General features: G+C 39.5%; 1 protein-coding gene and 1 long non-coding RNA gene across 3 annotated transcripts; one reads left to right on the top strand and one right to left on the bottom strand.

The window, feature by feature from the left end:
* The first annotated feature begins 49,097 nt into the window (after positions 1-49,097).
* ofcc1 (orofacial cleft 1 candidate 1) lies at positions 49,098-216,495 on the top strand. 2 transcript variants are annotated; one of them, XM_057824675.1, is made up of 21 exons: positions 49,098-49,117; positions 63,569-63,725; positions 65,274-65,340; positions 74,378-74,473; positions 75,055-75,141; positions 83,708-83,926; positions 84,194-84,291; positions 101,269-101,511; positions 109,492-109,640; positions 111,215-111,329; positions 113,613-113,874; positions 131,984-132,075; positions 139,514-139,638; positions 162,423-162,683; positions 166,108-166,360; positions 169,190-169,353; positions 175,886-176,045; positions 202,055-202,255; positions 213,532-213,670; positions 213,853-213,945; positions 216,231-216,495. In XM_057824675.1, exons 2-20 carry the CDS (start codon positions 63,720-63,722, stop codon positions 213,900-213,902), a joined length of 2,787 nt encoding a protein of 928 aa, XP_057680658.1. In that variant the 5' UTR covers positions 49,098-49,117; positions 63,569-63,719; the 3' UTR covers positions 213,903-213,945; positions 216,231-216,495. The 2 variants fall into 2 exon arrangements, with proteins under 2 accessions (XP_057680658.1, XP_057680660.1); XM_057824677.1 differs by lacking the exons at positions 49,098-49,117; positions 63,569-63,725; positions 65,274-65,340; ... (5 more) ...; positions 213,853-213,945; positions 216,231-216,495 and adding an exon at positions 91,402-91,776 and having other exon boundaries at positions 202,055-202,527.
* On the bottom strand, positions 101,133-109,910 carry LOC130908824 (uncharacterized). The gene is made up of 3 exons (XR_009061655.1): positions 109,796-109,910; positions 109,499-109,707; positions 101,133-101,402 (listed from the first exon to the last, which is right to left on the bottom strand). It is a non-coding gene; the product is annotated as an uncharacterized LOC130908824 (long non-coding RNA).
* Positions 216,496-288,358: the final 71,863 nt, after the last annotated feature.

The raw sequence follows: 288,358 nt of genomic DNA, 5'->3' as shown, positions 1-288,358 counted from the left end.
AGTGTGTGTGTGTTTGAGTGTAGTTAGGGATGTACACTAGTTAATTTGAACACAAATCTGCTTATACAAACCCTAGCAAAAAGTATGGAATCACCAGTCTCAGACGAGCACTCACTCAGACATTTTATCATGTAGAACTCAGATAAAAAAGCTCGAAAAAATAATGAATTAGTTCAAAAGTGCAACTCTTTAGCATTCAGAAACACTAAAAGAAATTAATGAAAACATTGGTAACACTTTATAATAACTATCCGTTTTACTAGTTAATAGATCATTAGTAAACTGTTGATAAATGATTTATTGTTGATTTGTGAAGTATTTGTTAACAGTTTGTTAAGCATTTACAGGGTGTTCCAATATAGTTGACCCCATAAATGCCCATGCTAGTTGATGGATCTTAATAAAACTACATACACTTCACGTTGAAGTTAATAAGTTGTACTGGTTAAATATACAAAGAAAAGTACAAATATTTGTTGGTTGTATGGCAGATTTTTCTGGAGATAGAATAGTGCCTTATAAACAAGTGAGGTTGTAAAATGCCTTATCAATATGCCTTTTCTTTTGACGTGAACGGCATTTCTTAACCTGAAAAGATAGAAATGCCAAACGTTACACCCCAAAACTTGAAACTTTTCTACACAAACTGTGTTTCGGGTTAAGAACACCCTGTAAATGCTTAACAAACTGTTAACAAATACTTCACAAATCAACAATAAATCATTTATTAACAGTTTACTAATGCTCTATTAACTAGTAAAACGGATAGTTATTATAAAGTGTTACCAAAACATTGTGGTGGTCAGTAAATGTTACTTTTATAGAGCAAGTGCAGGGTAATATATATGGAATCACTCCATTCTGAGGAAAGAAATATGGAATCATGAGAAACAAACAAAGAAATAACAATCAAAACACATCTTTAGTATTGACTAGCACCACCTCTGGCTTTTATGACAGCTTGCAGTCTCTGAGGCATGGACTTGATGAGTAATCTTCATCAATTTGGTTCCAACTCTGTTTGATTTGCCATTGCCAGATCATCCTTGCAGGTCAAAGCCTTGCTGTGGACCTTTTTTTTCAAATTCCACCACAGGTTATCAATAGGATTGATATTTGGGCAATTTGCAGGGCATGATATTGACTGGATGAGTCTTTCTCCATGGAATACAGTTTTAGCTCTGTGGCATGATGCATTGTCATCTTGGAAAATGACAAACATTTTCATTTGAAGCAGTCTAAAATTTCAATGTGATTAATTTTGATCACAGTTATATATGAAATATGGCATCACAACGACAAAGCAAGGGTATATGAAGGTGTGGAACCATAGACTTCATAATTGTATTGATGGATCATTTCCATCAGCCACTACGCAACGCCTTTAAGTAGGGGGCTGTCCTAAAGTCGCCGGATTTAGGTTGAAAAAGTACAAAAGCTGTACCGCATTCAAAAAGGAAATAAAATTTCTATGTAAACTTGTGCATTTATTGATGATTTAACCACAGCCATCTCCCCAGTGCCGTTGCCTGACATGCTGCCCCATATCATCAAGAACTGAGGGAATTTTGATGTCTTCTTCATCTTTGTAAATCTCACTGGAACAGCACCAAACAAAAGTTCCAGCATCATCACCTTGTCAAGAGTCAAGAATCTGCATCGGAAGCTTATAGTCATTAATTGATGTCTAATATTTAGTTTAAAAAAAAGACTTTAAAAAATAATTCACTCGCATATTTTTAACTTTTAAACAAATTACGTCACAATTAAAAAAATTGTGTCCGTAGATAGGTCATGGATATCTACCTCATAACTATCGCTTAATTGTAGTTTTTTTTTTGTTTTTTTTTGTTACTGTCGCATTTTCCCCGATATTTAAAATAATAATAATAATTTTTAAAAAAATTAAAAAGGGTAAATATTTGAAAAGGAAATCTCGACCACTCCTTAATGTCTGCAATTTCTGCATTGCGACCCTTGTTATATTACTGTGTTTCACCCATAAAATCCCCAAAAAGTCTGGCTGTAGCCATTCACAGCTGTGTCTTGACACTTGATGAGACATGCTACACGGAGATTTTGAAGCGAAACAAAATAAGTATGCAATAATATCCTGGTAAAATCATGGTGTCTTTAATTATGCTCTCTCATGTTGAGTTGTCATCTTGAGTTAGGGCTAAGGGGTTTAAACTTTTTTTTTTTTTTTTAAATGCCTATCCATTCAAAATTTTTCTTCCCCCAGAAAATTGAGATTTTAAGTTTTCCGAAGATTTATCACAAATGCTTATAGGACAATTTTGAAATTTGGCCAAATTGGGGGTCTCAGAGTGGAACTCAAGTCACCTGAGTGGAGTGGGGAGAACAAGTATTTGATACACTGCCAATGGGAAAACCCATTGGCATATATATATATATATATATATGTATACATATATATATATATTAGGGCTGTCAAACGATTAAAATTTTTAATCGAGTTAATTACAGCTTAAAAATGAATTCATCCTAATTAATCACAATTAATCGCAATTCAAACCATCTATAAAATATGCCATATTTTTCTGTAAATTATTGTTGGAATGGAAAGATAAGACACAAGACGGATATATACATTCAACATACGGTACATAAGGACTGTATTTGTTTATTATAACAATAAATCAACAAGATGGCATTAACATTATTAACATTCTGTTAAAGCGATCCATGGATAGAGGGACTTGTAGTCCTTAAAAGAAAAATGTTAGTACAAGTTATAGAAATTTTATATCAAAACCCCTCTTAATGTTTTTGTTTTAATAAAATTTGTAAAATTTTCAATCAAAAAAATAAACTAGTAGCCCGCCATTGTTGATACTTACACAATGCTCATAGGTGCTGAAGCCTATAAAATCAGTCGCACCCAAGCGCCAGCAGAGGGCGGCAAAACTCCATAAAACACGACAAGTGAGCGTTTCACTGTACTGTTATTTAAATCTGTCTGAGCGGGGCATCTGCGTTAATTGCATCAAATATTTTAACGTGATTAATTTAAAAATGAATTAACGCCCGTTAACGCGATAATTTTGACAGCCATAATATATATATACACACACACACACACACACACCATACGCTGAGATTAAAGGGGTGCCGGGGGCCCCCATGGTGGCCCAAAATGTCATTGCATATAATTGACTTTCCAATATATGAGGTTAAAAGTTGTAAAGCAATAAAACACACAACAAAAATGAATGAAATGGACAAAAAAAAAAAAAAAAAATTACAATGGGTCAAAATTATTTTTCAAACAGGTCATGTGACTAGCACCTTAGAGACGGTCATTTTCTTTGAGGACAGAAGAGGCAAAATGGATCTACGTAATTTTTTCAAACCTAAGATTTCAAGAGCGACAACAACTACTGAGCCAAAACCAAATATTGAAGATGTGGACCATGAAACGCCAGAGAACACAAGTTTCAGTTTGCTCCACTAAGTACGTTAACCCCCAAAAATGTTGGGAAACAAAACAAAAATGCTCATTTTCAACGTATTATTATTAATGTTCAAGCTGGAATATTCAGTCAAAACAGATGCGGCGTCTATTTCTCCACTAGGTAAGACAGAAAAATGCGAGCGCTCACACACGCAGGCACACACACAGCTGGGATACCTGTATGCACGGGCATGGGCTAAGCTACTATCTGCGCATATATCTGGTAAATTAATTTTATTGCTGACACTGCGTTTTGTGGCCATCAACATTTTTACGCCCCGCCACTAAAGTCAAACTCCACCTATGACACACACATGGTGGGCCGCCAATGACAGAAATGCCAGGGCCATTTTTTGGTTCCAGTCCACCCCTGCTGACTGACAGGCCTTTTTGTTATCTACCCCTCAACAGCATTTTATAAAGAACAATACAGCATTTTGTCCACTTTCATTAACATTGCAAGTTTTTTTCACCCCGCCCACGTCCCTAATTTGAATTATACATGAAGCCTAATGACAAAATTCAGTTAAATGCAGGAAGTGACGACGGAGTGAGGTGTTTGTATGTGTCAGGAGACATTTGAAGGTGATAACCAGGAATGAAGCAGAGATTGTCAGGCAGGAGGAAGAGATTGGAGCAATTTAATGCAGCAGCCACTGCACTAATTTGGAGAACTCCAGCTGGTGCAAGCCAGAGGGCTTGAGCTTCTATAACACCTTATTGCTGCTCATGAACACACACAGCACTAGGTGGGATTTTTATAATAGTTATTTTGTGGGGGGTTGATTCTCACTGGTAATGTGTGTTTGCAAGCTGTATGTATATACCTATGAATTTATCAACACCTAGCACAAGCTCTACTCGCAAGGAATCTTTTGAGTACACGAAGTACAGTAGTAATATTACTGAATGAGAATTGCGCACTTGTGTGTCAGTGAAGAAAACATCTTGAGTGATTGCAGGTGAATTGACCTTTCGCAAACTTCTTATATAAACTTCCCATTTGATTGTTTTTTGTTTTGGTTTACACAGTCAATACAGATGTCATATTGTTGTTACAGGAATAAGTGCTCTAATGAACAGAACTGCCAGATGCCAATGTTTTCCTTTAACATATTGTCGGATATCATGGCGCCACGGCTGAAAGGTTGGGGTAAAATTCTTATTCTTCCAGGCTATATTCAAGTCATACAGTAGCATGAAAAAAATATGTATAAATACTTTTGGAATTTCTCACATTTCTGCAGAAAAACACCATCAAATGTGAACTGATCTTTGTCAAAATCACACAGATGAAAATCCAGCGTCTGCTTTAACTAAAACTACTCAAAGATTTATAGGTTTTCATATTTTAATGAGGATAGCATGCAAATAATGACAGAAGGGGAGAAAATAATTAAATGAACCCTCTGCCTAAAGAGACTTAAAGAGCAATTGATACCAATTTTTACCAAACAATTTAAGTCAGGTTTGTGCCCAATCACTGATGAGTGGTTTAAAGCTGCCCTGCCCACTATAAAACACACACCTGGTAAGAAATGTCTCGATGAGAAGCAAGTCAAAGTCCAGACTTGAACCCCATTGAGTTACTGTGGCATGACCTAAAGACAGCAATTCATGCCAAACGTCCCAGGAATCTGACTGAATTACAGTAGTTTTGTAGAGATTAATGGGCCAAGGTTAGTCCTGATCGATGTGCCAAACTGAGCTGCAGCTACAGGAAGTGTCTGGTTGAAGTTATTGCTGCCAAATGGGGGGCCACAAAATATTAAATGTGACGGTTCACTTACTTATTTTCCCCACCTTCTGTCATTGTTTGCATACTATCCCCATTAAAATATGAAAACCTATAAATGTTTGGGTGGTTTTAGTTAAAGCAGTTTTTTCATCTGTGTGATTTTGACAAAGATCAAAAGATTTGATTTTATGCAGAAAATGAGACAAATTCCAAAAGGTTCAGATTCTTTTTCATACCACTGTAGCTTTAAATTCAGCTTTGTTAGTATTCCTGATTTGCATCTAATAAGAAATACCAACTACAAACAACACCCAAGCATATTTGCTTGCCCTCTTCCATTTTGGGTAACCTCAAATCTTTATGGTTACTGCGGGGTTTCTCAAGGGGTGGTGGCATTTGACTCAAGACTACAACCAAAAGCAAAATGCTGACTAATCTGGAACATCTGGCAAATTTTATGAGGGAAAGAATAGAGGGAGAAAATCATGCCCGTTTGGCAGGTGGTTGAGTTACAAGCAGTCAACATAGCATGTATAACACACATATACAAGCTTCTACCGCCGGGTGAGGTGGATACTGATTTAGGCAGTTTGTACTTCTGTGCCATTTTATGAGCCACAAAGTTAACCAACTCTCATTTAAAGCTTCTCTCCCCAGCCACATATAAATATACTAAGGCTTTGCCACCAACTTACACAAATACACATGTTGAGAGAGAACGGCCTCAAATGTATTCCTCAGGGGCACCAGACCTTGGAGCTGTCAGCAACTCAAACACTTTGGGAAACTAGAAATATATGGCTGTAGCTGACCATAGATTATCCCGTGGGATATTCTCTAATTGTATGGAAAGAGAACCTTGTACAATAGGTTTCAACTAAGGAGGATAGCAATCAAATCGGCTTTTGCTGATTACGAAAAAAGCAACAGGCCCGCTCATTCAACTGATTTGTTTACTTTACATTTACAGAACATTTATATTGTCAGTAATATTGCTCATCTAATGAAATCCAATACAAAAACTGTATCAAAAAATATGCAGTTACAAAGTATATTCACTCGAGATACTTAGAATAATAAGGATGAAGCGACATTCATGTAAGGTGTTGATACAGATTTCGTTCATACTCAGGCAGGGGCGTCACTAGACCTAATACAATACTGGGGCACTAGTGAGCAAGCGAAAAAGAAATTTTTAGCACTTATCTATCATAAAAACTCAGAAATAGCGCTTTAAACTATATCATAGACTTCATTATAATTGACGGGACCCTTCCCCCAGACATTGCGCCACGCCTTCTCGAAAGAGGCCGGCCCACACCCAGCAGGGAGAGAGTTATCCTCAAACACACGCAGCGTTCTAACGTCGGATTTAGGTTGAAACGGGAGGTTTACTGCCTACAAGCAGGTACGGGTGTCTCAAGAGTGATTTGGTATAGAATTCAAGGTAGTTATTATATTTTTCGCACCATGCAAGCATTTTCAAACGTAATTAAAATGGGAAAAATTTGCCGCTACGGCCGCCATTTTGGGTTATCACTAGGCAAGGCAAGGCAAGACAAGGCAAATTTATTTATGTAGCACAATTCAACACAAGGCAATTCAAAGTGCTTTACATCACATGAAGATCATAAAAAAAATCACATTAAAATCAATAGGACCAAGACAATCGAAATAGGAAATAAAATTACACATAAACATCGTATTTAATCACGAATAAACAAATAAAATAAAACAAATAATAAGTAAATAAGTAAAATAACAATAAGTATAGCGCTATACTTCGAAATATTTATATAAAATGAATGATAACTGCCCACTTTTTTTTTTTTTTTGTTGCTTTTAACCAAGAATCTAGACTATTCTACGTTCCTATCTATAAAAAAAATTCAGGTATTCAGGCATTCATTCAGGCATTTTTTCACAAGAATTTTCAACTTTAAAAACTCTTTTGTACGGCCACGACGTTGGATTACGGACTAGCGTCATACTTCGAAATATTTACAGAAAATGAATGATAACTGCCTTGTTTTTCGCTTTTAACCAAGAATCTAGACTGTTTTATGTTCTTATCTTTAAAAAATTCAGGGATTCACACTTTTATTCCCAACAATTTTCAACTTAAAAAGCTCTGTTTCGCAGCAGGGCCAAGAAGCAAAAATTGTATTTGCCACATTGCATTTTTTTTGGCATGTGGCAAAAAAAATTTGCATGCGGCAAAATGGATTTGCGGCATTTTTCTTTTTTGCCTTGTGGCATTTTTTTTGCCATGTGGCATATGGATTTTGCCATGTGGCATTTTTTTGCCATGTGGAAAAATGGAATTTTCCATATGGCATTTTTTTTTTTTTTTTTTTTGGTGCCAAGCGGGAAAATGGATTCCGCCATGTGGCATTTTTGCCATGTGGCAAAATGGATTTTGACATGTGCCATTTTTTGCCATGTGGCAAAATGGATTTTGACATGTGGCATTTTTTGCCATGTGGCAAAATGGATTTTGCCATATGGCATTTTTTTGGCCATGTGGCAAAAAGGATTTTGCCATGTGACTTTTTTTGCCATGCGGCAAATGGAATTTTCCATGTGGCATTTTTTTTGCCATGTGGCAAAATGGAATTTTCCATGTGGCATTTTTTTTTGCCAAGTGGCAAAATGGATTTTGACATGTGGCATTTTTTGTGCCATGTGGCAAATGGAATTTTGTCATGTGGCATTTTTTGCTATGTGGCAAAATGGATTTTGATATGTAGCAATTTTTGCCACGAGGCAAAATGGATTCTGCCATGTGGCTTTTTTTTTTTTTTTTTTTTTTTTGCCAATTGGCAAAATGGGCTGAGCTGGTGGACAGGGGAGAGCTGGAGACGGGCCGGGCTGTCCTCAAGCGGCCCTCTCTCCCCAGGACCCATAGTGACATCGCAACTCAATAAATAATAAGTTAAGGATAAAGCTACATCCATGTGAGGTGTTGATACCGATCACTCACATACTTAGGTATATTTTTTCCTTTCGCCACACCCATGTTTAACTCAGTATCCTGGCTCTTTCCCAATACACTCAATTACTCTGATAATTGGGAGAAAATGAAACCGCGATTGCACACAACAGAACATTATGAGTATAACCAAAGCTCTTACCCAAACACGCACAAGCACACACACTCCTGTACCGTGTAGCAATTCACATACATGCTGAAAGGAGAAGCAATAAATTGGATTTCCCAAGGATGACGGTGTGATGAAAGATTGTGTTTTTTTTTTTCTACTCGCCTACCACGAGTGCTGTTAGAGCACGGTGTGATTAAATAAAAACCTTGCCCAAGTTTCAATAAATGCATTATAACAATTGCATTTCCTTGACAAAGATTTAGCGACTGGTGTGATGTGATTGGATTACAGTGGCACGTTGAACTTTTTCTCTTATGAATGCTGTTTTTATCTTTATGTGAACATACACAGCAGCTTGAGCAAGTTTAACAGATTTATTTTATCAACAAGCCGCGTAAAGTAATTAAGATGACATGGGTGCAGAGTAGCCCAAAAAGTAAGTGTAGCGTTACTTGAAAATAGTATTACTCAAAAGTAAAAGTTATCATCCAAAATATGTACTTAAGTACAGTATATGTAAAAAAGTTTGAGGTGGAAAGAATACTCAAGTAATGAGTAACTGCTTACAATGTCTTTGAAACGATGGTACAGTGGTACCTCTACTTACAGAAGTTTCAGGTTAAGACACGCCTCAACGGGAAAATATTGCCTCTTGGTATGAAAGAAATTTCAGAATACGAAATGCAAAAACAATTGAATTTTAGAAAATTTTGCTTTTGTTGGAAAGGAAAAATCCCTCATTAGTTTTTGCGCCATGTAAACGCCTCCTCTGTCAATAGTTAACTTTTCCATTAGCACCTTATTCAACGTGACCCATTCTGTTAAAGCGATCCATGGATAGAAAGACTTGTAGTTCTTAAAAGATAAATGTTTGTACAAGTTATAGAAATTTTATATTAAAACCCCTCTTAATGTTTTCGTTTTAATAAAATTTGTAAAATTTTCAAACAAAAAATAAACTCGTAGCTCGCCTTTGTTGATGTCAATAATTACACAATGCTCATGGTGCTGAAACCCATAAAATCAGTCGCACCCAAGTGCCAGCAGAGGGCGACAAATCACCAAAAAACACAAGTAACAAATGGACATGACACTGCGCTGTCATTTTAATCTGTTTGAGCAGGGCATGTGCGTTAAATGCGTCAAATATTTTAACGTGATTAATTAGAAAAATAAATTACCGCCTGTTAACGTGATAATTTTGACAGCCCCATATATTATATTATTAGGGCTGTCAAAATTAACGCGTTAACGCGCGGTAATTAATTTTTTTAATTAATCACGTTAAAATATTTGACACAATTAACGCTCATGTCCCGCTCAGACAGTATTCTGCCTTTTGGTAAGTTTTACAGCAAGGCTTTTTGTGCTGTCTAACAGCGAACTCTTGTGGTCGCTTTGCGACATGGTTTATTGTTTTCTTGCCAGTTCAATATGGCCGCGCGACGTCTCTGTTGTGCTTATATGATCCTTGGACAAGATTTGTAAGTATGGTTGTTGTAAAGAATGTACATATTATGTTAATAAGCGAAATGTTATATTTTTTGTATGAGACGCTTTTTGTTTATGTTTAGTGAACCTGTATAGCGTGCTAAGCTAACGTTGTTGCTAATGCAATGCTTGTGTACTTTTTTTTTGTAGTTTTACGACGGTCTAAAGAGGACAATGGTTTGAGGCCATTTTATTAATAAATCAGATGAAAAAGGAAGAAGTCTGATTATTAAGGTGTCGTTCACGAGCTGTCTAGCTTTGGAAAAAGTAGACGCTTCGGAGTGAGGACAGCATAGGCAGATTTAAATGACAGTAGAGTGAAATGCCCATGATAATTATCTTATCTTTCCATTCCAACAATTTATTTTACAGAATATATATATAATTCACAGAAAAATATGGCATATTTTATAGATGGTTTGAATTGCGATTAATTGCGATTAATTACGATTAATCAATTTTTAAGCTGTAATTAACTCGATTAAAAATTTTAATCGTTTGACAGCCCTATATATTAGTAATTTTTAAAATTTTATTTACTTTTGCTCTGTGAAGAATTCAGAAAGGGTTATTTGATTATGGCTTTCTGAAAAACAATAAATTTTTACATTTAGGCACTCCTGCAATCGTCACACTTTTTCTGTTTCAAACTGACCTGGCCCCTCATCAGAGAAGGAAAAAGTTATGTGGCCCTCACAGGAAAAAGTTTGTTGACCCTGTTTTAGACAGTTCTTTGGTCTACTTTTTTTTTTTTTTAATCCACGAGAGCTCAATGTGGTAAACACAAGGACACAGGACAGAGGTTGAGTCAACATTAATCCATTTTAACTGAATGCAAGTGTGATTTAGCTATTGCCACCACCTAGTATGTGGCACAGGTAAGTAACAGGTGCTGTTAATTACACAAATTAGAGAAGAATCACATGATTTTTTTCAAAGGGTGCCAATGCTTTTGTCTGGCCCTTTTTTTGAGTTTTGTGTAAAATAATTTTTTTTTGGAGCATGATCTGCCAGAATTGCAGGGGTGCCAATACTTTTGGTTAGCAGTGTATACTAAAAAGTATAGTGTTGTAAAACTACTCTTAGATGTATATTTTTCTCAAAAAGTTACACAAGTAAATGTGACAGAGTAAATGTAACTGCCCACCTCTGCATTGTTGGTATCATTAGCTAAATCTTTATTTGCTGTTCGCTGGAATATTGTATGTGTTCAAGCCTGTCTTTTGTAGAACACTTGGAACCTGCTCAAGTGTTTTGAGATTCCTCCAATTTAGAATGCTGTGCAGCAGTAAGCATAAGAAGGTGTCGCCAAAATAGTAAAGATGAAAACACTGTTAAATTCATGCACAACTATGGCAGGGTTGTGCAAAAATACAATATGCAGTGGCAAGAAAAAGTATCTGAGCCTTTTGGAATTTCTCAAATTTCTGCGTAAAATCACCATCAAATGTGATCTGATCTTTGTCAAAATCACACAGATGAAAATACAGTGTCTGCTTTAACTAAAACCACCCAAACATTTATAGGTTTTCATATTTTAATGAGGATAGCATGCAAACAATGAAAGAAGGGGGAAAAATAAGTAAGTGAACCCTCTGCCTAAGGAGACCTAAAGAGCAATTGAAAACAATTTTTACCAAACATTTTAAGCCAGGTGTGTGCCCAATCACTGCTGAGTGGTTTAAAGCTGCCTTGCCCACTATAAAACACCCACCTGGTATGAAATGTCTTGATGAGAAGCATTGTCCGATGTGACTCATGGCTCGGTCAAAAGAGTTGTCTGAAGACCTGCGATCAAGGATTGTTGATTTGTATAAAGCTGGGAAAGGATACAAAACCATCTTAAAGTCTGGATGTTGATCAATCGAGAGTCAGAGAAGGTGTCTACAAATGGAGAGAGTTTGGCACTGTTGTTTCTCTCCCAAATAGTGGCCGTCCACCAAAGATGATGCCCAGAGTTCAGCGCTGAATACTCAGAGAAGTAAAAAAAGAACACTAAAGTGTTTGCTAAAGACTTACAGAAATCACTGACACAGTCCAATATCTCTGTGCACACATCCACTATATGTACAACTATGGCAAAGAATGGTGTTCATGGGAGGACTCCATGGAGGAAGCCACCGCTGTCTAAAAAAAAACAAAAAAAAAACATTGTTGCTCGTTTATTGTTCGCAAAAAGGCACCTGAACACTCAACAGAAGTTTTGGCTAAATATTTTGTGGACTGATGAAACCAACGTTGAATTGTTTGGGAGTAACACACAAGAAATGTGTGGAGGAGAAATGGAACAGCTCACCAACATCAACACCTCATCCCCACTGTGGAGCATGTTGGAGGGAGCATCATGATTTGGGGCTGTTTTGCTGCCTCGGGGCCTGGACAACTTGCAAACATGAATGGAAGAACGAATTCAAAGGTTTATCAGGCTGTTTTGCAGGAAAACTCAAGGCCGTCTGTCAGACAGTTGAAGCTAAAAAGAGGATGGATGCTGCAACAAGACAATAATCCAAAACGCAGACGTAAATCAACTTCAGAATGGTTTCAGAAGAAAAAAATACACGTTCTGGAGTGGCCAAGTCAAAGTCCAGACTTGAACCCCTTTCAGATGCTGTGGCATGACCTAAAGACAGCGATTCATGCTAGACATTCCAGGAATCTGGCTTAACTACAGCAGTTTTGTAAACAAGAATGGGCCAAGATTTGTCCGGATCGATGTGCCAGGCTGATCTCCAGCTACCGGAAGCGTCTGGTTGAAGTTATTGCCGCCGAAGGTGGGGCCACAAAATATTAAATGTGATAGTTCACATACTTATTTTCCCCCCACTTTCATTGTTTGCATACTATCCTCATTAAAATATGAAAACCTATAAATGCTTGGGTGGTTTTCATTAAAGCAGACACTGTTTTTTCATCTGTGTGATTTTGACAAAGCTCAGATCACATTTAATGGTGATTCTATGCAGAAATGTGAGAAATTCCAAAAGGTTCAGATACTTTTTCATACCACTGTAAGGGAAAACAAGTGTTGAGATGAGTTCACACGTTTAGGTGAATGTGTGCGTTCAAGGGAGTGTCCTGTATTTTCGAGTTTAGATCTTGAGGTAAATCTGTGCATCTTATAATTGATTTAAACTTCCACTGTCAGCAGATGCTCATAACAACAAACAGGTATTGCCCAATGCTATCCATGTACGGTATAATTGTGGCAGGTGGTGACAGGCTTAATAACGCCGCACTGTCATATTTTCCCTCTTTTGATCTGCACGCGTATGCACCCGTCCTTGTTTGAGATTCATACAAGATAATTCTCTGCTAGTGTCAATCGGTGCACTAGGTTTCTGTTAAAAAAAGTCCTGCAGATTTAAATCATCCATATATGATGGCTTGATTAATAGGTTTATTAGTGGTTTGCATTCCTCTCTACGCCTCTCATTTTTCTGAGGGAGTTTGAGGCATCCCTAAATATCTCACCATTTTTTTTGCACCTTACACTCTTCTTCTCGGAGGGGGGAGTCAAAAGGTTTTTCATTTATCCCCGACTGTAGACGAAGCACAAACACGAATCCCCTGAGAGACCCACGAGGAAACGTGCAATACCATGCCCTAAATATCTGATCTTAGAGGTGCAGGAAATAGCATACATTCATGTGTTTGACGGGTTGCGGGCGAACATTGTTCCCCTGACACGGCATTGTCATTGAACATTTTGCTGTCATGTGTACAGCATTGAAAAATACTTTTTTTTTATTGAGGGAAGGAGAAAACAAACCTTAACAAAGGATAATGATATTGATTTGTTGAGCAAATGGTGTAACGTTTTGAACTGGGAGGATGTATACATACTTCAATGTGTGTGTGGTTTGACTGTTTATTTCTTTTTATTTACTTCAGATATGGCGGAAAACATAGAAAAGAGTGAAAAAGCCATTTTTTATGAGGGGCCGTACAAGACATTTTTCATTCTGGCCCTCTCACACACATACATTTTCCTTTCACATACATATATATTCACTCTCACACACATACATTCTCCTCTCACATGCATACATTCTCCTTTCACATCCATACATTTTTACTTTCACATTCATACATTTTTACTTTCACATTCATACATTTTCACTCACACATTCATACATTTTCACTCTCACATCCATACATTTTTACTTTCACATTCATACATTTTTACTTTCACATTCATATTTTCACTCTCACATTCATACATTTTTACTTTCACATTCATACATTTTTACTTTCACATTTATACATTTTTACTTTCACATTTATACATTTTCACTCTCACATTCATACATTTTTACTTTTACATTTATACATTTTCACTCTCACATTCATACATTTTTACTTTCACATTCATACATTTTTACTTTCACATTTATACATTTTTACTTTAACGTTTATTTTTCAAAGTACTTTTATTTTGAAATAATGCATCAGAATTTTATCAGAGTACTTTAATTCAATACTTGGGGTAGTCTAGTATACCCCAGAAGTGGAACCGTCCCAGGATATCAGCCAGATTTTTTTTAATCAATTTTTGAAATCAGGCGAAATGACAGCTAAAATCGGCAATTTTCAAAGTACTTTTATTTTGAAATGATACATCAGAATTTTATCAGAGTACTTTAGTTCGAGTCTTGGGGTCGTCTAGTATACCTCAGAAGTGGAACCGTCCCAGGATATCAACCACATTTTTTTAAAATCAGTTTTTGAAATCGGGCGAAATGACAGCAAAAATGGGCAATTTTCAAAGTACTTTTATTTTGAAATGATACATCCGAATTTTATCAGAGTACTTTAGTTCGAGTCTTAGGGTCGTCTAGTATACCTCAGAAGTGGACCCGTCCCGGGATATCAGCCAGATATTTTTAAATTAAATTTTGAAATAAGGGTAAATGACAGAAATAACTAGCAATTTTCTAAGTAGTATTACTCGGAATTCCTAAAAAAAAAAATTTATATCATAATACTTTAGTTTGGGTCTCGGGGTGCTCGAGTGCCTCTCTCAAGTGGACCCGTTCTTGGATGGCTTCTCGTTTTTTATTTATTCATATTTATTTTTTTCAATAAAGGGACTAGCGCTGTGAAGCCACCGCGTTCCATTATGAAGCCAGCGCGTTGCAGTACCATAATGCACACAATGCAAACAATGATCCAAATGAGGGGCGGGTAGCTTGACTTCGTTTTTACGAGTGGAGGGTGGCTTGACCGCAGTAGTCTGGGAGCGGGACATATTAGCTCCCGCTTGGACAGTTGAAGAGGTTCGAGAGTTGCTCGGTCTAAAAATGTCTCTCGTTTCACTTTCAACTGCGTCATAATTAGCACTGTTGGGTGCAGTTGATTGTGTCCTTTGCCGCCGCTTGAGACAGGAAGCCAAAGAAGTTAGTTTCTGGGGTCGACAAAATGTTTTGCAAAAGTCCAACTGCTTGCCGAAGTGATTGTGCGTCCTCTTCCTTGTTATTTTATGAACAGTAACCCGCGTCAGGTTCTCAGCCAATCAGAGCTTACCAGTCAGAGCTAGCCAATCAGAGCTGGCTTCCGTTTCAACTAGACTCCTTCCGTTTTCACTATACTTTCACTCATACATACATACATTCTCCTCTCACGTTCATACATACTTTCCTCACATACATATATATTCACTCTTATACACATATATTTTATTTATACAAACATACATTTCACAGACTAAAAATGTGTGAATGTGAGAGTAAACATGTATGAATATAAGAGTGAAAATGTATAAACGTGAGAGAGAAAATGTATAAACGTGAAAGTAAAAATGTATAAATGTGAAAGTAAAAATGTATGAATGTGAGAGTGAAAATGTATAAATGTGAAAGTAAAAATGTATGAATGTGAGAGTGAAAATGTATAAATGTAAAAGTAAAAATGTATGAATGTGAGAGTGAAAATGTATAAATGTAAAAGTAAAAATGTATGAATGTGAGAGTGAAAATGTATAAATGTGAAAGTAAAAATGTATAAATGTGAAAGTAAAAATGTATGAATGTGAGAGTGAAAATGTATGCATGTGAGAGTGAAAATGTATGAATGTGAGAGTGAAAATGTATAAATGTGAAAGTAAAAATGTATGAATGTGAGAGTGAAAATGTATGAATGTGAAAGTAAAAATGTATGAATGTGAAAGTAAAAATGTATGGATGTGAAAGGAGAATGTATGCATGTGAGAGGAGAATGTATGTGTGTGAGAGTAAATATATATGTATGTGAAAGGAGAATGTATGTGTGTGAGAGGGCCAGAATGAAAAATGTCTTGTACGGCCCCTCATAATTTTTGCTGTTGCGCCCCTCTCTGAAATAAACTGCTGTATTTTAAGCCATGAGAACTGTTGTGTTTGATAGAACAATATGTTTGTATTAAGCCCACAAACTATTTTTAATTTGTCTGTTTTACCCTGGAGACCCCCGTTTACAGACACCGTGCAACCGGTTTTGTTTTAACCTACCCATAAAAAAAAAAAGGTAAGTAATTATACCGTAAAAGTCTATCCTTTTTAGCTTTGAATCATTACGTCACAATGAAAAAAAAAGTGTCTGTATATAGTAGGGTTGGGAATCTCTGGCATGAAGCCGATTCGATATGTATCTAGATACACAGGTTACGATTCGATTAAAAAAAACGATACATTTTTGTGGCCGAGCGATTCGATACGATTCGATACAGTTTAAGAATGAGACAGTTCGATACAGAGTGAAAACGATACGATAGTAAACATTTGTTGTGCGTGTTCCTACAGTATTTTAAACATATAAAAAAGACCACATTTCTAATAGCAAAATTAAACAACAAAATTTCATACCAATGTTATGTTGTTGTACATTCAACATACGGTACATAAGTACTGTATTTGTTTACTATAACAATAAATCAACAAGATGGCATTAACATTACTAACATTGTCTTAAAGAGATCCATGGATAGAAAGACTTTTAGTTCTTAAAAGATAAATGTTAGTACAAGTTATAGAAATTTTATATTAAAACCCCTCTTAATGTTTTCGTTTTAATAAAATTTGTAAAATTTTCAATCAAAAAAATAAACTACTAGCCGGCCATTGTTGATGCCAATAATTACTTACACAATGCTCATGGGTGCTGAAGCCTATAAAATCAGTCGCACCCAAGCGCCGGAGAGGGCGACAAAACTCCGAAAAACACAACAAGTACAAATTTCACTGTGCTGTCATTTTAATCTGGGCGGGGCATGTGCGTTAATTGCGTCAAATATTTTAACGTGATTAAATCTAAAAATGAATTACCGCCCGTTAACGCGATAATTTTGACAGCCCTAATTTTAACGTGATTTTTTTTTTTTTTAAATCATTACTGCCCGTTAACGCAATAATTTTGACAGCCCTAATCTATTTATATACTGTATATTCCGTATTGGTTTAATACGGAGCGCAACTTTTAATTTCCAATTCGGAATGATTCCTTACTTCAAAGGATGGGTGGCAAGCCTAACCCGGGGACTACCTGTATCTCAAAACAATAGCACAAACAAAAATTGTTATGGCACAAACCAGCACCAATGATTGACACCATTTTTAGCCATTTTTAATCAAAATGGGGGGGCTAGTTGACCTCAAATTGACCTGTAAAAGAATTGTTAGCATCTCAAAAACGGCAGCACAAACCTAACTCAAATGAATGACATCATTTTTCTATAAATTTGCTTCTGACTTCATGGAGGTAACATACTGCTCTTATACCTACTGACAAATGAAACATATTAACAGGCAGATTGGTTAAAAAAAAAAAAAAAAAAGCGGTATTCAAAAATACCCCACAGGTATTTTTGGGAGATGCTCCCACACATGAAAACTTAAAGTGACCCGACACTGTATTTCTTCCTTGATCATAGACAATGTAAAAAAACATACAAGCAGTGGCTACGATAATGTTAAGGTCCTGATGATCAACAATACCTGCACGCCTACACACGCAAGGATTTATAAAAGATCCAGACTCTAAACACAGCATTGAAAAATATGTATTTTTTTCCCTTGCTTTCACCCACTGACAGAAAGTTTCAATCCAGTTATCTGCCTTGGTCTCTTGGCTACAGGGCTTGTGGGATACCCCAGCATCTTGGCAGCCTTTTCTACTTTGAGCAGGAAAAACAATCTTTGTGTGTGTGAGTGCGTTCACGTCTGGGCTTCTGACTCATTCTGCATGCGAGCGTGCCGTTTTGGGAGTGTTGTTTCTAAACCTACATTGAATGTGCATTTTCACATTTTATGTGGGCTTCCGTTTGTTATATAGCATGCTTGTGCATGCCTATGCCTGAATGCATATTTGGTTTTACGACTTGTGTAAGCAGGGGGAAAAAAACAAATTAATAAAGTGTAAGCCTTGGCACACATGATGGGAAAGTCAGATAAGAAAATGAAAAGTTTGCATCCCATTATTTTGGGCTGGGGGTGTGAACTCATCCTCTTTTCACTTTTTGTGTAACAAAAGGATTTATGCAGGAGTTTCTCGTTCTGCTATTCCATTTTTAATCAAAGTTTAACAAAAAAAAGGATTGTATATGAATGTATAAATGACAGAATGGCAGAATAATAATAATATAAAAATGTTCCTTTCATTATATTTGGGCTAAACTGCCTAAAGCGGGTAAGAGAAAGCTTTAACATTTCATAACATGTCACACTCACATTCTCCTCAGATTGCACAGAGACATCTCATATATGAATTATTCAAATACAGTCTTTTAAAATATTGGTTGCTTTGAGAACCAACTAACCCTAACCCATAAGAAAGGGAGTACTTTGTACCTAAAAATAGAAAATCCAAACTAGCATGCTGCGGTACATTTGAATAATCAGTATGTTTTCTCTTCAGTACATTTTTTTTATTTTAAACATGATTACATTTTCTATCGAACCCTATCAGGATATTTTAGTATTTTTTTTAAATAAGTCATATTTTAATTTACAGAGTCACACGTTTACATTATCAGTGTAAATTAATAGAATCGAATCGAAGCTAATCGAATAGCCCTTTATTCTGATTTTACGGTTGTACAATGAAATTGTGGAGCATCTCCCTTTACAGTGCGGGACAAGTAAAACATCTCGAAAGTGGCTTTCAAGATATAAAGTATAAAATGTAAATAAATATAAAATATGTATGAGGTAGTCCTATGTTCAGGCAGTGCAAATAATTGAAGTAGCAGCACTTGACAGTGAAGGCATTGAATATTGCAGATTAATTAATTGCACAAAGAATATGATTTCGAGACGGGCACAGGTCCTGGAACATACGCAGAAAATGGTGCTTAAAAAAAACACGCAAGTACCCACTTGCCAGTCTATGGGACTTACAAGCGTCCGGATAAAAAGATGTTAATTTGGACAAGCAATTCCACATTAAAGATGACCCATTTTTAGACTGTAAACAACATATTTCTTTTTCTTTTTAAGGTTCTGGGGTAACGAGACCCATGCACAGAGACGGGAGGCAAGCTAGCAGTGGTAACAAGAGTTTGTTGACTGTTAGAAGCAGTGCTTAATTTTAAAATCATAAGGTGCCGGAACGCAAAGAACTTATGACAGTGCAGGGATGACGAGACGGGCACAGGTCCCGGAACATACGCAGAAAATGGTGCTAAAAAAACACGCAACTGCCCACTTGCCATGCTGTGGGACTTACAAGTGTCAATTTCAGATAATATCCATGGTATAAATATTATGACACCAATTTACATTTATTTAGGCTATACTCTGCACAGCACGGGCAATTGCCCACATAACCACAGGTGGGACTTACAGTACACAATGAGCAATTAGTTTCTCAAATGGTCTAACTTGTAAAACCTTAAAAAAATTAAAAAAATAAAAAAAATCAGTGATTAAAATAAATAACACAAACCCATTCTTTTGAGAGTTTCATCCCCTCCGTGTTCTGTGGCCCCAAAGTTCCGACCGCCTTACAAATTGTGCAGCCCAAACCCGAATTTCCCAAAGGGGTACTGGCCTGTTGCTCTGGCTGTTGGTGGTCCACCTGGCTGACTGCTGGCGCTGTAGCTGGCCCCCACTCCAGGTGGCGCTGAACCTTACAAGCAGCTGCCACGGTAGCAGCCTCCTGCCCCGGCTTTTATAATCGAGACTGTTTTACGTTCAAATCTATAAACAATCTTGGGATTTAAGCATTTATTCACAAGAATTTTCAACGTAAAAAGCTCTAAGACTGCTGCCACATTGTCTAACAGACTAGCATCATTCTTCAACATGTTTATGTAGAATAAATGCTAACTGCCCAGTTTTTTGCTCTTTTAAACAAAGAATCGAGACTGTTTTAAGTTCATATCTATAAAGAATTTGGGGATTTAAGCATTTATTCTCAAGAATTTTCACCAGAAAAGCTGTTTACATAAGGCGGCCGCCAAACTGACTAGCAGACTAGCATTGTACTTTGACATATTTACGTAAAATAAATGCTAACTGCACGTTTTTTTTTTTTTTTTTTTTTTGTGTGCTTTTAACCAAGAATCGAGACTGTTTTACTTCCATACCTATAAAGAATTCAGGCATTTAAGCATTTATTCACAATAATTTTCAACGTAAAAAGCTCTTTGTTGTAAGACTGCTGCCACATTGTCTAACAGACTAGCATCATTCTTCCACATGTTTATGTAAAATAAATGCTAACTGCCCAGTTTTTTGCTCTTTTAAACAAAGAATCGAGACAGTTTTAAGTTCATATCTATAAAGAATTTGGGGATTTAAGCATTTATTCACAAGAATTTTCACCAAAAAAGCTCTGTTTACATAACGTGGCCGCCACACTGACTAGCAGACTAGCATCGTACTTTGACATATTATCGTAAAATAAATGCTAACTGCCCAGTTTTTTGCTCTTTTAAACAAAGAATCGAGACTGTTTTAAGTTCATATCTATAAAGAATTTGGGGATTTAAGCATTTATTCACAAGAATTTTCACCAGAAAAGCTCTGTTTACATAAGGTGGCCGCCACACTGACTAGCAGACTAGCATCGTACTTTGACATATTTACGTAAAATAAATGCTAACTGCACGTTTTTTTTTTGTGCTTCTAACCAAGAATCGAGACTGTTTTACTTCCATACCTATAAACAATTCAGGGATTTAAGCATTTATTCACAATAATTTTCACGTAAAAAGCTCTTTGTTGTAAGACTGCTGCCACATTGTCTAACAGACTAGCATCATTCTTCAACATGTTTATGTAGAATAAATGCTAACTGCCCAGTTTTTGCTCTTTTAAACAAAGAATCGAGTTCATATCTATAAAGAGTTTGGGGATTTAAGCATTTATTCACATGAATTTTCACCAGAAAAGCTCTGTTTACATCGTACTTTGACATATTTATGTAAAATAAATGCTAACTGCACGTTTTTTTTTTTCCATGTGTGCTTCTAACCAAGAATCGAGACTGTTTTTCGTCCATATCTATAAAGAATTCAGGGATTTGAGCATTTATTCACAATAATTCTCACTGGGAAAGCTCTGTTTACATATGGCGGCCGCATATTGACCGACAGACTAGCATTGTACTTCGACATATTTACGTAAAATTAATGCTAACTGCACTTTTTTTTTTTGCTTTTAACCAAGAGTCAGTTTTACGTCCATATCTGTAAAGAATTCAGGGATTCAAGCAGTTATTCACAAGAATTTTCAACGAAAAAAGCTCTTGGTGATTCCACTCGGTCAACTTTGACGGCCGCGCCAACAATTCAGCCCCCCATTAATTTGAGAACCCTGCTTATCACAACTACGTGATGCAGTTGTCAAATGCAAAAAGAACACACGACGGAAATAATAACTACTAATACGTTGTCGTACTTTACAAAGCAGGTTGGTCGGCAAATAACGTGGACTCAAGTTGTTTAACGGTCATTGCTAATGTTCCTGTGCTCTCCTCTCTCTTTGTCTTGTCTGCAGAGTCGACCTAATCGCTGGTGACAGTCAGCTTTGCTCTTTTCTTAGCGCCGCGTCGCTTGCAATCAGTGACAGCGAAGTCAGGGAGCAGGAAGGGCTTGTGTGAAGTCAACACCCACACAGGCCCGCCGCTCGCACACAAAAACACGCGAGCGTACACAGAAAGTCACACCCGTGAGCTAATACAAAACCTCTCGCGTGTGCGCACAAATGTACAGTATATTAAATTCTCAAATGCGCACGACAATAAGCACATGCACACATTTACCGAGGCGCATTCTCGCTTTCAAAATAATGAAACCGGAGAGCCACTGGCCTTCTTGTATGTGGGTCAGGCCCATGCAAAGCTGTATTGATTTTTTTGGCTGCATGTCTGACCGCGTGCAACGCATTGAAAAAGTTTGACAGCAGCGAACGTGGCAGCGAGCAGCGATGTTTAACGCGAGCTCATTCGCAGATGAGAGGTTCCACGGTTCGCTCGCCTCTCCTTGTCAGCGCCCCGCCAATTGGCAGACAATGGACTTGTTTGAGTAAGAGGAGGACTGACATCCGAACGGGCAATTTGTGAGTGACAGGCCGAGAGAAAAGGATGAAGAGAAGGGGGGAGGCCGCGGAAACTGAGGGGTCAGGAATTCGCCTCTTTAAAGAATGTAGCGTCACCCATATGTCCGTCTGCCCTGGTGCATGCTCAATGGACTGGAAGGATGGGGATGCGAGAGTGCTCTCTTCTTCTACGCTCTTTCCATTTCCAGTCTAGTTTTTTCCGATTCTTGTTGCACTGCAAGTGCATGTTGCTCTTTTGCTAATTGCAATGCGATGGACATTCATGAAAAAAGCAGGGAAAAGAAGTCAAACAGTCGGGTGAGCAAACATCCTATTTTGCCCGGACATGTTCACTTTTTACATCTTGTCCGGGGTGTCCGGTGGGGTTTTATAAATTCATTGAAATGTTTTCATTAATTTTCATGGGACCAATTAGCGCAGGGGTGTCAAACCCGGTGTCCCGTTGGTCTGAACAGTTTTAATGTTTCACATTGGAGTATTACATACTGCCATTGTTATCATTCAACATACCTCGTTTATTAAGACAAAGCAGCGAACAGGAAGGGGTTATGGGGGAACGGAAGAAAAGAAAAGAAATACACTGAACGCCCGCACCAACTATGAATATGTTGGTGCTATCATCAGCTAGATGTATTTCTGGTTGAAACCATGTAGGGTGCCTGTTGACCAGGGAAGGGGGGGGGGTTATAAGATAAGTGTTTGGGAGTGGTGGAAAGTACACAAATTAGCTCTGTGATCTAGAAACCAGTATTCGTGTGAATCCCTTGTAAGTGTAAGGATGTTGGCAACCGACCCTACACTGCTCCATCGCCAATAACAGCACTGAGGCCCCACACCCGAGCACACCCAATCACATCCAGCTATGCGCAAGCCCAATTAAACATGCAACAGCCACGGAGACGAGCAGAGATGCCGCGCGGATGCCACCCCAGGGCCATGGCCCCCACCTAGCAGTCAGGGGAGGTAGGGCAGGAGGGGGGGCGCCAGCGCAGCCCATCCCTCCTCTTGCAGCCCAGCAAAGGGGCCATTGTCACCCCCCAGGGATCCAAGGTGGTCCCCCGCACCTCCATCGACCGGCCTTCAGGGATGGGAAGAGGGAACGCACCACCAAGCCCACGACCACCCACACCCCCGTCCGCCCACGAGCCACAGTCGTAGCCCCCCAACCCGCACGGCACAGCACGCAACCCCCAACAGCCCACTAAGCCCAGGGCAGAGCAGGGTCCCCCGCCGGAGCATGCAACACCCAGTCGACACACCGGCGTCCAGCTAGCGACCCGTGTAAGGCTGCCGCCACATCGACTAACAAACTAGCATCATACTTCGACATATGAAAAATAAATGCTAACCACCCGTTTTTTTGCTCTTTTAACAAATAATTGAGACTGTTTTACGTCCATATCTTTAAAGAATTCAGGGATTTAAGCATTTATTCACAAGAATTTTCACTGGAAAAGGTCTGTTTACATAAGGCGCCCGCTACATTGACTAAGCGCTTTGAGCTCCTTGAAAGGTGGAAAAGCGCTATATAAGTATAACACCATTTACCATTTACCATAACAGACTAGCATCGTACTTCGACATATTTATACAAAATAAATGCTAACTGCACTTTTTATTATTATTTTTATTTTTTTGCATTTAACCACCAAAAGGCGGCTGCTACATTTATTTAATCACTAGCATCATAGTTATAATATAGCAATATTTACGTAATATAAATGCTGACCACCCGTTTTTTTGCACTTTTAACAAAGAATCGAGACTGTTTTACGTCCATATCTTTAAAGAATTCAAGGATTTAAGCATTTATTCACAAGAATTTCACCGGAAAAGCTCTGTTTACATAAGGCGCCCGCTACATTGACTAACAGACTAGCATCGTACTTCGACATATTTATACAAAATAAATGCTAACTGCACTTTTTATTATTTTTTTTATTTTTTTGCATTTAACCACCAAAAGGTGGCTGCTACATTTATTTAATCACTAGCATCATAGTTATAATATAGCAATATTTACGTAATATAAATGCTGACCACCCGTTTTTTTGCACTTTTAACAAAGAATCGAGACTGTTTTACGTCCATATCTTTAAAGAATTTAGGGATTTAAGCATTTATTCACAAGAATTTTCACTGGAAAAGGTCTGTTGACATAAGGCGGCCACTAGCTACATTTACTAACAGACTAGCATTGTACTTCGACATTTTTACGTAAAATAAATGCTAACTATACATTTCTTTTTTGCTTTAACCAAGAATTTAGACAGTTTTACGTCCATATCTATAAAGAATTTGGGGATTCAAGCATTAATTCACAAGAATTTCCACCGGAAAAGCTCTGTTTACACATACGCGCCCGCTACATTTGCTTACTGACTACTACCATCATTGTTCGCAATTTTTACATAAAACAAATGCTGACCACCCATTTTTTTTGCTCCTTTAACATAGAATCAAGACTGTTTTACATCCATATCTGTAAAGAATTTTGGGATTCAAGCATTAATTCACAAGAATTTTCACTGGAAAAGGTCTGTTGACATAGGGTGGCCACTAGCTACATATACTAACAAACTAGCGTTGCACTTTGACATTTTTACGTAAAATAAATGCTAACTGCACTTTTTTTTTGCTTTAACCAAGAATTGAGACTGTTTTACGTCCATATCTATAAAGAATTTGGGGATTCAAGCATTAATTCACAAGAATTTCCACCGGAAAAGCTCTGTTTACACATACGCGCCCGCTACATTTGCTTACTGACTACTAGCATCATAGTTCGCAATTTTTACATAAAACAAATGCTGACCACCCATTTTTTTTGCTCCTTTAACATAGAATCAAGACTGTTTTACATCCATATCTGTAAAGAATTTTGGGATTCAAGCATTAATTCACAAGAATTTTCACTGGAAAAGGTCTGTTGACATAGGGTGGCCACTAGCTACATATACTAACAAACTAGCGTTGCACTTTGACATTTTTACGTAAAATAAATGCTAACTGCACTTTTTTTTTTGCTTTAACCAAGAATTGAGACTGTTTTACGTCCATATCTAGAAAGAATTTGGGGATTCAAGCATTAATTCACAAGAATTTCACCGGAAAAGCTCTGTTTACACATAGACACTCGCTACATTTGCTTACTGACTACTAGCATCATAGTTCGCAATATTTACGTAAAACAAAAATGCTGACCAACCATTTTTTTGCTCCTTTAACAAAGAATCGAGACTGTTTTACATTCATATCTATAAAGAATTCAGGGATTTAAGCATTTATTCACAAGAATTTTCCCCGGAAATGCTCCGTTTATATGAGGCGGCCGTTACATTTGCTTACTGACTAGCATCATAGTTTGCAATATTTACGTAAAATAAATGCTAACTGCATGTTTCTTTTTTGCTATTAACCAAGAATCGAGACTGTTTTACGTCCATATCTAGAGAGAATTAGGGAATTTAAGCATTTATTCACAAGAATTTTCAACGACATAAGCCCTTTGTCTGTGATTCCACTCGGTCAGCTTTGACGGCTAAGCCAACAATGCAGGCCCTCTATTAATTGGCCCGTGCCCCGTCAATATATTAAGAAGTCTATGAATCATGTTAATAAAGTTAAAGTAAAAAAATAACGTTGTGAAGTACAATTAGGTACTGTGTGTGACAAAAAAAAAAAAAAAAAAACATTGGAGACAACCTATGAGGCAGTGATCCCCAACCCTAAGGGGCCGTTTACATGGTGATTCTCCGAGAATACGAAAAATTTCAAATTTGCATTTGCATTTGCGTCTCCATTTGAACAATGTCGCAATTCCGCATGAAAACGATGTAGTATTCATGCCAGGCCCTAGGGGGCAGTGCAGATTTACTGGGCGACAGAAAATGATGCACTTTGACCCCACCAATCTCCCTAAGCCCGGAAAAAATATGCCCGCCCACCTGAAGCAATGTCATTTTTCTTTTGTTCAAAAAGGCACAAAAATTGAAACATTCAACATATTTAATTTAAAAATATTATTAAAACAGTAAATTAAAGCTGACATTCTGCTATATTTGCTGTTTTTAATGTTTAGTAGCACCGCTGCGCACGCCAAATGTGACGTGTACGAGTGCTGACGTTAACGGCGCGGTCTCGCGCCGCAGGAGCCTTTGATATGCATGCCGAGTAAGCCCCCCCTCAACCCCCCGCAATCGGATTCTTCCACTTTGGAGGTAGGATTAAGATTTTTTGTCTTCACCGACACCATATGCACGCGACGCGAGTCCGCTACTCAGTCATTGCGTCTTTGTGTCGCGGAGTCGCCATGTAAACTGCCCCTAAGTCGAGTACATCGTAATCCGGGGACTACCTGTACTTTTGGACTTTTTGGGTAGTTATTTTGAAATTTTAAAGGGTTTTTTCAGGTTACGTTGCCAGCGTAGGAAACGAACTCGTTCATTACCCGGCAGGTGTCGCGTTAACTGAATATTTTCCGTCCTTGACCGGTTTTTTACAACGGTGACGGAAAAAACTGAAGTCCATCTGTCATTTTGACAGGTTGCAATTAACACCCCAGAGCACAGGGTGGCGAGTGAGCATATTAATTAGCTAGTGTCTCTCTTGATGCATGACGTCGTTGGCCTTACTCGGAAAAATGTCAGGGCAACTGAGTGTCCGAAGTTTCTTCAAAAAGCCCCAAAACGACGATGGTGTTGATAAAAGAGGTGAAAAAAGAGGGACTGATGCAGTGAAGGATGACAACGAATCAAGTGAATCGCCGGTTCACTCCTCACTGCGGCGAGCAGTTGAAAACGCCGCCAATTACCAAGAAGGGCAGAATTGGTAACACGGTGAAAGCGGCATAAAGCCAAAAAAGCGGACCAGACTAGCCAGAGCCTGAAATTATTTCAAGGAAAATATGGAGGGTGCCACCACTGTGTGTACTCTTTTTGCTAAGCTGAGCTCGCATACCACGGTAGCACGTCGGCTATGAACGAACACTTGATGCGCCGTCACCCAGGTGTATTTCGGAAAACAACAGGAAACAACAAGCTAGCGGATTGTAAGTCCATACAACTTTCTAACGGTTTTTTAAAAAATTGGAAGTTGCCTTGATGTGCGTCGTATCAACGTGCATTTTTATTTAATAATAATAATAATAAATAAATAAATAAAAATAATATATATATATATATATATATATATTAGGGCTGTCAAACGATTAAAATTTTTAATCGAGTTAATTACAGCTTAAAAATTAATTAATCGTAATTAATCGCAATTAATCGCAATTCAAACCATCTATAAAATATGCCATATTTTTCTGTAAATTATTGTTGGAATGGAAAGATAAGACAAGATGGATATATACATTCAACGTAAGGTACATAAGCACTATTTGTTTATTATAACAATAAATCAACAAGATGGCATTAACATTATTAGCATTCTGTTAAAGCGATCCATGGATAGAAAGACTTGTAGTTCTAAATAGAAAAATGTTAGTACAAGTTAGAGAATTTTTATATTAAAACCCCTCTTAATGTTTTCGTTTTAATAAAATTTGTAAAATTTTCAATCAAAAAATAAACTAGTAGCCCACCATTGTTGATGTCAATAATTACTTACTCAATGCTCATGGATGCCTATAAAATAAGTGGCACCCAAGCGCCAGCAGAGGGCGGCAAAACTCCATAAAACACAACAAGTGACCGTTTCAATGTGTACTGTCATTTAAAACTCCCTGAGCGGGGCATCTGCGTTAATTGCGTCAAATATTTTAACGTGATTTATTTTAAAAAGTAATTAATGCCCGTTAACGCGATAATTTTGACAGCCCTAATATATATATATATATATATATATATATATTTATATATATATATATATATATATATATATATATATATATATATATAATGGAACTATATAATATTTTATTATTATCAAATGTATTAGGATCATGGAAGGTCCCACTTGGGGGAAAAAAAATATATATATATATATATATATCCTGTATATACATAATATAATAAAATATATATGGAAACAGTACTGGCCTGCTTACTGTAATCCATGACTGCACTAATGTTAGTTACTTTATATTATAAAGTATTATTGTATTATTGTGTATATACATATAGTGACTGCATAAAGATAGTCATTTTAAAAATTTAAGTGACGGGTAAAAATAGATTATGACCGGATTTTTATGACCCTGTCAGTCAAAATGACAGCCAACGAAAAAGTCTAGCGCAACCTCTGTTACCCGGGGACTACCTGTATCTTAAACGATTGAAGCACCAACAAAACTTCTTACAGCACAAACGTAGCACAAAATATTGACATAATTTTAACATAAATTTGCGTCTGATAGAGGGGCCAACTTCACGGAGGTCCTCTGCTCGGGTGCAAAATAATGTGGGATGTAATTTAAACAAATAAGCTGAAAGGAGCATCATCACCCCTTGGCTTTTGAGAACAAGTTCACTCAGCACAACTGTCTGTCACACTGAGAAATTCACGCCAGTAATTGAATGCCCTCTCTCCTCGGAGAAGAAAAACGTGCTTGACGTCTCCATTCAAGTACTTTCAAATGACCTCTTATTAATCCTGTTAACAGCAAATGTGCTTCTCATATTTACTGCAGTGTTACTTTTTGACCCTCGCCACTGGCTAACATCTTGTGTTGAAAATTGGCTAATTTGCGAATATGGCTGAATTTGGGGGTGGTAAAGACCACTTACAGCTAATGGCTGGCTCATTTGAATAAGTGCACCGTGCTCGGGGGAGGGCAAGCACAGGGCAGCCCGTCTAGGTGGGGTGGAACTGGCCCTCCCGCTCCAATCAGTGTGAATAGTTTCTTCTTATTGCACCCCCGGTGACATGATTGCACTATTCGTTATCCTTGTATACTGTAGGCATTTTCTCCATTTTCTTCTCCAGTCACTTACCTGTAAGGTGCGTTGTACTGTCAATTAATTTGGAACTTTCTGTCTTAGTTCCTTTTCATTAGTGTAGTAATGGGCACCTCTTGTTCTCTCGAAAGACAACCAGAGGGCTAAATGGAAGCAGGAAAGTAATCCCATAAATAAGAGAGACAGAATCGCAATAGTTCACAGTCATTTCCATTAAAGCTGGGGGAGAGAGAGAAAACATGATATGTGACAAACGATACCAGACCAACATATTGCGTCAGGCTGAAATGTGTAGACTTGATTGCCCCTCGGTCATGTCTGCTGCGTATCATATTTAATGAGGTAAATTTCTGATTTTATAACATTGTGATGAAATTACACGCGTTATATTAATTGTGAGAATGAATTAAAAGGCATTAGAGATGTTGTTTTATGCAATTGGCAGAAAATTAATCGTGCGGTATTTAATAGAACTGTACAATCGGATGAAGCTGCATTAAAACAAACTGCTTTCATGAATTTGATCATTTTTAGCTGTCATTGGCAAAGATGGGGATGAGAGGAGGCGCTTTTGAGAGAAAAATGATATTTGTTCTAAGTAGGGTTGTTCCGATCATGTGTTTTTTGCTCCCGATCCGATCCCAATCGTTTTAGTTTGAGTATCTGCCGATCCCGATATTTCCTGATCCGATTGCTTTTTTTTTTTTGCTCCCGACTCAATTCCAATCATTCCCGATAATTTTTCCCGATCATATACATTTTGGCAATGCATTAAGAAAAAAATGAATAAAACTCGGACGAATATATACATTCAACATACAGTACATAAGTACAGTATTTGTTTGTTATGACAAATCCTCAAGATGGCATTTACATTATTAACATTCTTTCTGTGAAAGGGATCCACGGATAGAAAGACTTGTAATTCTTAAAGGATAAATATGACTTTGTATATTGTGACTAAATATTGTCATCTAGTGTATTTGTTGAGCTTTCAGTCAATGATACTGTAACCATTTAACTGTTTTGCCCAAATGCATGATGGGAAGTGCAACCATGACTGTGCGTAGTGGTACCAATTGATGTATCTTCTCTGCGTTGGGAAATAACATACGGTGTTAAAAAAAAAAAAAAAAAAAATTACTACCTTTCTTCCCCACATTGCTTCCCATGATATTTCTAACCGTAGGGAGAGGGATTGTAAGGCTTTAGCCAATAAAAAAAAAAAGACTCCAAAGGCTGCCAAAATTCACTCTACTCATTTTACGCTGCCTTTTAGCTCTATATATAGGTAAAACGGCGCCATTACAGATTGAACGCGACAATGCGTGAGTGGGTCGTGCAGCGCATGCGTCAATTGCGTTAAATATTTTAACGTGATAAATTAAAAAAAAAATTTAATTACCGCCGTTAACGGGATAAATTTGATAACCCTACCTTAAGCCTAAACTAAAGACTCTGGATGAGTGTAACATATGTCTGTAATGTTAAATACAATTAGAAAACGATTTAATTAACATATATATATATATATTAAAAAAAGGCATGTCCGATATTTTTTTGCTGATTCCGATACTTTGAAAATGACGTGATCGGACCCGATCGATCCGGACATCTCAAGTTCTAAGTGATGGAATTCCGTACATAGACTTCATAATGTATTGTATCTAATGCCAGATTTCTGTTGAAAAAGTACAAAAGCTGTACCGCATACAAACAGGAAGGATTGTCTTGGGAGTAATTTGTTCGAGGATTCAAGGTAATTATTATACCCTATTGGCCCGAATGTAACACAGTGTTTTTTGCATTGAAATAAGACTGAAAAAGTGGGGGTAGTCTTATATTCGCGGTTTAGACGTTATAACCATTCACAACGCTAGATGGCGCCAGATATCATTGAAGCGATAGTCTGTCATGACAGATCTCAGCTACTCTCAAGTTTAACCAGTTGGCATTATTTTATTGCAATCCTTTTCCTTATTCAGATTTGTTTAATGCAGCTATTACAATTTTGTTGTATGAATGAGGCAAAATAACATGCTTCTTCTCTCAAATATATTCTTATAATCATTTGTTTCAGATGTACTGTAATTATTTTCCGTATAAAAATTAATTTGGTGTTCAAAAAGTATTTTTTCAAAATTGAGTCTTGAAAAAGAGGGGGTCGTGTTATAATCAGGCCCATCTTATATTCGGGCCAATACTGTATTTTTCGTACCTTGCATGCATTTTGAAATGTGAAAAATCAATGGGAAAAATTAGCCGCTACAGCATTGGCGTCAGTCGCAATATTTACGTAAAATAAATGCTAACTGCACTTTTTTTTTCTGCTTTTAACCAAGAATTGAGACTGTTTTACGTCCATATCTGTAAAGAATTTGGGGATTTAGGCATTTATTCACAAGAATTTTCTCCGGAAAAGCTCTGTTTACTAAGACGGCCGCTAGTAACATTCACTAACAAATTAGCATTGTACTTTGACATTTTTATGAAAATAAATGCTAACTGCACATCTATTTTTGCTTTTACTCAATATCAAGACTGTTTTACGTCCATATCTATAAAGAACTCAGGGATTTAAGCATTTATTCACAAGAATTTTCAACAAGAAAAGCTCTTTTTCTGTGATTCCACTCGGTAAGCTTTGACTGCCTCGCCAACAATGCAGGCCCCCTATTTATTCGCCCCGCGCCCATGCCCCGTCAATACATTATGAAGTCTATGGCATTAGCAGCATTAGCATTTAGTGTAGGGTGACCATAGTTTGATTAAAAAAAAAAAACAACAACTAATAATATACATATACAATAATAAAGAATTTCTAATAACAATAATAATAATAATATTTTTTTAAACAAGAAAAAAAGGAGACGCCCAATCCATTATAAAAAAGTAAAAAAAAAAAAAAAAAAAAAAAAAAAAATGCTTGTCTTTAAAAAATGCTTCATTGAGTGTCCACTCAAATCTGCTCCAGCTGCTCACTTACTCACAATGAGTTGGCACAGCAACTGTTTAACAAGTTAAACGATGATTGACGCAAGAGGCACTTTGAAGGTTGAGTCTCTGGCAAGATCAAAGCTTAACTGTCTGTCAATCATCATTTACTTTGATAAACATCTCCAGTTCACTCTCTGACGAACAAAGAGCAGGGAGAGAGAGGGTGGAAGCAAGCGTGAGAGCGCGATCGGCTCGAGAAAAATTAATAATTACAGATGACTTTTTTTTTTTTTTTGGGAAAAAAAAGTCTGAAGTGCTAAGTAGTGAGGGATCACTGTAGATGAAGTTGTGCACAGAAAAAAATAGAACCATTATATTAAAAAATATATATATACATACCATACATCGTAAGCAGTGACTCACAATGTTACTCATAACTTGAGTATTCTTATCAACGAATACTTTTTTCTTTTTTTTACCTGTACTTGACTAAATTTTTGGACGACTACATTTACTTTTACTTGAGTAATATTATTTAGAAGTAACTCTACTCTTACTTGAGTAAAATTTGTGGCTACTCGACCAGCCTCTGACAAACACATTTCGAAATGACTAAAATATGACTAAGAGTAATCAGTATTTTCGTCCTAAAAGACGAAGACGAAAATGAAAAGGGCCGCCAAAAACAACACTGCTTGTAATTCAGGCTAACGTCTTATTCAGCCTGTTTGCGGACCGCCCCTTTGAGATCTATTGATAGAAGAGGCTTTTGGGAAGAGCAAAGTCATGAACAAGACTACAATCTTCATTTGCAAGTACATAGGATAATTACCCATTTACAACTCTCCAATCTTGTTTCATAATACACGTTCATGACTCAACGTCTTTTGTTTTTTTCCATGCCTGCGAGGGATGTGTGACTTTGATACAACAGAGGATATGTTGCTTCTGTCTTCAGTACAACTTCATATTGGGTTCTTAGACTTTCCCAACGTGGGCCCAGACATGAAAATAGTGCTGAGATTGCCTTCAGCTCCAACGGTGTTCTCTCTTTGGTGAGTTAAAAGTCGCAGCCAAAACGAAGAGATGACAAAACACAGCCCAGGGAAAGTGTCGAGTTAGATGTCGCTTTAACTCACTCTATAATGAAATACATAACATGCCTTTCCAGGAAGAGAAATAATAAAATATATACATTGATGACAATATGATATGTGGTATTTGAACTGTATCAAAACTGATGCTAATTATGGCTATTTGTTTCTATGACCAATATGAATAGAATCAATCTGTGTGAATCTTTGGAATATACAGTGGTATGAAAAAGTATCTGAAGCTTTTGGAATTTCTCACATTTCTACATAAAATCACCATCAAATGTGATATGATCTTTGTTAAAATCAAACAGATGAAAATACAGTGTCTGCTTTCACTAAAACCACCCAAACATTTATAGGTTTTCGTATTTTAATGAGGATAGCATGCAAACAATGACAGAAGGGTATTATGTGCTGAACTCTTGGCGTCATCTTTGGTGGGCGGTCACTCCTTGGGAGAGAAGCAACAGTGCCAAACTCTCTCCATTTGTAGACAAATTCTCTGTCGATTGGGTGATAAATAATAATACAAATAAATAAACCCTCTGCCTAAGGAGACTTAAAGAGCAATTGAAACCAATTTTTACCAAATATTTTAAGTCAGGCGTGTGCCCAATCACTGATGAGTAGTTTAAAGCTGCCCTGCCCACTATAAAACACACACCTGGTAAGACATGTCTTAATGGGAAGCATTGTTTGATGTGCATCATGGCTCGGTCAAAAGAGCTGTCTGAAGACCTGTGATCAAGGATTGTTGATTTGTATAAAGCTAGGAAAGGATACAAAACCATCTCTAGAAGGCTGGATGTTCATCAATCGGCAGTCCGAGTTGTCTACAAATGGAGAGAGTTTAGCACTGTTGCGTCTCTCCCAAGGCGTGGCCGTCCACAAAAGATGACGCTAAGAGTTCAGTGCAGAATATGCAGAGAGAGACTTACAGAAATCACTGGCACAGTCCAATACCTCTTTGCACACATAAACTACATGTAAAACTATGACCAAGAATAGTGTTCATGGGAGGACTCCACGGAGGAAGCCACTGCTGTCTAAAAAAAAATGGTTGCTCGCTCAATGTTCGTAAAAAGGCACTTGGACACTCAACAGAATTTTTGGCAAAATATTTTATGGACTGATGAAACCAAAGCTGAATTGTTTGTGAGTAAAACACAAACGTCATGTGTGGAGGAAAAATGGAACAGCTCACCAACATCAAAACCTCATCCCCCACCATGAAACATGATGGAGGGAGCATCATGATTTGGGGCTGTTTTGCTGCTTTAGGGCCTGGACAACTTGGACAATTTGACGAATGGATTCAAAAGTTTATCAGGATGTTTTGCAGGAAAACCTGAGGCCGTCTGTCAGACAGTTGAAGCTCAAAATAGGATGGATGCTGCAACACAAGACAATGATCCAAAAGACAGAAGTAAATCAACTTCAGAATGGTTTCAAAAGAACAAAATACACATTCTTGAGTGGCTAAGTCAAAGTCCAGACTTGAACCCCATTGAGATGCTGTGGCATGACCTAAAAACAGCGATTCATGCCAAACATCCCAGGAATCTGACTGAATTACATCAGTTATGTAGAGACGAATGAGCCAAGATTAGTCTTGATCGATGTGCAAGACTGATCTGAAGCAACAGGAAACGCCTGTTTGAAGTTATTGCTGCCAAAGGGGCGGGGTGGGGGTGGGGGGGACAAAATATTAAATGCGATGGTTTACTTATTTTTCCCCCCCTTCCGTCATTGTTTGCATACAATCCTCATAAAAATATGAAAACCTCTAAATGTCTGGGTGGTTTTAATTAAAGCAGATGCTTTTTTTTTCCATCTGTGTGATTTTGACAAAGGTCAGATCACATTTGATGGTGATTCTATGCAGAAATGTGAGAAATTCCAAAAGCTTCAGATGCTTTTTCATACCTTTGTAAGTAGAAGGGAATGGCGGTGAGGACAGTGAAAACCAACCAATGACTTGCTAACATTGCATAACCTGTCAATGCTTAACCCCTTAATGCCTGGAACATGAAGCAATTGTCAGTGAATCCCAAAACTTGAAAAATAATAGGGGTGCACGATATCCATTTTTTTGAAACTGATACCAATAACCTCCTGCTCCTCAAAGCAGATACCGATATCAATAACCAATAATAAATATATATATTTTTTTTAATGTATAACCTGAGTTTTTTAACACCTGGAGGTTTAAAAAAAAAAAAAAAAACTAGCAGTGGATTCAACATAGATTTGCCTTTGATCTCACCAGATTTTTCATAATTGCATGAACAAAACAGTGCGTTTCACTTCTGCACTGCCCGACAGCCAGCTAAAAATGAATGCACTTCCATAAACCACAAGGCTTGGTCTTTTCTTGCTTTTATGGGAAGACACATGTCTTAATCATGTGAAAGTACACATAATACACATATTCAATACTCAATATACAACAAACTGCACAGTACACTTATACACACAACTATTATATGTATGGCATAGCACACTAGCTTAAGCTACTAAAGCATTGGCTGGCTTCTATAACACAACAACTTATTAAGTTCTGTACATTTGACCCTTCACCTCAGAAGTAAACATATGGTGCACATCCATATGTTCTCGTAAACATAAAATACTTACAGACATATTTCCGAGGCGGAAACGTAACAGAAAGCACTCACGATTGTCAATGCGCCCGCTAGACACCGCAATGTGTATGTGAATGAGCTTGTAATGTGAACAAAACTACTGTGACAAGAAAATAGATGCAACAAATTATTCTGACCAGCAGGTGGGACTAATGCCCCGCAAATCGTCAACTGCTTTCCTATACTAGTGTGGAAAGTCACTGTAAACTGTAAAGCCAGCACAATACATATTATCGGTCCTATTAATAATGTTATTGGATTTATTGGGATGACGTCATAATTCCTATTATCGGACCGATAATTATTGGAACAATAATTATCGTGCACCAATAAAAAATAAGGTCCTAATAGTACTTCTTTCAAATTTGATTTCAAAAATCAAAATGAATATGTGTAATAAGCGCTCTAATATCTATAACCCTAGCTAAATCCAGATTTTTTTTTCTCATGGAACCGGCAGATGCATGCCTTGACTTGCATCCATCATTTTTTTAATTTTTTTTTTTTTTTTCAAAATTCTAAATTAGTCTCAAAATAATGAAATTCTGAGCGTATCAAATATGATACTCTAGGCTAGAAGGTGTTAACGTTAACTTAATGTGGCTAATGTGAGTAAACTATTGATATCATGATGCTAATGTTAATAGCTAAACACAATTACTGTATGTACCTGCTGACTAAATTTCCCAGATGGTTTTATTGAAACATTTCTCTCACTACTAGCTTTTTATCGAGTCATGGCTCAACCGTACTGATAATGGTGAGTGTTATTATTTTAAACCCTTTTCCACCTTTATTTAATAGTTTTTGATTAATATACATCTTTTATTATTGTTGTTTAGAACGTTTTGCAAACTGAATGGAATGAAATTAGTGTAAAAACTGAAGGAAATGTTTTAAAACCTCAGTCCAAGAATGAGGCAGAAACCTTTCGCATCATTGCTCGTGTTTTAATATGTCAGTGCACACACAGTAGTAAACTCTGCGTTGAATCATTAACTGTAGGAAATAGATCATTAAAAGTTCAAAAGAGATTTAGGTTAAACTCACAGAGTGAACACTATACCCTTTAAAAGACTTAAAAGGCAAAAAAAGGCCGCCGACGCAGTCTATGAATAGTCCAATGAGCTCACCAGTACCCTAAGGGTCAGCGTTGCATGTCGTCCGCAGACAAGCAGAGTGGAGTTTGTCATTGAGTACATTTGCGTTTCAAACAGATGTTTAAGCTACCGCTATTGATGATTGATACAGGGTATTTTAATCTAACATTGTAGCTGGGTTTAGGAGCACAAATTCCCCATTTAAGAGCAGTGTAATGAATGTTTGTTTTTGTTTTGTTTAATTCTTTAAAATTAGAAGCCAATAAAATTGCTCTATAACAGAACTAAAAGAATCCAAAAAAATTAGTGTTGTCAAATTTATCGCATCAACGGGCGGTAATTAATTTTCTTAATTAATCACGTTAAAATATTTGACACATTTAACGCATGCGCGGAATGACCAGCTCATGCATTGCCTCAAACAGATTAAAATGACGCCATTTTTTGCTAATTGAGAGCTATGACGCAGAGAAAGGCAGTGGACACAGGCGTTCATTGGACTGCGCCGTTTATTGGCATAAGCTTCGGCAACTTCTTCACAACAAACATAATGGAGTTAATTACGGCTTAAAAATTAATTAATCGCAATTCGAACCATCTATAAAATATGCCATATTTTTCTGTAAATTATTGTTGGTATGGAAAGATAAGACACAAGACGGATAGATACACTCAACATACTGTATATAAGTACTGTATTTGTTTATCATAACAACAAATCAACAAGATGGCATTAACATTAACATTCTGTTAAAGCGATCCATGGATGGAAAAATGTGTAGTTCTTAAAAGATAAATGTTAGTACAAGTTATAGAAATTTTATATTAAAACCCCTCTTAATGTTTTTGTTCTCGTTTTAATAAAATTTGTGAAATTTTCAATCAAAAACTAAACTAGTAACTCGCCATTGTTAATGTCAATAATTACACAATGCTCATGGTGCTGAAACCCATAAAATCAGTCGCACCCAAGCGCCAGCAGAGGGCAGCAAAACACCAAAAAACACAAGTAACAAGTGGACATGACACTGTGCTGTAATTTTAATCTGTTTGAGCGGGGCATGTGCGTTAAAAGCGTCAAATATTTTAACGGGATTAATTTAAAAAATTAATTACCGCCCGTTAACGCGATAAGTTTGACAGCCCTTCAAAATACACATAAAACTTAGTCAGACTTTGATCAAACTATTCAAACATTTCGTTTAGCTCAACAAATACACTGGATGGCAATATTTAGTCACAATATACAAACTATCAGGGGTCTCGTACGTTCTGAAGCCAGCATTCAAATGAATCATAATAGACCCAGTCTAAAAAAAACAACAACAAAAAACGAGCTACGGCGTCAGTTGAGGGACAAAACACACTGATTGGCTTGATTTCTAAGTAATTTAAAACTCGCCATTGATGCTGTGATGTCACCTCGGCGACGTCAACAATGGCGAGCTGCTAGTTTATTTCTTGATTGAAAATTTTACAAATTTTATTAAAACGAAAACAGTACGAGGGGTTTTAATATAAAATTACTATAACATGTACTAACATTTATCATTTAAGAACTACAAGTCTTTCTATCCGTGGATCCCTTTATCAGAAAGAATGTTAATAATGTTAATGCTATCTTGTGGATTTATTGTTATAATAAACAAATACAGTACTTATGTACAGTATGTTGAATGAATATATCTGTCTTGTGTCTTATCTTTCCATTCCAACAATAATTTATAGAAAAATATGGCATATTTTAGAGATGGTTTGAATTGCAATTAATTACGATTAATTAATTTTTAAGCTGTGATTAACTCGATTAAAAAATTGGAATCGTTTGACAGCCCTAAAAAAAATATATTTGCAGCATTTCAATGTTTTCAATACTGATAATATTTTAAAATGTTGCTTTTTTCCCAGGGAGATGACAAAACTATTTCAGTACATTGACACTGTGCCACTATCATTTCCACATCACTGCTTTTAACTTGCGTTTGACAATATAATAAGTCTGTGACAAGTGAAAGGCTTCTTGACGGTCACAAGAATTTTCTCAGACCTCCCAACTTCTCTGAGATCATGCCCTAATGATGACCCCGGGCCCGCTTTTAATCACCATTTGCCTCGCCCCTTCAACATATCATTCCAGTCGCCTGCACAGGTTCATTCCAGAAGAGATGGATTCATGACTTCTATCTGCCCTTTAGAAACAATTTTTTAAGACTTCATCATCCCCTTCCCCCTCCTAAAGAACATTTTTATTCTAATTTGTATTTGCTTTAATGGCTTCACCTTGCAATAATTCCCTCATGCCCGGCAACCTTAATACTCACTTTTAACTATGAAGAACAAGGATGCTAGGAGAGTCACTAATGGTCTAGTGGTGCATTTACCTGAAGTTGGCACAGACATATAAATAATTATTATTATTTTTTAAATACTTTAAATTTCTTAATAATAAAATTGATGCCTTCGGTTATTATTTAGGAGTCATGAGGAGTGTTGTATGCATGAACTTGAATTCATTATTTCTTATGGAGAAAATACACTCATCTTATGAGCACATTGGTCTTGGACTAGATTGTGCTCGTTTTATGAGGGTCCACTGTAGATCATTTTGGTTTTCTCTATTGCAAAGAATTTAATTGCAATAAATGATTTACATTAAGAAGTTGGTAGTAATGCATTATAAGGTTGTAACTAGAGATGCCGATTGATCGGGTCCGATCACGTCATTTTCGAAGTATCGGAATCGGCAAAAAAAATATCGGCCATGCCTTTTTTTAATATATTTATATATTTTTTATTAAATCGTTTTTTAATTGTATTTAACGTTACAGACATAAGTCTTTAGGTTAGGCTTACGGTAGGATTATCAAATTTATCCTAATAACGGCAGTAATTAATTTTTTAAAAAATGTATCACGTTAAAATATTTAACGCAATTAATGCATGCGCTGCACGGCCCACTCACACATTGTCGCGCTCAATCTGTAATGGCGCCGTTTTACCTATATAGAGAGATAAAAGGCAGTGTAAAATGAGTAGAGTGAATTTTGGCAGCCTTTGGAGCCTTTTTTTAATTGGCTAAAACCTTACAATCCCTCTCCCTACGATTAGAAATATCATGGGAAGCAAGGTAGCAATTGATCTTTATCTTAACACCTTATATCCTCTCTGTGTTGGCAAATAACATATCAAATGGTAGCACTACGCACAGTCATGGTTCCACTTCCCATGATGCATTTGGGCATGATTACAGTATCATTTACTGGAAGCTCAACAAATACACTAGATGCCAATATTTAGTCACAACATACAAAGTCACATCTCTTTCTATCCGTGGATCCCTCTCACAGAAAGAATCTTGATAATGTAAATGCCATCTTGAGGATTTATTGTCATAATAAACAAATACAGTACTTATGTACAGTATGTTGAATGTATATATTCGTCCGAGTTTTATTCATTTTTTTCTTAGTGCATTGCCAAAATGTATATGATCGGGAAACATTTTCGGGAATGATTGGAATTGAATCGGGAGCAAAAAAAAGCAATCGGATCGGGAAATATCGGGATCGGCAGATACTCAAACTCAAACGATCGGGATCGGATCGGGAGCAAAAAAAACATGATCGGAACAACCCTAGTTGTAACAGTACATGTATTTGTATTGAACCGTTTCGGTACGTGGTGCTCGGTTCGGAACGGAGGCGTAGCGAACGAGTTTCTGACATAATGTAACCCTAACTTTTCGAGGCTGTGAGTCGATCGGGTCACAGTTTCTTTGTGTAGATTATATTTACCGTAATTTCCCGAATATAAGGCGCACCCATGTATAATGCGCACCCCATATTTACTTGTAAAATCTAGGGAAAATTATTGTACCCGTTTGTAATGCGCAACCTAATTCTAGCACCAATAAATAGAAGAATACAAGAAAACAGAGCTCGTGTACAGATACAGAAATGTCATTTTACTGACTGGTGAAACACAGCACAAGCATAGCACATTGGTAGTTCAAAACATTACCATAAACTGACAATATTTACGGTAATGATATGATTTGACAACTTCTCCAACCTACCAGAATCTAGGAGAAAACCAAACAGATGTGACTTTTCTTTTAAAGGCTGCTGTATAACTTGCTCGTTTCATCATGATGAATAAATGTTTCTTCCACGGATTGTTACGGTAAAATGAAAGCGAGAACGTAAGTCGGAATTCCGTGAGAGCTCATTGCTGTCGACACGACAGTAACAGTAGCAACTATTGTTATTTGGGTTTGAGTTTCCCGATGGACCGATATAGTTGACGGACACAGGAAGTCCGTGTTGTTACGTTTGTTACGGTCCGAGTTGCGGAGCTGCAATAAACGTTGACTCAAATGAGTTCAAGAAACTAAATTCTGTGCTTTATGAGAGTGAAAAAAAGCACAATTTAACACAGACGAAATCATTCGGCCGATTAGAGTGAAGTATTACCGAAACAAAATGGTGACTTCACGTACCGTAATCGTCGGCAACGGGTCGCCGCATACGTTTCTTCAACACAACGTAGCCGTGTCAATAAAAAAAAAAAATCGGTTTATATATATAATTTCTTTCTCCATCCATGTACCCGTTTATAATGCGCACCATGATTTTACAAGTTGATTTTGGGGATAAAAAGTGCGCGTTATATTCGGGAAATTACGGTACTCTCCTATAATGAGGACCAACACGTTAGGACAGTATAACCCAGAAACGTCAGCGGCGTGACAACGTGGGCGCAGGCGTTAAAGTCCATCAGCCAATGCACACCAGTCGCAGTGCGGCCGCGTGTTTTAGACGCGTCAGTAAGAGTGTTTGTGTGTGTGTGTTCAGTGAACAAACACAGAAAACAGTGAGCCTGACTACCAACTAAAGGGAAAACAATACCATCAAATATATATTCATTTATTTAATATAAAACTGAGCTGCATCAGAGGGTTCAAAAAGCCGCATGTGGCTCCAGGTTGCTGACCCGTTATATAGATGAAGCTGTGCTGAGAATTTTTTTTTTTTTTAATCAAACATTGCAAGCTGTTCGTCACAATGTTACTCAAAACTTGAGTATTTTCCATGAATATTTTTTTCACTGTTACTCAAGTAAAATTTTGGATGCCCACTTTTACAATTTACTTAACCCTTTAACACCGAACGTGTCGGCAGCGACGCTTTTGCGCATATCGTCTTTGAAGCTTCGTCACGCTGTAATTACATCACCTACGTGCCGCTGGTTGGGCTCATTTGAAAGTGCAGAAGTTGATGTCCACAACAGTTTTTATTTGAAGTCAATCGACCAAGAAAAACGGGAGATACTGTCATTTGAGTTTTATAGTTTTATTGCACTCATAAATATGCATTCAAACGCTGCATGGACCATCTATCTATCGCCATATTTCCATCATTTCTTGTCCTTTTTCAAAACTAAAAGCAGCACAAAAGACTACATATCCCAAGATCTGTTCTGATGTCAAGAAGGACGAACCGAATGTAATCATTTTTAATAAATTTCCGAACGAGGAGCCAACTAATGAATGGGAGGCATGCAACGCAAGCCGGCGTTTGGTTTGAGCGAGCGACTTTGAAACGTGCAGAATGAATATAAAACTACATTTAGCGCAAGCTAATGCATTATTTCATTAACTCAAGGAGGAAGATGAGCCGTATTTGTCGTCTTTTTCTTTGCATGAGTCGGCTTCTCGGCGAATAGAAGTGACAGCAGCGCGCAAACGGCGAAAGAGTAGGTTGTGTGACGTTGTGTGTGACGTGGTATGTGACGCAGCTCCGTGACCTGTTCAAGCTTTATTGAGTGCGCAAAAAAAAAAAAAAAAAAAAAAAAAAAAAAAAAAATCTTTATTAGGTCCCAGCCTGCAAATTTTGAATTGGAACTGAACTACTTGTCAATATTTTTTAAAATACTTTTTTTTCAATGTTATATATATTTTTTCTTTACTATAATCTTTTCAATTTTTATGTAGATGTGTGTTCGAGAAGCTTGATTGCATGTAGGTATTGTTAGGTACAACACCTAACTTCACAAAGAGATATCCTCCAAACCCTTTTTGTGTTAGATGATATATATAATTTTTTTTCTCAATATTTTGCACTGTATATAACCTGTTTTGACCATAGTATGTGTAAAGGCCAAAAACGCCTATGAACATACCTGCTGTTTGTGTTGAATTGTCAAACATAAAACTATTCAATCTTATTTTTTTCTATTGAATGTTTATCCTAACAAGTTGAATAAATATGATCAAGCTTCAAAACGGTTGGTCGAGCATGTTTGGTTGTCAGTGGGACGTCAACATTACAAATTTTGAAAAAAGATTTGGGGATTTTTTTTGTCTTTTTGGGTCCAAAATGTGGATTAAAATTGGTCAGTGAAGAAAACAACAGTTTGGACATGAAGTTCAAGGTGTCCTGAAAAAAGGGACCCAACTTGGCCATTGTTAACAATTTTTTCTTCATCAAATGCATGCAAATTGGGCCAAAATAGGCTTAGGTGTTAAAGGGTTAAGTAATATTATTTAGAAGTAACGCTATTTTTACTTGAGTAAAATTTTTGGCTACTCTACCCACCTCTGTTTACAACCCCCTCGAAACAGCCCACCTTTCTGGTTAGGTGGTTTAAATGAATAAGAATAGTGCTGGATTAAAAATAAATAGAACAACACATTGAATTCACATTGAAGGGTAAATCTCCTGTGTTTCTTTGGCCTTGTGAGTAAACACATACCCTCATTTTCGCACTATAACGCGCACCTGACTATAAGCCGCAGCCCACCAAATTTGGCACGAAAACGGCATTTGTTCATAGATAAGCCGCACTGGGCTATAAGCCGCAGCTGTCCTCACTGTATCATGGGATATTTACACCAAAAGATATTAACCGGTAAAACTATTTGACAGCGGCATCATACGATTGACTGTCATAAGACCAAAAGAACCATCATTAAACTTTGAACCAATTACTGCAAAGCTTTATTGCTTCAAGAAGCTTCATTTGGCCATCACTGCTCCCTTGGGAGAGACAGTCAACCTCTGCTGCCACCTGCTGTTGACTGTTTTAATCCAACATGCCTCTTAGCATGCATTGCAGCGCTACAGATGTAATTAACAATCAAAAATCATGTTCTGTGCTAAATATTTCTTCAGTTACTGTTCCAGTTGTTTCATCAATTGCTAGTTAGTGTATTTGCTAACACTTTATTTGACAGTGGTGCCATAAGACTGTCATTACACAATCATAATTATGACATGTCTCTGTCCTGAGCATTCATGAATGCTTATAACAGATGTCATTAAGTGGCAAATGATCTCACTTTTGAATGGATGCAAAAGATCCAAGATGGACAAAAATTGAGTTAGTGACATAATTTGCCAAATGACACTTAATGACATAAGCATTCAGTAATGTCCATAATAGTGTCATGTCATAATTTTGATTATCTTATGACAGTCTTATGACACCGCTGTCAAATGTTACCTAAAAAAAAAAAAATCAACAAATAAGCCGCACTGGACTATAAGCCACTGGTATCAAAATGAAGGAAAAAAGTAGAGGCTTATAGTCCGAAAATTACGAAAATTAAATGAAAAATAGACGAATCGATGTCAAGGTTCTGAAGAGACCGCAGTATTTATATTCACATTTAGGAAAAATGCAGCCATATTGAGGCAGAGTATCACCCCCATATGCTAAGGGAAAAACAATCTTCACATTACAGAGTATGAAGATGGGGAAAAAATACTTAATCAACTAACATTGATATTACTTCTGCCAATTAGGAGCATGCTGGTAATGATATGAGTTTTCAGCTGTAAATAATTATGCTGCCTGCAGGCCATACTTTAATTCTCGGCTGTATCTATAAACAATAATCAAACCAACAGCGCCGGGCTAAAAGTTGGAGATTTGCACTAGCAGAGGAGCGCTTTAAGAGGTGCTTATTGTAGGCCTGTGGTGATGCCGGCAGTCAGGGTCACCTTCAGGTGCTCTTGCATGCTATTGATCAGCAAAGTGTGGAGTTACTTCAATAGAGGGCTTGCCGAATCTTAGTTAAGAAACAGCATCATTCCATTTATATCCTATACAAAACAATATAATATTCATTTGCTGTCAAACGGCAAACGACTATTTGCTGATGTGTGGAGATACAGATGAAGAGCATAATTAAGAAACATATGAAAGACAGCATTAATTAGCAGCATGTCAATACCTCTTCAATAGCCGATTAACTAATGACACATGGGCCAATAAGGGCTATTGATCCGCTCCTCGTTTGCTGTGTTAATAGGTTGTAGCTGACGTTGAAGAGGCCAGCGTGCAGCGGGCTAAAATGCAAAATCACAACTGTAGTCATTTATGTAACGTGCTCTCATGGGATGCCTGTGACCACAACTGATCTTATTTGAATGTGCCAGAATTCCCATCCTTTCTGTGATAATTAAAAATGACCCCAAAGGACCCTCCCCTCCATGGAAATGCAAGAAAAGACTCAATCTAGATTAATGGCATTGAAATGGCCAACATCAAGTTGGCCACTTTATGATAATGATTGTAAAGATAATAATGAACACGTGGATGAGGGATGAACAACGTCTTGTCCTGCAGTAGAATCCTTATACAGGTTAATTAGGTAAGATAACATAATTAGACACTCTCATGCCCGCACTGAGAATAAATTGGACGAAATGGCGATTCAGGCCTATATTAATTGTATAAACGATCAATGACAGCTTGGCGCTCGGAATTAGAGCATATATTTTTCATGCGGGTTAACGAATAGTGAAAAAAAATCAAGTGTTTTGAGGAAGTCATTAAGCAAAACGGTTATTTTCAAAAAATAAATAGTTTCCCCGACTTTTACAATTTAATCCCAAATTTACAATGGCAGTTGAACATGAATGTCACCATCTTAAAGGGGAAGTTCAGAATTTTTGACTTCAGGGCTTAATCTTGGCGGGTGTTTAATCAGTCGGTGCTCGGTGGAGTTGATTTCAACAAATTTCAGGGCTACGGAGTGGCTAAACTAGCAAGAGTCAATAGTCCCCGTCTTAGCATGCCAATCAAAAACAGCATATGTACAGTGGTATGAAAAAGTATCTGAACCTTTCGGAATTTGTCACATTTCTGCATTAAATCACCATCAAATGTGATCTGATCTTTGTCAAAATCACACAGATGTAAAAACAGTGTCTGCTCTAACTAAAACCACCCAAACATTTATAGGTTTTCATATTTTAATGAGGATAGCATGCAAACAATGACAGAAAGGGGGAAAATAAGCAAGTAAACCCTCTGCCTAAGCAGACTTAAAGAGCAATTGAAACCAATCTTACCAAACAATTTAAGTCAGGTGTGTGCCCAATCACAGATGAGTGGTTTAAAGCTGCCCTGCCCACTATAAAACACACACCTGGTAAGAATTGTCTTGATGAGAAGCACTGACTGATGTGCATCATAGTTCGATCAAAAGAGCTGTTGTTGATTTGTATAAAGCCAGGAAAGGATACAGAACCATATTATGCTTCATTTGTCAGTAGGTATAAGAGCAGTGAATGTTACCTCCGTGAAGTCAGAAGCAATTTTATAGAAAAATCATGTCATTCGTTTGTGTTAGGTTGTGCTTTTTGGATATTAGCAATTCTTTTACAGGTCAGTTTGAGGTCAACCAGCCCCTCCTCCATTTTGATTAAAAATGGCTAAAAATGGTTTCCATCGTTTGTGCTAGTGCTAGAAAAATTTTCATTTGTGCTATTGTTTTTGAGACACGGGTAGTCCCCGGGTTACGATGTACTCGACGCAATTTCCACTTACGACGCTTGTAAGTTGTTTCAGCTAATACTGTGAAGAAAATAAGTAAGTGTTTTTTCCAATCACTGATGAGTGGTTTAAAGCTGCCCAGCACACTATAAAACACACACCTGGTAAGAAATGTCTTGATGAGAAGCATTGTCTGATGTGCATCATGGCTCAGTCAAAAGAGCTGTCTGAAGAACTGCGATCAAGGATTGTTGATTTGTATAAAGCTAGGAAAGGATACAAAACCATCTCTAAAAATCTGGATGTTCATTAATTGACAGTCAGGGAAGTTGTCTACAAATGGAGAGAGTTTGGCAGTGTTGCTTCTCTCCCAAGGAGTGGCCGTCCACCAAAGATGACACCAAGAGTTCAGCGCAGAATACTCAGAGAGGTCAAAAAGAACCATAGGGTGTCTGCTAAAGACTTACAGAAATCACTGACACAGTCCAATATCTCTGTGCACACATCAACTATATCTAAAACTAACATAAAAAAAACATTGTTGCTCATTTCATGTTCGCAAAAAGGCACTTGGACACTCCACAGAAGTTTTGGCAAAATATTTTGTGGACTGATGAAACCAAAGTTTAATTGTTTGGGAGCAACACACAACGTCACGTGTGGAGGAAAATCAACAAAACATCAACACCTCATCCTTACTGTGAAGTATGGTGGAGGGAGCATCATGATTTGGGGCTGTTTGCTTCCTCAGGGCCTGGACAACTTGCAATCATAAATGGAAGAATGAATTCAAAATTTTATCAGGATGTTTTGCAGGAAAACCTGAGGTTGTCCGTCAGAACAGTTGAAGCTAAAAAGAGGATGGATGCAGCAACAAGACAATGATTCAAAACAAAGAAGTAAACCAACTTCAGAATGGTTTCAGAAGAACAAAATACACGTTCTGGAGTGGCCACATCAAAGTCTAGACTTGATCCCCATTGAGATGCTGTGGCATGACCTAAAGACAGCGATTCATGCCAGACATCCCAGGAATCCGACTTAACTTCAGCAGTTTTATAGAGAAGTATGGGCCAAGATTAATCCTGATTGATGTGCCAGACTGATCTGCAGCTTCAGGAAACGTCTGGTTGAAGTTATTGCTGCCAAAAGGGGTGGTGACACAAAATATTATATGTGGTGGTTCACTATTTTTCCTCCTTCTGTCATTGTTTGCATGCTATCTTCATTCAAATATGAAAACCTATAAATGTTTGGGTGGTTTTAGTTGAAGCAGACACTGTTTTTTTCATCTGTGTGATTTTAACAAAGATCAGTTCACTTTTGATAGTGATTTTATGCAGAAATGTGAGAAATTCCAAAAGGTTCAGATACTTTTTCATACCACTGTAAACCCCTGCTAACTCAAAGATTAAGCAAGCCTAATATAAAAAAATTTCAATTTTGCAGTTCATAAGAAGTATATTAAAACAAATAATAACACTGTAGTACTGTACACAATACCAAATGGAGCGGCTGAATATGAGTGCCAGCTACTAGTTTTGCTGCAATTTTTTAAATTGAATGTTAGCAATGTTATCACATAACTCCTCCCTCTCCACTAATTACCTTCCACTAAAACTACTGAGTTAATTTGTTACACAATGCCAATCAATCTGTTTTTACACAACTTTTGCTTCAAGCAGCTGTTCAGCCTGCTGGGTTTCCCTCTTAAGAAATGCATTTTCTGCTGCTGACTCTCAATAATGTATAACGCAATTGTCATATGCTACATAATGCATGTTTACAAAGCAGTGTGAGTACTTTACCTTCAGTTTGGGGGAGTTCATTGTCATGACTAAAAGGTGATAAAGTGGCTGTCTTGACTGTAATGTTTCCCTCTGTGTCCCAGTGTGACAATAAGGAGACATGGAATTTTGAGTGGAGCGGCATTTCACTCTTATTAATAATGAAAAGACAACAACCATTGTTGCCGTATACTAGTAAAGACAGTCATAAAGATGCATTTTTATCTTAGCAGGTGACCGTTTTAAAAAGTCGATGCCAAATACTTTCTAGAATAAAACATGAAAACTGTTTTCGAGATCATTTTCCTTCTTGTTGGTGTTGCTCTTTCATCAAAAGAGTCAGCTATATGCCTGTATGCAGTGCGCATTTGCACTGGGTATCTCGCTTTCACTTGTGATACCTATTGCAGTAAGTGAAAGATAACACGTGAAGGTAACATGAGACCCACACGTGTGTTTTGACCACAATGCCATGACAACTACTTAGGAGCCGAGTATGACAGACAATTCGAGTCTCTGAAGGTAATGTCACCTTTTATCCGTTTTTAAAAATGCATTAAATGTTCTTTCTTCTTAATTACCAAGCAATGTTTACCTATGTTGTTTCAAATAAAAATTGCAATAAATGTTATGCCGTTTTAAATGCCCTCAGAGATGTGTTACATTTGTCGCTCGCCAGTTTTTTCCTAATCGGAAACTGGCAAATGTGGCATGACTAAAAGATCATATTACTAAGTAAACTGTAGTTTGTCATCATAATGTTTCCATCCAAAAATTAGTTCTGTAAAGTCTCATTTTGGGTTGAGACAATGAGAACGAAAAGTGGTATTTGGTATATGGCAAAATGGCTTTTGGTATATTGCATTGTTTTTTTTTTTTGTTTTTTGTTTGGTAAATGGCATTTTTTGCAAGCCATGCATGTTCATGCCATTGACTGCTTTACACATCCAAATTTTCCGTTCATTATGAATGGCAGAAAAACGTGTGGTTGTGATTTTTGACCATACGCTTACCATTACAGCACACTGACATTCAACTGACACCCAGGTAAAAAATACCACATACCAAAATTCATTTTGCCACATATTAATAAATGCCACATACCAAATAAAAATGCCATATATCAAAATCCATTTTCCCCACATACCCCCCAAAAAATGCCACAAACCAAAATCCATTTTGCCACATACAAAAAACCATTTTGCCAAATACCAAAAGAAATGCCTAATACCAAATAAAATGCCATATACCAAAATCCATTTTGCCACATACAAAAAAATGCCACATACCAAATAAAAATGCCATATACCAAAATCTATTTTCCAACATACCCCCCAAAAATGTCACATACCAAAATCCATTTTGCGACATACCCCCCACAAAAAAAAAAAAAAAAATTAAAAAAAGCCACATACCAAAATCCATTTTCCGACATACCCCCATAAAAGGCAACATACCAAAATTCATTTTGTCACTTATTAAAAAATGCCACATACCAAATGAAAATGTCATATGCTACAATCCATTTTGCCAAACCCCCCCCCCAAAAAAATGCCACATACCAAGTAAAAATACCATATACCAAAATCAATTTTTCCACATACCCCCCAAAAATGCCACATACCAAAATCCATTTTGCCACATACCAAAATCCATTTTGCCACGTACAAAAAAAAAGCCACATACCAAAATCCATTTTGCTACATACAAAAAAAATGCCACATACCATATAAAAATGCCGTATACCAAAATCCATTTTCCCCACATACCACCAAAAAATGCCACATACCAAAATCATTTTTGCCACATTTTAGAAAAATGCCACATACCAAATAAAAATGTCATACACCAAAATCCATGTTGCCACATCCCCAAAAAATGCCACATACCAAAATCCATTTTCCCACATCCCAAAAAATTTCACATACCAACATTTATTTGGCCACATACCAAAAGCCATTTTGCCACATACCAAAAAAAAATGCCATACACCAAAATTCATTTAGCCACATACCAAAAAAACACAATGCCACATACCTCAATCCATTTTGTCCCATTCCAAAAAAATGCCACATACCAAATAAAAAACCAAATGTCAAAATCCATTTTGCCACATACCAAAAAATGCCAAATACCAAAAACCTTCTGGCCATATTCAAAATACCACTTTTTGTTCTCGGCCCTGCTGAATTTTGAAATGCTTGTTGCCATTTTCCTAATTTAAATATCCAGTTTTATGTTAAACGGATGGTATGCTCACTTAACCTGTATTTCAGGGTTTTATTTCTCATTTGTTGAAATGTTTTTTAATGTTATTTTATTAATGGGCCCTGATAAGGTGCACGGATATCCTCTGGTCTTTCCTCGTTAACGTAGACCGCACACCGGCTCTGCTTTCGCAGAGTTATTACGGCACGTGTAATTTGAAACAATTACAAAAACACTAGCCCACTTGTTACAACACTCATTTGGCCTCACATATACAAACCACAGCTTCAGTAGTGTTACATGTTTTTCAATCACGCCCCAGTGGAGCAACAGTGCTCGGTGAAAAGAAAAGAAAAAGAAAAAAAAAAAGGCTTGCGTTTCATACTAGCCTGCATGGTATGGGATAATCTTTCACAGTTTGCCTGGGGTTTGTTTTGCTATTTCAGCAGAAACTTGTGCAGGCTATGTGAATTACCATAGGAAAAATGTCAAAATACCAATCGATGTCCTGTCAGTTTAAGTGAATAATCTAGTAAGTGAATAATCTAGCTGAACGATCATCCCAAAAAATTATTATCTCTAACAATAAATTGTGTCCTCTCTCCTTTTTACCACAGAAGCAGAATATTTGAATTAATTCACTTTGTCACGAAAAATTGAGTTATTATAACTGGGAGTCCTCGAGTTGCGAATGTGTTCTGTTCCTACCCAAATTTCCGCCTAAATTGGATTTCGCCGTTGAAGTTGAAATTTACGTAAAAATTGTTGTGTGCTACTTCGCCCAAGTTCAGCTGGTCTGCAGCACCTGCTCACTGTGTGTTCCAGGTATGCGGAGTTACACGATATAAAATATAACTATCCTAAGAGTGTCATTACAACCATGAATAAGGACAAACGGTTGGTTTTCCCTGACTTTAAGTGTTCAGGTCAAGTTTTAAAGTCCTGACTAAAATATCTCGGTCATATGATCACAGACACAGGGTTTTGGTTAGGGCTTTTTTTTTCATTTTGTTTTGGTGCCAGCGCTGTTAAAGGATTTAAGGATGGATTAGTTTTCCTTGAGACCCACGTGACGCTAATTTGACGCTTTTGAATTGTAGCCGTAAACTTGAATTCGTCAACAGAAATTATTCGTAGTCGTCAAAAAGAGTTGTATTAATACACCCCCCCAAAAAAATCCGACGTCAGAATTTTGTGGTTACAGAAATAAATGCCTAAATATGAACACAAATACGTAGATATGAGTACGAAACTTTTATGTACAATCGCGAATGTGTAAATATGAAGATGACTATTTTTTTACCGCTATCTTACTCGATAATAGAGGTCGACATATACTGTGTATATATACAGGACTGTCTCAGGAAATTAGAATATTGTGTATTCTAATTTCCTGAGACAGTCCTGTATATATACACAGGACTGTCTCAGGAAATTAGAATATTGTGTATTCTAATTTCCTGAGACAGTCCTGTATATATACACAGGACTGTCTCAGGAAATTAGAATATTGTGTATTCTAATTTCCTGAGACAGTCCTGTATATATACACAGGACTGTCTCAAAAAATTAGAATATTGTGTATTCTAATTTTCTGAGACAGTCCAGTATATATCGGCCGGACGATATATCGGGCCGCTATGTGGACTTTTTTTGAGTGCGTCTTTTATTTTACGTAAATATTGTGAACTGTGAGGCTAGCCTAAGGAAATTTGCAGCCGCCATATGTAAACAAAGAGCTTTTTCCGTTAAATTTTTGTGAATAAATGCTTAAATCCCTGAATTCTTTATAGATATGGATGTAAAAGAGTCTCAATTCTTGGTTAAAAGCAAAAAAAAAAAAAAAAACTGGCAGTTTGCATTTACTTTACGTAAATATGTTGAAGAATGATGCTAGTCCATGGCGGTTAATTTCTCCCATTGATTTTTTTTCCACACCATTTCAAAATGCATGCATGGTGCAAAAAAATATAATAATTACCTTGAATCCTTGAACAAATCACTCCTGAGAAAATCCTTCCTGTTTCTATGTGATGATTTTTTTTTTTTTTTTTGCAAAATAAAGGCCCAGCATTAGAGAATATGTAATGTTGCTTTAGCCTTTTAAGGTGTTTACTGAGTGATCCTTTCACTCTAAACATAACTTAGCATTAGCATAGCATTTGCGCTTGCATTAGCTTTAGCTAATGGTCATCAGCATGTTGTTGCTGCCCCAAAAGTCTAACTCCACCTTTGATCGCTAGCTTCTTCTGCTGCTATCTGTCTTCATTTTTCGGCATATAAATTGCTTCCTTTATAGCGAACGTGTGAGGAAAAGGTAATTTGTAACCAACTTTCTCCCCCATTTCTTTGCTAAATGTGATTGTTGTCAAAAGGAATTGAGCACAACAACGGCTTGTTCAGTTCTTGTTGCATTCAAAGGCATAGCTAGAAGGGTTTGGGGAAGACCGCTCGCTGCTGGGGGCTGGTGGGCGCAGACCAGCTAGAAAGTGAATTTTGCATACTGTACGGATCATCGCCCAGTTCAGCCCAGTCACATTGAATCTGCCGTCAAGCAATTGTGCTTCATGAAACCGTCAAACCTCATTTGTGTCTGCCTGTTTTCTTCCCCACGCAGCTGTAAACAAGGCCCCGGCTCGGAGCTGTCTCCGTCGATCCCAGTGTGCGCTAGCGCCAGGAGAGCGTAGACGACAAAAAATTATCTTTACGGAGCTAAAGCTACCATTTGCAGACAGGCAAAGGAGTCGTGGACATGGGTGCTTTTGAAAATCACATGGCTTACATACACGTGTTATGTCTTTGGGGATCTGCAGTTCTCTTAAAAATGCAACACTACAATATTGTCACGCTTGTGTTTGTCGCCTGGTGTGATGCAATGTTTTTCTGGAGACATAAGAAATGACTATCTTATTATAACAAGACTGCAAATCGAGGGCACGTTGTTTTTACGCAGATATAAATCTCTTTAATAATAAATAAATGCATCTCACATATACTGTAGCCAATTTTACCCTCAAAGTGTGCTCTTTTTTTGATGTTGTGCACAGTAATTGTGACCCACCCAACAGTTTCTTATTAACACAACAACCGCGTCAGTTGGTGTAGACAGAAAACATAATTAGTATTCAGGCTTAATTAATCTACACTGGCCCCCTTAAAGTGAATTGGGCAATTATTTATGCATGTGTGCTCCTCTGATGCTAACAGATTATGTATGTTGCTGAAAGAGAGGGGAAGGAAAACCTTGAAAAATGACTTTGAAAACTTTCCACTGTAAAAATGTCACAACAAGCCTGACTCGGGAATGATGATGAATTAATAATGCTGGAATATAATCACCGGCAACTTGTTCAAATTCTTATTGCAGTCATATCTCCATGTATATATGGCATTAGCATTATATAGCATTTAAGATTGCAGACTTTTGCTATGCAAGTTAGCCAATTGTTGTAAACATTAGCATTATTTAGCGTTTAAGATAGCAGATTTTGCTATGTAAGCCAATTGCAACAATGCAACAATAGTAACAATGAGCATTAGCGACAATTAACGTTATATAGCATTTAAGCTTGCAGACCTTTGCTATGCAAGTTAGCCAATTGTTGTAAACAGTAGCATTATATAGCGTTTAAGGTAGCATACGTTTGCTATGCAAGCTAGCCAATTGCAACAATTGTTGCATTTAGCATTAGCAACATTTAGCATTATATAGCATTTAAGCAAGCAGATTTTTATATGCAAGTTAGTTAATTGCAACAATGCAACAAATGTTGCAGTTAGCATTGGCAACAATTAGCGTTATATAGCATTTAAGCTAGCGGACTTTGCTAAGCAAGTTAGCCAATAGTTGTAAACATGAGCATTGAAGGTAGTATACTTTTGTAATGCAAGCTAGCCAATTGCAACAATTGTTGCATTTAGCATTAGCAACAATTAGCATTATATAGCATTTAAGCAAGCGGATTTTTATATGCAAGTTAGTTAATTGCAACAATGCAACAAATGTTGCAGTTAGCATTGGCAACAATTAGAGTTATATAGCATTTAAGCTAGCGGACTTTGCTAAGCAAGTTAGCCAATAGTTGTAAACATGAGCATTTAAGGTAGCATACTTTTGTAATGCAAGCTAGTCACTTGCAATAATTGTTGCAATTAGCATTAGCTGCAATTAGGATTACATAACATTTAAGCTAGCGAATTTTTCTATGCAAGTTAGTCAATTGCAACAATGCAACAATTGTTGCAATTAGCATTGGCAACAATTAGCGTTATATAGCATTTAAGCTAGCTGACTTTTGTTATGCACGTTAGCCAATTGTTGTAAATATTAGCATTATATAGCATTTAAGCTAGCATACTTTTGCTTTGCAAGCTAGCCAATAGTGTATCGCAAGCAACACATCACTTTTGCTCATTAATATTTATGACGTTAGCAGTTGACATTGTTGTTGTAGTTCCCCAATAAAATTCCGATAAATACAAGTATAACAAAACTTTAAGTGGCTATAAATTTCTCAAATTTCACGCTAGAGGCACAAAAATCCCAAATGCAGAGATAATCACCTATATTTTCAGGATCAATAGCAACATACGTGTGTAAGGTTTTGCCCAAAATAGCAAACTTAAATTTTAATTTAGTGCAAGTTTTCAACAGCTAATAAAATCACCCAATTTTCACATCAGCAACTTAATAGTTGAGGAAAGCATGCACAATCATCTTAATTTTACTCGACAAAAGCAAAATTTGCATTTTTCTACAATCGGAACTTATTTAGGTTGAATTCCGCTATTGTGTAGACATACAAAATACAACATGGCGGCCGTCACAAAACAAAGAGCTTTTAAAGTTGAAAATGCTTTTAAATAAATGCTTAAAATTTCTATAGATATGAAACATAACACAGTTTAGATTCTTGGTTAAAAGCAAAAAAAGGGCAGTTATCATTCATTTTACGTAAATATTTCAAGCTAAAGTTACTGTACTGTGTAATCCAACATGGCGGCCGTCACGAAACAAAGACAACAGCGCTAGGAAACATCTTTTACGAATGAATGGACGAAAGAGCACAATTTCCTCGCCGTCTGTGCTGAGTGATCATCACACACTAAATGTAACTTGGAGCGTTAGTGCGTCAGTACTGTACGGTTTTCCTGCTGAGTGTATGTTATCAGAAGATAGTTTTGTAGATGCTACAATCTGTGCTCGTCCGTCAATGTCCATTCGAAACAGTTGGAAACTTTATTTTTGGAATGAAACTTTCAAACTTTACAGACCAAAAAATTGAATGCGCCTCCACTGAAAAAATACGTAGTCGTCGAAAAGAGTTGTATTCACACTAGACGTGCCGATTTACAAGGTATACCGTGGTATGAAAATGTCACGGTTTTAAAACTGCAAAAATTTTCTGTCACACCGTCCCTAAGGTATTAGCTATTTTTACGTCCTAAAAAATGCAGAGAAATCCCTCGCTTGCAACTGCAAGGCTGAACTCTCCCCCACTGGTTGTTGCTCAGTGTCAGTGTGTCAGCTGTGCTACACGATGACTGGAGGAGGTTAAAGTCCTGAACTCCCCCCCCCCATCAAAGAAAACGAAAACGCTGGTATGGGAATACTTCAGCTAAGTATCTCAAAGTAGCACATTTTAGAGCTGTAATTGCAAAACTGTGAAATTTTGGCGTAAGGTTATCATACAGTCAGAATCTCATACCCCCCCCGCACCCCCAATAAAATCCGACATTAGAATTTTGTGGTCACAGATACAAACGCCTAAATACGAACACGAATGTGTAAATACGTGTACGAATCTATTTGACAGCTATCTTACTCCATAAATATGCATGTTGCAATCGACCCAAATGTCTTGGCACAGGGTTCTGGTGCAGCACCACACATTTTACATATTTATGCTTTTAATATAGCAGGGAAGCGACGACATAACTAAACATGCGCACTTCATTGTTGACGCTGCAGTTATCAGTCTATTCTTTTTTTGTGTGTGTGTCCCTAAGGATTAAATTGTTGTTTATCGTTTTGGAAATGCAACATCTGCATGTTCCATCCGGTTATGGAACATTAAACATCAGGCCTTGTACTGTAAGGAGCATGCTGTCAATGTCAGTGGGATAAAGGAAGCGAGATGAGAAGCAGGCATTTTGCTTAGCTCTCTAGACGCGGAGGCTCACGTGGTGTCGCGTGGATTAAATTTTTACTGACAATGACCTGAAGCAATCTGCCCTGGGGTACACTGTACAGTATGTACTGTACTTCTGATGTGTATTTTCCTGTTTGTGGCTGGAGGGCTTGTTTTTCTTTGAACTGAACTTATGTCAAAAATACAAGATCTGTTATCAGATGACTTGCAGGACAGAGAGTGCATTTATTGTGAGAAACAGTGGAGTTGTTAGAAAGGCAGGTCCAGAGAACAGGGGCGGATCTAGAAAATTATTTATGAGGTGGCGAGAGCGGGGAAAGAACTTTTTGAAGGTAGGAAATGTTTTATGATTTTTGATCGATTCTTTGGATAATGATCCGATGAAGAGATTTAACAATCAGGCAAGGACAGGCAAATGTATTTGTATAGGACAATTCGAAACAAGGTAATTCAAAGTGCTTTACATTACATGAAGATCCACAGGGATCATTTGTTTGTAAAAATCACAAGTTAAAAACAAAGACAATCGAAACAGGAAATAAAATTATACATAAAAATCACATTAAATCATCATGAGAATTAAAAAAAAACAAACAAAAAAAACGTATTTTTGGGACTATAAGTCGCACCGGAGTTTTATTTACTTGATAAAATCCAACAAATAGAACAGATATGTCATCTTCAAAGGCAATTTAAAATAAAAATACAATAGAGAACAACATGCTGAATAAGTGTATGATAATGTTACATGCATAAGCGGATTTTAATGGGAGGCAAGGGGGGACGGAAAGTGTCAATGCATGTAATTGACTTTCCCATGTACATATATATATATACACACAGTGGGGAGAACAAGTATTTGATACACTGTCAATGGGAAAACCCATTTGATACACTGCCAATGGGTTTTCCCATTGACAGTGTATCAAATACTTGTTCTCCCCACTGTGTGTATGTTTATATATACGTATATACATATACATATACATATAGTATACATACATACAGTATATGTACCGTATGTGAAAAAGTTGTAAAAGCAATTAAAAAAAGCAACAAAACTGCAACAAAAATGAATGAAATGAACAAAAAAAACATTTTTATAATGGGTTGAAATTTGTTCTTTTACAAAATGGGATATAAAAATTGTAATCATTTTGCATTTTGACCAGATTGTATTCAATTGTGCTTAGCAAATCGATATACTGATTCACGATTAAGGCATTTAACACAACGGGTCCCATGACAATGACAATTTTGTTAATGTTTTTTTAATGACAAATTTTTTTTAAAAAGATTTTTACAAAATCGCATCGTGAAATTATATAATTGATCGAATTACATTCAGTCATGTTGAACAAATATTGATCCACAATGATAAATCGTTACACTCCTAGTATTATCACAATCATCAACTGTAATTTGCTGATCCAGTTATTTTGGTATTGGCAATATGAGGGTTCCATAATCTATTTTAAAACAACATAGTTTGGCTTACATTAAACTTTATATTGTTATGACGAATTACAAGCAAAAATGTAATTTGATATTCTGCAGTATACTTGTCCTATTTAAGACAACTAAAGATAGTTGCATGGAGGCGCCTCCTACAAATTCTGCGTTGATTTTCTGATAACATTTGCAATTTTAAAGGCCGTTTCAAACTAGCGGCAGCCTAGTGTGAAGGGTTCAGCGGCAACCCATTCATTGTGTGTGTGGGAGCAGCCTTCTCGGCATAAGTGAGCGGTAGATGGCAGCCCTTGATTTTCTTCCCAAGGCGGGTCCCTTATTTTGTCTACAGACATGTAAAATTACTGATACATTTGTGCATACACACACTCACACACAACCCCCCTCCCCTTCCGCTTTTCTTACTATCACGGACCCCCCCCCCCCCCCAGCCATGACTGGAAGTTTTCTTTTTTCGTACAAAAAATTCCTGCACGTGACCTGTGCGTCGTGTCATATCCTTGCTATGTTGTATGATAAGTGTGTACTGTAACTGCTCTGTAATTCCCGAAGAAGCGAGAGAAGGTGGCGGCGCGGAACGTCTGCAGCGGCCCGATGCTCACTCATCGAACGCAATTTCGTTGTCATCTGTGAAAGCTGGTGTCAATGACTAATAAAAATCCTATCCTAATAAAGGTCCTATCCTATCCTATCCTATCCTATCCTATCCAGTTTTGGTCGGGACAAGTTTGAACGAATTTGCGCCGAGAGGCGGGGCCCAAAATAGAGCCTTGCTCTATTTTCAAAGCGCTGCTGCGCAGACATTAACAATGCATCCAATAGCAGAGGGCAGAAGTACTGTACCTGCTGTATATCTGTGCTATCCAACTGTTTGGGTGGAAGGATACACGTAAATCACGGCTGATGAAACCTTGATAAATGCTCTTTTTTTAAGTTTGGTGAGCTCTGGGACAATCGAAGTTGGCGGCGCGGAACGTCTGCGGCGGCCCGATGCTCACTCATTGAACGTAATTTCGTTGTCATCTGTGAAAGCTGGTGTCAATGACTAATAAAGATCCTATCCTATCCAGTTTTGGGCGGGACAAGTTTGAATGAATTTGCGCTGAGAGACGGGGCTCAAAATAGAGCCTTGCTCTATTTTTAAAGCGCTGCTGCGCTGCCATCAACCATGCATCCAATAGCAGAGGGGCAAGCGTACCACCTACTTTATATCTGTGCTATCAGACTGTTTGGACGGAAGGATACACGCAAATCACGGCCGACGAAACCTTGATAGATGCTCTTTTTTGTGTTTCGTGAGCTCTGGGCAATCAAAAAAATGACTGTCATACCCCTCCGTGCTAAGCTAAATGGTAACTCGATGTGCGCTTGTGTGGAAATTTTCTTTTAAAGTTTGGTGAGTTCTGGGACAATCGAAGTTGGCGGAGCGGAACATCTGCGGCGGCCCGATGCTATCCTATCCAGTTTTAGGCGGGACAAGTTTGAATGAATTTGCGCCGAGAGACGGGGCTCAAAATAGAGCCTTGCTCTATTTTCAAAGCGCTACTGCGCTGCCATCAACAATGCATCCAATAGCAGAGGGGCAGGCGTACCTACTTTATATCTGTGCTACCAGGCTGTTTGGACGGAAGGATACATGCAAATCACGGCCGACGAAACCTTGATAGATGCTCTTTTTCGTGTTTCGTGAGCTCTGGGCAATAAAAAAAAAATGACTGTCATACCTTTCCTTGCTAAGCTAAATGGTAACTTGATATGCATTTGTGTGGAAATTAAGTTCAGGAACAAAAAAAAATATATATATATATATATTTATATTTATATTATACAACTCATATAATTCTACACAGTGAATATAATGCCCCCGACTCCTGTTACCTTATGCAACAATGAAAAACGCATTGATGCTTGGGACTGTAGTAAATATGCTTGCTGCTTTTCACTTCCTGACAGCGTCTACGTGGCTCCTCCCAGTTTGCGCTTGCCGTGGACCGCTCTTCAAACTGAACAGACGCTAGTGGGCCTTAATTTAATACTCTGCAACAAATCCTTTAACACTTTTTAAATGACCACTTTAACTTACACTCTAATATTGTTTAACAGGCTTTGCATAAGCACTTGATGATACGTCGCAATTTTCCGTTTAAACAAAAAACAAAAAAACCTGATTAATTTTCTCATAATAGTCGCTTCCTACTTCGAACGTTCTCCCAAACATCATTAGTCCTAGCGGTACGGATGCATATGTGTAATGAAATCAGAACGGTAATAGAAAACACATGAACCGCCGATGCCCCATTTGCCCGTCTCTGTAATTCAGAAAAGTGATTGGTGCCGAGTCAAAAAGAAAATGGTTTTTAAATAAGTTACAATTAGATAAGCATTAATCTCAATGGTATGAATGAGTGTCTCGCTGTAGGGAATGTAAAAACAGATTTGCAAAAACTCCTCATACCAGATTGGTCTAGCGGTAGTCTCCTCTCTATTTTAATTACTCCGTCATTTAGAGTTTAAATACCACCCCCCCTTCATCCCCCAACCACTTAACCCCTTGATTTTCTTCTTTGAAATGAAATATTGTATACAAATACATGCCCTTCATGGCAAATCATCAAGGAAATCTGCATAAAATGATGCTTAAAAAGCCTGAAAGGCTTTGAGCGAACCGGCCCTTTTTCTATATGGGGCATCCTTGTGTAAACATATCCATAACCAAAACAACAACTTACGAGATTTACCTCAGCGCTTGTATTGTTCTGGGCGCCGGAGAAATGAGAGAAATGTGGGACTGCCGAGTTTGTTCCACATACTGCTGATTTCAAAGGGAACTCGCTCGCTTTCCATATCGTACAAGCGTACTGTAGACCACCTACATTTCTGGTACGGCATGAATGCAGGGTTGTTGGATTATACTGTAAAAGAATTATGTAGGTTTAACGTCTCAATTGGCCAGTCTTATACCTTATGTAAATGTTTTTGTACCTTGACAAAATAGACAGATCCAGGCTGTGTAATTTGGTAATTTGGCCCATTTGTAATGCCCAGTGATAACAAAAAGTATTGTTATATTTTTTAGATTCAAAAGAATCAAAAGATTTCACCAATTTAATTGCCAGGGAAAAAAACATCAAATGAATGTTTAGGTCCAGGATTAATTCTATCCCACAGTAGAACAAACTTTCCCCATATTTCTTATTTTTTTCGTTACCGACGAGACGTCAACTGTCCAGTCCATCAAAGAACAGGAAGAAACATTAAGCATGTGCCGGTATGAGATTTTGACGGTACGATAACCTTAAGCAAAAATATCGCGGTCTCATGGTATTGCAATTATAGCTCTAAAATGTGTTATTTTGAGATGTATGGGTTAAAAAAAAATTACAACGGCGGAAGACTTTACAAAGGTAGGCTAATGATAGAGCGGAAACTACCGTAATTTTCCGACTGTAAGGCGCACCCACCAAATTTGACACGAAAACGACATTTGTGCATCGATAAGCCACATTGGACTATAAGCAGCAGCTGTCCTCACTGTATAATGGGATATTTAAACCAAAATATATTAGCCAGTAAAACTTTGACAGCGGCATCATAAGACTGTCTAAGACCAAATGAACCACCATGAAGCTTTGAACCAATTGGCTGCAAACCTTCATTGCTTTAAGAAGCTTCATTTGTCCATCACTGCTCCCTTGGGGGAGACAGTCAACCTCTGATGTCCTCCAACATGCCTCCAAGCATGCATTGCAGGGCTACAGATGTAAATAACAATCAAAATTAATGATCTGTGCTAATTATTTCTTCAGTTACTGTTCTAGTTGGTTCATTGATTGCTAGCTATGGTAATTGGTAACACTTTATTTGACAGTGGCACCAAAAAACTGTCATAAGACCGTCTAAGACCAAATGAAACACCTTGAAGCTTTGAACCAATTGGCTGCAAAGCTTCATTGAGTCAAGAAGCTTCATTTGGCAATCCCTGCTCCTTTGGGGGAGACTGTAAACCACCTGCTGTCAACACTGTTGTCATCCAACATGCCTCCTAGCATTCACTGCAGTGCTACAGATGTAAATAACAATCAAAATTAATGTTCTGTGCTACTTAATTCTTCAGTTCCAGATGTTTCATTGAATGCTAGCTATGGTATTTGGTAACACTTTATTTGACAGTGGCACCATCATGTTTATGACATGACACTGCCATGAGCACTAATGAATGCTTATGACAAATGTAATTTTGTGTCATGCGGCAAATTGTCTCACTTTTGAATGGATGTAAAGAATCACAAATGGAGTTTGTGATATAATTTACCAGATGATACTTAATGACATCTGTCATAAGCATTCATTAATGCTCATGATAGTGTCATGTCATAATTATGACAGTCTTATGGCAGTCTTATGATGCCACAGTCGAATAAGGTGTTACCTATTAACCCAAATAAATCAACAAATAAGCCGCACTGGTTTATAAGATGCAGGATTGAAAATGAGGGGAAAAAAGTAGCGGCTCATAGTCCGAAAATTACGGTTGTTAGCCGTCATGGCATGCTAATTACCCACGTTGTCTGCATTGTTAATAAGCTTTCATTATAGTATGTTTTACAGTGGTATGAAAAAGTATCTGAACCTTTTGGAATTACTCACATCACCATCGAATGTGAGCTGATCTTTGTCAAAATCATACAGATGAAAAAACAGTCTGCTTTAACTTAAACCACCCAAACATTTATAGGTGTTCATATTTTAATGAGGATAGTATGCAAACAATGACAGAAGGGGGGAAATAAGTAAGTGAACCATCACATTTAATATTTTGTGGCATCCTCTTTAGCAGGAATAACTTCAACCAGACACTTCATGTAACTGCAGATCAGTCTGGCATATCAATCAGGATTAATCTTGGCCCATTGTTCACAACAAAACGGCTGTAGTTCAGTCAGTTACCTGGGTTGTTTGGCATGAATCGCTGTCTTTAGGTCATGTCACAGCATCTCAATGGGGTTCAAGTCTGGACTTTGACTTGGCCACTCCAGAAAGTGTATTTTGTTCATTCACCATTCTGAAGTTGATTTACTTCCGTGTTTGGGATAATTGTCTTGTTGATGCATCCATCCTCTTTTTAGCTTCAACTGTCTGACAGATGGCCTCCGGTTTTCCTGCAAAACATCCTGATAAAGTTTTGAATGCATTCTTCCATTAATGATCGGAAGTTGTCCAGGCACTGAGGCAGTAAAACAGCCCCAAATCATGATGCTCCCTCCACCAAGCTTCACGGTGGGGATGAGGTGTTGATGTTGGTGAGCTGTTCCATTTTTCCTCCACACATGACGTTGTGTGTTACTCCCAAACGATTCAACTTTGCTTTCATCAGTCCACAAAATATTTTGCCAAAACGTCTGTGGAGTGTCCAATTGCCTTTTTGTGAACATTAAACGAGCAACAATGTTTTTTTTTTTTTTTTTTTTTTTTTAAGACAGTAGTGGCTTCCTCCGTGAAGTCCTCCCATGGACACCATTCTTGGCCATAGTCTTACATAAAGTTGATGTGTGCACAGAGATATTGGACTGTGCCAGTGATTTCTGTGAGTCTTTAGCAGACACTTTGGGGTTCTTTTTAACTCTGAGTATTCTGCGCTGAACTCTTGGCATCATCATTAATGGACGGCCACTCCTTGGGAGGGAAGTAACAGTGCCAAACTCTCTCCATTTGTAAACAACTTCTGAAGTTGATGCCATTGACGCCCATGGACGTCCAAATTTGCTTATTCATTTCCAATGGAATTAACATTAACCTGAGGCTAATTTAGTCAGATGCCATTGATGGCCAATTGGTCATATACATCAATTCTATTGATGCCAATGTACTTGGATTCAATTGACGCATATGGATGTCAATGCCATTGACGGCCATGGAGGTCCAAATTTCCCATTCATTTTCAATGGCAAAAAAACAAAAACAAATGTCCCCAAATCAACAGGAAAGGACCAAATATCAATCAGACGTGTCCCCCAAGTGTTCCCAAATGACCTGATATGACTAGGACACGCCCCCCTAAATGTCCCCAAATTACCTGATATGACCAGGACATGCCCCCAAATGTCCTCAAATAACCTGATATGACCTGGACATGCCCCTAAACGACCAGATATGACCTGGACATGTCCCCATAATGTCCCTAAATCAACAGGAAGTGCCATGATATTGTCCCCGAAATGTCCCCAAACCAACCCGGGCGAGGCTAAGATCTGTATCTCCACACAGCAAAGACCCAGAGTAATTTCTCCAGAAATTGCAGTTTCTAGTTACAAATGTTATTTATTTAGAAAATTACAATTTTTATCACTTTTAATACGCAAATGACTCACTAGTTTGGTGGTTTATTAATTACTTATGTGCTCAATTTTTAATGGAATTTAATGTAATCATTAAACTGAGGTTACATTATGGCTAGTGAGTGGATTTTCTCCAATGGAAAGGCATTTTAGTTTTCAAACCAACATGATCACTACATACATATGGACTACATCCATCACTATGCACATAATTTTCCACGAGAACGTTGTTGCATGTTCATTATAAAAAAAAAATAAAAAAAAAAACAGGGAGCAAACAGGACGTATTTTAATGTGACCTTCATTACAAATTCATGTCAACTTTTCTTATCTATTTATGATGGAAAATTTTTCCACTCCTGTTGTTCAATTAGCGCTTGACCCCTTTAGCGGCGATGTAAATTAAATGACATTTCAGTGTCGTCCCATATTTAAAATACTGCGTTAGTTGCGGATCATAAATGATGATCTTCATTCTGCAGCTAATTTATTCATTTAACAATTTCCCTCCAGAAGTTACAGCAGAAGGCTCCGCAGCAACCTAAGCAGAAGAAATCCAAGCCGGCTGAATTTCTGATGGGTGAGTCCTGCTTGATGAGTTATTGCTCATAATTTGTGTAAGGATTAATTAACTAATTACAGACAAATGGCTTTGGGCTAAATTTTGCTCTTGCTTGTCAGGGCGCAATTTGTAATTATTTTAATCATTTCTTCTTCTCTATCCTCCCCCCCTCTCGTTTTCTGCAAGATTCTGATTTAATTTTAACCTAATTGTGTTTTAGTGTCATACGAGGAGGATGCGTGAGAACCAGATATTTCGCCTCCAAATCATAGGCGGAGTTTGACTTTTGGGGCAGGGGGGGCACAACATGATGACCCCAAAACGCAGTGTCAGCTATAAAATTATTTTTACGAGAATATTTACAATAATAAGTTGACAATGAGCATTTTTTCTTTCCCATCATTTTTGGGGGAATTCTAAATCATGCTGCTTAGGCAATACTTTTCCCCTAGATCGTCATCCATTGAATATGGTATGCCCGCCGGTGTCGTGCCAATGTAGTTACCCCAGATAAAAATTGTATCCCCTGGGCGGAGCCATATAGAGGTAGATATGAGTCTTTATAATTCAATCAAAAAACAGTTGTATTTTCAACCCCCAAAAAATGTGGCTTCAATCAAAAAAAAAAATTTGAATGCAAAAATAAATTTGAAACTCAAAAAAATGCACGTGACAGCTATTTTTCTTTGATTGATTGATATATTTATTTTTTGATTAAAGTCAAGTTTTTTTGTTTGTTTGTGTGTTGGTTTTTTATTGAAGCAACTTTTTTGATTGAAGTAATGTTGATTTGTGTTTGGCCCACATTTTGGTTGGGACATTTTTGTCAGTATTATTCAATCAAAAAATAATTTCCTTAAAAAAAATATTTTTCAAAAAGAAAAATCACTTCAATCAAAAAAAAAAAAAAAATCAATCATGGAAAAAAGTTTTTGAATGCGAAAAAATATTTGAGATTGAAAATTTTGCATTTGAACACTTAATTTTTCATCGAAAAAGTTTTCTTTGATTGAAGCTATCCTTTTTGTGTTTGAGCCATATTATGGGTAGGACATTTGTGTCTAAATCATTCAATTCCCAAAAAAGTTGCTCCAATCAAAAAAAGTATTTTCAATCAACGAAAAAAATCATTTAAAAAATAAAACTGCCCTCCCCTAATTTTTTTTTTTTGAGTGAAAATTATATGCAAAGCAAATGACCGTCTAAGGTGCTTGTCACATGATCTGTTCGAAAAATAATTTTGACCCGTTATAAAAAAATTTTTTTTGTTCATTTCATTCATTTTTGTTGCAGTTTTATTGCTTTACATTTTTATATATATATACTAGTCCTTCTAAAAAAATTAGCATATTGTGATGAAGTTCATTATTTTCTGTAATGTACTGATAAACATTAGACTTTCCTGTATTTTAGATTCATTACACACAACTGAAGTAGTTCAAGCCTTTTATTGTTTTAATATTGATGATTTTGGCAAAAAAGTCAAGAAAAAACAAAAATCCCTATCTAAAAAAAATTAGCATATTTCACCCGACCAATACAAAAAAAGGTTTTTTAATACAAAAAGTCAACCTTCAATTAATTATATCAGCTATGCACTCAATACTTGGTCGGGAATCCTTTAGCAAAAAATGACTGCTTCAATGCGGCGAAGCATGGAGGCTATCAGCCCGTGACACTGCTGAGGTGCTATGGAGGCCCAGGAGGCTTCGATAGCGGCCTCAAGCTCATCCACAGTGTTGGGTCTGGTGTCTCTCAACTTCCTCTTCACAATATCCCACATATTCTCTATGGGGTTCAGGTCAGGAGAGTTGGCAGGCCAATTGAGCACAGTAATGCCATGGTCAGTAAACCATTTACCAGTGGTTTTGGCACTGTGAGCAGGTGCCAGGTCGTGCTGAAAAATGAAATCTTCATCTCCATAAAGCTTTTCGGCAGATGGAAGCATGAAGTGCTCCAAAATCATTGACCCTGCCCTTGATAAAACACAGTAGACTAACACCAGCAGCTGACATGGCACCCCAGACCATCACTGACTGTGGGTACTTGACACTGGACTTCAGGCATTCCCTTCTCCCCAGTCTTCCTCCAAACTCTGGGACCTCCATTTCCAAATGACATGCAAAATTCGCTTTCATCTGAAAAAAGTACTTTGAACCACTGAGCAACAGTCCAGTGCTGCTTCTCTGTAGCCCAGGTCAGGCGCTTCTGCCGCTGTTTCAGGTTCAAAAGTGGCTTGACCTGGGGAATGCGGCACCTGTAGCCCATTTCCAGGTTTCTGCAGGTCCCCCAAGGTCTGGAATCGGCCCTTCTCCACAATCTTTCTGAGGGTGCGGTCACCTCTTCTGGTTCTTTTTTTCTACGTCTTAGCCTCTTTGCTTGAGGGTGTCAATGATGGCCTTCTGGACAGCAGTCAGGTCGGCAGTCTTGCCCATGATTGTGGTTTTGAGTAATGAACCAGGCTAGGAATTTTTTAAAGCCTCAGGAATCTTTTACAGGGCTTTTGAGTTAATTCGTTGATTCAGATGATTAGGTTAGTAGCTTCTTTAGAGTACCTTTTTCGTGATATGCTAATTTTTTGAGAAAGGGATTTTTGGTTTTTGCCAAAATCATCAATATTTAAAGAATAAAAGGCTTGAACTACTTCAGTTGTGTGTAATGAATCTAAAATATATGAAATTCTAATGTTTATCAGTACATTACAGAAAATAATGATATCAGGTCATTTGGGAACATTTGGGAGGCGTGGCCTATTCATATCAGGTCATTTGGGAGCATTTAGGGGCGTGGCCTAGTCATATCACCATTACAGATAATAATGAACTTTATCAAAATATGCTAATTTTTTTAAGAAGGACTAGTATATATATAAAAAATGTAAAGCAATAAAACTGCAACAAAAATGAATGAAATTAACAAAAAATATATTTTTATAACAGGTCGAAATTATTTTTCGAACAGATCATGTGACTAGCACCTGAGACGGTCATTTGCTTTGCATATAATTTTCACTCAAAAAAAAAAAAAAATTAGGGGAGGGCAATTTTATTTTTCAAATGATTTTTTTTTTGTTGATTGAAAATACTTTTTTTGATTGAAGCAACTTTTTTGGGAATCAAATGATTTAGACACAAATGTCCTACACCTAATATGGCCCAAACACAAAAAGGATTCAATCAAAGAAAACTTTTTTAATGAATAATTAAGTGTTCAAATGCTAATTTTCAATCTCAAATATTTATACGCATTCAAAAACTTTTTTCCATGATTGAAATTTTTCGTTTTTTGATTGAAGTGACAAACAAAAATCAACATCAATGAAAAAAGTTGTTCAAAATCAGTCAATCAATCAATAAATAATGCATTCATTCATTCAATAAAATCACAATATGTTATTTTTTTTAGAAGGACTAGTATATATAGGAAAATCAATTACATGCAATGACAGTTTTTGGCCACCAAGGGGGTGCTGCCCCCCCTGGCCCCTCTTAAAATCCGCTTTTGCGCCAAATGTGCTTTATTTCATAACGGGCTCGTCTGACCTCACGCTTACGTCTATTCGTCAAGTCTTTTTTTATTGATATTCCCGTTTATTTTGTCAGCAAAGGAGATGCGGTAGGCATAGAAAACCCAAGCCTTTGACAGAGGAGGAAGCATTGAGCTTTCCCTTCTTCCTGTTTAGCTGCCGAGAGATATTCGAGGTGACAGGCCAGATAGCGCCCTTGCAGCTCACCAAAAAAAAAAAAAAAAAAAAAACGAAGCTGCAAGCCCCAGCCAAAGAAAGAGGTGAAGCTTCATTTTTCATTAGCCTCAAATTTGTTGGCAGTAGATGTGTTCCTGATCTAACCTTTACTCATGCTTTCTTTCTAACTCTCTCTCCCTCCTTTCAGGGGCCCCTTGGTCCCTGCATTCCAAAGCGAGCGTGTCCTAACAAGTAAAAAAAAAAGCCCCTCCTATAACTTCATCCTCCATTGGAGAACGCTACACTAGTGGGTGTTCTATCTCTATCTAGAAGCACCCTCGACACAATCAGCCTTGACTCCCACTCTCAGCTCCATGCCTTGTGGTGGGCTGGAGTCATAGGAGAGTGCATTTACATACACTGCTATGATACTGAGCCCATGCGTTGTCTGCGGCGCCGCACTCGCAACGCCCCCGAAACGCGGCTTGAGGCCAATCAGGCATACAAATGTGCCCCTTTATAATTCAGTATGTCAGGGAGAACTCTTGAGGAATGGGATGGTAAATTAGGATGCGTCTAAGGTTGCCACTGTGCCAGTTTTAACAGGGATGAGTCACATGTCAGTTTCTTGATTTGTGCCGTTTCTTTTTCTTTTTCCGGTGCATAGAATGCGATTATCATCATTCTGTTGCTGTAATAGTATAATGCAATAATGTCAGGATAGCATTTTTATGTATTTAGTTCTTAAATATTGTAGCAAAAGGTCAAGAATATAAGCAATATTTGGTATCTTTCCGATGAAAAGTCAAAAGCCAAACTCAGATAATACACGTAATAGGAATAAACTTAGTGCATTAAAATATAAATACAGGAAATAGAGGAATTCATAAAAAGATTTTGTTGGATATATTATCGTTGAATAATGAAGAGGAGAAAAATTGAGGCAACGATAGCCCAACATGTAGATCGCAACACTAGTGTGGGTAGCTCGTAGCAAAAATAAAAAATAAAAAAAATTATATATGTATATATATATATATATATATATATATATATATATATATATATATATATATATTAGGGCTGTCAAAATTATCGCGTTAACGAGCGGTAATTATTTTTTTTATTTAATCCGTTAAAATATTTGACGCAATTAACGCACAAATGCCCCGCTCAAACACATTAAAATGAGAGCACAGTGAAAGGTGTACTTGTTGTGTTTTCGGAGTTTTGCCGCCCTCTGCTGGCGCTTGGGTGCGACTGATTTTATAGGCTTCAGCACCCATGAGCATCTTGTAAGTAATTGACATCAACAATGGCGGGCTACTAGTTTATTTTTTGATTGAAAATTTTACAAATTTTATTAAAATGAAAACATGAAGAGGGGTTTTGATATAAAATTTCTATAATTTGTCTTTTAAGAACTGCAAGTCTTTCTATCCATGGATCGCTTTAACAGAATGTTAATAATGGTAACGCCATCTTGTTGATTTATTGTTATAATAAAGAAATAGTACTTTTATACCGTATGTTGAATGTATATATCCATCTTGTGTCTTATTTTTCCATTCTAACAATAATTTACTGAAAAATATGGCATATTTTATAGATGGTTTGAATTGCGATTAATTATGATTAATTAATTTTTAAGCTGTAATTAACTCGACTAAAAATTTTAAACGTTTGACACCCCTAATATATATACATATATATATATATATATATATATATATATATTAATGGTGGAAAACACTCAGGTGACTTCAAGTTACGCTTTGAGACCACAAATTTGGCCAAGTTTCAAAATTGTCCGATATGCATGTGGGATATATCATTGGAAAGCTTAAAATCTCAATTTTTGGGGGAGAAGAAAAATTTTGAAAGGCATTTAAAAAAAAAAAAAAAAAAATTCAAACAGCAAAACCCTATCTGGAGCACGCGAGAGCAGAATTACAGATGCCATGACTTTAATGAGATATTATCGCGTAATTACCTTGTTTCGATCCAAAAACTCCATGTAGCATATATCACTGAGTGTCAAGACACAGCTGTGAATGGCCACAGCTGGATTTTTGGGGGATTTTATGGGTGAAACATGATAAAATAACAAGGGTCGCGATGCAGAAATCGCAGACATCAAGGAATGGTCGAAATTTTTTTCAGAAATTTACCCATCTAAACTTTTTTTTTCTCTCTTTGGATGGATTATTTATCATCTAACATATCGGAGAAAATGCGACAGTAACAAAAATAAATACAACTAAGCGATAGTGATGAAGTAGATATGCCTGAGGTAGATATTTTTTTCATTGCGGCGTCATTTGTTTAAAAGTTTAGCCGAACTTCAAGTCGCCTGAGTGTTTTTCGCCACATATACCGTATTGGCCCGAATATAAGACGGTGTTTTTTGCATTGAAATAAGACTGAAAAAGTGGGGGTTTATCTTATATTCACAATCTAAACGTTATACCCATTCACGACGCTAGATGGCGCCAGATATCATTGAAGCGATGTTCTGTCATGAAAGATCTCAGCTACTCTCAAGTTTAACCAGTTTGCATTATTTTATTGCAATGTTTTTCCTTATTCAGATTTGTTACGAGACTACAGTTACAGTTAGACTTCACTTTGATGGTTAATGCAGTTATTGCAATTTTGTTGTTTTATCACAATAGATTGGTTTATTTACGTTTCAAAAACCAGAAACCATTCATTTAAGAATGATTGCACTTTAGTTTACATATTTAAATGTTCAGATATTAAGATTTGAATGAGGCAAAATAACATGCTTTTTCTCTCAAATATGTTGTTATCATTTGTTTCAGATGTACTGTCATTATTTTCTGTAGAAAAATTAATTTGGTGTTCAAAAAGCTTTTTCAAACTTGAGTCTTGAAAAAGGGGGTCGTCTTATCATCAGAGCCATCTTATATTCGGGCCAATACGGTACTACTTTTAACTAAGGGTGTAACGGTACATGTATTTGTATTGAACCGTTTCGGTTCGGGGTCCTCGGTTCGGTACAGGGGCTTACTGAACGAGTTTCTGACGAAATGTAAAGTGCTGTCAAATTTAGCGCGTTAACGGGCAGTATTTTTTTATTTTATTTTTTTTAATTTATCACGTTAAAATATTTGACGCATTTAACGCAAGCGCGGAATGCCCGCTCATGCTTCCCATAATCCCACTGTTACGTCCCACGGACGGCTGCTAAGGGCGTAACATAAAACGAGACACGCACACAAGTTGCAAGTGGACACAAATTTATTCACACAAGTCGAACTCGCAATGAACAAATGCGGAAGAATCTGGCTTCAGCGTAAGCCCAGGCCAAAACAACAAACAAAATGAAACTACACTTGAACCCCACCCGCTAAGTAAACCCTGATCGTAAAAAAGAAAAAAACAATACAGCCACTAACCTGGCTTCTACACTAAACAAAACGGGTTGAACGAAAATGGCAGTTTACCTCTACTGCTGCGGTGCTCTTATTTACAGTGTAGAACAAAAACGATCCAATAACGAATGAACACAAAATACCTCACCGAAAAAGCGGGAGTGTAACAAAATAGTGATCAAATGCACAGGTGAATGAATAGCGGGAAAACAGCTGGCGAGGAGGTACGCGGCACGTATGCTGTCAAATGCGAAGTTGCGAACTCTGAGTGTTGACTGTAAAATGACGAGCGGTCAGATGACTTTTGTTAACGCTGCCTTTATTTGGTTAACAAGACTCAGGCACGGCCTAATAGTATTACCCAGAGCCGTATTACCGTGTATCAGATTAGCTGCCGTAAAGCAAGTGTCGTTATTGCCGCAAATGTAAACAAAGCGCTGCATAATGGATACAGGTCAGACAGCGGCTAGTTCGGGTTCGAGTACGCCACGTTGGGAGGGGAGGCAGCCAGCTGGCGGACGCGGCGATCAGATGACTGACAATCTCAAAAAAGATAACAATTAAACGGCCAGGGCCGTCGCATCACTCAGAAGTGCAGTGAGCAGCGTGGGTAACAGTTAAATGTTAACATGGAAGATGGTTGGCCCTCTGGGTAGGGGAATTCAAATAAAAAAAGAATATAGACGGAACAACTCTTCACTTCTGTGTTGCAACTGTTCAATTTTGCACATCAGATATTTATTTTAAAGTTATTTTTATTTTGTTTTTCAAAATATCTACATTTCAGGTTATTGTATTTTCTATTTTTGAGCAGAATTCTAGCTTTGTATAGGCTAATGTTCCTATTGTTGAAAGCACAAAAGTGTAATAAACAACTAGCACATTTATATTTAGCATTTTGTTTTCTTACTGTACCGAAAATGAGCCGAACCGTGACCTCAAAACCGAGGTACGTACCGAACCGAGATTTTTGTGTACCGTTACACCCCTACTTTTAACTAAAACTAGGGCTAACTGCATACAATTTAACAGGTCACATGGTTTTATTAGCACCCTAATTTACTGCTGGTTATTGACACTGTGAAATGGAAGAGTACAAAAATACTCAGTATTGAATATGAAAAAAAAAGGATTTTATGAATAAAACTAAGTACTCTAAATCATAAATAATTAATAAATTGTCTGTATGTTCAACTATGTGTTTATTCGGTAGTCACATGGACATACCACAAAACCTCATGTGACATACCAGACTTCTTAAAAGGTGATACCTGGAATCCTTAGCGTAACTTCATGCATTTTTTAAAGCCCTGCAAACTGGGAAATACATGCAAAACTATTTAGATAGGAGTGAAATATTCAAAGGCTGTAATGAGAATGATTTGGGGTTAAGAAAGCTGCTTGGTAGGGTGCACCTTTAATAGAAAGTGGCCCCGAGCAGTTGGATTCCCATAAACTCTGTGCAGCAGACTTGATAGGTCAGTGATTGCTAATAAGAAGTCAATGAGACATGGGCCCAGGTTATTTTCCTTTTGGATCTACTTCTCCACACTTGCCCAGTCCTCTAGGCCGCTGACCCCGCAGTATTAGGCCGGTATTGTCTTTGAAATTCCAGGTACTTTTGAGCTTGTCGACTTTCTCATTAGTCCCTTTTGAACACGGCAAACATATGGCAGTCGTATTTAAGAGATTGCCTGCCGTGACCTTTTGCAGCATGCTAATTAGGCCCCAGAGCACTGCGGGCCAAGAAGGGGCGCGCAGAAAAACGGCTCGCTCTCTCTCTCTTTCACAGTTCTTCTTCCCTAGCCAGGTCTCTTCCTTATCTGGAAGCAGCCGTCGGCCCTGTCCTTCCACCGTGCGGGTTTCAAATTCAACATTTCGCTTCACGTGCTTCTAATAACTACTAACCTGAGCCCGTCCCGTCTCGCTATCCCCGGCAAACCTTTCATTATCTTGCCTCTTGCACTTTTCACAGGAAATGAATATGCGCTAAATGACTTTGACCCGATGTCGGCGGAGCGGACGGACTCAAGGCGTGGCGGCGCGGCGGGCCAAGATGAGTTTGAATTAAGTACGCCGTTCGCCGTCATAATAGTTCTCCTCGGTTCATTAAAATGAGGTGGGAGAGATCACCATTGGCAACGTAAATACACCGAATGATGGCGTCGCAAGATTGGCTCGCCGACTTGACTGTCATTGATGAAGGTCACGTATCATTGGTCACTTTTCCCATTCCGCTTCTATTCCCCCCACGTCCAAAGTCACACGCCATTCAATAGTTCGCAGCCCCCTCCTAAAGTAGGCCTATTAAAAGTGAGCTCCTGGGAGCCAGAGTAATATGCATGTTATAATGAAACACGGCTATTAATGGAGAAGCCATTTCACCTGTATCTTTTGGATATCACTGCCGTGTAACGTCAAGGAATTCACGGAAGCAAATCTCGTCACATGATGACAGGCCCGCCAACAGCCATGTTAATTCTCCCGCTTCATTACCTGACTCGCGTGTACTCCATTTTCACCTGCTAATATCAATAGTTTGCATGCTAATCAGTTGTGGATTGATGTACCAGATGAGTTAGGAGGGATATGAAAGCATGATTTTGAAGGTAGTATCATTTTTATTTTGTCATAACGATCATGTGTTTGCAGCAATGATGAAATCGACAGGAAATCAGATGCACGGGCAAAGATTGGCTTGGATGGTAAATGAAGAGGACACCTTCGTCGACATTCCTGGTAAAAAAATATATACATATACAGTATACAGTGCCAATGGGAAAACCCATTGGCAGTGTATCAAATACTTGTTCTCCCCACTGTATATTTATATATATTAATATATATATATATATATATATATATATTTATATATATATATGTAATAGGGATGTCCCGATCCAGGTTTTTGCACTTCCGATCCAATACTGATATTGGCCGATACCGGCCTATCCGAGCATGTATTAAAGTTCAAAGTTATTTAGCCTCCTTAGTTGTCAGACTCATTTTGAAAAGGCAAGGCAAGGCAAATTTATTTATATAGCACAATTCAACCCAAGGCAATTCAAAGTGCTTTACATCACATGAAGACCATAAAAATCACATTTAAATCAACACAACGTAAAAACCAAGACAAAAGATCGCATTTAATCACAGAATAAAAATAAATAAATAAAAATAAAACAAAAATAAAAATAAAGCAAAAACTACTACTACTAATAATCATTGAAATCAGCAATGGAGATAAGCACAAGAGGAATAGAAGGCATGTAGATTGAAATATATAGACAATTATGGATATGCAGTGCTAAAAAAGCGTTTTTAGCCCTGATTTAAAGGAGCTAACAGTTTGAGCATACTTCAGACGTTCGGGTAACTTGTTCCAGAGGTGAGGAGCATAATAACTAAATGCTGCCTCACCCTGCTTGGTTCTTGTTCTTGGAACATGCAGAAGACCCGTTCCAGACGACCTTAGGGGTCTAGATGTCTCATAGGAATCTAACAAGTCAAGCATGTATTTTGGTCCAAGGCCATTAAGTGTTTTGTAGACGAGCAGTAGTATTTTATAGTCTATCCTTTGACTCACTGGAAGCCAGTGTAGCGATTTCAAAACCGGTGTAATGTGGTCCAGCTTCCTTGTATTTGTGAGGACTCTGGCTGCAGCATTCTGTACTAGCTGCAGCTTCCTGACTGATTTTTTATCAAGACCTGTAAATATACCGTTGCAGTAGTCCAATCTGCTGAAAATGAATGCATGCATAAGTTTTTCCATGTCTTGTTGAGTCAGAAGCCCCTTAATTCTGGTTATATTTTTTAGGTGGTAATAAGCGGATAAGCGGAAAAGGGTTTTAGTACTCTTGATAACAACTAGCCAGCTGAATTAAGTGAGTTTGAATAACACACAACGGTTGGTAACAAGAAACTGACCTGTTTATTCAGTGACAAACACAAAACATTATAAATAACAAACAGAAATGGCATAGTCAGTCAGTAAAACGTGCAAATAATATTGTAAACTGTCTTAAAAAAGCAAAACACACAAACAACCTCAGTGGAAAATCCCACAAACCCCCCAAGCTATTAGATGCTTGTAATGTTTCGTGCATTAGTTAAAATAATTGTATAAAAAGCCTCTCAGGTTTAAATAAACGACTATTTCAGTATCAAGTTAACATTTTAAAACAGTAAATGAAATACTCAAGTCCCCATTCTGTATAAGCAGCTTTAAACCACATTCATTTAATTTTGCGAATCAACTGTTAAAATTATTAAAATTGCTCCCGTTATTCCATAATTTCCCTTCTGTCTACTTTCGACATGTGAAAGTTTTAAAACTGTTTTGAAGATAGATTCAAGTCAAGATTTTGCCGATTTAGGAGTATTTTAGATAAAAAGTTAATTAGGTTCGCTTGGAAGGTTCACAACAGCCTACTAGGGAAGTCTTCTGCTTTAAGATGGCGGCTGTTTACTAACGCATTTAGTTTGCAATACTTCAGTGTTGCTGATCAGGCTGGAGTTTGCCAAAACTTAACTGAGAAAGCCAAAAACCTAGGGAAAAACTATGTAACGGTCACTTCTGTGATCCTCTTTGTTCCTTAGGACATCCACCACACGGTGGCGCCTCTTTATGTTGTATGTTCACTTTCTTCTTCAGTTGCTACCTACTTTTTGGGGAGTCAAGTGTGATCATGTGTACATGGTCCGTTGTACTCCCGAGTGACGAGTGGTTGAGCTGGATTTATTTATTTTTGTCTATTAAAAGTGCATAAGTGGACGTCTGCTCCCTTTTTTTACCTTTTATGCACTCATCCTGCCCTGCCACACGTTACAAACCGTGTGCATGGCATTATAAAGACTGAAGGCGACCAACAAATTTTGCAGCATACTGTAGGGCCCAGTGTGAGAAAGTTGGGTCTCCCTCAGAGGTCATGGGTCTTCCAGCAGGACAATGACCCAGACCCTGTGGAGAGATCTGAAAATGGCACCCTTCAAATCTCAGAGACCTGGAGCAGTTGGCCAAAGACGAATGGTAAGTAAGAGAGTAAGAGTAAGAAACTCATTGATGGATACCGGAAGCGGTTGTTCGTAGTTATTTTGTCTAAAGGTTGTGCTACCAACTATCAGGCTGAGGGTGCCAATACTTTTGTCTGGCCCATTTTTGGAGTTTTGTGCAAAATGATAATGATTTGATTTTTTTTTTTCATTGTCTTTTGTGTTTTTTCATTGCAAGCAACATCAATGAAGATATTACTACCAAAGCATTTGTAATTGCAATCATTTTCTGGGAGAAATTGAGCCTCATCTGACAGAATTGCAGGAATGCCAATACTTTTGGCCAGCACTGTATATTATTTTTTATTTTATTCTTTATTCTTTTACATTATGCACATCCCAGATTTTATGCTTATTGTGCAATCATGTAATTGAAACTAAGCCTGTCACAATATGCAATAATTCCATTTATCGCACGATAAATAAAAACGAAGGCGGTAATTTTTCTGCTGCGATTTATCACCTGCAGACGTGCTGTTAAAAGTTCGGATTCCTTGTTACCAAATGCGCAAAATGCATCTTCGTCCCAGGTCTGGCAAAAAATAGCACCGGAGCCAATCGTTCCCATTATATCCTATTGTTCAACGTATTTGTTATCGCGACAGGCCTAATTGAAACACGTACTTGCGACACGTTTTGATGCATTTTTATGCATTATAAAAGATTTATGTCTGAATGTTGGAGCGGACGAGGGTATTTACATGGAAAACGCATCTCTACCTACAGAATTTTCAAAATACAAAACTACTACAAGAACAAATTGATTTCGAAAGTAGAGTTACCGCTCTACTTTTACAGTGTAAGCAGCAGGGCCGGCCCAGCCTATACGCAGACTATGCAGCTGCTTAGGGCCCCAGACCACTAGGGGGCCCAGACAGGGGGCAATCTGGCAATTGTTTAATTTATATTCTATTTTGTTTACTACAGTTTGCTTTATATGACTTTTGTGGGTTTCGATACTTGATTATAAGCTTTAAAAAAAAAAGTTCTTCCTTCTTTCTTTCCTCTTTTAGAAAAAGGTTTGGCGTTATCTACTCTAAGTACTGACAATCATTTGGGGTGAGAAGTTTGAAGAATGCAGTGCAACAAAATCTGATTAATATACAAAATATAGACATATAGGTTGGATTGCATGTATGGGTTTCACAGTACACTGTGACGAAATGGTGGGCCAAAAATATGGGCCCCTTGGCATTATTTTGCTTAGGGCCCCCAAATGGCCTGGGTAAGCCGTTAATCATTACTTCAGTATTGTTTTTGCTGAATACTTTCTACTTGTACTTTAGTACATTTTTCAGATCACTACTTTTACTTAAGTAATATTCTTTTCAAGTAATGCTTCTCTTGACTCAAAATTTTGGCTACTTTACCCACCCCTGAGTATTACAAGTGTACTGCACACAAAGAACATGACCAAAGCTTCCCAAGCATATCCTTTGTTTCAAGGCAGGCGTGCCCATACTAATTAGCACACACTCTTAAATGTGTGGCAGACCCGGGCTGTGCATATGCAGTTTAAGCTTGGCATTGTTTGAGCTGGAGACACTCGCAGCAGATACTGTTGACATGACGCGCGTCTTCCTTGTAATTCCCGCACACAAGTGATAGGTTTAAGGCCGCTTCAACACGGTGGAATTTAGTCGGCTCTTATTATTTGCCTTTGTCTCGGATTTAGCTGTACCGCAGAGATTAGCGGCTCCATCCCCATTGTTTTGAAATGTTCATGAAATCCCACTGAGAAAAAAAAAGTAAAGAGGATCTTGGATTAACAGTTCCTGTGTGCAATATGTACAGGAAAAGAGAGAGCTTTCTTAGTGGACTCCCAGACAATCACCTTACTCTGTTGTATGGATGCCTCCCACCAGTCTAGGCCGCACATCTTTAATAGAGTTGCACACGTGGATCAGCATGTGTCGGCGTTCTCAGACATTTTCAGTAAAGGTCGACCGATATATCTGGCCGATTTATGGACTTTTTTCCCCAACATTGGCCGATTAACTAAAAAAATCGGCTGATTAACAACAACAACAAAATAGCTGATCAAAAAAGGGATTTTTGATCAGGCAGCTATGTAGGCAACTGTGGCCTCCGCTGACTTAAAGTAGGACCCCGCAGGAGCTTGAAGGCAGGCTGCTACAGGAAGCTTCAGGGTTGCCTGTTTTGTAAATACAGGTAGTCCCCAGGTTACGACGTACGCGTCTTATGCGATTTCGACTTTATGACGCTGGAGTCTCATCCGCCATTTTGTCTCCAGCCGTTTTTTTTTTTTAGTTGCATAAATAGTCCCTAATTGTACCGCAAAGCATCTTCTTTTTTACTTCATAAAAATGACGTGTTCTGTCCTCACTAAATGTAAAGTTCTTCAACTTTACAGACAGCAAACAAGGCAGTTGTTCTTTCTGAAGCTTTTTACTTCCTTCACTTTTGACAATTTGTAAAGCTGTAACACACATATGTAGTGCTGCAGCTATCAAATATTTACGAATAGCGTATTCGACTGAAAATTCTATCGATTAATCGGATAAAACATTGTTTTTTAGGTAAAGAGCAATTATAAATATGGTGGAAAACACAGACAAGGCTGAAAAAGCAGTTTCTGCTCTTACACCCTCTTCTAAAAGAAACTGCTGTATTTTAAGCCAAAAGAACTGTTGTGTTTGATAGAACAATATGTCTATATGCTGCCATAGCAGATTCCTGGCGCAATAAGCCCCTGAACTATTTTTAATTTTTCCGTTTTACCCTGAAACCCCCGTTTAGAGACGTCGCGCAACCGCTTTTGTTTCAACCCAGCCATAAAAAGAAGGGAAGTAATTATATTTAATATTCAAAATGTCTGTCATTTTTGGCTTATAATAATTAATTGATGTCTAAGATTTAGTTTTTAAAAAAGAAAATGACTTTAAAAAAATGTATCACTCGCATATTTTAAACTTTTAAACAGATGACGTCACAATGAAAAAAAAATATCTGTAATTAAGTCACGGATATCTGCCTCCTAACTATCGCTTAATTGTATTTTTTTTGTTTGTTTGTTTGTTAGTTACTGTCGCATTTCCCCCCCAATATTTTAGATAAATAACCGATCCAACCAATGAAAAATTGAAAAAAAAGTTTAAAAGGGTTAATATACAAAAAAGAAAATCTCGACCACACCTTGATGTATCGGCATCTGGAAATCTCATTTTGCTTTTGTCTTAGTTTTTGCAATCTGCCTCATTCCCCTGAAGAACAAGCACAAATAAATATATAGCGGAAAACACAGACAAGACTGAAAAAGCCGTTTTTGCCCTTGCACTCCTCTTTAAAAGAAATTGCTGTATTTTAAGCCAAAACAACTGTTGTGTTTGATCAATATGTCTATTTGCTGCCATAGCAGATTCATAGCGCGTTAAGCCCCCAAACTATTTTTAATTTGTCAATTTTACCCTGAAAATCCCCGTTTACAGACGTCGCGCAACCGCTTTTGTTTCAACCCAGCCATAAAACGAAGGTAATTAATGATATTTATTCAAAATGTCGTTTTTAGCTTAGAATCATGAATTGATGTATCATATTTCGTTAAAAAAAAAAAAAAAAAAAAAAAAGGACTTTAAAAAAATGATTCACTCACATATTTTAAACAAATTATGTCACAATGGGAAAATTGACTTCTGTAAAAAAGTCACGGATATGTACCTCATAACTATCTTGCTTCATTGTATTTTTATTTTTTTTTTTGTTACTGTGCATTTTCTCCGATATGTTAGATAATAATCGATCCAAAAAAAAAACGTTTAAAAGGGTAAATATATGAAAAAGAAAATCTCGACCACTCCTTGATGTCTGCGATTTCTGCATCGCGACCCTTGTTATATTACCATGTTTCACCCATAAAATCCCAAAATAATCCAGCTGTGGCTATTTACAGCTGTGTCTTGACACTCAGTGATACATGCTACATGGAGTTTTTGGATTGAAACAAGTACGCCATAACATCTCGTTAAAGTCATGGCGTCTGTAATTCTGCTCTCGTGTGCTCTCACCTCCAGATAGGGTTTTGCCTTTTAAAAAATGTTTTTTTTTTCAAATGTCCTCCTGTTCAAAAAGTTTCTTCCCCCAGAAAAGTGAGATTTTAGGCTTTCCAATGATGTATCACACATGCATATAGAACAATTTTGAGTTTGGCCAAATTGGGCGTCTCAAAGCAGAACTTCAAGTCACCTGAGTGTTTTCCGCCATAGATATATCTTGTGCTCGAGTAAATTTCGTGGATGACTACTTTCTCTTTTGTAATATTATTTTGAAGACACATTACGGTTACTTGAGTATAAATTCAGGCTACTCTACCCACCTTCGTTTTGTGTTGTCCACAATTGATTTAATAACTGGGTGAGGGTGCAAATCCATAGCTAAATGTATGCATGTACAGTGCCTTGCAAAAGTATTCGGCCCCCTTGAATCTTGCAACCTTTCGCCACATTTCAGGCTTCAAACATAAAGATATGAAATTTAATTTTTATGTCAAGAATCAACAACAAGTGGGACACAATCGTGAAGTGGAACAACATTTATTGGATAATTTCAACTTTTTTAACAAATAAAAAACTGAAAAGTGGGGCGTGCAATATTATTCGGCCCCTTTACTTTCAGTGCAGCAAACTCACTCCAGAAGTTCAGTGAGGATCTCTGAATGATCCAATGTTGTCCTAAATGACCGATGATGATAAATAGAATCCACCTGTGTGTAATCAAGTCTCCGTATAAATGCACTTGCTCCGTGATAGTCTCAGGGTTCTGTTTAAAGTGCAAAGAGCATTATGAAAACCAAGGAACACACCAGGCCGGTCTGAGATACTGTTGTGGAGAAGTTTAAAGCCGGATTTGGATACAAAAAGATTTCCCAAGCTTTAAACATCTCAAGGAGCACTGTGCAAGCCATCATATTGAAATGGAAGGAGCATCAGACCACTGCAAATCTACCAAGACCCGGCCGTCCTTACTTTCTTCTCAAACAAGGAGAAAACTGATCAGAGATGCAGCCAAGAGGCCCATGATCACTCTGGATGAACTGCAGAGATCTACAGCTGAGGTGGGAGAGTCTGTCCATAGGACAACAATCAGTCGTACACTGCACAAATCTGGCCTTTATGGAAGAGTGGCAAGAAGAAAGCCATTTCTCAAAGATATCCATAAAAAGTCTCCTTTAAAGTTTGCCACAAGCCACCTGGGAGACACACCAAACATGTGGAAGAAGGTGCTCTGGTCAGATGAAACCAAAATTGAACTTTTTGGCCACAATGCAAAACGATATGTTTGGCGTAAAAGCAACACAGCTCATCACCCTGAACACACCATCCCCACTGTCAAACATGGTGGTGGCAGCATCATGGTTTGGGCCTGCTTTTCTTCAGCAGGGACAGGGAAGATGGTTAAAATTGACGGGAAGATGGATGCAGCCAAATACAGGAACATTCTGGAAGAAAACCTGTTGGTATCTGCACAAGACCTGAGACTGGGACGGAGATTTATCTTCCAACAGGACAATGATCCAAAACAAAGCCAAATCTACAATGGAATGGTTCAAAAATAAACGTATCCAGGTGTTAGAATGGCCAAGTCAAAGTCCAGACCTGAATCCAATCGAGAATCTGTGGAAAGAGCTGAAGACTGCTGTTCACAAACACTCTCCATCCAACCTCACTGAGCTCGAGCTGTTTTGCAAGGAAGAATGGGCAAGAATGTCAGTCTCTCGATGTGCAAAACTGATAGAAACGTACCCCAAGCGACTTGCAGCTGTAATTGGAGCAAAAGGTGGCGCTACAAAGTATTAACGCAAGGGGGCCGAATAATATTGCACGCCCCACTTTTCAGTTTTTTATTTGTTAAAAAAGTTTAAATTATCCAATAAATGTTGTTCCACTTCACAGTTGTGTCCCACTTGTTGTTGATTCTTGACAAAAAAATTAAATTTCATATCTTTATGTTTGAAGCCTGAAATGTGGCGAAAGGTTGCAAGATTCAAGGGGGCCGAATACTTCTGCAAGGCACTGTATATCTTGTGCTCGAGTAAATTTCGTGGATGACTACTTTCTCTTTTGTAATATTATTTTGAAGACACATTACGCTTGAGTAAAAATTCAGGCTACTCTACCCACCTTCGTTTTGTGTTGTCCACAATTGATTTAATAACTGGGTGAGGGTGCAAATCCATAGCTAAATGTATGCACGTATTTACTAATGCTTGCATGCCTGTTGATGCATATCTCTCAAGGTACAGTGGTCCCCTCCAGGGAGGAGGAGGAGGTGTTAGAGGTGAAGGCGGGTAATCCAGTGCTGCTGGATGGTGGTTGTGATGGCGCCGCTTTAGGCTCTGAACCCTCCCAGGCCCATACCACATCCAAAAGCCAACATGGTCCCATTGCAGCCTATGCAGGAAAGGATGGATTGCAAGTGGCAAGGACCGTGATGGGCAGCGAAAGCACCGTTGAAAGTAATGCTAGGTTTCTATTCTATATGTGCAAGTTATTACAAAGATGGGGGCTATTAAGTATAAGTAGAGGCGGAGTTTATATTTTGTTGTTGTTGTTGATATGCGTGTTCAATGTGTGTATTCAGATTTAACAGCATTGGAAAGAGATACATACTGTATAAGAATGGCCAGAATAAGTATTTCTTATATTCACATTTTTGTAATTGTGGAAAATTCCTTGTATATAACATGCTACTCGAGAAGCTCTTCACTGACTGACTTTTGCAGGAAAGACGTCCGAGGAGGTAGTCCCCCGCCATGCTCGGCTTCTGAGAGAGCGCGCGCGACCTGACATGATTACGCTTGGCAGCCTTTCACTGCAGCAGGTCAGCTACAAAGCTACAAAGAGCAATATCTGTGTCATCATCCCATATTCACCAGCACATCAGCCACATCCATTATGCTGCGTATGGGTGGCTTTAGCTAATAGACAAAGAACACGCGCATGTACACTACATTTATCTGTTGCTGCCAGTGTTTGTGCGTGTACGTTTCTGTCCTTTTTTCTTCACCCACTTACTTCATTCTTTGCTCCACTTTTTCCTCCTCTGCAACCATATTTGGAGTTTTTACTTTTTAATCTCTCGGATGCACTCAAGTAAAAAGCTCTTACTAGATCATGCATTCAACGTACTTAAATAGGTTGGATAGTCAGCAAAAGTCAGTGACCAAATGTATTTCTTTGTCTATTGGATGTTTTTGCTTCCTGGTTCATGCCTTTTATGATTCCCTGAGCTGGATAGTTCAATTGAGGCCACCGTGACTAAAAGTCAGTGCACATGCAAATGCGACCTCAGCAATAGCAGTAAAACCCATTAATTGTGTATGTGGGAGGGGACTTCTTGGCAAAAGTGAGCGGTGGACGGCCGTCTTGGGCAGAACGGCAAGTTTGAATCAATTTGTGCCGAGAGGCGGGGCCCAAAATAGAGTCTTGCTGAATTTTGAGAGCGGTGCCGCACTGACGTCAACAATGCATCCAATAGCAGAGGAGCAGGCGTACATATATCTGTGCTATCAGGCTGTTTCGGCAGACAGATACACGCAAATCACGGCCAACGAAACCTTGACATATGCGCTTTTTTAAAGTTTCAGGAGCTCTTGGACACTCGAAAAATGATTCATATCCCTCCTTGCTGATCTAAATGGTACTTTTATGCGCCTTCCTGGGGAAATGTAGTTGATGTAGTAGTAGGTGATGTAGCTTTCTCGGCAAAAGTGAGCGGTGGACGGCTGTCGTAGGTGGAATGGCAAGTTTGAATCAATTTGTGCCGAGAGGCGGGACCCAATATAGTCTTGCTGAATTTTGAGAGTGGTGCCGCGCTGATGTCAACAATGCATCCAATAGCAGAGGAGCAGGCGTACATATATCTGTTCTATCAGGCTGTTTCGGCAGACAGATACACGCAAATCACGGCCAACGAAACCTTGACATATGCGCTTTTTTAAAGTTTCAGTAGCTCTGGGACACTCGAAAAATGACTGTCATGTCTCTCCTTGCTAATCTAAATGGTAGTTTTATGCGCGTTTCTGGGGAAATGTAGTTGACGTAGTAATAGTTGATGTAGCTTTTATTTTCTACGTCTTTTTCTTTCTCCAGTTGTGCTTTTGTACACATAAATTGCAGTGAATACAGGAACATCACTGGCATTGTGTTAGCAAATGTAGTTCACGAAGACATCCCGACATTTACATGCATACATAAACATACTGCAGAAATTCTATCTAAATGTATATTGAGTCATAATCTCACTTGAAAGATGAGTAGGAGTATCATCATTTATGAATGTAAAGTGAGTTTGCTCAAATAAATTTAAAAAAGAAATAATGCCAAACAATGTCCCGTCGTCACTTAGAAGTCAAAAAAAGATGTTGACTCATTCTCTCTCACTGGATAATCAGTGAGTTATATCGGTGTTAGGATCAGTGTTATCTTATTCTCCCATGATATTTATGCACTCCACGACCGTTTCCACACCCACCTCTCCATTCAAACTGCATTATTCACTAGAGATTTTACATCTATTCAAAAGAAAATAATTGTGTTATTCTTCTTAGGCTATTCTTCCATAGAAAGACTCTAAACGCAGAAAGATGCCATCACTTAACAGCATCAATGTGTCTATACGCCCCGTGTGAATGTGCTGACTGGATGTAAACTCACATTCATGAAACGCAACATGTCTTCAGGGTCTAGCCCGCTATCGATTGACTGCAGATTGCAGGAGAGTTCATTTCTTTTGCTCAACTCTTCCATTGTGCGCATGCGAATTTACAGCATGCTTTATCTAAAGGCACAATTGAAGTGGGCTCTTGCCGCACTGTTGCTTTTTATTCAACGTTCTCTATGATTGGCATCTTAATAAGCGGGACGAATTCAAGATACATTTTAGAAAACAACTGTATCTCGTGCTGCTAGGAAGACGAACCAAAATTTTCGAAAAAGCTGGCGCTATCAAAACCAAAAATAATAAACCAAATTTAAGGTTTAATAAATACTTCTCTGACAGTTTTGAATAAAAAGATATTTTTATACAGCTCTTATACTTGATCCTAACATAGGAGTTGGACTTTATGACCCCGAAACGCAGTGTCAGCAATAAAATTCACTTACAAGAATATTTATAATAAGTTGACAATAAGCGTTTTTTGTTTCCCATCATTCTTGAGCGGAATTCTAAATCCGGCTGCTTAGGCAATACTTTTCGCCAAGATCGTCATCCACTGAATATGGTACGCCCGCCGGTGTCATGCCAATGTAGTTACCCCAGTCAAAAATTGTATCCCTGGGCGGAAAAAGAAGTTGCTTCAATTAAAAAAAAAAAAAAAAATGTCACTTCAATCAAAATATATATTTTCAACCAAAAAAATGTCACTTCAATAAAAAAGAAAAAAATGTGAATGTAAAAATAAATTTGAAACAAAAAACTAAAAAAAAAAAAAAATGCATGGCAAAGCTATTTTTTAATTAATATTTTCTTTTACAAATGAAGGCTTATAATAAAGTATTGATTGATTGCAGTAAGAGACATTTTTGCAATTGATAACTATAGACATGTTTAGCTCTTGATAATACCGCCTTGTTATTCTGACCGGTGTAAACCTGGCTAGATTCCACAGGTCAACTTCAATACATTTAAGGAATTCTTGCATTTTATTACTTACCAAATGCTATTGCTTCATGAAATGTATTTGATGAGAAATAAGTTGTTATTATATATTTGCTTTTATCAATTGCTGCCCGCAATGAAGAAATGCTTTTGCTTATTATCATTGTTCACAAAGAAAGAATGTTTTGTCTTGCCTGGTCAGGATCAGAAGAGGCCGCTTTGCGCTGCTGAAATGTGCTGACACATATGTACAGTGGGGCAAATAAGTATTTAGTCAACCACCAATTGTGCAAGTTCTCCTACTTGAAAAGATTAGAGAGGCCTGTATTTGTCAACATGGGTAAACCTCAACCATGAGAGACAGAATGTTGGAGAAAAAAAAAAACAGAAAATCACATTGTTTGATTTTTGAAGAATTTATTTCCAAATTGGAGTGGAAAACAAGTATTTGGTCAATACCAAAAGTTCATCTCAATACTTTGTTATGTACCCTTTGTTGGCACTAACCGAGGCCAAACGTTTTCTCTAAGTCTTCACTCTTCGCTTGGTGTAAAGAAATCAACTGTGGGAGCAATTATTTGAAAATGGAAGACCACTGATAATCTCTCTCGATCTGGGGCTCCCCAGAACCACATCGGAGGACCTAGTGAATGACCTACAGAGAGCTGGGACCAAAGGAACAAAGGATACTATCAGTAACACAATGCGCCCCCAGGGACTCAAATCCTCAACTGCCAGACGTGTCCCCCGGCTGAAGCCAGTACACGTCCAGGCCCATCTGCGGTTCGCTACAGAGCATTTGGATGATCCAAAAGAGGACTGGGAGAATGTGTTATGGTCAGATGAAACCAAAATAGAACTTTATGGTAAAAACACAGGTTCTCGTGTTTGGAGGAAAAAGAATACTGAAGTGCCTCCGAAGAACACCATTCACACTGTGAAGCTTAGGGGTGGAAACATCATGCTTTAGGGGTGTTTTTCTTCAAAGGGAACACGATGACTGATCTGTGTAAAGGAAAGAATGAATGAGGCCATGTATCGAGAGATTTTGAGTGAAAATCTCCTTCCATCAGCAAGGGCATTGAAGATGAGACGTGGCTGGGTCTTTCAGCATGACAGTAATCCCAAACACACAGCAAGGGCAACAAAGGAGTGGCTTCCTAAGAAGCATTTCAAAGTCCTGGAGTGGCCTAGCCAGTCTCCAGATCTCAACCCCATAGAAAATCTGTGGAGGGAGTTGAAAGTCCTTGTTGCCCAACGACAGCCCCAAAACATCACTGCTCTAGAGGAGATCTGCATGGAGGAATGGGCCAAAATACCAGCAACAGTGTGTGAAAAGCTTGTGAAGAGTTACAGTAAAAGTTTGGCCTCCGTTATTGCCAACAAAGGGTACATAACAAATGATTTTCAAATAAATTCTTTAAAAATCAAACGTTATTTTCTGGGGTTTTTTTCTTCCACATTCCGTCTCTCATGGTTGAGGTTTACCCATGTTGACAATTACAGGCCTCTTTCAATTTTCGAGCGGGAGAACTTGCACAATTAGTGGTTGACTAAATACTTATTTGCCCCACTGTATATAATTTCACATACATGCACACACGTAGCCAAACAAAGACAGTGTCGCTAGCTTGCTTCCCCTTTTTCCCTTATAGAGCAAGACACCCATCTGTTGCTAGGGCCATCCCAAATAAAAAGCGAGGTGAAGGAGGGGCAAGTTAAAACGATTGCGGAAGCTGGATAGTTTCCCCTCTTTCTCCTTGCAAGCTTTTCAACCAAATTGAGTGCCTTCTCTCCTTATTACCTGGGTCTTTCCTATGGAAAGTCCAGGTAGTGCTGTTCTGCAACTTTATTCGTCTTATTATTATTATTATTATTTATTATATCATCATCTTATTCTCCGCGTTTTTTCGGCGCGCCGCGCAGCCCGAACCATAGCACCGATCGGCACCGTTCAAGTATTGACACGACCGGATTTTTCGCGCGACGATGGGAATTTTTCAAAATCCCCCGAAAAATTTTCCGTTCGCCCGTAAACGGCAATTTTCCGGAAAAAAAAAAAAGTTTAAAAATGTATCTAGTCCTACAGTTTTTGACCAAATCACATAATTTGGGCATCAAAAATTCCGGGACGTTGAGGGGCATAAAAGTTGTATACAGAATTTGGCAAAAAATTACGGTTCCCCGGAAATTGGCCAAAAACTCTCCCATTCATTTGTAATGGGAAAAGTTCCCATTCACTTCCAATGGGATTTCCTATGGACTTTACATTGCATTGATGCCATTGACGGCCATGCATGTCGAAGTTACTGATGCCAATGTACTTGGATTCTATTGACTATATGGATGTCGATGCCATTGACGGCCATGGACGTCCAAAATTTTTCCCATTCATTTTCTATGGGGAAAAGACAAAATGTCCCCAAATCAGTAGGAAATCAACAGATATCAATAGGACCTTTACCTCAAATGTCCCCGATAGCATTGATGCTTATGGAGGGTGATGCCATTGACGTCCATGGACGTCCAAATTTTTCCCATTCATTTTCAATGGGGAAAAAACAAAATGTCTCCAAATCAGTAGGAAATCACCAGATATCAATAGGACGTGTCCCCCAAACTTCTCCAATTCCATTGACGCTTATGAAGGGCGCCGCCATTGACGGCCATGGACGTCCAAATTTCCCATTCATTTCTAATGGCATTTAATTATGTTTTTTCATTCTATTGATGCCAATGTACTTGGATTCCATTGACGCCTATGTAAGTTGATACCATTGACGTCCATGGACGTCCAAAATTTTTCCCATTCATTTTCAATGGGAATTTTTTTTTTTTTCCCAAATCTACAAAAAATGACCTGATATCAATAGGACGTCTCCCCCAAACGTCCCCAATTCCATTGACGCTTATGAAGGGTGCCGCTATTGACGGCCATGGACGTCCAATTCTCCCAATCATTTCTAATGGCATTAATTTGTTTAATGCAAATGACTGGTATTATTGTCCATTCTATTGCTACACCTGAGTGGGGCTAAGATCTGTATCTCCACTGAGGAAAGACCCAGGTGTAATTTCTCCCGAAATTGCAGTTTCTAGTTTTGGATAATATTATGAATGTCTACCTAAGGAACTTGACAATCTACATGGAAAATGTGTCTGTACTTACATCATTTTAAGTTAAGAAATTTCGTAAGTAGAGGTACTACTGTATTTGGAAACGTCCCTCATTTAAAATCACAGTGATGAGGTTGGCTGTACACAGTCCAGATGAAACAATACGGCGAGTCCATTTCATTTTCATATTTCTATGTACATTTTTTGATGTCATATCCTCATTACTCTTGTGAAAAACATTTGTATTCCTACTGACATTTGAGAAAGCATGTAATCTTATAAGTCTTGCATGTGTGTTGCATTGTGGGTACAGGATGGCTCCGGGCCACGGAATTGTGTCCGTGTCGTTAGGCTCGCAGGCGCATCAATTTTTAGCGCGTCCACTCCAAGTCAGAGATCACACGTCACATCTCCTCGCCATCTCCCTCCGGGCAATCAGCTTAGCATGTTTTAGTTTTTAAGTAATTATGGAATAGTGTGGCGGTTGATGTGATAGAATCAGGAAACTACTACCCACATCAGGATCTTCTCTTGTATTTAGCTGTTTTATGGGTGGGTGGTAGTTGGACACCAGCCCTGTCAGATGAATGTAGTTCGGAGTTTAGCTCGCTGACCTCCTCTCGACAGCTTTGAACCCTGTAAATTCCTTCCGATATCAATGGTGGGTGGCTATTAGACACGGGAGAATTTCTACGCATCACCTAGGGCTACATCTGCCTGGAATTGAATGAGAAATTATTTCACTATTCCTCTCGCCATGCCCATGAAAGGAACGAGAAAAAAAAAAAAAATAGAAGCGGAGCTGACTTGTGTTTTTTTTTTGTTGTAACAAATGTGTAATTCATTTGTCTCCACTGTTTCTGATTTAATGGAGGCTGAGTAATTGCATTAGTAGACGCATTGTGCCTTGTTGTGAACTGATGAAAGCACATGTAATACTTTTGATAGGCAAACAGAGACGGCAGGGAGGAATAGAAAAGAAAGAGCCGGCGCCCGCCTTTGATGCTAAGCGTGTATTTGCCGAATTATCCGTCTTTTTACTCGCATCTTATCCCCAGTCACAGGCAGGCCAGGGTCCCTGTGATATTGCTTTATTTTTGAGGAATTAAGAGATGTAGCGAGGAGACAGCGAAGCGGCCGCTTATTACGTTACCTCTGATACGATTGAAAGGCCGAGAAAGGGAGCGAGAGAAGGAAAGAAGAAGTGTTTTGTTGTCATGTTATTAGATTGTTGTTTCACTCTGTGGCGCAGAGTCGAAAATGCAGGTTTCTAACAGGGTTAGCATGTTGTTGTTGCGCTTGTAGCATGAATACCTGTCCCACCGAGAGAGAGAATCAATGTCCAAATATGGAGAGATGAATGAACTCCCAGAATCTTCCTCTCATAGACTTCATAATGTGTTGACGGGTCAGATCGGTCATGCAATGCGCCTCGAATTCAAATAGGGGGCCGCCCACATCAAGAGAAGCTATTTACAAACACGCACGCAGCGATCCAACACCGGATTTCTGTTGAAAAAGTACGAAAGCTGTACCGCATACAAACAGGAAGGATTGTCTCAGGAGCGATTTGTCTGAGGCTTCAAGGTAATTATTATATTTTTTGTACATGCATGCGTTTTGAAATGTTGTGAAAAAAATCAGTGGGAGAAATTAGCCACTACTGCATTGGCATCATAGTTCGCAATATTTACAGTTGCGGTCAAAAGTTTACATACATTTGTGAAGAACATAATGTCATGGCTCTCTTGAGTTTCCAGTTATTTCTACAACTCTGATTTTTCTCTGATAGAGTGATTGGAACAGATACTTCTTTGTCAGAAAAAAACATTCATGAAGTTTGGTTCTTATATGACTTTATTTTGGGTGAACAGAAAAAAGTGATCAAATCTGCTGGGTCAAAAATATACATACAGCAGAGCTAATATTTGGTAACATGTCCCTTGGCCATTTTCACTTCAATTAGGCGCTATTGGTAGCCATCCACAAGCTTCTGGCAAGCTTCTGGTTGAATCTTTGACCACTCCTCTTGACATAATTGGTGCAGTTCAGTTAAATTTTCTGACATGGACTTGTTTCTTCAGCATTGTCCACAAGTTCTCAATGGGGTTTAAGTCAGGACTTTGGGAAGGCCATTCGAAAACTTTAATTCTAGCCTTATTTAGCCATTCCATTACCACTTTTGATGTGTGTTTGGGGTCATTGTCCTGTTGGAACACCCAACTGCGCCCAAAACCCAATCTTCGGGCTGATGACGTTAGGTTATCTTGAAGAATTTGAAGGTAATCCTCCTTCTTCATTATCCCATTTACTCTCTGTAAAGCACCAGTTCCATTGGCAGCAAAACAGCCCCGCAGCATAATACTACCACCACCGTGCTTAACGGTAGGCATGGTGTACTTGGGGTTAAAGGCCTCACCTTTTCTCCTCCAAACATATTTCTGGGCATTGTGGCCAAACAGCTCGATTTTTGTTTCGTCTGACCACAGAACTTTCCTCCAGAAGGTCTTATCTTTGTCCATGTGATCAGCAGCAAACTTCAGTGGAGCCTTAAGGTGCCGCTTTTGGAGCAAGGGCTTTCTTCTTGCACGGCAGCCTCTCAGTCCATGGAGATGCAAAACACGCTTGACTGTGGACACTGACACCTGTGTTCCAGCAGCTTCTAATTCTTGGCAGACGTGCTTTTTGGTGATTCTCGGTTGAATCTTCACCCTCCTGACCAATTTTCTCTCAGCAGCAGGTGATAGCTTGCGTTTCCTTCCTGATTGTGGCAGTGACAAAACAGTGCCATGCACTTTATACTTACAAACAATTGTTTGCACTGTTGCTCTTGGGACCTGCAGCTGCTTTGAAATGGCTCCAAGTGACTTTCCTGACTTGTTCAAGTCAATGATTGTTCAAGTCAATAATCACTCACAAGAAATTGCTAATTCGTGTTGCTGTATGTATATTTTTGACCCAGCAGATTTGATCACTTTTTCTGTTAACCCATAATAAAGTCATAAAAGAACCAAACTTCATGAATGTTTTTTGTGACAAAGAAGTATCTGTTCCAATCACTCTATCGGAGAAAAATCAGTTGTAGAAATAACTGGAAACTCAAGAGAGCCATGACATTATGTTCTTCACAAGTGTATGTAAACTTCTGACCACAACTGTATGTGAAATAAATGCTAACTGCACGTTTCTTTGTTTTTTTGCTTTTAACCAAGAATCAAGACAGTTTTACGTCCATATCAATGAAGAATTCGGGGATTTAAGCATTTATTCACAAGAATTTTTAATGTTTCTTTTTTTTTGCTTTTAATTCTAACTCACCAAAATTTGCACATACATGCGGCTCGGTGTAGATTTTGATAATTCCACTCATTAAAAGGACGTAGATTTCTTCAGGAAGTTAGGCAGCTTATAAAGCCACAAAATTTGGCATACCTACTCGAATTGGCACATTTAGGAAAATCCATTGTGTTTTGAATACGGGCATGGCTGCACAGCTCAGTAGCACCTTTTTTGTTGCACGCTTTTCAGTAGGGGTTTTTCCTGCTAGGTGTGTGAATGTATTTCTAATCCCCAAAGAAGAGTTTCGAGCATGTTAGGTTCTCATGAGATGATGAGATGCGGACGATCTTCTACTACCCTGACCAGCGTGCCGTCTGAGTTGCACCAAACTGCAAAGGCGTGTTCAATCCTGCTTGCAGGCCTAAGTTTTTTTTTTCATGGCAAAAGAAAATGGCCAATTTGGAGACCTTAATATCCTCAAAAACACACCAAAATTTGCATATATAGTATAGTGTATCACAAAAGTGAGTACACCCCTCACATTTCTGCAGATATTTAACCCTTAAATACCTGCAACATGAAGCAATTGTCAGAGAATCCCAAAGTTTGAAACGTATCCTAATGAAACCTTTTTTTCAAATTTGTAAAAAGAAAAGTCAAAATGAATATGTTTAATAAGCGCTCTAATATCTATAACCCTTGCTAAATCCTGTTTAATTTTCTCATGGAACCTGCAGATGCATGTGTTGAGTTGCATCCATCATTTTTTTTTATCAAAAAGAAATGTCGAAATTCTGAATTAGTCTCAAAATCATGACATTTTAGGTGTATCAAATGTGATACGAGGGAAAATGACAAGCAGTACTCAATTTGGACATTTAGGGATGTAGTTTCTAAAGGGTGTACTCACTTTTGTTGCCAGGGGTTTAGATATTAATGGCTATATTTTGAGTTGTTTTGAGGGGAAAATAAATCAACTCCATTATATAAGCTGCGCACAGACTACTTTTCATTATGTCAAAGTGTCATTTTGTCAGTGTTGTCCCATGAAAAGATCTACTTAAATATCTGCGGAAATTCGAGGGGTTTACTCACTTTTGTGATACACTGTACATGCAGCTTGGTGTAAATTTGGATAAATCTGCCCATTGAAAGGACATAGATTTCTTCAGGAACTTGGGAAGCTTAAAGAGTCATGACATTTGGCAAACTTGCTCAAATTGGCCCAATTAGAAGACTCATTTTAGTTTTGAATACGGGCGTGGCTGCACAGCTCAGTCGCACCTCCTAGTTTGTCGGAACATCTTCAAAAGGGGTTTTTCTTCCTAGGTGTGCGAATGTATTCCTATTCCCCCAAAAAGAGGCGAGCTTCGAGGATGTTAGGTTCTCATGAGATGGGGACAATCTGCTACTAGCCTGACTTGCGTGACATCTGAGTTGTGCCAAACTGCGAGGGCCCCTTTCAGTCTTGCTTGCAGGTCTAGTTATTTCTTGTTTTGTTTCAGTTCAGAGCATTTTTTTCTTTTTCTCACTACTGTTTATGGAGTCCATTTTCCTGGTACATGGTTAATATTCACTTGTAAGCACAAACAATTCGGAATTAATTCGATACAAAATTAGACAAGGATGAGGACGACGCAAAGGAATGACAATATAACCGAATCACACTTCAATTTGCACACGTACGTCTTTAGAAGCTACTGTTATTTTACGGCCCACATGTTTGCACAGGCATCAGAAAGTAAAGGCAAAAGGTGAAGTGGGCCAATTCTTCCATATCACACGTGGTTTGTTTGCCGTGAGCCTGAGTGGCGCCTAAAGTGCCGTAACATTACAGCACTCCTACAGATGAGATCAAAGGCTCCGCAGAGGGATCCTCCATGCTCGGGCTGGCAAACCGCCATCCTGTCGCTGACATATCTCCTCAACGCTTTGCACACATTGACTGATCACACCAAATGCAGTCTTAATAGAGACAGGAAATGCCACATACAAAAACTTCCTTTCTTTCGAAGTATAGGCTAATATTCAGAGATTAAGCGTTCTCGTTAATTATTTTCATTTTAATTAGTAAATCTTAATTAACAATGAACATTTACCCTTAAAAAAAAAATTGGCATTGGAATGAAGGAGGGGGTGAAGAAAGGAGAGAATAAATATGACAATCTTTTCGGGACCTCCGGGCAGGATTACTGATGCAGGCTGCCATAGTTATTAAACACGTTCTAAATTAAATGCCTCCATGAATTTTGCACAGAAATATATTTTCATAGTTTTGCATGCCAAATGTGGCATTTCATATTTCAGATTCATCTCGCTGCAGTCATTTGAGGGAAATGTCATCTAAACAAAGATTTTGTCATTTACCAAAGGAAATTACTATGCGTAGCAGGTTCGCCCATTGCTTTCTCTCACTTCCCCTCTCGCTCTTCTTCTCCCTATTCTGCCTGTGCCGGTTGTTTCAAGTCAGCAAGCCATAAAAAATCTTTATCTCAGTGAAACACAGCAATTTGGGAGATAATCGAATGGTGACTGGGGGGCACAAACGCCAGTCTGAGGAATTATACCACAATCTCTCCTGCATTTACAACCTTCCTCAAAGCCAGTTGTCACCCTGGAAGGAAAGCCCCTGACTGAAGATTCATTACATCTTTAAGCCAGCATGGTGGCACGGCAGCCTTATCCCCACATGCAACACAACAGCACACTCCTCCCACAGCTGCTGATGATCCCGTTGAAGAATCCACAGTCTTCCCTTGCTCACTTTCCTCCCTTACTTTTCCCCTTTCCTCCTTAGATACCACAAACATAATCATACGTAACCAGGGGTGAAAGTGGCTAGAATTTTTTGCCGGAACTACCAGACGTGAAGGTCGCCACAGAGCCAGAAATTTTATTTTATCTTTTTTTTTTTTTTTTTTTTGGGGGGGGGGGGGGCGGGGGGGGGCTCTTAAAAACTACTGAAATGCAAAGAAATTATTTCTACAACTGTAATATATATATAATATATAATTATCGGCTGGATGTTGCCTGCTACGGGCCTACAGCAAGTGTGTATTATATATATACACATACCGTAATTTTCGCACTATAAGGCGCACCTCACTATAAGCCGCTACCCACCAAATTTGCCACGAAAACGGAATTTGTACATAGATAAGCCGCACTTGACTATAAGCCTCAGCTGTCCTCACTGTATTATTTGAAATTTACAGCAAAAGATATTAACCGATAACATTTTATTTGACAGCGGCATCATACGACTGCCATAAGACCAAATAAATCACCATGAAGCTCTGAACTAATAGGCTGCAAAGCGTCATTGCTTCAAGAAGCTTCATTTGGCCATCAGCAGAGGTTGCGCTAGACTTTTTCGTTGTCTGTCATTTTGACTGACAGGGTCATAAAAATCCGGTCATAATCTATTTTTACCCGTCACTTAAATTTTTGAAATGTTAATAATGACATATTCAATAGTATTTAGTTTTCATTCATCTTTAATTAATATTCTGTCCGAACAAGCTTAACAGAGAATCCACACCGCGCCATCACACATCAAGCAGCTGTGCGTTATTAGCGCCTAGCTTGCCTTGAACACGGCTTTTTAGGAAGGGTCGGACTTGACAACAGTCATAAAAAAATAAAAATAGGTTTGAGGATAAGCCTGAGAATGATCGGTTTTCTCTCTGCTCCATATAAGCAATATTTCAACATTGCTTACACGGCTGAGAGTCGGGGCAAACTGCTCGTATGTGTGTGTGACATGCATGAACAGTGCGTGCATGCTATCGATCCATATACTTTGAATATAAACCTGTACAGGGATTATTTATGCCTGTTATTTGTGTCCTCTTTTTAATGAGCAAAATGTGATATCCCCGGAATGACGGATGACAGCCAGCATGTGTGATTGTATGGTCATTTGTTTTGATGCTTCTGCGCATGCGGGTCGTCTTGCTCAGCGCATGTCGGACTGCGAATTAGTGCGCAGATATGACAAAAAATGGGATTCGTGCATTAAGACCTGTAGTATGAACGTAGCCATAGGCTTGTTGCTGTTAAAAAGAGGACACAAATAACAGGCATATATAATCCCCGTTTAGGCTTATATTCAAAGTATATGGATCGATAGCATGCACGCACTGTTCGTGAATGTCACACACACATATACGGGCAGTTTGCCCCGACTCTCGGCCGTGTAAGCAATGTTGAAATATTGCTTATATGGAGCAGAGAGAAAACCGATCATTCTCAGGCTTATCCTCAAACCTATTTTTATTTTTTTATGACTGTTGTCAAGTCCGACCCTTCCTAAAAAGCCGTGTTCAAGGCAAGCTAGGCGCTAATAACGCACTGCTGCATCGCTACCGTAGCTACCGTACAGTCTCTAGCTTTTTGATGACGTAATTGCTGCATTAAATCCGATTTGCGGGACTGGACAGTACAGACCGCCGCGACAGTCTGGAAAAATGTGGCCCAGATCGGATTTAGACCACATACGAAAGTGACCCAGACCGGATTTGAAATGGTCCCGTTCTATGTGACTTGTCACGTTCAGACCGTCACGTTAATGCCTCACTCGAGTCGGAAAACCACGAAAAAATCGGATTCGTGCATTAAGACCTGTAGTATGAACGTAGCCTTAGTTCGGACGCTCAGTTGCCTTGACATTTTTCCGAGTAAGGCCAACTACGTCATGCATCAAGAGAGACAATAGCTAATTAATATGCTCACTCGCCACCCTGTGGTCTGGGGTGTGAATTGCAACCTGTCAAAATGACGGATGGACTTCAGTTTTTTCCATCACCGTTTTAAAAAACCGGTCAACGACGGAAAATATTCAGTTAACGCGACCTCTGGCCATCAGTGCTCCCTTGTGGGAGACAGTCAACCTCTGCTGCCACCTGCTGTCAACACTGTTGTTGTCCAACATGCCTCCTAGCATGCATTGCAGTGCTACAGAATCAATTAATTTTATGTGCTAATTATTTCTTCAGTTTCTGTTCCAGTTGTTTCATTACTTGCTAGTAATAGTATTTGGTAACACTTTATTTGACAGTGGTGAAATAAAACTGTCATAAGACAATCATAATTATGACATGACACTGTCCTGGGCATTAATGAATGCTTATAACATATGTCATTTAGTATTATCCGGCAAATTATCTCACTTTTGAATGGATGTAAAAGATCCCAGCTGGACATAAATGGAGTTAGTGAAATAATTTGCCGGATGACACTTTCTATTCTATTCTAATTCTGTTCTATTCTATCACATGAGCATTCAGTGAGGCCCATGATCAAGTCATTTCATTAATTATGATGGCTTTATGACAGTGTTATGACACCGCTGTGAAATAAAATGTTACCTAATAACCCAAATAAATCAACAAATAAGCTGCACTGGATGATAAACCGCAGGATTCAAATTGAAGGAAAAAAGTAGCGGTTTATAGTCCTGAAATATATATATATATATATATACATATATATATATATATATATATATATATATATATATATATATATATATATATATATATATTTATTAGGGCTGTGAAACGATTAAGATTTTTAATCGATTTAATTACAACTTAAAAATTAATTAATCGTAATTAATCGCAATTAATCGCAATTCAAACCATCTATAAAATATGCCATATTTTTCTGTAAATTATATATATATTCTGTAAAATAAGTTGTTGGAATGGAAAGATAAGACACAAGATGGATATATACATTCAACATACGGTACATAAGGACTGTAGTGGGCATTTCACTCTACTGTCATTTAAATCTGTCTATGCTGTCCTCACTCCGAAGCGTCTACTTTTTCCAAAGCTAGACAGCTAGTGAACGATGCCTTAATAATCAGACTTCTTCCTTTTTCATCAGATTTATTAATAAAATGGCCTCAAACCACTGTCCTCTTTAGACCGTAGTGAAACTACAAAAAAAAGTACACAAGCATTGCATTAGCAACAACGTTAGCTTAGCACGCTATACAGGTTCACTAAACATAAAAAGCGTCTCATACAAAAAATATAACATTTCACTTTCTAACATAATATGTACATTCTTTACAACAACCATACTTACGGACAAATCTTGTCCAAGGATCATATAAGCACAACATTACAACGTAGGCGTCAGCCCGAGACGTCGTGCAGCCATAATGAACTGGCAAGAAAGCAATAAACCATGTCGCAAAGCGACCACAAGAGTTCGCTGTTAGACAGCACAAAAAAACCTTGCTGTAAAACTTACCAAAAGGCAGAATACTGTCTGAGCGGGACATGTGCGTTAATTGCGTCAAATATTTTAACGTGATTAATTACAAAAATGAATTACCGCGCGTTAACGCAATAATTTTGACAGCCCTAATATATATATATATATATTACACTTTATTAGGTACACCTGTCCAACTGCTTGTTAACACTTAATTTCTAATCAGCCAATCACATGGCGGCAACTCAGTGCATTTAGGCATGTAGACATGGTTTAAGACAATCTCCTGCAGTTCAAACTGAGCATCAGTATGGGGAAGAAAGGTGATTTGAGTGACTTTGAACATGGCATGGTTGTTGGTGCCAGAAGGGCTGGTCTGAGTATTTCAGAAACTGCTGATCTATTGGGATTTTCACGCACAGCCATCTCTAGGGTTGATAGAAAGGCAACAGTGACTCAAATAACCACCCGTTACAACCAAGGTAGGCAGAAGAGCATCTCTGAACGCACAGTACGTCGAACTTTGAGGCAGATGGGCTTCAGCAGCAGAAGACCACGCCAGGTGCCACTCCTTTCAGCTAAGGACAGGAAACGGAGGCTACAATTTGCACAAGCTCATCGAAATTGGACAATAGAAGATTGGAAAAACGTTGCCTGGTCTGATGAGTCTCGATTTCTGCTGCGACATTCGGATGGTAGGGTCAGAATTTGGCGTCAACAACATGAAAGCATGGATCCATCCTGCCTTGTATCAACGGTTCAGGCTGGTGGTGGTGGTGGTGTAATGATGTGGGGAATATTTTCTTGGCACTCTTTCAGCCCCTTGGTACCAATTGAGCATCGTTGGAACGCCACAGCCTACCTGAGTATTGTTGCTGACCATGTCCATCCCTTTATGATCACAATGTACCCAACTTCTGATGGCTACTTTCAGCAGGATAATGCGCCATGTCATAAAGCTGGAATCATCTCAGACTGGTTTCTTGGTGGAAGTGACTGGGGAGAGGGCTGTCTGGGTCTCTTTGCTGAGGCTGCTTCCCCCACGACCCAGATTCGGATAAGCGTGAGATGACGACGATTATAAACAGTTACTTTGGAGTAACACTACACTTACTTGATTGAAATATTGTGCTAATCTACTCCCTTCTGCCAAATGTGAAATGCGTGGGCTAAACCACTTGCCAGCAATTATACTAATTTCACTTCTACCCGAATTGTTTTTTGTTGTTGTTTTGGTGCGCAAACAAAGAGGAGATTGGGAAACATTACTGCAGGGCCCAGCAGACCTCTTGCACATATTGACAAAGCAATGACTGCTGTCTGCTACGGGTTGGAGCAAATGAAACTTTGTACCTGTGCATTAATAAACTGCGAGATACAAACAGTAACATATGGATACCGTAGTATGTGGATCGTTAAAAAGTGCCAAAATGTGGATTTCAAATTTTAAATGACTACTGAGTGGTGGAGTGTCTCAAAACTTTAGAATTGTCACTTCCTCATCTTAATCAGAATTGAATGGGAAGAACACAAAGCTATTTTTGAAATGTACTTTTGTTTGTTTTATAGATGTACCCCAAAACAAGTCCTCAGCCTGTGGAGGTTAGTGTGCGTTGTCTAAGAGCCACAAGAGACAAGCTTCCCCGGGGCCTCTACAATGTCAGCGTGTCCCTTCTCTGCCATCTTGGGGGTCCATCTCTTGCCTGGAGTAATGACAAAGGGCAACAAGTGTGGATGGCATCGACTGACCCAATTGAACACCAGGGGTGCTACTATAACATCAACCTGCACATTAACCAGAATCTTTTCATGGTAAGAACAAAGTAAGTCAGTGTCCTTAACATCCATGATCCTTCTGTTTTATACAACCCCTAGCAAAAAGTATGGAATCACCAGTCTCGGACGAGCACTCACTCAGACATTTTATCATTTAGAACAAATTCCGATAAAAAGCTTGAAAAAATAATGAATTTGTTCAGAAGTGAAATGGATAAAAAACATTGTGGTGGTCAGTAAATGTTGCTTTTATAGAGCAAGAAAAGGGAAATATATATGGAATCACTCCATTTTGAGGAAAACAATATGGAATCATGAGAAACAAAGAAATAAATAACAATCAAAACACATCTCTAGTATTTAGTAGCACCACCTCTGGTTATATGACAGCTTGCAGTCTCTGAGGCATGGACTTGATGAGTATTGTTCATCAATTTGGTGAGTCTTTCTCCAAGGAATGCTCTAACAGTTTTAGCTCTGTGGCATGATGCATTGTCATCTTGGAAAACGAAAAACAATTTCAATTGAAGGGATAAGAAAGCTGTCTAAAATTTCAATGTAAACTTGTGCATTTATTGAAGATTTAACCACAGCCATCTCCCCAGTGCCTTTGCTTGACATGCAGCCCCATATCATCAAGGACTGAGGGAATTTTGACGTCTTCTTCAGGCAGTCATCTTTGTAAACCTCACTGGAACAGCACCAAACAAAAGTTCTTGACTCTCGACGCCTGGTCCAGCGCAGAGTTCTCGACTCTCGACGCCTGGTCCAGCGCAGAGTTCTCGACTCTCGATGCCTGGTCCAGCGCAGAGTTCTCGACTCTTGTTTGTTTCTTATGATTCCATTTTTTTTCCTCAGAACGAGTGATTCCATATATATTTCCCTGCACTTGCTCTATAAAATTAACATTTACTGACCACCACAATGTTTTTTATTCATTTCCTTTAGTGTTTCTAAATGCTAAAGAGTTGCACTTTTGAACTAATTCATAATTTTTTCAAGCTTTTCATCAGAGTTTGTTCTACATGATAAAATGTCTGAGTGAGTGCTCGTCCGAGACTGGTGATTCCATACTTTTTGCTAGGGGTTGTATATGAAAATGAATGATTAACAACCACCATGCTTTCATTTAAAGCCTTGTGTAAATACTGACACGTTAACACAACTGTTTGGTTTGCAGTAAGCGTTGCGATTCATAGATAAAGCTTGCATGGCTCAGTGAGAACTGGCAGGTAACATTGACATGTTTCCTCCATTTCCTCTGTTGACACTAAGATGTTTTTATTCAAGTAAGGAAAGACAGAATCGGGTGGTTCATTCTGTGAAGCTTTTATTTATATTATGCTTAGCGAGGCTGTCTTGAAAAGGTCTTTCTCTCACATGTCTGCATGATGAAAAAGGCATAAATGCAAAACATGTGCCGAGTCTGCAACATTGACACTGCATGGGAAACACTCCATTCCGTTGAAGGGAAATTCAGCGAAACATCAGAAGAGGCAATCCTGACAACAAACAACATTTAGGTGCTAATGTAGCCTAGCCACACTGCTTCTCAGTTTCCGTTGAAGACTGAACGGTTTCTCGATGCGAAGCGCTCACGAGAAGTTCTATCACTGCAGGAGACGGCGTATATTAAAATATGCCACACACAGCCTGCAGGTTTTTCTCTCGGGAGCTTCACATGAATAAAACAACAACTTTTCAACGTGACATTTAACCCGTTGCATCTAAATCAAAACCAGTATCAATTATTCATTCAAATAAGGAAGTCATGTTTTATTGGAAGGAAAATTAAGGAGGAATGCATTCAAAAATTCAAGAGTCTTCTGTCTGTGCGCATTTGGAATCAAATGGTGCTGGATTTGGATGTGTGTTAAAGGGAATGTTTTGCAAAAATGGCATAAATTGGGCATACCCTGTACTAATAAGTAAAGCTGTAGCGTATGACTGAAGTGCTCACAACGTCTGGAGAGACGAGACCAAAATTTGATTTAACACTAAATTTGAGCTTTAGCAGTTCAATTGAAGTGTCACAAACAGGGGTTAATTTGCGCAGGATCCTGCCGGAACAAGATCCAGCACCTCTTGATTTTGGCCTCCCTGTGATCCGGCACCTCTCGTGCAGGGCCGGCCCAGCCTATACGCAGACTATGCAGCTGCTTAGGGCCCCTGACCACTCGGGGGCCCCAAATCTGGCAATTGTTTAATTTGTCTTCTATTTTGTTTACTACAGTTTGCTTTATTTGACTTTTGTGAGTTTTGAGACTTGATTACAAGCTTAAAAAAATTAAAGTTCCTTATCTTCTATCTTTCCTCTTTTAGAAAAAGGTTTGGCGCTATCTACTGTAAGTACTGACAATCATTTGGGGTGAGAAGTTTGAAGTATGCAGTGCAACAAAATCTGATTAATATGCAAAATTTGGACGTATGGGTTGGATTGCATGTATGGGTTTCACAGTACACTGTGATGAAATAGTGGGCCAAAAATATGAGCCCCTTTGCATTATTTTGCTTAGGGCCCCCAAATGGCCTTGGCCGGCCCTGCTCTCGTGTATATGAAATAAAATAATATGCATGAATTCACTTACAGAACAAATCCAAGAATTGCATGTTGTTTATAAATAGGTAACGTCATTTGAAAGAGTCGGAGATTTGTTGATGCATTGAAAAGCTGGACCAACAAATCATGCCTCTGACATAAGACCAAAAAAAAAAAAAAAATCTTTGGAAATTTTCGGCATATGGGGAGCAAGTAGCCAGAATCAAATGGTATTTCAGCATGTCAAAAAGACAGTTGCCTTTACTGTATTTTTTCAAAGAGAAGGAAGATGGTTCAAAATGAGTCAGAAAAGCAACAACCGGCGATGAGGGCAGCTGCAGCGATCATGCTAACGGGCAGGACCGGGTGCAGTAGGAGGCTAACACCGCAGCAGCTAGCCAGGCTCACGGATAGCCAGCTAAGCCGGGGGCAGGAGGCCGCTACCGTGGCAGCAGCTGGTCAAGTTCAGCGCCACCCGGAGTGGGGGCCAGCTACAGCGCCAGCAGCTAGCTAGGTGGACCACCAACAACCGGAGCAACAAGCCAGTAGCCTTATGGAACTTTGGGGCCTGAGAAGACGGGGAGGATGAAACTCGCAAAAGAATGGGTTTTTGCTATTTATTGTAATCTCGGATGTTTTATGTTTTACAAGTTAGACTGTACGTTACTATAAGTCCCAACTCTGGAGATGTGGGAAATTGCCGTGCTGTGCAGAGTATAGCCTAAATAATTGTAAATTGTCATCATAACATTCACATATGCCATGGATATTCTCTGAAACTGAGACCTGTAAGTCCCACAGCATGGCAAGTGGGCATTTGCATGTTGTTTCCAGCACCATTTTCTGCGTATGTTCCGGGACCTGTGCCCGTCTCATCCTGTGCGGTCACATGTACTTAGCGTTCCGGCACCTTATGATTTACAAATTAAGCACTAGAGTTACTTGAACGGGCTCAATAGACAAAGGCCAAAAAAACAGATAAGACAAAAAAATTGGTAATGTAAATTTTTGTGTTTTACAAGTTAATAGTCTATTATTATATTACATATATTATTTTAATACATCTCTTTTGTGTTTTTTCATTGCAAGCAAAATAAATGATATTACTACCAAAGCATTGGTAATTGTAATCATTTTCTGGGAGAAATTGAGCATTATCTGACAGAATTGAAGGGGTGCCAATTCTTTTGGCCAGCACTTGCGTCATCACCCCGAGCGTCCATTGTGCGCATAAAACATGGCGCCCTCCGTAGGTCAAAACATGTACTAAATATTATATTTTTAATCAATGGCAATATTTCATGGTGTTTCTAATAACATACTGTATTTTACAGTAGTTAAAAAAAAATAAAAAATAAAATAAAAATAACTATTGTGGCTTATTAGACCCTGCAAGTCTGAGGTTCCCTTTAAAGTTTTTTTTTTTTAATGGGAGCGGAACACAATGTAGTTTGTTTTATTGATAGTTCGATCGAGTTTATTACATTTGAACCATGTGTCTATTCAAAATCCATGCCTGCACCTATTTATAATGTCTTTATTTTAGTCAGATTTGATGGTCAACACTGACAGCTGGATCAAAACCCTTTGTCAGGTTTATTCAGTATATGCATACATACTGTACCTTGAAATAGAAATTAAAGGGTTTCTCCTCGCTATTATGATATCCACTCTAAAGGCCTCATCTAGCTGGAGCATTCAGCGGATGTGGACACTGTCAGTATCCTTGTGGGCGTATTGACTGAGCTACAGTCGAGCATCCAGATTAGATCATCTCTCCTCCCATCAAACATAAAGAAGGGGGTAAAAGCTGGCATGAAGTGAATGGAGACTTGGGATCTGATTCAGAAGTTGAATTGAAAAAAAAAAAAAGGTTTAAGTACAGCATGGTAAATGGCTCATGACACTCACCCCCACTCCGAAGCTATTGAAAAACCTGTTGTTGTTGTTGTGCTCATTGATGGCAGTGAAACCACTGATCAGATTCATGCGACTATCAGGGCTTTCTCGGATGTTTTCATTCTCCCTTCTGGCCCACACTATGCCGTGCGATCTTTCCGAGTGCTCGCAGAGCCTTCTTAGAGGAAATGAGGAATTAGTGATAGTAGGAGGAAGCCAGGAGCTTATTTTTCTTTCCTCCCTCTCCATCCGTCTCTTTTTCATGCACTCTTTGCTTTGCGCATCTGGGTTTGCATTTAGACAGAAACAGAGCCCCTTCAGCTGGCGAGTGGGAGCGAAAGAGTAAGGCCTGGTGTCTTTGTTCATTTGTTTTTCTTTTTTTTTTTAACACGCATGCATGAAGCGACAAAAAAAGTTTTAAATTTAAGAGGATTTGGGATATCCCAATATTCGGTTTTAGTCCTCCGACAATCTGCTTTTATGGTCACTTAGGAAGTACCGTATTGGCCCGAATATAAGATTATAAAAGTCGACCCCCTCTTTTTCAAGACTCAAGTTTGAAAAGAAGACTTTTTCAACACCAAATTATTTTTTTTACACAGACAATCATTACAGTACATCTGAAACAAATGATTATAACAACATATTTGAGAGAAAAAGCGTGTTATTTTGCCTCATTCAAATCTTAATATCTGAACATTTAAATATGTAAACTAAAGTGCAATCGCATTTGTAAATGAATGGCTTCTGGTTTTTGAAATGTAAATAAACATGATTTTATGCAAAATTGTGAGAAATTCCTAAAGGTTCAGATACTTTTTCATACCACTGCATATATATATATATATACACACACACACACATACATTAGGGCTGTCAAAATTATCGCGTTAACGGGCGGTAATTAAAAAAAAAAAAAAAATTAATCACGTTAAAATATTTGACGCAATTAACGCATATGCCCCGCTTAAAAGATTAAAATGACAGCAGTCAGTGTAATGTCCGCTTGTTACTTGTTTTTTGTTGTTTGGCGCCCTCTGGTGGCGCTTCGGCCCAAACGATTTTATAGGTTTTAGCACAATGGGCAAGCGTGGTGTAATTATTGACATAAACAATGGCGAGATACTAGTTTATTTTTTGATTGAAAATTTTTAAAAAAAATTGAATGAAACGAAAACATTTAGAGGGGTTTTAATATAAAATTTCAATACCTTGTACTAAATTTATCTTTTAAGAATTACAAGTCTTTCTATCCATGGATTGCTTTAAGAGAATGTTAATAATGTTAATGCCATCTTGTTGATTTATTGCTATAATAAACAAATACAGTACTTACATACTGTATGTTGAATGTATATATCCGTCTTGTGTCTTATCTTTCCATTCCAACAATAATTTACAGAAAAATATCGCATATTTTATCGATGGTTTGAATTGCGATTAATTACAATTAATTTTTAAGCTGTAATTAACTCGATTAAAAATTTTAATTGTTTGACAGCCCTAATATATATATATATATATATATATCTCAATCGCGTTAACGGGCGGTAATTAATTTTTTAAAATTAATCCCGTTAAAATATTTAACGCATTTAACGCATGCGCGGAACGACCCACTCACGCATTGCCGCAAACAGACTACAATGGCGCCGTTTTACGTATATTGAGAGCTAAGAGGCAGAGATAAGCGAGTAGAGTGGACGCAGTCATTCATTGGGGCCGTGCTATTTATTTGCAAAAGCTTTGGCATCTCTTCCACAACAATTATAACTATTGTGGTGAGCGACGTGGGAAAGAATGACAAGAGGTGATCTTTTTCTTAACACCCTGTACTGAACACAACGCAGAGAAGATATACCATTTGCAGCCACCACTGGCAGTCATGGTTGCCCTACTTCCAATCATGCATTTAGGCAAACTCTATTCAAACATTTCGTTTAGCTCAACAAATACACTAGATGGCAATATTTAGTCACAATATACAACCTCACTTTTATCTTTTAAGAATTACAAGTCTTTCTATCCGTGGATCCCTTTCACAGAAAGATTGTTAATAATGTTTATGCCATTTTGTGGATTTATCGTTATGATAAACAAATACAGTACTTATGTGCAGTATGTTGAATGTAGATATCCATCTTGTCTTATCTTTCCATTCCAACAATAATTTACAGAAAAATATGGCATATTTTAGAGATGGTTTAAATTGCGATTAATTATTATTTTTTAAGCTGTGATTAACTCGATTAAAAATTTTAATCGTTTGACAGCCCTAATATATATATTACTGTATATTCTATGTTCTGTTACCAGCTTTTTGGGGTCCATTTTGTGTTCTCTCGTGAACGCATCAAATAGGAGGCTGCTTTCACAAGCAGTCGCACAGTTGCGATTAAAAAAAATCTTGAGAAAACGACAAAGAAAGTCTAAAATCGTTACTAGGGACGTTTCAATCGCACACTCAACACTTGGAAAATATCAAATAGAAACATGGTGTGGCACCACATATATTACCTGGAAGCAGAAACCACACAAGACAGAGCGGGAGCCTCTCTGGGCGCCCGTTTCATAAGTCTCACTCTCCTGGAAGTGGCGACAATTTCACATCCAAAAAGTCATGAAAGTGACGCCTGTGTGACCACACAGTTCTCTTTCATGGTTTAATTTTACCTTATAGATTTTTTATATACACCAGTTCCAGACCACTTCCACACATTGTCCAAACCCACCTTTTTCTTCTGTTGTATTTTCCCTTGGCAAACCAGCTCATTACCGCCAACTAGTGGATTTAACAGTGAAGGAGTTTGTCAGCAACAACAACAAAATACTCGCACTGACTAATTTTAGTCGAAAAAATGCAACCGGTATGAGATTAAATCATTCATTTGTGTCCTCACATAAAAATACTACCTGTCATTTGCCAGTTGTAGTTAAAGCAAGAAGGTGGGAGACAAAATATGATTTATGTCTTAAAACAAGGCCTCTACGCTTTCCATTTCACCGTGTAAAGAGATTGAATATCTGTTGACAACTCACTGTCGGTTATTTTTTCTTACGTAAACCCCATTCTCTGGGTAAATAAGACTGCATGTGTTTGGCATGGCGTGTGATAAGATAGCCTTAATATCATCAGGCTGATTGATGGTTGCCTCGGTGCGTTGCAAATTCAGTAACTGTCAGCCCGAAGACGACATCGCCAATCGTCACGTTTCCTCCAAATTTGACATTGAGAGTCGTTATCATGCCAACATCTCCATTTTGGAGAGAGTCAGACGGGTAGGAATGACAGTTAAGGAGGCCCCCCTCCTCCGCCAAACAAAAATAAAAAAGTTAAGGAGGATTCAAGTCAAGGCTGTAGATTAGATGGCCCCCTGAGGGCTGCTTTTCCTGTTGTTACCTTCTGTCTGTCATTGACTTTGCTGGTGAGAGCAAGTCTATGCTTGTTTACTTCATTAGGACTGCATTAGCAAATACACTGTGTGCATATGTGTGCTTACGTTGCTGGATGAACCTGCAGGCAAGTGTATTCATCTGCATAAAATTACAAGTTTGTTTGCCCTGCTTTGTGACTGCAGATCTTACCTCCAGCTTGTGAGATTCTCCCTTCCATGGTCTTGATGTTCCAACTGAATGCATCACAAGGACAGAGCACCTGCAAGAAGTCCGCTCTGGCTTGGGGGGTATTTCCTGTTTGCGGACCGAACCTTGACCTGGTCCAAGGCAGGTATGTTGAAGAGAGTCATCCACCCATCTCATTAATTTCTGTTCTGCTTACGTATTTAAGCACGGACCTATCACAGATGATTAGCCAGAGGCGAGTTACACCTTGGATAGGCATCCAGTCAATCAAAATGCATATATAGATGAATAAGCATTCACATTTTTGGACAGTTTAGGCCAGTGTTCACCAAAACCAGACCTCAATGCCATCTATGTTGTAGTTTTTTTCCCATGTGTGTCTCCCCTAACACACCTGAATCAAATGATGATGTCGTTAGCAAGCTCTCCAGAAGCCTGATAATGAACCTGGTTATTTGAATCAGGTGTGTTGGAGGAGGGAGACATGGAAAACAAGACAGGAAAAGTGGCACCGAGGGCTGGATTTAGACCAGTGTTTTTCAACCGGTGTGCTGCAGCACACTAGTGTGCCGTGAGAGATCGTCAGGTGTGCCAAGAGAAATGATCGATTATCAATTATATATAGCGGAAAACCCAGACAAGTCTTAAAAAGCAGCTTCTGCTCTGGCACCCCTCTTTAAAATAAACTGCTGAATTTTAAGCCAAAAGAACTGATGTGCTGGATTTTTGGGGGATTTTATGGGTCAAACATGGTAATAAGAAGGGTCGCGATGCAGAAATTGGAGACAATGAGGAGTGGTCAAGATTTTCTTTTTCATATATTTACCATTTTAACCTTTTTTTTTTTCAATTTTTCTTTGTTTGGATCGATTTTTTATCCTTTAACATATCGGAAAAAATGCAACAGTAACAAAAAAAATACAATTAAGAGATAGTGAGGAGGTAGATATCCGTGACTTTTTTTACAGACACCATTTTTTAGTGTTTAAAATATGCTAACGAGTAATTTTAAATTTATTTGTTTGTTTGTTTGTTTTAAACGAAATATTAGACATCAATTAAAAATTCTAAGCTAAAAACAACATTTTGAATAATAAATAAAATTAATTACCTTCGATTTATGACTGGGTTGAAACAATAGTGTTGAAATTTTTTATTCCCCCTAAAAATTATGATTTTAAGCTTTCCAATGATATCAGACAATTTTGAAATTTGTCCAAATTGGTTGTCTCAAAGTGGAACTTCAAGTCAGCTGAGTGTTTTGCACCAAATATAGATGAACAGACATTCACACTTTCGGACAGTTTAAGTCAGTGTTCACCAAATCCAGACCTCAATGCCACCTCATGTGTTTTCCATGTGTCTCTCCCCTAACACACCTGAATCAAATGATGATGTCGTCAGCAAGCTCTCCAGAAGCCTGATAATAATCCTGATTATTTGAATCAGGTGTGTTGGAGGAGGACCAATCAATGAGACGTAGCCAGGATTTTTGGGAGGTGCGCATTAGGCTACGGTGTACTAGGGATGAAAATCGGGTCTGCGTTAACGGTGTAGGTCCGCCGTCACCGCAACGTAGAAGCATAAATCAGCCTTTACACTTTGCACGATGCTGTTGCCTGACCTGTATTTTTGACTTTATCAAATAACCACACCCTCACCTAAAAAATGCTACTTCATCACAAAAACCACCCTCACCTTTGATTTTTATGAAACAAGGTACAAAACCCCATTGCTCAGAGGGGAGCCCAGTACACAAGTGGACCGGTTTCAGATGATCGAAGAGCTAATCGCCACCGATCTGGATGTCTGGTTGTGCAACATGTACTTTCAGGTAGGCATTTGTGTCTGTGGTCCCATTTAATGTTTGCATTTAAAACATGTGATAACCCCAGAGGAATAAATGCATTTGATAATTTACTGGTTATTTAGCCCAGTGCTTTACAACCTTTTCTGAGTCACGGCACATTTTTACATTGGGAAAACTCTTGCGGCACACCACTAACTAAAAATGTTCCAAAATGGAATTCTGTACAGTATATTTAATTAGAATGTAATTTCTCAATATTTACACTTACTCAGTGTGATATTTGATGGAACGTGAAACATAATGGAGTAGGTTTCGTCTCATCCCCGGTGAAAGTAAATCCAAACGAAACATAGCTTTCCCTGTATTGCCTTGTCACTTATTTTATTTTTTTAACCACAACTCATTCTGGGTTAGAATCTTGTTCAGGGCTAAGACTGGATTTCATAGTTGCCCTTTTTAAAAACTTAACCATGACCGCCACCACGACTTTAGTGTGCGTCTCAAGGAAGGTTCACAGTCGTGTGAGGCTGAGCGAGGCAATTGTTGCCTTCAAGAACTCCTCGGAATTATAGCCATCGGCCACCTTGCTGTCCACGACAATATGGACCCCTGCACGTCTACTGTACATCATTCAAATAGACTCGTCAAGTGTCGATATAAACGAAAGTATCCTTTCCATTTTATTCAATATGTGATGACTATCAATTCTCTCCCTGCATTTTATTCCAACACATTGTCGTGGCTAGCAAAGTGGCTGATGGCTAGAAATCCAAGCAGTTCTTGAACGTGACACAAGCAGTAACTCGCTTGCCTGCACACGAGTGAGCCTTCCACCTACTGCAACTCCGCCTGACGACGTCCGCGTGCTGTTAACACGGCTGAGTGTCTTTCAAAATACCGTCAGTGGCCACCCTAATAATGTTCTAAATTATATATTGTAGCGTTCGCAAAAGAATTGGCAACGGAAATAAACACAGGAGTCGTTTTTATACAGTTTGTAAAATTAGTTTGACTAGAAGGTCGCCATTTTTTGTTGACGTCGCAGGTCGGTGACGTCACTGGACTATGCTGCCGGCTTTCAGAATATGACTACTGACATAAACATGTCATCGGTTCAGCCCTTTCAATTTGAATCAAAGAGAAACATTAACGAGCATGACACATGACAGCACTGTCCAAAAAAAAAAAACCAGTAACAAAAGCAAAATGAACAGGAAAGATGGGATGAGACGAGACGAGAGTGTTCTGCCAAAATGTGCTACACCGGCGAAACGTCTACATGAGGCGAATTTGACACCCAAAGTACTACCGTGCGCTTTCAGCTTGTTTTGTTTAGATGCATACAGACAGACCATACTAAAGATGCCCTAAGAAAATACTTAAACATAGCAATACCAAATAAGGGTGGTTTGAATATGCTGCGTGACTAATGTGGTTAACAGATCAACAATCTGCTTTCAAGCTACCACAAGAAAACAATGCTTAAAAGTATATATGAGAGGGAAACGCATGCAAAAAGTATTTTGAGGCAATGAACAGGTAATAAAAGACTCAATAAAACACAAATAGTAGGTAATACCCACTGCTTTTAACCGAAGTGCGCATGTGTTGGACGTCTTACCGCGTAAAAAGCCAGGGCAGGCAACGAAGCGATTAATAATACAAACTGTGAAACGGCAGCAATACTGTATCTCGGCAACCTGCCAAGGATTGGTTTAAAGACACAAGTCATCCCACTGCTCTGTAACAAAACAATCTGACCAGCAGCAGAATGTGACAAAATCCTGCCAGTCATCATGCTAGCTCCGCTCGCTAGCTAGCACAGCTATTCCCCCAGTCCAGGCCAACTACATCATCACCCTGAGCGTCCATTGCGCATAAAAATGGCGCCCTCTGGAGGTCAAACATGTACTAAATTTTAGATTTTTATAATACTAAAAGAATTTCTCGCGGCACAACTGACAGTCTCTCACGGCACACTAGTGTGCCCAGTGTGCCGTGGCACACAGTTTGAAAAAACACTGATTTAGCCTATCCAGTCATACTGGCTTTATAACTGTATTTATGCATAGACCAATTACAGAGGCTTTATTTCCATACAAAAAAACTGTGGTTTTTATTGAAAAGATCTGTCATCATTTCACGCTGTGACAAATGCTAATTGAGACAGTTTGTTCACTCATACCTGTATTGTAATTATACAGACAAGCTGCTCTCCAACAAATAAATGTGATGCAGCTGCAGATGTTGTAAAAGGGAATATTGTAAGTCAGGTGTTTTGATGTCCAATTTTGCACAATGTTTCAGATAAGGAGACTCCCACCAGGAGATTCTGGGGCCATCACCTTACCAATGCCACCTTTAAACACACTGGAAATGCTCCAACCAACTGTCCAGCACAGCCAACCTTCCGGGTCCAAGCTCGATCCACAGACAGTTCATCCCCATCTGAACCTGCACTGTGCTGGCCGCAGCTGTGGGGCAGGAGAGGCCGCAGTGGTACATTCTCCCCAGGGGTCTCCCCTCCACCTGTCAGCTGATTCCGCTTGTTCCTCATCATCTCTGCAAGGTAGGGGTTTAACGTTGACTTTCCCCAGACTATGCCACAGTGGGAAGAAAATGTCACCGTAATGTCACTATAACTTGCATTGGAAGAATGGCAGGTTTCACTCAGTGCTCCTATCCACTGGTGTACAAGTGCTAGAGGGCAGGTTTGAGATAGTAGGTAAAGCTTGGCAAATGAGCAAGGTCTCCTCAAATACGATGCTAGCCCAAACCCAGGAACAGATACAAAGAAGCATAAAAAAAAAAAAAAATCAACAGTAACTATTAATGGTAAAGAATATAAGGCATAAGAGATACATGACGCCTTCTTATCTTGGAAGCCCAAAGTGTGCGTCATGCAACTGACTGAGCAAGATTCACGTTGACAAGCCCACGTCTGCACCACCAACTTTCGCAATCAGTTCTCCCGGACAGTCCAGAAAAAAATGGCGGGACACCCTGTCCCAACACAAGGAATACCGGAGAACCCCCGATAACCAACTGATAACATGACTGATAAGACTCCAAGAGCCCCTTTGACGCTGAGGTGGCAAAATCCTCAACCCTCGTTGCCCTGACAACGGTAACTCCCGAATTCTCCTGTCCAATCCACAAACAGACAATAATCCTAAACAATGCCCAAACACACCCCTCTTCTGCCCACAGCCCGCCCCGCGGAGAGCCTTCAAAAAGACAATGTGTAACTAATCGTCGTCATTTTTCTTGGGAACCTTTTGTTGACTTGTGATATGGTGACCCTGAGTCCTCGCCTGGGTCCTTCTGTGCTGTATGATCACTGGTGACCTGAATAAATTGTCAACTTCTAGCCTGGTACTCCAGACTCACCGCTGTTCCAGCTATTGAGTCTGTCCACCATTAAGCGGATAAAATTTCCAGGGTGGAGCAAGCCAAACCAAACAGACAGTGGAGTGGACCAATCAGCGACGGGCGGGACGAGTGACTTGCGCGCGGAAGTAAATATACGAGGAGAGTGGAGTTTATTCAACATGGCTAGCGCGAGACACTGTTGTCAATGACTTGTGTCGATGTGTTTTTGGTAATTTAAAACTGATTTTACCGTGGATTGGAACATATTCTCGGCTCTCCTGTTCGCCATCTGTTTTGTTGTGGAGACGACTTCCGACGCGGAAGAGTGACGTTGCTCATTAAGAACACGTCACGCAAATAAACGAATCTGATTTGTCGATTGATTTTGTACTTGCTCGAGAGGCCGTTAATAGGCTGGGTCCCAGACTATACTCTCAGTGTTTGAAAAACACAGGGAGAACAGTCTGGCCGTGCCAGGCAAGTCAACTTCTGCTTCGAAGCCTTTTTCCAGCTTTCAAAATGGAGTCAGTACAAGGGGTTAAGACTAAGGTGAACTCACGGATGTTGGCCTTTTGGCCGGGTTGTCTGATCTCGCTGGCCTGGGTGGCGCAGCTCCAGCGGTTCGGCTGGCGTCATTCCAGCAGTCTGGCTAAAAGATCAGATTTCTTCAGGAGATACTGTCATGGGTTCAGGTTGGGTCTGTGCCCTAGTGTGTCTTTTCCATGTGATTACCTATTGATTTCACCTCTTGTGGCCTGCTCCTTGTGTGTTGACCAGGAATATTCAGGTCTTTGGAGATGGACTTGTAGCCTTGAGATTGCCCATGCATTCTCACAATTTTGCTTCTCAAGTCCTCAGACAGTTCTTTGGTCTTCTTTCTTTTCTCCGTGCTCAATGCGGTACACACAAGGACACATGACAGAGGTTGGGTCAACTTTAATCCATTTTAACTGGCTGCAAGTGTGATTTAGTTATGGCCACCAACTGTTTTGTTTCACAGGTTAGCAACCGGTGCTGTTAATGACACAAATTAATGAAGCATCACATAATTTTTCAAAGGGTGCCAATTAGGATTGTTCCGATCATGCTTTTTTGCTCCCGATCCGATCCCGATCGTTTTAGTTTGAGTATCTGCCGATCCCGATATTTCCCGATCCCATTGCTTTTTCTTTTTGCTCCTGATTCAATTCCAATCATTCCCGATAATTCTTCCCGATCACATACATTTTGGCAATGCATTAAGAAAAAAAAAGAATAAAACTCGGACAAATATATACATTCAACATACCGTACATAAGTACTGTAATTGTTTATTATGACAATAAATCCTCAAGATGGCATTTACATTATTAACATTCTTTCTGTGAGAGGGATCCACTGATAGAAAGACTTGTGACTTTGTAAATTGTGACTAAATATTGCCATCTAGTGTATTTGCTTTACTTTCAGTAAATGATACTGTAGCCATGCCCAAATGCATGATGGGAAGTGGAATCATGACTGTGCGTAGTGCTACTAATTGATATATCTTCCCTGAGTTGGGAAATAACATTAGGTGTTAAGAAAAAGATCAATTGCTACCTTGCTTCCCCACATTGCTTCCCATGATATTTCTAATTGTAGGGAGAGGGATTGTAAGGCTTTAGCCAATTAAAAAAAGGCTCCAGAGGCTGCCAAAATTCACTCATCTCTCTTTTATCTCTCTATATAGGTAAAACGGCGCCATTACAGATTAAGCGCGACAATGCCTGAGTGGGTCGTGCAGTGCATGCATTAATTGCGTTAAATATTTTAACGTGATACATTTTTTAAAAAATTAATTACCATTACCATTATCGGGATAAATTTGATAACCCTACCTTAAGCCTAAACTAAACACTCTGGATGAGTGTAACATATTACCGTATTTTTGGACTATAAGTCGCATCTGAGTATAAGTCGCACCAGCCATAAAATGCCGAACGAAGAGGAAAAAAGGAAATATAAGTCGCACCGGAGTATAAGTCTCATTTTGGGGGGAAATTTACTTGATAAAATCCAACACATACAACTGATCTGTCGTCTTCAAAGGCAATTTAAAATAAAAATACAATAGAGAAAACATGCTGAATAAGTGTACAGTAGGATAATGTTACATGATGCATGCACAACGAAATGCGAATGTGGCCGGTATGTTTACTTAACATAGCTCTTAAGTTATTCAGATAACTATAGTATAAAGAACATGCTAACAAGTTTGCCAAACCATCAGTGTCACTCCAAAACGCCAAAATAACCTGTGAAATGATATAATAATGTGTTAAAAATTTCCCACATACATAAGTCGCTCCAGAGTATAAGTCGCACCCCCAGCCAAACTATGAAAAAAAACTGCGACTTATAGTCCGAAAAATATGGTATGTCTGCAACGTTAAATACAATTAGAAGACAATTAAATTAAAAAATATATATATATATATATATATATATATATATATATATTAAAAAAAGGCATGGCCGATATTTTCTTGCGATGCCAATCGATCGGGACATCTCTAGTGCCAATACTTTAGTCCGGCCCATTTTTGGAGTTTTGTGTAAAATGATAATGATTTAATTTTTTTCCCATTCTCTTTTGAGTGTTTTCATTGCAATACGTTTGGTCCACACTGTATTTCCTTCAGTGTGTGCTGTGACAGGCTGGCAACCAGGTCAGGGTGTACCCTGCCCATCTTGAACGGTGATAGGTCCAGGAACCCCCACAACCCTCGTGAGGAAGTGATATAGATATTATGAATGATTGAATGAATGCTTCTACCAGCTCCTTTTAGACTAATTTAGGGACAAAAAAAATCAAGTGACATTTCAGGTTTGTAATGAGGATGCCATTTTCAAAGCATACTATTTTTGGTACTCACCCACGTTTCCAGTCATCCAACTCTCACACACCAGCTCATTTGGTATTGATCTTCTGCAAAGGGTGGCTAGCCTCATTGTTATTAATACACCCAGCTCCTTTTCTCCTCTTTTGTGAAAGCATTGCTCATCTTTATTTAACAGTCCTCAAAACTTTCTGGCATGTTCTGCTTTAAACATCACACAGGCTTTTTAATTACAAATGAGTTGTGACAGGTCTGCTGGGTAGCACCCTGGCCCATTTTAAACGTGATGCCGACTGACAGCTCGGCAGTGTTCTCCCAGCACTGAAACATGTGGAAGAAATTGGTCTTTTACATTTCACAGCTTGTCGCTTCCTCCGCCAACTGACCTGTGACCCCCCCACGGAGATCCTAACACCCACAAGGGATACGTCCCCTACGAACTGAGTGGCTTTCTAGAGAGTGCGCAAGAGAGTGTGAAGGAGGGAGGCGTTCACGATGAGAGATTTATGTTGTGCCAACTCAGGGCTTGAGGTACCACGTCTCCACAAACCACATGGCTTCATACTAGCACTTCCACATATGTGCATGTCAGCACATACACAAATTCTTGTCAGTAGGTGAGAAGTTTGCTCGGGAAGTGAACCTGATCCGTAAGTGAATTATTGGATCAAAAGGTGTCCGGCTACGTCCCTGCTTCCCACTGCTGGCTAAGCTAAAGTGACATTTTTTCCCTCTTTTGCGTTACGTCTGGAGCAAAAGCAGGTGGTTTATATAGACACATTTCATCAACAATGAAGGAAGCCAGCAGTCGGGCAGCTTTAACCGCTCTCTAAAGTGCAAATCCGTCTCAACCAGGAATTGAGGCATTATAAGTAATATGTAACGGGATTTTTCAAACTTCCTATTTCTCTTGAAATTATCAAAATCATATAGACCCCTGCAAGTCCCGGGGACAAGAGACCATTATAGTGTAAATTTTCAAATTATTTATTTTGAGATGGACATTTAAATTTAACAGACCGTAATGTGATGTGACACAATATAAGCAACAATTTCTATCTATTATCCCATGTAGGCTACAATACAATACAACTGAGAGTGCTATGCCTGCCTGCTAAGCAACAAAACAGTATAACTAAACATCTCAACCAGGAATTGAGGCATTATAAGTAATATGTAACAGGATTTTTCTAACTTCCTATTTCTCTTGAAATGATCAAAATCATATCGACCCCTGCAAGTCCCGGGGACAAGAGACCATTATAGTACCCCCCACCCCACTCCTGCCACCGGCTTGTCACGACAACATACGCAGTACTTTTAACGCTTTGCAATGACCAGTGTAAATTTTCAAATTATTTAATTTGAGATGGACAATTAAATTTAACAGACCATAATATGATGTGACACAATATAAAGCAACAATTTCTATTATCCCATGTAGGCTACAATACAATACAACCGAGAGTGCTATGCCTGCCTGCTAAGCAACAAAACAGTATAACTAAACATCCTGTGCCTGCCTGCCTCCCCCCCCCACACACACACATCCCTGGGGTTATCAATCCCTCAAACAGTGATGCGTCTAGATTTTTTGACAGCATAAGTCATTTATAACATCAGTGAAATCCAGTTTTTGAGCAAGCTCACGTTCAATGGAGAGCATGGCTAGGTTGTTAACAGGTTCATTTGTGTTGTTTCGGTGACTGATTCGTATTAGCGTTTGCTATAATACACAGTGGGTTGTAAACACAAAATAAATTCAGCCGCCGGACCGGAGTCTGTTCTGACAGAATTGAATCGGGCTTTGGTCACCATGATTGTGAATGTAAACCGTTCAGTGTTAGCGGCTGTTGTTCACTTACCGACATCACCGTCCACACCCAACTCTAGCCCTAATTCTCTGGCTTCTTCTCCCCCTTTTAAAAACTTCTCCCTAAAGTTCTTCGTGGAAGTGTTAACTCATATGCCTATCACAGACAAAGTTGCGTGCATACATTTCCATATTTAGAACCCATGCACAGATTGTGTACAGTGGGGCAAAGAAATATTCAGTCAACCACCAATTATGCAAGGTCTCCTTCTTGAAAAGATTAGAGAGGCCTGTAATTGTCAACATGGGTAAACCTCAACCATGAGAGACAGAAAATCACATTATTTGATTATTGAAGAATTTATTTCCAAATTACAGTGCAAAATAAGTATTTGGTCACCTACAAACAAGCAAGAGTCCTGGCTGTCAAAGAGGTCTAACGAGGCTCCGCTCGTTACCTGTATTAATGGCACCTGTTTTAACTCATTATCGGTATAAAATACACCTGTCCACAACCCTAGTCAGTTGCACTCCAAACTCCTCTATGGCCAAGACCAAAGAGCTGTCGAAGGACACCAGACACAAAATTGTAGACCTGCACTAGGCTGGGAAGACTGAATCTGCAATAGGTAAAACGTTTGGTGTAAAGAAATCAACTGTGGGAGCAATTATTAGAAAGTGGAAGACATACAAGACCACTGATAATCTCCCTTTATCTGGGGCTCCATGCAAGATCTCACCAAATGGCGTCAAAATGATCACAAGAACGGTGAGCAAAAATCCCAGAACCAAACGGGGGGACCTTGTGAATGACCTACCGAGAGCTGGGACCACAGTAACAATGGCTATTATCAGTAACACAATGCGCCACCAGGGACTCCAATCCTGCACTGCCAGACGTGTCCCACTGCTGAAGCCAGTACACGTCCAGGCCCGTCTGTGGTTCGCTAGAGAGCATTTGGATGATCCAGAAGAGGACTGGGAGAATGTGTTATGGTCAGATGAAACCAAAATAGAACTTTTTGGTAGAAACGCAGGTTCTCGTGTTTGGAGGAGAAAGAATACTGAATTGCAGCCGGAGAACACCATACCCACTGCATGGGGGGGTGGGGGGGACATCATGCTTTGGGGCTGTTTTTCTGCAAAGGGACCAGGACGACTGCTCTGTGAAAAGGAATGAATGAATGGGGCCATATATTGAGAGATTTTGAGTGATAATCTCCTTCCATCAGCAAGGGCATTGAAGATGAGATGTGCCTGGGTCTTTCAGCATGACAATGATCCCAAACACACAGCCAGGGCAACAAAGGAGTTGCTTCGTGAGAAGCATTTCAAGGTCTTGGAGTGGCCTAGCCAGTCTCCAGATCTCAACCCCATAGAAAATCTGTGGAGGGAGTTGAAAGTCAGTGTTGCCCAACGACAGCCCCGAAATATCCTGCTCTAGAGGAGATCTGCATGGAGGAATAGGCCAAAATACCAGCAACAGTGTGTGAAAAGCTTATGAAGAGGTTAGGAAAATGTTTGGCCTCCGTTGTTGCCAAAAAGGCGTACCTAACAAAGTATTGAGATGAACTTTTGGTATTGACCAAATACTTATTTTCCACCATGATTTGCAAATAAATTCTTTAAAAAACAAACAGTGTGATCCCCCCCCGCCCCCCACATTCTGTCTCCCATGGTTGAGGTTTACCAATGTTGACAATTACAGGCCTCTCTAATATTTTCAAGTGGGAGAACTTGCAAAATTATTCATTCATTCATTCATTTTCCATGCCGCTTTTCCTCACGAGGGTCGCGGAGGTGCTGGAGCCTATCCCAGCTAACTACGGGCAGTAGGCAGGGGACACCCTGAACTGGTTGCCAGCCAATCGCAGGGCACAAGGAGACATACAACCATTCACGCACACACTCATAGTGGTTGACTAAATACTTATTTGCCCTACTGTATGTATGGAGTGAATAGAGTATTATGACCATATTAAATAGGCACATTCTGTAGATTTATACTGGAGCACCGCAGATCAAGACTGGGCCATGTATAGACATCTGTTGTCTTTCAGTCCAACACAAAGCAAAGCAAAATGTGACTGGAAGTTTAGGTTCCCAAGGCTGAAATTAAATGACTCCCTATGGGACAAGAAAGTGTGAGATGTCTCTTTGAGAACAAAAGATGACATGCCGATTTATGAGAATAACTGACATGTTTGAACTCAACCAAAATATAAGGATGATTAAATGTTATTGTCTAATGATATAATTTTGGATTAAAATGTCTCGGTTGACTCATCCAAGCATGATGGAGAGTTTTTAGCTTTTTAACTTGAAGATTAGCTGGAGGCACTTTGGGTTAAGTGACCTTTCCCATTAAATGAATGATCCACTTACATCGGGTTTGTTTGAAACTAAATGACAAATTAGATTAGCGTCTTGTTTCATGATCACCATTAGTGGATCACCATGAGCATGTAGATGATTCTGCCACAATTTTTGGAGTTTCTTCCTTTTTTTCTGCACAACCAACCCACTCCCTACTACCATTAGAACAACCATCACTTTGAGCAGTTAGAGCAAGTCAAGGTCTCCCTTTTGAATGTCGTCTAAAGATTGTGTATGCTATGTACCAATGGTCCCCAACCTTTTTTGCAGTGTGATGTGTTTTTTTCACAGACCGGCAGAATAATACAGTAAATATGAAATAAATTCGTTTTCAGCCCCGTCGTGTTAGGTGCAGGAAAAATTGTAACTCACCAGACGCTGAATCAACCTTTATTAATAGCAGCCTCTCCTAAAAGTTTGAGTTTAAAATTTGAATTACCGCATCGTCCATTGCTGAGGTGTGCCGCCAGCATCAGGCAGCTAGCATTACTGTTTACATTGATTGACGCTGGGCTGCTACTGAGGTGTGTAGTCACACCAGTAACGGCGGCCACCAATAGAGGGCGACGCACACATATGTTTACTCGGACTAGTTATAGAGTAGCCATGTAGATTGGTGTGTCAAGAGGCACAGGCCAGAATACGGTTGTTAACTAATTTGCTTGTTTCAGTGTCCCAAAAACGTATTTGTCTTTTGCGGTTTTTTTTCTTTTAAGTTTATTTTTTCTGATGCAACTTGGCTCCAAAGCTAAAAATCCATTTTAAAGCAATAAAACTGGCCACTGGAGGGCAGTAGCACATTTGGTAAGACCCGCAACCCGATTCAACGGAATGAACGGCCGGGCCGCACGGCTAGGGTGCCAGGGGAAGACGACCGAATGGACGACCAGGACGCCAGGCGCGGGAAGTCCGAGCAGGACGACCGGGAGGACGTCCGGGACGCCAGGCGACGAACGACCTAGTGCGACGACCATTAGGACGTCCAGGATGCCAGGCGGCGAACGACCGAGCAGAACAACCGGGAGGACGCCCGGGATGCCAGGTGCTGGACGACCGAGCAGAACGACCAGGACCACCAGTGCAGCGGACGATGCCGTTAAGTCCGTGCTGCTTGCCGAGCAGAGCACGCACCGCCGTGCTCGGCCGCTTGCATCCCCCGCGACCCTCCAGTGTCCCGCTACTCAGCCAGAAACGCGCACGACCAAACCAGTTCCCCCCCAGGAACACAACATGCCCCACACAAGTTCCCCAGGCGAACTCCGCCACAACGCAGTTGTCACCACAAAAGAAAGACTCAAAAAAATCCATCTTGATGAGACAGGCGGTGACGAGGGAAAAGCCCACCCCGTCCGCAGAGACAGCCGTGGCCACAACAGTGCCATCTCCCAGCCCAACAGTCCAGTCATGTGCAAATAAATTGTTACTTTGCTATCAAAAGCTCTATTTGTCTTGTTGTTTATGTTATTTTGTAGAAGGAAAACATTATTCAGATGTTTGAGATGTCACAAAAGCAAAAAAATAGCTGTGTTAAAGTCAAAGTTATGTTTGAAATGTATGCTTTTACTAAAAGCTCAATTTCTCTGTTTTTTCATCAGAAATTTGGAAAATTGCTCAAACTAAGCTATTTTTTAATGTTGATTTCTAAAGAATGGAAAAAGATATGAACTAACTTTTTTTCCTGCTGAATTAAGAGAGTCTAATCTTTCTTTTGGTGGGTTTCATGTTCATATAGCAATAAAACTGATTTTTTTGGTGGGCCTTGCAAAATCAGTCAAAATCCAGTAAAACGGCCGGGAGCGAAGGGGGTTGCAGCGGTGAAAATGGCTTTGGAAGCGAAACAGCCCCACAGCATCCCTGACCCACCCCCATACTTCACAGTGGGTATGAGGTTCTTTTCAGCATGCGCATTTTTCGTGGCACGCCAGACCCACTTAGTGTTTGTTGCCAAAAAAGCCCAATCTTGGTCTCACACAAAAATACACACAGTCCCAGGCTTCAACTGGGACCGTGTGCTTTGGTCAGATGAGACAAAGATTGAGCTTTTGACAATGACCCTAAACTAGGGCTGTCAAACGATTAAAATTTTTAATCGAGTTAATTACAGCTTTAAAATTAATTAATCGCAATTAATCGCAATTCAAACCATCTATAAAATATGCCATATTATTCTGTAAATTAAATATATATTCTGTAAAATAATTTGTTGGAATGGAAAGATAAGACACAAGATGGATATATACATTCAACATACGGTACATAAGGACTGTAGTGGGCATTTCACTCTACTGTCATTTAAATCTGTCTATGCTGTCCTCACTCCGAAGCGTCTACTTTTTCCAAAGCTAGACAGCTAGTGAACGACGCCTTAATAATCAGACTTCTTCCTTTTTCATCTGATTTATTAATAAAATGGCCTCAAACCACTGTCCTCTTTAGACCGTAGTGAAACTACAAAAAAAAGTACACAAGCATTGCATTAGCGACAACGTTAGCTTAGCACGCTATACAGGTTCACTTAACATAAATAAAAAGCATCTCATACAAAAAATATAACATTTCGCTTACTAACATAATATGTACATTCTTTACAACAACCATACTTACGGACAAATCTTGTCCAAGGATCATATAAGCACAACATTACAAGTAGGCGTCAGCCCGAGATGTCGTGCAGCCATATTGAACTGGCAAGAAAGCAATAAACCATGTCGCAAAGCGACCACAAGAGTTCGCTGTTAGACAGCACAAAAAACCTTGCTGTAAAACTTACCAAAAGGCAGAATACTGTCTGAGCGGGACATGTGCGTTAATTGCGTCAAATATTTTAATGTGATTAATTAAAAAAAAATAATTACCGCGTGTTAACGCAATAATTTTGACAGCCCTACCCTAAACATATGACCAAATCTACACAGAAATAGTTCACCAGACACAAAATCAAGCTCCTCCCATGGCCATCTCAATCCACAGACCTTGTTTTGTTGGCAAAAGGAGGTTGTACAAAGTATTAACACCAGGGGTGCTAATAATTGTGACACACATTATTTGATGTCAAATAATTTTTTCTATATGTGGGCTTTTTTTCCCCACTGAATGAATGCACTTGTATTGAAGGTTGGATTTTTCTCTTTTTTTCCATTAAGGTCCCATATTATTTGAATAAAAAAAAATATTAGAAGCTAAAAAACACATAATAATTATGGAGGGCACTGTAAATGTGTCGTAACCCTGGGAACACCTGTATATGTGTTTAACGGAAAAGTCAATCACAGTTTCTAGGAGAAAGGTGAACGAGGCCAAGTCTCAGAATAATATTATGGACATTTTGATATTTTCTCATTGAAAGTCTGTGAACTCCTCATAGAATCCGAATAATAACCTGACACCGGCTCAAAGGTGAGTACCTGATCCCACATTCCCTCTGGAACTTTGGACCAGGCATCAGGCAATTAGGGGCACAGGTGAGTAGCAACCGACTATGTCAGCGGTCAGTGTTTCGCACTGATGGGGTCTCAAACAGTGTGATGGACCTCAGGCCTTTTCAGTCTCCGTGGCCTGTGTGCGAGCTAGGTGTGTGGCGCGTTAACAACCATTCGCATTTCCATTCCGGAAAGTGCTGAAAGTCTACGTAGAATAAAATTAATAATGTGGGTGCGTCAATGTGTCGAAGTGTGTGGATGTGCGCGCTGGTCTTTACACACTCCGGGAGCATAGGGGATTGTTGCTGGCCTTGAGTGCCTGGAGAGGCTGGAGTTGCAGTTGCGTCGGTGCTCAGAGTTCACGGACGTAGCCTTTAGCTGTCCATGCTGCCTCCGCTTGCGTCGTGCACGTTAGCCATTGAGCTTCGCAAAATGACTGTGGAGTGAAGCAAATTGCATTGGAATTCATGGTGGGCCAAAAAGTGGCGATTTGTTTTAGTGGAGCTGTTGTTCTCTTAGTATTCATATTTAGTGACAGGAAGTCTGTTGTGTGCGTACATGGGGCATTGCAAAATAACTCCACTCACTTGCCTTTTTTTATTTTATGGTATTTTATTATACCTAATTCACATTTATAAATCCTAGATGCATATTCGGTGATTCCGACATTGCTGCTATTGGAAGTGGATAATAAATCATTTTCCATGTTGAAACAAGCTACAGTGCTAGCCAAAAGTATTCCTGCAATTCTTTCAGATAATGCTAAATTTTTCCCAGAATATGGTTGCAATTACAAATGCTTTGGTAGTAATACCTTCATTTATTTTGCTCGCAATGCAAAAAAAACAAGAGAATGGATTTTTTTTTTTTTTTTTTTTTTTAAATCATTATAATTTTACACAAAACTGAAAAAATGGGCCAGACAAAAGTATTGGCACCCTTTGAAAAATCATGTGATGCTTCTCTAATTTGTGTAATTAACAGCACTGGTTACTAACCTGTGGAACAAAACAGGTGGTTGCAATAACTAAATCACAATTGCAGCCAGTTAAAATGGATTAAAGTTGACTCAACTCTGTCCTCTGTGTACAGGTGGGTAGAGTAGCCAAAAAATTTACTCAAGTAAGAGGAGCGTTACATCCAAATAATATTACTCAAGTACACTGCTGGCCAAAAGTATTGGCACCCCTGCAATTCTGTCAGATAATGCTCAATTTCACCCAGAAAATGATTGCAATTACAAATGCTTTGGTAGTAATATCTTCATTTATTTTGCTTGCAATGAAGAAACACAAAAGAGAATTTAAAAAATGAAATCATTATTATTTTACACAAAACTCCGAAAATGGGCCGGATAAAAGTATTGGCACCCTCAGCCTAATACTTGGTAGCAAAACCTTTAGACGAAATAACTGCGAACAACCGCATCCGGTATCCATCAATGAGTTTCTTACAATGCTCTGCTGGAATTTTTCACCCTTCTTCTTTGGCCAACTGCTCCAGGTCTCTGAGATTTAAAGGGGTGCATGTTCAAATCTCTCCACAGGTGTTATAAGGGATTCAGGTCTGGACTCATTGCCTGCCACTTTAGAAGTCTCCAGTGCTTTCTTTCAACCATTTTCTAGTGCGTTTTGAAGTGTGTTTTGGGTCATTGTCCTGCTGGAGGACCCATGACTTCTGAAGGAGATCCAATTTTCTCACACTGGGCCCGACATTATGCTGCAAAATTTGTTGGTAGTCTTCAGACTTAATCATGCCATGCACACGGTCAAGCAGTCCAATGCCAGAGGCAGCAAAGCAACCCCAAAACATCAGGGAACCTCCACCATGTTTGACTGTGGGGACCATGTTCTTTTCTTTGAAGGCCTCGTTTTTTCCCTGTAAACTCTATGTTGATTCCTTTTCCAAAAAAGCTCTACTTTTGTCTCATATGACCAGAAAACATTCTTCCAAAACGTTTATGGCTTTCTCAGGCAAGTTTTGGCAAACTCCAGCCTGGCTTTTTTATGTCTCTGGATCGGAAGTAGGGTCTTCCTGGGTACCATCGTGTCCCTTTTCATTCAGATGCCGACTGATAGTACGGGCTGACACTGTTGTACCCTCGGACTGCGAGGCAGCTTGAACTTGTTTGGATGTTAGTCGAGGCTCTTTATCCACCAGCCGACCTATCTTTCGTTGAAATCTCTCGTCAATTTTTCTTTTCCGTCCACATCTAGGGAGATTAGCCACAGTGCCATGGGCTTTACACTTATTAATGAGACTGCACACAGGAACATTCAGGTCTTTGGAGATGGACTTGTAGCCTTGAGATTGCCCATGCTTCCTCACAATTTTGCGTCTCAAGTCCTCAGAAAGTTCGTTGGTCTTCTTTCTTTTCTCCATGCTCCATGTGGTACACACAATGACACAGGGCAGAGGTTGAGTCAACTTTAATTCATTTTTACTGTCTGCAAGTGCAATTCATTTATTGCCACCACCTGTTATATGCCACAGGTAAGTCAAAGGTGCTTTTTCAAAGGGAGCCAATACTTTTTGTCTGGCCCATTTTTGGAGTTTTGTCTAAAATGATAATGATTTGGGTTTTTTTTTTTTCATTCCCTTTTGTGTTTTTTCATTGCAAGCAAAATAAATGAAGATATTACTACCAAAGCATTTGTAATTGCAATCATTTTTCTGGGAGAAATTGAGCATTATCTAACAAAATTTCAGGGGTGCCAATACTTTTGGCCAGTACTGTACATAATGAATTATGATTATGTGGTTGGTATGTTGTTTTTTTGTGAGCAACATATGAGAATATGAAGCACAGGTCTCTCTGTAAGCAGCTTCTTGCTAACGTTTTTATGGTTCTATATTTTCCAGCAGAATTCAATACATTTTTCACAGTGAAATTAACGTTAACAATAGAAAACACAAACAGTCGGACACCTCTTTCAAGGCACCCTACTCGCGTTTTGCACGTTAGCAAGTTAACACAGTTTAATGTTATGCTAACTCTGATACAGCTCGGACTTTTAGTAGCAAAATTAGTGGTGTGTTTCACACCTCCACAACATTGGCGTCTTTTTGAATTAGTCACAGTGGCTGCTGCTGGCCCAAAAAAAACTTCTAAATTCAAAAAAAAAAAAAATAATAATAAATCAACAGAATTGCAGGGGTGCCAATACTTTTAGCAGCAGTGTATCTGTGTGTGTCATGCACACACAGTGCGTGGATGCATTCAGTCAATCCATATAAACTTGGAATATAAAAATAAACGGGGATTATTTATGTCTGTTATTTGTGTCCTCTTGGGCTCCAAGTAAGAAATCCCTTGGAACCTCACCGGTACATGCCGCAAAACGTTTATTTTATTTTATTTATTTTTTTCACACATAAATGCATCATAAACAAGTAAACAATGTATGAGGCCACTTCAAAAGAAAACTAAAGTTTGCAGACAGTATATACAAATAATTTTAATAGAAAACCATGGTCGTTTCTGGTAGTCCTCAGGGACCCCTTGACTGTCTGGGGCCCCCAAGCAACTGCCTGACTTGCCTTGGCTAATCAATGCATCTCTGAGTTGCTTGGAGTGAAAGACGCAGAGTTAGAGTCAATTTAATAGAATGATTTTTAAGTCTCTACAGTTTTTACTCTGAAATTCAACCTTAACTGCAGGATCGATTTGAGTCCAGTGGAGCAGACATTAACTCACACACAGTCGAGTCAACACCGCACTCCTGGCATAAGCAGCAACATCCAGATTTGAACATTTTCAAAATTTGCTGTGTACGTACTCCAAATGGTTTACACTGTCATAATTCAGAGTTACATTTATGTTATTTCAGATTCTCACAAACCATAGCATTCATTGCTGCCGTTTCAACGTCACGGAATTCAAATTTGTGCCTTATATGATATTTTAAGGACAAATATATTTCATTCTGCAGAGAAAAAAAGTGGAAATTTCACGTGTTATATTGATGTGACCGCGTTCGCGGGGGTGCTAAGTTTCACGTAGTGAGATTTTGCATTTATAAAGCTAAGGTTTACTTAATTACAACCTTCAGGCAATGCAGGAACCCCATTTTAAAATTCTGTGAATGTTAATATGCTAAATAATGCAGATCTCTGACTCTTCAAGCATGAGACACACATCTGGCGGCTTACCATTTAAATTACAGAAAAAGGGATGGGGGGGGGGGAACACTTCAAAAAGTCATTTTCCAAAGGAAAGACACATAGAAAAATATGTATTATTTAATTCCTTTTTTTATGAATTCTAATTTGTTATTTCATACATTAAAGCCCGGCACAGGACTGCACTCCAAAATTCTGTGCAACTGTAAATCATCAGTCCTTGGCATGTTTACCAAAACATATTTACTCCTAAAGCATAACTCTGGATATTCTGGAATATTATAATTTTAGATGAATGTTGATGCAAATCACTTATGAAATATTGTGTAATACAGTTTGTAAGAATCTAATAATGACAGCTGTAACAGCTGTCTTGGCTTTCTTAGTATCTCAACCTTTAACACTGAAAGCCATTTGGACCCAGATTCTGCAGAACAGTCAATATGGGAGCCGCTTGCACATATTGACATTTGAAATGATAGCGCCTGCTTGACAGCCTACATATATACTGTATGTACAGTATATACATATTTATATATTTGGTGCTGCATATTTGACTTAACAAAGGAGTTTAGTTTCTATTTAGTAAACAAAATAAGTGCTCACTTTTCACTAGGGACGTACCGAAAGTAAAATTCTTGGCTGAAATTGAATATTGGAAACACTTGGCCGAAAAACGGAAACGCCGAATAATATACATGTATTGCTACAATTGATTTTTTATTTAATAAAAAAAATATATGATTATTTCTAGGGCTGTCAAAATTATCACGTTAACGGGCGGTAATTATTTTTTAAATTAATCACGTTTAAAAATGACGCAATTAACGCACATGCCCCACTCAGATTAAAATGACATCGCAGTGTCATGCCCAATTGTTACTTGTGTTTTTTGTTTCCCTCTGCTGACTGATTTTATGGGTTTAAGCACCGTGAACATTGTGTAATTATTGACATCAATAATGACAAGCTACTAGTTTATTTTTGGATTGAAAATTTTACAAATTTTATTAAAACGAAAACATTAAGAGAGGTTTTAATATAAAATTTCTATAACTTGTACTAACATTTATCTTTTAAGAACTAAAAGTCTTTCTATCCATGGATCGCTTTAACAGAATGTTAATGTTAATGCCATCTTGTTGATTTATTGTTATAATTAACAAATACAGTACTTATGTACAGTATGTTGAATGTATATATCCGTCTTGTCTTTCCATTCCAACAATAATTTACAGAAAAATATGGCATATTTTATAGATGGTTTGAATTGCGATTAATTACGATTAATAAATTTTTAAGCTGTGATTAACTCGATTAAAAAATTTTAATAGTTTGACAACCCTAATTATTTCATTTTATTGTTTTCCGATGAATGCCCCCTTATTTTTTTTTACGATCAGGCGAAACTAAAGTATTGACCCTTTTCACAATTAAGCAAACATCTTCCAAAATGTTCTACAACCCCCGAGGCTCGAAAAATTTTGGTAAGACTTTATAATAACTATCCGTTATTACTTCTTAATACATCATTAGTAAAAACTGTTAATAAATTACTTATTGTTGATTTGTTAAGTGTTTGTTGACAGTTTGTTAAGCATTTATGCAATTCCTGAAGGAATTCGGCCTCCCAGCCAAGCCGCCGGAACAACGACAGTCGAACCAGAAGGCGTTCCGGGAAGGCCAAACTCTGCGCGTTCACTCTGGTGTTAACCCTTTGTACTGACTCCATTTTGAATGGTTTAAAGAAGTCTCACCGAAAACAGGTTGACAATTTATTCGTCAACGGTAATCAAATAACAGGGCAAAACAGACGACGGAGAGGCAATGCTGGATCCAAGGTCAGCAAAACAACGAATATATCGAAATGTCCCCGAGAAGTGACAGTTGTTAGCTAAATGTTCAGTCTTTTGAAAGCTGCGGCGGAGTGGGTTGGGCTAAGTTGTGCCTGGGTGTTGTTTTGGGATCATCCTTCTGTGGCTGGTTTGGGCGGTCAAGTTCATGTGTCATCTTTTGTGGCTGGGTCGTGGTTGCCACGGCAACTGACACATGTCTTGACATCTCAGGCACCGAGCTATCCACTTGTTTTCTTGGTAGGGCGAGAGTGTTCTGACCCCACCGAAGAGTCACTGACGTCTTCTCCCTACCTTATCAGGAAACAGCTGATAACTTGGTCCCCTTTACTGTGTCAAAGGGTATGGAGTGAAGTCTGCCTAAACTATGGTTAAGTGCTTTACTATAATGAATGTATTAGACTAATGCAAACAGTTATACATTGTCTGCGAGAAATGTAACTATCCCCTTCAGCCAATAGGCCTTTCTCTGTGCTGTGCTGTACTTTACTAAAGCCGGTCTGTTGTGCAAAAAAAGGTTGGGGACCAATGGGTTTCATAATTACATTTCACATAGATGAAGTTGTGCTGAGGAAAAAAATACCATTATTATTGTATTTTTTAAAACAGACATTGTAAGCAGTTACTCACAATGTTACTCAGAACTTGAGTACTCTTTTCACCAAATACTTGTACTTGAGTGTATTTTTTGGATGACTACTTTTACTCGTACTTGAGTAATATTAATTTGAAGTAACGCTACTTGACTAAAATTTTTGGCCTTTCTACCCACCTCTGCTGAAAACTGCTTAAAAACAAATGCAAAACTTGTTCTGATTGTAGTTTTCCCCCTCTTTCTTTTTTTTTTCTATACGGGATTCAGGAAAGGATTCTTCCCCAGGAGCCAATTCTGGCATTGTGGTAGCAAAGAGTCATCATCGCAGGGAGAAGGAGGAGGGTGTGACCCACATCAAGGTAAGAGCAATGTTAAAAGACCTGCATTCCCACCCTTCTTGAAATGAGTAACCTTTTCTGTTTTCCCCACCGTGCCTTTCCCACCTCTTGCTTCACCCCCGACATCCAAACTCTCTCACCCACACGCACGCAAATACACGTCCTCAGCCCATTATCCGAGATTTGTCAAAAGGCATTTCACACTAACAGGTATTTTGGAGTCTTCAAAGCCGGTTTTGATCTGCATGACGAGCTAAATTCAGTGAAATCAGCAAAGCCAGCCAGACCTCCCCTTTTCTCTTCTAGCCACTAGAAAACTGTCAAAGCATGTTTGCTTTGTGCTACAGAGGACTTAAGTAAAATAAGTCAAAGTCTGCATGTTAACCACCACATTGTGACACTTCGTAGGAAGTTTTTAGGTGCGCGATGACCTGATTTGGCCACAGCTGTTCGATGACGTTTACGTTAAGGTTGTGAGAAAGCTAAAAGGTCAAAATCATCAAGAAGTGACCTTGAAATGCTCCAAAATCAGCAGGAAGAGACCTAGGATTGAACCTACAGTGGGGAGAACAAGTATTTGATACACTGCCGATTTCGCCGGTTTTCCCGCTTGCAAAGCATGTAGAGGTCTGTAATTTGTATCATAAGTTCTCTTCAACTGTGAGGGACGGAATCTAATACAAAAAAAACTGAAAATCACGGTGTATGATTTTTAAATAATAAATTTGCATTTAATTGCATGAAATAAGTATTTGATACATCACAAAAATCGAACTTAATATTTGGTACAGAAACCTTTGTTTGCTATTACAGAAACCAAACGTTTCCTGTAGTCCTTGACAAGGTTTGCACACACAGCAGCAGGGATTTTGGCCCACTCCTCCATGCAGATCTTCTCCAGAGCCTTCAGGTTTCGGGGCTGCTGCCGGGCAACACGGACTTTCAGCTCCCTCATAGATTTTCTATCAGGTTCAGATCTGGTGACTGGCTAGGCCACTCCAGGACCTTAAGATGCTTCTTACGGAGCCACTCTTTAGTTGCCTTGGCTGTGTGCTTTGGGTCGTTGTCATGCTGGAAGACCTAGCCACGACCCATCTTCAGGGCTCTCACTGAAAGAAGGAGGTTGTCAGCCAAGATATGGCAATACATAGCCCCATCCATCCTCCCCTCAATACGTCGTGTACCCTTGGCAGAGAAGCAGCCCCAAAAAATGATATTTCCTCCTCCATGTTTCACGGTTGGGATGGTGTTCTTGGGGTTGTACTCATCCTTCTTTTTCCTCCAAACACGACGAGCCGAGTTTAGACCAAAAAGTTCAATTTTGGTCTCATCCGACCACATGACCTCCTCCCATTGCTCCTCTGGATCATCCAGATGGTCAGTGGCAAACTTCAGACGTGTCTGGACATGCACTGGCTTCAGCAGCGGGACCTTGCGTGCGCTGTAGGATTTTAATCCATGACGGCGTAATGTGTTTCCGATGGTTTTCTTCGAGACTGTGGTTCCAGCTCTCTTCAGGTCATTGACCAGGTCCTGCCGTGTAGTTCTGGGCTGATCCCTCACCTTCCTCATGATCAGCGATGCCCCATGAGGTTAGATCTTGCATGGAGCTCCAGAACGAGGCAGATTGACCGTCAACTTGAACTTCTTCCATTTTCTAATAATCGTTCCAACAGTTGTTACCTTCTCACCAAGCTGCTTGCTTATTTTCCTGTAGCCCATCCCAGCCTTGCGCAGGTCTATTATTTTATCCCTGATGTCCTTACACAGCTCTTTGGTCGTGGCCATTGTGGAGAGGTTGGAGTTTGTTTGTTTGAGCATGTGAACAGGTGTCTTTTATACAGGTAACAAGTTCAAACAGGTGCAGTTACTTCCGGTAATGAGTGGAGAACAGGAGGGGTTCTTAAAAAAGAACTGAGAGCGGAAATATTTACTAGTTGGTAATGTATCAAATACTTATTTCATGCAGTTAAATACAAATTTATTATTTAAAAATTATACAATGTGATTTTCTGGATTTTTGTATTAGATTGTGTCCCTCACAGTTGAAGAGAATTTATGATATAAATTAGACCGCTACATGGCTTGCAAGTGGGAAAACCAGCAAAATCGGCAGTGTATCAAATACTTGTTCTCCCCACTGTAAATGAACAAGTTACCTGAAGTAAACAGGAAATGACCCAAGAATGCCCCCAAATAAATAGGAAGAGACCAAAAATTAACAGAAAGTGACGCAATAGTGCCCCTAATCAATAGGAAGTCACCCAAAATCAACAGAAAGTCACCTGGAAATGTCATTCTTCGGGTCAGGTTCTGTCAAGTTTGTGTCTTGTCCTTGTGATTGCCCTTTGATTCACCTGTTGTGACTGCTCCTTGTGTGTTGACCAATCCGCTGCCTCTTATGTCACCAACCTGTGCCTCATTTTCTAGTTACCCGTGTCTGTCTGCCCCAAGAGGGATCACACTCATTAGCCTCTCCGGTAAAGTCTATTTAGGGGTGCTAGAGAGGAGGGTCCATCGGGAAGTCGAATCTCAGATTCAGGAGGATCAGTGTGGCTTTCGTCTTGCTGGATCGGTTGAGCCGTTGAGTTGACCGCTGTCAGGGAAGTTCAAGTTAGAACTCCAAGACAAGTATCAACTCAATAGCTCAAATGAGAAATGAATCAAACACAGCCAAGGATTGCCTGCTTCGAAGACTTTATAGAACACAAGATATAAACTCACCTGCCACTTTATTAGGTACACCTGTCCAACTGCTCTTTAACACTTAATTTCTAATCAGCCAATCACATGGCGGCAACTCAGTGCATTTAGGCATGTAGACAATCTCCTGCAGTTCAAACCGAGCATCAGTGTGGGGAAGAAAGGTGATTTGAGTGACTTTGAACGTGGCATGGTTGTTGGTTCCAGAAGGGCTGGTCTGAGTATTTCAGAAACTGCTGATCTACTGGGAGTTTCACGGACAACCATCTCGCGGTTTTACAGAGAATGGTCCGAAAAAGAAAAAATATCCAGTGAGCAGCAGTTCTGTGGGCGGAAATGCCTTGTTGATGCCAGAGGTCAGAGGAGAATGGCCAGACTGGTTCGAGCTGATAGAAAGGCAACAGTGACTCAAATAACCACCCGTTACAACCAAGGTAGGCAGAAGAGCATCTCTGAACGCACAGTACGTCGAACTTTGAGGCAGATGGGCTACAGCAGCAGGAGACCACGCCGGGTGCCACTCCTTTCAGCTCAGAACAGGAAACTGAGGCTACAATTTGCACAAGCTCATCGAAATTGGACACTAGGAGATTGGAAATACGTTGCCTGGTCTGATGAGTCTCGATTTCTGCTGCGACATTCGGATGGTAGGGTCAGAATTTGGCGTCAACAACATGAAAGCATGGATCCATCCTGCCTTGTATCAACGGTTCAGCCTGGTGGTGGTGGTGTAATGGTGTGGGGAATATTTTCTTGGCACTTTTTAGGCCCCTTGGTACCAATTGAGCATCGTTGGAACGCCACAGCCTACCTGAGTATTGTTGCTGACCATGTCCATCCCTTTATGACCACAATGTACCCAACTTCTGATGGCTGCTTTCAGCAGGATAATGTGCCATGTCATAAAGCTGGAATCATCTCACACTGGTTTCTTCAACATGACAATTAATTCACTGTACTCAAATGGCCTCCACAGTCACCAGATAGAGCATCTTTGGGATGTGGTGGAACGGGAGATTCGCATCATGGATGTGCAGCTGGTGATTTTCCACAGAAAAACATATTGAGTTACGAACTTGAGAACTTAGTCGTAGCTGGTACGAGAGGGAGTAAAATCAGATAAGGCAGTCCACAGAAACTCTTTGTATTATGTTCAAAGGAATAGATAGAGCACACAAACATGAATGGATAGTCTTACATCAGTTATGTGTTTTATAAGCATGAACAAAATATTTCTTTACAACCGCATCTCGAATTGAGGCCCACCATGCTCAATGATCCGATGCCGTAGTAGCCATGAGCGTGATCCATTCGCCGTTTCAGCGACGTAGAACGTAGAGGTGAAGACCCAGAATCAGTTCAGCATTCATAGGTGGAGATTTCAAGGGAATTTGAAATTCACAAGCGGTCCCCAAACCCGCATGTATAGGCTTTGAGGCTTGGTTTTAAGGTGTCGAACAATCGTCTTTAACACCGTTCAGTTTGCATGGGATAGGAGTTTGACTGGCTGAGGGGATCTTCTGTCACAGCCTATTGGGCTATTTTGTAGACCAGCAAGAGCACTTCCCCACTGGCCGGTCCGGGCATACCCACCCTTTGTTGACCAGAGGCAAATCAGTCCAATCCGCCATGGGTGGCCCTACCAGGAACTTACTGTAGGTTCTGACGGCATAGCCCTGACAATGAACACGTTCATCGCCCCTACACCGATGAAAAGGGGTTGGATTTTAGGAGTGTGTGGTTTTCGTCCCGGCCGTGGAACAGTAGACCAGCTCCACACCCTCGACAGGGTCCTCGAGGGTGCATAGGAGTTCGATCAACCGCTCTACATGTGTTTTGTGGATTGGAGAAGGCGTTCGACCATGTCCCTCGGGGAGTCCTTTGGTGGGAGTGCTTCGGGAGTACGGGATACCGAGCACCCTGGTAAGGGCTGTTCGGTTTCTGTACGACTGGTGTCAGAATGTGGACCGCATTGCCGACAGTAAGTAAGATTTTGCATTTTGCAGATACTGTGGTACTGTTTGCTTTATCATGCCAACACACACTGGAGCAGTTCGCAGCTGAGAGTGACGCGGTTGGGATGAAGATCAGCACCTACAAATCTGAGACCATGATCCTCGGTCGGAAAAGGGTGGCGTGTCCTCTCCGGGTCGGGGTCTAGATCCTGCCCCATGTGGAGAAGTTTAAGTATCTTGGGGTCTTGTTCACGAGTGAGGCCAGGAGGGAGTGGAAGATCGACAGGCTGATCAGTGCAGCATCTGCAGTGATGTGGACTCTGTACCGGTCCGTTTTGGTGAAAAAGGAGCTGAGCCAAAAGACAAAGCTCCTCAATTTACCAGTTGATCCACATTCCGACCCTCACGAGCTGTGGGTCGTGACCAAAAGAATAAGATCCCAGATACGAACGGCCGAAATGAGTGTCCTCCACAGGGTGTCTGGGCTCTCTCTTAGGGATGGGATGAGAAGCTCGGTCATCCAGGAGGGACTTAGGGTCGGTCAAGTCGCTACTCCTTCACGTTGAGATAAACCAGCTTAGGTGGCTTGGGCATCTGGTTCAGATGCCTCCTGGACGCCTCCCTGGGGTGGTGTTCTGGACATGTCCCACCAGGACACGCTGAAGAGACTCTCTCTGCCGGCCTGGAAAGTCCTTGGGATCCCGCCAGGGAAGCTGGTTGAAGTGGGTGGCGAGGGGGAAGTCTGGGCTTCCCTGCTAAAGCTGCTGCTGCCGCCGCCGCAACCCAGCCCGGATTAAACAGTAGATAATGGATGGATTGTTAGGTTTTGTGTTGGTTCCCTCCTAGTGTGTTCCTTGATTGCCCATTGATTTCACCTGTTGTGCCTGCTCCTAGTGTATCGCCAACCTGCATCCTTCTGTGTTGCCCATCTGTTCCTCGTTGTCTCGTTACCCCTCGTCTCTGTGTGTATATAAGCTCCCAGTTTCTTTTCACTCCTGGTTGCGTCATTGTCTGTGTCAAAGTCAATATCCTGTCCAAGCCCTCGTGTACTAAACTCTCCGATAAAGTAAGTTTTGTTTGAACCTTGCCTTTTTGATCCCCAGTACTTTTGGTTGTACTTTGTGTTTTTGTTAGTTGTTATTAAAACGGTTTTGAGATCACCACCACCCGCCTTGCTGCTTTTTGTTTCCCTGCAATTGGGTCCACACCACCTGCCTTCCCGCGCTTCCCTGACATGGATGTTCTGTCTGTTCTTATTGCATCATTTTCATCAATTCCTGCATCTGGTCACATTTGCGTCCACGCTCCCTGTGTTCCCGTTTCCTCTTCCCAAGTTTTGACGCCAGGTCTTTTGTTTGTACTTTGTGTTTTTTTGTCACTATTATTAAAACATTTTGGAGTTTACCGCCACCCTAGACCTAGAATTGGACCTCAATCAACAGGGAGTGACCCGAGAATGCCCCCACATCAACGGGAAATGACCCCAAATTAAAAGAAAATCAACCGGAAATGCCCAAATCTAAAGGAAGTGACGCGGAAAGACTCCGAAATCAACAGTAAGTGACCTAAAATCAAAAGGTAGTGAGCACACCCAACCTGTTCTATTGCTGCAGGTCTTTATCCTCCCTCCGCTGATCTACACATGACCCACCATTAATCTACGGCATCCTGTTCAATAAATGAAGTTGATGCAACGAGGTTTTAGTTTCTCGCAGCCTCTATAGATTGTGCCTTTTCCCCTCCTGGTCTTTAAAAGCTTGCTAACTCTGTCAAATGTTGCGGTGTGGAACCCAGTTGTCTAATGATTAAGTGAAGTGATCTCCAACCTGCCCCAGCCTGGAAGCACAAGGGATCAAATTTCAACCATTCAACCTGCAGTGCAGACCTAATTAAAATGAATTTTCTCCAGGCGACCACTTTGCCCACAGGGCAGGAATCCAGCTATATACGAGATCTGCTTTTAAGGTATTGCATTAAATTTATTGCAGGGAGACGCCAGAGAACATTGTGGTTCATATACCCGCTGCATTTTTTCCCCTCTCTCTCTCGCTCTCTCTGCTTTCTTTGCCACTCCTTTCCACCTTTTTTTTTTATTGTGATCATCACTCTGGAATCCCAGCTTTCTTTGGCAAAGATTGCCCTATGAAAACGAATAGAGCTTTTATTGGGCCTTGCTCATTTACTACGTCCTGGGCCTCGGTTTCTCTCGGGAGCGACGCAAAGAAGGAGATGGAGGAGAGGAGCAGGTTGAAAAGAAGAAAACAGAGCGAGGTTGCAACCGTGGAGTTCATTAGCATACATCAGTATGAGTATTTCACAACTTCAAGCAGAAAGGCACTAAGCCCACCCAAGGGCAACGCGGGGCTGACAGGGCAGGGTAAGCAAGCCGTTAACATGTTGGCGGCTTAACAAATAATATCTATTCCCGAGTACCTTGGTGAAATATTTAAAACCCCGCTTCTGACTCCATTTGGCTGTGTTTATGATGATGACAGTAAACGACTTGTATGTAGGGGGGGGTAAAGGGGAAGTTGTCGGTTCTTAGATATCATATATTTAACACCGCCGTCAACGCGCTCGCATTTCCCAAACAAACTCCGCTTGAATGATGGCACGCCATATGCGATTTCACCATCGCTCTCGTCTCTTGTCAATCGCGCAGCGTTTCAGATGCTCCAAAAGTGTCGCGCGCGCTGTCACCGTCGCCGCGTGCATCCCCCGAGATAAATTCCGAGGCCCGCTTCCTGCTTTGCTTACAAATGACGTCTGCGTGTGTTCTCCCCAATTGCCGCTCTTCACAGAAGAAGCCAATCAAGAAGACAAATAGCCGCGGCCCCAGCGTGAACGGCGCACGCAAACACAAGATGCGGCATTCGCTGCAGAATCTCGACGCGGAGGAGATGGAGGAGTACACGTTCTCCCTGCTGTAAGTCTCATTGTCGCTCAAATATACACTTAATGGACCAAATAATTGAAACGCTCTTCTTAATTAATAAGGGTCTGGGCTAGACCAATTAGTTTACCCTGAATTCTTTGTCCTAGAAGATATTCAAAGTGTATGATCCTTACTTTGAGGATGTGAAAGGCATGAACAGATGAGAAAGAGGTTCAAAACCCTGACTTCAACCCAATGAAACATTGAAAATGAATCAGAAAGACATGTATTCGTGTGTTCTGTTTAAACTTTGTTTATCCAGGTAAGGCCAATGAGTACAGATACTCCTGTTGCGATGGCTGCAGACAGCCGATGAAAACAAAAACTTAAATATAAGAATACAGTGTTTTGTCTCACTTAGGTCTAAAACCACAACCAAATGAAATTCATATTATTATTATTTTAATAATTCAATCTTAGATTCAGGAGGAGCAGTGTGGTTTTCGTCCGGCCCGCGGAACAGTGGATTTGCTCTATACCCTCAGCAGGGTTCTCGGGGGTCATGGTAGTTCGCCCAACCGGTCTACATATGTTTTGTGGACTTGGAGAAGGCATTCCACCATGTTCCCCGGAGAGTCCTGTGGGGGGCTCTGCGAGTATGGGGTATCGGAATCCCTGCTGCTGAGCGTCCAGCCCCTGTACAGGCCTTACTTATCCGGTTGTAAGTCAGATCCGTTCCAGTGAGGGTTGGACTCCGCCAAGGCTGCCCTAAGTCACCGATTGGGTTCATAACTTTTATGGACAGAATATCTAGTTGGAACCAAGGCGTTGAGGTTTGGTGGACTCAGTATTGCATCTCTGCTTTCTGCAGTTGATGTAGTGTTGTTGGCTTCATCATGCTGTCACCTTTAACTCTCACTGGAACTGTTTGCAGCTGAGTGTGAAGCGGTCAAGATGAGAATCAGCACCTCCATATCCGAGACCATGGTCCTAAGTCGGGATAAGGTGAAATGCCCTTTCCGGGTAGGGATGAGGTCCCTCCCCAAGTGCAAGAGTTCAAGTATCTCGAGGTCTTGATCACAAGTGACGCAACAAAGGAACAGGAGATCGACAGGCGGATCGGTGCATCGTGGTGAAGAGGAAGCTGAGCCGAAAGGCGGAGCTGTCTATTTACAGGTCGATCTACATTCCTACCCTCACCTATCTTCACAAGCTGTTGACCGAATGAACAATATCCCAGAAACAAGCGGCCAAAATTAGTTCCCTCCGTAGGGTGTTCGGGCTATCCCTTAGGGATATGATGAGAAGGTCAATCTTCCAGGAGAGGCTTGGAGTAGGGCGCTGCTCCTCCACATCGAGAGGAGCCAGATGGGATGGCTCGGGCATCTGATTAGGATGCCTCCGGGGCGCAAAAAAAACAAACTTTTTTTCGATATCGCATCGGGACTGAAGGGAAAAGGTACCGTCATCGCACACACCATATAATTGTTTGCATTAGTCTAACACATTCATATAAGTATTGTTTAAGCAGACTCCACTACATGCCCTTTGACACAGTAAGGTGAATCACCTTATCCGGGCTAATGAGGGGGAGATGAGGAAAAATGGTAGTTTCTTGTAGGCACCGTCTAACTGTTTGCATTACTCTAACACACGTAATATAATTAATCAGGAAATAGTATCATTTTCATATTTACGGTAGGACTGCACTGCTAATATAAAATTAATAGCACAACATAGTTTAATGAGAAGAAATAGAAGAGATACACAATGCCGTCTTATCACGGGTGTGTCACGAACAAGATTGACGCACCAACTCTTGCAATCAGCTCTCCCAGCAAACTCCAAGGACAAAGGACTTTGTCCTAAAACAAGTAGAGACAGCCCGGACAACAAAGTTGATAGTGGGCGCCCCATCCGCGCACGAACCTAAGCCGCCCAAAACCGGCCACAGAGGGGAAGACCCAAAAGCAACGCCCAGACACACCTTCAGCACGGCCCGCTTCACCACGGACTTTAAAAAGACTGGACACTGAGATATGACAGATTTTGCTGCTCGGAAACATGTAGCCTTGTTTTGGAACCAGAATTGTCCCTCCGTCTTCTGTTTTTGCCTTGTTTTTGACCATTGTCGATGAATAAATTGTCAACCTGCTTTCGGTGAGTCTTTTTCAAACTTTTGGAACATGGAGTCAGTACAAAGGGTTAATATCAGAGGTGGATGCGCGAAGTTCTGCCTTCCCGGTTGGCGCACGCGAGGCAGCATCGGCCGAGCGGAATTTCAACAGGACTCTGAAACGGCAGATTATAAAAATCATTGACTTTTGTCATTTCCCTGCCCCGGCTTCGGAGAGCGTAAACAAACTAGGAGGCGTGACAGCTAGCCGACATGGTGTTGTTATACTTATATAGCGCTTTTCCACCTTTCAAGGCGCTCAAAGCGCTTTACACTATCTCACTATTCACCTACTGGTGACGCAGCACCAGGAGCAACATGGGGTTCAGTATCTTGCTCAAGGATACTTAGGCAAGTTCATCAGGGTGAAGAATCGAACCCACAACCTCTGGGTTGGGGGACAACTACTCTACCACTGAGCCACGCCACCCCCACATGCATGCTTACCCAAACCGAGCAGCAGTTCCAAGTCTTATTCTCGCCTTTTGAAAACAAAAAGTCTCACAAAACTAGACCGGATCATTTTGCACGGCGGCGGGGTTGTCGATTCTCGTCACCAATCGGCGGGGGGCGGCAAGCAAGTTACAGCTTGTCGTTCCGCTGCTGCGGGCAGGAGTGCTCGTTGCCGGGGAAGCAGCTGGAGAATGACCGCAGAGCGGCTGTTCCAATCTTTTTCGCCTTTCGAAAAAGGCTAAATCACACAAAACAACCCCGGATCATCTCACACGGCGGCGGGGTTGTCGATTGTCTTTACCGATCGGCAACCCCCCGGCAGCGGACAAGTTACAGCTCGTCGTTCCACTATTGTGCATGCGCAAATTGTAATGGCAATGTTGGCCAATTTGACATCAGAACTTGGTGATTGAATTTTCTTTTTCATCACAGCTTCCAATGATTGATTTTAATAGGAAAAAAATGCTAATAAGCAAACGAAAGGGGCTGCAGAATTCTTAACTGAATGTCTATATTGCTTCAAAAGAAGCTAAAAGCAAAATTTCCTCTTTCAACTACAAAGTGTTGTAAACACAGGTATATATATTTTTTTCCTCTGGAAAACAACTCAATTAAAAGAAGGTCCTCCACTTAAGGGCAAGTGGGATTGACACGACCAAGCTTACCCTGGAGATTTAAAAGTTGTACCTTTGTTTCCTCATTTTCGTAAGGTGGTGATTTATAGCTGCTGGTCACATATTAAACAAGATCAGAGAAAACCTGCTGACATCTTGTGAGCATACTGAGTGAATTCAAACGATTACCGGCGTGTCCCGCCAACAAATGACGACACAGTCTGGAGCGAGAGGGAACCCGCACAAACTCAAACACTGCCCAGATGAGTCTCGCGCACACAAGGAAATACAACGAGATGTTTTCCCACAATTATTCCTAGTGCTATTACTTGGTTTTCAGAGCTCCGAGCAGTCGCGGGTTGCACAAATGACATTTCTTTTCCTTCAGTTCTTGATGAGGATTGCACTGGGATGGAGGCCCGGCTCCACGTGTTGCTATTGATTTCATCTTCACAGGAGAACCTATTACACCATCTTTGAGCTAAAGGCTGTTTTATGACCTCACCTAATCAGAACATTAGAAAGACACAGTGCTGCTCTCGGCTTTCACGGGGATATAAAAGACACCGCCAGCTCAAAGTCATTGCCTCACGCATCCCTCCCACTGTGATGTTTGACTTTGCCAAGGCTTCTCCACATTACCTGAGGACTAGAAGAGATGCGCAAGGGAGGGACTATTTATTTATTTATTCACTTATTTTTTTTGCATAATGAGGTGAGATAGCAAATCCATCTTTTCTAGGATTCTATTGATGCATCTCTATATTAGTCTCCATTATCAGTGAATGTACAGTATGTGTGCAAATTGTGCATCCTTACATCTAATTAGTTCAATTAATAAGATTCAAATACAATACAGTCGTGTAGAACTCATGCATTGAGGAATGTTACTGCCATCTATTGAGCGACACGACGATGAGCTAATTAAGATTTTTATAGGGAGTTCTAATTGTTCCCTCAGCCTAATACTTGGTAGCACAACCTCTAGACAAAATAACTGCGAACAACCGCTTCCGGTTTCCATCAATGAGTTTCTTACAATGCTCTGCTGGAATTTTAAACTATTCTTCTTTGGCCAACTGCTCTCTGAGATTTGAAGGGGGGCATTTTCAGATCTTTCCACAGGTGTTCAATGGGATTCAGGTCTGGACTCATTGCTGGTCACTTTAGAAATCTCCAGTGCTTTCTTTCAAATCATTTTCTAGTGCGTTTTGAAGTATGTTTAGGTCATTGTCCTGCTGGAAGACCCACGACTTCTGAAGGAGATCCAGCTTTCTCACACTGGGCCCTACATTATGCTGCAAAATGTGTTGGTCGTCTTCAGACTTAATCATGCCATGCATGAATTATATACACGTGTCAGCACATTTCAGCAAAGCAAAGTGGCCTCTTCTGCCCTTGACCAGGCATGAGGCTTCTTCAAGACAAAACATTCTTTCTTTATGAACAATAATAATAAGCAAAAGCATTTCTTCATTGCGAGCAGCAACTGATTAGAGCAAATATATTATAACAACTTAATAATTATCTCAGCAAATACATTTCATGAAACAATAGCATACGGTAAGTAATAAAATGCAACAATATGATTTCTTAAATGTCCCAGTTTTAGTTTCTCAGTGTCTGTGGCTTGTATTGAAGTTAACCTGTTGAACCTAGGTCGGTTTAAACCGGTCAGAATGACATGGCAGTTTTATCAAGAGCTAAACATGTCTATAGTTATCAACCACTAAAATGTCTTACTGCAATCAATCATGGCACATACTATTATAGCAATTAATACTTTATTGTGAGCTTTCATTGGTAAAAGCAAATATATAATAACCATTTAATAATCATTTGATCATTTTAGTCATTTTTGAAATCACATGTTTGAATCGAACGTTGTATCGCCTGTACCAATACATATGAATGTTAGTATAAGTCAATATAGATTTATTTTGCATTGATCATTTAGCCTATCAATGAATTAGGTTCATTAGGTCCCCAGCAAAAAGTGTACATGCAAATTATGCTGTTATATCGTCCCTACCAATGTTGACACCAAATCTACGCCCTTGATTTGAGGAAAATAATACTCAAGTATTTTTTCCCCCCAAATGAATCACACAATGCATTCATTCCCAGTGAAATTGCAATCTGAGTGTACCTTGAAGCAAAAAAAAAAAAAAAAAAAGAACGTGAGAGACTGCAGCTTGTCTTAAGAGGCCCAGCGGTACAGTATGCACTCTAACTAAAACAAACACAGAACACATAGTTGTCATATTTGTGGCTGCAGGTGCAACTTCAATGTCCGTAAAAACTACAGGGGGAATACGTCAACTGTCTGTCAAGCATATGACAAGTGACACGTTGTAGGAATTAATCAGGCAGAGTTGTCAGTTGCATTGAAGTGCGTGAATCAAAAACAAACTCCTCCTCATGTACTTTGCGAGCATTTATCTATTATTAAAAAAAAATAACGCCATACCCAACACTGTAAAAGCTATTATAAATCAACTTATTGTTGTGAATACTTATAATTAATAAGTAAGTAGCAATTTAGGGCTGGATAACATACTTTTAACTTGATGTATCTCAATTAGAGCTGAAACGAATACTCGAGCAACTCGAGTAACTCGAGTTTAAAAACTGATCCGAGTAATTTTATTCACCTCGAGTAATCGTTTATTTTGACAGCTCTAAGCATCACGTTTCGCGCGGACAACTTTTAATGCGGGACAACGCGCTGACGTCACGTGCGTAGAGGAAGAAGCAATAAAAAAATATAAAAAACATTTCCACAGCCGCTCCAAACTACGCTGACGTTGCTAAAAACTAGCCCACATGATGTTAAGTTGGTAGCAGGTAGCATCTGATGAGTCTCATAGAGATCACATGTATGTTGAACTAGATGCGAAACGACAGACTCGGCCGCGTCTGGGCAGCGTTAATAAACAGCCGCCATCTTAAAGCAGTAGAGCGCTAAGCGCTAATAAAGAGCGGAAGAAGGTGGAACATGTGGAAGAAGGTGCTCGGGTCAGATGAAACCAAAATTGAACTTTTTGGCCACAATGCAAAACGATATGCTTGGCGTAAAAGCAACACAGCTCATCACCCTGAACACATCATCCCCACTGTCAAACATGGTGGTGGCAGCATCATGGTTTGGGCCTGCTTTTCTTCAGCAGGGACAGGGAAGATGGTTAAAATTTGCGGGAAGATGGATGCAGCCAAATACAGGAACATTCTGGAAGAAAACCTGTTGGTATCTGCACAAGACCTGAGACTGGGACGGAGATTTATCTTCCAACAGGACATTGCTCCAAAACATAAAGCCAAATCTACAATGGAATGGTTCAAAAATAAACGTATCCAGGTGTTAGAATGGCCAAGTCAAAGTCCAGACCTGAATCCAATCGAGAATCTGTGGAAAGAGCTGAAGACTGCTGTTCACAAACACTCTCCATCCAACCTCACTGAGCTCGAGCTGTTTTGCAAGGAAGAATGGGCAAGAATGTCAGTCTCTCGATGTGCAAAACTGATAGAAACATACCCCAAGCGACTTGCAGCTGTAATTGGAGCAAAAGGTGGCACTACAAAGTATTAACGCAAGGGGGCCGAATAATATTGCACGCCGCACTTTTCAGTTTTTTATTTGTTAAAAAAGTTTAAATTATCCAATAAATTTTGTTCCACTTCACGATTGTGTCCCACTTGTTGTTGATTCTTGACAAAAAATTAAAATGTTATATCTTTATGTTTGAAGCCTGAAATGTGGCGAAAGGTTGCAAGGTTCAAGGGGGCCGAATACTTTTGCAAGGCACTGTAGGTTAGTTTGAGTCCTTAAAACTTGAAATAATCAAGTAAATTGCATCTAATTAATGAAAGTATGAAAAATTACTTTTCTAAGGCAGCAAGTTTTTTTTTTTTTTTTTTTAAGTAAAGTCAAATAATCATATTTTACAGTGCAGGAGACAGAATTATGCACACTTAGTAACGTGTTTTGATAATTACAGGTGAGCAAATGAATAGCGTAAAATGAAAACTGTCCAAGTTATTCTTAAAATAACACTTGCATCAAATTAGTTCAATCATTAAAATACTAATTACATATAAATACACCCCCACAATTCTCATTTAATTATGTGCTGAATTGACTTACACCCTAATTGAGACAGCGAGAGAATCTTATAAGATTTTTGGATCAGCTTTATATGTTGGTCATTGACTGCCATTGATGGCAGTAGACTTCCAATTCACTTCAACTGGGAGGGTGACCATTGATCATTATTTCAGCATCTGCATTTTTTCTCAGACACGTTCAGTCATCAAAACACATACTTTAGCAGAATTGCCGCACATTATTGTGCTATAGGTGTAATAAACATAGCCACAAACATGCACAGCCAGTCACATTCACATAACATGTTCTTGTTGTGGAGTCAGAGGGAACACGTTGACCTAATTTCCCTCAGTTAGCTCGCCTCGTTGGGGACCAATGTTCCTCTTCTTCACACGTTCACCCTCGACGAGCTGATTTGAGGGCTCCGTTTCTGTTTTTTTCTCTATTGCCGTCTGTTTACGTGGCCAGAATCGCGCTAGCAGAATTTCAACAATTGGCGCAATCCCAACAACCCGGCCAAAAGGCAGAACTCTGCGCGTTCACTTTAGTTTTAACCACTTCTACTGACTCTATTTTAAAAGCTGGAAAAAGACTTTGAAACACAATTTGACAATTTATTCCAAGTTGACAGCAATTGACAGCAGGGCAAAAACAGCAAACAGACCCAGACGAAGAGGAAGCCTGAATCCAGGGTCACTACAGTCCCTGACAAAAGTCTTGTGGCTTATCCATTTTGTAGAAACAATTGCTAATAACCTGACTTTTAATTATTCAATTGGTTTCAGAAATGGCTCATATTAAAGCTAAGACCCTCCCAAATGGTGTTGAATGTACAAAAATATATTTGTTTCACTGAAAAAAGATTTTTCATTTAATGAAGACATAAAGGTCAAACTTTAGAAAGACAAAAGTTTTGTCGCCTACAGGAAGTGTGTGAAAATTGAACAAAAAATGTACTTCAAATACAAAAATATGTTACATAACATAAGCGAATTAAGTAGTGGTGCTGTGAGATCCAAATTTAATATTTTGTATGACTTCCATGGGCTTGAAGGACTGCATCCATGCAGTTCGGCAAGGATTCATACAATTTATTGATGAAGTCATCAGGAACATCAAAGAAAGCAGTCTTGCATGCCTCCCAGAGTTCATCAACATTCTTGGGTTTCGTCTTCCATGCTTCCTCTTTCATCCTGTTCGTGTCTGGTGACTGGGCTAGGCAGTCCTGGAGGATCTTGATCTTCTTTGCCTTGAGGAACTTTGAGGTAGAGATTGAAGTATGTGGTGGAGCACCATCCTGCTGCAGAATTTGTCCCTTTTTATGGTTAGGAATGTAAGAGGCAGCTAAGATTTGTTGATATTTCAGACTATTTATGTTGCCTTCCACCCTGCAGATCTCTCGCACACCCCCATACTGGATGTAACCTTAGTGTCTTAGCTTTCATATGAGCCATTTCTGAAACCAATTGAATCATTAAAAGTCAGGTTATTAGCAATTGTTTCTACAAAATGGATAAGCCACAAGACTTTTGTCAGGGACTGTATATCACAGGTCAACAAAAGAGTCCCGAGAAAAGACAGCGCTAGCTAAAGAATTCAGAATGAAGGCTCTGGTGTAGTGGCTTGTTGTCCAAAAGAAGGGTGTGTTTGGTGTTATTTAGGGTTTGCAGGTTGGGCCAATGAGTCCATGCATTATTGTTGCTAAAGCAACCAGAGTTGGAGATTTTGCCAGCCTCAGCGCTGAGTGTTCAAATTCTCAGCCGTGAAGTCTTCTTCTTGTTGAGCGTTCCTTTCGGCAGAACAGGATGTCCCGCCATTTGTTCTGGACTGTCCAGAGGAACTGATTGCGGGATTTGGTGGTGCAGACGTAGATGTCTATCACCTGCTTGCCGGGGATAATCTCGCTCAGTCAACTGCATGATGCGCGCGTTGGGCTTCCATGGTCAAAAGGCATCCTGTATCTGTTATGCCCTTATCTGCCCGTTGTCTTGGCGCTGCAAATTCCAATCATTCCGAGTCCAACTCTTCATAATATCAAATATATTCTGCTTGTTTTTCTTAACTATTATATAAATGCTATTTCTTTTATATTGAGTGTGTTACTTGAATACAATTTTTGTCTACTCTACCCACCTCTGACAGAGTCATACTTAAAATAAAACAACAGCTGGTTGTAGCCTGTCAGTCCTGTCCACACTGCAACTTTAAGGAAGTGCAGGGGTCAATCAATTCTGATGTAATGCTGCTCAGAGAGGTGGGTGGATGGCAGCGCTGGTCACCTCTGGGTCGTTTTCCTGTGCCGAAGGGCAGGAGGTTTTGTGTGTATGAGAAGGAAAAAAAAGAGGAGGCCCCATGGCTATCGCAGGCCTGGCGCACATGCCAGGAATTTCTGCGTCCACACGTGCTTTGGTCCTGTCAGCTTAGACGCAAAGCGCCTCATATTCCACAGTCACAGACATACAGTACACGCATTCACAGAATCGAGCCTTCTTCCTTGTTTACGGAAATGGGAACTGTCAGGTTCCCGACAGGCTAAATTTGGCAAATGATTGGTTAATCGACTTTGATGTGGCTGTCAGTCATTCTGAAAGTGTTCCTATTGGTGGGTCACATGAATGCATTTCCCACAGATACAGAGGGAGGTTGCAAGAGGGCAAGTGACAAGAACAATACGTGTGAACGTATAAGTGATTGCATGTGATTTGTTCTTAAATGTTATTTCTGTGTGTGTTTAGGTCAGAGGGGAGCTTTCTTTGCAAATCTGGTGGTTATGCAATTTTACTTTTTTTTTGTTTGTTTTACCTCCCAAATGTGTAATCAATAGGGTTGTTCCGATCATGTTTTTTTGCTCCCGATCCGATCCCGATCGTTTTAGTTTGAGTATCTGCCGATCCCGACATTTCCTGATCCGACTGCTTTTTTTTGCTCCCGATTCAATTCCAATCATTCCCGATAATTTTTCCCGATCATATACATTTTGGCAATGCATTAAGAAAAAAATGAATAAAACTCGGACGAATATATACATTCAACATACAGTACATAAGTACTGTATTTGTTTATTATGACAATAAATCCTCAAGATGGCATTTACATTATTAACATTCTTTCTGTGAGAGGGATCCACGGATAGAAAGACTTGTGACTTTGTATATTGTGACTAAATATTGCCATCTAGTGTATTTGTTGAGCTTTCAGTAAATGATACTGTAGCCATGCCCAAATGCATGATGGGAAGTGGAACCATGACTGTGCGTAGTGCTACCAATTGATAGATCTTCTCTGCGTTGGGAAATAACATAAGGTGTTAAGAAAAAGATCAATTGCTACCTTGCTTCCCCACATTGCTTCCCATGATATTTCTAATCGTAGGGAGAGGAATTGTAAGGCTTTAGCCAATTAAAAAAAGGCCCCAAAGGCTGCCAAAATTCACTCTACTCATTTTACGCTGCCTTTTATCTCTCTATATAGGTAAAACAGCGCCATTACAGATTGAGCGCGACAATGCGTGAGTGGGTCGTGCAGTGCATGTATTAATTGCGTTAAATATTTTAACGTGATACATTTTTTAAAAAATTAATTACCGCCGTTATCGGGATAAATTTGATAACCCTACCTTAAGCCTAAACTAAAGACTCTGGATGAGTGTAACATATTATGTCTGTAACGTTAAATACAATTAGAAAACAATTTAATTAAGATATATGTATATATATGTTAAAAAAAGGCATGGCCGATATTTTTTTTCCCAATTCCGATACTTTGAAAATGACGTGATCGGACCCGATCGATCGGGACATCTCTAGTAATCAACATTCTGTATTCTGGCAAACATGTTTACAAACATATCCAAAGTCAACATTGCTTCAAAAATACTTGAAATAGGTATTTGTTTTTCCATTAAGTTTTTGCACACAGGTATGTTCTGAATAATTTCCTGAAAACCAAAATGTGGGTTTTCAGAAAAAAAACTGATGTCGAGCACTCAATTTGCTGCTGCCACATATGATGAATGTGAGAGAATTCTATTCATGCTTAAAACACAACCATTATACATCATATTTTGTATGCTTTTGTTATGCTTGCATGAGAACATTGTAGCATTAATCTGTTGAGTGCGCCTCCCCTTAGCCTTCACAATATGCCCAAATATGGACTGTTATGTTCCTGTTTTCCAATATGCCCTGAATGAATACAATGTGGCAACTGTGGCTTATCAGACTTCGTTCTAGCCACAGCCGGTGTTCAAGGTCTTAGCTCCAAGATGTTTTTGTATGGAAAAATACCCAGGTTTGTGAGATGATGTGTTTCGTTTCTTAGTAAGTTTCGTTTCACGGTGGGCTTCGGCACCGCCCTTTCAACAGTATAAATGTCCAGTCTCTATTGTACTTCTTTGTACTTTCTGGGTGATCACAGCTCCTGGCTGGGTCACATCGGTTTGTACCCGAGAGCTCTTGTTCATAAAGCCTTCGAAGAAAAGCAATCCCTGGTTGGGGTCTTATTCATTTCTTTAATCGAGCTATTGAGGTAATACTTGTCTTGGAGTTCAAATTATACCATAGATATTATCTGAAATTGAAGCTTGTAAGTCCCACAGCATTGCAAGTGGGCATTTGCGTGTTGTTTTCAGCACCATTTTCTGCGTATGTTCCGGGACCTGTGCCCGTCTCATCATCCCTGTGCTGTCTTATGTACTTTGCGTTCCCGCACCTTATGATTTACAAATTAAGCACTGCCCGTGGTCGTCTCGTCAGATGAAAACTGGAATTCGTCTCTTATATTCCAGTCTCCCAAGCCACGTTTTCAGATCGTCATCGTCATAAAAATTTTTTCGTCGACAAAATATTTTTGCTTTCGTCATTGTTGACGAAAACAACACTTGTCCGCACAAGATATCTTCAGTATCGATCAAATAAAATCCCCAAATGAATACTTGCGTGAATGAATTTATTGTCTTTTGTTAATCCACCTCATTTTCAATTCAGGATGATGCTTTAGAGGCATCAAATTTGTTTTTGACTGAAAGACTGAAAGATGCATACACTCCTCTTTATTAAACTGCCTAATAGCGTCAATCCAATATTCCGTTTGCAATTGTATGGCAATTGTCAATTAAATCACATTGTCTTACTTACTTGTGTTCCCCTCTTTGGCTGATCATTAAAACAAGGTATCATTTGCCTTTAGATTGTAATTATATGCACTTGTGACGTTGCTGTTATTTTTCAGGACGTTCATACTCGCCTGCAATAAGAACGTCGCTCACCTTGTAAAAAATAAGCAGCAAATGATAAGTCAAACATGGATTCCTAATTAAGTGGAACATATTTTTTCATTGTTTCTGATTATGCGCTCGTTTCTTTCCCCCGTCAGCCGCAAATAACTGCGATAACTTACCAATGCGCAGAGCTGCTATTTTAATTACACAATGATATACAGCGGCGGAGTCGAGATTCCATTATCCTCCTTTAACAACATCCCAAATACCTGCCACAGAGCTACCATTTTGTCAATGAAACTCATTTATGTATATGCAGGGCCTTGCTAGGAAACAAAGCCTATAAAGCTCCCACATGGTAATTGTTCCGGGAGCAAATAAAATAAAAGTAAATGAGGAGAAGGACAGAGGAATATATGACGGAGAACAGCTGATGAAATGTTTTACAATAAACTATCAAGGAGACTGTTGTCTTATTCTCCTTGTTTACTGCAAATGGAGGTGAGAATAAACAAAAAATCACTCATTTGGATTAAAGATGGACTGATACATCGACTGGTTGATATATGGGGCCAATATTTGGAAATTTGACGTTTATCGGTGTCTGCCTTTTTTTATTTTTTATATTTTTTATAGTTAATAGAGATCGTGCCGTTTTTCAGAGGATCGGAATTGGTGTGAAAAGGATCGGGTTTTTAATTTTTTGTGCCGAGAGTCCTGACATGTTTTTGGAACGTTTCCCGGTGCTCCTTGGCCCAAAAGTGTTTTTTTTTACCGTTTTTGAAATTTTGAAAAAATGCGTAAGCACCCTCCTTACAAAAAAGTCAAAAATGGACTTTTCTCAAAAGTCACATTTTTGGGCATATTTGGGCCGTGCCGAGAGTCCTGTCATGTTTTTGGAACGTTTCCCGGCGCTCCTAGGCCCAAAAGTGTTTTTTGACCGTTTTTGAAATTTTGAAAAAAAATGCGTAAGCACCCCCCCACTTACAAAAAGCTCAAAAATGGACTTTTTCCAAAAGTACACTTTATTGTCAAATTTGAGCTGTGCCGAGAGTCCTGACATTTTTTTGGAACGTTTCTCGGTTCTTCTTGGCCCAAAAGTGGTTTTTGACCGTTTTGGATATTTTGAAAAAATGCGTAACCACCCCCCCCCCCCTTACAAAAAAGTCAAAAATTGACTTTTCCTATAAGTCACATTTTTTGGCATATTTGGGCTGTGCCGAGAGTCCTGACATGTTTTTGGAACGTTTCCCAGAGCTCCTAGGACCAGAAAAGTTTTTTGACCGTTTTTGAAATTTTGAAAAAATGCGTAACCCTCCCCCCCCTTACAAAAAAACTCAAAAATTCACTTTTCCCAAAAGTACACTTTTTTGGCATATTTGGGTTGTGCCGAGAGTCCTGACACGTTTTTGGAACTTTTCCCGGCACTCCTAGGCCCAAAAGTGTTTTTTGACTGTTTTTGAAATTTTGAAAAAATGCGTAAGCAATCCCCCTTACAAAAAACTCAAAAATTGACTTTTCTAAAAAGTCAACTTTTAGGCATATTTGGCCCGTGCCAGGAGTCCTGATATATTTTTTGCGCTCCTAGGCCCAAAAGTGTTTTTGACCGTTTTTGAAATGTCGAAAAAATGCGTAACCACCCCCCTTACAAAAAAGTCAAAAATGGACTTTTCCCAAAAGTCAAACTTTCAAATTCAAATTATTGAATTATACCAGGTAAAGCGGAAGTAAAACACAGTCAGCGCGGTCTTTGGGACGCAATGAGGAACGGACCGAGAGTAAATATCATGTTCAACTCATGCCGCTAGACAAAAAAAAAAAAAAAACAATCATACCTGACTGCGGCCGACAGCCGCTACAAACAACGCCCGGTTGCTAGTTGCTACAAACATTCATATTTATGTTTACGTTGGGTGGGTACACTACCCTCTTGTGGCAACATGGCTGGATCCAGCTGCTCTATGTTAAGACCAACATTTTTTTTTTGCTTGAGCTAATATGATTGTTTATGCATTCGTAATTTAATTCAGAGGTATAGTTAGCATTTTTTTTGTGGGAATATGTGGTAGGACAATTTGTTCAGTGCATTGTTTGAAAAAAAAAAAAAAAAAGTTAGCATTTTATAGCATTTAAGCGAGCGGACTTTTGCTATACAAGTTAGCCAATTTTTCTTTTGTTGTACTTCGATTCCCATTTATTTATTTATTTTTTAAAATCATGTATTGTAGTTTATTGTTAAATGCATTTATTGCTCTTGTGAAATGAAAGTGCAATTCTGCAACGCATTAAATGTTCCTTATCGGATCACCAACTTGTTCATCGATTAATCAACTACTAAAATAATTGATTAATCTATCAATGAGTTAGTTCGAATAATCGGATAAGGAACATAAAAAATTAAAATACCTGAGCCTCAAACGGTATAAAAAATGGATAAATGTACAACAAAAGAACAATTGGTTAATTTACATAACAAATGAACGCTAGCTTAAATGCTATTTTTTTTTCTTTTGACATTGCTCTTAACAAATGGTTCAGACACATATTCCCACAAAAAAAAAAGACTAAATATACCGATTAACTAAATTACAAATACATAAAAACAAAAACTAAGCTTATTTTGGTCTTAACAGGGAGCAGCTGGATTCAGCCATGTAAAATGAATTATGTCATATTTACTGTCGCCACTAAAGGTCATTGAATCCACCCAATCAATAAAACTAAATGCAAACACTTTAAAAAGTTAAAGGGATACTCGAAGCAGCAAAATTTAATTCAAAACTTTTTTCCTAATCAAATTATTCGAGTTAATTGATTAATCGGTGCAGCACTAGCTGCAGCCCTACTGGACTAAGACAAAAAAAAGTATTTTTGTCCAAATACGAAGATGAAAATTAAAAGGGCTGTCAAAAACAACACTGCTACACTAAAAAAGGAAGGTCATGGACGCTGTAAACTCACCGTCTCAAGCATGCCCGAGCATGGTATCAATTACCTGAACAAGGTGTGCCCTAAATTGTCTTCTATTAAAAAGATGTCTGGCAGTGTTAGCAAAAAGACACTGAAGAAATTAATAATCAAGGCAATGAGATGTAAACAAAGATAAGCTATCACCGGTCCCATCTCGTTCTTTGACACGTCAGATAATCACACTTCCATAATCAGTATGGCAGTCATGCATGTAGGCCACGAAGAGAACAATCACATTATCTGTCAATCTTTTAAGACTATTTTCACACTCTCCATTTCTTGCCTTCTATATTTCCCCGATAGCAAGCCATTCCTCAACTATGTGTGAAAAGACGGGAGGTTCGTGCATTTATAAACAATGCCACTGGCCCAAATATGAAAGTGGCAGGAAATAACTTAATCCTCAAAATGAAAGGATAAGTCCGATACTTTAAAGTGGAGTGGGGACGTAAGCCTGTAGTGTTGTGCAGAGGGTTACTTTCTGTGGTTGAGCCCTAGAGACTTATTACCAATAATCTGCTATTTAAAATGGAACACCCCACTGTAATCTCCCCTCTAAACCACCTAACACTGCCCATTCTCATTACCTAAGCATCTTTTAAAAAGCAATGCACTGGATTTTCTTTGAATATATCTTTTTTGAACTGCAACCCTTCCAAGAGATGGTGATTCGCAAATCATCTGTCGATCAGTTGCGCAAGAACAGAGTCTGGCAAGGTTTTTGAGAGAATGATGAGTCAGTTTTTTGCAAAACAGAAACACAAACATTATCCAAAGCGAGATAATTAGGGAACAGCTCCTGACCTAGATTTCACACACTCCTTTAAAGTGCAATTAAAATGTAACCGGTGCCAATGCATTGCTGTTGAAACGCTTCGTTCCAACACTGGGCCTTAGCCACATGCTATCAGTCGTTCAAGGGACACGCGAGTATCCAAACCTGTCATTTTGTCTTATTATGTATTATAGTTTTGCAATTGGAGGTGCCTTAATGAAATCAATTCAGCGGTGAGAACAGATTTCACATCTTGTTTGCTTTGGAAGAGCAACAAGGATGCCACTCAGGAGTCTAAAAATATTCCTCTTTCATGCATCATCAATATCTTCATTATATGAAAGATGAGCGTCAGGTCGAGTTTGCTGTTTTCATTTAAATGCCACTTGACAGGGGAGCATCTTGCCTGTGTTTATGGCGCACAGTTTTTTTTTGGTCTACTTTGCAATTGCACTTCAAATACACATAGAAAACCCCAGATTTTCCATGAATCTTGGAGAGAAAAGAAAAGAGGCAGACACATATTCATTCCATCCAATATCTACCACTTAATCTGGGGTTGGATTGCGGGGGCAGCAGCTTTGGCAGGGAAACCCAGACTTCCCTCTCCCCAGCCACTTCTACCAGCTCCTCTGATGGGATCCCAAAGCCTTCCCAGGCCAGCTGAGAGATATAGTCTCTCCAGCATGTCCTGGGTTGTCCCCGCGGCATCCCACCGGTGGGAAATGCCCGGAAAACGTCTGCAGGGAGGCGTCCAGGAGGCATCCGAACTAGATGTCCAAGCCACCTCAGCTGGCTCCTCTCAACGCGGAGGGGTAGCGACTTGACCCTGAATCCCTCCAGGATGACCGAGCTTCTCACCCTAAAGAGCTCGGACACTCTGCGGAGGAAACTCATTTCGGCCGCTCGTAACAGGGATCTTGTTCCACAGCTCGTGACCCATGGTGAGAGTAGGAACGTAGATCAACTTGTAAAATCGAAAGCTTCACCTATTGGCTTAGCTCCTTCTTTACCACAATGGGGCGGCCGTGGCGCAGTTGGTAGCTAGAGTTGTCCTTGGACCGAAGGGTCAGTGGTTAGATTCCCGGCTACGAATGCCTACTGTCGAAGTGCCCTTGGGCAAGGCACTGAACCCTGATTTGCCTCCAATGGGTTGACAGCACCTTGCATGGCAGCACCACCATTGGTGTGTGAATGTGTGCGTGAACGGGTAAAATGTGTGCTAATGTAAAGTGCTTTGGGCATGGTAAACATGCAGATAAATGTGCTATACAAGTCCAGTCCATTTACCATTTTTACAATGGACCAGTTCATAGTTCACATCTCTGCCGTCACTGCACCGATCCGCCTGTCGATCTCCCGCTCCCTTCTATCCTCACTTGTGAAAAAGACCCCAAGATACTTGAACTCCTCCACCTGGGAATGGATCTCATCCCCGAACTGGGCAGGGCATGACACCTTTTTCCGAACGAGGACCTAACCTACAGTCTTGGATTTGGAAGTGCTGATCTTTATACCAACTGCTTCACACTTGGCTGCGAACAGCTCCAGTGAGAGTTAAAGATGACAGCTTGATGAAGCCACCAGCAGGACCCACCTACTGCCCTATTACCCAGCACCGTGATTGGATCGTGTGGGGAGGGTAGTGCGGTGTATGCATTAAAATAGAAGAGCATGGCTGAGGGCAGTGGAACCACTATTCTGGAAGTTTTTCCCAGCCGTATATCCCAACGCCCCTCGCCGAAGACCCGTGAAGTGTAATGTCATTATCTGCAAAAAGCAGAGACTCAATGCTGAGGTCGCCAAACCGGATCCCCTCAATGCTTCGGCTGATCCTAGAAATTCTGTCCATAAAATTTATGAATAGAATCGGTGGCAGAGGGCAATCTTGGGTCCAACCCTCACTGGTTCTGGTAGCGAATCTGACTTTCTGCCAGCAATGTGGACGAAACTCTGGCACTGGTCGTACAGGGACCGAAAAGCCTTTCAAACTGGGGGCTTACTCTTACCCCTTACTCCTGAAGCACCCCTCACAGGACTCCCTGAGGGACACAGTCAAATACCTTGTGGACTGGTTGGGCAAACTCCCATGCACCCTCGAGTACCCTGCCGAGGGTGTAGAGCTTGTTCGCTGTTCCACAGCCAGGACGAAAACCACACAGCTCGAGATTGGACTTCCCGACGGACCATCCTCTCCAGCACCCCTGAATAGACTTTACCAGGGAGGCTGAGGAGTGTCATCAGTTTATAATTGGAACATACACTCCAGTCTATCTTCTCAAAAAGGACCACAACCCCTGTGTGTCACTGTCCCCGATGTCCATGCGATGTTGAGGCGTGTCAGCCATGACAGCCCCATAACATCCACTTTTGGAACTCCAGGCGGATCTCATTCACCCCCTGGGACCCTGCCATTGAGGAGCTTAGATTCCCATTGGCTCACCACCCATGGGAGGGACCAAAGAAGGTTGGGTGGCAACCAAAGGCGGGGGCCTTGGCGGTCCGACCCCCAGCTACAGAAGCAAGAAAACCCCAAATTTGCCATAAATCTTGAAGAGAAAAGAAGGTTCTAATCATGGTGGAGAGGCAGACACATATTTACGTATAAATTTACAATACATTCATTGCCTTGTTTCTTAGGTATTGAAATGAATTACATCAACACTTACACTGTCAATTTCCTAGAAATGAAGGGTAAAAAGGAATTCCAGGATTTTGAGATATATATTGGATTGCTACTTATCATTAGAAGCACTGATTGGCAAGCAGTCAAAAGTGTAGTCTGCCTTTCATCCACAGTCAATTCAGGAGTCAGAAGCAGAGAAATTGGATTGATGAGGGAATAGCTTCTATTAGGATAGATTATTCTACGTATTGGGATGAGTCAAATCTCATGCAAAGTATAGCCGCAGTAATTTTTTACACGCTGCACTTCATCTCAACTCACAAGTGGCCAACTTTTATGACAGATGTTTGCTATTGTTTCAGGAATCCTATTAATATTTATCAGCCCAAAATCGCTGGCTAAGTGTTTTCTCAATAAATTCCCGCGCCCGTGTACGCATCCGCCGAGGAACTTGACAACAACTTGAAACAATTGAACACCTCAGAGAAAATGCCAGCCTCACAAACCTGTTTTGTTGTACGTGAGCATATTTCATATTTGAGCATTGATAGGTGCAAAATATAATATTTTTCAAACTTGAGCCAAGACACTTGTTTTACACATTCATCAAATCGCACATTAGCGGCACGGTGGATGACTGTTTAGCATGTTGCTTCGCAGTTCTGAAATCAAAAGGTTCAATCTGGCCTTGCCTTGGCAGTTTCTCGCTGTGCTTGTGTGGGTTTTCTCTGTTTACGCCAGTTTCCTATCCTTGGACGGTCCTGCCTGATTCATTGATTTATCATGTAGTACCTCAGAAATTGTCTAACCGTTTTGCGGCCATCTGATGATCAAGCCAATCATTCATTCATCTTCCATGCCGGGTCATCTCACGAGGTTAGCAGGGGTGCTGGAGCCAGCTACGGGCAGTAGGCATGCACACACTCATACCTATGGAAGATTTGGAGCGTTTAATCAGCCTACCATGCATGTTTTTGAGATGTGGAAGGAAACCAGAGCAACCAGAGAAAACCCATACAGAGATGCAGAGATCATATTCACGTAAAAAATGACAGGTTATATGATTATTGATTTGAACTAATATCCTGGCAACGTCATAGTAAATATGTCAGCAATTTTTTTTTTCATCTGTCCGTCCGTCCATCCATCCATCCATTCATCCATCTGTCCCGTAATCTGGGGTCGGGTCGCGGGGGCAGCAGCTTTAGATGGGAAGCCCAGACTTCCCTCTCCCCAGCCACTTCAGCCAGCTCCTCTGACGGGATTCCAAGGCGTTCCCAGGCCAGCCGAGAGACATGGTCTCTCCAGCGTGTCCTGGGTCGTCCCCAGGGCCTCACGCCGGTTTGACATGCCCATAACACTTCTCCAGGGAGGCGTCCAGGAAGCATTTGAACCAGATGCCCATGGAACCTCAACTGACTCCTCTCAACGCGGAGGACTAGTGGCTCAGTATGACCGAGCTTCTCACCCTATCTCTAAGGGAGGGCCAGGAAACCCAGCAGAGGAAACTCATTTCGGCCGCTTTATCCGGTATCTTGTCCTTTCGGTTACGACCCACAGCTCATGACCATAGTTTAGGGTAGGAACGTAGATCGACTGGTAAATCGAGAGCTTCGCCTTTCGGTTCAGCTCTTTCTTTGCCACTACGGACCGGGGCAGAGTCCACATCACTGCAGACGCTGCACCGATCTGCCTGTCGATCTCCCGCTCCCTCCTACACTCACTCGTGAACAAGACCCAATGACACTTGAACTCCTCCACTTGGGTAAGATCTTATCCCTGACCCAGAGAAGGCACGCCACCCTTTTCCGACTGAGGACCACGGTCTCGGATTTGGAGGTGCTGATCTTCATTCCAACCGCTTCACACATGGCTGAAAACCACTCCAGTGAGCGTTGTAGGTCACGGCTTGATGAAGCCAACAGCACTACATCATCTACAAAAAGCAAAGATGTAATACTGAGGCCACCGAATCGGACCCCCCCAATGCTTCGGCTGCGCCTAGAAATTCTTTCCATAAAAGTTATGAATAGAATCGGTGAAAAAGGGCAGCCTTGGCGGAGTCCAACCCTCACTGGGAAGGAATTCGACTTACGGTAGGCAATGCGGACCAAACTCTGACACCGGTCGTACAGGGACCGAACAGCCCTTACCAAGGGGATTGTTACCCTGTACTCCCGTAGCACCCCCAGACGACTCCCCGAGGCACACGGTCGAACACCTAATCCAAATCTACCAATCACATGTAGACTGGTTGGGCGAACTCCCATCCATCCTCGAGGACCCTGCCAAAGGTGTAGAGCTGGTCCACTCTTCCACGGCCGGGACATAAACCACACTGCTCCTCCTGAATCTGAGATTCGACTTCCCGACGGACCCTCCTCTCCAGCACCACTGAATATACTTTACAGGGGAGGCTGAGGATTGTGATCCCTCGATAGTTGAAATACACCCTCCGATCTCCCTTCTTAAAAAGGGGGACCACCACCCCGGTCTGCCAATCCAGAGGCACTGTCCCCTATGCCCATATATATATATATATATATATATATATAATTTTTTTAAATAAAACAACACCAAATTATTTAGGGGGGGGGCTTAGGCCTAACGATGCCAATGCATTTATGAATAATTAAAGTGCAATTCTTAAATATGACGCCTTTACAAAAATATAATTCTCTCTCTGGCCAAGATGCAGCGTCCCAAACAAGTTTGATGACCGTGCGATTCATCTTCTCGGAATTAAACGAGACATACAGTGTATCACAAAAGTGAGTACACCCCTCGCATTTATGCAGATATTTAAGTATATCTTTTCATGGGACAACACTGACAAAAGGACACTTTGATACAATGAAAAGTAGTCAGTGTGCAGCTTATATAATAGAGTTGATTTACTTTCCCCTCAAAATAACTCAAAATATAGCCATTAATATCTAAAGCCCTGGCAACAAAAGAGAGTACACCCCTTAGAAACTACGTACATCCCTAAATGTCCAAATTGAGTACTGCTTGTCATTTTGTGCACACAGACTACATTTCATTGTGTCAAAGTGTCATTTTGTCAGTGTTGTCCCATGAAAAGATATACTTAAATATCTGCAGAAATGCAAGGGGTGCACTCACTTTTGTGATACACTACTTATCCGGACAGACCTATTCCAGTGAATAATACTTGGATTTGAGATGCAACTCGAGATTAATTTATTGGTGGAGGGGTAATGCAACACAATTGATTCTGAATTTTGTCCTTAGGCACCCTAACATTTTCCCTAGATAGATACTACAAAGTGAACACCACAGGCAAAGAAGCACGTCTCATTCTGTTACTAACAATAGTGAAGACACTCCGAGCCTGGTTTTAATAATATTAGCCATATGATCAAGGTCAACCATTGCTTTATTTGTACAAAATGTGCAGAGCACATACAAATATTTTACTGTAAGTAATGTGCCTCAGTTCGAGATTGTCATGCAAAAAAATAATGTTCTCGCCTGCTCCGACATATTGCGAGTTTGTGTCTTCGCCTGCTCCATCTGTGCCCTTTATATGAAAGAGAATAGTTGAGCAGACCAACAAAGGGCAGCACAGAGGAGGCAGAGGTGCCGAGGGAAGCCGAGCACTGCTGGAAGGGATCGGTATCTGCTTTTGTGACAGCACATTTGAGCACAAATATAGCATGTGTGTTGCAGCTTTAGCAAGACTGTTTTAATTGAAAATATACATTGTGTCGCGTTAGTTTTCTTACAAGGCAAATGATGTGCATGCATATGTCGGTCAGAACCATAATAGCATATTACATCACTATTGATGTTTACCAAGTATGTGGTCCAATGTCGTGTAACCTATGGTTCAATTGTCAGATACAGTGAGTTGCTGTTCATTGTCTTCAACCAGAACTCCAAAGGACGGACGGAGTTCTTCTCAGCTGTTCAACCCGGCCAACTTGGCCGCTTGCATGCTACCGTTGGAGCTGGGCCTGCTGTTGCTGAGGCAACATCCCCACCAACAACAACAACCATGTGGAAGCTGGCGGGTCTCTGTTTTGCAGCTCGGCCTCATTATGCTGCTGCTGGCTTTGATGTGGTTTGTGAGGCTCTACCTGCATTACTGCAGCCAGTGGCTTTACCTCCAGGCCATAGCAGTTCCTGTCAACAAGTGAGTTCAATTCCTTTGATACACACACATACACCCAACTGTAAGGATGGGGAGGGGCTTACACAGTATGCATGCACGCAGACAACAAAAATGTATAGCCGCTTTTGTTACGCGCTCTTCGTATCCTGTTGAACCGCTTGTAAATAATGCTCAAGGTGAGATATTGCAGCATCGTCCCACAATGAGATAATCCTGACACCCACAATAAAGTTTAGAAAGGATTTTATATCAGTCCTGTTTGTTTTCGTGTAAACGCAATAGCTTTTTGAGTAACATTTAAAAGCTTAATTCCTAAATACCTGGTGTTTTAGGAGCTCTAAAATTGTATTTTTTGGGGGGAGGAGTGGGTCCCAGACAGCCTAACTCTCGAAACGCTGCTCTCACATTTTCATTTTGAACACATAGCATATTGTTCCTGGTACGATGATGCGGTTGTCAGTCCACGTGTGACTGAGCATGAACACCACCAACATTTACAACTACCATGGTTTCAATAGCAGTAGTAGGTTTCAGGAACAAAATTAGTGGTGTTTCCCCCACTTTCACAACATTGACGTCTTTTTACATTCATTACGGTGGCTGTTACTGGCGAAAAAACTTCTAATATCCCTCCTATTCGAAGGGAACGGACGAGGCAGCATGTTTTCGACATGAATCCGTCAGGGCTGTGTTGTGAGTGTGCGTGTGTCTGCGTGGCGGGTGGGGTCAGGTCATCAGCCAATCAAACACGCATTTGAGGGAGGAAAAATGGCCTGGCACATTCAGCAAGTGACAAAAGGAAGGTAAGTCTTCCAAAGCTTTTCAGTTTTGGTCGATTTTAGCGACGCTGGTGGGCAAAAGTGGTAGTGTGTGAAGAATGCGTTTCCCATGAGGACCAGCGCACACCTGCACAGTGTCATAAAATCATCAATCAATCAGAGATCAATCTCCCAATTGCCTGCAGATGGATTAATAAAAGTACCAGGGGTTTTTGGTGCTCCCTAATATTACCTAATATATTAGTCCCAAAATGGGACACCCTGGGATCCGCCCCCAAGCTGAGCCTAGCCTTTGTTTTGTAAATGGGGCCATTACTTATGCACCGCTGGCTGCATCCCATTTCTATTTTTCTTCCCCCACCCCTTGGCCCTTGAAACGAAGCAAGAAGGGGTAGGGCTTGAAACGTCAGCCCTACGAATTGGGACACCTCTTTATACTCACGTAGGTCATAAGTCCGTTCGGCCAGTTGTTACATAACCAAAAGCGACGTGCACTAAGTGCACTTGTGCGTTTAGCAAAACTGAAAAACAAAACAAACAACAAATGAAGAAACACAATGAACTAATATTACAATTAGTGGTGTCGATTTTTTTATTTATTACACCCCTAAATAGTGCACTTTTTATCGTGATTAATCTTTTTTAACTGTTACTTTTCTGACTGAAGAAAACACATTGAGAGTAGATAATACTGGTCATCAGCTGTTAGAATATTATTTGAATGTATCAAGCTTGTTTCATTTAATTTAAGCAAAGCAGACAAAACAAACACTTGTAACTAATGGAAGGGTCCACAACACATGCACGTAGATGTGGAGCAGTAGTTCAGTCTAATTTAATTTGGTTTCAAATTCAATGTAATATTTACACCATGGTATGAAACCTGAATGAATAGTTTGTTTCTGAACCAAGAGTGGTATTTACTAATCTTGCATATTTGTTTCCAACAATTTCATGTGTCGTGCTCTTCGTTTCACCACTGTTGCTTGGTGTGCTTAGTTGTAGTATTTCTAAATATCTATGTATATCAATGCATATCCACAGCAAATTGTTAATTGATCTTTTTAAAAATGTTTTTTAACATGTAGAGGGTATTCAAACAAATACATCCGAATGAATTAGAATTATTAAAACACTACTTTGTCTGAAAGTAGCCTGACTGAGCCTGTTTCGCACAACCCCCCTTTCAGATACTGTTACTTCTTACTTGACACTAAACTGCTAAACTTCTGAGAATATTTTAATAATTCTAATTCATTCGGATGTATTTGTTTGAATACCCTCTACATGTTAAAAAACATTTTAAAAAGATGCGGAACAGGCTCAGTCAGTCTACTTTCAGACAAAGCTGAGGAGGGGGTTGTGCGAAACAGGCCCAGTCAGGCTACTTTCAGACAAAGTAGCCTCACTAAGCCTGTTTCGCACAACCCCCTCTTCAGCCATTAGCTGAGGAGCTGAGGAGGGGGGTTGTGCGAAACAGGCTCAGTCAGTGTAGCCTGACTGAGCCTGTTTTGCACAACCCCCCTTTCAGACACTGTTATTTCTTACTTGAAACTATCCATGTTGCTCTGCATTGTTTACTTCCTTGAACTGGATGAATTCGGTCGCACTTGTCGACGTTGATCTTAGCGTGGTGACGTCACGTAACCTTATGCACGGCTGAGGAGGGGTGGGGGGTTAGACGGGTGAAAAAAAAAAAAAAAAGACACTGTTTTTTTTGCCAATGGGAAAGGTGCCAAATGCCGATTGCTAGTGGGTTGCATCGGCTTGGAAAAAACGCGCGTTGACCCACTAGTTTCAGTGGGAAAGGGGCATTAGTGACATAATATGCTGGATGACACTTAATGACATCTGTCATAAGCATTCAGTAATGCCCATTATAGTTTCATGTCCTAATTATGACGGTCTTATGACAGTATTATGACGCCGCTGTCAAATAAAGTGTTACCTATTAACCCAAATAAATCAACGAATAAGCCGCAGTGGACTGCAAGATTCAAAATAAGGGGAAAAAGTAGCGAGTGGCCTATACTTAAAAAATCACGGTATTTGGTAGATCATAACTAGCTTTAGCAAAGAGTTGCTAAATGTGCAAGACAAAATCTTCATTTTAGCTTTGGAATAGAACATATGACAGACACCACTGTAACCAAGCCTGTTCTTTGCTGGTATGTTTTGGAATTTTCATATGGCACTCCAATGGACCGCTTCTTTGAGATTAATGAGCAGAATCTGGAATAGGCAGAATCAGGTGGGACTTAATGAGCTCGTAGGTGACATTTCCCGTGTTACCACAGCTTTGCCTTCTTCAGACTGAAGGGAAGATTAAGGATCTTATGAGCCTTGCTGTAAATGGAGAGTCAATTCTGCTATTCTCTTGTTGCTGAAAATATTGTTTGAGGTACATTTTCTTATCTCTTTCTGGTATTTTTGCTTGTTTGATTCTTACACAATATGTGACACAGCTGTAGAGACGACATTTTTTTGGGTGATGGTCTTCAAATTAATTTAAAATGACGACTGTGCATCCTTCACAAATATGTATTGTGTGTGAATGACTGGAAACAAGTGCCCCCGAGTAGAAAAACATCATAAACACAAATCTGCCGCACGGATATTGACAGTTGCGCATAACCCCCAATCTGGTTTAATCGTCCTTCCGCCAGATTCCAATTCCACGCGTACACGGTGGACCTCGTGTACCAGAGTTCTTTGCTCCACACCCGCGAGGAGCTGGCCATGGTGGTGGTGGGTCCCCTGACCTTGAATGCAGTAACGTTCCTGCTGGTTCTGATCAGATGGGGCTGTCAACAGATATTTGGCTCACTCCCTTCCTTCACGTCAAAGTTTATCATGGCTCAGGGAGTGTGGACAGTCCTGCACCCCTTGGCAGTCCTTGCAGTGGACGCTGTCCTCGGGGTAAGTCACTTAAAAATAACTTGGACACTTATGCACTCGAAATAGGAGTTCACTTTATCTTGGCAAAGTGACTTTAGATTATGGAATAAAATTAGGAGAGAAGATGATGGGGGAAAAAGGTTAGCAATGGTGGAATTTTGATTGTTTAAATTAGACATTTTCTGGATGTTTAGTTAGAACGATATTGTTTTAATGTACATATTTCCTTCTACGTGTTCACGTCATACATTTATTTTTACATTTGTAATTGTTGAATCTTATCTCCTATTTTTGTATTTATAGTCGTTTTTTTTTTGTCACTTATTTATTTTGTAATTTGGGCAGCGTTGGTCTACTATATGTTACAACATTGCATAGACTTCATAACCTATTGGCATGAAACGGGGAACTGGGCCCGATTCGTAGGGGGCCTATTTTCAAAAACTTCAAATATTTTTAAAACCAAAGCTGCTACCGACCTAAAACCAAATAAGGCACCTACCTTAGCCATATACGAGTCTCCATGAGCAGTGACATAAAAAAATTCAAAGACGTTCCCTAATAAAATCCCGATTAATTACTTTTTATATAAGTATAACACAACTTAAATTGGCTATAAAAGTCTCAGATTTTACACTAGATGCACAAAAATCACCTAATGCAGACATAACCACCTATATTTTTAGGATCAATAGCAATGTTTAACATATATAAGTTTTTGACCGAAATAGCAACTTAATTTTTTTTTGTTTTTATTCACTGCAAGTTTTCAACAGCTAATACATCACTCAATTTAACATCAGAAACTTAATACTTGAGGAAAAAATGCAGAATCAATTATAAATAATCAGGGCTGTAATAATTATCACGTTAACGGGCGGTAATTAATTTTTTAAATTAATCACGTTAAAATATTTGACGCAATTAACGCACATGCCCCACTCAAACAGATTAAAATGACAGCACAGTTCAATGCCAATTTGTTACTTGTGTTTTTGGAGTTTTATCACCCTCTGCTGGCGCTTGGGTGCAACTGATTTTATGGGCTTAAGAACCCATGAGGATTGTGTAATTATTGACATCAACAATGATGGGCTACTAGTTTATTTTTTGATTGAAAATTTTACAAATTTTATTAAAACAAAAACATTAAGAGGGGTTTTAATATAAAGTGTCTATAACTTATACTAACATTTATCTTTTAGGAACTACAAGTCTTCTATCCATGGATCGCTTTAACAGAATGATAATAATGTTAATGCCATTTTGTTGATTTATTGTTATAATAAACAAATACAGGACTTATGTACCGTATGTTGAATGTATATATCCATTTTGTGTCTTATCTTTCCATTCCAACAATAATTTACAGAAAAATATGGAATATTTCATAGATGGTTTGAATTGCGATTAATTACGATTAATTAATTTTTAAGCTGTAATTAACTCGATTAAAAATTTTAATCGTTTGACAGCCCTATAAATAATATATAAATAGATTATTAATCAATTCTATATACAATCACAACTTATTATAGAATAGAATAGCCATTTGTGATCATGATACACTACATACTGGTAGCAAATGAGACTAGCGGCCGCCTGGCATAAACAAATTCCCTGAACTCTTTAGAGATATGGACGTAAAACAGTCTCGATTATTGGTTAAAGGCAAAGATACCGTGCAGTTAGTGTTTATTTTACATATACTTTCGAAGTACAATGCTACTCTGTTAGTGAAGGGGGCTAGCCGCCGCCTGGCTTAAACAGAGTTTTTCTGGCAAAAATTCTTGTGAATAAATGCTTAATTCCCTGAACTCTTTAGAGATATGGACGTAAAACAGTCTCGATTATTGGTTAAAGGCAAAGATACCGTGCAGTTAGTGTTTATTTTACATATACTTTCGAAGTACAATGCTACTCTGTTAGTGAAGGGGGCTAGCCGCCGCCTGGCTTAAACAGAGCTTTTCTGGTAAAAATTCTTGTGAATAAATGCTTAAATTCCCAAAGTCTTCATAGATATGGACATAAAACAGTCTCGATTCTTGGTTAAAAGCAAAGAAACCGTGCAGTTAGCGTTTATTTTACGTATATTGTCAAAGTAAAATGCTACTCAGTTAGCGAATGAGGCTAGCGGCCGCCTGGCGTAAAGAGAGCTTTTCTGGTGAAAATTCTTGGGAATAATTGCTTAAATCCCTCAATTCGTTATAGATATGGACGTAAAACAGTCTTGATTCTTGGTTAAAAGCAAAAAAAAAATAAAAAAAACGTGCAGATAGCATTGATTTCGCGTAAATTTTGCCAACTATAAGGCTAGTCAGTTACGAAAATTAGCCGCCTCCATGCGTAAACAAAGAAGAAAATTCCTGCGACAAAAAATGCTTCAATCACGCATGCATGGTACGAAAAATATAATATTTACCTTGAACAAATCATTCCTGAGACAATCCTTCCTGTTTGTATGCGGTACAGCTTTCGTAGTTCTTCAATAGAATAGAATAGAATAGAACACCTTTATTGTCATTATGCAAAGTGTCATGAGATTCAAAGCTGCCCCATAGAATGCACACACACTTACACATAGAATGGATTGAAAAATATGTACAATCTCCAATAGAAATCCAAGTTTAAATCTGACATGAGCGTGTGCCATCTTCGGCTATTACTAAATGAAGCTCGGCCCCCTTTGATAAGGCGTTACGCGAAGAATGACGACATGTCATGTCAATAGGTAAAGAAGTCTATGAATACTGCTAAAAAAAACATTTTATTTTATGTGTAGTTATTGTATTGCATTCTACTTTGTTCCCATTGATGTCTGATTAATAGTTTTGAAATATTTTTTTTTAGCGTTTGTCCTACAGCCCAGACAGACCAGTAGGGGATGCCGCCAAGCTCTTCTGGCACTTCCACAGAGTGGATCAGTCAGGAGCAGCTGGGGTGGCCATCACTGTCTTCCTTTACGGAGTCATCTTTCTTCTGTCTTGCACAATCTTCTGCATTTATCTGCTCAGGTGAGACTCACAGTACTGAATTAAGATGCTAGTGAGAGTTTAATAGAGAAATGTTGTGTTTTATATGTTGTCATTGTCTGGTGGGATACTCATGCATCAGGGTTGTCACTAGACCTAATACAATACTGGGGCACAGCGGGGCACTGGCTAGCGAGCTAAACATTTTTGCAGTTATCTATTATAAAAAGTCAGGAATAGCGCTTTTTTTTTTTTTTGGTTTGACCTGGAGGGGGCTAATGAACGAGTTTAACTGGGGACGTGAAAGTGAGACAGGTGCAGTTAGAGCATGCACTCAATCAAACAAATCATAAAACGACAGTTTTTCAGCACTAATATCATGTGATTTTGTATGTACTATTTGAATGTCAAGCATAATAGCCTCGTGGGCCAATTCTGGCCCGCGGGACGTACATTTGAACCCCCCCTGATCTGCTGCGTTTTGATTTCCCAGTCGAATAGAATCCCTTGGACCTTATACATTAACACAGTGAGTTTACATAAACACAAAGTCAGATGTACACACGTACATCAAACAGCTGCCTTTTCATCCCTACCACACTGCTGGAGGAATGAAAGCATTTTTAATTCAAAAGTTCAAATGTGTTTTGATATAGCGTGAACATAAAACCATCTTACATGATCCTATTAGCCTGAATGCTTCATGCAGATTGAAATGGACCAGATATACTGTAAATTGTATATATGACGAGGACTCATTTGACAGCATCTGCATGTTTCACTCATGTCGTTGAGATTGAGGTCACCCGTGTTAAATCATTGTGTTTGTCAGAAGCTTCTTGAATAGAAGCACAAACTCTTGCATCATATGTTACAGGATTATAACGAGTATAATTAAAAAAATAAAAAAATACAACTGCTTATGTTTTTCTGGAGGTCAACCAATATGGGTTTCTTAAACGCTGATACCAATATCTAAGAAAAAAATTCTGCCAATTTGCCGATAACCTAAGCCGATATACTTAAACTCAGCACTTCTTTTTATGATTATACACACTCACCAAGACCAATACATTATTTTCAAAAAAGTTAAACCCACCACGACGTCACGACGACGAAATGTAAACAAGTGAGAGTTGAAAAGGATGCTTGCCATGCTAAAGCTAACGGGAATGCTACGCTAATGCTGCGAGTTACATTTAAGGCCGTTTCTAGCTAGCGGCAGCCTAGTATCCAGGGTTCAGCGGCAACCCAATGAATGTGTGAGTGGGAGGGGTCCTCTTGGCAAAAGTGAGCGGTGGGCGGTCGTCTTGGGCAGAACGGCAAGAGGGAATTAATTAGCACTGAGAGGTGCGGCCCAAAATAGGAGCACCAGCACGCTGATGTCAACAACGCATCCAATAGCAGAGGGGCAGGCGTACTTACATCTGTGCTATCAGGCTGTTTTGGTGGACGGATACACACAAACCACAGCTGACGAAACCTTGCTTAAAGCGCTTTTTCAAAGTTTTGCGAGCTCTGGGACACACAATGTGCGTTTACGTGGAACGACAAACAACACCAAAAATGTCACCTTGTCACAGAAACTAGTAAAACTTTGCACGTAATGGCCCCTACTCCTTGAAATCGGAAAAGTCGCTGTCACGCCACTGTCACGGCCACAGTTACCCACAGAGATGCCTTTTTGATTGGCTTATTATTCCTTTTGTCAATCGGCCGATGGCCGATTTTGGAAAAAAGTCTATACATACATCGGTCCGATATATCAGCCGGCTGATATATCAGTAGACCTCTAGTTTTTTTCTATGTTTTACAAAATGTAGGGGGATTTACACTATATGAAGCTGTGATGTCTTATAAGTTGAAAATGCCTTATAAGTTTGACAAGGCTCGGGTTTTCAATTAGCATGACAGCTCAGTAGTAAGCAGGGATGTTTGAAAGGGTGAGCGCAGTATGACTGGCAGCCTTACCTTTATGGCCTTTAAAAAATCTACAATGCCCAAAGGACACATCTTATGGCATGCCTGCATTCAAAGAGACAGAAACACAAGAAGCACCATGCATGCGTGATTGAAGCATTTATTCACAGGAATTTTCTTCTTCTTTGTTTACACATCGAGGCGGCTAATTTTAGTAACTGAATAGCCTCATAGTTTACTTTTAACCAAGAATCAAGACTGTTTTACGTCCACATCTATAAAGAATTCAGGGATTGATGCATTTATTAACATGAATTTTCGCCAGAAAAGCTCCTCTTACGCCAGGCGGCCGTTAGCCTCTTTTGCTAACATAGTAGCATTGTACTTCATCATTTTACGTAAAATAATTGCTAACTGCATGGTTTCTTTGCTTTTAACCAAGAATCAAGACTGCTTTACGTGCATATCTATGAAGAATTCAGGTATATAAGCATTTATTCACAAGAATTTTCGCCAGAAAAGCTGCTGTTACGCCAGGCGGCCACTAGCCTCATTCGCTAACAGTATATACCGGTAGTGTATAATGATAATAAAGGGCTATTCTATGCTATAGTATAGTTGTGATTGTTTATAGAATTTATTAATTATCTATTTACATATTATTTATAATTGATTCTGCATGTTTTCCTCAAGCATTATGTTTCTGATGTTAAATTGAGTGATTTATTAGCTGTTGAAAACTTGCAGTAAATAAAAAAAATTAAGTTGCTATTTTGGTCAAAAACTTATATGTAGGGCTGTCAAACGATTAAAAATTTTAATCGAGTTAATTACAGCTTAAAAATTAAATAATCGTAATTAATCGCAATTCAAACCATCTATAAAATATGCCATATTTTTCTGTATGCCATATTTTTCTGTAAATTATTGTTGAAATGGAAAGATAAGAAACAAGACGGATATATACATTCAACATACGATACATAAGTACTGTATTTGTTTATTATAACAATAAATCAACAAGATGGCATTAACATTATTAGCATTCTCTAATGGTGATCCATGGATGGACTTGTAGTTCTTAAAAGATAAATGTTAGTACAAGTTCGAAATTTTATATTAAAACCCCTCTTAATGTTTTTAAAATTTGTAAAATTTTCAATCAAAAAATAAACTAGTAGCTCGCCATTGTTGTCAATAATTACACCATGCTCATTCATGGTACTAACCCATAAAATCAGTTGGACCCAAGCGCCAGCAGAGGGCGCCAAACACCAAAAAAACAAGTAACAAGCAGACATTACACTGTACTGTCATTTTAATCTGTTTGAGCGGGGCATGTGCGTTAATTGCATCAAATGTTTTAACGTGATTAATTTAAAAAATTAATTACCGCCCGTTAATGCGATAATTTTGACAGCCCTACATACTGTATATGATATGTTAAATATTGCAATTGATCGTGAAAATATAGGTGATTATCTCTGCATTTGGTGATTTCTTTGCATCTAGTGTAAAATCAGAGACTTTTATAGCCCTTTTAAGTTGTTTTATACTTATATAAAAAATAATTAATTGGGATTTTATCAGGGAACGACAAACATTTTTGATGCCGCTGCTCATGGAGACTCATATATGGTTAAGGTAGGCGCCTGTTTTGGTTTTAGGTCAGTAGCAGCTTTGTTTTTGTAAATATTTGAATTTGAAGTTTCTGAAAACAGGCCCCGTTTCCCGTGTCATGTCAATAGGTTATGAAGTCTATGGTACAAGTAAAAAAGTATTCAGTGGAAAAAAACGCTCAAGTAATGAGTAACTGTTTACAATGTCAGATTTTTTTTTTTTAAACATTTGTATATTTTTTTTCCCAGCACAAAAACATCTATATGAACTTTTATTGTTGCACTGTACTACACTCAATTACATGACCATATTTGGCTCCCCTTCAAAAATAATTGAATTCTGACTAGAAAAATCTACGGAAATGAAACATCACCCGTTCATTTTAGTGCACAAATTCAGAGCCATTTCAACTCCAAAGAACGCATACTGGTTTGAAGAGATGATGCAAAAGATAGGGACTACTTCTTTGCAAGCGACCGCATAAATGAATGAGAAGCCTGATTTGAGTGAAGGATGAAAATAGATGCATGCTACTGTTGTGTGTTGGGGTCAAGATACTACAAACATCTGCATCCCAGGAGAGACAGGGGATGATGCTGGGTTCAAAGCTTTGCACCACGTCCATGCATAAATCCATGTCTTCTTGATGTTGGTTATATTTGAGAAGTGATTACCCTCTGACAGACTACAATCTCAATGGAAGGCCGGAAGGTCAGGCTGTTTTGATGGTCAGCCAATGTAAGATTTTAGTTTTACAGACCTGGCAATTCCTTTTCAAGGCTGGCTCAGAGAAATCCTAACACTTTGTGATAAGCATCTGTGGATCAATATGCTATCTGCTTGGTCTTGTGGCTTTCCTTGTGACTCAGACTGGGCTTTCCAAACCCATCTACAACCAGCAGCATGTAAAGATTCGACTCCCACACACCACCAGCCATATCATACAAGCACTCACACACTAACAGAAGACTGAAGCCAGTCTGATAACAAAGTGCTTCCTACTCAAAGGGCAACGCATTTGATTCCATTTGCACTTTGAATTTTTTTGAGCTTGTGATCCAGATTTGTCTTCATAGTGTTTTTCTCCATTGTACGCTTTGTGACAGACACATCAGGCTTGCATGTACTGTATTGACACTTTTACCTATTCCGCCTTGCTTAGGTATTTGACCCGACTAGGAGACAATGATTCAGGCGGGATATTTTGCGTATTTCCACACTAGAGCCGGGCGGTATACGAAAAATTTACCGTTACCGAAATTCTTCACGATGACCGACGTAATTTTGACCATATCGGTAAATTTGGTAATTTGATAAAATAAGAAAATAGTCAGTCAGTGTGCTTACGTATGAAGTCACGTGGTTATCAGGAATTCAAACAAACAGAAGCCCCGTAGGCTAATGCTAGCGGCTATCGCTACAAGCAAACGTGATGGAGTCGGGCTTAAGGGAGCTTCGCCAAACTTTCACCCGACATTAAGTAGACTCTTGGCCGCCTCTAAATGGGCTTTCACCGCTTTCCTCCTTGGTTCTCACGATTTCAGAAGGTGCTTTCTACTGGTAGCCAGACCACAAGCTAACGCTATAAAATGAATGTGATGGAGTCGGATAGCAGCTCTAATCTTGGCTAAACGGCTGAACTTAATGAGTGGATTGGGCATGGAGTGCATCTAGCAATTAGAATGTCGTGTTATTTTGTATCTGTGTGTATGTGTGATTTATTTGATAGCTTTAATGAGGGTAAAGCATTCAGTATAAATTATAATGCAACAGTGAAGCCTATAATATGACCGTTTAATGGCTACAGCTATTTTTCTGTATGTGCTTGCTTCGCTCTGTGTCATTACTGCCATGATAAAATCTTAAATGTTTCATTAGCAAAAGAGCGATATAGCTTTAATGTGTCTGTGTGGGGGGTGCATGTGTGCGTGCATGTATTAAAAAATGCTCTGGGGAAATAAACTTAAAACCTTGAAGTAAACACTTGTCTTGAGTAATTATGTCACAGCAGCCATTAACAATAAGTTGTCTGTTTGAAGTGTTTTGTTCAAACTAAGTCATTTGTCTTACAATGACATGTTTGCACAGTCATCGTATTGATTTTTATAATGTTGTACATTGTTCAAGCCATACAAGCTGTTGTAAATGTTCATGCTTGAATTCTTGTTTTACAAGAAATGTTTATATACTTAATGTCAAGACTGCATGTACAATTGTTTAAATTAGGGCTGTCAAAATTATCGCGTTAACGGACGGTAATTAATTTTTTAAATTAATCATGTTAAAATATTTGACGCATTTAACGCACATGCCCCACTCAAACAGATTAAAATGACAGCACAGTGTAATGACCACTTGTTACTTGTGTTTTTTTGTATTTTTTCGCCCTCTGCTGGCACTTGGGTGCGACTGATTTTATGGGTTTCAGCACCATGAGAATTGTGTAATTATTGACATCAACAATGGCGAGCTACTAGTTTATTTTTTGATTGGAAAATTTTACAAATGTTATTAAAACGAAAACATTAAGAAGGATTTTAATATAACATTTCTATAACTTGTATTAACATTTATCTTTTAAGAACCACAAGTCTTTCTATCCATGGATTGCTTTGCCAGAATGTTAATAATGTTAATGCCATCTTGTTGATTCATTGTTATAATAAACAAATACAGTACTTATCTACCGTATGTTGAATGTATATATCCGTCTTGTCTTATATTTCCATTCCAACAAAAATTTACAATAAAATATGGCACATTTTATAGATGGTTTGAATTGCGATTAATTACGATTAAATAATTCTCAAGCTGTAATTAATTTGATTAAAAAACTTTAATCGTTTGACAGCCCTAGTTTAAATATGTCAAATTGAAATCTGGTAAATAAATCAACGAGAAACGGTTAAGAAACTCATTTATCGTTCTGGAGGTAAATCTGCTCAATTTACCATGATATGTACTTCAGGCCATATCGCCCAGCCCTATTCCACACCCACATTTTCATTTGTTTTTTGATTGCATCCCCTTCTAGATTTCACAACAATGGTCACATGCTGGACATCTTCCAGAGGCTCACAGCCAAGGAGGGCACTTACTTCCTACCTCAGGACTTGGAGCTGTCAAATCAGGAACTTAGCTACATCATAAAGAAGGCAGAGCAATGGAGGGGCTTCAACGGTGAAAGGCGTAAGGTAGGCTATTCCCTGGACTGCTGTTTTTAGTCTATAACTGGCTGTCTAAGTAATCTTTAACCTTTTTTTATTTGAAATTAATTGGGCAAAACAGAGTTTTTCAACTGGTGTGCTGTGATAGAATGTCCAATATCGCATTTTTTTTTTTTTTTTTTTTTTACGTTGTCGGGTGAAGTTGCAGTAACAAGGCAGCAGTAGGTAGAAGGTTGCGGTTGTGTGCAGATGAGTGAGGTATTACTCATGTCGCGTTCAAGAACTGCTTGGATTTCTAGCCATCAGCCACCTTGCTGTCCGAAACAATGTGGACCCCAGCATGTCTACTGTACGTCATTTGATTGGACTTGTCAAGTGTCGATATACACGAAAGTTTCCTATCCATATGTGACGACGGTTAATCCTCCCCGTTTTATTCCAACACATTGTTGAGGACAGCAAGGTTGCCGATGGTTAGAAATCCGAGCAGTTCTTGAACGCGACACAAGCATCTATCAAACAGCATCAGCGTTAAACGTCACCTCCAAACGAAACACCCGACGCTCCAAAACAAGTCGATGGACTATTTTGTTAGCCTTTGTGATAACACAGAGAAACAGGGAACTTTTTTTGAGAGAAACTACAAAGGTCAATGAGAAAGCCCTCAAAGACAGTTACCTTGTTGCTGAACTTGTTGCTAAACCCAAAAAGTCCCACACTGTGGCAGAGACAATACTACCTTGTCAGCGAGATGTTCGGCCCTGATGCGATTTTAAAGACATTGCTAAAGTCTCCCTGTCTGATAAAAATAAATAGACACTAACTGCTTGAAAAAAATAAAATCAGAGAGCAACTGACAGCGGTTGAAGAAGATTCCTGCCAGGATATTGGCTTTGTGCTCATCTAAAAAGGCTAAGGTTTCACACTGAGTCAGTATAAATATTGAGAAATATTTTACAATTTAATATACTGTACAGAAAGTAATTTCGGAACATTTATGGTTTGTGGTGTGCCACGAAATTTTTTCCAATGTAAAAATGAGCCGTTGTATATCCGTCCATCCATCTATTATCTACCACTCAATCTGGGGTCCGGGTCGCCGAGGCAGCAGCTTTAGCAGGGAAGCCCAGACTTCCCTCTCCCCAGCGACTTCAACCAGCTCCTCTGATGGGATCCCACGGCGTTCCCATGCCAGCTGAGAGACATGGTCTCTCCAGTGTGTCCTGGGTCGTCCACCGGTGGGACATGCCCGGAACATCTCTCCAGGGAGGCGTCCAGGAGCGAGCCACCTCAGCTGGCTCCTCTCAACACGGAGGAGTAGCAGCACAACCCTGAGTTCCTTTCAGATGACCAAGCTTCTCTTCCAAGGTGCTCTTAACAGCACGGCTCATACGTGTTACACCAGTGATTTTGCTACACTGGCTTTTATCTTATGGTGCAATGGACAAGTCAATGTCACAAGTGCAGGATTCTACTTTACATGTATGTCGCTCCATATGAAATTAGTATTGCCAGAGTGAAGTTGCCGCATGTTTGACAGCACAGCACATCGACAACGCCGCAGCAGCGAGAAGTCTATTAGCAACAAGCCGACACCAGATGTCAAATCTTTTGCATAGTGATTGAAAATGTGCTTTGTTGAGATAAGGGAAATGGAACGCGTACGTGAAACCGCAGGACCGTCTTTAATTTAGTGTGCTGGATTTGTAATGGCTGACATCGCGCCGTGCTAGCCGTTTACATTAACTTCCATTGCTGTTCGCTATGGGTATGTTTCTTATGTACCCCATGTTTTATTACTTCCAAATACTCGAGTTTCAAACCTCGGCTATCAAATTTCAGAGACCGTTATCCATTAAAAAAATGAAAAATAGGTAACCATCAACTACTAAATTGACTTAACATAGTTTCATTCGTAGTTTTTTCACTTTCTATTATAGTTTATCGCAATAATACATGCTGATGTGTCATTATTTGATAATTATTCATACCGTGTCTCCAATAAGGGTCACTTTCCGAACTCAAGAATGATTTGCCCATATGAAATTTCTTGGGTCATTCCTCCCTTATTAACAATTTATCACACGGAGAGAAAATATGTAAAAGTAAAATTCAGCCCGAGTAGCCCGACACGAGCTGAAACTAATATTTTGCAACTCTAATGACTTTTTGCATCCCTAATTAGATAGAATAAGGTTGATATGATTAGGTCAGGATGTAGTGTTTTTCATTAAAAATGCATTTCAGAAACTGTATTCCAAATGTGCCTCCGCAATTAAATAATGAATCTACGGCATTTCTTATTACGAACCCAATTAATATCAGAGGCAAGGGCAAAATTTTAATAAGAGTAGGCCATAAGGCCTTCATTAGCTGGCTGGGAGAAAGGAGGGATAAGGGTAATGGAAAACAAGGGACTTTCTGTCGACGGTTTTTGCTACCAAGCCAAATTGAGGAAAGCATTGAGCGATTTCTTCTATCATTCTGAACAGATCAAATCTGGGCCAGAAAAGGCCTGCTATAGAATGTTAGCGTTTGGCTTGATGGGACGCTATATATTGGTGAACATAAGCTAATTAAGAACATTTGACAATTTGTAAATTGGAAACATGTTTGAAACACTTATACCCAAAACATCTTGTCACGTTCTGCTATTACTATCATATTCTGACCTATAGAACTTCCTAGCAGGCTACTATTGTTTCATTTAATGAGTGCCATTAATTATGTATCAATAGTGATGCACATCGACCTTATTAATTGTGTTCCGTCACCCCCTTCAGATCGCTGAACATAGTGAAGGAGTTAGTCCCTTTACTCGTAGGCACCGTCTAACTGTTTGCTTTATTCTAACACACTTAATATAATCAATCAGGGAATAGTATCGTTTCTCGTATTTACTGATCGACTGTTTGTATTACTCTAACACGCTTAATATAATCAATCAGGGAATAGTATCGTTTCTCGTATTTACTGTTTAACTGTATTACTCTAAGACAGGGGTTCCCAACCTATTCCACTAAGGCACACTGTGGGTGCAGGATTTCATTCTTACCAAACAAGATGACAACACTTTTTCCCCAATCTGGTGTTTTACAAGTGCAATCAGTTGATTGCAGTCAGGTGTGGCTTGTTTTAGCAGAAGCCTCATTGGTTCAACTGTCTCTGCTGGATCGGCTGGAACAAAAACCAGGACCCACAGTGTGCCTTGAGGACTGGGTTGAAAACCCCTGCTCTAAGACACCCAATATACAATAAACAGCATTTATACCACAGTATAAGGAAAACAAGCAGAGTATAGGGCATAAGAGATACATGACGCCTTCTTAAGGAAGCCCAACGTGTGCGTCATGCAACTGACTGAGCAAGATTGACGATGACAAGCCCACGTCTGCACCACTAACTCTCGCAATCAGTTCTCCCGGACAGTCCAGAACAAATGGCGGGACGCCCTGTCCCAACACAAGGAACACAGGAGAACGCCCGATATCCAACTGATAACACGACTGATAAGACTCCAAGAGCCCCTTTGACGCTGAGGTGGCAAAATACAAAATCCTCGTTGCCCGGACAACAGTAACTCCCGAATCCTCCTGTCCAATCCACAAATAGACAATAATTCTATACAACACCTAAACACACCCTTCATCCTGCCCACAGTCCGCCCCACAAGAGCCTTAAAATAGACTAAATGTTTAACTAAACATTGTCATTTTTCTCGGGAACCTTTTGTTGACTTGTGATATGGTGACCTTGCCTGGTATACCAGACTCACCACTGTTCCAGCGATTGAGTCTGGCGACCGTCCGACGGCTCAAATTCCGAGGGCGGATCAAGCCACAGCAAACGGACAGCGGAGTGGACCAATCAGCGACGGGCAGACGTGACGTTGTTAAAGCGACAAGTAATTAGCGTGAGCGGAGAATGGAGAAGTTTATTCAACATGGCTCGTGCTAGCCATGTTGGTTGTTGTCAATGACTTGTTTCGAGGTTTTTTTAGTCATTTAAAACTCGTTTTACCGTAGATTGGAACATATTCTCGGCTCTCCCGTTTGCCATCTGTGTTGTTGTAGACACGACTTTCGGCACGCAAGAGTGATGTTACTCGTTAAGAACACGTCACGCAAATAAACGAATCTGATTGGACGATTGATTTTGTACCTTACTCGAGAGGCCGTTAATGGGCTGGGTCTCAGACTATTTCTCACAGTATTTGAAAAATACAGGGAGAATAGTCTGGCTGTGCCAGGCAAATGGTGACCCTGAACCGTCGCCTGGGTCCCTTTGTGTCCCTTCTGTTGACTTGAATAAATTGTCAACGTGTGCTTCGAAGCCCAGCTTTCAAAATGGAGTCAGTACAAGGGGTTAAGACTGAGGTGAACGCGCAGAGTCTGGCCTTTTGGCCGGGTTGTTTGGGTCTCGCTGGCCTGGGTCTCGCTGGCCTGGTTCCTTAGATCTGCGACAGCGCGAGTCTGGCGGTTCGGCTGACGTGATTCCGGCTAAAAGGTCAGATTCCTTCAATAAAAAGGAGGTGTTAAATGTAGTAATACTCTTTTGTAACTGTATAAAACAGAGGCAGCTTTACCACCGCAAACCTGGTTTGCTACTAATTCATCCCAAAAACCAAGTTTCCTAATGTGAGTTGAAAAGGATAGATTAGGCAGAAATCAGAAAAGGCTGAGAGGCTTTGCAAGGTGGCCCTGAAGATGTTTTTTGCAACCCGATTGCATCAACGCTCATGCTCCTTCATGCCGTTTGTCTTTGTGTGTCAAACTAATGGATTACTGGCAGGCAAATTTGGGAACACCCATACTGTTTTGTAACACAGACGTGGCTGGTAGACTGAAAACCTGCTGAGAGCTTCAGGTTACAGCTGCTATAGCACCTTGAATGTGTCTTGTCATTTATGATGCATTATTATGTGTCTTCAACAGATTGTGAAATTACTATTGAGAGAAAAAAACTTGCCTATAACAGAAATGTCATTAGGAAGACCTACCATGTATTTGGTTATTATATACTTAATTAGGGCTGCAGCTATTGATAATTTTAGTAGTCGATTAATCGAGTAATTGGATAAGGAACATAAAAAAATTAAAATACCTGAGCTCAGCCTCAGACGGTATAAAAAAATGAAGATCTAAGTACAACAAAAGGAAAATTGTCTAACTTACAGAGCAAAAGTCCGCTAGCTGAAATGCTATAAAATGCTAACATTTTTTTCCCCCAATGCTCGTAACAAATGGTTCAAACACATATTCCCCCCCAAAAACGTCTAAATATACCTATAAACTAAATTATAAATGCATTTTAAAAAAAAACAGTAGCTCATGTTGGTCTTAACAGGGAGCAGCTGAATGTGTCTTGTCATTTATGATGCATTATTATGTGTCTTCACCAGATTGTTACATTACTATTGAGAGGAAAAAAAAACTTGCCTATAACAGAAACATCATTAGGAAGACCTAACATGTATTTGGTTATTACATACTTAATTAGGGCTGCAGGTATCGATTATTTTAGTAGTCGATTAATCGATGAACTAGTTAGTTTGAATAATTGAGTCATCGGATAAGGAACACAAAAAATTAAAATACCTGATTTGAGCCTCAAATGGTATAAAAAAATAAATATATGAGGATCTAAGTACAACAAAGTAAAAATTGGCTAACATACTTAAAAAAAAAATAAATAAATAAAAAGTTACCATTTTATAGCATTTAAGCTAGCGGACTTTTGACTTTTTTTACATTGCTCTTAAGAAATGGTTCAAACACATATTCCCACACAAAACGGCTAAATATACCTATAAACTAAATTACGAATGCATTAAAAAAAACATTAGCACATGTTGGTCTTGACAGGGAGCAGCTGTATCCAGCCATATGAAATGAGTAATGTCAAATTCGATGTTGCCACTAGAGGGCAGTGTATCCATAGACTTCAAAATATGTTGACGGGACATGAGGCACCGGGCTGATAAATAGGGGGCCTGCATTGTTAGTGAGGCCGTCAAAGCTAACCGAGTGGAATCACAGACAAAGAGCTTTATTTGTTGAAAATTCTTGTGAATTAATGGTTAAAACCCCAAATTCTTTATAGATATGGACGCAAAACAGTCTCAATTCTTGATTAAAAGCAAAAAAAAAAAAACGTGCAGTTAGCGTTTATTTTCTGTAAATATGTCGAAGTACAATGCTAATATGTTAGCGAATATAGCTAGCGGCCACCTGATGTAAACAGAGCTTTTCCGGTGAAAATTCTTGTGAATAAATGCTCAAATCCCTGAATTCTTTTTGGATATGGATGTAAAACAGTCTCGATTCTTGGTTAAAAGCAAAAAAAACCCCATACAGTTAGCGTTTATTTTACGTAAATATGTCGAAGTACAATGCTAGTCTGTTAGTGAATGTAGCTAGCGGTCGCCTGACGTAAACAAAGCTTTTCCGGTGAAAATTCTTGTGAATATATGCTTAAATACCCCCGAATTCTTCATAGATATGGACGTAAAACAATCTCGATTCTTGGTTAAAACAAAACAAAAAAACGTGCAGTTAGCATTTATTTTACGTAAATATTGCGGACTTTGATGCCAATGCAGTAGCGGCTAATTCCTCCCATTCATTTCTTTCACAACATTTCAAAATGCATGCATGGTACAAAAAATATAATAATTACCCTTGAATCCTCGAACAAATCATTCCTGAAACAATCCTTCCTGTTTGTATGCGGTATAGCTTTCATAGTTTTTCAACAGAAATCCGGCATTAGATCGCTGCGTGCGTGTTTGTAAATAGCTCCTCTTGATGTGGGCGGCCCCCTACTTGAATGCGAGGCGCAGTGCGTGACCGATCTGAGCCGTCAATACACAATGAAGTCTATGGTGTAGGCCATCCACCCAAATTAATAAAACTGAATGCAAACACTTTCAAAACAAAACATTACAATGCCACTTTAATAAACGAATACTCGAAGCAGCAAAATTTAATTCATATCTTTTTTTCTAATTGAATTACTCGAGTTAATTGCAGTTGCAGCACTATACTTAATGCTACAATATGTTTTAGTTTGTGTCATAACCAGGCTAATATGCAATCAAATGACACATCAGCCATTTATCAGTCTTGTATTTGTGGGCCTTATATAGCGAAGAGCATTCCGAATCATCTAAGCTTAATAGTGACCGCAAGTAACAGAGCGGGAAGCGCGGAGGGGGAAGTCAACCAAACAGAAGAAGCAGTAGCCTGTGACGGAGTACACAGGAAATGCTGCCATATAACAATAGAACCCAGCGCTCCTGAAACAGGAACTCACGACAGCAGAAAAGAAACACCTGACCACCAAAACCAGCTGAGTGCTTCGGTGCTAAGGTCAAACCAGGGGGACAAAGCCAATGTGAGCAAAGTTTGATCATATGCGAAAAGGTGCAAAAATCCAGTTCGGTGTTCATCTGAATCATATTTGCCAAAGTACAGTCATGCACAGGGAGAAAACATTCCCATACTGTAAACCTTCCTCTGTGCCTGCATGTGCATGTCACATTGATGTGGCTTCTTCTATTACAGAGGATGGCTATGTTTATTTATTTATTTTTTTTATTTTGTGGACAGCGCTTTGGGCCCGATAGCCTGAGGCAATAACAGGCAGGCAAGAGCAGGAAGTGCACACAGTCTGAGCATTAGCAAGCTCAATATGAGAAATGACTGCAAAGGCGTTCCTGAAAAGGTCACAGACCTCTGTGAGCGCTAATGTGTTAAAGCAGTGGTCAACTCAAACTAAAGTGCAAAGATAAAACGCATATTACATACGCTAGCACACACGCACGGACAAAATATTCAAATGCTGTGATTTATAGTAGTGTTAAAATGAGAGCAAAAATTATCAACTAATACTACATCAATATGTTGTCAAAGTGCCTTCATGGAGCACATTTCAGCAGTTCAAGGTTTCATCTTTGCATTAAAGGGAACCTAGGACGTAAACAATTGTAGGTTTTGATAAGCCACTATTATTCTCTTTTACTAAAATATGTTATCAGAAACACATATGCCATTGCATAGACTTCATAATGAATTGACGGGGCATGGGGCCGATAAATAGGGGGCCTGCATTGTTGGCGAGGCCGTCAAAGCTGACCGAGTGGAATCAGAAAGAGCTTTTTTTGTTTAAAATTCTTGTGAATAAATGCTTAAATCCCGGAATTCTTTATAGATATGGACGTAAAACAGTCTCGATTCTTGGTTAAAAGAAAAAAAAAGTGCAGTTAGCATTTATTTTGTGTAAATTTGTCAAAGTACAATGCTAGTTTGTTAGTGAATGTAGCTAGTGGCCACCTTATGTAAACATAGCTTTTCTGGTGAAAATTCATGTGAATAAATGCTTAAATCCCCGAATTCTTTACACATATGGGCGTAAACCAACAGTCTAGATTATTGGTTAATAGCAAAAAAAAATTGTTCAGTTAGCATTTAGTTTACGTAGATATGTCAAATTACAATGCTAGTCTGTTAGTGAATGTAGCCAGCGGCCGCCTTATGTGAACAGAGCTTTTCTGGTGAAAATTCTTGTGAATAAATGCTTAAATCCCCGAATTTTTTATACATATGGGTATAAAACAGTCTAGATTATTGGTTAAAAGCAAAAAAAAAAAATCGTTAGCATTTAGTTTATTAGATATGTCAAATTACAATGCTAGTCTGTTAGTGAATGTAGCTTGCGACCGCCTTATGTAAACACAGCTTTTCTAGTGATAATTCTTGTGAATAAGTGCTTAAATCCCCAAATTCTTTATAGATATGGACGTAAAACAGTCTAGATCCTTGGTTAAAAGCAAAATAATATTGTTCAGTTAGCATTTATTTTATGTAAATATGTCAAAGTACAATGCTAGTCTGTTAGTGAATGTAGCTAGCGGCCGCCTGATGCAAACAGAGCTTTTCCGGTGAAAATTCTTGTGAATAAATGCTTAAATCCCCGAATTCTTTATAGATATGGACGTAAAACAGTCTAGATCCTTGGTTAAAAGCAAAATAAAATTGTTCAGTTAGCATTTATTTTATGTAAATATGTCAAAGTACAATGCTAGTCTGTTAGTGAATGTAGCTAGCGGCCGCCTGATGCAAACAGAGCTTTTCCGGTGAAAATTCTTGTGAATAAATGCTTAAATCCCCGAATTCTTTATAGATATGGACGTAAAACAGTCTTGATACGTGGTTAAAAGCAAAAAAAAAAACATGCAGTTAGATTTTATTTTACGTAAATATGTCAAAGTACAATGCTAGTCTGTTAGTAAATGTAGCCAGCAGCTGCCTGATGTAAACAGAGCTTTTCTGGTGAAAATTCTTTTGAATAAATGCTTAAATCCCCAAATTCTTCATACATATGGACGTAAAACAGTCTCGATTCTTGGTTAAAAGCAAAAAAAAAAATTGTGCAGTTAGCATTTATTTTACGTAAATATGTCAAAGTACAGTGCTAGTCTGTTAGTGAATGTGCTCGCGGCCGCTTTATGTAAACAGAGCTTTTCCGGTGAAAATTCTTGTGAATAAATGCTTAAATCCCCGAATTATTTATAGATATGGACGTAAAACAGTCTCAATTCTTAGTTAATAGCAAAAAAAAAAAAAAAAAAAAAACGTGCAGTTAGCATTTATTTTACTTAAATATGTCGAAGTACAAGTATAATATCAAATTACTATAACTCATACTAACATTTATCTTTTAAGAACTACATGCCTTTCTATCTTTGGTACCCTTTAAGATGCAGCAAACATGCAAAAGTAAAATGTTGCCTTTGATATCAAGAAATTGATGCCAGAGCACTTTCAAATTAATCAGGCCTTGGAGGCGCATGGTCATAAGCCTCCAATTTGAAAGGCGATGTATTTACATTCTCCCATGTGCACGAATTTAGACTACATGTACTATACAACTAACTCTGTTAGGTCATGACTCATGAGCTTATGATTATTTAGGATTTGGTTATGAGCACTCATGTAAGAAAAAAAAAAGTGTCTCCTTGAGATGTCATGTGGTGCTGTTAAGACGCGACACCTGTCACCGTCACTAGACCATCTTCTCTCCCTCAGGCATGCAGTAAGCAGCCAAGGTCAAAGTCTTTAAAAGTCTTTTAAGGAAACAGAGGAAAAAAACTAGTAACTAACTTCAAACCATCATGGACAATCACATCTGTCTAGCCTGAATAGTTAGTCTTCGTAAACACATGTATTACATTGCGTTGTGTTTGTTACACATACTGTGCCAGTAATCTATATATAAAAAGAATAAAAATCCGAATAAGAACAATTAGCTTAATGGTGTTTTTAAGTAAATCTAAAAAAAAAAAAACAGTGAGGAAGATAAGTACCGTATTGGCGCGAATATAAGATGGCCCTGATTATAAGACGACCCCCGCTTTTTCAAGACTCAAGTTTGAAAAAAAGACTTTTTGAACACCAAATTAATTTTTATACAAAAAGTAATTACATAAATCTCAAACAAATGATTATAACAATATATTTGAGAGAAAAAATGTTATTTTGCCTCATTCAAATCTTAATATCTGAACATTTAAATATGTAAACTAAAGTGCAATCACATTCGTAAATGAATGGCTTCTGTTTTTTGAAATGTAAATAAACCAAACTATTGTGATAAAACAACAAAATTGCAATAACTGCATTAACCATCAAAGTGAAGACTAACTGTAACTGTAGTCTTGAAACAAATTTGAATTAGGAAAAACATTGCAATAAAATAATGCAAACTGGTTAAACTTGTGAAAGTGAAAAATTTCCTCAATAGTGTTATTTATTTCCTGGATTTTTTTCTGTGAAGAACCCAGAGAGGGTTATTTGGTTATTATCGATTTAATTAATAGTGTTATTATATTATATTATATTATATTATATTATATTATAATTTCATCATTAGGGCTGTCAAACGATTAAAAGTTTTAATCGAGTTAATCACACCTTAAAAATTAATTAATCGTAATTAATCGCAGTTCAAACCATCTCTAAAATATGCCATATTTTTCTGTAAATTATTGTTGGAATGGAAAGATAAGACAGAAGACGGATATATATATTCAACATACAGTACTTAAGTACTGTATTTGTTTATTATAACAATAAATCAACAAGATAGCAATAACATTATAAACTGTTAAAGCGATCCATGGATAGAAAGACTTGTAGTTCTTAAAAGATAAATGTTAGTACAAGTTATAGAAATTGTATACTAAAACCCCTCTAAATGCTTTCGTTTTAACAAAATTTGTAAAACTTCCAATTAAAAAATAAACTAGTAGCTCGCCATTGTTGATGTCAATATTTACACAATGGTGCTGAAACCCATAAAATCAGTCGCACCCAAGCGCCAGCAGAGGGCGACAAAACACCCAAAAACACAAGTAACAAGTGCACATGACACTGTGCTGTCATTTTAATCTGTTTGAGCGGGGCATGTGCGTTAAATGCGTCAAATATTTTAACGTGATTAATTTTAAAAAATTAATCACCGCCCGTTAACGCAATAATTTTGACAGCCCTATATATTATATTGTTATAATTATTATTATTATTTTTTTAATTTACTTTTGTTCCGTGAAGAATCCAGAAAGGGTTATTTGATTGTGACTTTCTGAAAAACATTTTTTTTACATTTAGGCACTCCTGCAATCGTCACACCTTTTCTGTTGCAAACTGACCCCGGCCCCTCATCAGAGAAGGGAAAAGTTACGTGGTCCTCACAGGAAAAAGTTTGGGGACCCCTGTTTTACACCAAATAAGGACAATCTCAGGAATATAGACTAGTACATAGGAAATGCGCTTCTGAAAAGTATTTTTGAATTAAATTACTGAAATCAATGCAATTTTCAGTCAGGTTTGTGTGTTTACTTGATGAACTGAATACACGCCAATGAATAAATAGGTCGTAGAAGAAAGTTATGGTCTGCGACGTGAACTGTTTACTCCAGGCTGGCAATAGGCTTTATTTCCCCACAAAGGAGATTAGTAACAGTAAATTATGCATATCTTATTTTCTGGATTATCTCAGCCACTCAACTATATTATCTCTCGGGATAATCTTCTTTCAAAAGTCAGTTTATTCTAGCCGCTTTTTCTCGAAGTCCAATTTGCTTCCGTACTGTGTTTTTAGCACTACTTTAGCTACGATTATTCCACTTGAGATGTTTATAGGCAATAGTTTTGCTGGATAGGCACAGTAATGAGCACCAAACATGAGGGAAACCACTGTAGTGTATTTGCCATTCCTTCACTGTGTTTCTGTGTGTATGCAAATGTGAATGAGTGGCCTGTCTTGTCCAGTGGTGCGTTTAACAAGACATAGACCTTTGCTTTGGCCAAATCAGAACATGTGCATCCATGCTATTTTCAAGATGCTCCAATTATATTTGCCAACCATCCACATATTGGCCAGATTTTGAATAATAACATATCTATTTCCATTCTAATGGCTGACATTGCTTGGCTTATCCATGCATGTATGTCGATTGCTCGTTTATGCTTTGTGCTTCCGCATGTTCCCGGCCACTCCACTGCACGTATGTGTATTTCAGGAACCCACTTGTGTTTCTGTGTGCATTCGATTATTTGTGGATGAGCATTTGTGCGGTGTGAACCTTGACATATGAGCCTTGCTCATGTTACAATACAGCGTGGACTTGCTGTGTCAAAATTGTGAATGAACCCAATTCATCTGCGTTGGCACTGTGTTCTTGTGTGCGTCCGCACAGTCATGTCTATGTGGTGTTTAGTAAGCAGGCCTTGAAACCAGGGTCAGTTCCATGGCGGGGGCAGAAGAGGGGGAGTTGACCCGCTATGGCTTAGATAGCCTCTGTGCGGTGCATAGTCCTCTCACCCTTACTCACCCTTCTCCCCACAAATCTCTCCTCCCCCTCATTCATGCTGCCTGGCCCCAAGAGCCCGGAGGGCACTAGAAATTTACGCATGCTCACCGTGTGAGGCTTTGTTCACGGGCAAGCGCGTGTGTATGTGCGTGCATGTAGATTAGTGATACTGTTTCTATGCATGTGGGTGAGCTTCTGTGGACAAAAGAAGCAGCCAGGTCTACTTGCATCTCTGCCAGTTAAGTGCCGTTTCTCAAGACAATGTCATCAATGCATCCCGAAAGCACGTCAAGTCAATCCCATACACAGAAGAGCCTTAATATCTGTTCCACGACCAAACTCGTGACGTGAATGTGCTCGTATCAAGAATGTACCGTATTGGCCCGAATATAAGACTGCCCTGATTATAAGACGACCCTGTTTTTCAAGACTCAAGTTTGAAAAAAGACTTTTTAAACACCAAATTAATTTTTATAGAGAAAATAATACAGTACATCTGAAACAAATGATTAGTTTTTTATTTTTACTATTTTAATTTATTTTGCCTCATTCAAATCTTAATATCTGAACATTTAAATATGTAAACTAAAGTGCAATCACATTGGTAAATGAATGGTTTCTGGTTTTTGAAATGTAAATAAAACAACAAAATTGCAATAACTGCATTCACCATCAAAGTGAAGTCTAACTGTAATTGTAGTCTTGAAACAAATCTGAATAAGGAAAAACATTGCAATAAAATAATGCAAACTGGTTAAACTAGTAGCTGAGATAATATGTCATGACAGAACATCGCTTCAATGATATCTGGCGCCATCTAGCGTCGTGAATGGGGAGAGTAGCTGAGATACAGAACATCGCGTCAATGATATCTGGCGCCATCTAGCGTCGTGAATGGGTATAATGTCTAGACTTTTGTCATGGTTTGTGTTCGGTTTTGTGCAGGGGTCCGCAAACTATTGTACTTTGGGCCGCAGTGGGTGCAGGATTTCAGCCTGTTGTTCTCTATTGTATTTTTTTATCTTAAATTGCCTTTCAAGATAACATATCTGTTCTTGGTGCTGGATTCTATCAAATAAATTTCCCCCAAAAATGCGACTTATACTCGGGTGCGACTTATAGTCCAAAAAATACGGTATGTCTCTGAGTGGAAATGAATCTATGATTGAAATTTCAGACTTCTACCTATTTTCTAAATGGTTGAGCTTGCAAAATCACAAGGAGTAAAAATACTTCTGCTCCTCACTGTACATATATATAATATTCAAAGTAAAGTATCATAAATGAATAAATTGAAAAATAACATATACACTGCTGACCAAAAGTATTGGCACCCCTACAATTCTGTCAACAATGCACAATTTCTCCCAGAAAATGATTGCAATTACAGTGTATCACAAAAATTAGTACACCCCTCGTATTTCTGCAGATATGTAAGTACCGTTTATCTTTTCATGGGACAACATTGACAAAATGACACTTTGACACAATGAAAAGTAGTCTGTGTGCAGGTTATAATAATAAAGTTCATTTATTTTCCCCTTACAATAACTCAAAATATAGCCATTAATATCTAAACCACTGGCAACAAAGGTGAGTACACCCCTTAGAAACTACGTACATCCCTAAATGTCCAAATTGAGTACTGCTTCTCATTTTCCCTCCAAAATGTCATGTGACTCGTTACAGGAGTGCTGTCAGCATCGCTGCAGAGATTGAAGAGGTGGGGGGGTCAGCCTGTTTGTGCTCAGACCGTACGCCACACTGTACATCAAATTGGTGTGCATGGCAGTCACCCCAGGAGGAAGCCTTTTCTTCCTTTGTTCTTTCGGTCGCGACCCACAGTCGAGACCATTGGTCAGGGTAGGAACGTAGATCGACTAGTAAATCGAGAGGTTCGCTTTTTGGCTCAGCTCCTTCTTTACCACAACAGACCTGTACAGACTCCACATCATTGCAGACGCTGTACCGATCCGCCTGTTGATCTCCCACTCCCTCCTACCCTCACTTGTGAACAAGACCCTAAGATACTTGAACTCCCCCACTTGGGAAATGATCTCATCCCCGACACGGAGAGGGCACGTCACCCTTTTCCAACTGAGGACCACGGTCTCAGATTTGGAGGTGCTGATCCTCATCCCAACCCCTTCACACTTGGCTGCGAACCGCTCCAGTGACAGTTGGAGATCGCGGCTCAATGAAGCCAACAGTACCACATCATCTGCGAAAAGCAGAAATGCCATGCTGAAGCCACCAAACTGGACCCCCTTAACGCTTCGGCTGCGCCTAGAAATTTTATCCATAAAAGTTAAAAGAATCGGTGACAAAGGGCAACCTTGGTGGGGTCCAACCCTCATTTGGAATGATTTCAACTTACTACCGGCAATGTGGACCAAACTCTGACACCGGACGTACAGAGAACGAACAGTCCTCACCACGGGGCTCAGTACCCCGCTCACTCCCCCACAAACCTCCTGTCGGTCGCTTGTATCCAGGATCTTGTTCTTTCGCTCTAAATATGTTTTCCACAGCTGTTTATTGTTTTCCTCGTTGCTCTGGGATTGTATGTCGTCATCAGGCCGCCTGTCTTTGCCACGACTTTCGAAACATTTCACCAGTCTACCCATTTCCGAAGCAACGGCTCCAACTTCCCAGACCGCCAAAACATTGGCCTCCATCACAATATGACGGTCCCATCATCAGCCTCGCCTTCTATACACGACCGATACATAAATAACCAAGGCTGTCGCCCACACAGGCAAATTCAAATGCACCTGTCAAAGTGATGAAGCACCCGCCCTCAGGGAGGCATTGTTTACATTTTCACTCCACTCATTGCAAAAGTGAGACTCTAATTATTGCTCTCACTGTAAATTAAAGCCAAGTGGGACAGAAGTACAAACCAAAAGGTATCATGGTCAGTGTGCCAGGAGTAGGTCTTCCTTCCAAGAGGGAACATGCTAGTGAAAATGTACAGTACGCAGTGTATGAACCCTGTCCATGACCCCTAAATGTTATTAGTGTCCCATTCCCACGCTGGCGACGTAACCAAATGTCCTCGTAAGTCGGAATTAACCCTTTAAATAGCCCTAAATACCCCCTGAATCTCAAAACAATTTTCCAAAAACGTGTATTATACCTCATTGTACTGTCCTCACCAAGAAATTGGCGCTACGTCCTAGCTAGACAGCGAGCTAAACTGCAATCTTTCCCCTCTTTCGCTCTCTGACTCAGCTGCATGACTTCTTCGTGGGAGCAAATGCGCTCTTCTTTGTGTGTGCAAATACGTTCTTCTTCGTGTGTTAATGGACTCTTACTCGCGTACAGAAGTACTACCTGCTTTACTCTTTCTGCGCCAAAATAAAAGCTTGCATCACAAAACAAAAGTCAACGTTTAAATCAATTAATCAATTATTTGGTGGCTGGCAACCCAGTAAAGGGCGTACCCCGCCTCCTACACATAGGTAGCTGAAATAGGCTCTGGCACTCATCGCAACCCTCGTGACGATAAGCAGATGAATTCATGAATTGGTACGTGTCGATTTTCCAATAAATTATTGAAATTTTGGATTGGAACCGTAATTTTCAGACTATAAGGCGCACCTGACGATAGGCCGCCACCCACTAAATTTGACACAAAAACAGCATTTGTTCATACATAAGACGCACTGGACTATAAGCCGCAGTTGTCCTCATTGTATTATGGTAAATTTACACCAAAATATATCAACCAGTAACACTTCATTTGACTGCAGCATCATAATACTGTCATAAGACCAAATGATACACCATTTGAACCAATTGGCTGCAAAGCTTCATTGCTTCAAGAAGCTTCATTTAGCCATCACTGCTCCCTTGGGGGAGACAGTCAACCTCTGCTGCCACCTGATGACAACACTGTTGTCATCCAACATGCCTCCTAGCGTGCATTGCGGAGCTACAGCTGTAAATAACAATCAAAATCATGTTCTGTACTGCAGTGTATCACAAAAGTGAATACACTACTCGCATTTCAGCAGATATTTAAGTATATCTTTTCATGGGACAACACTGACAAAATGGCACTTTGACACAATGAAAAGTAGTCTGTGTGCAGCATATATAATAGAGTTCATTTATTTTCCCCTCAAAATAACTCAAAATATAGCCATTAATATCCAAACCCCTGGCAATTAAAGTGAGTACACCCCTTAGAAACTACGTACATCCCTAAATGTCCAAATTGAGTACTGCTTGTCATTTTCCCTCCAAAATGTCATGTGACTGATTACAGGAGTGCTGTCAGCATTGCTGTAGAGATTGAAGAGGTAGGGGGTCAGCCTGTTAGTGCTCAGACCATACGCCGCACTCTACATTAAATTGGTGTGCATGGCTGTCACCCTAGGAGGAAGCCTCTTCTAAAGATGGTACACAAGACAGCCCGCCCGTCTTATCAGACCATAGGACATGGTTCCAGTAATCCATGTGCTTTGTTGACATGTCTTCAGAGAACTGTTTGTGGGCTTTCTTGTGTACCGTCTTCAGAAGAGGCTTTCTCCTGGGGTGACAGCCATGCACACCAATTTGATGTAGAGTGTGGCGTATGGTCTGAGCACTAACAGGCTGACCCCCCACCTCTTCAATCTCTGCAGCAATGCTGACAGCACTCCTGTAATAAGTCACATGACATTTTGGAGGGAAAATGACAAGCAGTACTCAATTTTGACATTTAGGGATGTACGCAGTTTCTATGGAGTGTACTCACTTTTGTTGCCAGGGCTTTAGATATTAATGGCTAAATTTTGAGTTATTTTGAGGGGAAAACAAATGAACTGTATTATATAAGCTGCACACAGACTACTTTTCATTATGTCCAAGTGTCATTTTGTAAGTTTTGTCCCATGAAAACATATACTTAAATAGCTGCAGAAATGCGAGTGGTGTACTCACTTTTGTGATACACTGTAAATATTTATTCAGTTACTGTTCTAGTTGTTTCATTAATTGCTAGATATGTTATTTGGAAACACTTTACTTGACAGTGGCGCCATAAGACAATCATAATTATGAAATCACACTGCCATGAGCATTAATGAATGCTTATGACAGATGTCATTTTGTGTCATCCGGCAAAAGATCTCACTTTTGAATGGATGTAAAAGAACCGAGCTGGACATAAATGGAGTTAGTGACATAATTTGCCAGATGACACTTAATGACATCTGTCGTAGGTATTCAGTAATATTCATAATAGTGTCATGTCATAATTATGACGGTCTTATAACAGTCTTATGACGCTGCTGTCAAATATAGTGTTACCTATTAACCCAAATAAGTCAACAAATAAGCTGCCGGATTCAAAATGAGGGAAAAAAGTAACGGCTTATAGTCGGAAAATTACAGTAGGCGAGAAGGAAGCTTTGTGGCTAAAACGCACATTGTTGGAAGTCTCCAAAGACACCTGCTCGAATGTCTCCTTGTGTTGTTCATGATTCTGCCAAGCATGTTTTTTTCTCCTGTTTGCCATGCTACGGTCCTATCCTAATTAGCACGTGAAATCAAATTGACAAAGGTTGAAAAGGTATTTGTGTGTCGGGTGATGCCATTTCATGCAATGCACCATGGCTCATGACTTAGACAAAAAAATGGAAAGAGCATTAGCGGCTCCACTCTTCCACTGTTCTGGTCTGGTTTTGTTCCATCACGGTGCTAGCCTGGTTTCTTGCTTTCTAACAAGAGTTTGAGTGCTCTTTCCACTCCGCCATTGTTCCATTTGATAGCACTAAGTGACTGATTTAGGTGCAATGCCTGCATGGAGCAGACAACCCAGCTGTGGTTTAAGCAGATAGCATTCAAGTGAGCTAACCCAATTCAAAGCCAATCAAGCTGAGATTTATTGTCGGGGTCTGTATTTAGAAATCTGATTGAGTCCGCATCAGTCCCTTGACTGGCATCACGAAAGACAGACCTTATGTATTTTGCCTGAGTACTATAAATGTCAAACCATGTTTTCCAGCAGTGACATAAATTTTAAGATTTTCAGACATTACGGCAAATGGAGAATGGACAAGGGGGACAACAGGGGCACGAGAAGTGTGGATGGCGCAGCTGGAAAATGCTTTACAAAGATGCTAAGCCAGTATTTCTGTGGGTGAATGTGATTTTTTATTCAACAAATTATAGCAGAGCTAATCTAAATACATTCAAAGGTACTTCAATAGAGACACAAGCAGTGTTTTCCCTTTTCCCCGTCAATCAGTTTCATTCAATTACCTGTAAACAGAAATCCCATACATATACAGTGGGGCAAATAAGTATTTAGTCGACCACCAATTGTGCAAGTTCTCCTACTTGAAAAGATTAGAGAGTCCTGTATTCGTCAACATGGGTAAACCTCAAACATGAGAGACAGAATGTGGGGGGGGAAAAAACAGAAAATCATATAGTTAGATTTTTATAGAATTTATTTCCAAATTAGAGTAGGAAATAAGTATTTGGTCACCTACAAACAAGCAAGATTTCTGGCTGTCAAAGAGGTCTATCTTCTTCAAACGAGGTCTAACGAGGCTCTACTTGTTATAGGTATAAAAGACACCTGTCCACAACCTCAGTCAGTCACACTCCAAACTCCACTATGGCCAAGACCAAAAAGCTGTCGAAGGACACCAGAGACAAAATTGTGGACATGCACCAGGCTGGGAAGACAGAATCTGCAATAGGTAAAACGCTTGGTGTAAAGAAATCAACTGTGGGAGCATTTATTACAAAATGGAAGACCTACAAGACAACTGATAATCTCCCTTGATTTGGGGCTCCATGCAAGATCTGACCAAGTGGCTTCAAAATGATAACAAGAACGATGAGCAAAAATCCCAGAAGCACATGGGGGGACCTAGTGAATGACCTACAGAGAGCTGGGACCACAGTAACAAAGGCTATGCTATCAGTAACACAATGCGCCGCCAAGGACTCAAATCCTGCACTGCCAGACGTGTCCCCCTGCTGAAGCCAGTACACGTCCAGGCCCGTCTGCGGTTTGCTAAAGACCATTTGGATGATCCAGAGGAGGACTGGGAAAATGTGTTATCGTCAGATGAAACCAAAATAGGAACTTTTTGATAGAAACACAGGTTCTCGTGTTTGGAGGAGAAAAGAATACTGAATTGCATCTCAAGAACACCATACCCACTGTGAAGCATGAAAGTGGAAACATCATGCTTTGGGGCTGTTTTTCTGCAAAGCTGACCAGGATGACTGATCTGTGTAAAGGAAAGAATGAATGAGGCCATGTATCGAGAGATTTTGAGTGAAAATCTCCTTCCATCAGCAAGGGCATTGAAGATGAGACGTGGCTGGGTCTTTCAGCATGACAATGATCCCAAACACATAGCCAGGGCAACAAAGGAGTGGCTTCGTAAGAAGCATTTCAAGGTCCTGGAGTGGCTTAGCCAATCTCCAGATCTCAACTCCATAGAAAATCTGTGGAGGGAGTTGAATGTCCGTGTTGCCCAACGACAGCCCCAAAACATCATTGCTCTACAGGAGATCTGCATGTAGGAATGGGCCAAAATACCAGCAACAGTGTGTGAAAAACTTGTGAAGAGTTACAGAAAACGTTTGGCCTCCGTTATTGCCAACAAAGGGTACATAACAAAGTATTGAGATGAACTTTTGATATTGACCAAATACTTTTCTATGGTTTATTTTTTTGCCGATGTTCACGTCCGCATCTGCGGAAACAAGATTGTACCTCAAAGCAGAAAACAACGGAGGGATGTGTTCAAGTGTTTATTAAATACAAACAAAAATACACGCGATCGCGGAAAAGGGGGAATAACACAATGGGTCCGTGGCAGTAGGTCGATGGGGATCAATAGTATTAACCTAAGCGGTAGGCAGAGAGCTGATAAGACAACAAAACAATACACTCAAATACCAGCACAATGTAGGTTATTTCAAAACAAGGGCGGCAGACGAACAAGCTAGCAAATACACGAAGTACTAGGTGTTGAACGGCGCCCAGAGAGTTACTATCTCGGCACTTCTTTTGGATCGCCTGGGCTTAAATACAGTCTTAATGAGCTTGAATTGGCTGCAGTTACGACGTCAAGAACGCTCCCACAACTGGGAACAAAACACAGTCTGACCAACAGAATGTCACAGCCGATGCCGACCAAAAATGACGTAATCCCCGGGTTATAAGCTCACGCCAGCAGCCCGTCATCCCCAGGATATCTCTCCATTCGTGAAAGCAATGACGCGACTAAATCCCGCGTCACCGTACATGGGAATTTTTGGGATATATGTGTGAAAGGGGCTTAATACAAAAATTAAAAGAGCTGCCAAAAACAATTATTTACTGTATGTCTTAAAATGTGATTGTGAGTGGTGGGCTGGAAGGTCTTTTGCTGTTTTTGTACAATTTAATTTGTCATGAAAAAGTCTTTCTATTCCTTTCATTCTTAACTTATAAGCAGTTAAATATCATAAGCTAAATTGTTTATATGTCTTTGGTAGCGAATGAGCTAATGTAAAACAGGACTATCAAAAAAAGGCCAAGTTTGCTTCATATTTATTTGGACTTTTCACTCATTTCTCTGCATATCAAACATTTACTATTCAAATTTCCGAGGCCAATATGAGATGAGAGCAAAGTCACATGTTTAAACTTAAACAATACCATTGAATAATTAGTGTGAAAGACGACCTGAATTTATGCTGTTGAAACGTTAAGTATACTCATTTCAAAAATTAATAAGGATGAATTTATGACAGGGACTGACGTGACTTATGTACCAAGAAGTCTGTGTACGACAAAGTACAAGTTAAGTGTAAATACACCATAATCTAATGTTCTTGGTGATGATAATAACATCAAATTTAGATAAATATTTACAAACTAGATGGATGGCTGACAAGGCACATGCTGGATCCACATGCACACAGTAAAATACGCTCATGTGCCTTGAGTTGTATTTGGCTAAGTGTTTAGAGGTGCTGAACCGCTTGTTGAGTTTGACCCAGTTTGACACTTAAACTTGGCGTGTTACATTCACTCTGTTGCATTTACTTGAGTAACTTTTTGATTGACTTTGGCTACACGAGCATCCTTACATTTTTCCTTCTTTATTCTACAAATTAGGTTTTATTTATTTTGGCTAGCACAGTGGCTCTAGCAGTTTGACCAATGAGACGTCACAACAATAATCACATGATTCTATAATATCGATCAGACGTAACATCAGTGACATGACCGCACAAAAGTTTGCAATCAGAGGTCCTACGATCACGCCAGCGTGTATAGTCTTTAAAGCAACTACAGTGGTATGAAAAAGTATCTGAACCTTTTCGAATTTCACACATTTATGGATAAAATAACCATCAAATGTGATCTGATCTTTGTCAAACTCACACAGATGTAAAAACAGTGCTTGCTTTAACTAAAACCACCCAAACAATTATAGGTTTTCGTATTTTAATGAGACAGCATGCAAACAATGACAGATGGGGTGAAAATAAGTACGTGAACCCTCTGCCTAAGGAGACTTAAAGAGCAGTTAAACTAAATTTTACCAAACATTTTAAGTCAGGTGTGTGCCCAATCACTGAGGAGTGGTTTAAAACTGCCCTGCCCACTATAAAACACACACCTGGAAAGAATTGTCTTGATGAGAAGCATTGTCTGATGTGCATCATGGCTCGGTGAAAAGAACTGTCTGAAGTCCTGCGATCAAGGATTGTTGATTTGCATAAAGCTGGGAAAGGATACAAAACCATCTCTAAAAGTCTGGATGTTCATCAATCAACAGTCAGGGACGTTGTTTACAAATGAAGAGAGTTTGGCACTGTTGCTTCTCTCCCAAGGAGTGGCCTTCCACCAAAGACAACGCCAAGAGTTCAACGCAGAATACTCAGAGTGGTAAAAAATAACCCTAGAGTGTCTGCTAAAGACTTACGGAAATCACTGGCACAGTCCAATATCTCTGTGCACATATCAACCATATGTAAAACTATGGACAGAATGGTGTTCATGGGAGAACTCCACAGAGGAAACCACTGCTGTCTAAAAAAACAACCCTTTTTTGCTCGTTTAATGTTCGCAAAAAGGCAGTTGGACACTCCACAGAGATTGTGGCAAAATATTTTGTGGACTGATGAAACCAAAGTTGAATTGTCGTTAAGTGACACACAACGTCTTGTGTGGAGGAAAAATGGAAAAGCTCACCAAGATCCACACCTCATCCCCACCGTGAAGCATGGTGGAGACAGCATCATGATTTGGGGCTGTTTTGCTACCTCAGGGCATGGACAACTTGCAATCATTAATAGAAGAATGAATTCCAAGGTATATTAGGATGTTTTGCAGGAAAACCTGAGGCCATTTGTCAGACAGTTGAAGCTAAAAAGAGGACGGATGCTGCAACAAGACAATGATCCAAAACAAAGAAGTAAATATACTTCAGAATGGTTTCAGAAGAACAAAATACACGTTCTGGAGTAGCCAAGCCAAAGTCCAGACTTCAACCGCGTTGAGATACTGTGGCATGGCCTAAAGACAGCGATTAATGCCAGATATCCCAGGAATTTGACTAAACTACAGAAGTTTTGTAGAGAAGAATGGGCCAAGATTAGTCCTGATCGATGTGCCAGACTGATCTGCAGCTACAGGAAGCGTCTGGTTGAAGGTATTGCTGCCAAAGGGGGGGCACAAAAAATTAAATGTGATGGTTCACTTACGTATTTTTCCCCCCTTCTGTCATTGTTTGAATACTATCCTCATTAAAATATAATGTTTAGGTTGTTTTAGTTAAAGCAGACACTATTTTTTCATCTGTGTGATTTTGACAAAGATCAGATCACATTTGATGGTGATTTTATACAGAATTGTGAGAAATACCAAAAGGTTCAGATACTTTTTTTATACCACTGTATTTTGCATAGGACTCATCTGAGAGGTGATGCAGAAGGAGTAGGCCTACACGTGCCTGAATGGTTTTACCTTCTCTTAACTGCTGACATCGTGTGTAAAATCCACCAAAATTGTGCACCCAGGACACACTGGAGCCTTTACCAGCGCACACTTTCAGAGGGAGCTTCCATGATCTTCACACATGGATGACTTCGAGTTACATGACCTATATAACATGTTACACGCTCTGCTTGCTGCCTGTGTCTCACCCTAATAGAGAAGGGCAGAGCATTACAGGTGTATAAGCCCCAAATATACACAGAGACAGTAAACAGGCCTGCCGTTCGTGTTATGCATATATATATGCATGGTCACATATGCAACCTGCCACTGACTGACTCCCATAGGATTCATGTACTAGTAACAATTAGCATCAACTCGTGAGCGCTTTGAAATGATGCGCTTGTGAAAAAATGGAAATGACTGCTTTAATGTAATTTTACATGTAAACAATTTTTTTACCATTTCGTAGTTATTCCAACCAAAACAATGCATCAGGGAACGCCCACTTTTTTTTCTCAGAAAAAAAAGCACATGTTGACAGAATTGTCATACGGCAATAAGAGAATAGAAAGCCTATGGATAGCATGCTAGCAAAAATCTTGGCTCATTCTGGGTGTGACAACATTTTGAGATGTTTCAGTGGGCGGAGCCAAAGCTGCTGGAAAAAAGGATGAATAATTAGGATGTAATTTCATGAGATGGGGCTTTGCAAGGCTAAATGCAAGGCTATATGTATATATATATATTTTTTTTTTCCCCAAAATGTATCAAGTCCTATAATTTCCTATAATCGCATAATTTACACAGCTGAAATTCCAGGATGATAAGTTGTACACAGAATTTGAAAAACTTACAGTTCCCCCAAAATTCACCCAAAATGTTCCCATTCTCATTCCTTTCTAATGGAATGCCATTGACAGCCGTGTACGTCCAGATTTCCCATTTATTTTCAATGGCAAGAAAACAGGTCCTTGTGATTTTTGACCATTTGCCAAGACAGCCAAAAACTGTCCCTTTCATTTCTAATGGGATTCCATTGACAGCCATGTACGTCCAAATTTCCATTCATTTTCATTGCCAAGAAAACATAGGTCCTTGGGATTTTTGACCATTTGCCATGACAGCCCATTGACATTAAACTGGCGCCCATGTAAGACAATTCCAGACAGCCATGCACTTCCATGCCATTGACAGCCATGTACGTCCAATTTTCCCATTCATTTTCAATGGCAGAAAAACGTGTGGTTATGACTTTTTACCAAAAAATTACCATTATAGCCAATTTAAATTCTACTGGCGCCCAAGTAAGTCGATGCCTTTGACAGCCATGCACGTCCATGCCATTGACGGCCATGTACGTCTAAATTTCCCATTCATTTTAAATGGCAGAAAAACATGTGTGGTTGTGATTTTTGACCAAAAACTTACCATTATAGCTCATTGGCATTCAACTGGCGCCCAAGTAAGTTGATGCCATTTACAGCTATGCACGTCTATACCATTGACGGCCATGTACGTCTAAATTTCAAAATTCCTTTTCAAAGGCAGAAAAACATGTGTGGTTGTGATTTTTGACCCAAAACTTACCATTATAGCTCATTGACATTCAACTGGCGTCCAAGCAAGTCGATGTCATTGACAGCCATGCAACAGGACTTGTCCCTGAAATGTCCCCAAATTAATAGGGAGTGACCCGATATCAACAGGACGTGTCCCCGAAATGTCCCCAAATCAACAGGAAGTGACCTGATAGATCTGTATCTACCACAACATGGCTCCATCGTAATTTCTCCAGAAATTGTAGCTTTTAGTTATTAAAGCCTTTCAACCTTCACAAAGTGTCACTTTTTGGGGATGCATTTGTATCCAAAATATGGTCTGCTATCATTTAAAGTCCCTTGCTATAGTAGTTCACAGCTATTTTAAACAGCATTAAATGTTCTTAAATAAAAATAAAAAATATATATATCATTTCATCATCATCATCAAATTAAGTCACTGACCACTGCACAATTCACAAAAGTTGTAGCATAACTGTCCAATCATAATGACTGATACTCTGCTTAAAATTGGCACTTTTTAAAGGACTTTTTTTTTTATTTTTTTACAAAGATGTTTTATCCCATCAGTGTTATATATAATGTCATAATCTACAGATGGAATGTGAGGTATTTATCTAATATATCCCTTTCTTATTGCATGTGTGACTAGGTGGCAGTGTATGACTATATCTGGACAGCAGAGAACCCATTGGCCGGTTCCACGGCCCCCATAGATGACCCACTTAGGGAACCCTCTCCCCTACCAAAGGGAGAGACTAGCACCCACGTGGCCATCTACACACTCTATATAAGCGGGCTCAAGCAAAGATACAGACATTTCCTTCGACAACCAGATGGGGCCATCATCGAGGTACGGCATTTACACTGCTGCATCATCAAACGCTGTAAGGATAAGAATGCACTGTTTTCAGAAAGTAACAGCAATATTTGTTGCAAATCATACTGGGTCAGTGTACCTAAGATGGAAGATAAAGGTGGAGACAGAGGCTGCCTTTCTGTCTGTGGGAGGGAGAGAGTTGAGCGATTATCAAGTCCAATCCGCAGACAACAGTACAGCTGTGTGGTGCAGGAGGGTGAAAAGCATCACTGCTAACTCGAAGAACTAGAATCAAAAGGTTTTCCTTGGGCAAAAACAAATGTAAAATGGTGTTTCCTTCTCAAATAGAAGAGCAAGGATTTGCCCCCAGAAACAAATCATAACTTCATTCAAAAGATCTGTCGGAGTCACTGCTTACCAAATAACAAGTGTCTGACAACATTGTGTCAGGACTATGGCTTGAAAACAGTTCAATCGACACAGACAAGCAGTTGAGCAATTGCATTGCCAACTCTTTTCATCCAACTTTTGACAAGGATTTGACAAGGCTTACATTAGTCGTGTTTCGTGCTTTCAGTTGCAAATCAACAGTGGTGAAATGTAACGAAGTACTTCGTTACTCTACTTAAGTACAAATAAATAAAAATGTACTGGAGTACAAATATGAAGCGGTACTTTTTACTTCACTACATTTTACATTAAATTTTATTATTTTTCTCATTGTGAATTGTTTTGGCGCAATCGATAAGCCCCGTGCAACTATACCGTAACTGAGCACTAGAGGCAGCAACACGAGTACAAGCAACATTAGGCAGGTGAACAAGATATTGACCAATAAAAACCACTACAGTCGCTAAGCACGCTATGCATGACAACCATGTCATTTAGCATAGGTTCATATTGCAGGCTTAATGCACAATTCTGATTTTTTTTGTCTTTTTTTTTTTTTTTTTTTGGTGTGCCCGTTCAGCATTAATTCACAGTCCGACACACGATTAGCAAAGTGACCCGCATGCGCAGAGGCATTTTAAAAAATGACTACCTTATTTTTCGGACGATAAGTCGCACCTGAGTATAAGTCGCACCTGCCTAAAAATGTGCAGTGAAGAGGAAAAAAAAAACACATACGTCACACTGGAGTATAAGTCGCATTTTTTGGGGGGAAATTTACTTGATAAAATCCAACACATAGAACACATATGTCATCTTGAAAGGCAATTTAAAATAAAAATACAATAGAGAACACATGCTGAATAAGTGTACAGTATGATAATGTTACATGATGCATGAACAACAAAATGCTAACGTGGCCGGTATGTTAACGTAACAAAGCTATTAAGAGTTATTCAGATAACTATAGAATAAAGAACATGCTAACAAGTTTACCAAACCATCAGTGTCACTCCAAAACACCAAAATATCATGTGAAATGATATAATAATTAGGGCTGTCAAACAATTAAAATTTTTAATCGAGTTAATTACAGCTTAAAAATAAATTAATCGTTATTAATCGCAGTTCAAACCATCTGTAAAATATGCCATATTTTTCTTTAAATTATTGTTGGAATGGAAAGATAAGACAAGACGGATATATACATTCAACTTACGGTACATACAGTAAGTACTGTATTAGTTTATTATAACAATATATCAACAAAATGGCATTAACATTATTAACATTCTCTTAAAGCAATCCATGGATAGAAAGACTTGTAGTTCTTAAAAGATAAATGTCAGTACAAGTTATAGAAATTTTATATTAAAACCCCTCTTAATGTTTTCGTTTTATTAAAATTTGTAAAATTTTCAATTAAAAAATAAACTAATAGCTCGCCATTGTTGATGTCAATAATTACACCATTCTCACTCATAGTGCTGAAAGCCATAAAATCAGTTGGACCTAAGTGCCAGCAGAGTGCGCCAAACACCAAAAAACAAGTAACAAGCGGACATTAAACTCTGCTGTCATCTTAATCGGTTTGAGCGGGGCATGTGCGTTAATTGCGTTAAATATTTAAACGTGATTAATTGAAAAAAATTAATTACTGCCCGTTAACGCGATAATTTTGACAGCCCTAATAATAATAATGTGTTAATAATTTGACACATAATTCGCTCTAGAGTATAAGTCGCACCCCCAGCCAAACTATGAAAAAAAACTGTGACTTGTAGTCCGAAAAATACGGTACACATGCTGGCTGTACGTCATTCCAGGGTTATGATATTTTGATTTTCAAAAAGAGGACACCAATAACAGACATTAATAATCCCTGTTTAGTCTTACATTCAAAGTTTATATGGATTGATAGAACGCACCCGCATGACGCACACACATAAGCCTTGTGTAAGTGCGTCCGTTTGCCCCGAGTTGGCCACTTAAGCAACTCTGAAAACTGTAGACCTAAACAAGAAAGCCCGCCTGTCTCATCAGACCATAGGACATGGTTCCAGTAATCCGTATGCTTTGTTGACATGTCTTCAGCAAACTGTTGGTGGACTTTCTTGTGTACCGTTTTCAGAAGAGGCTTCCTCCTGGGGTGACAGCCATGCACACCAATTTGATGTGGAGTGTGGCGTATGGTCTGAGCAGTAACAGGTTGACCCCCCCACCTCTTCAATCTCTGCAGCAATGCTGACAGCACTTCTGCAACAAGTTACATGACATTTTGGAGGGAAAATGACAAGCAGTACTCAATTTGGACACTTAGGGATGTACGTAGTTTCTATGGGGTGAACTCACTTTTGTTGCCAGGGCTTTAGATATTAATGGCTATATTTTGAGTTATTTTGAGGGGAAAATAAATGAACTCACACTGCACACAGATTACTTTTCATTGTGTCAAAGTGTCATTTTGTCAGCGTTGTCCCATGAAAAGATATACTTAAATATCTGCAGAAATGCAAGGGGTGTACTCACTTTTGTGATACACTGTAATTTTCTGGGAGAAACTGAGAATTATTTGACAATTGCAGGGGTGCCAATACTTTTGGCCAGCAGTGTATATGTTATATTTTAATTAATTAATTTATGTTTCTTTACTTTGAATACTATGTATACAGTGGGGCAAATAAGTATTTAGTCAACCACTAATTAACCACTAAACCACTAAAGTTCTCCCACGTGAAAATATTAGAGAGGCCTGTAATTGTCAACATGGGTGAACCTCAACCATGAGAGACAGGGGAAAAAAAAAAAAAAAACAGGAAATCACATTGTCTGATTTTTAAATAATTTATTTGCAAATCATGGTGGAAAATAAGTATTTGGTCAATACCAAAAGTTCATCTCAATACTTTGTTATGTACCCTTTGTTGGCAATAACGGAGGCCAAACATTTTCTGTAACTCTTCACAAGCTTTTCACACACTGTTGCTGGTATTTTGGCCCATTCCTCCATGCAGATAATCTCTAGAGCAGTGATGTTTTGGGGCTGTCGTTGGGCAACATGAACTTTCAACTCCCTCCACAGATTTTCTATTGGGTTGAGATCTGGAGACTGGCTAGGCCACTCCAGGACCTTGAAATGCTTCTTACGAAGCCACTCCTTTGTTGCCCTGGCTGTGTGTTTGAGATCATTGTCATGCTGAAAGACCCAGCCACGTCTCACCTTCAATGCCCTTGCTGATGGAAGGAGATTTTCACTCAAAGTCTCTCGATACATGGCCCCATTCATTCTTTCCTTTACACAAATCAGTCGTCCTGGTCCCTTTGCAGAAAAACAGCTCCAAGGCATGAGGTTTCCACCCCATGCTTCACAGTGGGTATGGTGTTCTTCAGATGCAATTCAGTATTCTTTCTCCTCCAAACACGAGAACCTGTGTTTCTACCAAAAAGTTCTATTTTGGTTTCATCTGACCATAACACATTCTCCCAGTCCTCTTTTTGATCATCCAAATGCTCTCTAGCGAAGTGCAGACGGGCCTGGACGTGTACTTGCTTCAGCAGGGGGACAAGTCTGGCAGTTCAGGATTTGAGTCCCTGGCGGCGCATTGTGTTACTGATAGTAGCCTTTGTTACTGTGTTCCCAGCTTACTGTAGGTCATTCACTTGGCCCCCCGTGTGGTTTCTTTTATTTTATCTTCCTACATAGCACAACAATTGCAAACTATTTTTAAGAAAATAACTTTTATTTATCTGTAAAATCTTTGGTAAAACCTGCCCTCCGAGATCGGCAGTGATACAAATATTGAACCTGATTTTAATATGCAATAACGTGACTCTACTCTCATCCCAGCTACCGTAGTTACCAAGGCTAATTGCGCTTCTTAGGAAAGCTGCTTCCATTTACTGAGGCAATATTGACGGATGGCTCATTTCCTTTAAAGTGCTGTGTTTTCACAGGCAGTGTCCTGGACGCCAATGCCCCGGAGGAGCAGCTCCTCCCTTAGACTAACATGACCACAGCTCCCGGGGCCAGCGGCTTTGCATATTGCTCACGCATTTACAGCCTAAATTTGTCTAAACGAACACCTTAACAATTAAAGTCCCGGAAGAATGGCCCTGAGCTATAGACATTGTTAGACACTGTTTGGAAGGAACCCAAAAGTCAGGTGTGTCTTGTTTGCTAAAATGTGAGAAAATGAGAATCGGTGGTGCACAACTCAATATTTGTATTCTTTACACAGCTATTATTCAACCGGTTACTGTATGTTGTTTGAAGTATTTTCTCGCAGAGTTGAAAAATTAATATTCAGCAAACGGAATGGCGCAAATGTGTAGTAAAATGAGGTATTTATTGACTTCCACTCAAAGAAAGTTAATATTAATGATCACTCATATGCGCTCCCTCTGCATATGGCCCAAGGCGCGTGTCTGTGATATTGACCATGCCGGTAGAATGGCGGAGTGGAATCACAACAATACAAAACATTGTCATTTTGCTCGCGCGCACCGAAAAAAATAAAGACATTGACGGTAAAGTGAGGTGTAGCTTTGCAAACACGCGTTACCTATAAAACAGATGTTCCACAGATGCCGGCTCGCAAAAAGCGCTGCTGACAACAACACTTTACGGGCGAAACGACGCGTCTGAATAACAGCGGACCTTGGGTGAAGGCCTCATAAGAGCTCTGTCTGCAGAAACAAGATGGCTGATGAAGAAATTAATGCAGGCAAAGTCATTATCTTCCCTCCTAAAACCACAGTGGGTTTATGTCCCCCCGTGTCGTTCTTTCCCTCGCGGGCTAGCGCTTAAGTGTCGACGGACAACTGTGCTCTGGTTTTTTTGTCTCCTCGCTCCATATGGGAGGCGGCGGCATATGTAAAAACTGGCTCTGTTTCTGTAAAACTTCCATTAAAGATGCACAACTAAGGTTCCGCCAGCTTGACTATTACCTCTGCCTGCAAATTATTTATGGCGACCAAAAAAAAAAAAAAAAAACTAAACACACACAAAAAAAATGCTGATGAGCAGGATCTTCAGCAACAAGGAGAAAAAAAGACATTTTTCACTATCCATTCCAGCAGCGCTTTTTCTCCTTTTTATGGGTGAACATTTTTGGAGAGCAGTTTATACACACTGTACACCTTTTGCTGTTTTGTACTGCATTTGTTTTGTTGCATTATGCATCATGCTTTAGTCTAAATTTAACAGTGGTGGATGAATTACTCACTTTCTTTTTTTTACTTAAGTAAAAGTTCAGATACAGGTGCAAAAGATTACTTAAAGGGATCCTCGGACTAAAAGACTTAGCCTCTAATAAGCCACAATTGATCTCTTTAACTAAAATATGTTATTAGAAACACAAATATTATTGACCTTGACTCGACACGGTTGGCCTGGACTGGGAGAATAGCTGTGCTAGCTAGCAAGTAAAGCTAGTATGACGACTGGCATGATTTTGTCACATTCTGCTGATGCCAGATTGTTTTGTTTCAGAGATGTAAGATGAGTTCCTAACGTCGTACCTCCATCCAATTCCAGCTCATCAGCAGTGTCTTTAAACCGATCCTAGGCGGCTTGCCAAGATACTGGCTTGCTGCCATTTGACAGTGTGAATATCCCTTCGTTGTTAGTTTTTTTTTTCCGTTTGTCTGCCTCTCTGCGGTTTTTCCTCGGGTTTTAAAAAATTTTTTAATTGATCTTGACCTACAGTCACGGATCCATTTGTGTCTCCCTTTTCGCGATCGCATTTTTTTGTGTGTGTTCAATTTTTTGTGTGTTCAATAAACCCTTTTGCACAATCCCTATGTTATTGTTGCCTGATTGTCAGAGCTCTCTGAAGTGAGTTGCGTTTTTCAATTCCGTGGTCAAGCGAGTCACGTCTTCCTTTTAGGTTTTACAGCACAGACAGACAACGCATGTGGGTTGCGATTGCTTTATAGGGAAAATCATGACTCCAACTTCAAGTAAAGACAAGTTTCGTGAGCGAAATATGGGCAGTACCACATTTTTGGAGAACATTTTATTAGTACTGCACAACTTTTGCTGTTTTGTATTACATTTGTTTTGTTGCATTATGCATCACGCTTTGATCTGAATTTAACAGTGGCTGATAAAGTACTCACTTTTTTTTTTTACTTAAGTAAAGCAAAAAAAAAAATTTTAAAGGGATCCTCGGACTTAAAGACTTAGCCTCTAATAAGCCACAATTGATCTCTTGTACTAAAATATATTATTAGAAACACATACAGTATATTATTGACATTGAATCGACACGGTAGGCCGGGACTGGGAGAATAGCTGTGCTAGCTAGCAAGCGAAGCTAGTATGAAGACTGACTGTAATTTTGTCACATTCTGCTGATGCCAGATTGTTTTGTTTCAGAGATGTAAGATGAGTTCCTAATGTCGTACCTCCATCCAATTCCAGCTCATCAGCAGTGTCTATAAACCGATCCTAGGCGGCTTGCCGAGATATTGGCTTGCTGTCATTTGACCGTTTATACAGTATATCTCTTCATTGTTAGTTGTTGTTTTTTTTTTTCGTTTGTCTGCCTCTCGCCGCGGTTTTCCCTTGAGTTTTTAATTAAAAAAATAATAATAATTGATCCCGACCTACAGTCACGGACCCATTTGTGTCTCCCTTTTCGCGATCACATTTTTTTTTGTGTGTTCAATAAACCCTTTTGCGCAATCCCAATGTTATTGTTGCCTGCTTGTCATTGGTCAACATCTTGTTCTCCTGCCTCATCTTGCTTGTGTTGTTACCTCTAGTGCTCAGTTACAGAATAGTTGCACGCGGCTTATCGATTGAACCAGAGGTATGAAAACGAAATTAGCAAATCACAATGAGAAAAAAAGACAACAAAAGTAATATGTAATGCAGGCAACAATTTGAAAAGTAGTGGAGTAAAAAGTACAGATACCTCTAGTAAAATGTCGTGAAGTAAAAAGTACCAGTTCATATTTGTAGTCAACTAAAGTACAGATACACAAAAATGTACTTATGTACAGTAACAAAGCACTTTTACTTCATTACATTCCACCACTAGAATTTAAAGATATATCTAAAAAGGCTCAAACAAAGTTTACAGACACCTGCTTAAAGTGATCCTCTAACTTAAATACATGTAGGCTCTAATAAACTACAATTGTTCTCTTGTACTAAAATATGTTGTTAAAAACACATAAAATGTTAAATCAATGGCAATATTTTATAATATTTAGTCCATATTTTGACCGTTAGTTGGCGCCATGGTTTGCGGGCTCGCAGTGATGACGTCATTGGGATCTTTCCAAATGTGTAGTGTGTTCAACAATTGCTTATTGCTGCCTAAACTCGCGAAGTAAAATGCCACGATGTGCTGCTTTTGGATGCAATTTCCAGTCAAATGGAAGTGAGTGGTCAAGGTGGAATTATTATTTTTAGTGAATAAATGTGCATAAGTGGAAGCTTCTCCCCCTTTTTGGTTCCTGTATGCACGTATTCTACCCACCACGCGTTACAACTGGCGCCCGAACATTTTTCCTGGATCCTCAGTCAAGTTAGGGATCCGTCTATTTTCTGGATCCGATGGTCCCACCGCGTCTGCAATATTGGTTTCCGATCTGTCCATTTTTTTGATTCGTCGGTCCCACAGCGGCTTTTCGGATCAGTCTATTTTGAGGAATTGACTGCCTGATCGCGGCTGCGACATTGCCATGGGATCGGTCTAATTCCTGGATCTTCGAGTGAGTAAAAAACGCGGATTTGGATTACTATTGCTATCTTTTTTGTTGACTATTCTTTGTGGGAGTTTTCCCCAAATCATACTAAATAATTAAAGCACTACGGCACGCTACAGTGACGACAGTGACTCTGATGTGGACCTTACAACAATGTTGGAGTTCGTCAGGGAACGCGTGTTTGCGTGCTGCTGAGCTCCCGAGTGAAGAGTGGTCAAGGTGGAAATATTTTTTGTGAATAAATGTGCATAAATGGAAGCTTCTCCCCTTTTTGGTACTCTTATACACGTATCCTAACTACCACGCGTTACAATGTACAAGACATGGATTATACAATGTGTGCTCTTTGGCCTGTACTGTATGTAAAGGACACGACAGCTCTGGATGCTAACAATCTACATAATTATATTGGGATAAGTTAGAAAACGCAATACGCTTACCCGAATATCTGCTAATAAAACCGGACAGCATACACTTTCGCTCCCAACCGGAGTTGATGTTTTGCCCAACTTTTGTCTTATCAGGGATTTGCTGCACGTATTTTTCCCTGAAGCTCGTCTTGTGAACGATCGACAGTGCTGTCCTGCTCTTCACTTTTCAGATCTGGTTCAAATAGGAAGGGTTGAACTGACGACATGTTGGGAAAGCTATCGAGTGACATGCTGGAATTTCGGCAACGGGACCGGTGACGTCACGCACTGCGACGTAACAAGAATGGCGACCTATCACTTAAAATAATTTTACAAACTTTATTAAAACAAAAACATTAAGACGGGTTTTAATATCAAATTATTATAACTCATACTAACATTTATCTTTTAAGAATTACTTGTCTTTAAAATAGAGGATCCCTTTAAAAACCCTGCATTCAAAACAACGAGGAAGTATTACACTGCAATCCTTCCAGCGATTTTTAATCAAATGGTGGCGGCAACTGGCACAGCAAGGAAATGCAGTTAAGCAATCATTCTTATTTTGCCAAACAGTTCCCGCAAATTATGCAGCATACTTATTCACTCATACACAACACCAAACATAGATGAGAAGGCGTGAGAAGCACAAGTAGGACAAAACTCATAACTGACAACCCATGAAATCTGTCATGAACGAGCTTGCCACTCAACTGGGTGATCCATTTGGGTCTTAATATGGACCTCATTTGAAATGTAAAGAATACGAAGAGGTTAACCTTTTGAAAAACACCTATCAGCAGCAGTAATTGACAGAACACATCAATCCCCCGCTTCTATTTTTTGTAATTAATCTGCCGCATGTTTGATTGCTGCTTTGGTGCTGGAGGACCCACGCTTCATTTGGCATGAGGTCATCCTCAGCCCTCAGAAATATGAATCTGATTTATAAAGGAAGTGAGAGCTCTGCATGCCGCGCATGGATGTGTACGTGAATAGTGAATGTGTGGCAACACGACACAGGAGAACGTCCTTGGCAATGCTGTATGTTGCATGAGGAGATTAATGCCTCCCTGGCAGCCATATCTGCTTGGCAAAAGGCTTTCTCCAAGTGCACGATATAAGTTAGTAATAAGCAATGATGATACTTTTTAGCTTAATAATTAAAAAAGGGCCTGTTTTGTTTATAACTTTGGCAGAAATTAGCTCTATACCACTGTAGGCATGTGCCCGTATGAGATTTTGACAGTATAATAAGCAAAAATAAAGCGGTTTCATGGTATTGCAATTATAGCTCTAAAATGTCTTATTTTGAGATGCAAGGGTTCATTTTTTTCCTGAGCTTGGACACCGAGGAAAACATAATTATTCAAAATTCAAGCACTTGGAAGTCTCGCACGAACTGCATCCTGCAAGTTCAATACTGGAAGACATCTCTCGCGATGCCTTCAAACGGCCGTTTTTCGAATAAATATTTTTTCCTGAGTTTGCTTATGTTAATGGCTACCAAGGAAAAAAAAGTAATTCAAAAAACAAACCCAAAAACAAATTCTTTTGAAAAACACAGTTGGGAAAAAAAAATATTTCAAAAATCAAACCCGAAAATTTGAATTATTTTGAAAAAGAAGGTTGGAAAAAAAACAATTCAAAAAAACAACCCCAAAAATAAATTATTTTGAAAAACAAAGTTGGAAAAAAAATAATTAAAAAAACAAACCCTAAAATAAATTACTCAGAAAAAAGAAGTTGGGAAAAAAATTAATTCAAAAAACGACTTCAAAAATAAATTACTCAGAAAAATGAAGGGTTGAAAAAAACATTAATTCAAAGAACAGCCCCCCCAAAAATTAGAAAAACGGAGAGAAAAAAATTAATTCAAAAAACATTCCCTCATTTTTTTTTTTTTTCATGTGAATGCAATACGCTTCCGTAGGTTTGACTTGATTTTTGTGAAATATAAATTAATAATCAGGGGTGAAAGTGGCTAGAATTTGTTGCCGCAACTCCCTGACAAAAAGGTCGCCACGGAGCCAGATGTCTTCTTTTTTTTTTTATTGTTTAGTATCAACCAATTAACCAGTGTTGATTTTGACAGCCCATTTAATTTTTGTCTTGGTCTTTTGGACGAAAATACTAATTAGCAGGGGTTAATTTGTGCTGGCTCCTGCCGGAACAGGATCCAGCACCTTTTGATTTTGGCCTCCCTGTGTTCCGGGACCTATTTGGGCAGATTCGGCACCTCTCTTGTGACGTTAAATTATTTTGAAAAACAAAGTTGGGGGGAAAAAAATAATAATAAAAAAACAAACCCTAAAATAAATTACTCAGAAAAACAAAGTGGGGAAAAAATTAATTTAAAAAATGACCTCAAAAATAAATTACTGAGAAAAATAGAGGATTGACAAAAAAATTAATCCAAAAAAATTAGAAAAACGGAGAGGAGAGTTGAAAAAAAAAAAAAAAGAATTCAAAAAACAGCCCCCATTTAAAAAAAATTTTCATGTGAATGCAATACGCTTCCGTACTAACCAGCACCACCTAGAGTAGAATAGGTTTTGTGTAAAAACAAGTCTGAAGTCTAGCATATTCACAAAAACGACACGAAGCAGACGTTACTGTACATGACAAAACTGCTTTATGTCCTCCAGGAGAAAAAAATACTACTACTACAGTGTGTTAGCGTCTGCTACATTTTTCTCCGAGCTATCCTGAAGCATCTCAAGTCACAGAAGTCCTTTCATTTGTTGCATAAGAAAGTCTGACTTATTGACATGTTTGGGTTTCCTGAAGGTGATCGGTGACCTGGAGGGCTTAGAGAACCCAGCCAAGATGACAACCTTCGCGGGCCAGCAATCAGGGCCTCGGAGGACGGAACAGGAAGACTCGAGCGTCTCGCCGAAGCCACGGAAGAGAAACAAGCTTTTTGGACGTGAGTGTTGTAACAGAATTTGCCTTTTCCACAAAATGACAACACACAATGACAAGTATACAATGGAGGAGACGCCACTGACTCATGTCAAACATGCGAACCTCTTACCTGTGCAAACATTTTCTTCCCGCTGTTTGTTTAACTAAATTTGTACAGTTTTAATAGCAGCTCTATTCCCTCAGGGTGCCCACGTGTTGAACCAGTAGGAGGAAGCAGGTGTGACTCTGGTTAAGCACAAGACATTAACCAATGAGAATGAAGAAAGGTACAAAGAGGTTTGCACACCAAACTGATGTCATGTCACCTTTATAACTGTCACTTTGGTAGCTTCTCACACTGCACATTAAGTCGGAAATTCAAGTGGAATGCAATGATGCATCAACAGTACTTAGATGTAACAATGTTAATAATATGCTTAAGACAGAAACTAAACCCAGTTCGCCTACAAGACATTGTTTATGCAAAATTAATGCAACATAATGGTCGCGGATGTAAAAGTTGGTCATTCAAATTCCGTGATAAAATATCATATCGGCTTCCCATTAAGCAGGATAATATTCCGGCCAGCTTGATTTGTATTGAATATGTGTCTGCCAGCCGGTGCCTAGCATAATGAAGTGGCTCACAAATCAGGCCATAATGGCCGCCTTCTTACACATATTGCTTAATTAAAGGTTGTGAGCTTATTAGCGTGTGTCCCAGCCGCGGCGCACTGGGACGACGGGGTTGTCGTGAGGGCCGTCCTTTCAAAGATTTTATAGATTGCTAATCTATTGCGCTGAGCTAAAATCAAAGCGCGATAATTTGACTGTTAATGATGCCTCATGTTTATAGGGAGCCATTACACATCGAGGCCGTTTTAGATACGTTTGTATGAGCCTTAAAGTTGCTCCTTGTCTTAATTTGGAAACGCCGAGGTTATGACGCATGTATATTCAGCAAAATCTTGCATATAGATGTCATGTCTTTCATTTAATCCATATTCTACAGTGGTATGAAAAAGTATCTGAACCTTTTGGAATTTCTCACATTTCTGCATAAAATCACCATCAAATGTGATCTGAACTGTTGAAAATTAAGTTGCTATTTTGGTCAAAAACTTACATGATATGTTAAATATTGCTATAAATCCTGAGAATTTAGGTGATTATCTCTGCATTTGGTGATTTTTGTATATCTAGTGTAAAATCTTAGACTTTTATAGCCATTTTAAGTTGTGTTATACTTATAAAAATTAATCGGGATTTTATAAGGGAACGACTTTGAATTTTGTGATGCCGCTGCTCATGAAGACTCATATATGGCAAAGGTAGGTGCCTGTTGTGGTTTAAGTTTGGTAGCAGCTTTGGTTTTGAAAATATTTGAAGTTTTTGAAAATAGGCCCCCTACGAATCTGCCCCGTTTCCCGTGTCATGTCAATAGGTTACGAAGTCTATGCTCTGGATCAGGTCGGCTCTTTTTCTCGTCTTTTTCAGCTTTCGACACTCAAGCCATCTCTTTAACTGAACATTTGGTAACACTTTAAAATACGGGTCCCTTAATTAACATTAGTTAATGCATTTTTAGACAATAACTGATGTTTAAGTAACATTACAATAGTTAATATAGTTGCTTATCTAACATTTATTAATATATTACCAGTAATTGACATGAGTTAAAGCATTAGTTAATGCATAACCAGACAGTAACTAATGATTTGGTAAAATTAAAAATACATATACGCCTATTTAGGGTTAGGGTTCGTTAACTTGAGCATTTATAATTTCTTAGTTAAGGGACACATGTGCTACACTTTACAATAAGGGTCCAAAAAACATTCAGTAATGGTTAATTAAGGTTAAGTCATACTTGTGAGGTACGCTCACGTGAAATATGACCATACTAAAGGTTAGGTTTGCAGCACCCAAGGACTCACGGAGCAATGTTTTTAAAATAACAATCACTTACCAGTATAAATTAATAACTATTTATTAATGCACTAATGTATAAGTGAATGAATGTTAAGTAATTTAATGTACCTAACCTTAAGTCTGGTCATATTTCACGTGAACGTACCTCATAAGTATTACATAACCTTAATTTACCATTACTGAATGTTTTTTGGACCCTTATTGTAAAGTGAAGCACATGTGTCCCTTAACTAAGAAATTACACCGTAATTTCCCGAATATAACGCGCACTTTTTTCCCCCCAAAATCAACTTGTAAAATCATGGTGCGCATTATAAACGGGTACAGGATTGGAGACAAAAATATAAATATATTATATATATATATATATATATATATATATATAAAGACCTTTTTTTTTTTTTATTGACACTGTGTTGAAGAAACGTATACGGCGATCCGTTGCCGACCATTACGGTATGTGACGTCACCATTTTGTTTCGTAAACATCTTGTTCATCCAGTATTTATATGCATCTAGCATGAGGGAGAAACGCGAGTTTGACCCCCCTAGCAACAGTTGCTAACGTAATGAATATTAATGAGCAAATGTTACGTGCGGTACGCTATTGGATGACACGTTACTCTTGTCTGTCTCCTTGTGGTCTACAGCTTCAACACTCCTAACATGTCATTTCCTACAGCTATTTGGATATTTTTGTATTTCCCTCCCGGCAACGTCTCACTATCGTGCTCCTTTTCACCAATACTATCCTTGTGACGAGCCATCTCATATGCAATTCTGTGATTAACGATGGCACGCATCCATGACTTATACAAGACAGGACATTCTTGTGAAAAACTGTTGCGAAAGTAACTTGGAATTTCCCCTGAATTCTGTGCTCGTTTGAAAACAGAGCAATGTTAGATTCATTGGTCAAACCGTTTCCAATAAAGAACAAACTTTCACTCTGAACTGTTTGATATGTGTTTCTGTCTGTTGATAAAAGCCATTTGTCTTAAATGGCTTTTACGCCTTTTTCATCACACCAACAAAGCCCTTTGCAAGTGGCGCTAAAGGGCGCAGCAGCAGAGTGGCTGAAGGTATTGCGCTGGTTCAAATATTTGATTGCAGAGGGCAAACAATTTCCACACAATCTAAATTTCAAATTGGTACCTGGGAGGGGAAAAGACATGAATGGTGGGAGAAACACATGCCGCTAGGTGTTAGTGCCACACATTTGCTGATTTTTGTTTAAAGAACAAATCTTTTGAAGAGCTTTCATGAGGAAACGCAACTTTTTAGTGTGTGTAAGTGTGTTTGTGTTTGCGTGGATCAGCAACCCGCTGACATAACCTGGGGCTCCATTCAAACTGAAATGGAGTGCTTAAAGGTGCAATTCCACCAATACTCCATGCCATCCACGCTAACCTATTGTTTACTAGGGTTCCTCACTCTGGATTTGTTTTGTGTTGTTCTTACTCAGGGTAGTTAGCCGTCCAATTTTAATAAACTCCATCTCTTCTGCCAAAAGAAGTGACGGCTTGGCATAAATTTCGGTAATTTTGCAACCTTGTGTAAAAACCTAACAAAACGGCTAAGTGGTGCCCCTTTGGATTTTTCTAAAAGGCCTCTTCTATTGATTTTTTCAATGTAGAACGATGAAATTTGGGGAGCCGATACCTTGTGCAAAACTGCTCCAAAAAGTCTCTTGCACGCATATTCCAGACCAAACAGGAAATCGGGTATTTTGGATAGATTAGTTGGATCCGCCTCAAAATTGGTGGGACTGTTAATGAGACATATGAGATCTAACGTTATCAAAATAGGGAGGTTCCATTCACGGGCACAGGTCTTGACGGGGTGCCAAAGTCGGCCTTTTTGGGGGGAAAGAAAACGCCAAATTCAGTAAATGACTAATAACTCCCTGATCCAAGGATCACTCTTTTTCATAACTGGTATGTATGTGAGTTATCTCAGCCTGATCACAACTGCATTGAAATATTACCAATGAGGCCTGGCGCCCCTGCTGGGAACAGGAATCATCCTTTTTTACGAGACTGGCTCCTCCTCCAAGGGGAAAAAAATCAATTGACCTGAAACCTTCATCAGAGTAGCCTTAAGACATGTGTTCAGGTGCCTGATGAAAAATGTTGAGGTTTTGTTAAAGCAGAGGGGTTCAAACAGGAAAGTGAAAATGTCGCCATTTTGTCTCGCTACAAATTTTGAACACTCATAAATGGTGTTATATAGCGCTTTTCCACCTTTCAAGGGTCAAAGCGCTTTACACTACATCGCCATCTACCTACTGGTGACGCAGCACCAGGAGCAATGTGGGGTTCAGTATCTTGCTCAAGGATACTTAGGCGAGTTCATCAGGGCAGAGAATCGAACCCACAACCTCTGGGTTGGGGGACAACTACTCTATCACTGAGCCACGCCATAACTTGGCAGACATACAATATATCTGCGTCAAACCTTCGTATGCTTAGTGGGAGTCGTACTCTGAAGGGTCAACTCTTCAGTGCCAACTAGTGGCAACAGAAACTCACTAATTTTACTTATACATGTCCAGTTGTTTTCATGGTTGTGATTGTAGTTACAAAACTTTTTGTAATACTAAATTTTAAGGCTCACGTCCACATGTCTCCGTCTGTTGCCGTGACAACCCTATGTTCGCCATTAAAGGAAGTAGATTTTTTTTTTTTTTTTTTTGAAGGACTTGGGCAGCTCATAGAGCCACGAAATTTGGCACACTTGGTCGAATTGGCCCAATTAGAAGATTCATTTTGGTTTTGAATAAGGGCATGGCTGCACAGCCCAGTAGCGCTTCCTTTTTTTGTAGGACCCTCTTCAATAGGGTTTTTTTCTCCTAGGTGTGTGAATGTATTTCTAATCCCAATCAGAAAGACACTTCACAAATTTATCCTTCATGGGAGGAGTGCAAGGAGGAAGCCTTTGTTCTCTAAGAAGAACATGAAGGCCAGACTGAAGTTTGCCAGAGTGAATGTAGAGAAAGACCAGGACTTCTGGTATAATTTTCTTTGGACAGATAGCTCAGTAGCGCTTCCTTTCTTTGTAGGATTAACAGGATTCTTAATAGGATTTTTTTTCTCCTAGGTGTGTGAATGTATTTCTAATCCCCAAAAAAAGGGGAGTGTCGAGAAAGTTAGGTTCGCATGATATGAGGAGAGGGGCACGATCTGCCACCACCCTGACCTGCATGTTGTCTGAGTTGCGTGATGTCCAAGTTGCAAGGGGTGTGGCTCAGTGGTAGAGCAGTTGTCCCCCAACCCAGAGGTTGTGGGTTCGATTCTCTGCCCTGATGAACTTGCCTAAGTATCCTTAAACAAGATACTGAACCCCACATTGCTCCTGGTGCTGCATCACCAGTAGGTAGATGGCAATGTAGTGTGAAACGCTTTGAGGGCCTTGAAAGGTGGAAAAGCGCTATACAAGTATAACACCATTTACCAAGGGCCCAGAACTGAATAGTTTAGTTTAAAATACCTTAGTCCTCCATGCATCCTCCACCACAGAGCCCTGACATTTTAACTGAAATAGCCCTTAAAATCAGTTTTTTTATCCCTCCATAAAGAGACTTTAGGTCGAACACACGTCCACACGGCAACAGCGCTGTTTCACCGAGCCTCCGCCTTGTCTGTGCTTGGCAAAAACACTTTTCTAACCCACATAAGAGTTGCTACTAACTGTTTCTACATTTCTGGTGCTGATTCAATGGGCCTAGCACCTGTTGCTTTATGTTCGTGCTCGTACAAGCATGCCCCCCCAATGTACAAGCTGATGTTACACTTTAGGGCAGGGGTGTCCAAACTTTTTGCAAAGGGGACCAGATTTGGTGTAGTAAAAATGTGGAGGGGCCGACCTTGGCTGACATCCTTTACGTAGAACAATATATTTAAGCAAATTTTAGCAAGCCATTCTGTGCGTCACATTTGCTTTATTATTTTTTTCAATTAATAATTTCAACAATCTCGCAACCAGCCTCTGTGGCGTTCTCTTTTGATTCTCGGGCTCTTGCGAAATACAACTGGGAAACTAAACTAGCTTCAAGTTACTTCAATTTCTCGCGACGTATCTTCCCTGTAATCTTGTCGTCCATGTCAACGTGTCTTGTTTGGTAATATTGCCTCACATTGAACTCTTTAAAAACAGTGACTGTCTCTTTGCAAATTAGGTGGACACAGTTGTTGCGTATTTTAGTGAAGAAGTAGTCTACTTTCCACCTATCCTTGAAGCGTCGGCCGTCCCAGTCAACTTTTTTTTTTGTTGATTGTCACCAATTTAGAAAATTGGGAGTAAACGGTCACACGGGTTAATGTTGCTCATGCCCCTTTCCCACTGAAACTAGTGGGTCAACGCGCGTTTTTTCCAAGCCGATGCAACCCACTAGCAATTGGCATTTGGCACCTTTCCCATTGACAAACAAAAAAAAGCCGTGTCTTTTTTTTTTTTTTTCACCCGTCTAACCCCCCACCCCTCCTCAGCCATGCGTAAGGTTACGTGACGTCACCACGCTAAGATGCGCGTCGACACAAGTGCGACCGAATTCATTCAGTTCAAGGAAGTAAACAATGCAGAGCAACATGGAAGCCTCCTTTCCGTTTGTGTTCTCTGTTTTCATGCTTTTTACTGCCCTCAAAATGATCGAAATTGTTATGACGCATTACGTAAGAGCCTACGTCACCATGTAGATTAGGGTGTTGACTGTTGACCCGGGGTTTTGCTTTCACACTGCATGACGATCAGAGCCGAGGTGATTTTAACGCGGTTCGCTTGGCGGGTTGATTGACACGGGTCGAGGCAGGTCGCTGCACCTTTCCCACTACCGCCAAAAGCCGATTGTTAGTGGGTTGACATGACTTTTTTGGTGAGTGGGAAAGGGGTATTAGAGTGCTGCTGCCTTTTAGTGGGTAAATGAGGAGCAGCATTTAGTGTGTAAGCTACTTCATATGCTGGTAGCAGTACTGCTGACCAAATTATTAAGTCTGTGTGCAGGCCAGACGTTATTGATTTTAGGACAGAGGCTGGGGGCCGGATTAAATATGACCACGGGCCACATTTGGCCCCCGGGCCGGATTCTGGACATGTCTGCTTTAGGGCAAAGGTGGCTATCGCGATTAAAAAACTGACCTGAACTCTGTATGAATTCCCTCTGAAGAAAGTGATTTCAAAAAGATAGCAGACCATCTTTTGGACACAAATCCATACAAAACAATGACAGAAATGGCTTTATAATGACATTTGTTCATAATTAATCTTCCTTTCACAGCTGCCTTGACCCCGCCCACTACTATATCTCCAAACAGAAGATGATGTCACATCCAGAATGCGTTACAGATGTTTGCAGTCTGTCTGCATGCTATTAATAGACGTTCTATACTGTTGTTGCCATGTGACTGTTCTGTCATTCTGTCGGCGTGTGCTAGCTTGCACAGCGCTAGAAAAACTAGACATAATCATCCCAACTAAAAGGGGTCTAGCACAAGTGTCTCAATATTTTCCACCATATAAAAACATCCATTTAGCAGCACCAAAGCTGTGCACAACCCGACAGTACATGTGTTACGGCATACTTCCGTCAATAGCGCAAATACGGTATGCAAATCAGATTTACACTCCTGACCTCTGTCAGGTTTTTTTGTCCGAGCTGTATTCTTCTGCGCTGACCCAGAACGTGATATCCTGGTGCTTAAGCGGTGAAGGGAAAAAATCATGCAAAAGATAGCAAGTAAGAAAAGAAGGCTCTCCGAGCATGTCAATGTCGTGCCATATTATTGTGGCATCTGGATAGATCATGTGCCTGCCTGCACACATATTTATTTATTTGAGTAGAGTCAGGTGGGCAGATGTCCTGTTCACAGGAGAAATCATTTGCAGTGAGGAAAAAAAGGGAGGGGAGATGGAATGAAAAAAATATATATGAATATGCAAATGTAGTCACAGTGTGGAACCTTGTAATGAGTGGGAAATGTAGAAGCCATCTTTCATTATGCAGAGGTCATTGCTTAATGCCAGGCAGCTGGGCCTAGCTTCTTTTCTCAGACCCCTCCCCATCATCTCCTGTCATCTCACAGCAACTTGAAATAAAAGTGTGGCAAACAAGGAACTTGGCACGCATCCACATGTGCGCTGAACACAAATTACAGCTGCGGCTTAAAGTCCTTATTATTGAATACCACCTTGCGCCAATTCGCGAAAAGAGAGGAATTAAATCTGTTAGATATATTCCAGGGATTTGTACTGTATGAGCCCGACTTTTGAATGACTAATATAAATATTAGTGCTATCAAGCAATTAGCGTTTTAAGTTGCCAGTTTTTGAGTTGGCCAATGTTCTTACCTGAAATGATTATAATTTAAGCCTCATGGGAAACAAGAATTGGGCAACTTCACACTTGTAAAGTTGAATCGAGCATCAGTTTTTCCCAAATAGCTTTTAAAAACAGGAGTGGGAACCTCTTGGTACGTCACGATACGATTTGCGATACAAAGCTCACGATAACGATGATCTGACGATATGGCGATACAACGATTATCGAAACATTGGTCAGGAAATCGTAATAGGATATTCTAAAAATGACTAATAAACAGAAAAACAAGCTTCTGCTGTGAATTGGAATGAGTTTATCACTACTAGACGTCCAATCCATTTAAACTGGGAGGACATTCGTTCATTCGCTGCCATCCTCCCACTTCAAATGGATTGAACGTCTATGGCCATCAGTGGCAGCCAATGCCAGGCAATGAGGTCATTTTGGGCCATTTAAGGTCATTTACCTGTTGATTTTCAGTTACTTCCTGTTGATTTTGGGGTATTTTATGGGTCATTTCCTGTTTATTTTGAGTTATAGAACACAAAGTGACCTGGGATTCACCAAAATGAATAGGCAGTGACTCAAACTGAACAGGAAATGACCTGTAAATGCCCTAAAATGAATAGCAAGTTGCCTATAAATGGCCTGAAAATCGGACAGAATGACTGTGAATGCTTTGGTTTCGAATGAACGAATGTTCCCAGTAGAGGGGGGAATCTTTGCGCACCTAACGATTCAATTACGATTCAGAGGCTCCGATTTTATAACAAAACGATTATTGATGCACCACTGGAGACATTCGATGCCTCACTGTATGTATATATTAGATTTTTCCAATATTTTCAGGTAGCCGATAATATTGGCCGATAATAGCTTTTTAAAATGATCCTGGAGGAAATCGACGTTGGTTTTTCATTATCGGTTTTGGACCAATATGTATATGGTAGTACCTTGTGTGCCCTTTGCACTTGCATCTGATCCAAAGAAACTGATGTTTGCACTCTTTTGATTTCAACAATAAATTTAGTGGTGCAGAATTGGCCCTTTTTCCATAACTTAAGTTGTTCTCTTGTTATTCACAGAATGTTTATTTGGAAAGCTTGTTACTAAGTTGTTACATTTATCATTATTAATGCATCCAATGGGGCATCACAGTACAATTAGCCGTAATATGTTAAGTCCGCGATCACATGTATGGGTATCGGTTTGATATCGGTATCGGATTTTTGAAGTTGGACAATATTGGGATATCGGTTATTGGTTAAAAAGTTATTATTCGGACAACTCTAGTATATATTTATATTAGGGCTGTCAAAATTATCGCGTTAACGGGCGCTGATTATTTTTTTAAATAAATGACATTAAAATATTTGACGCAATTAACGCACATGCCCCGCTCAAACAGACTAAAATGACAGTACAGTGAAACATCCGCTTGTTTTATGGGTTAGTACCATGAGTGAGCATGGTGTAATTATTGACATCAACAATGGCGAGCTACTAGTTTATTTTTTGATTGAAATTTTTCCAAATTTTAATAAAACGAAAACATTAAGAGGGGTTTTAATATAAAATTGCTATAACTTGTACTAACATTTATCTTTTAAGAACTATAAGTCTTTCTATCCGTGGATTGCTTTAAGAGAATGTTAATAATGTTAATGCCATCTTGTTGATTTATTGTTATAATAAACAAATACAGTACTTATGTACCATATGCTGAATGTATATATCCGTCCTGTGTCTTATCTTTCCATTCCAACAATAATTTACAGAAAAATATGGCATATTTTATAGATGGTTTGAATTGCGATTAATTACGATTAATTAATTTTTAAGTTGTAATTAACTCGATTAAAAATTTGAATCGTTTGACAGCCCTAATTTATATAAATACAGAGTATGTTGTTGTTTTTTTGCCACCAATATAACCCTCCGCTGTATAGTGTAAACCATTTTGCCTTAATCTGGCTGATGTTGCACTGGTATTCCCCAAAAATGAATCACTTCAAACAATGCATGTCTGCCTGCAACGGATGTGCCTTCGGAGTTTCGAACAGGCCAATAAAGGTCATGCCACCTGAAGTCTTTTGTAAATTTATGAGGCAGACCAACACCTCCCCTCACAACGTTTCTACTGTCATTTACTTGACATTGAGCTATCAGCCCGATCATCGAAGAGACTCTTCAAATAATCTTGGGCTTGGATGCTAAAAATGTAATGAACTTCACGGTTCATTGGCGCTGACATTGCTTAATTAATGGGCGCATTTAAAGTACATAGGGCCCCTGTAATTGATTTATATGCATGATTTGCACATACAGCTGTTAGTTCCTGTAGGAGAGTCATCACTCACAACGTGGCAGCGATTATGATAGTGTGGCAAGGTAACAGCGGCGCACTCAGTTGGCTCATCCAGCCTTGGGAAAAATATGACACATTTAGGGAACATTTTTATTCTGCTTTCCCAATGTCTGCATCATTACTGGAAAAAAAAAAACATTTATAAATTGCACTGGAGTAGAAGTTGAATTTTGGGGAGGTCACTATTTCATAAGAGACCAAGCACAAAAAGTATAGTAGGGCTGTCCCAAACGACTAATTTCCTCCCGATTAGTCAGCCGACTATTTTTACGTTTAGTCGACTAATCTAAAAAAAATTTTTTTTTTTGTACTAATTTAATAATGACATTTTTGTTAAAGCTTATTAATTCACAAAAAACAATTTGGAACACCTAAATTCTTTATTAACGTATTAATAAATAACATAAATATCAATAATAAATCACAAACAATGAGGTCAAATGCTGCTGGCATTAACTGGTGCAAAAAAAATGTAAACGGAAACATTGTGACTTTACCTTTTTAACAGGAGTCAAAACAATTCTTACTCTTTTTGCGGTATGTCATTGTCTATATTGTTCTAAATGTTAAAATGAATTGCAATGTCCCAGACAATCATTTTTAGAATACTTTGTGTGAGTTCAGATGCTCTTTCCGGTGTGCATTCCGCATTATTTGGGGAGGGGAAAAACTGTTTTAACCTGAAGATAACGCAGAGGGCACACTGAAATATTACCACAATTATTTTGAATGAAAGGCACACATACCAGCAGTAACAAAAATTAAGCATATAGTATTAATTTTATAGTATACTACTATATGTAAAACTTTATAATATTAAATAACTAACATTAGTGCAGTCATGGATTACAGTAAGCAGGCCAGTGGTGTTTCCATATATAATTTTTATATTATGTATATACAGGATATTTGTATATATTTTCCCTAAGTGGGAGCTTCCATGATCCTAATAAATTTAATAATAATTTAAAAATATATATAATTAATTATTTTATTAAATAAAAATGCGCGTTGATACGACGCACATAAAGGCAACTTCCATTTAAAAAATCGTTAGAGAGTTGCATGGACTTACAATCCGCTAGCTTGTTGTTTCTTGTTGTCTTCAAAAATTATACTTGGGTGACGGCGCTTCAAGTGTTCGTTTATAGCCGACATGCTACCATGATATGCGAGCTCAGCTTAGCAAAGAGTACACACAGTGGCACCCTCCATATTTTCCTTGAAATAATTCCACACTCTGGTTATTCTGGTCTGCTTTTTTGGCTTTATGCCGCTTTCACGTGTAACCATCTCTGCCCATTTTGGAAATTGGCGGTGTTTTCAACTCCTCACCAGCGATTCACTTGGCTCGTTGTCGTCGGTTCGTCTGGGTTCGTCCGATTTCCTCCTCGGGAAGGCGGCGGCGTGCATAAAAACACCGAGAGGCGTCGGATGGCTCTTTAAGGATACTTTTATTGACCAAAACAAAAAGATGGGGGATGAAGCCACTCAACTCGGCGCTACCGCGCACTTTTCCAACTCGCCGATCTCGCGCCCTCTCCCTCGCTCGCTCGCCCACTTTCTTCCTCTTTGCTCAATCTGACAACGCCGGTCACATTGAAATAACAGCGCCCCCCTTGGGGGTGCCAGTAACAACCGCTTGTACCGCGAGCGCCTGCCATTCTAAACTTTATCCGCATGTAATTTTTTTTAACCCGTCATTACCCGTCGACGGTATGTTTTGCCCGTCGACGCATTTACGTCATCGATAACATCGACTAGTCAGGACAGCTTTACAGTATAGTAGTAATAAACGGAGAACAAAGTGCTAAATAGGGATTTGTTGACATATTAACAGTTATTCAGATAACGATAAACGATAACTCTCGATCTCCCTCCAAATCACCACCAAATCCATTCAATTCTTCATCTTCAAAAAACAGTACTTTAGTTACTGTCAGTGTTGTATCGTCGAAAATATTTTGTCAATGAACACTTTTTTATGACAATGATAAGACGATAACGAGCAAAAAACGTGTTTTGGGAGACTAAAACATAACAATACAAATGCCCGTTTTCGTGAGACGAGAACGAGACGAAAACATGTTCACAATGTGTAATTAGCCTGCATTGTAGCAGTGTCTGGCTATGTCATTAGTGATATGCTCCCCCTGCTCCCCGAGCTTGCACACACGGTAAGATTTGTTTGCTTATCTTGGCCAGAGAGAATATACAATGTTGCTTTAGCCTTCAAAGGTCTGTGCTGAGCGACCATCATACACTCAATGTAACTCGAAGTGTTAGCATAGCATTCGCGTTCGCATTAGGCTAATGCTAATAGCAAGCGTCCTCTTAAAATCTTTCATTGAAAATAGTGTACTGTTTATCTGCTGAGTGTGTATTACCACAAAGTTGGCATTGTTCTTGTAGACACTACAATATGTGCTCGTCAATCAAGGTTCATTCAAAATTGTTGGAAACCTTTATTTGTATTGGGAGTAAAATTTTGGAATTTTGCAGAGGAAAAAATAGTAAACGAGATGAGATGTCTCGAATTTTCGTCAAGAAAGACGAGACGAAGACACATTCTGAGATGACTAATATACACTGCTGGCCAAAAGTATTGGCACCCCTGCAATTCTGTCAGATAATGCTCAATTTCTCCTAGAAAAGGATTGCAATTACAAATGCTTTGGTAGTAATATCTTCATTTATTTGGCTTGCAATGAATAAAAAACACAAAATAGAATGTGGGGGGAAAAAATTAAATCATGATCATTTTACACAAAACTCCAGGACAAAAGTATTGGCATCCTTTGAAAAATCATGTGATTCTTCTCTAATTAGTGTTATTAACAGCACCTGTGACTTACCTGTGGCACATAACAGGTGGTGGCAATAACTCAGTGCTTCTCAATTATTTTCTGTTACGCCCCCCCAAGGAAGACGTAAATGTTTCGCGCCCCCCCCAACTCTCTGCCGCCACTGTAAATAGTATAATTCGTCTATATTACTATTATAAGTACGCCTCAGCCTAACATTGTGTCCTTTTTTTTCTATTAAAAAAAAAAAGTAACATAGATCAACTTATAATAAAGTATAACTTTTTTAACATTGTGTTGCTTGTAACAGAAAAGACTTAACGCGCATCAATTTGCCTGAAGTTAAAAAAAAAAAAAAAAAAAAAGTCACATCCAAACTGTAAAAATACACTCAAGGTACATTTTTGACCATTTGATACTGAAAAATAAAATGTAATAAAATCAGTAAATAATGACAAATTCAAATTGATTAGAAACATTTACTCTTCAGGACAACATGCCAAAAACTTTGACCGAAAAAAAAACAAAACTGAATAGAAGGGGGGGGGGGTGTCTTTGGACAGAAGGAAAGTTTTTATTTTCGCTGATTCACCACAGTGCTCACTGGTTTACTGATATAACACTGACAAAGCGGGACGATTGTGAAAATTGGCAGTATTCGGCACATTTTCGCTGAAAAATAGTCAAGCGGCTTATCAATGAGATTGAGGTCTAATGTCTTTAAGTGGCGTCTTAACTGATTTGGCTTCTCCGCTATAATCATTTTTAGACTCAGTAAACAGTGGTCTTTCCTCATTTTCCACTATATTGAAAGTCAAAGACAAACGGCCCGAAAAAAGCGCATTCTCGGCGGCCGAGGGAGAACCGTAGGTGAGGGCGGTGGTCGTGACGATCCCAAGCCGAAAACGGCACTTCTCGGCCGGACACGTGAGAACCGAAGAAGACACTAAGACAGTGGGTCGCTGCGTGAGTCCAGCTCTGCATGAGTCTCTTCCGTGTGCTCTTGCTTACTTCAAAAATACTGCACGCACTTTGAAAATGAGAGCGCCACTGCCACCCACGGAGTGGATGTGCAAGTACACTTTATTCTAGTACGGCAAAAAAAAAAAAAAAAAAAAAAAAGCATGTTCCCCGAGGTCACTCGCGCCCCCCCTGGCATCGCTCTGCGCCCCCCTGGGGGGGCGCGCCCCACCATTTGAGAAGTACTGCAATAACTAAATCACACTTGCCGCCAGTTAAAATGGATGAAAGTTGACTAAACCTCTGTCCTGTGTCCTTGTGTGTACCACATTAAGCATGAAGAAAAGAAAGAAGACCAAAGAACTGTCTGAAGACTTGAGAAGCAAAATTGTGAGGAAGCATGGGCAATCTCAAGGCTACAAGTCCATCTCTAAAGACCTGAATGTTCTTGTGTCTACCGTGTGCAGTGTCATCAATAAGTGTAAAGCCCATGGCACTGTGGCTAACCTCCCTAGATGTGGACAGAAAAGAAAAATTGATGAGAGATTTCAACGAAAGATAGCTGGATGGTGGATAAAGACCCTCAACTAGCATCCAAACAAGTTCAAGCTGTCCCGCAGTCTGAGGGTACCACAGTGCCAACTTGTACTATCCGTCGGCGTCTGAATGAAAAGGGACTCTATGGTCGGATGCCCAGGAGGACCGCACTTCTGACCCAGAGACATAAAAAAGCCAGGCTGGAGTTACCTGAGAAAGCCAAAAACATTGTAGAAGAATGTTCTCTGGTCAGATGAGACAAAAGCAGAGCTTATTGGGTAAAGGCAGTAACACAGCGTTTACAGGGAAAAAAAACGAGGCCTTCAAAGAAAAGAACACATTTCCTACAGTCAAACATGGTGGAGGTTCCCTGATGTTTTGGGGTTGCTTTGCTTCCTCTGTCACTTGACTGCTTGACCATGTGCATGGCATTATGATGTCTGAAGACACAGACAAAAACAAATTTTGCAGCAAAATGTAGGGCCCAATACGAGAAAGCTGGGTCTCCCTCAGAGTTCATGGGTCTTCCCGCAGGACAATGACCCAAAAGCACTAGAAAACGGTTTGAGAGAAAGCTCTGGAGATTTCTTAAGGGGTCAGCAATGAGTCCAGACCTGAATCCCATAAAACACTTGTGGAGAGATCTGAAAATAGCAGTTTGGAGAAGGCACCCTTCAAATCTCAGAGACCTGGAGCAGTTGGCCAAAGAAGAATGGTGTAAAATTCCAGAAGAGCATTGTAAGAAAGTCAGTGATGGATACCGGAAGCAGTTGTTCGCAGTTATTGTCTTTTGGCTGTGATACCAAGTATTAGGCTGAGGATAACAATACTTTTCTCCGGCCCATTTTTGTAGTTTTGTGTGAAATTATAATTATTCCATTTTTTAAAAAATTCTCTTTTGTGTTTTTTTCAATGCAAGCAAAATAAATCAAGATATTTCTACCAAAGCATTTGTAATTGCAATCATTTTCTGGGAGAAATTGAGTATTATTTGACAGAATTGCAGGGGTGCCAATAATTTTGGCCAGGAGTGCAAAATAAAAAACGATATTAGCAGATCTAGCATAGACGGCCAAAAAAATGTCACACCAAACTGCCGTAATTCATTTCATTCTGCAGGACTATTTTTTTTTTTAGATGTGTAACGCGACCACTATAGAGCGCAGTGCTTCAGCCACTCGTCCGTAGTCTGCTGGGGAGTCCCTTTCATTCCAACAAAAAAATCAGTGGTGAAAAACCTGATATGATATCACTCCACCCTGCTTGCCTAGACAGCCTTTTCCTTGCAGAGCTGATGGATTACAAATGTTGCTGTTCATACTACAATTATTGACATGGTAAGTTTTAACTTTATCCTGAAAACACAGCCAACACCATTTATTGCATGGGTCATCGGTGATTCTCATGTGTGCATGTGTTGTTTCTTATTGGCATGCTAAGCAGGCACCATTAACTCGCGCTAGCTTAGCCACGCCGGAGCCCTGAAACTACCAAACAACTAACAAACTGCACTGATTTTTTTTTTTTTTTAAATCAACTCCACCGACTAATTAATCCCCTATTAACTGGAAGGTAGGTAACCTTATGTAGGGCTGTCAAAATTAACGCGTTAACGGGCAGTAATTAATTTTATAAATTAATCACGTTAAAATATTTAACGCAATTAATGCATGCGCGGAACGACCCACTCAAGCATTGCCGCGAACAGACTACAATGGCGCCGTTTGAAGTATATTGAGAGCTAAGGGCAGAGACAAGGAAGTGGAGTGAACGCAGGTGTTACCGGCACCCGCCAAGGGGGCCGCTGTTAATTTCAATGTGACCGGCATTGTCAGATTGAGCAGTGAGGAAGAAAGTGGTCGAGTAAGAGAGGGCGCGAGAGAGTAGAGAAAGTGCGCAGTTAGCGCAGGCTCAAGTGCTGCGTCCCCCACATGCTTTTGTTTTGATAATAAAAGTACCCACAAAAAGCCATCCAACGCCTCTCGGTGTTTATATGTACGCCGCCGTCTTCCTCAGGAGGGAATCAGACGAACCGAGCCAACCAACGACAACGAGGAAACATGAATCGCCGGTCCATAGCACCGCCAATTACCAAGAAGGGCGAATTGGTAACGCAGGCATTTATTGGAGCCGCGCTATTTAATGGAATTAGCGGTGGCATCTCTTCCACAAGTGTTAAAACTATTGTGGCAAGCGACATGGGGAAGAATAACTGGAGATGATCTTTTTCTTAACACCATCTATTGTACTCAACGCAGAGAAGATATACCATTTGCAGCAACCACTGTGACTCATGGTTGCTCAAATTCCCATCATGCATATGGGCAGTTAAGAACATTTAAGTCGCAACAGTATCATTTAGTGAAAGCACAACAAAAATAATATTCCTATCTCTCAAGAATAAAATAATGTTCACAAAAAGAAAAGCGCTCAATGCAAAGAGATCTGGCATTCCCAATCAAAATAGCTATGCAAAATAATACTCTATTAAAACATTAAGTTTAGCTCAACAAATACACTAGATGGCAATATTTAGTCACAATATACAAACTATCAAAATTACTATAACTTGTACTCACATTTATCTTTTAAGAATTACAAGTCTTTCCAACCGTGGATCCCTTTCACAGAAAGAATGTTAATGTTAATGCTGTCTTGTGGATTTATTGCTATAATAAACAAATACAGTACTTATGTACAGTATGTTGAATGAATATATCTGTCTTATATTTCCATTCCAACAATAATTTACAGAAAAATATGGCATATTTTAGAGATGGTTTGAATTGCGATTAATTAACTTTTAAATTGTGATTAACTCGATTAAAAATTTTAATCGTTTGACAGCCCTAACCTAATGTCAAAAATTCTGAACTTACCCTTTAAATATAGGAAAGTTAATTACGTGCAATGACATTTTTTGGCCACCAATCTTCGCCTATGCGTTACGCACACAAAGAAATTTCATGACAATTTTGCAACTTTAATGATCACAAATCAAAAAAGGAACGCAACTCGTTCATAACTCGAAACAAAAACAAAAACACGGATCGATGGGAATGCATGACAAAGAGGGAAAGTCAGGCCACAGAGAAGGATCAAAGAATAAAACATCACGCCGGAATTTGTGAAAGCCAATATTCAGTGTGGCGTAAGAGAGGAGTACTATATCAGAGCGCCAAATCAATATCACATTACTTTGAGTATGAGGGCATATATAAGACTCATCAAACTGATTATATTTGATGCTACAATGGCAGTCTCATTTACTGTGGCCCTCAACAGTCACTGTTGTTCAATTACCAGTAGTGTGTGTGTGTGTGTGTGTGTGTGTGTGTGTGTGTGTGTGTGAGCGATCACAAGAAAGAGAAAAAAGGAAAACAAACAGAAGGGAGTGACAAAAGAAAAATAGAAATCCCACATGACAAATGGCTGTTTATTTGACTAAATAAAGTCATGGCTGGAATAGAAATGAGGGATAGTGTGTCACAGTCAAACTCTGCTTAAAAGATGGCTTGCTTCATCTGACATTGAAATTTCATGAATATATTTTCCAAAGGGCGGCACAAAACAAAATTCATCACGAAGTTCGTGAAGGCCAGAATGTCACGGGAAAGATTCGTCAATTTCTTAATGGATTGTACGGCGATGTGTACCATTATGACTCCTCGACTGGTGAAAACAAATACACTTCACAATGGAAACTGTGATTGTATTCAATTCTTTTTTTATTTGGTGATAAATTAGAATCACAAAAATAATAATAATAAAAAATAAAAAAATTAAAAAAATAGGGCTGTCAAAATTATAGTGTTAACGGGCGGTAATTATCTTTTTATTTAATCATGTTAAAATATTTGACGCAATTAACGCACATACCCCGCTCAAACAGACAAATTAAAAATAGTTTGTGTAGTTATCAAACACAACAGTTGTTTTAGCTTAAAATACAGCAGTTTCTTTTAAAGAGGAGTGCAAGAGTAGAAACTGCTTTTTCAGGCTTGTCTGTGTTTTCCGCCATATATATATATATATATATATTATATATATATATATATATATATATATATGTATGTATGTAACGGGCACACGCAGGTTTCCACACTGTGGAGTGTGGAAACCTCCCTACTCAGGTGACATGAAGTTCCGCTTTGAGACTCCCAATTTGGCCAAATTTCAAAATTGTCCTATATGCATGCGTGATACATCATTGGAAAGCTTAAAATCTCAATTTTCTGGGGGAACAAAAATTTTGAACAAGAGGGCATTTAAAGATTCATTTAATTTTATGGGTGAAACATGGTGATATCAGAAGGGTCGAGATGCCGAAATCGCAGACAACAAGGAGTGGTTGAGATTTTCTTTTTCATATAGTTGCCCTTTTAAATGTTATTTTTCTTTTTTTTTTGTTTGGATCGATTATTTATCGTCTAACATATCGGGGAAAATGTGACAGTAACAAAAAAAATACAATTAAGCGATAGTTATGAGGTAGATATCCGTGACATTTTACAGACGCCAAATTTTTCATTGTGACGTAATTCGTTTAAAAGTTAAAAAAGTTTAACATAATTAATTTCCTTTGTTTTATGGCTGGGTTGAAACAAAAGTGGTGGCACGACGTCTGTAAGCGAGGGTTTTCAGGGTAAAACGGACAAATTAAAAATAGTTTGGGGGCTTCATGTTCCATGAATCTGCTATGGCAGCATATAGACATATTGTTCTATTAAACACAACAGTTGTTTTAGCTTAAAATACAGCAGTTTCTTTTAAAGAGGAGTGCAAGAGCAGAAACTGCTTTTTCAGTCTTGTCTGTGTTTTCCGCCATATATATATATATGTAACGGGCACACGCAGGTTTCCACACTGTGGAGTGTGGAAACCTCCCTGCTGATTCCTACATGTGAGGATGCTAACAGTTACGCAGTTGGCTCGGGCTTTATGGCGCAGTGGTTAGCGTCCCTACCTGCCGAGTGGAAGCATCGTGGTGTGCATTTTCGCGTCCCTGCCTGGTCAGAGGTGGGAGCGGAACACGGGGCTTCACGGACACACCGGTTACAATGGTGCCAGGACCCGGATCGACAGCGAAGGTTACAGTGGGTGAGTGTAACGCGTACACGCAGGTCCGCTGTGGAGCGTGGAAACACACCGGTTACATACATATATATTAGTGCTGTCAAATGATTAAAAAAACAATCTAGTTAATCATATGTCAACTGTGTGATTAATCATGATTAATCACATTTCCCTCGGGATGAATCAAGTTGCTCTTCAGGGGAAAAAAATCTAGGAAAATACCATAATGGACTTAAAATTTGTTTTCAGATGAAATGTATGATGAATGAATTAATACTTAACCAAATAGAGTTTTAAAATGTTATTTAACAACTCAGCTCGCATAAAATAAAATAAATTGTCAGTATTATACAAAAAGAGCTTAACAGATTAAAGTGCCTCAGACTAACAATGTGGCTCAAGTACCGTTTGGCATATTGCCCAAAATTAACTGCCAACTGCCAAAGAGCAGACAAGCACAATACAGTAACAATAGCTAGAGTTTCAAAAAATGTGTAAACAACTTCTCTGTTAAATTAAACATTTCACACAAATAAATGCACCATTTGCAGTTTTACACTAAATGGCCTGAAAGCTGTGTGAGATTTTAAAAAATAATAATAATAATTTGTCAATTTTCACACACTTAACTGAAAAACATTACACTAAAATGTGTGTAAAGGTGTTTAGAAACACTGCTTCAGTTAGCCAGTCATACCCTTTTTTTTTTTTTTTGGTTCAGTGGTCTCCTGTCAGGGCAACCAACGTAACTCTGGCTAGTTGCTCCACCTTCATTGCCTTTTCATTTTCATAAAGTTCATGAATTTTTGTGGCAGTAGTTGCCCGTCAAGGTGTTCTGTATGTTGGGTCACCCGATGCTATCTGGATGAGATTTTCAAGGCCCTTGTCTTCGACTAAGTTAATGGGTCTACAGTCTCTGGCTACCCGTCTAGCGATAGCAGTAGTCAACCTACTTGTTGTCCTTTTGTCGACAAGTCCGAGTCCGCACTCTGCCAGTGTAGCTTGATGACTGTGGCTTGTTTTTGCGGTGTTAGCGTCATTGCTAACACTAGCGAAGATATGCTTTGCCCGAAGGTGGTACTTTAGGCTGGTTGTGCTTCGATGGAAGGACAGTTCATCACAGCAGTATGTGCACACAACTTTTGTTTTATCCAGATTTCCATTAGGCAGCTTTTTAAAACGGAATTTGCCATGAAGCAGTCCTGGGTCATCATCCTCACTCATCGCGGCTGGCTGCATTTTGTCCTGCATTGCCATGCAGAGAATGTAAACATCACCGTGTGGGACTACGGGAGGCAGTTGCGGCCAAACTTAGTGTGAGCGGTAAATTGCGTTATTTTTTTTTAATGCGTTAACATTTCCGGATTAATCATGGTCGTTAACGCGTTATTGTTGACAGGCCTAATATATATCTTTTTTTTTTTTTTTTTTAAATGCCAACTGTTGCCATGAACAGCCACCTCCAGTGAATGCCCCCCACCCACCCACCAATAGCTCCAAGTCTTCAATATGGGGCCATCAGGAGGAACAAGGCACCGCAACTTCTTGGATGATTAAAAAGTCATTTTCTTAACTGTCCTCCCAGGATTTGTGAGCGTTTTTTTTGGGTAAGAAAACATTAAATTGCTCCAATCAAGCATAACGTCTCCTGCTTGTGCTGCTGTTCGCATGGCGGGTGCCTTTTTGTCATCCTTTTCCTTTGGCGCTTTTCCCAACCGCCTTGATCAACAATTAATAGTTCAAATTGCTTCCCGGTACTTATGGATGTGCAAGACAGATGCTGAACAGAAAGGAATGAACAATGACAATTTGTTGTCACGGCTCAACTTTATACACACACTTGCAACTTTTGTTTGTGACGCACAAAAATAGTCTTTTCACTTTTCCCTCACTCAGTTATTTCACACAATGACCTTTAGTGCTCGCTTTTATTTTTTTCTTCCCCCCCATCGTGGGGACAGGCTACGACCTGGCATCTGATAGAATCAATATTCTATTATGATAGTGCGTGGAGCGTGCGGGGCTTTACAACTCCACGGTAATAGTCTCGCTATTTCATCCTGTGGCCGCCATGGCCTGAGGGATCATTTCAAGCTTCTCCAGGCTCTAAGCTCCCAGCATCGCCCCCTTTCCATTAACGCGGCAGGCCTCTGCCTACCGGGGGGACTATCTGCGTGAGAGATGGATGGGGGCCGCAGAGAGTCCAGGCCAGGTGCAATGTATGACCCGCATGCATCATTACTCACATAGCCACGTATATTTTGTAAAGAAATAAAAATGGATACGCGTGCAGTAGCTCTCATCCCAGCACAATGCATTTTCACCATTAAGTGCAGTTGCCATAAAAGCAAATAGAGGAAGATTTGGAATTTATTTGATCACTGCTGGCAAACTGATATGGCATTATTAGTTTTGCGATAGATAACATCATTCTACCATTGCTCATTTTTTCTGTAATAGCCAAAGTCATTCTTATTCTTTGTTATGGTGAGGTTATAAGTAAACTAGAATTTGCCAAAATAAATGACCCTTTCTCTTTACAGATAGTAGCTGGGTTACAACGTACTCGACTTACGCGATTTCGACTTTACGACGCCGGAGTCTCGTCCGCCATTTTGCCTTTTTTTTTTTACATACACTTTTAAAATTCAACATAGCATCTATTGTACATTGGCAAACATGTGGAGGGGGCTAGTGGACAAGCAAGCCCGGCAGTTGCTTGGGGCCCTGGCCAATAAAGGGGGCCCTGAGGAAGAATTAGCCATCTGAGATGACACCACTGTAGCAACTAGAGCTGGGAATATTTGGGCACCTAACGATTTGATTACGATTATGATTCAGAGGGTCCGATTCGATTATAAAATGATTATTGATGCACCCCCCTCCTTTTTTTTTTTTTTTTAATTAAATGTTTTGTGCATTAGTTCCAAAATTGTTCAGAAATCCTCTCAGGCTAAACCAAACCACTATTTCAGTATCAAGTTAGCATATAACAGTAAACAAATATACAAAAATAACAGGAAATAAAATACTCCAGTCCCCATTCTGTATCAGCAGCTTTAAACTACCGTATTTTTCGGACTATAAGTCGCGGTTTTTTTTTTTCATATTTTGGCTTGGGGTGCGACTTATACTCAGGAGCGACTTATGTGTGGAATTATTAACACATTATGATATAATTTCACATGTTATTTTGGTGTTTTGCAGTGACACTGATGGTTTTGTAAAGTTGTTAGCATGTTCTTATGCATAGTTATCTGAATAACTCTTTATAGCTATGGCCACGTTTGCGTTCTGCCTTTGGAACTGTATGTTCAATTGTATTATTGACTTTTTTAACTTGAAATGGATGCATTTAGTTTGTGGCGCTTTCACGCCCACGTGAGGGCGCACTCGCACTTGTTTACGTGAAGAGTGCTCACACGCCAGAAGAAGACGGACAGCTACGTAGCTCTGAGTGAGTGAGGGGCGAGTTAGCGAGAGAGAATAGACGGCTGCGAACCTACTTTCATTGTTTATGCTTTTAAATCATCTCTACAGAGGCAACGCCTGCGTGTATCATCTTTTCTGTTGTTGTTGTGTGTTTTCCACCCGCGATCGGACACTTAGAGCCAGTTGTGTGGTTGTTTGAACGATGTTGATGATAGCGAACGCATGCTAACCTGTTACTTATTACTAATAGTACCTAATTATCATTTATTTACGTTGATGCGAACCTGTTTTCTATCGAGGACCAAATTGATTCAGCAAATTATACGGACGTCCAGCATTGTCTTTTGGGAGTTCGCTGTATAGCCAGGACCGAGCCGTAACGTAGGACAGTATATTCACATTTCGTTGTTCATGCACTGTACACTGTACATTTATTTAGCATGTTGTTCTCTATTGTATTTTTATATTAAATTGCCTTTCAAGATGACATGTCTGTTCTATGTGTTGGATTTTATCAAGTAAATTTCCCCCAAAAATTCAACTTATACTCTGGTGCGACTTGTATATGTTTTTTTTCTCTTCGTTGGGCATTTTATGGCTGGATCGACTTATACTCAGGAGCGACTTGTAGTCCGAAAAATACGGTACATTCAATTATTTTAATGTTGTGAATCAACTGTTACAGTTGTTAAAATTGCTCCCGTTATTCCATAATTTCCCTTCTGTCACTTTTGTCAGTTTTAAAACTATTTCATCATTTAAAGATAGATTCAAGACAAGATTCTGCCGATTTAGGAGTATTTTAGATACAACAACAGAGCCTTCTAGAGAAGTCACTGCTTTAGTACTGCTTTAAGATGGCGGCTGTTTACTAACGCCGGAAAGTCTGTCATTTTGCATCTCGGTTCAATAATACATGTTCTAACACTGGTGTCGTCTGTCATTTTGCATCTAGTTATAGATATATATGATATCTTCTGTAGCCGAATGTTTGTAGCAACTAGCAATTGGGCGTTGTTTTGTAGCAGCTATCAGCCTCAGTCAGGTATGATTGTTTTTTTCTATCTAGCGGCATGAGTTGAACATGATATTTACTCTCGGTCCGTTCCTCATTGCGTCCCAAAGACCGCGCTGACTGTGTTTTACTTCCGTTTTACCTGGTATAATTCAATAATCAGAATTTGGATGTTTGTGAATCGTTCTCGAATCTTCCACGGCCGAATCGCGAATAATCTAAGAATCGGAAATTTCGCACGCCTTTAGTAGCAACTCCACCTTGTTGGGCTCCACCTGATCTGCCGTACCAACCTGCAGTTGACACTGTCATTGGACTACGAGTATTTCGTCAAAAGTATTTTTTTTTTTTCAGTTAAAATGTATTTGGCGGAAAACACAGATAAGGCCGAAAAAGCAGTTTCTGCTCTTGCACCCCTCTGTAAAATAAATTGATGTATTTTAAGCCAAAAGAACTGCTGTGTTTGATAGAACAATATGCTGCCATAGCAGTTTCATGGCGCAGTAAGCCCCCGAACTATTTTTTATTTGTCTGTTTTACCCTGGAAACCCCCGTTTACAGACGTTGCGCAACTGCTTTTGTTGCAACCCAGCCATAAAAAGAAGGTAATTAATTATATTTATTATTAGAAATGTGTGTCGTTTTTAGCTTAGAATCATTCATTGATGTCTCATATTTTGTTTAAAAAAAAAAAAAAGTTTGGTCGAATTGGCCCAAATAGAAGATTCATGTTGGATTTGAGTAAGGGCGTAGCTGCACAGCTCAGACCCGTGAATGAAAATGCATCATTTTGAAAACTTAAGATCTCGTATGTCTTTTTTTTTTTCAGATTCGATGCAAGGACTCGTAACAATCCCCAGGATTATGCATGGCAGGGGTGTCCTCCTCCCTGAGCCAAGCTTGCACCTGACCACATAGCTGAACTAGGAGCTGCTGCTTTAAGGCTCTGCTCAGCCACTGAGACACATCGTCAGTTGTATCCTCAGATCATGGGGCGTTTTGGCCACTAATCACAAAACGCCCTCAGCTGAGGCTGGCCCACCACAGGTTGATCACTCCTGGGTGTGTGTCTCAGGGCTAAGCATTTGCCCTCGCGGCCCAGATGGTATCGCTCCTCTTCAGCCACAGCCAATGGCTTGCCCTCTCGACGGTGTTGACTAGCTCTTTAATGGCCTGTCTGTGGGCCTCTCATGAACAGTCTCACCAGTTTTAAGCAGACCCTCTTCTATAGTTTTTTTTTTCTCCTACATGTGTGAGTGTATTTCTACCCCCCCCCCCCCAAAAAAAAAGGCGGGTTTTGAGCATGTTAGGTTTGAGCATGTTAGGTTCAACGATCTGTCACCACCCTGACCTGCGTGCCATCCAAGTTTGCCTGACGACCGAGTTGCACCAAATTGCGAAGGCCCGTTCAGCCCTGCTTGCAGGCCTAGTTATTATTATTATTTTATTTGTTTAGGCCGCTTTGGTCCACCATAGAGGCGGATGAGCTAACCACTCAGCCACCATGCCACGGATCTTCTGATCATTTCTCATTTGGTTGGGGGATTAAATCCAAACACAACTCCTTGCAAAGGTGTCGAAAAGAAAAGTGTTGTGTGAAAGCAGCTGTTTTTATGACACATGAAAAGGCAGCTGTTACTACCAATGAGGCCTATCATTGTTCATCATGCCATACTGTACTAGCATGGAGGGAGTGCTTAAGTGAAATGTTAAGCTATTAGAGGTCATTGCACCAGGCAGACCTGCAATAAAAGATTAATATCATTACATCTGCCTTTCTCAAATAATTAACTTATGTAAGCATTTTACACCACCCAACGCAGTTAGGATTTGCAGTCAAATGTCACCGAGGTGTGGAGTTTTTATGGGATTTTTTTTCTTTCATCTCAGGTGATAAACCATAGACATCATTACCATTGATGTGTCACTTCGTCATTCTTTACGCGACGTCTTATCAGAGGTGGCTGAGCTTCATTTAGTAATAGTCGAATACGACACATGCTCATGTTGGATTTAAGCTTGGATTGACTTATGATTGGATTTAACTACAAAAGCTGTACCGCATACAAACAGGAAGGAGTGTCTCAGGAGTGATTTGTTCGAGGATTCAAGGTAAATATATTTTTTTTCCGTACCATGCATGCGGGATTGAAGCATTTATTCGCAGGAATTTTCTTCTTGTTTACACATGGAAGCAGCTAATGTTCATAACTGGCTAGCCTCATAGTTTTGTTTTAACCAAGAAACGAGACTGTTTTACGTGCATATCTATGAATAATTCGAGGATTTAAGCATTTATTCACAAGAATTTTTGCCAGAAAAGATCCTTTCACGCCAGGCGGCTGCTAGCCATATTTGCTAACATAGTAGCATTGTACTTCGTCAATATATGTAAAATTAACGCCAACTGCATGGTTTCTTTGCTTTTAACCAAGAATGGTAATGGTGTTTTACTTATATAGCGCGTTTCCACCTTTCAAGGCGCTCAAAGCGCTTTACACTAAATCGCCATCTACCTACTGGTGACGCAGCACCAGGAGCAATGTGGGGTTCAGTATCTTGCTCAAGGATACATAGGCGAGTTCATCGGGGCAGAGAATTGAACCCACAACCTCTGGGTTGGGGGACAACTACTCTACCACTGAGCCATGCCATCCCCAAGAATCAAGACTGTTTAACTTCCATATCTGTGAAGAATTCTGGGATTGGGAAGGAGTGTCTCAGGAATGATTTGTTCGAGGATTTAAGGTAAAAAAAAAAAAAAAATCCGTACCATGCATGCGGGATTGAAGCATTTATTCACAATAATTTTTGCCAGACAAGCTCCTTTTACGCTAAGCGGCGGCTAGCCTCATTCCCTAACATAATAGCATTGTACTTCTTCAATATACGTAAAATAAATGCTACCTGCACGGTTTCTTTGCTTTTAACCAAGAATCGAGACTGTTTTACGTCCATATCTATGAAGAATTCGGGGATTTAAGCATTTATTCACAATAATTCTTGACAGAAAAGATCATTTTATGCCTGGCGGCCGCTAGCCTCATTCGCTAACATAGTAGCATTGTACTTCGTCAATATATGTAAAATAAACGCTAACTGCACGGTTTCTTTGCTTTTTAACCAAGAATCAAGACTGTTTAACGTCCATATCTGTGAAGAATTCAGGGATGTAAGCATTTATTCACAAGAAATTTCGCCAGAAAAGCTGTTTACACATGGCGCCCGTTAGCCTCACTCGCTAACATAGTAGCATTGTACTTCGTCAATATACGTAAAATAAACACTAACTGCACGGTTTCTTTGCTTTTAACCAAGTATCGAGACTGTTTTACGTCCATATCCATGAAGAGTTCGGGGATTTAAGCATTTATTCACATGAATTTTCGCCAGAAAAGATCCTTTTACGCCAGGCGGCCGCTAGTCTCATTCGCTAACATAGTAGCATTGTACTTCGTCAATATACGTAAAATAAACACTAACTGCACGGTTTCTTTGGTTTTAACCAAGAATCGAGACTGTTTTACGTCCATATGTATGAAGAATTCGGGGATTTAACCAATTTTTCACAATAATTTTTGACAGAAAAGTTCCTTTTACGCCAGGCGGCCGCTAGCCTCATTCTCTAACATAGTAGCATTGTACTTCATCAATATACGTAAAATAAATGCTAACTGCACGGTTTCATTGCTTTTAACCAAGAATCCAGACTGTTTATCGTCCATATTTGTGCAGAATTCGGGGATTTAAGCATTTATTCACAAGAATTTTCGCCAGAAAAGATCCTTTTATGCCAGGTGACCACTAGTCTCATTCGCTATAGATAATATATAGATAATATAGGTGATTAACTCTACATTCGGTGATTTTTGTGAATCGAGTGTAAAATCTGAGACTTTTATAGCCATTTTAAGTTGTGTTAAACTTAATAAAAAAAATAATCGGGATTTTATAACGGAATGACTTTGAATTTTGTGATGCCGCTGCTCATGGAGACTCATACATGGCTAATGTAGGTGCCTGTTTTGGTTTTAGGTCGGTAGCAGCTTTGGTTTTGTAAATATTTGAATTTGAAGTTTTTGAAAATAGGCCCCGTACGAATCGGCCCTGTTTCGCGCGTCATCTCAATAGGCTACGAAGTAGGGTGACCATATTTTGATTTCCAAAAAAGAGGACACTCGGCCCGACTTCGAGATACTTCAATTTTACTCAAAGTCCACTCAAAGATGCCTATATAAAAAGTGCGCCTCCTCCGTCTGGTTAGAAAAAAAATAAGTTTAATTTAACAACAAAACAAAAAAACATAGGCCTATTGCCAGATAGTATATATTATACACTGTATGGATTTTTTTTTTACTCAACAGGCTTTATTCTTCCTAAAAAAAAAATAATAATAATGATTAAAAAAAAAAAATATATATATATATATATATATATGATGCAGACCCATGGAAATGTAGTCCAGTCAATACGCACACACAGTAGGCTATGTGCCAACTCAACATTTTTATAAATTACTTTTCTGACAATTGTCGTTGACAAGTTGTTATTCCCACTCAATTTTTATTCTCATTCAGTGTTCTAGATTGTACGCAAACAATAACCGAAATAAACTGACAAGCTATTCAACCAGCATGTTTCCAGACGCAGCAGTTCAAAATTACATTGCCCATAATGCCTAGCGCGGCTGAGCGCACTGATAGCTACCCTGTTAGCGAGTACTGGGCGAGGCAAAATCAAACTTTGCTATAAAAGTTTACAATCATCGGCAGCGCAACGATGCGACGCCAAACAGGATTTTCCAGATTACGCCAGTACAAATCTTCGACAGAAGTCAACAGTTGGCATTATATACGTATTTATCGTAAAAAAAAACCTCTCAACTGGGCAGGGGCTCCTGCTCAAAATATAATAATAACATTCAACCAAATACACGAACACAGAACAATTAATACAAGACTAATACTATATAATGCATCTCTGTTTACACATATAACCCAATATTCAACACACGTGATCGACATTAACAGGAGAGAAACCTACTGAAAGGTGCATGGAGCCACGTCTTAAAACTCCTTGCTGTAGTCTGATTTCTTGCCAAACTGTCAACCGTCGTTAGATGGTGGTAATTCCACATGGAACAAAGGGTAAACTGCCAACAAAAAACAAGAAGAAGATGTACTCCTTCTCCCGCCCCTACTAGTAGGAGCCACATCAACGCAGGCAGGCGCTGCCTCCTAGCGGCCGGAGGTATTCTCTTCAAATTGGTCCCATGAAAAATCATAAAAACCGGACATTTTCATTAATTTATGAAACCCGGCCGGACCCTCTGGAGAGCACGAAATAAGAGGACATGTCCGGCAAAAGAGGACGTTTGTTCACCCTACTATGAAGTCTATGGATAAACATTACGACAAAACTGGAGTTTTCAGTTGGAAAGCCTTTCTGCTTGATGCTTATTTTTGTCGAGAGTTGAACCTTTTGAGCTTCCGGTCAAAGCTCAAGTTGGAACACTTAAATGTTTCCCCTGAGCGCTCGCACACATCTTTGGATTATAGATTTTAGCCCTGACGCAGCCACAGTCTCATTTCTTTTCTATGGACCAGCAGTTGTCCCTGACAGCATTCGCATCCCTCATGTGATTGAGAGTTGTGCGATCGGAGGTGTGCGTGATGAAGCCCCGCTCATCTCCTATTCATCATGATGTAACCGTGAGCAACCCGGATCTAAATTACCTTCATCTGGCATCATTCCAGCACATGCTATAAATGAGGTAATCGTCCTTGACTATAAAATTAGCATTTTCCAGACTTAATTGCTATCATTACATTTTTTTGCGTGCTTCTATTAATTTAACAGAATGGGTTGGATCGGAGGCTTTTTTTATGGTTATAATTTGCAGTAAAAGAATGCATTTGCAAAAGAAGAGAAATAGAAGTCTGGAGTATAGCGTTAGAGTCCATTTCCATTATCTGTTACCCATGTCATTTAACAAAGAGGAAGAAAACAAAACCAAAAAAATCGGCTCTGAAGCTTATGTACTATGGAGGTAGATTTGTGTCTTTATTATTCAATCAAAAAAAAAAAGTTGCTTCAATCAAATAAAAAGTTGCTTCAATCAAAAAAATGTGTTTGAATGCAAAAATAAATTTGAAACTCTAAAAAATATATTTGAAAACTATTTTTCTTTGATTGAATTTTTTTTTTTTTATTTGATCGGATGTCAGCCACCCCCGTACCGGTGCCCTATATTTGGCTTCAGCAGACTCCGAAGTCTCCGATGGCTGGATGGAGCCTTGGTGGCCATTATTCTTGCTTCTTACTTTTATGCCATTGGCGGAGTCACCTGCCACTCAAACACACCGGAACTAGCGTTGAAGTTGAATCTTTGTGTCAAAATGATTCAATCGGAAAAAAGTGCCTTTGAAACTTTTTCCACTTCAAAAAAAAGTGCGTTCAAAACTTTTTCCACTTAAAAAAAAGTGACATTTCAATAAAAAAAAAATTTTTTCAAAACATATTTTTGCAAATGATTTTTTTCTTTGATTAAAAATAGTTTTTTGACAAAAGCAACTTTTATTGCGATTGAATGATTTAGACACAAATGTCCTACCCCTAATATGGCTCAAACACAAAAAGGATTGCTTCAATCAAAGAAAACAGTTTGAATGAAAAATAAAGTGTTCAAATGCGAATTTCTGAGTCTCAAATGTCTTTTCACATTCAAATCTTTCTTTCTATGATTTTTTTTCAATTTTTGATTGAAGTGATTTTTCTTTTGAAAATATATCTTTTTTTGTTTGAAGCAACTTATTTTTTGATCGCATAATAAAGACACAAATGTCCTAGCCAAAAAGTGGTCCAAACGCAAAATTGCATGACTTCAATCAAAAATGTTGCTTCAATAAAAAACAAACAAACAAAAAAAAATGACTCGAATCAAAAAAAAAAAAAAAAATTCAAATATATTTGAGTTTCACATTTATTTTTGCATTCGAACACATTTTTTTTTTTTTTAATTGAAGTGAATTTTTCTTCGATTGAAAATATATATTTTGATCGAAGCAACTTTTTTTTTTTTGATTGAACAATAAAGACACAAATCTACCTCCATAATGTACCTACCGACAGTTGCAAAGGTCTCTATTTTTGCCAACCTTAGTTTTTCCCCCATCCTTAACACGGCTCGCCTCTTTTGCGCGCACACTATGTCAGCTGCACTCAGCAGTGCCGTCCCCGAACAGTATGGAGAAGAGCGCGGCGGATGACATGGAACAACAGAGCCATCAAGTCCCATTTATGCCTCCTGCCGTGACCTTGCCACAGACGTCGATGAGGTTCAGCGACGCACCGAGCAGAGTGCCGGCAACATTCTGCAACCCGCTGCACTTCGCCGGCACTCGGCTGACCTTAAAAAGTGTGTCCTCAATTTGGGGCCAGGCTGAAAACATTCATAAGCATTCTAGTGTTGCTGGCAATGGCCTACTTATTTTTCACAAAGCTGCTGCTATGACTTTCAGCTAGAGTAGATGTCTAACTATTTAAAAATAGATTGAAAAATTCATCCGTATTAAACTGCATACCGTATTTTTCGGACTATAAGTCGCACCTAGGTATAAGTCGCACCAGCCATAAAATGCCCAACGAAGAGGAAAAAACATGGCGGAAAACACAGACAAGACTGAAAAAGCAGTTTCTGCTCTTGCACTCCTCTTTAAAAGAAACTGCTGTATTTTAAGCCAAAACAACTGTTGTGTTTGATAGAACATTATGTCTATATGCTGCCATAGCAGATTCATGGAGCATGAAGCCCCTGAACTATTTTTAAATTGTCTCTTTTACCCTGAAAATCCCCGTTTACAGACGTCGCGCCACCGCTTTTGTTTCAACCCAGCCATAAAACAAAGGCACTTAGTTATATATATTATTCAAAATGTCATTTTTAGCTCAGACTCACTAATTGATGTCTAATATTTCGTTAAAAAAAAAAAAAACGACTTTAAAAAATTATTCACTCACATATTTTAAACTTTTAAGCAAATTATGTCACAATGAAAAAAATGGCGTCTGTAAAAAACCGCCATTGTTATTTTAGCACTTTCTCCGATATGTTAGATAATAAATAATCGATCCAAACAAAGAAAAATTGAAAAAAAAAAAGTTTAAAAGGGTAAATATATGAAAAAGAAAATCTCGACCACTCCTTGATGTCTGCGATTTCTGCATCGCGACCCTTGTTATATGACCATCCTTCACCCATAAAATCCCCGAACTATTTTCAAATTGTCCGTTTTACCCTGAAAACCCCCGTTTACAGACGTCGCGCAACCGCTTTTGTTTCAACCCAGCCATAAAACGAAGGTAATTAATTATATATTATTATAATGTCATTTTTAGCTCAGAATCATTAATTGATGTCTCATATTTCGTTTAAAAAAAAAAAAAAAAAACTTAAAAAAATTATCCACTCACATATTTTAAACTTTTAAACAAATTATGTCACAATGAAAAAAATGGCGTTTGTAAAAAAACGCCTTTGTTATTTTCGCATTTTCTCGTCAATGTTTTTTTCTTGTCCACATCTAGGGAGGTTAGCCACAGTGCCATGGGCTTTTTACATTTATTGATGACACGGCGCACGGTAGACACAGGAAGATTTAGGTCTTTGGAGATGGACTTTTAGCCTTGAGATTGCTCATGCTTCCTCACAATTTTGCTTCTCAAGTCCTCAGACAGTTCTTTGGTCTTCTTTCTTTTCTCCATGCTCAATGAAGGACAACACAAGGACACAGGACAGAGGTTAAGTCAAATTTAATCCAGTTTAACTGGCTGCAAGTGTGATTTAGTTATTGCCACCACCTGTTATGTGCTACAAGTAAGTAACAGGTGCTGTTAATTTCACAAATGAGAGAAAAATCACATGATTTTTCAAAGGGTGCCAATACTTTTGTCTGGCCCATTTTGGGAGTTTTGTGTTAAATGATGATTTTTTTTTTTTTCCATTATCTTTTTTGTTTTTTATTGCAAGCAAATTCAATGAAGTTATTGCTACCTAAGCATTTGTAATTGCAATCATTTTTTGCAGGGAGAAATTGCACATTAACTGTAGAATTGCAGGGGTGCCAATTCTTTGGGCCAGCTGTGTTTTGATACTCTTACATGACCACACACAAGCTTGCAGTCGGAATCCTATGATCACGCTGACCTGTTCAATCAGCGGATTTCAACTTCTCTGCCAGTTTTTATTTGTCACCGATAGATGCTGAAAAAACCGGGACGCGATTGTTTTAATTTCATGGTAGGTAAGGTTTTCTCCACTTGTGAACACTCATGCATTTTGGTAAGACAATGTGTCATTTCTGTAAATTTTTATAGTCGGAATTCAGTGCTTTTTTGGGGGGCTTGTACGGTCATGTAATAGGTTACAGTACAGTATAATAATAACGGTTCATTTAGATGACGTGCTGAGGAAAATAATACAATTTAGGGGGGAAAAAAAGGATATGTGTTTGAACATGACATTTTAACGGTCCTTCGAGCCGGATTTGAACCAGCGACCTAAGGTTATATAGTACAGTATAATACAAACAGTTCATATAGATGATGTTATGCTTAGAAAACAACTACTATTGTTTAAAAAATCTAGACATTGTAAGCAGTTACTCATTACTTGAGGGATTTTTTTTTTTATATCAATAGCAATCCTTAGCTAAGTGCAGCAAGGAAATATTTTTGATTCTGCTGCAGAGAAACAGTCTTAAAATTGTTGTCGTTTAACTCTTCAAAGAAGGCTTCCTAACGTAACATTATGCCTTTGTTTCCTCCAGGTCTCCCTCCCTCCTGTGGAAGCCCTCACACTGACTTCTGCTGACACTGACCAGGTGCTCGTCACAATGGCTTTCCATAGAGCCTTCAAACAGGAAGCAGGTATGTCCCGACGCGCCACTCGGCCTCGTGCCCGACGTAGCGAAGCAGGAACAATGTTGTGACCGTGTCAGGCGACATCAGCTCAAAAGCTGGGGTGCAGGGAAGGATCACCAGGGTGCTTTGGTGCCTGGTATTTGTTTCAGCATCTGTGGTGTGACTGCGTGTTGTGGCTCTGTTGCAGATGTGTTCAAGAGAACCTGTCAGGTGCTTACGCACCGATGGAAAAGATCAGAGTACTGCTGACACTCACGTTTTAGCGTGGGTGTTCGTGGCTGTGCTTGACTCACCTCCATGCATCATGGATAGGAAGGCCGAGGTGTACATGTCTGTAATGAGTCAGTCTAAATCTGCTTCTGTACTTGGTTGGAAAAAGGGGTTTGTTTTATTGATACTTTTAGAATTCCACTTAGCAGCTATTGTACATAGGAAAACATGTTGCAGGGCTAGCGGACAAGCAAGCTAGGCAGTTGCTTGGGGCCCCGCCCAATAAAGGGGCCCTTGAGGAAGAATTGGCCATCTAAAATGACACCACAGTAGCAACTCTATCTGCTGTACCAACCTGCGGTTGACGCTGTCTTTAGAACACGAGTATTTCATCAAAAGTTAAAGTAATTTTAACTGTTTATTTCATACAATATTTATTCATACTATTTTCTTCTATTAAAAAGTACTATATACAGGTAGTCTCCGGGTTACGAAGTATTTTTTTTCTTGTTTTTTTTTTGTCACATAAACACCTCACGGTATCTTATTTTTTACTTTACTTTATCAATGTGACGTGCACTGTCCTCACGAAACGTGAAATTATTCAATTTTACAGACCACAAACAAAGCAATTGTGCTTTTTGAAGCTTTTTACTTCCTTCACTGTAACACACATATGCACACTTCTGTTCAAAACAACACACATTTTAACAAAAGACTTGATAAAACACTTGACACAAAACAATTAGTGTTCAAACGTCTATCTAGTCAGATCAATATGTAAATGTAGTAGATTAAATTAGCCTAATTTGTCTAACTAAAGTCTGCTAGCTTAAATGCTAAGAATGCTGAAGTATTTCCATAGCTGAAGTATTTACAATTCTAACAGCAAATCGCTCACACGTAATTCCACAAACTGTAGCTGTAAACTTCATTACAAATGCATACACAAACATGTGTTAGCCGAAACAACTTACAGCGTTATGTGGGCCAATCCAGAGAGCAGCGGTCTTTTATCCATGTCAGATGCCTGAGTGCTCCTGTATAGAAGTATTATTGAACGAAAGTCCAGCCAGACCTAACGCTGCCACCAGAGGGCAGTGTATCCTCCACCATCTAAATAAATACAATACTTTTCGATTTTTGAGAGTTATTTTGAATTTTTAAAGGCTTTATTCCGAATGATGCAGAAATTTGGGTTACGTAGCTAGCATAGGAACGTAACTCGTTCGTAACCCGGGAACTACACTGCTGGCCAAAAGTATTAGCACCCCTGCAATTCTGTCAGATAATGCTCAATTTCTCCCAGAAAATGATTGTAATTACAAAATGCTTTGGTCATAATATCTTCATTCATTTTGCTTGCAATGAAAAAACACAAAAGAGAAAGGAAAAAAATATCATTATCATTTCACACTTTGTACAAAAATGGGCTGAACATAAGTATTGGCAGCCTCAGTCTAATACTTTGTAGCACAACCATTAGACAAAATAACTGCGAACAACCGCTTCCGGTATCCATCAATGAGTTTCTTACAATGCTCTTGTGGAATTTTAGACCATTCTTCTTTGGCCAACTGCTCCAGGTCTCTGAGATTTGAAGGGTGTCTTCTCCAAACTGCCATTTTCAGACCCCTCCACAGGTATTCTATGGGATTTAGGTCTGGACTTATTGCTGGCCACTTTAGAAATCTCCAGTGCTTACTCTCAAACCATTTTCTAGTGCTTTTTGAAGTGTGTTTTGGGTCATTGCCCTGCTGGAAGACCATGACCTCTGAGGGAGACCCAGCTTCTCACACTAGGCCCTACATTATGCTGCAGAATTTGTTGGTTGTCTTCATACTTCATAATGCCATGCAGACGGTCAAGCAGACCAGTACCAGAGGGAGCAAAGCAACCCCAAAACATCAGGGAACCTCTGCCATGTTTGACTGTGGGGACAGTGTTCTTTGAAGGCCTCGTTTTTTCCCTTGTAAACTCTATGTTGATGCCTTTACCCCAAAAGCTCTACTTTTGTCTCATCTGACCAGAGAACTTTCTTCTACAATGTTTTTGGTTTTCTCAGGTAACTCCAGCCTGGCTTTTTTAAGTCTCTGGGTCAGAAGTGGGGTCTTCCTGGGTGTACGACCATAGAGTCCCTTTTCATTCAGACGCCGACAGATAGTACGGGTTGACACTGTGGTACCCTTGGACTGCCGTACAGCTTGAACTTGTTTGAATGTTAGTGGAGGTTCTTTATTCAGCATCCGCACAATCTTTTGTTGAAATCTCTCATCAATTTTTCTTTCCACATCTAGGGAGGTTGGTCACAGTGCCATGGGTTTTACACTTATTGATGACACTGCGTACGGTAGAGACAGGAACATTCAGGTCTTTGGAGCTGGACTTGTAGCCTTGAGATTGCCCATGCTTCCTCACAATTTTGCTTCTCAACTCCTCAGACAATTTTTTGGCCATTTTTATTTTCTGCATGCTAAATGTGGTACACACAATGACACAGCACAGAGTTTGAGTCAACTTTAATCCATTTTAACTGGCTGCAAGTGTGATTTAGTTATTGCCACCATCTGTTATGTGTCACAGGTAGTAACAGGTGTTGTTAATTAAACAAATTAGAGAAAGCATCACATCATTTTTCAAAGGGTGCCAATACTTTTATCCGGCCCGTTTTTGGAGTTTTGTGTAAAATGATAATGATTTCATTTTTTTCCCGTTCTGTTTTTTCTTTTTTTCATTGCAGGTAAAATAAATGAAGATATTACTACCAAAGCATTTGTAATTGCAATCATTTTCTTGGAGAAATTGAGCATTATCTGACAGAATTGCAGGGGTGCCTATACTTTTGGCCAGCAGTGTAGGAACGGAACTCGTTCGTAACCCGGGGATTACCCGTATATTGTCTGTCAACTTTATTTTTCTCTTAATGTGCCCTTATACATTGTTTACATATTTACCCAGGGATTTCTTGCTTGGCGCCCTAAGAGATCCTAGCAAAAACCACTGTATAAAACTACTGTCGAAAGCTGACATTAAAACTACTCTAACACTTTTTTTGTTTGTCCTGCTCCTTGTTAGCTTCTGTTGGTGTTGAAAGCCCTGTGACTGTTGTGGTAATCCCCATCCATCAACATACTAAGCTTCCTGTATTCAATAAAACTGTCAGCTGTGATCTTGTTTCCATCGTCAGGAGCATTTTCACCACTGAACCTACGTGTCGATCAAAATTCTACGTTGAAATGGTTTTGTTAGACCAACATGTACTGCTCCAATGTGAAATGCATACAAATAGATATGTAAGTACGGGTACATTTGGAGAGTTGCATTAATGCCAAAATCAAGAAGTCATTTCACTTGTGCAACAGAGGGAGATTTACTTGATGAAGCACTGTACTTGGCTTTCATCTGTTGTGCAAATTAACATTTAATAGCCACACACATTTGAATATGTTCTTTCCCCACGCAGTGAGGAACCACCAATGTGGAGACTACATGCATGCGCACACACTAAGAGGGGACGAGGGAGAGAGAAGTGTTTTTGGCCTCGAGCACTTTTGCCCAATCCTAGCACACGTTCATTGTTTCCCCAAAAAGTCAACTGCTATGGCCATTTTTCATTGTTGTTCCGTGTTTCCTCTTGTAAACAACTAAGGCCTCACAACTTGTTCTTCATAGCTTGGGTCTAGAATGGGAAATATGAAGGCTGGGCTCAGTGAATGGATGAGAAGTACAGTAAGTGGAAAGCACTGTAGATGATTAGAAATTGTGTTTTAATTAGGTTAGCCAACCGTCCCTTGCAAAACTGTGTCGGCCCGTATTTAAAAACAAAAGTATGTAAGGGACACGCTTTGTCCCGTAGCATAGACTTCATTACTTATTGACGTGACACTTCGTCATTCTGTGCGTAACGCCTGATCAGAGGGGGCCAAGCTTTATTTAGTAATAGTTGTAACGCGTGGCAGGGCAGGATCAGTGCATAAAAGGTAAAAAAGGGAGTAGACGTCCACTTATGCACTTTTAATAGACAAAAATAAATAAATCTAGCTCAACCACTCGTCACTCGGGAGTGCAACGGACCATGCACACATGATCCCACTTGACTCCCCAAAAAAAACGAAGACGGCACACGCTCATGTCAGATTTAAGCTTGGATTTACTTACGATTGGATTTAACTGCGAAAGCTGTACCGCATACAAAATGGAAGGATTGTCTCAGGAGTGATTTTTTTCGAGGATTCAAGGTAAATATTATATTTTTCGTACCATGCATGCGTGATTGAAGCATTTATTCGCAGGAATTTTCTTCTTTGGTTACACAAGGAGGCGGCTAATTTTCGTAACTGACTAGCCTCATAGAAATAAACGCTACCTGTACGTTTTTTTGCTTTTAACTAATAATCAAGACTGTTTTACGTCCATATCTATGAATAATTCGGGGATTTAAGCATTCATTCACAAGAATTTTTGCCAGGAAAGCTCTGTTTACGCCAGACGGCCGCTAGCCTCATTTGCTAACAGAGTAGCATTGTACTTCGACAATATACGTAAAGTAAATGCTAACTGCACGGTTTCTTTGCTTTTAACAAAGAATCGATGCTGTTTTACCTCCATATCTATGAAGAATTCTGGGATTTAAGCATTTATTCACGACAATTTTCGCAGGTAAAGCTTTGTTTAGCCTCATTCGCTAACAGTATACAGTGTATAATGACTATAAAGGGGTATTCTATTCTATAATAAGTTGTGATTGTATATATAATTTATTAATAATCTATTGACATATTATTTATAACTGATTCTGCATGTTTTCCTCAAGTATTAAGTTTCTGATTTATTACACGTTAAAAACTTGCAGTAAAAAAACATAAAAATAAGTTGCTATTTTGGTCAAAAACTTATATATGTTAAATATTGCTATTGATCCCAAAAATATAGTTGATTATCACTGCATTTGGGGATTTTTGTGCGTCTAGTGTAAACTCTGAGACTTTTATAGTCATTTTAAGTTGTGTTTTACGTATTCATTCATTCATTTTCCATAAAAAAAAATTCATCTGGATTTTATAAGGGAACGACTTTGAATTTTTCGATGCCGCTGCTCATGGAGACTCATATATAGGCTCATGTAGGAACCTGTTTTGGTTTTAGGTCAGTAGCAGCTTTGGTTTTGTAAATATTTGAATTTGAAGAAGCCAATGCTATAATGGTCCCATTGACTCGTGCTAGCTTAGCCACTCCGGAGCCCTGAAACTAACAAATAACTTGCAAATGAAACGGAATTTGTTGAAATCAACTCCACCAACTAACTAACTAAACCCCTGCTAACTCGAAGATTAAGCCTAATGTCAAAAATCCTGAACTTCCACTTAAGGGTTGAATTATACAGCTTTAAATTTAGCATTAAGAGTTAATTTTACTGTAGTATTTTTTGTATTAAAAATACAATGCTAGTAGTTGTTGTTTGTCATGTGCTTATATCACTCAAATATGCAACTAATGGATACAGTTTTGAGTAAAATTGTTATAAAATTATAACTATAATAAAAAAATAAAAATAAAAACTCCATATACAGTACAAAAATAATAGTTTTTTCTTTCATGGAGTTGGCAACCCTCGTCTCAATCTAAACATTTGTACTATTAATCTCATTTTGAAGAGAAGTTACTCCTTAGAAAGAGCAAAGGGCCTTATAGAAGATGTCAATTTAAAGAAGATCTGTTTGGTATAGAGGTGTTTCAAGGCCTCACGATTGCTCCCTCTCCTTTCCCTCAGGTGTGACTGAAGTGACAACTGCGTGGGAACAACGTTTAGCACCTGCAGGACGGTGGAGTAGAATCTCCTCCTGGCCAGGATCAGCTGATCGCCATGCGGAAACCCTGATAGCTATCTTGACCCTGCAAACAGCACTAGGGTCCGGCATGTGTGTAAGTGTGCATGTGTCTGATTGAGACTGATGCGTGCCGATTGGTTGCCAGGCCGCGCTCAGCGGCAGCTCAGCAGTGTCAGGTGAAATTAGCAACCGCCAATGTAACTCACCAGACACGGGACTAACCAGACTACCACCCCCCCCTCACACCCACCCCAACACATCTCAATATGCTGACAGTACTTCGCACTTGTGCCACTCCTACACATACCATAGCATGCAAAGGCACACACAAACATAACACAAATGCCCGTGACAAGAAACATTATTAGGTACATCATCAAATAAAACCTCTATTAATGAAATTGTTTCTGGAAGTAGTTTCGTAACTTGAAAATTCCCATGTAAATGCCATAAATTGCTCGAAGCCCCCAAAATTCAGAAATACTGTACACGTTCTTGTAGTATAAGCAAACGTACTTGTAGTACAAATGCACAACGTTATCTCGTACTTGGCTGACTGGTAGAGGGTGGGCCATCACGCAGAATCAAAATAAACTATTTAGGGCTGCAGCTATCGAATATTTTAATAGTCGATTGATCGATGGACTAGTTAGAATAATCGAGTAATCGGATAAGGAAGATGAAAATTAAAATACCTGAGCTGAGCCTCAAACGGTATATATATAATTTTTTTTTTAATGAGGAATCTATGTACAACAAAAGAACAATTGGCTAACTTACATAGAAAAAGTCCGCTAGCTTAAATGCTATTAATGCTAATGTTTTTTTTTGTTTTTTCACAATGCTCTTAACAAATGGTTCAGATACATATTCCCACAAAAACAGCTAAATATACCAATAAACTAAATTAAGAATGCATTAAAAAAATAATTAGCTTAAACAAACATAGCTTACGTTGGTCTTACCAGGGAGCAGTTGGATTCAGCCATGTGAAAAGAGGCAGACCAGAGGGCAGTGTATCCACCCTCCTCAATAAAAGTAAATGCAAACACTTTCAAAATAAACCATTAAAATGCCACTTTAATTAAAAGAATACTCGAAGCAACAAAATTTAATTTGAATATTTTTTTTCTAATCGAATACTCGAGTTAATCGATTAATCGTTGCAGCACTAAAACTATTACAGGCTGACAATCAGCTTTTAAAATCTCGGCTTAACCATTGGGAACCATGCAAGAAGTGAAGGACTCATATTTGCCGGAATCACGCCAGCCGAACCGTCGGACCCACGCTGGCGCAGCTGCAACGACCCGGGCCGGCGAAACACCGACGACCCGGCCAAAAGGCCAAACTCCGCGCGTTCACCATTCTCTTAACCCCTTGGACCGACTCCATTTTGAAAGCTGGAAAAAAAGCTTCCAAACACAAGTTGACAATTTATTCAGGTCAACAGCGATCAAACGGCAAGGCAAAACAGCCAATAGGTCCCCGACAGAGAGGCAATTCTGGACCCAGGGTCAGCAAATCAACGAGCACATCGGAATGTCCCCGAGAAGCAACAGTTGTTAGCTAAACGTTCAGTCTTTTTGAAGTCTGCCGTGCGGTGGGCCGGACAAAGGGTGTGCCTGGGTGTTGTTTAGGATAATTCTTCTGTTGCAGATTTGGGCGGTCAAGTTTGTGCGTCACCGTTCGTTGCCGGGTCATGGTTACCGAGGCAACTGAGGTGGGAGGTTCGGCCTGCCTTGACGTCTGAGAGGCGTCGAGCTATCAAACTTTTCAAGTTTTCAAGGTTTTGTTATTGGGTGCTGTGGTAGTACAGGACGTCCCGCCATTTGTTCTGGACTGTCCTAAAGAGCTGATTGCGGGATTTGGTGTTGCAGACGTGGGCTTGCTTGCTCAGTCAGCTGCATAACGCACGCGTTGGGCTTTCGTGGTCAGAAGGTGTCATGTATCTCTTATGCCCTATGTCAAATATATTCTACTTGTTTTCCTTAAACTATAATATAAGTGCTATTCATTTTATATTGGGTGCATTAGAGTAATACAAACAGTCGAGCGGTAAATACGATGAAAGATACTATTCCCTTCCAGTATTTCCAGAAAACATGTTTCTTAATGTCTCTTGAGATATTAAGACCTTTTAAAGAACAATTGTAGTGCAAGTCTTACATATTGTTTCTTTAAGATACCGCCTCATCTCTCTCTCTAATCTCAACCCTACTATAACTGTACAGTCTACTGTAACTAGAGTCTTATAATTGTAAACAACTTGTTAAAAGTTACTGAAACCCCTGTGATTTTTCTGAAAATAGTGACATGTAAAATGGCAACTACCCTAAATGACGCATGGATGAAACAACACTCTTTATAAATTGAATAAACATAAAAATAAAGTAATTCTCTGGCACTCCATTCAAATAAAGTGCCTCAAAGTCAGGTAAATGTGATTTAAAATACACATGAAGTGCATCAGTTTCACTTGATAAACACTGCTACAGTACATCTGCTTGCTTGTTCAAGGCAGATGACTTTGGAATGATGGCTCCATTTTCTCTCCCAAGAGTCTGTTAATCCAATGTTTATCACTTTAGGAGCTTTGTGGCTGCGACGCTCATTAGAAATGGGGAGACATTAGTTACGACCAAAGGAACTCTATTTCACGCACGTCTCCCCGACTGACTAAATGAAGCTTTGCAAATCGTACCGCACATTTTAATAGCTGCCACTAATATTACAGGTCACAAGTGATCGCTCCCTCTGACGTTTGGCTGATCAAACACAGGCCGAGATTATCAGTGTTATTTACGCGTGTGTATCATTCTGGCATAAACATGCATTTATGAAAATAGGATTGCTCGACAGTAATGCAGTTTATAATGATTTATGGTAGAATGATTCATGGGAAATCATCCAGCAGTGCTGCTGGTATGGTTTTGCAACTGGTTGGACCCCAATGTAGACACTGAGCAAAGATGGACTGAACTAAAGTCTTTCTAAAACAGCTTTTTTTTTCATTTATCTGTCCTATTTATTAGGGCCCGAGCACCAAGGGTTTTGTCATGCAAAGGATGACTATTATTACATCTTGAGGGCAAATAAAAATGGATAATTTGGAGGCCAACATGCTTGAAAACTACATGCGGCTTGTTTTCACAAAGGCCTCTCCTATTGGGTTTTTTTCAACGTAGAGCGCTGAACATTAGGAAGTCGATCCCTTGTGAAAAACTGCACCTAAAAGTCTCTTGGACCCATATTCCAAACCCAACAAGAAATCAGGTACTTTGGATTGAAAGTGGAAACAATATGCAATTTTACAGAGTCCACATCTGAGATATTGGCGCTTAGGGTGTTTGTTGGATCCTCCTCAAAATTGGTGAGACTGTTCATGAGATATATGAGATCTAAAGATAGTTTTCATTCATGGGCCTGACCTTGGATTTTGGGCAACAAGCCGAATTAAGGTAATGATTAAGAACTCCCTGATCCAAGGTTCAGCCTTTTTCATATCTGGCCTGTATGTGAGGAATCTCAGCCTGAACACGACTGCATTGAAATATTACCCATGATGCCTGGCTCCCCTCCCGGGAACAGGAAACACCCTTTTTTTTACTCGACAGGCTCCTCCTCCATGGGGAAAAAAATCGATTGACCTAACACCTTCATTAAGGGAGCCTTAAGACACGTGTTAAGGTGCCTGATGAAAAATATTGATGTTTTGTTGAAGCAGAGGGGTCAGAACAGGAAACTGAAAATGACCGTCGCCATTTTGTCTCACCGCAATTTTTTAACAGTCATAACTTGGCAGATATACGACATATCAGCGCCAAACTTCCCGTGCTTGATGAAAGTTGTACCCTGAAAGGCCCTCTAGGGGTCATTTGCATCAACTCTACAGCACCAACTAGCGGCAATAGAAAGTCACTCATTTTACAAATACATGTCCAGTTCCTTTCAGGTTGGTCAGGGTACTTAAAAGACCTTTTGTAATACTACATTTTAAGGCCCATGACCACATGTCTCATCCTGTTGTCATGACGACCCTTTGTTTGCCATTAAAAGGGACTTAGGCAGCTTATAGAACAGTTCTTAACCTTTTTAAAGGTACTGAACCCCACAAGTTTCACTGGGGCGTTCATTGAACACTTTGGAATTATATAATAAAGTTTTGTTTTTTTTTTTCAAATTCAAAACTGATATAGCTAAGCTAGCAAGCTAACATTTAAGCAAATTCCTGTTCAAATGTCTTTATACTTTTAAAACATGTTTTGAAACAGGTCAAAATTTGAGTTCACGCTGGCCCCGAGGTCTGTTGTACTTCCCCATACCCAGTGCGAGTCAACCTTCCACTAAGCAAACCAGGTTCCTCTCCTATGAGATAGAGGACTAGCAGTTGAAAGAAATGGAATAAATCATGTATATTGGGGGTAAATCCGTTCAAAACCTGGTATAAACCACCACTTTGCTGAGATGTTTTCAGTGTAACATATTTATGTCACACAGCTGTTGCAATAGTTGTGCGCCCTCTGTTGTTGTGGCATTATGGTAAAAAGGGACCTAAGAGATGAGTAGCACACTGAATACAGAAGTGTTGTTCCACTCAAGTCTCGGCATTAAATGTACATAACAGTCGGGGTATGAAAATATGGCCCTACGTGTCTTAACCTTCACCGAACCCCTCAAACCCAGGTTAAGAACCACTGTTATAGAGTCATGAAATTTGGCACACTAGGTCGAATTGTCCCACTCAGAAGATTAATTTTGGTTTTGAATAAGGGTGTGGCTGCACATCTCAGTAGTTCCTCCTTTTTTTGTAGGACCCTCTTCAGTAGGGTCTTTTTCACCTAGGTGTGTGATTGTATTTCTCATCTCAGGATATACAAAAACATCTCTGTCAGCCATGCCAACAACACAAAAGAGGTTCCTCACAAAAAGAGGAGAGTTTCGAAGACATGTTAGTTTCTCATGAGATGATGAGAAGGGGACGATCTGCCACCACCCTAAGCTGCGTGCTGTCCAAGTTGCGTGGCGTCCGAGTTGTGCCAAACTGCGAGGGCCCGTTCAGTCCTTGCAGGTCTAGTTCCCTTTTGTTTTTATTTACTTATTTTTTTAAAGACCTTTACATTCTGGCATAAAGTGTATTTTTGTGCCAGTCAATCGCTCTACACCAGGGGTCGGTTACCCACAGCCCCAGAGCTACATGCAGCTGTTTGAACCTTCTGATGCGGCCCAGTCAAATATTAAATAAATTAATATTTGAATAAAATTTTATCTGACGGCTGACCATTGTGTGCATTTGTTAACAGAACAGTTGCAACTCGAAAAGGTGCACCCACAAGTCTTTGCGCCTGCGAATGGCGCATTAACCGTCACCAATCACCATAGATCTTTCTTGTATTGTAATTTGATATCAGGTTAAAAACACAACTATATAAGGCACAAAGCCAATACACGTCAAGTTGTTTTTATATTTCATTTTGTGACTTTAGGTCAAATCCACACAAAATGTTGTTGCTATTGGCATATCAACATTCATATTTTGAAATCAAAGTTCCTAATGGACAAATGCAGTGAATTTGATTCAACTGAATTCCTTTCAAACACACCTAAAGATCACACATGTAGTCACAGGTAGTCAATATATTAACCGATTAAATTGAAGGATTACAATGCTCGCTGCTGGTTTGGATGTGTGCATATGTGTGTGTGCGCGTGTGTAATGGCAGGCATGCCTCACATTGCCCACAGCTACTCGGTAAGGATTCCCGATAAGGAGAATTAGTCAAAACTTGGGAGCTGCCAGTCAGCGCCAATTAAACTTTAATCTTGGGCTGAAACAGGCACAAATAAATTAAACCCTTGTGAGCGGCAATGTGCTCTCTCCTGATAATAGGGGATTGAAGTCGTCTCGGAGCAAGGCACCACGTTTCCAGCTCAGCCGTGGCTGGAAAGACGGTGCAGGGGGGAGCGCGGCGTGAACTGAGAAGAACTCTTTAAGTTGACGAATTGTGTAGACATCAACATGGGCACGCTGACTGAAACACAATCAATTACTTGGACTGCAGATACTGGACTGCAGGGGATATTGGAACTTGTTTAAAAAAAAAAATCTAATAATAAAAAATCCTCAGCAAAGGTACACATTTACTACTACTAATGTTCACTCTGATTTGGTATTTTTCCCAGGACGACATCATCTATACGAACTCGTATTATTATACTGTACTATAACCTATTAAATGACCATATTAAGCCCAAAAAACCTGAATAAAACATCAACTGTCGAAAGAGCATGCGTGACCTCTAGTGGTGAAAACAAAGTTCCTACCTGATGTTCTGGGACCGACGTGTCAGGGGTTTGATTCCCGGCTTCGACTGCCCACAGTCGAAGTGCCCTTGGGCAAAGCACTGAACCCTAACTTGTAGAGGTGGGAATGTTTGGGCACCTAACGATTCGATTACGATTCAGAGGCTCCGATTCGATTATAAATCGATTATTGATGCACTACAAATCCCTCCCGCTTTTAATTTTTTGTACACTAGTTCCAAAATTGTTCAAAAATCCTCTCAGGCTAAACAAACTACAATTTCAGTATCAAGTTAACTGTTAAAAACAGTAAATAAAATACTCAAGTATTCTGTATCGGCAGCTTTAAACTACATTCAATTAATTTAATGTTGTGATTCAACTGTTAAAGTTGTTAAAATTGCTCCCGTTATTCCATAATTTCCCTTCTGTCTACTTTCGACGTAAAAGTTTTAAAACGGTTTCATCATTTAAAGATAGATTCAAGTCAAAATTTTGCTGATTTGTTTTTTTTTTTTTAGATAAAAAGTAATTAGGTTCGCTACAACTAGGGCTGCAGCTATTGATTATTTTAGTAGTCGATTAATCGTTGAACTAGTTAGTTCGAATAATCGAGTAATCGGATAAGGAACATAAAAAATTAAAATACCCGACCTGAGCCTCAAACGGTATAAAAAAATAAATAAATGAGGATATATGTACAACAAAAGAACAATTGGCTAACTTACATTGCAAAGGTCCGCTAGCTTAAATGCTATAAAATGCCAACATTTTTTTTTACAATGCTCTTAACAAATAGTTCAAACACATATTCCCACAAAAAACAGCTAAATATACCGTTGATCTAAATTCCAATGCAAAAAAAAACAAAAAAACATTAGCTCAAACAAAAACATATGTTGGTTTTAACAGGGAGCAGCTGGATTCAGCCATGTGAAATGAGGCAGACCAGAGGGCAGTGTATCCACTCAAATCAACAAAACTAAATGCAAACACTTTCAAAACAAACCATTACAAAGCCACTTTAATTAAACGAATACTCGAAGCAGCAAAATTTAATTCGAATAATTTTTATCTAATCGAAAAAAGTTAATCGATTAATCGTTGCAGCACTAGCTACAACAGAGCCTTCTACTGCTTTAAGATGGCGCCTATTTACTAGCGCGGGAAAGTCAGTCATTTCGCATCTAGGTCTTGTATGATCTAACACGGCCGTCGTCTGTCATTTCACATCTAGTTCTAGATATATGTGATTTCTACCATATCTGTATGTTGCCGTGTGTATGTAGCAACTAGCAACTGGGCGCTGTTTGTAACGGCTGACGGCCGCAGTCAGGTATTATTGTTTTTTTTTTTTTTTTTTATCTAGCAGCATGACTTGAACATGATATTTACTCTCGATCTGTTCCTCATTGCGTCCTGAAGACCGCGCTGTGTTTTATTTCCGCTATACCTGGTATAAATCAATAATCGGAATTTGGATGTTTGTGAATCATTCTCGAATCTTCCACGGCCGAATCGTGAATACTCTACGAATTGGAAATTTCGCACGCCTCTACTAATTTGCCCCCAATGCGTTGGCAGCGCCTTGCATGGCAGCAGCACCATTGGTGCTTGAATGTGCTAACATAAAGTGTAACCATGTATATAAATGTACTTTATACCGTAATTTTCAGACTATAAGGCGCCCCTGACTATAAGCCACCACCCACCAAATTTGACACGAAAAAGTGCCCACCCACGGACACGCTCTGCCCACCCAAAGAAAACTGGATGTAGTACTAACGGCATACTGAGCACCGCGTATGGTATCCCATTCATATAGTACTGATGTGTTCTAAGTTTTAACTAGGGCTGTCAAAAGATTCAAAATTTTAATCGAGTTAATTAAAGCTTAAAAATTAATTAATCACAATTCAAACCATCTATAAAATATGCCATATTTTTCTGTAAATTACTGTTGGAATGGAAAGATAAAACATGACAGATATATACATTCAACATACGGTACATAAGTACTGTATATGTTTATTATACTGTAACAATAAATCAATAAGATGGCATTAACATTATTAACATTCTGTTAAAGCGATCCATGGATAGAAAGACTTTTAGTTCTTAAAAGATAAATGTTAGTACAAGTTTTAGAAATGTTATATTAAAACCCCTCTAAATGTTTTCGTTTTAATAAATTTTTTAAAATTTTCAATCAAAAAATAAACTAGTAGCCCGCCATTGTTGATGTCAATAATTACACAGTGCTCATGGGTGCTTAATTGCCTGGCACGGCCAGACTGTTCTCCCTGTATTTTTCAAACACTCAGAGAAAAGTCTGGGAACCAGCCCATTAACGGCCTCTCGAGCAGGTACAAAATCAATCGACAAATCAGATTCGTTTATCTGCGTGACGTGTTCTTAACGAGCAACGTCACTCTTGCGCGTCGGAAGTCGTCTCCACAGCAACACAGATGGTGAACAGGAGAGCCGAGAATATGTTCCAATCCACGGTAAAATCAGTTTTAAATTACCAAAAACACATCGACACGAGTCATTGACAACAGTCTGTCTCGCGCTAGCCATGTTAAATAAACTCCGCTCTCCTCGTATGTTTACTTCCGCGCGCAAGCCCCTCGTCCTGCCCTCGTCGTTTTATTAACGTCACGTCTGCCCGTCGCTGATTGGTCCACTCTGCTGTCTGTTTGCTTGGGCTTGCTCCGCCCCGGAAATTGTATCTGCTGAATGGTGGCCAGACTCAATAGCTGGAACAGCGGTGAGTCTGGTGTACCAGGCAAGGTGCTTAAGCCCATAAAATCAGTCGCATCCAAGCGCCAGCAGAGGGCGACAAAACTCCAAAAAACACAAGTAACAAGTTGGCATTGCACTGTGCTGTCATTTTAATCTGTTTGCGCGGGGCACGTGCGTTAATTGCGTCAAATATTTTAACGTGATTAATTAAAAAAGTTAATTACTGCCCGTTAACGCGATCATTTTGACAGCCCTAAAATTTACGCAAAGCCGCATGTATGTGCATAATTTGGTGAGTTTTCGTCAATACCCACTTCTGCTTATTAGTAATATTACAATATTGGATGCACTCGGTCTAAAAACTAACTTTTGTGCTCACTGACTCCATGATGTGCAGGGTTTCCGTCGTTTATTATGAAGCAAATTTATGCTACAATATCAGAAATCCAGTTAGGAGGACAGTGATGAGTTTCAGGAGGGCACTGGAATCTCAATGCAAATGCATGATAATCACACGTCTACAATATTACAGAAATACCTTGAATTCAATTATCATGCGGGCTGAAATAATCTTAACGTTATCGGAAACTCAATTACAGATCCCAGCTACGTCTGGAAATTAGCGGAATTTAGCCAAGGCAAGTCAGCCCCTTGAATTCATCAAGTATGGATTATCACAATATTACATGTTCACTTTGATTGTGCTGTCCAAAGACAAACATTCACAGTCGCTGTTGCACAGTCCCCGTGTTTGTTTTATTCATGAACTGCTCTCTGATCTATTATACATACAAAACTGATTCTATGCCGATTGCCTCGGGCTAAGAGGCTCAGACATAGAATTAATTATATTATACGCGCGTGCATCATAATTGTGTATGATTCGGTCAAACGCTGAGGTATTCCTTTATGTGTGATTACCATTGTTGCACTTCTGGCAATTATTTTCATTAACTTCATGTCGCTAATATCATACGCAATATTGTTTTTGTTATTACAACTTTCCCTTGAACTTATTTGCAAATTATCCGCATGTACAGTATGTAGCCGCTACTCCGTAAATCATGGCTTTGTTTGACAAAGCCCATGACATTAGTACGTAAACGGCACGGCGGTATAGCGAGAAAATGACTTTGAAATGAAGCGGCGAACTAACAGACACTAGAGATAAGGTGCTAATACTTTCAAAATATTAATGGAAAATCTTCGCTGTAGATGAAGACGGCAATATATTGGAGTATTGAAATGTTTAATGTATTTCCTCTGGCGCATTTAAAGGTTAGATCTTGGTTTATTAGCATTTGCAAATTGATGGATTCTGGGGCTCTGATTTACATGCCTGAGCATGATTGAAAATACAATTTACATTTAGAAATTCCAGCACGCAGTCAGTCAGACTTCAGCATATTTGGCTAGACCAGGGGTGTCCAAACTTTTTGCAAAGGGGGCCAGATTTGGTGTGGTAAAAATGTGGCGGGCCGACCTTGGCTGACGTCCTTTACGTAGAACAATATATTTAAGCACATTTTAGCAAGCCATTCTGTGTGTCACATTTGCTTTAGTATTATTTTTTCTAAATTAATTTAGGGCTGTCAGAATTATCGCGTTAACGGGCGGTAATTAATTTTTTCAATTAATCACGTTAAAATATTTGACGCAATTAACGCACATGCCCCGCTCAAACAGATTAATATGACAGCACAGTGTTATGTCCACTCGTTACTTGTGTTTTTGGTGTTTTGTCGCCCTCTGCTGGCGCTTGGGTGCGACTGATTTAATGGGTTTCAGCACCATGAGCATTGTGCAATTATTGACATCAACAATGGCTAGTTACTTGTTTATTTTTTTATTGAAAATTTTACAAATTTTTATTTAAAACGAAAACATTATGAGGGTGTTGGAGAAAATATTATGTGACCCGAAGTGAATTAGCACATTACGCCTTATGATAAATCGGGATGTCATTCGGACTAGATAAGTGTGGGCGAATGGTATCCAGAAGAGGGAAGGTGATCTCAACTGAAGGGGCTGAACTACCTGAAGGCAACATAACAGATGTGCAGGACAGCTATAAGTACCTGGGGATCCCAAAGGAAAATGGAAACCATGAGGAAGCAACTAGAAGGTCTGTCACAACCAAATACCTACAGAGGGTGAAGCAGGTCCTCAAGAGTCAGCTGAATGGCAAGAATAAGATCCAGGCCATTAACAGCTATGCCCTACCAGTAATCAGATACCCTGCTGGAATCGTATCCTGGCCACTGGAAGAGATGCAGGCTACCGACATCAAGACAAGGAAGCTCCTTACAATGCACAGAGGGTTTCACCCTAAGTCCAGCATCCTGAGGCTCTACACAAAGCGGAAAGAGGGAGGCCGAGGACTAGTGAGCATCAGAGCCACGATCCAGGAGGAAACTACATCCCTCCAAGAGTACATCATGAAAATGGCACCCAGTGATGACCTACTCGGTGAATGCCTTAGGCAACAGAAGCCCAATAAGGAGGAGGACCCTGAGGAGCTATCATGGATGGACAAGCCCCTGCGTGTGTACCACCGACAAATTGAGGAGGTAGCTGACATGGGAAAAGCATACCTGTGGCTGGAAAAGGCGGGACTGAAAGACAACGCGGAGGCACTGATCATGGCAGCACAAGAACAGGCCCTTAACACAAGAGCAATAGAGGCTGGGGTCTATCACACCAGACAGGAACCCAGGTGCAGGCTATGCAAAGAGGACAGCAGGGTTAAGATGCTAGCAGGCAAGGCATACATGGAACGACATAACCAGATAGCAGGCATAGTGTACAGGAACATCTGTGTTGAGTACAGACTGGAGACCCCAGAGTCGAGGTGGGCGACAACTCCGAAGGTGGTCGAGAAGAACCGAGCCAAGATCCTGTGGGACTTCCAGATCCAGACAGACAAACTGGTGATGGCCAACCAGCCTGACATAGTGGTGGTGGATAAACATCAGAAGACAGCAGTAGTGATAGATGTAGCAATCCCAAGCGATGGCAACATCAGGAAAAAAGAACATGAAAAGCTGGAGAAATATCAAGGGTTGAAAGAAGAGTTGGAGAAAATGTGGGGAGTGAAGGCAAGAGTGGTGCCAGGAGTGATCGGGACACTAGGGGCAGTAACCCCCAAGCTGGGTGCATGGCTCCAACAGATACCAGGAACTACGTCCGACGTCTCCATTCAGAAGAGTGCAATCCTAGGGACATCTAAGATCCTGCACAGGACCCTCAAGCTCCCAGGCCTCTGGTAGAGGACCCGAGCTTGAGGAGAGACACAACAAAATTGCCATTACTTTGAAGTGAAATGTAAAGAAATAAAAAGCACCAATTCAAAATAAAGGGCATTATGCGGCTCCCACATTAACTCCAAGCCTTTTTAAAAGTGGGATGTCCTCCTCATAAGACCTCATTGAACGTGCATGTTTAGCTTTGTAAAATGCGAGCAAAAACACGTTTGTCAGTGCATGTCGCTGTTCATTACCTTTATTCCGCCACTTGTCCATAGGGCGAGTGGGGTCCTGTTTGACATCGATAGTTTGCTTAATTGCCTCATGCTCTCTGTTTTTTTCGTGCTTTTCAAAGTTTGGATGGCTGAAATTCTTTGACCCTACATAAAATGCGCTGCTCTTATCGGCGACATTGGGATTCTCACGGCACATTTTGCACCGCATTTCTGTGCGAGCATCATTTGCTTCTAGACATGTACCTCCTGTAGCCACTTTTCAGCAAAAGCTCCGGTGACGTCTCTGTCGTCTGTCTGTCTGTCTTTTGACGGGGGCGGGGGAACACGGACGTAATTACTCAGTGTGGCCTGCCTCTTCGACATTTTGAGAAGTTATTTTCTCGTGTCCGCCGCAAATACAGTGGTCAGCCATCGGTACGCAAAAGCGTATGGAAGCCGTTGAGGGCCAGCGCGTTTGTCTACGCCCAGTACGCACTTATGTGCACCCCTGTATATATATATATATATATATATATATACATACATATATATATGAATGCAAACAGAGATCTGAGTCAATATTCAAAGAAAGAACCAGAAAATTGACTGTTCAGTTTAATTTAAAACTTTGCAGAATGGAAAAAAACTTGTTTGGTAGCATTTCTTAAGCAGGATCAAACTCCAAAGTGGAGTGGAGTGGAAAATTCTTGGCAACAAATGCTTAAGTCCCTGAATTCTTTGTTTTACGTCCATATCTATAAAGAATTCAGGGATTTAAGCATTTATTCACAAGAATTTTCAACGGAAAAAGCTCTTTGTGATTCCACTCGGTCAGCTTTGACGGCCCCACCAACAATGCAGGCCCCCTATTAATCGGCTCCGTGTCCCGTCAATACTTTATGAAGTCTTCGGTTCAAGTTTGGAGGTTGCAGTAATTGACGTACGTGCAAAGTGAATATTTTTACTGTTGAACTCATTCAATTCAAATTCACTCCAGAGTTTGATCCTGCTTAAGAAATGCTACCAAACTTAGACATTGTGGCCCTAATGCTCATCTGTTGCATAATGTAGACTATATTAGTAGGAGTGCTGGGGATGTAATTTTCATTAGGCTGACAGCGCTCCTACATATTGAACCCATGCGCTGAGCTACAGTAGACACTTGGGGAGTCTCTGCATTATTCTTTTCAAAGACAAATTTCTTCACAGCTCGAGGTGAACTCGCTGGCACCGTTTGTGCTCCGGCACCAAATGAATTTTTGAGAAAAAAAAAAAAAAAAAAAAAAACAGAACCCGAAGATGTTTTTGCATTCATACACGCAAAAGTGGGAAATTATTTAGCCCCAGCATCAAAGCGAGCGCAGATGCTTTTGATGCTTCGACGTTAGCTTTAGCCTCCCGTGGTAGCTGTCACGTCGAGGGAACGACCGGGCAAGGCGATGAATGGAGGCAGTCGGCACACATGGGTGGCTGTGAATAGAAGCTCTATCCATTCTCGTCACCGGGAGTAGCCACGGGGCCCGCGCGGTGCACGAGCGTGGCACCAGCCAAGACATCATGCCAGACTTCAGCTGTTGTTTTGCATAAATGTTGAATCATGCCAGCGTCCTTTTTAGTGTGTAACAACAGAGCACATTGATATTGATTTAATGCTCACTAATATTTAAACTGCCCTCAGGGATCGATGTAGTTCGACATGATTTAATATGGCTTACTAGTACAGATATAAATACGACCGCAAAACATGAAATCAATATTGCTCAAACAGGCTACAAATTGTATTGTCTTTTTTTTTTTGTTTTTGCTTTTTATTTAGTTTCAACGTAATTTCAATGGGACGGCCATTTGGTGAGAACTCCTTAAAGTGCCTATGACAGCAAAAAGCATGTTTATTTTATATTTCAGGCAGTATTATATGCTACTGAATGAAATAAATCAAAGTACAAGTATAGTGGTATGAAAAGTATCTGAACTTTTTGGAATTTCTCACATTTCTGCATGAAATCACCATCAAATGTGATCTGATCTTTGTCAAAATCACACAGATGTAAAAACAGTGTCTGCTTTAACTAAAACCACCCAAACATTTATAGGTTTTCATATTTTAATGAGGATAGCACGCAAGTGTAACGGGTACACGCAGGTCCGTTATGGAGCGTGGAAACCTCCCTGCCGATTCCTTCATGTAAGGACGCTAACGGCTGCACTGTTGGCTCGAGCTTTATTGGTGCAGTGGTTACCGTCCTTGCCTGCCGAGTGGAAAAGTTGTGGCGCGCGGGTTCGTCTCCCAGCCTGGTCAGAGGAGGGAGCGGAACGCGGGACGTCGCTGACATTTTATCATTTTTCGTGCTATATCCAAATGTTTAGCACACTTCAACAGCTAGCCCATTAGCATATATGGGAACACTCACCAGGATAGGTTTGCTCCTATAACTTTTCTCTCCTTGGCTCAATATGTACCGCAGTCGTCTCCAACACCTTTCAGCCCAAAATAAAATGTGAATAAACAAACTTAAATTATCAGGGAACGCTATTTTGTCTTATACTACTTACGTGGAAACTTCTGGAAGCTTTCCTATCGACTAACGTTCCCGCTCTCTCTCTCTCGCAAATGAGTGGGCGAGCAAGAGATGGCGTACATTTCGTCGTGGTGCATTGGAAATAATTCGATTTTATAAAACATTAATTTCCTTGTTATTTAACACTGGGTTACACAAACAATGACATAAGGGAGGAATATAAGTAAGTGTACCCTCTACCTAAGGAGACTTAAAGAGCAATTGAAACCAATTTTTAAAAAACATTTTAGGTCAGGTGTGTGCCCAATCACTGATGAGTAGTTTAAGGCTGCCCTGCCCACTATAAAACACAAACCTGGTATGAATTGTCTTGATGAGAAGTATTGCCTGATGTGCATCATGGTTCAGTCAAAAGAGCTGTCTGAAAACCTGCGATCAAGGATTGTTGATTTGTACAAAACTGGGAAAGGATACAAAACCATCTCTAAAAGTCTGGAAGTTCATCAATAGAAAGTCAAAGAAGTTGTCTACAAATGGAGAGAGTTTGGCACTGTTGCCGTCCACCAAAGATGATGCCAAGAGTTCAGCGCATAATACTCAGACATATAAAAAAGAACCCTAGAGTGTCTGCTAAAGACTTACAGAAATCACTGGTGCACTCCAATACATCTGTACACACATTAACTATATGTAAAACTATGGCCAAGAATGCTGTTCATGGGAGGACTCCACGGAGGAAGCCACTGCTGTCTGAAAAAAAACATTGTTGCACATTTATGTTCGCAAAAAGGCACTTGGACACTCCAAAGAAGTTTTGACAAAATATTTTGTGGACTGATGAAACCAAAATTGTATTTTTTGGGAGTAACACACAAACTCATGTGTGGAGGAAAATGGAACAGCTCACCAACATTAGCACCTCATCCCACCGTGAAGCATGTTGGAGGAAGTATCGTGATTTGGGGCTGTTTGGCTGCCTCAGGCCCTGGAAAACTTGCAATCGTTCATGAAAGAATGAATTGAAAAGTTTATCAGGATGTTTTGCAGGAAAAGCGACTGAGGGAACAGCACCAAACCAAAGTTCAAGCATCATCAACTTGTCCATAGTCAAGAATCTGCATTGGACCAAGTGTCAAGAGTCAAGAACCTGCATTGGACTACATGTATAAATATGGCCAAGAATGGTGGTCATGAGAGGACTCCACTGAAGAAGCCACTGCTGTCTAAAAAATACTGTAGCTCATTTAATGTTCGCAAAAAGGCACTTGGACACTCCACAGACACTTTGGCAAAATATTTTGTAGACTGAAGAAACCAAAGTTGAATTGTTTGTGAGTAACACACCACCAGTATGGAGGAAAAATTGAACAGCTCCCCAACATCAACATCTCATCCCCACCATGAAGCATGGTGGAGGGAGTGTGTTTTGCTGCCTCAGGGCCTGGACAACTTGCAATCATTATGGGAAGAATGAATTCAAAACTTTATCAGGATGTTGTGCGGGAAAACCAGAGGCCGTCCGTCAGACAGTTGAAGCTAAAAAAAGAGGATGGATGCTGCAACAAGACAATGATCCAAAACATAGAAGTAAATAAACTTCAGAATGGTTTCAGAAGAACAAAATACACATTCTCGAGTGGCCAAGTCAAAATCCAGACTTAAAACCCCATTGAAATGCTGTGCCATGACCTAAAGACAGCGATTCATGCCACACATCCCAGGAATCTGACTCAACTACAGCAGTTTTGTAGAGAAGAATGGGCCAAGATTAGTCCTGATTGATGTGCCAGACTGATCTGTAGCTACAGGAACCGTCTGGTTGAAGGTCTTGCTTCCGAAGGGGGGGGGCAGGAAATATTAAATATAATGGTTCACTTACTTATTTCCCCCACTTCTATCATTGTTTGCATACTATCCTCATTAAAATATGAAAACCAATAAATGCTTGGGTGGTTTTAGTTAAAGCATGCACTGTTTTTACATCTGTGTGATTTTGACAAAGATCAGATCACATTTGATGGTGATTTTATGCATAAACGGTTTTTAGGGGGAGCCAGGGGGACCAGGCCCACCCTGGTAGCCTAAAAGTGTCATTCCATGTAAATCCCTTGCCTATATATATATATATACAAAAATGAATGAAATGAACATAAAAAAAAAATTATAATGGGTCACAAATATTTTTCGAGCACACTAGACCAGGGGTGGGCAATTAATTCCACAAAGGGCCACAGTGGGTGCGGGTTTTTGTTGCAACCCATTAAGAGGACACCTTTTCACCAATCTGCTGTTTTACAAGTGCAATCAGTCGATTGCAGTCAGGTGCTTCTCATTTCTGCTGAAACCGCATTGGTTAAACTATCTGTGCTGGGTCAGTTGGAACAAAGACCAGGACCCACTGCGGCCCTCGAGGACCGGTTTGCCCACCCCTGCACTAGACAGTTATTTGCTTTGCATATAATTTAAAAAAGAAATAGAAGCTATTATTTTTTTGAAAACTTTTTTGTGGGATTTAATGATGTAGACACAAATGTCCTAATCATAATATGGCCCACACACAAAAAGGATTGCTTCAATCAAAGAAAACTTTTTCAATGAAAAATTAAGTGCTCAAATGCAAAATTTTCAGTATTTTTTTCCCATTCAAAAACTTTTTTTTGATTGAAATTTTTCGTTTTTTGATTGAAGTGATTTTCTTTTGGAAAATCTAGATTTTTTAATGCAACTTATTTTTTGATTAAACATGCCCAAATGCAAATCAACATTACTTCAATCAAAAAAATTGCTTCGATTAAAATAAATAAATAAATGACTTCAGTATTAAAAAAAAAAAAAAAAAAAATCTAAGAAAAATAGCTTTCACATGCATTTTTTTTTTCTTCTTCTTATTGAAGCGACATTTTTTTGGTTGAAAATATACGTATATTTTGATTGAAGCAACTTTTTTTTTTTAATTGAAGCAACTTTTTTTGATTGAATAATAAAGACACAAATCTACCTCCATATGGCTCCGCCCAAGGGGTACAATTTTTGACTGGGGTAACTACATGGGCACGACACCGGCGGGTGTACCATATTCAATGGATGACGATCTTGGCGAAAAATATTGCCTAATCAGCCTGATTTACAATTCCCCTCAAGAATGATGGGAAACAAAAAAACGCTCATTGTCAACTAATTATTACAAATATTCTTGTAAGTTAATTTCATTGCTGACACTGCTTTTCGGGGTCATCAACATGTTGTACCCCCCTGCCCCAAAACTCAAAGTCCGTCTATGATTTTATGCAGAAATGTGAGAAATTCCAAAAGGTTCAGATATTTTATCATACCACTGTAGCTCGACTTCTCATAGATGATGTTATGTTCCAGGTTCAATCACATTGAAAAACAAAAGAACAATGAACCTTTTATATTTGAGCACCTGAACCAATGCCGAAACGTAAATGTTCTTGTCATTTGTTGTTTCTATTTTTCAAGTGGATTTACTGTACATCCTTTTATAAGTATCACCACTGACGAAGCCAGATGCGAGTGAGCAAGAAAGGTTGCAACAACTTTTAACAAAACATGACATCCGAATGAGGGCTGACACCTCATTTACATATGCTGACATTTTCCTGAGAATATTTCAATGTTAGACTGTGCTGTAATGAACTCCTGCCATGGAGCAGTCAAGGGATAATGTTTCCATAAAGGTAACCTGTCCACATCGCCTCGTGGAGAAAGATGCGGAGTAGGAAAAGAGACGGCTCCCTAACCCCTTTATGTCGGGTGCCTTATGCCAAAGAGGCATTTTTCTTTCAGCCGCTTTCAACCATCCCGGACCGTGATGATATAGTGTATTTTTCGAGCATTTTTCTAGCTAATTGCACTTTCAGACGGTGAATTTGTTAGTGGTGACACCTTGCCTACCCACTGGGAATCGCTCTCATTACTGGACACCATGTCCAAGAAACATCAGATATTATTAGCTGTCATTAATCTGCCAAGTATGCTGAGAGGATGATGTTGGGGGTGGCTAAAGAGGGGCAACAAAGAGGCATATTTGTTGCCTTTTTGCAGTTCTGTCAAATATTATGAGAAATCCAATTACAAGTAGTCCCCGGGTTAAGAACGAGTTCTGTTCCTATCAGTGTTGTTAATCTTACTTTAAAAAAGTATTTAATTAAAGTTACAAATGACTTCTCCCAAAAAGTAATTGCGTTAGTAACTCAGTTACCTGAATGAAAGAGTAATTAGTTACTTGGCTAAGTAACTGGTGATAATTTTCATGCCCCCCCCCCAAAAAAAAAACCAAACCAACAATTATTTACCCTAAACTTAACTAGACACAGGGGTATTGCGATTATTGCGATAACTAGATAGTAACCTTTGCTATGTGTGGAAGTCATTTAATGTTGTGAATCAACCGTTAAAGTTGTTAAAATTGCTCCCTTTATTGAATTAGTTCCCTTCTGTCTACTTTTGACATGTGTAAGTTTTAAAACTATTTCACCATTTAAAGATAGATTTAACTCAAGATTTTGCCAATTTAGGAGCATTTTAGATAAAAAGTTACTTAGGTTCGCTAGGAAGGTTCTCTACAACAGAGCCTTCCTGAGAAGGCTACTGCTCTAAGATGGCGGCTGTTTACTAACGCATCTAGTTCTTTATTGTACATGTTGCTAATGCAGCTGTGTCTGTCATTTGCATCTAGTTCTGTATATACAGTGCCCTCCATAATTATTGGCACCCCTGAAAAAGATGTGTTTTTTAGCTTTAATACTGTAATGTTTTTTTTTTTTTTTTTAATTCAAATAATATGGGACCTTAATGGAAAAAAAAGAGAAATCCAACCTTCAATACAAGTGCATTCATTCAGTGGGGAAAAAAATCCCACAAAAAGAAAAAATTATTTGACATCAAATAATGTGTGTCACAATTATTAGCACCCCTGGTGTTAATACTTTGTACAACCCCCTTTTGCCAACAAAACCAGGTCTAGGGACTAAGATGGCCATGGGAGGAGCTTGATTTTGTGTCGGGTGAACCATTTCTGTGTAGATTTGGCCATATGTTTAGGGTCATTGTCTTGCTGAAAGACCCAATGACGACCCATCTTCAGCTTTTGGGCAGAGGGCAACAGATTTTGATTTAAAATGTCCTGGTATTTCAAAGCATTCATGATGCCATGCACCCTAACAAGGTTCCCAGGGCCTTTGGATGCGAAACAGCCCCACAGCATCACTGACCCCCAGTATGGGGGTGGGGGACACAAAATCAAGCTCCTCCCATGGCCATCTCAGTAGTAGTAGTAGTAGTAGTAGAAGTTTTGTCACCCTCTGCTGGCGCTTGGGTGCGACTGATTTTATGGGTGAGCACTGTGTAATTATTGACATCAACAATGGCGAGCTACTAGTTTATTTTTTGATAGAAAATTTTACAAGTTTTAATGTAACAAAAACATTAAGAGGGGTTTTAATATAACATTTCTATAACTTGTACTAACATTTATCTTTTAAGAACTATAAGTCTATCCATGGATCGCTTTAACAGAATGTTAATAATGTTAATGCCATCTTGTTGATTTATTGTTATAATAAACAAATACAGTACTTATGTTCCGTATGTTGAATGTATATATCAGTCTTGTGTCTTATCTTTCCATGCCAACAATAATTTACAAAAAATATGGCATATTTTATAGATGGTTTGAATTGCGATTAATTACGATTAATTAATTTTTAAGCTGTAATTAACTGGATTAAACATTTTAATCGTTTGACAGTCCTAATATATATATATTTTTCAATTGAAGGGATAAGAAAGTTGTCTTAAATTTCAATGTAAACTTGTGCATTTATTGAAGCTATAACCACAGCCATCTCCCCAGTGCCTTTGCCTGACATGCAGCCCCATATCATCAAGGATTGAGGGAATTCTGATGTTTCCTTCAGGCAGTCATCTTTGTAAAACTCACTGGAACAGCACCAAACCAAAGTTCCAGCATCATCACCATGTCAAGAGTCAAGAATCTGCATTGGACCAGGTGTCAAGAGTCAAGAATCTGTATTGGACTCCGTAAAACTATGGCCAAGAATGGTGGTCATGAGAGGACTCCACCGAAGAAGCCACTGCTGTCTAAAAAAAAAAAACTGTTGCCCGTTTAATGTTCGCAAAAAGGCACTTGGACACTCCACAGACGCTTTGGCAAAATATTTTTGGGACTGATGAAACCAAAGTTGAATTGTTTGGAAGTAACACACAACCAGTGTGGAGGAAAAATGGAACAGCTCACCAACATCAACACCTCATCCCCACCGTGAAGCATGGTGGAGGGAGCATTCTTGTTTTGCTGCCTCAGGGTCTGGACAACTTGCAATCATTAAGGGAAGAATGAATTCAAAAGTTTATGAGGATGTTTTGCAGGAAAACCTGAGGCCGTCTATCAGACAGTTGAAGCTAAAACAAGGATAGATGCTGCAACAAGACAATGATCCAAAACACAGAAGTAAATCAACTTCTGAACGGTTTCAGAAGAAAAAAATACACGTTCTGGAGAGGCCAAGTCAAAGTCCAGACTTGAACCCCATCGAGATGATATGGCATGACCTAAAGTCAACGATTCATGTTAGACATCACAGGAATGTGACTGAACTACAGTAGTTTTGTAAAGAAGGATGGGCCAAGATTAGTCGTGATCGATGTGCAGCTACAGGAAGTGTCTGGTTGAAGTTATTTCTGCTAAAGGGGGTAGGGGGGGTACAAAATATTAAATATGATGGTTCACTGATTTATTTTCCCCCCCTACGTCATTGTTTGCATACTATCCTCATTAAAATATGAAAACCTATAAATGTTTGGGTGGCTTTAGTTAAAGCAGTTTTTTCATCAGTGTGATTTTGACAAAGATTAGATCACATTTGATGGTGATTATATGCAGAAATGTGAGAAATTCCAAAAGGTTCGGATACTTTTTCATACCACTGTAGGATCACACCTCTTAAATGGATTAGGTTTTTGAAGGGTTAACACAGATTCCCCTTCTCTGCTAAACAAACCTCACAAGATTTGAAGACACAGGAACAAACTGGGCTCTCATTAAGAGACTTTTTTTCCTTGTTTGTCTAGAGTTGGGGGAGTTCTGTCCCGCTTTCTTGTAGAAGAGGCACGTTGCGGCCTCCTGCAGTGTCGCCTGGTTCTGTGAGCAAGATGCAGCATGTGGCCTAATGACTAAAAGTTCCTCTTATAAAAAGTATACAACACTGCTCCCTGCAAATTGAGTTTCCTCTTTGTGCCAATTGAGGGTGGTTTATGTAGGCTGCAGGGAGTTCCTTTGAACTCCTTTCCAAAAAAACACTAGATTCCTGGGTCAACCCCCACCAACCCCAACTCTCATTCTCCTAGTTCTTCCACAGCTGAGGGCTCAGACAACAGAAAATATGCCAGGTTGAGGAGAAGTGGTAAATACAGTGAGGCAAATAAGTATTTAGTCAACTACTAATTGTGAAAGTTCTCCCACATGAAAATATTAGAGAGGTCTGTAATTGTCAACATGGGTAAACCTCTACCATGAGAGACAGTGGGAAAAAAAACCCCAGTTAATCACATTGTTTGATTTTTAAAGAATTTATTTGCAAATCATGGTGGAAAATAAGTATTTGGTCAATACCAAAAGTTCATCTCAATACTTTGTTATGTACCCTTTGTTGGCAATAATGGAGGACAAACGTTTTCTGTAACTCTACACAAGCTTTTCACACACTGTTGGTGGTATTTTGGCCCATTCCTCCATGCAGATCTCCTCTAGAGCAGTGATGTTCTGGGGCTGTCATTGCGCAACACGGACTTTCAACCCCCTCCACAGATTTTCTACAGGGTTGAGATCTGGAGACTGGCTAGGCCACTCCAAGACCTTGAAATGCTTCTTCCGAAGCCACTCCTTTGTTGGCCTGGTTGTGTGTTTGGGATCATTGTCATGCTGACATGCAGGCTCCCAGCATCTGTCATAAAATCAATAATGTCTGGCCTGCACATAGACTTAATAAATTGGTCAGCAGTACTGCTACCAGCATATGAAGTAGCTTACACACTAAATGCTGCTCCTTATTTACCCACTAAAAGGCAGCAGCACTCTAAGCAACATTACCCCATTGACTCTTTACTCCCAATTTTCTAAAATGGCGACAATCAACAACAAAAAAGTTGACTGCGACGGCCGACCCTTCAAGGATAGGTGGAAATTGGACTATTTTGTCACTGAAATACGCAACAACTGTGTCTGCCTCATTTGCAAAAGAGAAAGTCACTATTTTTAAAAAGTTCAATTTGAGGCGATATTACCAAACGACACACTGACATGTGCGACAAGATTACAGAGAACATACGAAGCACGAAATTGAAGCAACTTGAAGCTAGTTTTATTTTACAGCAGCCGTATTTCACAAGAGCCTGAGAGTCGAAAGAAAACGCCACAAAGGTTAGTTGCGAAATTGTTGAAATTAATAATTAAAAAAACAATAAAGCAAATTTGACACAAGGAATGGCTTGCTAAAATTTGCTTCTTAAATATATTGTTCTACGTAAAGAACGTCAGCCAAGGTCGGCCCCCCCACACATTTTACCACACCAAATCTGGCCCCTTTTGCAAAAAGTTTGGACACCCCTGCTTTACACGGATAAGTCGCCCTGGTCCCTTTGCAGAAAAACAGCCCCAAAGCATGATGTTTCCACTCCCATACTTCACAGTGGGTATGGTGTTCTTCGGATGCAATTCAGTATTCTTTCTCCTCCAAACACGAGAACCTGTGTTTCTACCAAAACGTTCTATTTTGGTTTCAGCTGACCATAACACATTCTCCCAGTCCTCTTCTGGATCATCCAAATGCTCTCTAGCGAACCGCATACGGGCCTGGACGTGTACTTTCTTCAGCAGGGGGACACGTCTGGCAGTGCAGGATTTGAGTCTCTGACGGCGCATTGTGTTACTAATAGTAGCATTTGTTACTGTGGTCCCAGCTCTCTGTAGGTCATTCACTAGGTCCCCCCGTGTGGTTCTGAGATTTTTGCTCACCGTTCTTGTTATCATTTTGACGCCACGGGGTGAGATCTTGCATGGAGCCCCAGATCGAGGGAGATTATCAGTGGTTTTGTATGTCTTCCATTTTCTAATAATTGCTCCCACAGTTGATTTCTTGACACCAAGTGTTTTACCTATTGCAGATTCAGTCTTCCCAGCCTGTTGCAGGTCTACAATTTTGTCTCTGGTGTCCTTCGACAGTTCTTTGGTCTTGGACATAGTGGAGTTTGGAGTGTGACTGACTGAGGTTGTGGATAGGTGTCTTTTATACAGATAATGAGTTAAAACAGGTGCCATTAATACAGGTAATGAGTGGAGCCTCGTTAGAAGAAGTTAGACCTCTTTGACAGCCTGAAATCTTGCTTGTTTGTAGGTGACCAAATACTTATTTTCCACTCTAATTTGGAAATAAATTCTTTAAAAATCAAAATATGTGATTTTCTGTTTTTTTTTTCTTTTTTTCTCCACATTCTGTCTCTCACGGTTGAGGTTTACCCATGTTGACAATTACAGGCCTCTCTAATGTTTTCAAGTAGGAGACCTTGCACAATTGGTGGTTGACTAAATACTTATTTGCCCCACTGTACTTTTTTTTTGTTAATTGACCAATGGCCGATGTTGAAAAAAATGTGCATATATCAGCCGGATATACTGGCCGGCCGATATATCGGTCAACCTCTACTGAAAAGTGAGGCGTAATAAATAGGGTTAAGGTATTTGGGAAAACTTTTTTTTATCATAAATGCTCATTATTGGAAGGCTTGGATGCAAATTGGGAAAGAAGAACCTGTCAAGAGGTACTTGTTTTAGCTGTCTTTTGTCCTTGGTGATTCTTACTGCCAAAAGCCGAATGTTGGCGGCATCCCACAAAGAAGGAACGGGGGCCTCGATGCCCAGGACTCAGGCAAGTGGCACCAATTGTTTCCCCGTTGGGGGTATGAAAGCTGGGCTCCTTCTACACTTATCAAAACCCTGAAAAAGGTCTCCACATAAATCCTGAGACTTCTTCCTTCGCCTGCGTTCCCCCACCCGACCATCCTCGCAATTATGCACACGCACTGCCATAAATCTAATGCGCTTTCATGAGCCGCGCGAGTACATAAAACGTGTTTGCCGGATTTGCATACAAACATACTTATTCTAAATCCCCCTCAGAAGTTGTAAATGATTGTCTTTTCCTGAAATACATCTCAGCAAATTGTATTTGGGCATGTTTATGAATCCTATTACGGCACGGGTTTTATCATATTTTGCGGACAGTGATGGCTTCTCAGCGTAGCTGTTAAGAAGAGGGAGAGAGGGGCCCTGGGCGATAGACGTTGTCATTTGTTTTAGATGGGCGCTGGATTCCCCTTCATTGCTCCATGACAGGTTCACAATACCAAGATGGATCCCTTAAGTCTCTGCATTAGGCCTAATTCAGTAATAACTGTCGAGTGAGTTGAACAGGATTCAGCCACTTTTGCTCTGAATTCACTATTTAATTGGAACAATGTGTACAATAGCAGCAAAACACAGAGGTTGGACTAACAGCCTTTGAATGGTAAAAATTAGTTTTTAAAAAAATCGATTATTACATGCATCGCAATTCGACATGTAGCGATTCAGTTACAATTCATAAAGGTTCAAAAACGATAATTTTTAGGGTTGTTCCGATCATGTTTTTTTCCTAACGATCTGATCCCGATCGTTTTAGTTGGAGTATCTGCCGATCCCGATATTTCCCGATCCGATCGCTTTTTTTTTTTTTGCTCCCGATTCAATTCCAATCAATCCCGATAATTTTCCCCGATCATATACATTTTGATAATGCATTAAGAAAAAAATGAATAAAACTCAGACGAATATATACATTCAACATGCAGTACATAAGTACTGTATTTGTTTATTATGACAATAAATCCTCAAGATGGCATTTACATTATTAACTCATTCACTCCCAGCCATTTTCACCGGAGCAAAGCCCTTCGCTCTCGGCAGTTTTACTGGGTTTTGACTAATTTTGCAAGGCCCACAGAAAATTCTGTTCTATTGCTATATAAACATGGAACCCACCAAAAGAAAGATTAGACTCTTTTCTTTCAGCAGAAAAAAGTAAGTTCATATCTTTTTTCATTCTTTAGTAATCAGCATCACAAAATAGCTTCGTTGGAGAATTTTTTTCCAATTTCTGATGAAAAAACTGAGAAATTGAGCTTTTTTTGACTTTGACTTTAACATAGCTATTTTTTGCTTTAGTTACGTCCCAAACATCTGAATAATGTTTTCCTTTAGCAAAAAAAATGGAAACAACAAGACAAATAGAGCTTTTGATAGCAAGTCGTTCTGCTCGGTCGTCCAGGGCCTGGCATCCCGGGCGTTCTACCGGTTGTTCTGCTCGGTCGTCCGCCGCCTGCCATCCATTCGGTCGTCTTTCGCCCTCTCCCCGGCTTTGCGGCTTGGCCGTTGGTTGCCGTTGAATAGAGTTGCAGGTCTTACCAAATGCGCTACTGCCATCCAGTGGCCAGTTTTATTGCTTTAAAAAGGGTTTTGAGCTTTGTGCATTCTATTTGAGATACATGGGAACCTATAGATCTCAACTGTGAAAAAAAACAAAACGCAAAAGACGTATAAATACGTTTTTTGGGACACTGAAGCAAGTAAAAATAGAATGTATACATTTTTGGGAGCAAATGAGTTAACATTCTTTCTGTGAGAGGGATCCACGGATAGAAAGACTTGTAATTCTTAAAGGACAAATGTGACTTTGTATATTGTGACTAAATATTGCCATCTAGTGTATTTGTTGAGCTTTCAGCAAATGATACTGTAGCCATGCCCAAATGCATGATGGGAAGTGAAACCATGACTGTGCGTAGTGCTACCAATTAATATATATTCTCTGCGTTAGGAAATAACACAGGGTGTTAAAAAAAAGATTAATTACCAACTTGCTTCCCCACATTGCTTCCCACGATATTTCTAATCGTAGGGAGAGGGATTGTAAGGCTTTAGCCAATTAAAAAAAAGGATCCAAAGGCTTCCAAAATTCACTCTACTCATTTTACGCTGACTTTTAGCTCTCTATTTAGGTAAAACGGCACCATTACAGATTGAGCGCGACAATGTGTGAGTGGGTCGTGCAGCACATGCATTAACTGCGTTAAATATTTTAACGTAATACATTTTTTTAAAAATTAATTACCGCCATTATCGGGATAAGTTTGATAACCCTACCTTAAGCCAAAACTAAAGACTCTGGATGAGTGTAACATACTATGTCTGTAAGGTTAATACAATTAGAAAACGATTTAATTAAAAAAATATATATATATACACGTATATTAAAAAAGGCGTGTCCGATATTTTTTTTGCCGATTCCGATACTTTGAAAATAACGTGATCGGACACGATCCGGACATCTCGAGTACTAACCCATAAAATTAGTTGGACCAAAGCACCAGCAGAGGGCGCCAAACACCAAAAAACAAGTAACAAGCGGACATTATACTGTACTGTTACTTTAATCTGTTTGAGCGGGGCATGTGCGTTAATTGCATCAAATATTTTATCGTGATTAATTAGAATAATTAATTACCGCCCGTTAACGCGAATATTTTTGTCAGCCCTACTTTTTACATTACTTAAAGTGGTTACTGCTGCTGGCCAAAATAAAATTCTAATATCCTTCGTCTTCGAAGGGGCGTAGGCATGTTGTCGACATGTTGTATTTCTGTCTGGGCTGTGAGTGCGTGTGTGTGTGTCTGGGAGGGGTAGGTCATGTCATCAGCCAATCAAACGCTTGTTTGAGGGGGAAAAAATGGACTGGCACATTCAGCAAGTGAAAAGGGGTAAATGTCAGCCTGAACATAATGAAAGTAATTCACTTAATAATTGTAGAGTCAATTCTATCCATACAACATTCCACTTTCATTTCATGAAGTAAGTACACGCAAAAAGGAATAATGCATAATATGGCAGCCATGAAGCAATCTTTATTAGGGTATAGGGTGGTGTGGGGAGTTCCAGCCATAAATCAACACCGTCACATAGTTTCTGCTTATTTTCCTCTGGGGCCACATGCACTCATCAAGCATTAATTGGTACGACAAGCTGCTGAGTGGGGAGGTCATAAACATTTTAAGAGTTATAAAACTTTCATTAAGTTCTCACGATATCGCACGAGTAAGTGACCCTCTTGCTCTCTCCCTCACTTATTGTCTGGAGAGTGTTGAAGGGCTGAATGATTGGGAACAAGTGGCCTCTTTGTGGAGCGGGAAGCCTTTTTTTCCCAAATTGTCCCGGCCTCTCGACTCATCCTAAACCGGAGATCAGAGCTTGGAAAGTGGCAAAACAAAAGGGCCGATTTAATGAGATTGTAAAACAGGCTAAGTGGTAAGGAGGGGGTTACCAAATAGCCAGCTTTGGTTCATTTCAAAAGGTCTTTTCAGGATTTCCTCTAAGCTGTCTCAATATGAACGGGACCATATCAAAGGGAACCAAATGCTGTGACAGCTTTTGACATGACGAAGATGTGAATATTTGTCATGATTGCACAATGGAGTCACATTCCAGTAATGGAGTCTGTCATTTCAGTTTTGTATGGAAAATCTTGTTTTTTTATGATTGATACACTGGAACCTCTGGAAGGCTCAAACACAGTCCATTGGAAATAATCAGGTTCAAACGAGTAATAAGTAATAATATAATAAGTATTTAGTCAACCACTAATTGTGCAAGTTCTTCCACTTGAAAATATTAGAGAGGCCTGTAATTGTCAACATGGGTAAACCTCAACCATGAGGGACAGAATGTGGAAAAAAAACAGAAAATCACATTGTTTGATTTTTAAATAATTTATTTGCAAATCATGGTGGAAAATAAGTATTTGGTCAATACCAAAAGTTCATCTCAATACTTTGTTATGTACCCTTTGTTGGCAATAACGGAGGCCAAATGTTTTCTGTAACTCTTCACAAGCTTTTCACACACTGTTGCTGGTATTTTGGCCCATTCCTCCATGCAGATCTCATCTAGAGCAGTGATGTTTTGGGGCTGTCGTTAGGCAACACGGACTTTCAAATCCCTCCTCACCCCGTGGCGTCAAAATGATAACAAGAATTGTTAGTAAAAAATCTAGAACCACACAGGGGGACCTAGTGAATGACCTACAGAGAGCTGGGACCACAGTAACAAAGGCTACTAACAGTAACATAATGCGCCGCCAGGGACTCAAATCCCGCACTGCCAGACGTGTACCCCTGCTGAAGAAAGTACACGTCCAGGCCCGTCTACGGTTCGCTAGAGAGCATTTGGAAGATCCAGAAGAGGATTGGGAGAATGTGTTATGGTCAGATGAAACCAAAATAAAACTTTTTGGTAGAAACACAGGTTCTCGTGTTTGGAGGAAGAAGAATACTGCATTGCACCATACCCACTGTGAAGCATGGGGGTGGAAACATCATGCTTTGGGGCTGTTTTTCTGCAAAGGGACCAGGACTACTGATCTGTGTAAAGGAAAGAATGAATGGGGTAATGTATCGAGAGATTTTGAGTGAAAATCTCCTTCCATCAGCAAGGGCATTGAAGATGAAACGTGGCTGGGTCTTTCAGCATGACAATGATCCCAAACACACAGCCAGGGCAACAAAGGAGTGGCTTCGTAAGAAGCATTTCAATGTCCTGGAGTGGCCTAGCCTGTCTCCAGATCTCAACCCCATAGAAAATCTGTGGAGGGAGTTGAAAGTCCGTGTTGCCCGGCGACAGCCCCAAAACATCACTACTCTAGAGGAGATCTGCATGGAGGAATGGGCCAAAATATCAGCAACAGTATGTGAAAACCTTGTGAAGAGGTCTTGGCCTCCGTTATTGCCAACAAAGGGTACATAACAAAGTATTGAGATGAACTTTTGGTATAGACCAAATACTTATTTTCCACTCTAATTTGGAAATAAATTCTTTAAAAATCAAACAATGTAATTGTTTTTTTTTTTCACATTCTGTCTCTCATGGTTGAGGTTTACCCATGTTGACAATTACAGGGTTTTTCATTACACAATATTTCAAGTGGGAGAACTTGCACAATTAGTAGTTGACTAAATACTTAATTGCCCCACTGTATATTGGAAATTTGGCATCATGACGACAAGGCAGGGGTAGGTGAAGGTGAAGGTGTGGAACACCATGAGAAGACTATCCAGTCCATAGGAGATTAGTACAAGCAGTAAATTATGTCTGATGAAGAGTCTCCAGAGAAACAAGGGACATGGATTCCGAGGAAAAGGGGTTGATAAACAACTGATCCCCTCAAAGAAGGTAATAAAATGAAAAAAATAAATACATAAAAAAACACTTTTCAGATCAACACTCCGCCAGGGCGAAAATCCATGCAAGGAACAGGGGCAGGGCGAGAGGCATTAATACAGAGGCATGAACATACCCCTCCTAGATGTAGAAGATAAAGTATTATTTCATTGAAATGAATAGAAAATGTTATTTTCTAAGTTTACAAAGTATTGTAAAAAAGTGCCATTTTTGGAATGTAAATTACCCCATGCTCATATGCTCAACCTCTTGTTAACTACTTATCATTTGTCAAAACCTTACTGAGATTTATAGTTTATCAAGCAATGTATGCGTTTTTCCATATTTGGCAGTTGAAATTCTTCAAATTTCACTGGTTGTGACTATTTCAAAAATAAAAATATTTTGGAAAAAAGTTCATGACAATGCTTTGATGATTTAGGAATAAACATATGTACGGCAAGGTATTTTTTCCAGTTGTAATTGGATGGAGGGTTGGCAGCTTCGTGGCAGGCGGTGGGTGGACGGGGAGGGTGGGAGAAGAACGAAAACAAGTCAAAGTTTAGTAGATAACCATCAGGCTCCTAAAGCCATTATCTGGCCCCGGTCCACTGTTGAGTGTCAGGAGTCACACCCAGGTCCAACTTAGCCTGGAGCTATTGACCCCATGCTCTCTGCTGACATATTCATTCAGATGAATGGCTCTACGCTGCATGCTAGGAAGTGTCCAGTTTGACCTTTACCTGCCCCGAGATTCCCCCCATTATTAACCGGGCTGGGGCCTCGTTGTCTAACGTGAATTCTTTTACCGAGCCTATCTTTGACCAAAATTCCCATTTTGAAGAGATGGGAATTTCTTGTATTCAGAGATATGTTTTTTGTTTGAACCACAGTTTTCTTACCTTGCTAACGGTTCTAGCTGCCAACACTAGAGGCTCGTTCTGTGCTATGCGCCGCAGTTTACAAAGACCTCTTCACTCGTTTCAACTCATAGACAACAATCTGTTTTATTGCTAAATAGGGATGAGAAAATAAAGTGTTTTCAGGATGTTTGTGGACCAAAATACCAAAAGGACCTTCACAGGTGTGCTTTAGTTAACCAGTGTAATTAGCAAGAACACAAGTAATCAGTCCAGGGAAGTGTGTCATTAAAATGACCGACCCAACGTCACACTTTCATGATTAATTGGCTGATCTTAGCGACAAAATGAACCTTCTCCTTGTTTTTAATGACCCTGGTTAATATTTTAAAGAAACTGCAAGGGGAGAGCCAGATATGTGGAGTTTCTGCAAAGGGCAGTCATAGCTGGACGGCTCACAATAATCTCACGATATGGTGTTACAACAATTATCGATACTATAAACCGGTGCTTTTCAACCGGCGTGCCGCGAGAATTTATCCAATATTGCATTTTTTTTTTTTTTAAACGTCATAAATTGCAGTAGGAAGGAAGGATTAGGTAGAGTTCTCGGTGTGATGTGCAGTTAGCATTTATTTTACGTAAATATGTCGCGTTTATTTTACGTAAATATGTCGAAGTACAATGCTAGTCTGTTACTGAATGTAGCAAGCGGCTGCCTGATGTAAACAGTTTTTGCGGTGAAAATTCTTGTGAATAAATGTTTAAAACCCCAATTTTTTGTAGATATGGATGTAAAACAGTCTCGATTCTTGGTTAAAAGTAAAAAAAAAAAAAAAAACACAAAAAAAAAAAAAAAAAACATACAGTTAGCATTTATTTTACGTAAAAATGTCGAAGTACAATGCTAGGCTGTTAGTGAATGTAGCTAGCGGCTGCCTGATGTAAACAAAGCTTTTCCGGTGAAAATTCTTCTGAATAAATGTTTAAATCCCCGAATTCTTTCTAGATATGGATGTAAAATAGTCTCAATTCTTGGTTAAAAGCAAAAAATAATGTGCAATTAGCATTTATTTTACGTTAATATGTCAAAGTACAAAGCTAGTCTGTTAGTGAATGTAGCTAGCGGCCGCTTGATGTAAACAGAGCTTTTGTGGTGGAAATTCTTGTGAATAAATCTTTAAATCCCCAATTTTTTATAGATATGGACGTAAAACAATCTCGATTCTTGGTTAAATCTTAAAAAAATTTTTTTAGAAAAACGTACAGTTAGCATTTATTTTACGTAAATATGTCGAAGTACAATGCTAGGCTGTTAGTGAATGTAGCGAGCGGCCACCTGATGTAAACAAAGCTTTTCCAGTGAAAATTCTTGTGAATAAATGTTTAAATCCCCAATTTTTTTTATAGGTATGGTTGTAAAACAGTCTCGATTCTTTGTTAAAAGCAAAAAAAACAAAAACAAAAAAAACGCACAGTTAGCATTTATTTTACGTAAATATGTCGAAGTACAATGTACAATGCTAGTCTGTTAGTGAATGTAGCTAGCGGCCACCTGATGTAAACAAAGCTTTTCCAGTCAAAATTCTAAAGAATAAATGCTTAAATCCCCGAATTCTTTCTAAATATGGACGTAAACCAGTCTCAATTCTTGAATAAAAGCACACAAAAAAAAAACAAAAAACAAACAAACAAAAAAAACATGCAGTTAGCATTTATTTTACGTAAATATGTCAAATATGTCAAATAAGTACAATGCTAGTCTGTTCGTGAATGTAGCTAGCGGCCGCCTGATGCAAACTGAGCTTTTCCGGTGAAAATTCTTGTCATAAAATGCTTAAATCCCCGAATTCTTCATAGACAAGGATGTAAAATAGTGTCGATTCTTGGGTAAAAGCAAAAAATAACATGCAGTTGGCATTTATTTTATGTAAATATTGCGAACTATGATGCCAATGCAGTAGCGGCTAATTTTTCTCATTTATTTTTTTCACAACTTTTCAAAATGCATGCATGGTATGAAAAATATAATAACTACATTGACTCCTCGAACAAATCACTCCTGAGACAATCCTGCCTGTTTGTATGCGGTACAGCTTTCGTAATTTTTCAACAAAAGCCCGGCGCTAGATCGCTGCGTGCGTCTTTGTGAATAGCTCCTCTTGATGAGGGCAGCCTCCTACATGAACGGCGAGGCCCAGTGCATGACCAATCCAACCCGTCAATACATTATGAAGTCTATGGATGGAGAAATTCTAAAACGGAAGTTGCGGGCAGACATAAGGAAGTAAACCGGAAGTACCTTGGAAACTTGTCTATATAATCCTGCATTTTTTTTTTCTAACCGTAATTTTCGCACTATAAGGCACACCTGACTATAAGCCGCCACCCACCAAATATGACACCAAAACGGAATTGTTCATCGACAAGCCGCACTGGACTATAAGCCGCAGCTCTCCTCACTATATTATTGGATATTCATACCAAAAGATATTAACCGGTAACACTTTATTTGACAGCGACATCATAAGACAAGTTAACAAATATACATAAAGCATTGGAAGAACACTAAGACCAAATGAACCACCATGAAGCATTGCTTCAAGAAGCTTCATTTGGCCATGACTGTCAGTCTACATTGCATTGCAGCGCTACAGATGTAAATAATCTAAATTCACGTTCCGTGCTAATTATTTCTTCAGTTACTGTTCCAGTTGTTTCACTAATTGCTTGTTATGGTATTTGGTAACACTTTATTTGACAGTAGCGCCATAAGACTGTCATTTGACAATCATAATTATGACATGATACTGTCATGAGCATTAATGAATGCTCATAACAGATGTCATTTAGCGTTATGCCGCAAATTATCTCCCTTTTGAATGGATGTAAAAGATCTGAGCTGGACATAAATGGAGTTAGTGACATACCATAATTTCTGGACTATAGGGCGCACCTGACTATAAGCCGCCACCCACCAAATGTGACATGAAAACGGCATTTGTTCATAGATAAGCCGCAATGGACTATAAGCCGCAGTTGTCCTCATTGTATTATGGGATATTTACACCAAAAGATATTAA

Source organism: Corythoichthys intestinalis, chromosome 20 (assembly GCF_030265065.1).
Source record: "Corythoichthys intestinalis isolate RoL2023-P3 chromosome 20, ASM3026506v1, whole genome shotgun sequence".
In the NCBI taxonomy this organism is placed as follows: domain Eukaryota; kingdom Metazoa; phylum Chordata; class Actinopteri; order Syngnathiformes; family Syngnathidae; genus Corythoichthys; species Corythoichthys intestinalis.
The sequence above is the reverse complement of the archived record's forward strand: the minus strand, read 5'-3'. Positions and strand labels throughout refer to the sequence as shown.

Bases quoted from the DNA above. Each gene is read 5' to 3' on its own strand.
- ofcc1 (XM_057824675.1), top strand. The intron at 84,292-101,268 runs GTCAGCTACAAA...TTTGTTTTATAG, and splicing joins GCAGCCTTTCACTGCAGCAG to ATGTACCCCAAAACAAGTCC. The intron at 176,046-202,054 runs GTAGGCTATTCC...ATGTGTGACTAG, and splicing joins TCAACGGTGAAAGGCGTAAG to GTGGCAGTGTATGACTATAT.